This window comes from Harpia harpyja, chromosome 1 (genome assembly GCF_026419915.1).
Source record: "Harpia harpyja isolate bHarHar1 chromosome 1, bHarHar1 primary haplotype, whole genome shotgun sequence".
Taxonomy (NCBI): domain Eukaryota; kingdom Metazoa; phylum Chordata; class Aves; order Accipitriformes; family Accipitridae; genus Harpia; species Harpia harpyja.
The window spans coordinates 90,610,517-90,851,604 of record NC_068940.1 but is presented as its reverse complement, the minus strand read 5'-3'; the positions used below and the strand labels follow the sequence as shown (position 1 = coordinate 90,851,604).

The following is a 241,088-nucleotide window of genomic DNA, read 5'->3' as shown; positions in this document are numbered from 1 at the left end:
AACATTTCAAAACATGCTGTAATCCACCCATTTTGTGGACCTCGGTTATCGTCAGGAGACCCACCACCACCCTGGCAGTCTGCTTTGTTGCGTCCTCCCCTCCTCACAGCCATCCTCCTACACACGCCTAGTTCCACATAATTCACCTAAATTACCACTGTAGCCACATATTTTTGTAACAGCTTTAATGACTAATATTTACATCAAAATTTTAGGCATGAGATTTTAAAAACGTAGAACCCAGGGAGCAACTATTTCTGTGGTATTCGGAGACGAGGGTGAATACCAGTACAGTACCACCAGCTAGCTCAGTAGCTAAATAAATGAATGGCCTTATTCAAAAGCACTGCACATCCAGCGCTCTACGAAGTCAAACAAAAGTATACTGAACCAACTGCTTTTGTAGCAAGTGGAATAATTTACCCAGTAAGCAACAGGATGAATTAATAGCCTCTTTGAATAGAATCGAGTACAAAATCCTGGCATTTAAGTCAGTTCATTTATCTGGTACACAATATATATTTTAAATTCCTCTGAAGGCAGTTGTGTGCTCACAGTATATGCCCTCTGGTGGGAAATAAAAGCTCGAGAGAGAGGGAATTAGAGCAGATCAGCCCCTACTCTGCTGAGCTAGTACATTCCACAGGGTCAGCAGCCAGCTGGCCAGGGGAGAGCTTTGCTGAAGAGAAGCTGACACTTCCAGAGGTGTTCTGATAGGATTCCCCACACTGGGCAAACGATGAACCTGTGCTACGAACACCACTGTTCCACTCACGTGAACGTTACAGATGAATTTCTCTGAATTTTTTGTTTCGAGTGCTAGATTGTAAGCTTCATACTAAGATCTATCATCTTCTTTATCCATGAAGGTAGGTAGGAATGACAGAAGCTTAGATCAAAGGGAAGTGTTTGTTTCAAGATAAGTGGGTCTCTGTATAAATACGGATACTTTGAGCATCCAAGGAGTTAATTGCAAAAAAGTAATAAAAAAATTAAGGGCCTTTTGTGAGGCCAGCTGATGTGTAAATTCTCTTTACCTGAAGAAATCTATAATTATGTTTGTCATTTTAATTGATTTAAGAGAAATGCAGTCTGCATTTTTATAATGAATGTTCCCAGACTTTCACTGGAAGTAGGCTTTAAAAGAGATGCAAATGACAACCTATTTAATGGCTGTGCACAGAAATGGAAGCTGCCCTCTTTGCACTGAAGATGTGTGAGAATGTGAGGTCTGCAGATCCAGAATGAGGCATTTGAACTAACCCAAAATAATCAGTACCATCATGCTCTGAGACAAGGATGAAATAGTAAATGAGGCAAATTTTGAGCACTGGTGAGCCTGTGAGAACATAGCATGACGAATTAATTTAAATGCTCATATATAATACTAATTAGCATTGCTATTAGCTGTCCCTATGTATACATTTTGCATTCTCATTGCAGTGACTTCCATGTAGGGTTAACAATAATCGAATGTGGAGTACAGGTAATAAAGGAGACCCTCTCATCTGTCGCAGACATCCAGGAATGGAGCTGCAGCTTTACCTCAAGCTGAGGATCTAGACTCCATTCTTTAGGGAACAAAATTAGATGACGTTTCTCTGTTGTCTGCTGAGTACCTATTGGGAACAACCACATGCTTGTAAAATCTAATTATAATCTATGTGTTGAACTGGGCTGTGTTTCTATTGCTCTGCAAGAGCAGACTCCAAAGCAATCATAAGCATGACCAGCTCTTATTCTTCTTTTGATCCAATGTATGAGAAGCTAAACATGGGGAACTCTGATAGAAAGACTGACCAGTGATGCCCATTAGTTGAGATGCAAGAGAGGAGAGACCATGGTACTCTGCTACCAGTGTGATTTGGCAGTAAGCGCAACGTGTGACACTTAACATGTCTGAGTGCTTTGCTGTCCTCACACTTCTCTTCACTTGGTGTTTCACAAACTACTTATAGAGAGCCTGTGAACTGCTAATGTGAGGCATTCCTGGCAATGTTGAGATACATAAAAGCTTGTATGGAACCATGCTGTTGTAGTCGCTGAAGGAGTACACTTAAGGGATGTCTGGAGAAAAGGCAGACAAGCGTGGTCCTGAATGTGACCATGGACCTATCAGATGGATTAGGGATGGTTATCGAGTCCAGTGGTGTTATGGCACAGGATAGCGTTTCAAAGTCTGATGTGTTGAGCTACCTTACAATCCTCATTTTGTGCTGCATGTAAGCTGCCACTGTCCCTTCATGTTGTTCTCATTTGTATCCCAGGTCTGCCTTAGTTTTCTAGCAGTTGCTTCCAGTGCCAAGCTACACCCCAGTCCAGCTTGAAGAGCACCTTCATTTTACTTGAGGGACAAAGGAGTCAGTTAATTATGCAAGTGAAAAGCAGAAACTGGAACCAATTATGCCTATTGCTCCCTCAAGGGTCTGAATCATAGGGGTGTATTTTACAGAAATATTTTTAAATGGTTCTTAAGAAAGTAGAACGTAGTCTCATATGCATTATGAGCAAGTTCTGTAAGCTACCAGATCCAAGAGCATGTAATTTTAGCAAAGCTTACTTTTTGAAGTATGTAATCCAGCAGGGAGAGAGAATGAATTATTTAAAACCTAATAGTCATAATTATGAAGAACTGAATTAGCATTACAATTTCTAAGTCAAATCTGCATGCTGATGAAGAATGGAAAGATGTTGTCTAAGAAGGGTGGAGCTTTTCATATGGAGTAGTTTTCTACATTGTTTACAGTAGAAAAGCTAATATATCAAATGACATTGACTTACAGGATTTTGTAATGAAATCGTGAAGGATATTTGTGTCAAAATGAACAGCTCTGGAGAAAGAGAACTATTTGCCTATCATGAATATGGCAAAAACAGTAGCTGAAGTTTGTCCACCTATGTAGGCCAATCCCTGTTCTTCAGGGAAAGCCCTTTGGGCAAAGGACTAGTTTGACACAAGAATGCTTTTGGAGATGGAAGTTTCCTTGTGAGGTTCAGATACCCCGCTTAATAACTCGATTAGAAATACTGATTCATTTCACAGTTGGGGATTAAGTAATGGAATTATTTTTAACCATTATTAATGGCAGCTGCTTTGCCTAAGGATTAAGTTCCATGTTGTCAAAGGCATTAAAGGTAATATATCCCATTTAAAATCTCTTTTGAGCTATTCAATTCAGGTATCTCAGGTAACCAATATTTTGAGCCACATTTTTGTTTCCCCCCATGCCTCCCCACTTCTCACATATTTCAAAAAAGAAAATGCAGTAACAAAAGTATAAGCTGAGATCTGTTTCATAAAATGCTCTTTGAAGAACAAGATATGATCATACTTCCAAAGACGTTTTGCAACATTTGACTTTGCATTGAACTATACAGTACTTATGAAGTCAAAACCTTTTACAGCTTTGTATCTTTGTAGGTCTAAACATAATGCAGTGCCTTATTGCGTCTTAAGCCCCTGTTTTTTTCTCCAAGTTTACATTCATTTCTTTTACGAAACTTTTAATAAATTTCAGTTTTCCTTACTGCCTCAAGGTATTATTCTTGTAGAGCCAGCAAACAGTTACAACAGAATTGTTCAGATTTCACATATTCTAGAAAGAACATTTAAAAATCCTGTTCCCTTACACAGCCATGAACTGAGCTTTGAAAAGTATGCAGTTTCATCTTGCAACAATGACAAACTGTGTCTTATTATAAACAACAGCAGCAGACAGCTCATAACAAATAATTATTCTTTTCCCTTCAGTAAAAAATACCATATCTGGAGGTCAAATTGTGCTGTCATTTGCAGTGATATAAATTTGCAGTTACTTGGTTGATTTGGGGATATTTATGGTGTTGCACATTTTCATAATGCAAATGAGTAGAATTTGACTCTGAAATATCTTAACTATGTCTGGTATATTATTTCTGTTTTGATGTTTGTGCTTCTTATCTTCACGACTACTGCTGCTAAAGTTTTAGAAGCCTATCCTCGTGTAATTTGCCTCTTGGGAATAGCTAACAAAATACTGTGACTCTATCATATTAATGTGCTTATGCAATGGCATATTTATAGCCAGACAGCTCTTGTGACTTTTTTTTTTATTTCAATATCTGGAAGGGAAAAAACAAAAACGCCCTTAGTTTATGCGCGTTCTTTTAAAATTCTAGCAAAGGAAGGTTATTGTTCTTTCTAGCAAATGTGAAAAATGACTTTGTGGAAATGTTTTCATGACACTTTTACCAGCGTGCAAAACCTGGAATACAACTGGCAAAGATAACTGAACTCAAGCGTTTTCAGGCCTGTATCTATCATTTTGGATATTTATTCAGGCAGAAAATATACCACTGTGGTTTTGGTCAATGGATTTCAACAACCTAATCTAACAGATTAGGGGTGATTTACTGGAGTGAGTCCTCCAGCAAACAAGCTCTCAGAAGGATTTAAGACTGAATTTAATCGGGTGTCTCAGCACAGGACCACCACTTCATTACAATCCCCATAAACACCCAGCTCTGTTGCTGTGCGAGTCCTAGTAAAAACTCAGACTTCCTTAGAAGCCAGTGCCAGCTAGACACTTTTTCCAGCTATAAACCATGGCTTTTTCACTCTCATATTCAGGTCAGGTCTGGTACTGGACGTTATCCAAGGAAGTTTATCTGGGAAGCTTTATTGAGAAAGAAATTTGACACTCGGGAACTGTTTCAGTTTATACTGTTAGATCATTTCTGCTCAACTGAAATAAAGGAGTTATCTCTGCTTCAGAGTTTTGGCGTGATAAGGCCTGCCCGTTTTACTGAGGTGAAGGAGACAGGTGAACTACAGCAATGTACAGCATCTCAAGATCAGAAACTCCCGGGTTTTGCCATTTAAAACAGAGAACTAATTCTTAGTCTGAGAATTCTTAAGCAAAAAATTATTGGATGAATAAACGGGATTGGATGAAAACTTAGGAAATTAAGTGTCTTAAGTGGCTTTTTACTTTCCTTTGCACTAAAATGTTCTGCTTACTATAAAATATGTTCAGCATGAGAAGCTTAATATCAAAGCTTCTGTAAATGCTGGAAAGGCTAATGAGGAAAGACAGCTGTCAGTTCTTGTTCCCCCAAAAGTAGGGAAAAAATAATCAAAGAACCTGCTGAACAGTTTTCTAAGTAAATTACTGTTGGTTTCTAGAAAAACCCCAAGAAACAGAGACAATGGAGCTGTATGAAATAAAAATGATCATTGAATCCACAGAAGTGTTTGGGTGCACCTAAACAGAGGTGTTTAAAGGTCGAGTCACTCTGCTGCAGATAAAGGTGGAAATGCAGCCCTAAACTAAGCGGGGAGCTGGGCAGCCACATCACTGTGACAACAGTTATGTTGGAGTCTGTTTGTCACACTGAGTAATCTAACAAAGGGCAGAGGGCAGTTTCGGGAGGCGTTATAAGTCTTAAACCAAAGATGTACCCATTAAAGAGACCAAGTCTTTGGTGTCATATAGATCACTTTAAAACCCTGAAATCAAATATTAGTACTACAAATTTGCCCTACAAAAGAAACAGAACAACAAAATATGCCCTGTTTCTTTTATTTGTTTGCCTAGCTTTTGTTATCAGTTTTTAATCTTTCTGTAGCTTTGTTTGCCAGATTAGAGAGCTCACTATTATCCTCCTGAAGGGTTCTCCAAGAATCCTGTGAATCCTTATAAATAGAAATCAAGCAACCCCTTGATTTCCTTCATTTAGAATTGAATTCACTGATGCTTTCACTCCAGTAAAATTAATTCTTTCATTCTTATGTCTTTCCAATATTTTAACATCTTTCTTGAATCATAGATACTACTGCTAGGTACAGTGATGCAGGAATACTTGTATTAATGTCAGAGGCAATAGAGGACTGAGGTATTGCCTTCTCCAAACTCAATATTCTCATTCGTATGTCTGGAATTCATTGACCCTTTTGGATGTAGAGGAGGATGAGGGCCTCAAAGCACAGGAGCCTCATACCCTACTTGTAGCTGAGGACCCACATTTTAAGTGTGTACTCTTAAAGCTTTCATTTGGAGTGATGGAACGGTATTTGGTTGTATTCCATCACACTATTTTTGCAACTAGCTTATCAGATTATTCTATCATGTCAGTCTGTTCTTTTAATTATTTGTCACTCTCCTAATCACTGTGCTCTCTGCAAATTTTATCAGCAGTGATTTTATTGTTTTCTTGTAGGTTATTCAAAATAAGATAAACAATAAGGAGTCGAGGTCAGTTCACCCTTTATGACCACATTTGAAGTCTGTCAGTCATTTTTTTATTTAATATGCACCATTATGATTTTCTATTACAATAATAATTTATTTTTAAAATTTTTAATGTAGTTTCTCAATCAACATTTTATGCAGTCAGATATTTTACAAAGTGTAAATATATTTCTACAACACAGTTACATTTATCTATCAAACTTGTATTCTCACAGAAAAGGATATTGAGTTGTCCTGAATATATGTTCACTTGTCCATACATTCCTATTGATTTGCATTAATTAAATTATCCTTCTTTAATTCTTTCTTAATGGAATCTCCTGTCAGTCATCCTGTTGTATACTTGGGATCAATATTATGTTGATAGGACTACAATACCTATATATCTTTTTTCAATATTGGCACAACCTTTGCTTTCTTTCAGTGCTCTGGAACTTCTCCAATGTTTGCAAACTGATTGAGAATGAATATTAACAGTCCATAATGCTCTTTGCTGGCTCATTTAAAACTCTTGGATGTGATTAATCTGTACATGCTGATTTAAGAAGATCTAAATTTAGAACCTGCAGATAACTAGACCTCCCTTATTTTCCTTTTAATATAAATAAAAAATCGGGTTTTAAACACTGTGATTAAAGATCTCTTTTTATTGCTCTGTTCACTCTCCTGATATTTTACTGTTTCACTGTCTGTTCAAAATCCTGCAGGTGGAAGGACCTCTGAATTTCTAAAGATTTTTTTTATAAAGGGAGCTACACATTTCTTTGCAGATGACCTTTGACTTGTATGAACCCTTGGGATAAATGTCTGTCAGCTACCTTAGCAAATCATGCATTATAAGCAGCTCAATCCTGTTTCTAACCTTTGCAGGAGGGGGTTGTTGTTCATTTTTCACTTAATAACTTTTGGCGTGCTTTCTCATTCTTTTGCATGGTAGTTCTTAAAAAAAAAAGTGTCTTAAAAACTAAAGCTTTTGATTAGTAGGGCTGTCTATCCCAAAGTCTAAATTTCTATGTCATGATAAATGTACTGTGGACACTACTTACCGACTTCCTTTTTCCAAAAGTTTTAAAAATATTTAAATCTTTGGAAAAAATACATGAATGTATTTCTGTTTTATAATAGAGAAAACAATGTAATGATCAACTATATACACATATATTCATACATACATAATATATAAAGTAGTGATGTTATATATGGAATTGATGAATACATTATGAGCTGTTGGTAAAAGCAATATATTAGTTTTAAACAGATCAAAGGAAGAGACTGGAGAGCCCATTCCTCCCTGGATTAGGTGGGTTGTGCTGTGGCTCACGTGGCAGTGGGGTGCTTTCTTGGCTGCACAAGCCTTCTGACACCACTTCCACCACAGCTCCCCCTTTCTTCTGCATAAACAAATTCAAAACTGCTTGGGGGGCAGAGGAAGGAACGAGAGACATTCACAATACAGAGATTAAACTGCTGTAACCACAGCCCAAATACGTGTCTTTTGAAGATAAAATAGCAGTTGCACTGAGTAAGTCTGTGATTATGCACATGTTCAAGCTCAACATCCTAAGCATCCCACTGATTTTGCAATAGTAAAATTAAGTCCTGTGTACATTTACAAGGTGGAGCTCTTGGCTGTCAGGAATTCTGGCCTTGTGTTTTTCTTCTGCCACCTGCCATTACCCTTATTTCTTGACTCAGATTTGCATTCACAGTAGGACTCACAGATAGATATTTTCTAAATCATTGTGAAGGAGTTTCATGTGTGCTGGATGCTGTCATCTGCATCTCTAAAGCATCATTGTAGTATATTTCGTTAAAAAGTCTCTATGACATAACTGGTATAGGGAATTGATAACAGAGTATGCACAAAAATGATAAAATGATTACATTTTTTACCTCATAAGTTGAAAATAGGAAGTTGTCTTACATGTCTTGAAATGGGAAATTTGGGGGTACAAAGAAGCAGGACAAGTCCCCAAATCAATGGATCTGCATACTTTACATTATTGAAAAGAGGTATAGTAAAGGAGTTAGGAATGACTTGAGAAAACACATTGAAAACAGTTGTATTAAAAGTAAATTAAGGCTCATGCCCACCCTAGAAAGCAGCTCTCTGGTGCCTGCTCAGTCATTCCAAATGGACTATCTTTACTTCCTCCAGTCCGCATCTCCTTCTCATGTGCCTCAAATTATGTGCTTCCTGGTGGGGCCCACCATATTCAGAGCAGTTTGTTAACACACTGAAGCTTGTTAAAATGCATACCATGTGTGTACAAAATGTCTTCATTTATCAGATTAACTCACAGATCAGGCACTATTCAAAAGAGCAGAATAGTGCTAGAACAAGGTTGTCAACTCATCCTGTAGTGAAACTGAATTCCACCTTCAGTCAAAGGCTGGAAATTAAAAACAAAATAGACACAAATGACAAATTTTCAAGTTTTGCCCTCTTTTAATTGACAGAGTTAAATGACATTTTAATAAAGTAAATAAATTTTTAAACCTCTTTCCACAAACACAGGCAACATTCACATATTCCCTGCCAGCTACTTCCAAGATGGCTGAAGAGGTGACCATCTCCTGCGCATCCACAGCTGCTGATTGCTGCCCCTCCAGTCTGCCTCTGCAACTGCTCTCGTAAATGTTCCTCTACTCATTTCAGTCAGAGTAAACCAGGTTCAGTTAAACAGTTTAAAAGTGCTGACCAAGTCCTTGCTCCAGATTTGCCTTGGTGGGGCTGTGTGAGGATGGCCAAGCCTTGGCTACAAAACCATGCCAGCACAAGCCTCTTGCAGATGTTTTAGCAAACCTCCTTGGTCATGGCACAGTTGGTATTGTCACTGGGGTTAGTTACACCATCCTGTAGTGAAGCAGCAGGCTCCCACAGCTGAGCTGAAGCACTTTGGCAACACAGTAACAGGTATTTCTGTCCTGCTAGAGCACACTTGTTGTTTTATTGGTGCTTTTGTATTTATGAGGTAGACGTGCTCATTAATTCACACCCACAGAGAAGTCAGGTGTGTCCTAAACATCTGGATTAGGTAGGTAGATAGGATCAATTCTTTCATCCCGCTGTGACATAATTTCATTCATGTAATGGGGCCCTCCCTGAATAATAGACATGGCAGTATGTTTTATAGTAAACAAATTTCTATCCTTTTCTTTCTACAAGTATGATGTTGAGAAATAGTTGAGCAAAACCAAGTAACTTTAACTGGTAGGAGAAGATGTGCTAAATTATCCTGGATTAATTATTGAGTAATATAATCACATATCAAAACAGATTTCTAAATGTCAGGAATAGTGAGAAGGAAGAAATACTATTCATACCAACCCTCCAGTTAGAATCAGAGACACATATATTGCCTCTGTGTCCTGAATTTAGCTTTCAGATTACGGATTTATATGAAAACAAACCCTCTTCTGACTAAATCTCTTCCTAATAACCAACAGAGAAGGTTAAGAAATACGAGTTATATCAAATACAGTTTGCAGTTTTAGCCACCATCATGTAAAACAACTAGTGTATTGCTTTAATAAATAAATACATGCCACTGAGGGCAAAACATATTCTTTCATTATTTTGAAGTTTTCCTACACAAATTTAGAAGACAAATTATATGAGCGATCTGCTTTGGGGGGGTGGGGGGAAACACACAAAACCAGCCTGCTATTGTGAGATTTCTGACATACATTAAGGCATAAATTAGAAATTTATATAATTGTTTTGGTATTACCCTGCATAGGAAAACTCTTATTTCATGATGAATAAGCCTTTTTGCTTATTCTTTTGTAGCTCGTGAGCTACTTTGAGACAAAATACTTCCTTTTATTTGATTAATAACTTTCACACAAAAATGGTCATGCATTGGACAGCATAATTTATACAGTCTATTTTGTGAATAAGCCCTAGCAATGGATTAGACAAGAATTGTTAGGTTGTTGCTGTAACCCTTATTCCTAGGCACTTACAAGTAAATATATTCCCCTGTGGCTTCACTAAACCTTGGTAAAGTACATTTGTATGCAAATCTGTGAAAAGTCATATGGCAATGCCACCCTTAGCATTGCACAAGTTGTGCAGTACCATAGTGGGCCATGGAACAGCCTGAGAGATGATGTATTGGAAGCTCCAGGCCATTTTCAGTAGAGACATTTAAAATTAGAGAGCATAAAAAGCTGGACTATGAAGTACAGAGGATAATTTTGCCACATTCAAGAGATGGACTGGATGCCCTGCAAGGCCTTCCTATTAATATCTTCTGATATACACAATATTCTCATAGTCATTTGCTAACTCTGACTAATATTGCTTAAGGGGTAAAATAAGTGATACTCTGATCCAGAAAATGCAGGTGTCTGCCATGTGCCAAGGGAATGGTTAGTAGCTACCAGCCTAACACTAGTGTGTGATGGCCAGTGGTGACCATGCTGGAAGGTAGCAGGGTTGTGACTGACTCACTGCTACTTTAACCAACACGACCTGGCTTTCAGCTGAAGTGCAGCAACAGAATAACTTAAGCTATAGGCTTGTGTTACAGGTTGATGTAGTTTATATCCATCACAGAACTGTAATGGAAAATCACTTTATAACAATTTTATTGTTCTAATAGACTATTATAGCATGAGGCTATTGTAAATAATACTTAAAGAGGTAACTGAAATGAGGCTTTTTCAGTTATGAAGACATAATATCTTTGAATGAGGTATCATATGTCGGATTTGCTGCTCTTTTCCTAATGCAGAACAAGAAAGCATTTGAATACTGAATTCTTTTATCTGAAATGAGATGAGGAACCTTTCAGGCCACACAATAAAAACCATTAAAAATCATGTATATTAGCCATTTGAGCAAAGATATTCAGCCCAATTTTTTTTTGACAAAATATTTTTGCTTCCACTGGAAACCAAAAGAGTTTTCAAAAGAGAGCCTGTTTCAACAAATTTCTAGGATAAAAAAGACCTACCCCCTTTATTCGCTTGTATGACAATACCCAGCCAAGTATCACACTGTGAGATCATAAGATGATGGTACTCACTAGGTAATTAACTGGTCAATATATTGTTTCAACCTGCTAAGAGTTCGGTGTGCAGTCAACATCAGTATCAACATCAGGATTTGATTTTTCAGATCTACAGCAAATGACCTTTACATAGCAGGAGTAATTGGCAATAATTGTAGACTGTAGTCCACAGTTTTCTGTGAATTTTTTGGCTATTGTGAGAAAACGAGAGAAAATAAGTTCCTGAGTCCAAGTCTATGTCCTGTGTGGGAAGTGTCTCTAGTTTTTTAGTGCTCTCCTCAGCCTGCCTGTTATTCACCAGGATCACCCATCCTGTTATACCACATACCTAAACAACCTGCATCTCATCACAGTTCCTCTTGACCTATTCTTCTCCTCCTCTTTCACACTTGTTCATGCCCCTTCTTTCTGGCCCCTGCAAACCCCTCCACTACCTCTTGTCCCAGAATTCATCATACTGTTACACTCCAGGGGCCAGGGGATACAATCCCTCTGTACCATTATCCATCACAGTGATATTATGATGTGTTCAAAAAAAAATAAATGCAGAGAAAATCCCCTGGCCCCTGCAGTGCACAGTCAAACATCATCAGCGTAGCCCACTTCCTCAGCAGATGTATCTTAACTCGTAAAAACTCTACTGAGAGTATGCAAATATATTGCTTTTAGAAACTTAGGAATTAACCAAATGTTGTCAGGTTTTCTCAGGAAGAGCAGGAGGCATGGCCCTGAAATGACCTTCTGCCAAATTTGAAAGTCCTCATTCAAAATACAGAGCTGCTGGGGGTTTAACCTCTTGGCTGAAATATTTGTAATGGATTCAATAGAAAGCATTTCTTCTTATTTCTGCACACAAATTCCCTGAAGGGGAAAACTAAAGTCTGAAATAGAAATATGTGCTACTAGGGCTAAATTAAGACTGACAAAGGTGTAAGCAACTGAAAGCAAAGCATTATAAGGGGAAACTTAACTACAAATTTCACATACAGTACAGCGAGGTGTCTATACTATATCTTCCATGTAAAACAGCATCTTGATCTCTTTTGCAGTCAGAACAATATTAAATAAATCTTTTTTTTCTTAGTCTATAAGCAAGGATATCTACTTATGAGACATTTTCCAATTGATGTAAAACCCTAGATAGGCTCCACCTTATACACCGAAGAATTTTGAGAAGTACAAACATGTCAGACACAGAGTGAAGGGTCAGACATTTAAAGAGAAGTGATGGCAAGCATAATTAACCCACTTCATACTCAGAATTATTTTAAAGAACATTAGAAACATTTTTAATACTGAGTAAGTATGTATTTATTACACGATAGTGTTTAAAAGTCCCCAACCCTTTAGGAAACACACTGGCCAGAAAAATACTGTGGGATTATTATGGTTATGATCAAATAAGTTGAAACATTCACAGCTAATGTTGACATCAAATAGTTGAGCATAGCAGGAATCTGCCATTGGTAATTTACATATTCACTTCTAATTGTGCCTGTGTATCATACGGATCGTTCATATTTGCATTTGCTGCCCTCTGAACCAAGTCATTTTCCAGTGGCATATATTCACTTTCACTGCAGGTAACTTTTATTAGTGGTAATTAAAGGACAACTTCTACTGCATTATGCTACAGAAAACAATAAGCAGTTGCTGAGATTGATTAATATCTAAACTAAGTTTGAGACATGTAATCAATCTCATAGGCACAAGAGATTGTTCCTGTTATGTAATGAAAAGTAGCAGGAAAGAAAAACCCTATTTATTCTAAACAGCCAATGCTTACCCTTTAAATTCCGTTGGATTGCACTAAATGGCCTGATTTATTTTTGAATGTTCCCAACAGAGAATAGCCTCAGTCTATGTGTAATGACTTTTTACCCTCATTATCTGCACAGTCTGTGTTTGGGCTCTGACTGAGACAATGCCAAGGAGGATGTCAATGTTATCTTAGTGTGGAAATGATTTTCTAGTAGACAACTGCATCTGAGGGTTGCTGTGCATCCAATCCCATTCCTTCTGCTTTCAATGCCTATTGAAGATACTCCTTTTCAAGTACTGCTCAACCCCATAGACTCAATGCAGCTTCCAGTTGAAGCTTTACTGTTTCACTGGGAGCTGGAACAGACCCAATAACTGTAATGTGTTTTTACTTGCTGAAAAAAAATACTATTATGCTGTGCCTTATTTTGCCATCCAAATATTATGCTGAGAAATACTATCACTGCAGAATTGCTGTCAAATATTTATTTTTATTGGAAAAATAGCACTCTTTCTGTAGTAGCACGATGTTATCATTTAATTATTTTTTCTTTTCTGCTTTATGATGGAAAGCTGCAATTCAATGAAGTATATATTTAAATGCAAAAGAGGCATACCAATTAATCAGTACAGAATACGAATGCTTTTAATCTGCATCAAAAAAACCTGTGGGGCTTAGAAAAACAGCAATCTTTTAAATAGAAAGTATGTAAAAGTAATTCCTAGCCATGCTTACATTTCCTCAAATACAATGAAAAATGGCAATTGTGGAATTAAATTATCTTCACAATAATATGTTCTTTTAAGGCTTTCCATTATGCTAAGAACATTTTGATGAGTCTTTGATTTCTTTTTGTTTAACATAAAAATGGACATACATAAATAATTTCAATTGATAAAAAAGTCAAAAATCCATAGAGATAGATCAAATGTTATCTCTGAAACACTGAAAACTGAAACATAGATGTTTACTGCTTTCTGGTTTTTACCCATCCAATTAACATACAGAAACTTAGTACTGAAGATAGGAAGTAAATTAAGCCAGAGATTGCAGTTAGTTATAGACATGATCATGGACTAATCAATTTTGAGGTGCGTATAAACCAGATAATGGTATTACCACAGTCAACTCTCCATTTTCTGGGATCACAGGACACTGGGAACTGATGGAGAACAGAAAAACCTGGATATTAGAGATGCTCCAAGGAACACCAGATACACTTCAGTTCTGTATATAGTAAATATAGTCCAGAAGAGCTTATTAACTCTGGGTGCAGCACTAGCCAGTGGTCTCAAGACACCATTTGCAGTGCTGCATGAATTTGCAAAGCCATCTTAGGCTCTACGTCTCAAGGAAGCAATTATATTCCTGATGACTCTGCAAATAATGTCTGAGCCAATAAGCCCCACTAAGCCTGGCGTGGCTCTACAGGTATATGCATTCACTCTGGAATATTTTTGAGTTATTCTCGTAGCCTTTATCAAGTAGTGCAAACCAGAACAGAAATGGTGCTAATGGTGTTTTCAGACTTAAAAACATTTCTCAAGGCCTTGAACAGTGTTTTTTCCTGCTAGGGATGTTCACTCCAAAGAGCTAAGCAAGTAGGACACTGCTGACATAGGGCATCCACCTTTTAGTGCCCGCTTTCAAGTCAGGGACACAGGACACTTCCCTTTGGATCTGCTATATTCCCTTTCACTGCTAATTATCCAAATATTACTTTATCCCAGGCAAGGTGTCTCTCTGTCTGGTTTTGCTCTAAGCAGGGTAAAAAACCCTTCCCAGGGAAAGTTTTATTTCACGTATACACGTCAAAGAAAGTCTTCCATTTTAAAGGACTGGCATCCTCCAACAAACAGCTATTTTATCAGGAAATTCCAACCTGCCTTCTAATGAGTGGGCCAAACCTGCATGGGTCTATTCAGAAAGCTGACTTTCACTCAGTGCCTACCCCTTGCAATGGGATTGATTCTTTTCATATTTAAACTACCCCCCCCAAAGCCATTAAATAAAAGAAGGCCAAAAAACATTTGCTAATGAAAAGGATTACTGCCAGAAATCTACCTCCTGCTTTAAGTGGTTGTTTTAAAGCCAGCCCTTCCTCAAAATGTTTTTATAACAAAATAGTTTAGCCTTATTTGTTACTGGTGCAAGAAGCAAGTCATCTTGTCATTTGTCACACAATGCCCATGTTACCTGGTTTAGGTCTAGGAAGAAAGAAATGGGCTTCTTCTGCATATGTATGGCTGCATCACCAGGGTCTGGATCCTCCACTTTTCCCTTGCTCTTAGGGCAGTGGATGCCTTCTCTGCCTTGGCAGTATTTTGAGGGATTAAGAAGATAAGCCTACCTTGTGATGAGCAGCTGGAAGTGACGGCAGCGGAAGGGGCCTAGATCAGGAGCCAGGAACAGAAGATATGGGAGGAATTCTTTGATGCAGTGAAAATGGAAAGGCAAAGTCAGGAGGCAACCTGGTGGCTGGAGGCTGAGCTGAGAAAGATGAAAGAATGAAGACCAAAATGAAAGAGGCCAAAGGAACAGGGAATCCAGCAGAACATGGGAGGGGAACAACCGAGATGACAGATTGAGAAAAGGGTGGTGGGGGTGAGAGGAAAGGAAGGACTGTTGACACCAGAGCACTGCTGAGGAGCAAAGATAAGCACACAGAAGGGATGAAGAGGAGAGTTTTATGAAAAATGAGGTTGAGACAGAAGGCAAATCCTACAAGTGAAGATATATTAGAGGAGAAAGGTCATGTCAAAATACAGTAAAACTGTTTATTTTTGTGCCGCACTTATCTTGTGCATTCTCAAAGCTGCAATTTTGAATCTTATTATTTTTGTGCTCTCCAGCAGCTCAGGCTGCCTAGCAATGCCTGTCTGGCGTGTGCTGGCTCTGCCGCACAGAGCTCACTGGCTGCCTAGCAACTGGCAAAGTGGTGCGATGGGGTCCCTGGACCAGGCTCAGGGATGCAGTCCTACCCCAAACACCCCTGCTCCCAGAGCAAGGCAGGAGGGAGCATCTCCAGTTGTTATAGCTGTGATGAAAACCTTAAAAAAAAAAAATTAATTGGAAAAAAGGTCATGCAGAGGTGCCCACAAGAGTGCAGAGAGCCTGACAAATTGTCTTTGAGAAGTGGGAACAGCCCCATTCATCTCTGCAATATTCAGACACCCTGTGATGATAACTGAAATACCAATATGGTTAATTGTTCTGGTTCTTAAGTATGGCTCTGTGGGCTGGATGGCCTCTTCAAGGCACTGGTTGAGAGAGTCCCTTGGGAGACGGTCCTGAAGGGCAAAGGGGTCCAGGAGGGATGGACATTCTTTAAAAAGGAAATCTTAATGGCTCAGGACCAGGCTATTCCCATGTGCCGCAAGTCAAACCACGGAGGAAAACGACCAGCCTGGCTGAATGGGGAGCTTTTGCTAGGACTTAAGAAAAAAAGGAGAGTTTATCATCTCTGGAGGAAAGGGCAGGCAACTTGGGAGGAGTACAGGGATCTTGTTAGATCATACAGAGAGAAAATTAGAAAGGCGAAAGCTCAGCTAGAACTAAATCTGGCTACTATCGTAAGGGACAACAAAAAATGTTTTTACAAATATGTTAACAGTAAAAAGAATCCCAAGGAGAATATCTATCCTTTAATGGATACAGAAGGGAACGTAGCAACCAGTGATGAGGAAAAGGCCGAGGTACTTAATGCCTTCTTTGCCTCAGGCTTTAATAGTGAGTCCAGTCATCCTCAGGGTACTCCACCTCATGAGCTGGAAGGTAAGGATGGAGAGCATAACATACCCCCCTTAATCCAGGAGGAATTAGTTAGGGACCTGCTACGCCATCTGGACACTCACAAATCTATGGGACCTGATGGGATCCATCCAAGAGTACTGAGGGAACTGGCTGAGGTCCTTGCCAAGCCACTCTCTATCATCTATCAGCATTCCCGGTCAACAGGGGAGGTCCCAGAGGACTGGAGGCTTGCCAATGTGACTCCCATTTATAAGAAGGGTCGGAGGGAGGATCCGGGGAACTACAGGCCTGTCAGCCTGACCTCGGTACCGGGAAAGATTATGGAACGGTTTGTTTTGAAAGCACTCACACGGCAAGTCCAGGATAAGAGGGGGATCAGGCCCAGTCAGCATGGGTTTACGAAAGGCAGGTCCTGCTTGACCAACCTGATCTCCTTCTATGACCAGGTGACCCGCCTAGTGGATGAGGGAAAGGCTGTCGATGTTATTTTCCTAGACTTCAGCAAGGCCTTTGACACTGTCTCTCATGGCATACTCCTTGAGAAGCTGGCGTCTCGTGGCCTGGATAAGTGCACTATTCACTGGGTGAAAAACTGGCTGGATGGCCGAGCCCAGAGGGTCGTGGTGAATGGGGTGAAATCCAGTTGGCGGCGGGTCACGAGTGGTGTTCCCCAGGGCTCGGTGTTGGGCCCTGTTCTGTTTAATATCTTTATTGATGATTTGGATGAGGGGATCGAGTGCACCCTCAGCAAGTTTGCAGACGACACCAAGTTGGGAGGCAGGGTCGATCTGCTTGAGGGTAGGGAGGCTCTATAAAGAGATCTGGACAGGCTGGATCGATGGGCTGAGGCCAATTGTATGAAGTTTAACACGGCCAAGTGCCGGGTCCTGCACTTCGGTCACGGCAACCCCATGCAGCGCTACAGGCTTGGGGAAGAGTGGCTGGAAAGCTGCCCGGCAGAGAAAGACCTGGGCGTGCTGGTTGACAGCCGGCTGAGTATGAGCCAGCAGTGTGCCCAGGTGGCCAAGAAGGCCAATGGCATCCTAGCCTGTATCAGGAACAGTGTGGCCAGCAGGAGCAGGGAGGTGGTTGTTCCCCTGTACTCGGCACTGGTGAGGCCGCACCTCGAGTGCTGTGTTCAGTTTTGGGCCCCTCACTACAGGAAAGACATTGAGCTGCTTGAGCGTGTCCAGAGAAGGGCAACGAAGTTGGTGAGGGGCCTTGAGCACAAGTCTTATGAGGAGCGGCTGAGGGATCTGGGGTTGTTCAGTCTAGAAAAGAGGAGGCTGAGGGGAGACCTTATCACTCTCTACAACTACCTGAAATGGGGGTTGTAGTCAGGTGGGTGTTGGTCTCTTCTGTCAGGTGTCTGGAGATAGGACAAGAGGAAATGGCCTCAAGTTGAGGCAAGGGAGATTTAGGTTAGATATTAGGAAAAATTTTTTTACTGAGAGGGTTGTCAAACATTGGAATGGGCTGCCCAGGGAAGTGGTTGATTCACCATCCCTGGAGGTATTCAAAAAGCGAGTGGACAGGGTACTCCAGGGCATGGTTTAGGGGGCATGGTTAATGGTTGGACTTGATGATCTTGAAGGTCTTTTCCAACCAAAATGATTCTATGATTCTATGATTCTATGATTCTTGGGCAACTACCTCTAGTTTGGTGTAGGATATGCCAAAAAGGCAACTTTTGGTCCCCCCCCCCCTCAAAAAATTAAGTATTCATACAGGATTGTCCCACTACAGCCACACTTGTGTAACTATATCACTGTAATCAACAAAATTTTCGTACAAGAACATGACACTTGGCATTTGGTAGTAGAGCTGATGTGGCTGATCTGAACAGGCCCTGTGTCCTCTGTGCTTCCAGCTGCCCCCCTCAGATCCCTCATCTCCCTTTCCATTGCACTGTCAAAAATGCTTGTGCAGCTAAACAACCAAATCAGGAATCGATCCAGCTGAGAAACAGTCCAACAAAAAATAAAGACCTATTTTCCAATCAACAATACTGAAGCAAGTACTGTTCCCAAGGCAAAAACAAAGACATATGTCAATCTATGGCCTAGAAAAGGGAATAGACAGTTACAGAGCTACACAAATTACAGTGCAGGAGAAGGTGCTTTGATGCTGCTACTTTGATGCTGCTCTAAACAGGTGCATTTAGAATATAGTCACATTTTTTTCTCTCAGTCAAAAATGGGTTGTGTCCCGGAAGGACAGTATTGCCCCTGGAGATCATCATGCCCCACTGAGAAGGAGCAAATCTCAGATGGACAGTTGAGACACTGAGAGGTATATAAGCACATTTTACTCTCCATGGAATCTCATTCAGGTGATCGTTTGGGTAGAGTTTGAAGAGCATCATTACATTTTTTCCTCTACCTGTCCAGCCGCCCCAGCCAGGAAGATTTTCATTCCCAGCTCTCTTGCACACTTGAAGTATCTTGAGTAACTTAGCTAGCTTTTCCTTCTAATCAGCAGTTTATTGTCTGGAGCAATGGGAAAGTGTGATAATTAAAAAAAAATGAAACAAAACAGAATAAAATAATTTCTACAGAAAAACCCAGTGAATGCAGTTCAGACACACTCTAGTGTCTTCAGCAAATGTCAGCTCAAGTCCAAGGTTTATTGGCTCTGGCTTAGTGCTGGTTCTGATAGATTTGGCTAGCACTTGCACAGCTACCCAAATGTCTCTGTGCTTTCAGGTGCCTTGGAATCCCTAGGTGTACACACCATGCACACTCATGGAGCCAGCTTGGGTCTATCGCATCTGAGCCAATAAACCCTCCAAGAACCTCAGACATGAGGAACACACTGCAAAGACACTCAAGTGACCTTGCAGAGAGTAATTTTGAAAGCAGGAGGGCTAGCATGGGGCAGGAGCTAATAAGGCCTGCTGATCTTATTAGTTGAGCATGTCCGCACCACAATTCCCAGTGCATCTTGCATTGTGTGGCCCTCGCAGCAGTACTGCTGCGGTTGTATGGCACTAACTTAGAAAGTCCTGCTGGAGGTGGCTTAGCTCAGCGTGGAGCCAGTTTGGGTGTTTCTGTATGTACCACAGGTCTATCCACCAAGCATCGGGGTAACACCCGGCTGTGCCAGGAAGGCTGAAGAAAAGTCACAATGTAGACGTCACAAGGTGGCGCTCTTTGACGCCGTCTTCCAAGGTCTTCTTGCGTTGCAAGCACATCTTGACGTAGAGTCGGTAGGTTTTTTGGTTTGTGCAAGGCCTTTTGGGTCGACATCCGTTGGAGGGAAGGGGACTGTAAGCCCTCCTGGAGCCTCTGCTCTACTGCTTGAGGTGGGTGCGTTTCCTAGGAGCCAGCTCTGCCCCGCTCGGCTGCTGTCCTGCCATCTGCTTGTAGGACTAGGTTGCCCACCGAAGTGAAGCACAGTACATCTAGCAAAACACACGCACCACTGATTTTTCTCATACTGAAAAAAGTTGACATGCAAGGCTCCACAAATCTGCCGTCTCTTGGTACAGGGGCAGCAATAACATTTTAAGAAGAGCCGACAACAGTTGTGCTACATTTGAGGATGTTAACAGCTTCCATGAAGTCAGTCTGTGATCTGTAGGCAATTACAGGCTCATCCAAGCCAATGGGTGTTAAGTAATTTGCAGCCAGACTGAATAGAGAAATCAAATTTGTCTATATATTACGATAGCTGGAAACAAGGAGAAGCCAGCACCCAAGATGGTTTCTGATCACACTTGCCCTGGGACCCATTAAAAGCTTGTCTATATCTCAATACTGTTGCAGATCAAATTTAATTATTTTACATTAAAAGGGTATTTGGAATCCAAAATAAAATGTTCTATTGGAAATTACATGCTGTCCTAAAGAGAGTTATTGAAGCCACTTTGGAAACAATTTTGCTAAGCTGCCAAATGAATTAACCATCAGAAGATAGCAATGTAGATGCATTTCCAACCCACAACAAGTGCTGTGAATGTACCAGCTCCTTTCTCTGCTGTCCCAGACAGCATTCAAGCATCTCTCTCAGCACTTGTCTAGCTGTTTCCAGCCAGGGGGTGGTTTTTTGTAACTCTGGTTGCAAAGACCTTCCCAGGCCCACCAGTCCTTCCCAGGCTCCCTACCATTCATCCTCATTTCCACAGTTCTAGACCGAGATGCTGGACTTTGCTGACCTCAGAGGGGAAGGGAGACCTATTTTTCCTCTCTCCACCTTGATTTAGAGACATCAGCAGGTGTACCAAGGGATCCCGACCAGAATCGTTTTCAGTGCTGCAAACAGAAGATAGACTCCAGAGGACTCGCAAAATACCACACAATTTTGCAGAGATGAGGCAGTCTGCTCGTACTATAATGTATCTGAGAGTATTTTTTTCTGAAACATGCTGACTTTTCACCACTGTGTGGGTTTCTCTGGGACAACGACTAAAATGCAAGGACTAATGCCAGTTGCGTTGGTAACTGCATACACACAGCACACAAAGCCAAGGCATGAATAATGGGCCTTGGAGACAGCTTCTTCTGGGCCTGTTACTCATTGCAAAGGTAGGCTTGGACATCCCAGCGTAGAAGCCACTTGCTGTTATTGGCTTTTCTTCTGGTATGATCACAGAAACAGGATTTTGCTTACAAAAGAAAACACATGCAAGAAAGATTGTACTAAATACAAGACCCTTTTCTTCCACACCTTTGCAATAACCTGAGGAGGCCCTGAATGATGATTAACGATGGAGGTAGAAGAGTGGCAGGTATAATGTGTTTACCTCAGCCAAACATTTAAGTTCTTCTTAAGAAACTAAACCCAGAAAAATGCTAATTGTCAATTACTACTTCTGGGCAGGCCTTCACAAAGATCTACACAGCTTAGATTCAGTATTTCTCCCTCCCCCTTGGGATAACTCGCTGGGAAGGGACTAATTACCCCGATCGTGATGCTCCTATCGTTTTAGCAGTTCTGTTGTCATCTTATGAGATTTCTAGCCTGACAGGAGGCTGGATAACCAGTGCAGCGTTTCCCTCCCAGACCCTTATGGCTTCTCCTGAAGAGAGGCGCTGCCTCAGGGCAGCACTGGTGGGGCTGGGACTTTTTTGGAGGGCAACGAAGGAAGAACACAAGCGTCTCCCCTCGTCTTTAGACGTCCAGACGAGCAGCCCCACACCCCTGCTGCCGCCCTCCCGCCGCTCTCCGCAACGGCCGGGCGGGGCACGCAACCCGACCCACCGCCATCTCCCCGCCACAGCCGCCGCGCCTCACCCCGCGCATGCGCCTTGCGCGGCGCGGCGCTGCCTACAGCTCCCGGCTTGCTTTGCAAAGCGGGGGTGGTTTTTTTTTTCTTTTTTTTTCTTTTTTTTTTTTTTTTTTCCCCTCCTCTCCCCTCGGAGGGGGAAGGATGGGTGGGGAAAGCGAGAGCTCACGAAAGCGAGGCGAGGAGGAATCCCACAATACCAGGCGGGTTGCGAGCCCGGCGCTGCCGCTGTCTCTTTAATGCAAGAGGAAGCGATGCGGAGGGGTGGAAAATGGCAGAGTTGCAGATGTTGCTAGAGGAGGAAATCCCTTCTGGCAAGCGGGCTCTGCTCGAGAGCTACCAGAACCTCACTCGAGTCGCCGACTACTGCGAAAACAACTACATCCAGGTGAGGGGCGGCGGGGCAGCGCACCGGGGCTGGCGGTGGGGCGGGGAGGCTCGGCTGGGCTCGGCTCGGCTCTCCGGTGCGGGCGGCGGGGCCGGAGCTGCCTGAGGGGCAGCGCGGCGCCCGGCAGCCCCCGCCGCGGCTCCCCGCCTCGCAGCCGTTCCCCCGCGTTTGCCTTTTCTTTCAACTTTTTCCAGTCGAACGACTGGGCTTCCCCCCCCGCTCCCCTCCCCACCCCCGCCCCGCTCCGCTCCGGAGGGGAAGGGAGGGGGTTATTATGTCAGTCCGGCTCGGAGGGTGTGTCTTTTTTTTTTTTTTTCCCCTTTTTTAATTTTTTTTTTTAATTTTTCTTCTGTATTTATTTATTATGAGTCACATCCCGGAGGCCTCCCTGGGGTGGGGTGGGGGGTGAGGGGGGCGTGAGGGCCGGTGAGCCCTCTCCGTGTGGCCAGCTCAGAGCCGGTATCTCAGGTTTCCTCCTCGCTTCCCGGCGGCGCGGCTCCCTCCTCCGGGGGAAGCCGGCGGGCCCCGGGGTGGTGGTTGGTGACGGTTGCTGAGGCGGGCAGCGCCGCGCCGCTCCGCGCAACGCCCCCCCGTCCCCTCATCCGCGCGCCTCACGTGGAGCGCGAGGCGCGGGTGCCGGCCGGCCCCTCCGCCAGAGCCGCGCCGGCAGCGCGGGGCCGCCATCCGCAGCGGCGCGGCGGGCGTTTGGGGAGCGGAAGGGGGCCCCGCACACGCGTGACATCACGTAATTCAGTCATCGGGGTGGGGGTGGGGGGGATATCCGCGGTGGGAACCGTGCGCCGGGCCGAGGGAACGGCGTTCTTGGCGCGGCGCGTCGAGGGTCCGCATCGCCGCAAGGAGCGGTTTGCGGGGGCAGGAAGCTGTCCGTGTACAGGCACCGATGTGCGAGCGTGAGGTGTTTCAAAATGGCAATCTGTGCCTCTCGCAGGCTTCGCAGTTCAAACACCCTACAACAATAATTTCAGACCGGGGCTCTGATGCTGGAGGAGGCTCCATCGGTTGTAGTGTGTCTCCACCAGTCGGTGTGGATTTTTTTTCTCTCCCTAGGTTGCCAGTGCTTCTTGGCCTTGCTTTAAGTCTATTTTTGTGAAGCTACTTCAAGCACAATCTACTGTTATTATTTCTTCAGGTTTTGCAGCACATAACTGTAGGTCTGTATATTTGGTCATGCGGCTGTGTATACAGAACCATCCAGAGATGCTCAAATTCAACTTTTTTTTTTTTTAGTAAAAAAATTCAAGGGAAAAGCAAATAAACTCCACTTTACTTACTTGTAGTGTGAACTTGTTGAATCTAATGCTAGGCTACCTGTGATGAGTATTTAATACAGGCTATTAAATTCTCTGGCATCCATCATTGTTGGTAAGCTGTCTTACTGTTTTCAGTAGTGGAGCAGCAAATTTGAAAACACAGCTTTAATAATATGAAGTGATTTTTTTTTTTTTTTTTAATGAGCTACTTGGATTAAAACAGCTCTAAGAAGCCATATTTTTTAGGGGTTTTTTTTTGTGTGTGGTATGTGAGGTAGTATAAGTTAATGTCTATTTACTCTTCCGAGTTGTTTGCTCCACCCAAAGAAAGCTGCTGATATAAATGCTTCTAAGAGGCGAGGTTCATTTGGTTTTACTCATGGGAAATATGACAAATACATGAACATGGTAATTGCAGCACAAGTTTTGACCTGTCTCCTGCTCCTGACTCTTTCCTTATGTCAGAAAGTTACAGAGAATCTTCAGTTACATAATTTTCTTCAGAGTCCTAAAACTTGACTTTTCTTTCTTCAAGCAAAGAAACCAAAAAATCCAACATTTGAGCTAGTTCCCATCCGGTCATTTAGGGTGGTTTTCTTTTTTTTTCTTTTTTTTTTTTTCTTAATTTGGTAGCTCATTTTCACCTTGGGTATCAAGGTCAGCTGGATGTGGGATTGGTACAGTCTGTTTTATCTGTGTACAGCTGTGTTTACCCCTTTTGAAGGGAAGCTGGATTTCTGAAATTCCTAATGAGGACTTGCGCAGTAGCTTTGAAAAATGTATACCTTGCTTGTATTGTACATGCATTGTACATTTACTCAGTAAAAATGGCAAATATATTGATAAAATTACATGTATGTTTTTAATGTGTGATGGAGGTGGGTTTTTTAATCAGCACTTTATACAAAGCCATCTGCTCTCCAGTTGGACTACTGAACAGATTATACTTCCAGTGCCTGTGGTGGGGCCACTGCAGGATTAGGCAATATGACACAGGGCACTGGGTTATGAGATTTGGGAGTGTGTGTGTGTATTGTGGGATGGGAAAGGGGGAAAGGCGAGGAAGAGGCTTAACCAACACATAATACAAAGTGTTTGTATTTAATGTAATTGAGCATTTTATAAAAAAGGCAGGCCAGAACAGAGAACCTGGCCATGAAGGGAGTATTAAAATAGTTCAGAAGTGGCTACCATTGTAACTTATCCTGTAGCATGTAACTGATTCAGTCTGGCCCCTTTGAGTTTGGATAGCTTTGAATTTGGAGAGTTTTCTCTCTTTCTGTGGGAAAGGCTGTGTTCCCTAGTAGGAAAACTTACTGTGTGCTGTCACCCACTCGGTGTTGTGGCACTGAGGTGGACAAGTTTGTCTGACTATTCTGTGTGCTGGTGCTAACAATTTATAGTAATTGTAATAGCACTCAGGTATTTATTCAGAACTCTTGATGTTCTCAGTCTTATGTTCTATATTCTTTGCTCATTTAAGCAGGAAAGTAATTTCCCACCCCCGGTATTGCTGTATTCAAACTATATCTGTATTTTTGGATCTGAAAACATTACGAATCTTGTTTTGCCTTTTTCACTTAATCTGGGAATAGTTCTAATAAAATTTCAGTTGTGCTGATTTTTTTGAAGAGAATTTGTCTTCAGTGTCTTTAAGGATTCCTTAAAAAAAAAAAAAAAAAAAAAGAAAAAAAGGTGGGGGAGGGAGAGGAGGAAGGGGGGAAAACAACCCTCACCTGGGTGGAACTTGGCTCCCCAGCGGTGAATGTAGCTCTATTAACAGTAAGCATCCTTTTACTGAAGCGTTTAGGAAAGATGACAACATTTGGGATTCTCGAGTTGAAAACTGGGAAGCAGTTTCTTGCTAAGGCAAATCGTGAATAAATCGGAATGCCAGGCAGGGACACAGTTTGCCCTCCAGACCATGTGTATTCTGGTTATCTAGAAGGTTTATCTGATAGGAAGGGAAAAGAATTCAGGAGAAGCAGAGCAAGTAAGTTTCTAAGGAAGACCTGCAGTGCAAAAAGGAAAGTACAGTATGGTGGCAGTCTTGGGCGGGGGAATGGGAGAGAGAGGGAGAGAGAAAAAAGGGAAAGGAAACCAAATGTAGAAGTAGTAATTGAAGGAAGTTGTGATGTTATTGGTGGGGATTTGGGCTTTGACTAGAAGGAAAAAGGCATTATAAGTACACTACTGTATTTAATCTGTGACGATTTAAAATTGTTATGTTTCTGGTTGCAAGCTTCAGTGACAAGCAGGTAGAAAATTAGATTCCTGTTTTCTCTTAGATCAGAGACTTAAACTCTGAAAAGTTTTAAGAGCAGGTTTTGAACCTCAAATCTTTAACTGGAAGCATGTTTTTTTTGTCTCCTGAAGTAAGTTTTCTTGAATATAGAGAAATAACATTTTTCGTAATATTTTCTAAATATGTTTTTCTGGCACTCTTTAGAATACTGGTATGACTGTTATGATGGAGATGCTTGCTTGTGAATTGGAATACCTTTATAATAACGTACAGTGAGATTAAGCAAGGGGAGGAGTGATGAAAGTGTCTTATAAGGGAAATAAACTTCTTCATGGATGCCATATAAATGTAAGTTCCAGTACCTAATGCCTTCCTCAAATCCTTTTGCCTGCAAATAAAATCTGGGACTAGCCCCTTTCAGTGTGCGTGTAACCCTGAAAGGTTATCTGAAAATCTGTAGCATGAAGCTGAAGATAACTAGTGAGGAATTTCATCAGTATCCCGAACAGTATGAACTTTTATCAGTACTAATACAGAAATGACATATGGAGTTAAAGCACTTGCAGATCTTATTGTGATTCATCAGCTGAAAATATTAACTTCCGGAGAGATTTTCCAGTCAGTTTCCTGGCTGAATCAAATTATTTTTGGTTTTTAATGAACCTATTTACAATAACTAGCTTATGAAGCATTAGAATGACACAGGAAACCAGCATCTCCAGTGTTACTGCACTGATGACTTCCTTTTGAACAACTTCAGTTGACTCTTCAGAGGCCTCTCTGTGCTATAAAACACTGCTTGCAACTCTCCCCTACTGTCTAAATTAGATGTTTCTTACAGTCTTGTTTATGCATAGGCAGATAACATAGTTTTCATCAGTCTCTTTGCTTCTAGACCACTTGGGAAGATCCATTTGTAATTTTTTTTTTTAAGCTCAGATATGATTTTAATATGACTGTGAGAACCTCTAAATGAATGGCTTGGAATATGTACTACTTGCATAAATTCTGATCTTGATGGTGTCTAGTGGGTAGATTTAGCAGCTTTAGGAAATAAATTAAGTGAAAGACCTTTTAAGGAAGTAAGTGCTGTGTTGCCTAAATGTGTGGTTTTTTTGTTGTCATGTCATTTCCTTCTGTAGCTTCCAACTGGTATGTGGAAACTGAACGGTGAGTTAACAAGCTATTTTGGGTAAAATAGACAAAAGTAGGGACAAATTTCAGTTTGACTGCTATTACAAAAAATTGAAAGTCTCTTTCCAGTTGGTAGAAAAATAAATGTGTGGGGTTGAGCGGGTGTTGCATGCAAGAAGTTTCACACATCCTTACATTATCTTCCAGTATGCATATAGGAATCCTTTCTGTTTGATAGTTTGGATGTTTTGCAGTTCCTATACAGCAGATAGTACGTGCTGGAAAGGAAGTAACTTTTTTCATGCTGTTTCTTTTTCCTTAGAAGTAACTTTTTTCATGCTGTTTCTTTTTCCTTAAATGTTGGTAACTGATCTGACACTTTGTTTCCTTGCCTGGTGTGTGGAAAGTGGCTTAGCTTTAGTTCAGTACAAAGAAGTTCACTCAATGTCTAATTCAGGAAATGACCTGCTTTAAAAGGATAAACTTCTTAAATTGTCACTAATACAAATCTTTTACATGCTGTGAGAACTTGCATGCTTTTATGTTCATAGGTTAATTAGTTTGTACTGAGAGTAAATACAGTTGGGTTTTTTTCCCCTGGTTTCATTGCTAAATTTGGAACATTCTACAAAAAAAGCAAATTAAGCTAGTTCACTTTCTGTAACACCAAAATATAACTCAAAATTAGAGAGCTTGAGAGCAATGAGATAAAATATGGATGTACCATCCACTACGCTTTGTAGTCTTAAATCATATTCTTAAAGAAAAGGTGTTAGCTTATACTTTTAAACACTGTTCTTTTTTAAGGTAGTTTAAGCCAATGTTTGCCATCAGTGTAAAAGACACTGGGTGTTCTCTGTGTGTGGTTTTTAAAAAATAATAATTTTGGTACAGGTTGGTGGGTTAGGCTTGTAGCTCTTCTGTGCTTTGTATAGGTCTTGTGTTCCAGTGCGTTGTCTGTGTTTTGGAAAATACAGCTGTATATTTAGCTTGAAAGCAGCAATAAGACAATAGTGCAACTTCACTGAATCAGCAAGCAACTACTCTGTGTATACAGGAAATGGATCCTAGAGTGTTGTATGTCTGTTTTGTGTCCAAAGGAGGTAGATGATATGAGACCAGCTTTTCCAAATTTGAAATGTTTCCATTAATTTTGGTATATTTGGTTTAAGAAGCTAGCAAGATGTCAGCTGCTCTTCCTGCTACATTTTTCATTAGTATTTCAGCAGATGATTGTGTCAGCACTGTGCTACTTTAATCAGGTGGAGTGAAGTGGATTGGGATAAGCTTTTACAGGTGCATACTGCTTCTTCCACAAAGGAAGCGCTGTCTGCTGCCTTCTGTTTGCACTTACATTGGAAGAAAGAAGCTTGCAGGTTGTCTGTTGTCAGTGTATGTTAAGCTTGATCCTTGATCTCTGTGCTGCACTTGCTGTGTCCAGCCCTGTGGAATTGTTGGAAGGAAGGAAGAAGACATGAGTAAGAGGGGCAACTGTCTAATACTTACCTCCCTCGGATCTCTGGGAGCTTGTTGCAGAAAGTATCTCTTATGGTAAAGAGAAAATAGATGGGCCTTGAGGAGGGCTCATGAAGTGGATCACATTGTAATGAAGGTAAGGGTGCAGGAGCAGGCTGTGTACAAGTAGGAAGCATTGTACCTCTGAGGGCAAAGTTCCTGTTAGTATCTCTGCTACCGATCTAAGTTTAACAACAAAAACCCCCAAACTCTGAAACAAAAAAACCTGATGCAACTTTCCAATATCTTTGTTTAGTATTTTGAACCATCTTCATTTTACAGAAACATAAATGGAGGGCATAGAATTTATAACTGACTCATGGAAGGTCATATAGGGACATAGTGTCAGATTTGGGAACAGAACCTGATTGTTTGGACTTCCAGTGCTGTTCACAAAGGTCCCCCCTTGCCCCCTTCCAAATTGCCTCTGTTATACTACAACACAGCAAAAAGTGCATATCCGCAGAAATGTGGAGACAGTGTCTGCAGAGACAGTGCAATGAATCCCTTGGGAAAATATGCACCTGAAACCATCATTGAACTCATTAGCAGCAATTAGTTTTTAAGAGTTTTACATATCTCCTCTCATAAGAACCTTGAGATTCTAATTTTTGGCTTTGCAAACTTCTGGAGTTACATAATGCTCACAGTACTGTCTGTCTGTGTGTTGGTGGCTTGCTCTCTCTTGGCAGAGGCACTAGAAGATACTACTCTCTCGTTAGTGAAAGCATCTGTGTTTGACAGTTCGGGTGACTGAAATCTTACTTATCTGCAGAACAGTGTGGTGACAGCTGTGTGGACGAAGTGTCAGTTCTGGTGTAGCAAGACACCCGTGAGAGATAGGAGGGTATCTTGCTTTCTCTGTGCCTGTGTTCGATCCTTAATTAGTAACTTGGAGTTGAAAGGAGCATGGTGTGGTTTTTATTTGTTGTTACCTGGTAGGAAATGACTTGTGGGCCCTCAGTTAGTCAGTGTCCAGGCTTGTTCATAATTACCTGAGCGTTCTTGCTCTCTTCAGTATTTGTGTTACCCAGAGCAGTGTTGCTCTGATGCTACTCATTCCACATCCCCACCCTCCACCGCAGCCAAATCTGAGCATGGATGACAGAGGTGGGTGGGCTTGGTCACAGGGATCCTCCCTTCCCTCCACCCCCAAGTAAAGGGAAGTAACTGCTGCATTTGTAATAGCAGATAGGGTGCCTCAGTGTGGTTCCTCCCTTTTCCTGACCTTGCTGGTGAGGCAGCTGCTGCAGATGGAGACTTGATGTCTCCTGTGGGTTGTAGAAATAATCCTTTGCAGCTCAAAACTTGCACAGAGCCCTTGGGGGCCAAGATCAGGGTGGTGTGGAGAACAGGTCACGATGTGCTCCTGAACAGAGCTCTGTAAGCAAGGTGTTATAGAATCATAGAATGGTTTGGGTTGGAAGGGGCCTTGAAGATCGTCTAGTTCCAAGCCCCCTGCCATGGGCAGGGACACCTTCCACTAGACCAGGTTGCTCAAAGCCTCATCCAACCTGGCCTTGAACACTTCCAGGGACGGGGCATTCACAGCCTCCCTGGGCAACCTGTTCCAGTGCCTCCCCACCCTCACAGTAAAGAATTCTTTCCTAATATCTAATCTAAATCTACCCTGTTTCAGTTTAAAACTGTTAGCCCTCGTCCTATCACTACATTCTCAGATAAAGAATCCCTCCCCATCTTTCCTGTAGGTTCCCTGTAAGTACTGGAAGGCTGCTATAAGGTCTCCCTGGAGCCTTCTCTTCTCCAGGCTGAACAACCTCACCTCTCTCAGCCTGTCTTCATAGGGGAGGTTCTCCAGCCCCCTGATCATCTTCATGGCCCTCCTCTGGACGTGCTTGAGCAGGTCCACATCTGTGTTATGTTGGGGGCCCCAGAGCTGAACACAGTACTCCAAGTGGGGTCTCACCAGAGCAGAGTAGAGGGGGAGAATCGCCTCTCTCGATCCGCTAGACACACTTCTTTTGATGCAGCCCAGGATGCAATTGGCTTTCTGGGCTGCGAGCGCACATTGCTGGCTCATATTCAGTTTTTCACCCACTAATACCCCCAAGTCCTTCTCCTCAGGGCTGCTGTTAATCCACTCATTGCCCAGCCTGTATTTGTGCTTGGGATTGCCCAACCTATGTGCAGGACCTTGCACTTGTATCTGCGGGTGCCCTTCTTCCTTCACCTCCAGCCTGTCAGCATGCCCTTCTGACTGCGCTGGAGGGGCTCAGTTTCACCGGCTTAGGGCCAGGTAGAGAAATAAAAGATGCAGCACTTCTAACAGGTGGGTTCTTTGAGGAATCCATTTATTGTACAGCAAATGAAAGCTGAACTCTAAACAACTTCTCTTGGTATTAGAGGGAATGTGTTTGTTTTTTTTTTTCCTTGGGTTAATTAATAAGAGTATAGATGCTACCTCTGCTTGAGACTATGCAAATAGTGTTACTTATTACTTATGCAAGCCCTTAATGCTGTTAACAGGAGCCATGCATGCTTTGCAGAGTGTAGATTTGTTACTATGATGCCAATATTTTAGAAGAAAAGGAGGAGTGGGGAACCCTGCTTGAGAATTTCAGCTGGGAGTGAAACACGAGTGCAGCATTTTCAGATAGAACTTGTAAAATTCAACAGTCTGTATTAACATGAGATGAAATTGGTGGCCAACCTGCTGGCTAAGCTGACGAAACAAATTAGTTTTAATCTGAAAAAGATTGACTGCTTACAAGGTGACTTTAATAATATTCTTGTCTAAGATTCCAGACCACATATGTTTAGTTAGTAAGTGCTGGGCTTGGCAAACTGAAAAAGGCTCTGAAAATCAAGAATTCTTTTGGTTTGGGCCTCTCCTATGATAAAGTGTCTTCATAACAGCTACAGATGATGTGTGCCATACTGTATCTTCTGCCATCGTGGAATATTCTAAAAGAACAGTAAAGGTTGTATCTTTTGCACTGAGATACAGCTTTCTTATATTCCTCTGTGTACTTTTTCTACAGCAGAAGTTAAAGAGCAAGCATGCTGCTCTGTGTCTGAGGAGGCTCAGATACTGTAGTGATGAGCAGTTAAAGAACTCATGGGGAAGAGACTTCACATCGCTTTCCTAATTTTATTGTAACGTCAAAGACAAATAGGAGTAAAATGTGGTACCGTTCCTACTTTTGTTAGGAAAGCAGGGAGGCCTCTCAGAACTCAGGCAGAGGAGGCTTACTAAAACAAATGCTGGTTTGACATCCTTAGAGTTAAACGTAATGTTCTTACTGGGTGGTCTTAAGGTTATAAATAGTTCCAAGAAAAAAAATTGCTTGTTTACTACTTGAAGCATAACAATTCTTTGATATCCTTGGAAAAGAATTGAAGTGTAGGCTCTTCTGGCTAATTTCACACCAGTGTTTCTCATGATAATCTTTTTTCTAAGCTATACTTTATCAGGTAAGCGTGGGGGTTTTGTTGGCTTTTTTTGCCAGCTAATCTTTCACCAGGTGCATATCTTCACTTTCATCCTCTGATCTCCTTTCTGTACTTTGGGGTCAGAAAATCTGCCAACCAGTATTTGTCCTGCGGCAATCATTGTCAGTTGAGCATCTTATTTGACTTTAATTTGTAGCACGCCTGCTACAATAATACTTAAACTGTGGTCTCCATGCAGTAATTCTGTGTTTTCTGGAGCCTAAGATAAGAAAATGTCTATTTGTTTTATGCTGACAAGCGAAGAATAAGGTGTTCAGGCAGTTGCATCAGACTACTGTAGTTAACATCTAAGTAGCTGCAGAATGCCATGCCATGACTTGTCTTTTCGCGTTTGTACACCTAATAATGTTAGTCACTATTATGTCACTTAATATTTCTAGTGACAACATTTCTTTCTTTCCAGGTGCTTCTCCTAGCCTGTGATTTTAATGTGAATTTGCTGATTTCTCTCTCACTGTTGAAGTCTCCTATCTGCTTGCTGCAGGCCGTTTCCTAGACCTGTCTCACTCTTCTACTGCCAAATACTGTGGACTTTATCTTTTGCTGCCGTTGATGCAAGAGTGCTCTCATCACAGCTTCTGCCTCTGAAACACTCACATGCTTGCTCTCTACGTTGTTGACTTTCAATCTCATTTCAGATCTCATCTGAAAACCTCTTCTCCCTTGCCTATTTCTTTTAATTAATCTCTTTCTATTATTTAACTGCATATTTTACTGCCTTGCAGCTTAAATTATGCAGCTGTTTTTCATGATGCCTTTCAGACAAACAGCTTCTACTAGCATGGGTTTGAATAATTTGAGACCTGCAGCTACTGAAGGCATTTATATACACTTCTTTTTTTAGATTATCTTTATTGGCACAGAGTTGAGACTAAGGCCTTGGCTGTGAAGTGGTCTGTAAGCACCTGAGGAAGCCAAGAGGAGCAGGATACAGAGGAAACAGAAGGCAGCTGGCAAGACGCTGTGTGCAATGGGACTGACGTGATTCTGTCTTACTAGTGAAACTCTTAGGAGGCCTCTTGGATATATGCGGCCAGGCCTTTCCTTTATAAGAAGTCTGTCTTGTTCAGGAAGCTGGTCCTTTTGTTACTCCTAGACGAAGGAGTGGGAAAGGGCTTAATAAAACTTCTCTGCTTGGAGGGCTTTGGATCTGTCCACAGCGAGGGAAAGGTGAACTTGTCAGGGGGAATGGTGTTCTGTTAACATACATTAGTAGGTATGTATCCACAAAGCAGAGCTGGACCTGATCCTGAAGGGTTTTTATAGAAGGTGATTATAGCCTCCAGGGTTCCCCACTGTGAGGCCTTGTGGCAGGTGGCTTGGATGATGCTTCAGTCAAGGTCCAGAGAGTATCAGACTAACAGAGATATGATGGATCAATGCACTTACGCTGGCAAGATTCTTGGAGACCTGGCTGGGGATTGTTCAGCTTTTGATTTGCTGGCTGACCTGCAGGATTTCTAAATCTCTGGGAGGAGCTATTGTTTCTGTGATGCAAACTCCTGGCTTTAGCTGTGTTAGATAAAATGTGCGTCTGGTTTGGAAGTGCTTGGCTCTACAAGGGCTCTCTTCAAATACCGTGGGTGTGTTTGCTGCTGCAGCATACAGTGTGTTCTCTTAGCACTGAAATGATCTCGTTGCCGCAGTAGTCCTGAGACTTGTCTGGGAGCATTGCAAGTACATGTTGTCTTAAATGGCAACAGATTTTGTATCTAATTTCTAAGGTGTCTCTAGCTTTGAATGTTAGAGAAAACTGTTGTTGCCATAGATGTAATTGAAGCTTGGGCTCATACAATGCTGCTTGCTTTGCAAGAAGTCTTGTGTCACTTCAGTGGCTGTGTTACTTCTAGATGTGTATTTCATTCCTCTTTAGCAGTCTGTCCTTTAAACCAATGGAGGAGGATAACAGTCAATGGAAAGCTTTCTAGTGCATGTTCCCTCTTTGGAAACCTACTATCCATGAACACGAACTGTAAAATCAGCTCCTGTCAGTACCCTGCAGTGAATATTGACCATTTGGAGACTGAGGGATGCATCTGTTGTAATTATGAGAGGCTTGTTTACTGGGGATATAAGCCAAGTATGCAGCGATATGGTACCTGTGGGCTGCTGCTCCTCTGCTGAGGGGAGAGAAGTTGCTGGGTTTGGTCCTGAATGTGGGATGCATGGGGGATTTGGGTGTGTTCCTCGGGCATGGAAGGGGCTTAAGAGTTGATAATCTATATTGAATAACTTTCTGCCTTGCTGACAAAAAATGGGAGTGGTTTGAAGGATGATTGAAAAGCAAGTTGAGGGTCTTGAGCAACTCCAAGTTTCTGGTAGGAGTAAAAGCTCAGGAGGAGTGGGGGAGAGTGTGTAGCCCTCCTTCACTGTGTGCCTCTCTTCAGCCGCTCTCTTTTGCTAACTGTGACGTGGTAGAAGGACAACATTAAAAGCAAATACTGTTACTATTTGCTTCCTACCTATGGCAGACAGCTAGAGAGGTAGCTTTACTTTTTTCTCAGATTGCTGTAAGGGGTTACTGCAGCAGCACTGGGAGTGGGGGAGTATGAACTGAAGCAGGTACTTACTGGCTGTGTAACATCCCACGAGGCCTGGGGGAATGAATGTGGGGAATACTGTGAGTCATGCTTGTCAGTCTCATAAAGCAGGAGGCTTTTTAAAATTGGCCTTGGAGGGGAAGAGGTGTTTAATGGAGCAGTTGTGAAGGAGTTATGCAAATAGAGAACATAAATAATGAGCAAAAGATACTCATTTAATCTTCTTGCATCCTCAGAAAATGACTAAATACGAACTAACCACTATGAAAGTTAAGAAAAATGCATCATCATTAAGTATAATGGGTGCAGAAACGTGGCCATTCATGATGATAAGAAAATTCTCCTTTTGTGACTAGGAAAATGAATTTCTGTAGTTGTTGAACAGCAAAGTTTTGGTTTTTTCTTTCCAATTTCCTTTAAAAAAACAACAAGGTAGGAAGATGAAAAGCAGTTCCTCTTGTAAGAGCTCGTTAGGAGGGGAGGTGTTAAAAAGACCAGTCTCCAGTTTGCTTTGGACATACCTTCAGTGTTTAGGTTGATTTTGTATAAAAAGTCTTTCCTCTTCCAAATACTGTATATTCTTTGGTAAAATTGAGAGCATGTTTTTAGGGTATAACTTTTTCTTTTTTGCTACTGACACAGCTACTTCTTGCTGTTTTAAATTATAGAGTTTCGAACAGAGCTTATGAAGTGTAATCGTTCCAGTCCTGGGCTTGCTTGCATCTGCTCGCATCATAGTAGGAATCTTATCTCTGGTAGCTAAGCCTTGCCAGCAGACTTAATTGGCATATAATTTGCTTGGACTATGTCTGCCTCTCTGGCAATGTAGAGAGGCCATCCCAAGCTTTGAAGCAGCTGGATATGCCAGATACACTGTCCTACATGCTGCTCCACAGTTGCATGTGTCCTCCCTTGGCCTCCCCTGTGTTTTAACTAGAAGGGGGCAGGTGCTTAGCTTCCTCTGGGGTGCACAGATGTGGAGGTAGACAGCAGTGTGGGTATGGGTGGATACGCAACTGTGGCTGACGTGTTCCTGTTGTGAAAGGACTGTAAGGCCACTCATCCGTCAAGCTGATTACAGACAAGATAGAAGCCTGGTGGCCCTACTGCAAGTGCTGAAATAGAATTGTTCAGGGGTTGTTTTATTACCAGAGGCGGGAGACCGGGAGTGATGTGGATGTGACTTTTTCTCATGCATCTGGTTGCATGGAAGTGCAAGCGCTGCTGTCATCTGTATGACTCTGCATCTCCTGCATCTGCCTAAAGCTGCCCTCCTCTACATTGTACATGAAGGGGAAGCAGTTTTTAAACTCATCTGAAGGAGCAGCATAAAAACACCAGTGAAACTTCAAAGTGGATTAGAAAACTTCGCTGCAGTTGTGTCTGCCAGAGGCATTGCATCTGTATTTCTAGGAAAAGTTACTCACTTGAACTACTGCTGTGCTAACTAACACCACAGCAACTGTCTCTCAAAGGACTTTGTTTAAAAAAACCAAAACAACCCCCTCAGTCCTGAATTTGACACTATTTCCTATTGAAGAACTTGCTTTCTGTCTTCTGTTGGTTTCTGTAAGTTAAGTTTTATCTGTTGTTGGATGTTGAAATTACCATATTTATTTACTTTTTGTTACCCACTGTCCTCTTCATGTGGGTTTTTTGGGGGTTTTGTTTGTTTTTTTTAAAGAAACAATGGTATATTATTGATTTGCCATTCTTCCTCCCTCTCATTTTCTTCTCCCTTCTCCTGAGCCATCTGTTTTCTTCTGTTGTGTGTGTTCGGGTTTTTTTGAGGAGCTAAATTCCTACTTGCTGCAATTGAAATAACCCAGTACTCAAATGAGCTTATGTGTGTAAGGTTTTGGAATGCTGTTGCTAACCATAGGCTCAAATTTTAACATAATAAAGAGTAATTCTTCAAAAAGAAACTGGATTTAGTGTGCTTACAACTGCTATCAGTTAAAAATTGTACAGTCAGGTCCAGGAGTGCATAAAAGTCTAGGTAATATTAGCAGCTGTTTATGTGATCAGATAGAAGCAGAAACTAGGTTGATTTTTTTTCCACTTACATGCAAGTTCTTGTAAAAACAATCAGTCCTTGTATTGTAGTCCATTACTTTATTACCGTGAGATCACTGTATAGCCTGTGTGCTCTGTGAGAGTATGCCTTGTGCTGGGAAGCAAGCTACTAAAAATCTGTGGGGATCCACTGGTTTCTGGTGTAAGCATGTTGTGCCAGTGTTGTGAGCTGGGTGCAAGCCCTTGGATGGTTTCATGCTGGAGTGAGTATATTGATCTTTAAGACACTAAATAGTCAGCAGTGTAGTGTTACAAAGTATGAGAAGAGAATTTGACCCCTTAATGGCCATTGTTTTCTTCTTTGTTTTAAAAATACCGTGATGTTTGGGAACTGCCTGAACTGTAAAATCTGGGCAACAGCTGTGTGTCCAAAGTGACTTTCTTAAACATGAGAACTCTTCCTGAATTAGGAATGCTTGCAGTCCAGACGTTTACTGGATGTCAGAAGGCCTGTGTAACTCTTGGCTCTACATTTTAGTGCCTTGAGATTCTTCCTGGAGCTGGACAGGCCTGCTAATGACTTTCCATGCTCTCCTTCCCCACTTTGCTCCCTGCTTTGTTGTCCTGTAACATCTCCAACATCTCCATGTGGAGAAACCTGTTGCGGTGCAGAGTGTAGCTTTGAGCCTGCTTGCTTTTGGACCGACCCTTTTGCAGATGCTGACGTTCAACTGCTGTTTGCAAGACAGCTACATACTGAAGTTACACTGTTGTACGGGTTCAGAGCACTGTTGACATAAATCTGTGATACCAGGACATGCTGAGGTGACAATGTAATTTGATCCTTTATGCTAAATCTTCTTGTCTTAACCTTGCTTGCTCAATGCTGTCTGGTATGATTCCAGGCCTGCCTAGAGGGTAAGGAGGACTATAGAGCAAGGATCTGGAAAGAAAGGTAGTCTTGGAAGCTCACCTATAAAAAGTCATCGAATTTCAGCATGTTCCTTCTTCAGATACAGATTTATTGTAGTATTCTGCGCTTATTCCTTCAGTTTCATTTGTCAAAACGGAGATAAAAAACATCTGACTGTGTGAGCACTTACCAGTCCTTGAGAGTAAACTGAAAAGGTAAATAAAATCCATAGAAGGAACCATTGTTATCGATATTATGAAAAGGGACTTTTTCACACAATATGAACTGAAGAGCTTTGCCCCAAAACAGGTTACTCTGAGCTGTCTTGATTCAAAGGCTTGCATGGCATGAAAATCCACCCAGTTCCAGTTTTTTACTCCAGTTATTTTTATTCCGGTTTGGTTCTGTGTTGCTGTCACTATATTACAAGGAGGATATTAAGGTAACTAATAAATGCTGAAGTGTTTCCTTCTTATTCCCACCAAAAAAAAAGTGAAAAATAAGTCTCTGACTTATCAGTGAGCATGTCCTTGCTAGATGAGGTAAAATTTGTGTGTGGGTGCTGGCACTTAAGAAAGTAAACAGAAAACCATTTTAATTTCAAGCCCCATTACAAACAGAAAACAAAAGATCAATATTTGAGAGACAGTGTATAAGGAAACAAATGGAACATAAGTTCTCTAATTCCCTATTATCTGCTGTCTAGCATGCCAAAATAATCATACGCTCCAAAGCTTTGGGTAGCTTTCTTAGTGTTGAAGCAGGAAGACTGCTATGGAAGTGTCAAGGGTTTCTTTTCCTGGTTGACAGTCTGAGGGTGGCATTAGTCTGTAGTTGGAGCTCTGGCTCATGTCTGTGATGTCAGAGCCTGCTTTATGTCAGTTCTGAAGAAATTGTGTGTTTGATGTCATAAAGAAAATCATAGGCACTGCAAAGAAGTTAAGTGTAATTTTGAAGCAACTGTACAGGCTAATAGTGTGCAGTGCTTTACAGGAATGGAAGATATGGTTTCTGTCCTGGAGCCTGTATTGTCTAAATCATGTAAAACACAGAAAATAAGACTCAGACCAAATTTGTTAAGCTTGCTGCATATGCAGTCTTGAAGTTTTACTAATTCAGTGTGCAAGGGTTGTGTGAAAATGGCACATGGGCATGTCTGCTTCTGTCATTTTAGTTCAGTGTGGCATGCTATTTTGGTTGTATACGCAGACTATAACAACTGACATTAACAATGTATTGTGCCCACATATATGTTTACTATGACATCTCCTCTATTGGATTTGGCAGGAGAGCTGAAAATTGTGTTTTCAACAATATTTTTATATATATATTTTGTTTTTTCATAAGGGGAGTGGTTTAGTCCAGAGCCAACATGAATGCTGTTTGCTGCATTGGGCAGAAAATGCTGCTAACAGAGCAGCTGGCACATGTCTTCCCAGGCTCCATCTGTCAGAGTCAGCATTGCTTTGTCAATCGCACTCCTATTGGATAGATTAGTTTCTTGCTATAATGTTCGCAGCCTGGATTAAAACGGAATTCCTAAGTTGATTTTTTTTTTTAATTACTTACTGTTTAAGGAAAAAAAAGGTTTTGTAGGCTACTTCTGCCCTCCTTTACAGACAGATTAAAGTCTGTGTCAGAGCATTGTGAATGCTACATCTTGTGGACTTGTCCTAGTTTAAGTAAAAAACATGTATGAGGGTAAGGTAGTTATTGGAAGCTTAATCTCAAAAACATGGTTCTCTGCTGTGTACACACAGGTCAGAATGGGATGGGATCTGATGATAACCTGTATCAGTGTATCTGAGACAGTGAAATGTGGTTTTGTTTTTTTTTTTTTAAACATCAGTGTACATATTCATCTTGCATTTTTTGTTATCAAGACTGATACACTCTTACCATTGTCAGGTATATATGTGTGTGTGTGTGTATATATATATATATATAAAAAAAAATAATATATGCATATCCCTTAAACTCTCCTTTGGAATGACCTTCTCCCCTTAACTTCTCTCTCTACCTTCCCCAAAAGAGATAATGATTAGAAAAATTGAGACTCTTCTTTTTACAGTTAATCAACAGAATGAAAAGCAACTTCGAAGTAAAAGAAAATCTGCAAGGACACAGGCAGATTGGCTAAATTGGTCTCGGCCCATAGAAATGCTAATTTGCTATCAAGGCTATTCAGGACTGGTCAGGGGAATATTATTGATGGAAATGAAGGATTTGCTTCTAGCTGATTGTCTAGCATGTACAGGATTTGGGGGAAGGGCCTGTCTGAAACAGAGCTTGTGAATTATAGGCAGTGCTTGTTATGCTGCCCTATGTGTTTGTTAAAGTACAATAATCTGGTATGTGTCTTGACCCGTGATGGAATAGCTGAGTAGTCAATGATTTTTGTCAAGATAGTGTTTCTAAAAAGAAACAGACTGAAATCTTGCTTGTGGGCTGTGGTGTGGTGGTTGCTGTGGTGGTGATCACCTTATCGTCTAGGGCCTTGAATGAATGCCAGCTTTATTGTGCAAGGTCTTTACCTGGGGAGAAGAGATTTCAAGTTCTACCAGTTCCTCTGTGTTTCATACAGCTGAGTTACTGCATCTTATCTTGGAGAAACTCAACAGACATAGTATTATTTCATACCAATGGGCCTTTTTGTTATGGATGCTGGAAGGAAGTTCACTTGAGTTGAATTGTAGATGCTAGTCTGGCTGTGTTTATTGAGGATTTCTGCCTCAGTAGGTGGGAAGAATTACTGTTTACTGAATGGACTTGAAAGAATTTTGTCATCGTGGTTTTAATTTTGGGGTTACTGTAGTGAGAGGGATCTTGGGTTTTAGAACTGTTCTGAATGGTTAGGCATCCCTCTGTGCCTCCCCAGTCTTTAAATTCCTTCGTACTTGTGGAACAACCAGTCATTTAAGTGGTTGAGAGCTTTTATACTTCTGTTTGACACCACTTCTCTCTATGTGTAGAGAGGTGTGTTGAATAGTCTGTTCTATTTCTTGTTTTCACTGTCAGTGAAGGATTGACTGCCAGTCCCCTGGAGAGAAGGCCTTTGATAGGAGGTGGACATGTTCAGTGATTGCAGTATGTTGCTATTAATAGCTTGTAAGCTATTTGGTATTAAAATCTTGAGCTTTTAACCCCACACACAAATTCAGGAACGGTAGAAGAGTACAACAGAATGACAAGTTATGGCAAATCACTTCAGTAAAACACTTGAACATTTTTCTACTGCACATATTGTAGTACTGATGTTTGTGATGCAGGATTTTAGTTGAGATTTGCCTGTGCTCTGGAACGTGTGGGGTTTTGGCTTTAGTTTCCCTTCATATGGAGGCTGGGTTTGCCCTGTTGTTTTATCAGGCTGTGCTTGTACTAAGTCCCTTCCTGCTCCTTGTCCTCACATAAATGCTTTCTTTTTAAATTTCCCACAGTTGTTTTTACTGATGATAATAATGATATGAATGGCAAAGCTGGTGGTTCCAGTAACAAGAATACTAATGGTGGCTGATCTGGGACTGATTATGTTGAAGAAAGACAGTAGATGAAGTATACTGGTGACTCTCTGAAGTCTTATCTGTGGTGCTATGGGAGGATGTCTCTTGTGCTAGTATGTTGGGCAAAGGTTGAGCTTAAACTTCTGAACTAACTCTCCCGATGGCTTACTTCACTTTTCAGTGCGGGAATTGAGGTGCTGATCAGTGAGGAACAGTCTGTAACTTGTAGGCAGGTAAATACCAGGCCTAGTATAGTTCTGTGGATATTGGGAAATACTCAGTGCATCATCCCCTTGATGTAAGTGCTAGCATAATGCATTGCAGAGAGAATTTCTTCAATGAGATTGCTGTATGGCATGAGCACAGTAAGTAAGTCTGTTCCAGGAGACAGTTGACAGATCTGATTCATGCTCTGTCCTTATCTGGATGGCATACATAGTGTAAGCAACCCTTATTTGTAAATTTTGAAACCTTAGTTTCTCTTGCCACTCTGGAATGATCTATATTCCTTAAGGCTATATCTGTGATGAGAGAAACCCTGAATGGTCCCTGCTGAGCACCTGCTAGTAATAACCACAGTCTGTATAGATCTCCTTGGATGGCTTCCAGGTAGGTAGCTGGCTCCTGAAAATTCTTCAGAATATAGAAACTTGTGGCACTTGCTGCTGTGACTTGCCGGTTTGACTTGCTTGTCTCATGTATAACTGTTATTCTGATGTAATAACTATCAGTAACAGCCAAACAGTCTGCCATGGTGCAGCAGGTTTACAAAGCAGTCTAACAAGCTTCATGAACTATGGGTAAGGGGGAGCCTGTATCCATGGGTTACCCACTTATTTCAGTACATAGCTCCTCAGTAATTTACGGTGATCTCTGGATTTACAGTTCTTGATAGTCAATGTAAATTAGACTTTTGGCTCAGTAGGTAAATGTTATCTAGTGTGCATGACATATTTAAACCTTTGAAACACATTACTGCAGCTTGGATGTGGAATACTTGGTCTAAGCTGAACGTACATTGTAAATAGTTTAGAAATGCCCAAGCCTTTTGCCATTAGCAGTCAGAAGTAACAAATAAATCCTTAACTCAAAGCTGGTCTTATTAAAAGCCTTATCAGATCAGTGAAGCAGCAGCTTCAAACTCATAGATGCATCCAGAAGTTCCACATAATGTTACAAGCTCTTCCTTTAGGGAGGTTTGAGTGCCCCTGTTTTCTGAGTGGGGAAGCCACTTTTCAGAAGTACATTCCTTCCACCTTGGAGGGTCCCCAGCTAGTTCTTGGGGAGGTTGTGTGCTGTTATCTAAGAGTCTCCAAGCCACTGCCTGGATGTACATCTTCACCATTCTATAAAAGTATTTCCAATTGACTTGAAAAATGAGGTGCTGTAGATTGTAGCTAACAAGCTAAAAGTTTGGGCTAGGTGTTTGGTGTGTTCTTTGGGTTTTTTGTGGGGGGGCTGTGTGTTTGTGTTTGGGGGGGTGGGGTTTGGGGGGGGGTTGTTTTGATTTGTGTTGTTTGTGGTGGTGGGTTTTTTTGTGTGTGTGTGTGTGTGCTTTGTTGTTGGTTTTTTGGTTTTTAGTAAAATTTCATTCCTGAGTTTGTTAGGACCAGCTCTCTGAGCTAAAATGGTAAGACCTTAGTGAAGGAAGCAGAACTTGGAAACCTCAACTGTAGTATCTGTCTTATCAGGAAGTATGCATTCTGTAAATGTCAAAGATAAATAAATGACAACATGAACAAAAGAGAATACAAATGGGCGTATTGATGACTTTGGCATAGTTGCATTCTGTGAATGCTGATATGTGATAGAGATTGCTAAATCCATGTGGCAACTGACTGTAGTAATCCTAAGTTTCTCTTTAATCTATTAATGAAAGGTGAAAGTCTTTTTTTAAAAAGACAAGTAAGATGTAAAACTAAATAATTATTGTGTGTTTACTTGTGAAGCAAACACAGATGTACTGCACTGTTAAATTCAGTGAATGTGCATGAGTAATAACAGCAAAGGCATATAAAACTGAGTGTAAAGCTGTTCCTGTAGCTTGATTCCTGAGAGTGATCAAGCCCTTGGAAGAGAATGCCAAGCATATGAACAGGTATTGGGCACTGAATAATTAACAGCTCTGTTTAGCTTAGTGATTATTGGGCTGCTTTAGGGCAGTGCTCTGTTAGTAGCTTATCCTGAATGGGTTTTTCTGTGCTTTAGTTTGCACATATTCCAACAGCTGCAGATAAAAAATGTGGAGCAACACATGCCACATACTGAGGAGGCAAATTAATTTTTCTGCTAGGGCAGCCAGTCTTGGTGTGATCTGATGAGCTGCTTTCTTACCTTTGTCAAATGGAGCCAGTTCTTCTGGTGGGGCATTTATCTTACAGGGAGTTTCAAGCACAGTGAATGGAACTGAAGTGGAAAGAGGGAAGACAGAGGTCGGAGAACAGGTAATGAAGGTATGGACCGGTGTGCTTGCAACAGAAAGTTTGGCTTCCAAAGATGCTTTGCAGTGTGAGCTGATGTGATTTTTTTGGAGGAAGCTTGTACAAGTAGTTGCGTGCTGCATGAACTAGATGATGGTCGGAATTAGCTGAGAGAGAGAAAGCTGGGAGGGCAGATGATTTGAACGCTGCACAGACACTGTTGTGGGGATGTGCCTGTGTGGGTGGCAGTTTGGAGAGGGGAAGAAAAAATTGACTGTGTGACTTGTAAAGATCAGCTGCTGAGTGATGGACAGGTTCCTCATCATTTGACCTTGATGTGTCACTGAACTGAAGAAAAAGTAAATAAGCTCCTACTCTGTTTTTACTGTGCTTGGGTGCAGGATCAGTTTTGACTTGACTATAGTAATTACGTAAACTTTTAAAGGAAGCTTTATGATACAAGTTTGCATTTGACAAACTTGTATTATGATAAGCAGTGTGGAATGGCATGCAAATTTAACTGTCTCTTTATGTACCCACTTGGATTATAGAAGAGGTTTTCTTTTTTGGGTATTAAACCTAGTTATATGAAACCAATTTCAAGCTGCAATTTTGCCATAGTAACATGACTGTTAAGGGTGAACTAGGGATACAGGTGGGAGCTTACTTTAAGAGGGAAACTTCAAAAGCTGTGATGTTCTGGATTTAAAGAATATTCACTTTGCTAGGAAAGGACACTCAAACTGCCATTTATGTCAAGGGCTACTGGAGAAACAACAGTATCTTTGAAGCTTTTAATATGGGATCATAAAGTAATTCTGAACTGTTAGGAAAACAAGTCAGTTGATAGCCTTCGTATTGTGTTGTCTTTAAATTTGAATAGTTAACTGGTGCTCATGTATTATACTTAAGTATCTGAAGGCATGTAAACATGTACATTATCTTCTATACCCCTTTTAGTTTTTGCTTAAAGAGGGAGATGAAAGTAACAGTTGAAGAACATAGGAAAACCTGACTCCCTCCTGTTGCTGCCACATAGCTCTTGGCTTATCCCTCTTCCTTCCCCCTTTTGCTGGCTGTGAAGCTTTTAGCTTGTATCTTGAGTATACCAGCAATTCTAATTTAAAAATGCAAAAGACTATATGTCAAGTTAGTTGAATCTAAACTGTTAAACTGCAAACCGAAATTGCCTGAATTATCTGCAAAGCTTGAAAATGTTTCTAACCTAATTCTGCTAGGACATGAAATACATTCCACATCACAACTATGTTAATCTAATCCTGCTGCCAAACTAGTCATTTTGAGCAAATAACTAAAACATTAGGTGCTTAGGCAAATGAGGCCAAGGCATTTGATCAACAAATCATTAGAGAAGAAATTTTTTATACACTGAATTTTTCTCATTTGACAACACTCAGTAATTGAGTGCTGTGGCTTTGTAACCTGTTAGTGTTCAGCCTAACATTATTTAGTTGAAACTTCATTTTAAGAAAACTGCTTGAGTGAAGGCTACAGATCTACACTTGAGTTTATATAAAGTTAGAATTGTGTTGACTGCTGCATTATTGGCTGTGTTTAGTTCAGTAAGCCTTTTATTTCAGATATCACTGAAGCTGCTACCTGCATTTTCGCCATTGTCCAGAGTAGTAGAAGTTCAAGTGTAAATCATGAGTTGTTTTCTTTAGCCTCCAGCTCAGTAGGACAGTGTTTTTAAGTTCACTGCTAGTGACGGTTTAAAGTTTAAAATGCCTCTTTGGAAAGCCACGGTGCTTTGGGAAACTTGCTTCTTGAACCTTTAGTAGTTGTTTTACTGATCCTTCAGCACCAGAGTTTGTTTTCTGAAGAAGCAAAATGCCTCTTACTAATTTTTCTGACAGCTAGAAATGTCAATACTCTTTTTAGGTGAAAGGTAGCTTTGTTTGCATTTGGAAACACTAAAAAAATGGAGTTTTGTGTAGTGTGGCCTTAGTACATGCAATAGCTGTTTTACCTTTTGGCGACAGATGGCATTAAACTGTTCTTGCTGCTTCACATTGTAAGAGGCATCTGTACATGAAGCCGTTTGAAGGATGGCATTAGCCAAGTGTTCTAATAAGTGTCAAAATGCTGCTAGGAAAGTTAATCATGAATATAAACAAATTTCCTGGATTGGGGGGAATTCACCCTTGTTTAAAAAATCTTTAATTAAAAGGTAGCCTAGCATATCTTGTGTTGCAGTATTTAGGTCATGCTGCAACTTTATAACGTATATGAACAGCTTGCCTTCTGGTTTACTTCTTAAAGCAAGAGAGATGAGAAGGATTCCTTATTAGCTGTTGCATCTTTTCATACTTTAACTCGGGCAGATTTATCACTCATGGATGTTAAACTAAAATATTGAGGTGAAGAAATAAGTCAGGATTTAAGAATGAACGAGTGCATGGAAACTGGAAAACACAGGGCTCAGTTGAATGCAAACGGATTTTCTTTGTTTCCTGACTTTGTGCTTAATACTGTAACTCTTGCATACAATGTGTGTTGAGTGTTACTCAAAGAAATCAACAATAAAAATAGACAGAAGTCTAGTTGGAAGGGACTACTAATATGAACCTTTCCTTTTGGTTGCTGAGATCAACTGTGATTATTCCACAAATAAATAAAATGAGGAAGAAACTGTGCTAGCACTGAGTCATTGTTTACTGCAAATCCTTCCTTATGCAGTGTACCTTTCCTACAAAGGGAAGAAAAGAGAATTCTGGATAGCTGCAGTTTGCAAGTTGGGTAACAGATAAAGTACATGGCCTCCACTGCCAGCTCCCAAGTTGTGATACAGGGAGCACTTCAGAGTGGGGTGCACGTGTGTTTTCCAGGTGGAGGTGGTGTTGGTACCTCCCATCCTGCCAGTGAGAAGGGACTTACTTGGGCTGTGCAATTCAAGTCATGTAAGTAGTTGCTGGTCTTGGACAGTAACCTGCCCTCTGACTAGGGAGTAATGCCTCAGGACAGATTGAGGACTTTACCTTAGCAAGGTGTGATTTCAGTGGGAAAGTGATCCTTTCCTTATATTTTTGCCCTTCGGGGGGAAGCTGTGCTCCTTTCTGACACCTCAAAATATGTGTGTTGTCTCAGTCAATGGTGAACTTTCTCAGCTGTCAAGGAAAGTTTATTAAGCTTTTGTGTGAGGAGGGGTAATTTCAGAAATATTCCTGCATGCAGGAGCCTTCTGTGCATGCCATCCTGATGCTCTACTCATCCTTCTCCTGGACTGTGGGAGTAGTAGCCAGCATAGCTGGAGTGTTGGCTTTGTAGATGGCATGTGCAGTAGGGGACACCCAGCTGTGGGAAAATATTTTTCTGTCTTTAATTGGCCTGGGCTGCGTGACCTCATAAGAGATGGCAAAAGCTGCATTTCAGTGTTCCTGGGGAATTGGAGGCTTTTTGGGAAATGAAGGATTGGACAGGCTTTAGAAACTCAACTCCAACAAATCACGATAGTGTTGGGTTTTCTACTGAATGAATTGTTTCTTGCCATATAATTTTATTATGAATATTTTTAAATTTAATAAAATTAAATATTTTTCAAATTCTTTATCTGCTCCTTATTACTGAGAATGTTTTAAATGTAGATGCAGATCGGGTACTTTGACTGCACAGTCAATTTTGATTACAGATTCTTCTAAATATAGGTTGTATTTTTTGTTCCTGTCCTTTTCCCCCAGCCACCACCCTTTTCCTGGCCTTAAGCAAACTGTCTTGTTCTTTTGCTTTACAGGCTCCAGATAAAAGGAAAGCATTAGAAGAGACCAAAGCCTACACAACTCAATCTCTAGCCAGCGTTGCTTATCAGATCAATGCACTGGCCAACAATGTATTACAACTGCTGGACATCCAAGCATCCCAGCTACGGCGGATGGAGTCCTCCATCAACCATATTTCCCAGGTAATTTTTTTTTTTTTAATAGAGGACTGACAATGTTGGAGGAGGCATTATCTTGTTTCTTGTATTTTTGAGCTGGACAGTTTATGTTGACTTGTTTGAATTCTAACATGATAGAAAATGGTAAGGCTTTTTTCTTTTAATATTTATGAAAGCCACTTTGTGATGGAGGTCATGACTGAAATAAAACAGTTCCTTTATCAAGAAGTGCTGGGATTATATTTGGTTTAAAGTAGGAGTTAATTATTAAGATTCCAATATCTGAAGTTGCAGTTGAGGGAGGGGTAGAGAGAAGGATTCTATTTCTAAAGGAAATCCAGATAGAAGTACCATATGAGCAGTAGTATTTTATTTAATGTTGCAACATATGCAGTAATCTCATTTATTTTCATACCCTTGCAGGATGTAATTTCATGAGCTGTGTGGAGAGGGAGAGGGGTTCACATGCTGCCACTACCTGCTCAAGCCAAGGCAGTTGGATGAGCGAGCTGACCTGACTTGTGCTGTGACTACAGTATTGCTAGAGTTGATGCAGGGAGGACATGGAAGTAGATGATGGGAAAGAATAGGCCTGTCCCTGTCAGTGGCAACCTGTGTTCCCTTGGCTGGAGCTTCACCCTAGCTGGCTGCTGCTGAGAGGGGAGGGTTGCTGCTGCTGCCTGCCTTGTATCTGATCTGGCACTGGTCTGATTGTGTGGTAACTCAGCCAAAAAAATAAGTCTGCTGTGTTTAACCTGGAGGTGGCTTACTGCATAATCAGGTGTGTGCCGTGCTAGTGCCAAGGAAGGGTGGGATAGGATCCACTCAGTTATTTCACCCTTACATTGCTGTTCTGAAGTGGGCTTGAGTGAATTGTTGAGGGCCCAGTGTCCACTCTGTCATATGCTCTTGTTGAAATTCAGTTGGATCTTTGCTGGGCTTTGTCCTATGCCTATCTGAGACATTTTATAAACAAATCTCAGGATTCAACCCAAAATGTTCTTCAGCCCAGCCAGTGAATTTAAAACCTTTGTTGGTCAACCAGGACCCTGTTAGTGGTACACCTTAGACCAAATACTTGAAAGAAAGTGCTTCTAATGGCCTCTGCTGTCTCTCCCTGTAGGCCCTGCTAACCTCTGTTTACTGTTCTTTTAGACTAATAGTGGTTTCTTAAAAATTTTTCTGTTAAATGTCAGCATAGTGGTTCACTGAAAACATGTCAGAAGGGAGAAGATTCCAGTGCATGGGGAAGGGCCCTCCTAGTAACAAACCTTTTGAAAAGGATGGTCCAGTTAGTATGTGCTAAGAACTACACAGTGTTAAAAGCTGTATCAAGTATTTAAAAAGCACCTGCCACTGCAACAGGGAGGTAGGAGGAAGTACAATTGCTGTAGATAAGTTTCTTGTTCTGTCAAGTATTCAGAGATTTCTTGATGCTAGGATTATGACTACCTCTGAAGAAATGAGTGGGTAAAGGACTGAACCTACAGGCTTTCCTAAGCATTGGATGCCCTTTTATACCGAGCACATCTTTTCTTATGTGTTTCAGAGCTGCAGTGTGTGTGAAGTGATTATTGTTAAATTCTCATTGGCCCACTGATATGACTAACCATGGAAAAAGCCAGAATGTTTGATACTAGCACAAAAGGTGTTAACCCTCTGTACTGTTTGCTGCTTGAATTGAAGGCACTATGCTGAAAGCTATTGAGTCACCTGATACATGAACTGTTTGCTAAAGACTGTGAACAATCAGTACTTTGTAGAGCTTTTGAGGAGTGTTTAGCAAGGTCACTTGCTTGTTGCTTCTGTCCTGGTTGGTCTTTCCTGAAACTAATCCTTGCTTATAAATGAACCTCTGCAGACTAATTTTGTAGAATTAAACTGGATACAGATAATGCACACAATACCAGCTCAGCTATTTGCTTCGAAATGTTTCTGTTCAAATGCTTCAACTGTGTATCTTAAATCTGCTGTGCAGTTGCTTTGATACACTGTTTCTAAATTCTCTGAGGTCTCCAGAGTGCCTTTCCCTGTGTTCGTATCAGTCATGAATATTTTCATGCCACTAAAGCATGGGGATGAACATATTCTCAAAATGGAATTGTTCTCCATGAAAGAAGTATGGCCTAGAAACACAGATCTGAGGCATTGCCAGTCAATTACTCAATTCTGGGTTTTGCAACATAGAGCAGATATCTGTGAAATGAGGTACAATTTGATAGTTTTTCTGGTTAAAGTACCTTTCTTCTTTCTATGGAAGAAAATCCTGTGGCTGTTATGACCTGCAGGCAGTTTCTGTTCCCCTACTGTGTTTCAGTTCTCTATGCGTGTTTTCCAGAATGACTCTAGGCTAAATGGCTGGAGAGCTAATCTCGGTTAGTAGCCACTCAATATTTTTCCAAGCAATGTATCTTCTTCACTGGAAAAAGCACTCATGAAAGTTAGGTGATGGAGTGTTGTGTTATATTCTTGTTACTGGAGTTTAATTTTACAGATGGAAAGTTTGCTTGCTTTTATAGGAAAAAAAATAATTCAGCTTTGGTTTCTTATTGAGAGCAAACAGAGAGGCTTCACATGAGTAATCACGCTGTGGTGAGGGAGCATGGCTCTGAGCACACAGAAGCAGTGAACAGCTCCAGAAATGGCTTTCACATAGCAGCCAGAGCAAAAGCCCGCCCAGCTGCATCTATGTTTTCTGCTGTCATAGTTGTCTTTCAGCTAGCTGTAATGTGTGGGTCTGGAGTGACCTACCACATAATTATTTACTACATCCAATATACAGAGCAGTGCACATACAGCTTGGCTCTTTGGCTTGAACCCCTGATATTGACTTTGAGCTTTTTCAAGCTGACTTGACCTTTCCAAGCTTCTCTGATATGGCAGAGCAGAGACTTGATCACTGTTCTGGAGAAGTGTGCAAACCCTTCCAGTATAAGAGATCCTACTCATCCTGTTAGGCAAGATTTGGGGGAAAAACATAGCAAGTCTATATGTTGGACCAATGTGAGTGTCAAGGCTTCACTAAAGGCATTAAGGTTAGCAAATGTGACACCCATCTACAAGGAAGGCCAGAAGGAGAGTGTGGGGAACTACAGGCCTGTCAGTCTGACTTTGGTGCTGGGGAAGGTTATGGAGCAGATCATCTTGAGTGCCATCATGTGGCACGTACAGGACAACCAGGTGATCAGGCCCAGTCAGCATGGGTTTATGAAAGGCAGGTCCTGCTTGACTAACCTGATCTCCTTCTGTGACAAGGTGACCTGCTCAGTGGATGAGGAAAAGGCTGTGGATGTTGTCTGCCTGGACTTTAGTAAAGCCTTTGACACTGTTTCCCACAGCATTCTCCTGGAGAAACTGGCTGCTCATGGCTTGGACGGGTATACTGTTCACTGGGTAAAAAGATGGCTGGACAGCCAGGCCCAAAGAGTTGTGGCGAACAGAGTTAAATCCAGTTGGTGGCTGATCACAAGTGGTGTTCCCTAGGGCTCAGTATTGGGGCTAGTTCTGTTTAATATCTTTATCAATGATCTGGACGAGGGGATCGAGTGTACCCTCAGTAAGTTTGCAGATGACACCAAGTTGGGCAGGAGTGTTGATCTGCTTGAGGGTAGGAAGGCTCTACAGAGGGATCTGGACAGGCTGGATTGATGGGCTGAGGCCAACTGTATGAGGTTCAATAAGACTAAGTGTCGGATCCTGCACTTTGGTCACAACAACCCCATGCAACGCTACAGGTTTGGGGAAGAGTGGCTGGAAAGCTGCCTGGAGGAAAAGGACATGAGGGTGCTGGTTGACAGCTGTCTGAATATGAGCCAGCAGTGTGCCCAGGTGTCCAAGAAGGCCAATAGCATCCTGGCTTGTATCAGCAATAGTGTGGCCAGCAGGAGCAGGGAAGTGATTGTTCCCCCGTACTTGGCACTTGTGAGGCCGCACCTCAAGTACTGTGTTCAGTTTTGGGCCCCTCACCTCAAAGAAAGACACTGAGGTGCTTGAGCGTGTCCAGAGAAGGGCAACTAAGTTGGTGAAGGGTCTAGAGCACAAGTCTTATGCGGAGCGGCTGAGGGACCTGGGGTTGTTTAGCCTGGAGAAAAGGAGGCTGAGGGGAGACCTTATCGCTCTCTACAACTACCTGAAAGGAGGCTGTAGCGAGGTGGGAATCAGTCTCTTCTCCCAAGTAGCAAGCGATAGGACAAGAGGAAATGGCCTCAGGTTGTGTCAGGGGAGGTTTAGATTGGGTATTAGGAAAAATTTCTTCACCAAAAGGGTTATCAAGCATTGGAACAGGCTGCCCAGGGAAGTGGTTGTGTGACCATTCCTGGAGGTACTTAAAAGATTTGTAGACATGGTGCTTGGGGACATGGTTTAGTGGTGGACTTGGCAGTGTTAGGTTAATGGTTGGACTCGATGATCTTAGGTCTTTTCCAGCCTAAACGATTCTATGTTTATATATATCTCTAGACTCCCTACTACAAGCTTTCTGTTGCAGTCACAGTTACATTGCGTATTTCTGTCTGTTCTTATTTGGTGCTTTAGTTTTGTTTTTATTTGTCTTGAGAATGGCCATACTTAAAGGGGAAGTTTCAGGTAGGAGTTGAGCTAGTTTTGATCCAAAATGTGAAAGCAGAGCCAGCGTGAGTGCCGTGCTGTTACAGTGTGCCATCTCAGCTTTCCCTATGGGGCACTGGTGTAAAAAGGCAGTGGAGGAAGAACTTGAGCCCCATGTGGTTCCTATCAGCAATCACTGCTGACTTGTCCATCCACAAATGCTAGGTAGTAGCAGAGCAGCAGTTTTGCTGTGGTATAGAGTGTCTTTAGTTGCAGTGACCAAAAAGAAATTTTCCTTGAAGAAGTTTGAACAGCAATAGCCAGGTGTTTTGCTTTCTTTGTAGCATATGAAGTGTAAGGTGTCTGGAATAGGCAATATTTTCTTTTGTAATGATTTTAGGGGAGATGGGTGAATGCATGGACTGGGCAGTGAAAGAGGAAAGGAGAAGCTGAGGGTCAGCCTGCAATGGGAGACACCAGGAAGGACCTTGGACACTGAGGTGGGGAAGGAATGAAGACCTTAACATTCAGCATAAGATATTTCTTAAGGTGTGCTGCAGCTAAATAAACCCAGGATTTTTTTCATGTACCCTGATGATGAATTAAGCAAGACACTGTATATTTGTGCTCTGAATGCAGTTTATGCTTCCTTATGTTTATTTCCTATGTGTATTAAATGAAATTCTGGTTTGCTGTTTAAACTTATGTTGTTCATTTGTGCCATTCTTGCATGGGTCCCTGAGCCAATGAGTTAATTCTTTAAAAAATAAAATTAAAAAATCCTCTCATATCCCTCCATTCTGAAAATCAGTATCTTTTAGCAGAGGAGTTAAAAATTCACCTTTTCACAGCTTGAATATTTGACAAGGGAAAACTGTTCCTTTAGAAATTTGGGTCTATGTTCTTTTGCTCTTTTGACTTACTGTTTCTTGGTTTTTCTCCTCTCTTCCCCTCTTGGAAAGAAGAGCTGACTTAAACATGTACTTTAAGATAAATTTTTTTGCTGCTTCACGTCCACAAACTTCAAGAGAATGAAGGTGGGACAGCCAGATTTGTCAGAGGAGAGAGAGGTTGACAGGGAGACCCTTGTTTACTGTGTCAAAACTGAAAAATGTAACAGATGAGTGCTCACGTTTATATTGGAGCAGCTGCAGTACTGGGTGTAGCAACTATTCCTTTTTTTTTTTTTTTTCCTGGACATAAACAGTTTTTAAATAGCTCAGTATTTAAATCCATGCCTCTTGAAGCATGAAGCAAGCAATAGACTCCTTTTTAAGAAATGATGATTTGCACCAGGAAACACTGCACCCCTTAAACGTTCAGTGTTAAGACTTTCTTTGGCCTCTGAAGCTCTCCTCTAACGCAAAATAGGGGCTATTACAAAACAACATGTTCTGAAAGCATAAATCTCAGCAAAAAAAAGTGCATCTTTTGTCACCACTAAAAGTTAGAAGCTTTTAGAACTAAAAAAAAAAAAAAAAAACAAACACCTGAATTAGTTTAGAAGAATCTTGCCTGTCACCATCCATGTCTAATTCATTGCATGTGTAATTCAAATACTGCATGCAAGCAGAAAGCTGAATGCCTTCTGTTTCTGTGGTGTGGTTGTCCAGCTAAAGTCAGGGGCAATAATGAAATACAGAGATGTTATCTTTTCTTGTAGGAGTTCTGAAATTTACAGCTGTAGCCTGTGTTGAATCACACATACACACCATACACACTACCCCCATCCCCAAATACTAAGGCCTTTTCCATTGGATGAGCAACCAGTCAGGACTGATGTGGATTAGTTTTCTGAGAAGCTCTGCTGAAGGTGTTCTGGGGCTTGAAGGGGTGAGCTTCTAAGTAGTAGCAGGTTGAGAACACAATAACTGGTGTTTGCCAGGAAAGAAAAGCACAAGAGCTGTGAGGTGCTCAGCAGGTCTCAGATGTTTGAAGAGGCATAAGGCAGTGCATGTACAGTGGGGACTCTTATGTTTGAGTTTGTGGGAAAGAGCTTTCTTTCAGAGTGTGCCTGTCTGTCCTTTGGATTAATGTGATACTGCATTCATGGATTGTGGTATATGATAACAACACAGTTCAAATTCATGTTTGAAAGCCAAGAAGTAGAAAGAAGGTAGAAAATGTGACAAATCATCTGCTGATGAATGTGGGTGGTTATGCCTAGAAACAAGCAATTATGTAAAGTACTTTAGTACACTTGTGGATGGGAGCAAAAGACCTCTCCAGATCCTCTTAGTGATGACTGTGCTTCCAAAGGACAGCTGTCCAGGTACTTTTACCCTGAAGTTGCCTCTTTAAAAAGAGGATGCTTAAAACTCTGGTCTTGTTCTTTGACATGAAGAACATATGGACTGGACAAAAGGACTGTTAAATGGGAAGAAAATTATCCAGAACTAGTAAATGGTTGATGGCTGCTAACAAGCAGGGTCGATACTGGAGCCCACGCTGTTCAGAATATTCTTTGGAGACCATCCGGGATGTAAAGCATGTCCTCAGCAAATCTGGGGATAACTCCAAATTAGGAAAGGTGATTCATATGCTGAATGGCAGAGCTTCAGTGCAGAGGAACCTTGAGAAACTTGAGGACTGAGCCAGCAAAAACCCTGGGGAAACCAGGCAAGGTGCAAGGCCTTGCACCGGAGGTGGAATAACCCCGTGCATTTGTATGTGCTGGGAGGTGACTGTGTGAGTAGCAGTCATGCTGAAAAGGAGCTGGTGTGCTGGTGGATGCTGTGCTTAACGTGAGCCAACAACACAAGGCCATCTGAATAAGTGAAACAGTGTGGCAGGGCTGCCTTGGGAAGAGTGTTGCTGGCAGATGAGGGGCAGTGATTATCATCTGCTCTGCAATGATGAGGCTTCACCTGGAGTGCTATGTCTGGGGTTTTTTGTGTCTCCCATGCCTTGTTCAAGAGTGATTTAGGGAGACTGGAGATAGTCAGCAGAGAGGGATGCTGAGATGGTCAGGGACATGGAACATGCAGCCTACAAGGAGAGGTTGAAGGAGTTGTGCTTGTTTAGTCTGACAAAGAGGAAGCAAAGCAGTGATGTAATGGTAGCCTACAGATACTGAAGTCTGGCTCTGTCATCTTTGCAGTTAGTCTTTCTCTTGGTAGTGGCAGTGTAATGTTGAACAGTTAGCCACAAGTTGAAGCTTGGTGTGTTAGTACATGGAGTTGGGAAAATCCTTTTTATTTTGGAGTGTGATGCAGCACTGGAACAGGTTACCCTCTGGTGTGACTCTTTTCAGCATTACACTGCAGTAGCTGGATATATCCTAAAAGCTGACTTTGTATCCTTGTAAGGCACATCATAAGCTATAGGAACTAAATGGTGAGGGGAGAACCATTGCAAAGTCAGGGGACTAACTGCCTGTCGTGGTTTAACCCCAGCCAGCAACTAAACACCACGCAGCCGCTCACTCACTCCCCCCCACCCAGTGGGATGGGGGAGAAAATCAGGAAAAGAAGCAAAACCCGTGGGTTGAGATAAGAACGGTTTAATAGAACAGAAAAAGAAGAAACTAATAATGATAATAACACTAATAAAATGACAACAGAAATAATGAAAGGATTGGAATGTACAAATGATGCACAGTGCAATTGCTCACCACCCGCCGACCGACACCCAGCCAGTCCCCAAGCGGCGAATCCCTGCCCCCACTTCCCCGTTCCTATACTGGATGGGACGTCACATGGTATGGAATACACTGTTGGCCAGTTTGGGTCAGGTGCCCTGGCTGTGTCCTGTGCCAACTTCTTGTGCCCCTCCAGCTTTCTCACTGGCTGGGCATGAGAAGCTGCAAAATCCTTGACATTAGTCTAAACACTACTGAGCAACAACTGAAAACATCAGTGTTATCAACATTCTTCACATACTGAACTCAAAACACAGCACTGTACCAGCTACTAGGAAGACAGTTAACTCTATCCCAGCTGAAACCAGGACACTGCCGTTCCATGTCTACAAATTCTTGTAAGCTCTACTTCCATACAAACTTTTCCCTTCTGCATGTCCAAAAGTGTGTGACAAGACTAAGTGTTTCTGCAGGAACTAGAGCATCATCTAATGTTGTATACATTAGAAAGATAATGTCTTCTCTCTGGTTCTCTTGGACTGGCCTTGCTTGTCAGCAGACACAAATATTCTAAATATGGCAAAGAAACTTGCACCTTTTGTTTAGATTAACCTTGCCTTGGGTGATGTTCCCTCTCCTAATAAAGTGCTGACAGTTATCTCTGTGGCCTTTGCTTCACATCCTGTTCTTCCTGTATTCTCTGTGATAGAGGCTAAGGCTCCAAGAAGTTGTACTGTGCTTGCTCTGGTTATCTGTCTGCTTATGAAAATTATTGTTAACTTTGTGCATATCAGCTTCTACGTGATACATATGAATTGCTCAGAATGTAGTATAATGTGTAAGGGTTGCCTTGTCAGCTGTTCTGTTGAGAAATTCCCGTCATGACCACAAATGAATACACATAGGATCTGTCTGTAATTCCTGTATATTTCAGCTGATGCAGTAAAAAACCCAACACGTGACCAACAAAATCAAAACAAAACAAAAACACCCCATGACACTTAGTTATGTACACCTATGAGAGAGCAACCACAGCTGTCAGCCTTTCTGTGATGGGCAAGGGCAGTTTCTTTGATGGAGAAGAAGAAACTGACACAGAAACTTTGTTTCCTGTCATTCTTTATTCCCCCTTTTTTTGTGTGAATGCAGGGTTTGAATGTGTTTTCGGGGAATGGGGGAAGTTGCTAACTTTAATAGCCATTGACTGTAATGAATTCCTTCATATCCTGATTCCCATTTCACAGTCTGGTAGAAGGGCAGTCTGAATGCATTGTTTTCAATGTGTTTTAGACCATTAAAACTTTCTGCTGAATCGGTATTTGGCCGTAAGCTCTAGATACATCATTAAATACTAAATTAAGAGGCTTGATGCAGCCTCTTGTTTTCTGAAATCGAAGTCCAAAATCCCAGGACTGTGAACATTACTCTGAAAGGCCTTTTTGATAATTTTGTGCAACAAAGGAGTCAAGGGTGTTTGTGCAATCTTTCTTTTTTAATGAAAACCTCTCATATCCGGAAGATATACCACATAAATGAAACACATCACTAACCTGCTGTAAAGTCACATATTGGACTTTTCAAGGAGGTTTTTTTTTCCTTCAGATGTGTCTGATTAGATTGTTGCCTGAAATTAATTTTCCTTCTATTTCAAGTCTCAGTAAACCAGCAGTCTTCACATGTGAACAGCTCCTCTTTTACGTTGAATTAGTGTTTTCTTATCTCTGTCAATGTTTTAGTGGCATAAGGGCAAAGCAAAAAGGAAATGCAGTGTATGAGGTGATGGTTATAAGAACATTGTGTCTAATACAGCAGCAGGTAACCACCTACTAAAGCATTGAGTTGGTCATCATATCTGCACCATCCAATGCAGCTATTTGGGATGTTGGTTTTCATGGTAGCTGGTTAGTGTTATGCTTGAGCTTGACTATATTTGAGGAAAAGCAAGTACAGGAAGCTTATTGTGGAGCAGACGAGTCTTGGTTGTACTGCATCAGTGAAGCTACCTCTCTTCATAATCTGCCACTCAAGCACATGAACGTGTGCTGCTGGGTGCTTGTGGCTGGACTTCTTGTGCCATTCAGAAGGGAATTGCTTAGTGCTTTCTGCTGGCTGGTTTTATTGGGGGGCACATAAGTGTTTAGTTAATGTTCATCTGCAGATGGAAAACCAGGTAATGATTCACGTGAGTGTTTTATAAGCCAGCAGTAACATTCTGCCACTCCTTATACTGCTGCTGGTTTGACTTTATTCTCTTTACTAGCAGCCTTTTTGGGACCCAATTGTATGTTATGCATGTCTTGTAAAAGCCCCCTGTATTGGCTTTGTGTGGCAAGGTTTTGGTACCGGGGGGGGTTACAGGGGTGGCTTCTGTAAGAAGCTGCTGGAAGCTTCCCCCTGTGTTCGAGAGAGCCCATACTAGCCAGCTCTAAGATGGACCCGCCGCCGGCCAAGGCCGAGCCAATCAGCGACAGTGGTAACGCCTCTGCGATAACATTTTTAAGAAGGAAAAAAAGTTGGGACAGATGAAAACAGCAGCCGGAGAGAGGAGTGAGAACATGTAAGAGAAACAACCCTGCGGACACCAAGGTCAGTGAAGAAGGAGGGGGAGGAGATGCTCCAGGCGCCGGAGCAGAGATTCCCCTGCAGCCCGTGGTGAAGACCATGGTGAGGCAGGCTGTCCCCCTGCAGTCCATGGAGGTCCACGGTGGAGCAGATATCCACCTGCAGCCTGTGGAGGACCCCACGCCGGAGCAGGTGGGTTCCCGAAGGGGGCTGTGACCCCGTGGGAACCCCGCGCTGGAGCAGGCTCCTGGCAGGACCTGCGGATCTGTGGAGAGAGGAGCCCACGGAGCAGGTTTTCTGGCAGGACTTGTGACCCCGTGGGGGACCCACGCTGGAGCAGTCTGTGCCTGAAGGACTGCACCCCGTGGAAAGGACCCATGCTGGAGCAGTTCGTGAAGAACTGCAGCCCGTGGGAAGGACCCACGTTGGAGAAGTTCGTGGAGGACTGTCTCCCGTGGGTGGGACCCCATGCTGGAGCAGGGGAAGAGTGTGATGAGTCCTCCCCCTGAGGAGGATGAAGCGGCAGAAAATAACGTGTGATGAACTGACCGTAAACCCCATCCCCGTCCCCCTGTGCCGCTGGGGGGTTGGTAGAGAATCCGGGAGTGAAGTTGTGCCCGGGAAGAAGGGAGGGGTGGAGGGAAGGTGTTCTGAGATTTGGTTTTATTTCTCATTACCCTACTCTGTTTGATTTGTAATAAATTGAGTTAATTTTCCCCAAGCTGAGTCTGTTTTGCCCGTGACGGTAACTGGTGAGTGATCTCTCCTGTCCTTATCTCGACCCACAAGCTCTTTGTTATATTTTCTCTCCCCTGTCCAGCTGAGGAGGAGGGGGAGTGATAGAACGGCTTTGGTGGGCACCTGGCGTCCAGCCAGGGTCAACCCATCACACCCCCTTACAGGTTATACATGCAGTGAACAAACTCTTTTATTAGTTCATGGGAGGTATATAAATAACTTATTAGCTGCTCTTCTATAGGTGGGACAACTTCTGTTGTTATATTGTAACTTTGAAAAAGTGTGTATGAAGTATGGAAATCTATTCAACTGTGTTAATCTTATCGAACACTTGTCATGTGGCTGCTATGCCCCAGTGTGTCTCCTTTCCCCAACAACATCTGGGACAGTATGACCTCTGCATCACTGGGGCAGTTGCCGAGCACAAAGTGGAAAGTTTCCCTTTACTGTAATGGAAAAAAGTGTGTGTGAAATTATATTAATTTATATAATTTATGGCTAAACACATAATAGAAATAGGTTACCATGAATATTATTTTTTCAGAACTACTTATTCCACTGGAGAATATTGTTGATTCTTAACTGATCCTGCTGCTAGTACCATCATGGAAAGGGTGTCATGGTGGTATTGGAAATAAAATAGTAGATTTGTTTGGTTAAAAGCTGTGCTGTATGTAGAGTTTTTCTTTTTTGAGAAAAATTAGAGTATGTTTTGGACTAGCACAGTTTGACAACTAGTGGAGGCCGTGATTTGCTTTTTCACTCATTCCCATTTGGAATGCTGGCAGTGCATGTAGAAGTAATCACCATAACAGTATGTCTGCCTCTTCCTCAGTTTCAAAAAATAGATTACTAAAGCTGTCATTTTCCTTTCTAACGTTCATTCCTGGTTCCAGCAAACAGTTAACATTATTAAATAATTTTGCCTAGTATTGTGCTTAATTATATCTTGTGGGCACAAAAATGTAAGTAGTACATGACCATAGAATCACAGATTTTGAATTTTGTTTGCTTCCTCTTTGAGAATCAGCTAAATAGTTATGACTTTTTCCTGAATGTACCCTTGTATGAATGCTAATGTGCAGTGGTTGTGTAGCTTCACCTGTTCATGCCTAAAAGCACTTGCTTTTTCCCCACCACGTGTTGTCCTGGGATGGTTATTTACAATGGATCCATCAGTACAATTCAGTGTGGTGTCACACAGGGATTGAAGCATAGCTTGCTGTTTCTTTTAACTGGCTTCTCTGTTCTTTACTTGCAAGAGAAAACTAATGTCTTGTCAACCTGATCTTGTCACACTATCTCAAATTTCTCTATGTGGCAAAACCAGGAGCACCAAGGATGTGATTAAAAACTATCAGGCTTCTATACAAAGTGAGAACAAGTAGGTTGGGGACCTTAGAGTTAAGAGGCGTCATGATGGAAATAATAAAACATATCATTGCTTCAGGAAAGGTCATTTGGGCCATCTTTTGAAAATACAAGAACAAGGAAATATTGAATAATGACTGAAAGGCTTGATTTGATCATAGGAAATTCTGCTTTCTTGTTGAACTCAGTGTCTTATGGGATTGTTTTTTCTTCTTTTTAAGTTGTATTTTTGAACTATGTTCAAAACTGGGCTGTATAAGGTTGCAGCATAAGCCTTCAAACCACAAATCAACCTCTATCTGACTGGAAGGGGGATAAACATTGTCTTTGGGAAGCCGATCCTTCTTTGTCCATTTATAGGATTTTCTTACATGTGTTGTTAAGTCAATATTGGGCAAGATGCAGCAATGGCCAGATGTAGTACAGGACTAAAAGAGAAGAGCTGTACTGTGGATAAGGCTCGTCTCCTAAACTAGGCTGGAAAAGGTGTTACTGAAGTTTTTGAGCAGTATACCTATTTTTGCTCTCTAATAGCTGATAGGTTGTGTATCATAAGCTAATAACATGCCAGCTCATGTGGACTAGCAAATTGTTTATTCCTCTTAATTAGAAGAAATTAAAGTACTATTTAAACCTGGATGTTTTTTAAAAAATAAACTTAGCTTGAAATTCTGCAGTTGATCTGCATGTGTGTCTTAGCAGATGAAACATGGCATTTGAGAGGGGATGAACAGTAGAAATGTTATGTTATTCTAGTGCTCCAACATAGGGTACTTTTTGCCTGCTATGGGGATGAGTGAGATGCTGAAGTAACTGAGGACATTCTCCATTTGGGAGACGAAACCTGTAAGTCGTACCAGAAATGTGCTATCTTCATGTAATTATGGGTATTAAGGTAAAGAGAGAAGTCCAGTCAATAGCCTGAAAGAAATTAGACTTTCTCAACTATCTAATCTCTTACCTGTGCCACTGTGTTTGGATTTAAGTTTCCTCATACACCCTAAATCTCATGTAAAGAGACAGCACTGACAGGGTTATAAGCCTGTAAGCTGACAGGAGCTAGACCATCCTTTATTTTACTTGTTCCTCTCTGCACACTGAGGATGGTCTGCTCACCACTTACGTATCACTGTTTCAGTCTCCTCCTAAATCGATGTAACTGATTCTGTGCTTTATGAATGGTGTTCCATCCATCATCCTGTAGACATGTCCATTAGTGCCTTATTTTGTCAGTAGCATGACAGCTGACCACAAAAGTGCTTGTCTTTCATATATTACAGTTTTGAAGCATCCCTGATATAGTGGTAGCATTTGGTGCTACTCTGGCACCTGGATGCTAAAATGGGGGAGAGAACTTCTGGGGTTGTTCATGGTGTTTTGGTTAAAATAATGTATTTTTCCCTTTTCTTAAGACAGGCTGTGGCACATTAACAAATAATGAAACTTCAGGAAGTGGGGGATGGTTTCCTTAAGCTCTCACTGAGAGAAATTCAAGTTCAGTCACTTGGGATTTTGCTGCTTTAAGCATTCCTCCTGCGGTGCAGTGTGCCTCTTGGCTGGCAGAGAGAATTATCAAGCTTCAGTCCCAGTTAGCTTGCTTCTTATGTCTAGATCTCTAGCCCTGGGAGCAAAAGAAGCTTGATGGGACCACAACTCCAAGTTACTTGCATCTTATTTTCAGTTCAATATCTTTATGAAACTGTATTTCCCTAGGTTGCATTAAATGTGTAGTCCTTCAGTTAATGCAGAAACTCTTCAGAGATGCTCTCTACTAGAGCTGGCTGAATTACTTGGAATAAATATACCTAATACATTTATTCTTTTGGAAATTATTTGAAAAACTTTTTAAACACTGTTTTCCATGTGAAATGTTTGTCTGAAATAAGATTGAGAATGCTGCTGACTGGTCAGTATTGGATAATGACAGGTCACCTACTTCAATAGTGTTTAAAACCCATCATCTGGTCAGTAGAAACAGAATAAAGACAATGTGATGTGATTTTTTTTCTTTTTTTTTTTTTTTTTCCCCAAATGCATTTTTAGAAAGCAGAGGTTCTGCAAACAATTATGTGACTTAAGCAAACATCCTGGAAAAACAGATTGTGAGCAGTCTGCAGATCTTACTTGAATAAAGATACTTTTCCTGCGTATTCTTCCCCTCCTGCCCATTTGCCTAGATTTCTTTACTGTGGTAGTTCTAAAAACAAATGCATAGTTGTTGTTTACATTAGCTATATAATTCTGGGAATAAACACTGTCTGTATTGCTGAATGGATATACACAACTTAAATCCAAAAAGTACATTGACCTCACTCAGGAAAACCAGGCTTTACCAAACCAGTGGGGAGGAGGCAGGCCACAGAAGTTGCACAGCTGTCTTTCCTGTGCAGCTAAGTTTCTTGCAGAAGTTCAGTAACTCTTCAGCATGTGCTTAGCTGTCCAATATTGCACAGGTCGCTGGCCAGTCATGCACGAGTCCATCGTGGTTGTTATTGTGGAGCTGTAAGGCCTTCTGTTGAAATGCTGTGGTGCAGTTCAGAGGCTTGTAACCCTCCACGGTGTTTGGAGCACCTTTCCCAGGGCACCAGTGTACCTTTCTCAGTTAGCTTTAAACACTTCATTGGTCAGTATTTGTGTAGTGTATGTCTAACTTTTGCCTCGAGTGAGATTAAAAGATGGCCAGTCTCTTTTTTTCCCTGCCGTTCTCTTGTGCCAGCCAGTGTTTTGTTCTCTGCACCCCCCTGCCCCTGCCCCCACCAATTGTGGACTCAATTATGATGGAGACAAGATCTTGAAAACCACAGACTTCTGGCTGCTTCTTTCTACAGGCTTCGTTCTGTATGTCATCCCCAATGGCTGATGCTCTTCTCCCCAAGCGTTTGCAATCAAGTTTAATCATTGCACTAATAACTGCACAGCGGAAATGTCTAATTTCTGAACACATGATCAGTCTGACTAATGAATTTACTGTAACGGTAGTGAGATAACGCATTCAGCAGCGGGGACGTACTGATGTCCTCCTCTCTGTGCCTATGCACAAGACTGCTCTTCAAGACTTGTACTGCCTTTCAGCCTGCCATCAGGCTACAGCGTTTGTGTTCAGGTGTACTTGCACAGGATTGAGCCAAGAACTCGCTGCTGGGTGTATGCACGTACAAGTCTGAGAGGTGGTCCTGGAGGAGGGGTTGACTGGTGGCGTGGTTTCTTCTTGGGCCAGGGTCCTTTGCCAGAGTGTCCAGCCTTAGTCTGGAAAAGTTTTGGCTAGGGAAGGCTGTGACTCAGAATGGAATAAGTGCTGCTAGGACTGTTGAGGCCATGTGGATGTTCCCAGTAGAGGTAACTGCAGTATTGCATATCAGTTGTGGCCAAGAGTAGGAGGCTAAGGGAAATCCATTTACAGAAACAATGTGCAACTTCCTGTTCTAGTTGTGTGTGGAAATTAAAATGGCAATGAAGTAGAGCAGCCCTAGCAATTCCATCTCTGCCCCATCCCTTCCTCCCCACCCTGTTAAACTAGTAAGCGTCATACATGCTTGTGATTTGGTTGTCTGTCTTCTGCTTTTACTTAATATATCCCAAATTACAAGAAGTCTGTATGACTTAGTCCAAAATAGTAACACAGTCTTAGGAAACATGTGAGGGAATTTCTGTTAACTCTCCTTTTTTGCTAGAATATTTTGATAGGCTTCTATGTGCAATGCTGTGGAAACTGGGATTTCAGAAGAAGTTTGAGCTGGGTGAAGTTCATGATGCTTCTAAGCTTGTCCTCTGTTGACGTACCTTCAGAAGGGATAGCTGGTTACTGAAGGGGGTTTGTGAAAGGGGAGACTGGGTCAGAGTTGAACTGTCTTGTTCTATGTTTGTCTTTGAAAACAAAAGTGAGGAGCTTGTCACGTCCTAGTTTTTTTGATATTAAAGTGACATGGAAGAGCTCTTTGCTGCAATAATATGCTGAAAATAGTAGTATGGGTAGTAAGTTAACTGCAGAGTAGAATAAGTATACTGAAAACTTTTAAGTGGGATCTATAGTGGCTAAGGGTTTTTCCTGCCATCTTATTTTACTGATAAGACTCACTGGCAATGGGGACAAGAGGAAAAAAGTGGCCATTGCTGGTTATCCTCCCATTGGAGTAGCACCTCCAATGTTGGAGGTCGCAACAAAGTTGGTGTTGCAACAAAGTTGTTTGCCATAGAGATTTGCTTGCTTTGTACGAAATCTTGAAAAAATCCAGAACTTTGCATTTTCTCCAGAAGAGAACTATTAATCTTCAACCTTTGAACATTTAGGAAACAAAAGAAGAGAAAAAGAAATTTCATGTGTGGTAAGCTGTGTTTGTGGCACTAAGCCCAAGAGGGTTCGTGGTGTAGATAATGTGGCTTTTAGCCATCTGATGGCTGTTTAATTAATACTCAGGAGTTAGTCTCGGTGCAATGCTAACCCAATTGAAAACCAGTAGATTTCCCACTAACTTATTTATATCGCTGCCATCAAATGAGGTATGATCAAAGAGGTATAGAAATAACATTATGCCTTGGATGATTTGTAATCAAAACTATGTTGGCAGGTGGCTAAAGGGTACTCAGCATCATTTCCACATATATTGTCCCTGTTTTGTGTTTTAGGGAAACAATCTGTCCCAGGACTGTCAATCTTAGACACCTCATAGGCCCTGAATTCACGTGGGGAAGGGAAGTGTTTGGGAGAGGAATTTTTGTGTGTGTGTGTGTGTATGTGTGGCTTTTGCTCATGTTTTTTGTTGGTTTTGGGTTGGTTGTTGGGTTTTTTTGTTTTAAGAAAAGTGTGTGCCTGAAAATTAATTCAGAAAACTTTCAAGTAAGTACATGTGACAAATCAGAATAGGTTTTATGTGGGAGTTTTGTTATTCTTTAGCATAATTATTTTGAGAGATGCAATGAATCCACTATCCCAACTATGTAACATAGCCTTTATTGCTGGAAAATATTTTATTTTTGCTATTAGAGATGATAAACTAAAGCACTAAAGAGGTAATAAATTAAAGCTAAGGCTATGTTAGCTCGCTGCTTTTGGTGGGCTTTCCCTTCTTTCCCACAATTTGAACTGCCAAGTTGCAACTAAATGTGAGGGGTTTAGCTTTGGAGGTTTTCTTTTTTTTCTTTTTTTCTTGTTTTTTCTTTTTTCTTTTTTTTTTTTTTTGTTCAGGCATGAGCATTCTGGCTTGTTGTTATTCCAGCTTTAACAGTTCCTTACCTCAGACAAACTTTCAGAAAGTTCAAACTTGTTCTGTTGAGTTTATTTTTTTTATAGGCTTTTTTTAGATGGTTTCCTTTTCAGCCACCTGCAGTGCTCTTTGCAATTGCACATGTTCATCTCCTATGAAGTTGCTTTTTTTGGCACACAAAATGCTTTTCGTTTGACATACAATTTTGTTCTACTCCCATGATGGTTCTTTAGTGAGTCCAAACTACTGAAGAAGCTGTTTAATTTTTCCTTTCTGTCCTTGTGCTTTCCTTCAGTCAAGAACATATTTAGATTTGTATGTTTTGTTTAATTCTAGACAAGTGCACTGCTTCCAGTAAGAAAAAGAGGGACTCATTCAGCCACTTTAAAATGCTGAAACTCTCATGTGGGAGCTTGCATAAGCATATTTTGTTCCTTTTTTTTTTTTTTTTTTTTTTTTTAAATGAGCCTACTCAGAATAGAATCATAGAATGGTTTGGGTTGGAAGGGACCTTGAAGATCATCTAGTTCCAACATCCCTGCCGTGGGCAGGGACACCTTCCACTAGACCAGGTTGCTCAAAGCCTCATCCAACCTGGCCTTGAACACTTCCAGGGACGGGGCATTCACAGCCTCCCTGGGCAACCTGTTCCAGTGCCTCCCCACCCTCACAGTAAAGAATTCTTTCCTAATATCTAATCTAAATCTACCCTGTTTCAGTTTAAAACTGTTAGCCCTCGTCCTATCACTACATTCTCAGATAAAGAATCCCTCCCCATCTTTCCTGTAGGTTCCCTGTAAGTACTGGAAGGCTGCTATAAGGTCTCCCTGGAGCCTTCTCTTCTCCAGGCTGAACAACCTCACCTCTCAGCCTGTCTTCATAGGGGAGGTTCTCCAGCCCCCTGATCATCTTCATGGCCCTCCTCTGGACGTGCTTGAGCAGGTCCACATCTGTGTTATGTTGGGGGCCCCAGAGCTGAACACAGTACTCCAAGTGGGGTCTCACCAGAGCAGAGTAGAGGGGGAGAATCGCCTCTCTCGATCCGCTAGACACACTTCTTTTGATGCAGCCCAGGATGCAATTGGCTTTCTGGGCTGCGAGCGCACATTGCTGGCTCATATTCAGTTTTTCACCCACTAATACCCCCAAGTCCTTCTCCTCAGGGCTGCTGTTAATCCACTCATTGCCCAGCCTGTATTTGTGCTTGGGATTGCCCCGGCCCATGTGTAGGACCTTGCACTTGGCCTTGTTGAACTTCGTGAGGTTCATACGAGCCCACCTCTCAAGCCTGTCCAGGTCCCTCTGGATGGCATCCCTTCCCTCCAGACTGCCGACCGCACCACACTGCTTGCTGTCGTCGGCAGACTTGCTGAGGGTGCACTCAATCCTGCTGTCCATGTCACAGACAAAGATGTTAAACAGTGCCAGTCCTAATACCGACCCCTGAGGAACGCCACTCGTCACTAGTCTCCACTCGGACATCGAGCCATTGACTGCAACTCTTTGATATGCATGCATATCTTGAGGAATACCCAGCAAAAAAGAAATTTGAAATGACTGAAATCTAATTTCAGGTACTGAAATACACTCACACATATAGTTGGGATTTGACTTTGCATAATCAAAAGGATTTATCTGCTTTTTGTGCTTTTTAAGACTGAATACAAGTGTCACATGTTATGACTGCACATCCCAAATGTTATTCTGTCAAAATCAATCACTAGGATTTTACACTTGAAACACTTCTCTTTTGAAGTGTCTTCTATTTTAGAGACTGTTTTTAATCAGCAGATTTTTGCATTTCTGGCTTGTGTTCAAATATAATTAATAAGTCTTTGGTTCCTTTTAGATTTTTTTTTTTCCTCTGGAAACTTGTATTAGCAATGCAATAGGTGTTAATCATTGAAATGTCTATTCAGTTCACTGTGTAGAACATCTACAACTCACCAGTGGAGAGGGGATGTACCTTGGTAGTTCCCTTATCAGAATCCTGTCCTGATGAAGAGAAGATGAGCGGGGGGGCAGAGAGAGGACTGAGTAAGAGAACTGTCCTTCAAAAAGGTGTTTCTCATACAGCATGAAACTCAAGTGGATGGTTAGCAATAGTTAATTTGCCACACACTGTGGTTTTGATCTGATGCAGAGCTGGATCTGTACTTCCTGTTGTACAGTGGTTGTGAAGTAGTGGTGTGTGGTGTTCAGCCACAGCTGAATCTCCAGCAAATACTGGAAAGCATATTCTAGAGTGATGGGGGATTTTGTGTTAGAATAGGGAATAACACCGTGGAAGCTACTTCTCTCTCCCCTGCTCCCAGCTTTTGATGCTGAAAAGCCACAGGCTTTAGGTGGCTGGTAGAAGATAATTGCAAATAATCTCTCCATCTCCCCTTCTCTGTGTCATCCCACAGCAATCTACATTAGTGATGCATTCTTCTTCTACTTGTTTATTATACTCAGACTCTCGAAGGAAATTGAACTAGCAGTTGAATTTGAAAAACAACAACAACAAAAAGTTAGGTAGAATGCAAAAATTCATGTTGTACTCCCCATGACCATGTATCAGAGGTCATTGGAGGGCTTGCCTCTTTTTTTTTTTTTTTTTTTTTTTTTTTTAAATGAGTAATGTTCACAGCACAGTTCTTATTCAAGTGTAGGTACATGTGGCTTGCTCAAATGGTTAAAATTGGCGGTGGGGTTTGCCAAAGCACAGAAAGTGTGATCCATAATTCACTTCTCCATTTTTACTAGCAATTAAAATCATCGCTGGAAGCTGTTTTACAGAGAAATCCTGGGTATGTTTGTCATTGTGTTTCACTGTGCTCAGAGCAGACAGCTAGGGCAGCGCTGCCTATACCTGTGCCCACCTACACTCTGTCTATGTCTATTCTCATAGCTGGTGCAGGTGGACAGCTCTGAGAAACTGGCCCAAGCAGCGAAGCTACTTGCTTGGCGTAGCACAGGAAGTCTGGCGGAGCCAGGAATAGAGCTTCAATCTGCCGTTTTCCAGGCTCTTGTTCCTAGCCACAGACCCATCCCACCTCTTCCCTTCATTCGACTGACGTCCCGGCAGACAGCCGCCTCCTGTGTGCAGGGCCAGCTGCTTCTGCAGCACTGTCTGACCTCCATACTCCAGATGTTTGAAGTTCCATTTCCCCCATACTTATGTGAACTTCAGCAAAGTGTTTCTGGCATTTCACCAATGCAACGGGGAGGAGGGAGGACTGTTGTCTTAACTATTTTCTTTCCATAATGACGGCCTGTGTGGAGCTGCTAAAAATCTATTCCTCTGTAGGACTTAAACTCCATTTCCCTTCAGTTGCCATCTGCCAGTCTTCCTTCCCACATCCCTCTCCCTGTTCCCAAAGATACTCCTGCAGACCTCCCCTCCTTATGCTCTGTGTTGACATCATCTTCCTTTCAGCTGGGGAAGGTGGGGGCAGGGGGCGAGGGTGTGATGAGATGCCCTTGTATCTCTCCATAGATGCTTCTCATTTATAGAGCCTAATTCTGCGAGATGGCATTTCACAGGTGAGACTTAAGGATTTCCTTCAGCTGCCCCATTTTATGTTCTCAGCATCTTGCATGAAGTAGCCATTAGAGAACAACGTGAGAAGCTGCTTTCCTTCTGTCCTGTCTGAAGGATGAACAGGTGTCCTCTATAGCAGTCCTCCCATTTCCAGTTGGCACCAAGAAAGAAAAATCAGGCAGGAACTCAAGTCTGGCTCTTGGACGAGTAGGCTGGTTTCTTTGCTCTGATTCTTGTCCTAGAATATCATGAACCCGCTCCCAGCCCTTCTGGTCTGTCCTTGCCCCGTGTCCCCTTTGTCCATGTCCCCTTTGTGCTCAGTTTCTCCAGCAGAATGTGTGACTAGATTTGCCAATAGGGTACTCTGAAAAGCATCTGTATAAATAATCCTTCAGCTGAACAGACCTCTTTTCCCTCTCCTTTTCAGTGCTGTTGTATCGGTGTATGTGCCGCTTCACAGATTGTGTTTTGGAAATTCGGGTCTGTGAGTTCAATTCTCAGTGAATCCTAGTCTTCCTTTTGGAAGAAAGGCTTCCAGTTTCCTAACAGCAAGAGGCTAAAGGTGAGGCTATTTGTCTGTGGCCAGTAAGCTTTAAGCCTGTTACTCTAGCTCTTGTTTTCAGCTTCTTGATTTTAATGAGGCTTATCAAAGCCCCCACTCTTCTCCCCCCCCCCCCCCCTTTTTTTTTTTTTAAGATATGTGTATTTTAACACTTGCAAGCGCATGTTGCATTGGTCAGGAATCAATTTTTTGTTAAGTATGCCTTGCATGGAAATTGGTACAGCTTAAGAAACATAATTCTGGAGCAGGACATGCTATGGACTATGTGCATTATTGTTTTACGTTCTGTGCCTCTGATTTCTAAAACCATATAACAAGCAAGCTGTCCTGACTAAATGGGATGCCTATGGTATACTTCCCTCCCTGATACCCTGCCTCCCAACTGTCCTGATATTCCAGGAAAAATACTTACGTAAAGGTAGAAAATATCTTCAAACCTTTGCTGAAATCTGATCTGCTTTATGCTGATGGCAATTGCTAGGAGAATCTGAGAAAATCTGCTAGTGTATATAAAGAAAAAGATTTAAATTCTTAAGTCAAAGGCTAGCTCCATAGGATTAAACTGGTATATAATCTGCATTCAGACGTAATTGAAGAAATCCAGTGATAAACTGTCAAAATAAGAAACACAACCACCACTTTTCAATACCACCACCCCAACATTGGATGATATTAGTAAAATGCATTGTTAGTATTGTGTTTTTATATATGTATTAAAAAATATATATTGTTTATGTATGTAAATATATAAAAAATGTGTGTATTTTTATATGTGGTAACTCTGGAAATAGGACTTGGTATTTCTTTCATTATTTTTCCTTTGTTCTGTCTGGTGTCTTTCCCCCTCCGATGATGGTTTATTTTATATAGACTGTGCAAGTTGCTGTATATGTGTTGATGGCCTTAGTTCATTGTGTTAATCTGTAAAAGCTCTCGATTGTGAACCCTCTCTGCAGGAAAAGGAAGGTAGCGTATCAGATTACATGAGACATGGCTTATTTGGCTCCTCTAGCCTTTTACCTTAAGAGGCCTGGATTTACCAGGACTTCAGGAGATGAAGCTTTCTGGAGAGCCTGTCCTGCTATTGTAACTTCTCTGTGTGCTGAAGGGGATGTGTGTGAAACTTCTATCTATAAACCTACAAGAAAACATTGCTGGATTTGCAGCTCTGGAAATACAACTCTTAAATCTATTTCAGTTGCCTCCTACATTGCCAGCACCATGTACAAAGCAAAGACACAAGGTGAAACTTAGATGTCTAAATGCTTCAGAGGTGACAGGAGACCTGTCTTTCATGGTGGAGCTTCAGAAGGCATGGCAGGATATTCTGAGGATTCTCAGATGACATTAGACACTGGTGTTGAGGCAACTGAATTTTAGCCTTAGGGAAAATTGGATTGAAGGATTGTATACGTGAAATAATAAAACCTTGAAATCCTTACATTCTTAAAAGAATTCGGGGAACTGAAAAAAAGCACCTCTTTATTTCTTCTCCTCTAGTAACTCTTGCTTGTTGCTAGCACTGGCTTTCTTCTGTGGATTGACTGACAAGTTGACAGTACTTTAGCAGACTTGATTCTGGTGACTGTCCAAGGGGCTGTTAAAGGTGTTTTGAATTCATCTTGGCGGGGGCGGGGGGGGGTGGTAAGGAGGATCTTTCCCCTTTTTACTGTGAAAGTGAAAGATAACCAGTGTAAAGCTTCTAGTATGGTACCTTCAGATGAAGATTTGTTCAAAGCAAATTGGGGACTTGAATTTCACACAACTGATGACTAACTGGGCATGATAAAAGGTTGCATCAGTCTTATACCTTAAAGATAGGATTGGCCCCACCAGTCACTGATAACAGGGCAGTGCTTCTGTCAAAGTTTTTCAGGTTTTTTATATGCTTCTCAGATGTTGGTTAACTTAACCAGAAGTCTGTGCTGAAGCACTGGGAAGAGGCAGATGCCCATCAAACTGCCTGGTTTGGTCTATAACTGAGTTGGTGCAGATGTGGCTGGGGTATTCAAACTATTTCTAGTCAATGGAATTGACAGTTGTAATTCTCAATGCCAATAGAGCCTCATACCTTGGAGAAGATCCCCATGGGATAAATGAGTGTGTGCATAATGATAAACAAGGGTGAGCAGCACCAGTTGCACTGGTGCTCTGCTCTCTGCATCTCCAGTGAGGCCAAGCTTGCTTAGCACTTGGACTCTCCTGGGCAAGAGATGGAAATAAATTATTTTATTTCTGTAGGTAAATTCTTAAGTTTCTTGAACACTATCTTGATGGGGATCAGACAATATATAAGCAATAGTAATCAGGTCAAATACTTGTTACTTGCACTTTCATCAAGAGTTGATGAAAGATATAATTTGTAACATTGTGTGGATATTTGATTGTACATGATGTCTTAAAAACCCCAAACTACTCACTTATGCTTTTTCATGCCTGATGTGCTTTGAACCCATAATTGACCTTTGCAGTAGAGTGTTTATCTTGCAGTAGAAATATGTTCACATTTCCCTGTGTTGAATATATTAAACTTTCTTTTGAATTTCCTTCACAAAATAACAGCATAAAATGGTGCTCTCCCTGAACAAGTTAGCTGTCTGGCTGAGCTCATTAAAGCTGGGGCTTTTATTGTCCTTTTTGTAGGTCACACTGACTTCCTTGCAGGTAGCCTGTATGGTGTGTGTTGTCCAGGATCTCTTCAGTGCCATTATTCAATTAACTATAACTCATTTATTTAAAAAGTCTTATTAAATATGCTTTCTTTATGGAAGTAGCAGTGGGATATATCTGTATTTCTGGAACAGAACAGGTTAATGTTCTTAGTCTCATCAGATTTTTTTCATTTCAGGGAAGCTTCTTGTGTAAACTATATAGCAAGGCAATGAAATCTGCAGTTTTGGAGAATGACAATAAGGGCTAATATTAAAGCTGGGTCTAGGAACAAATCGCAAAGAGTGAGGTTTGGGTTTTTTTTTCTTTATTAAGGGATGCTGAAAGCACCTGAGTGTTAAGTTTCCTTTGGTTAACACTACAATTTATGGTTTGGGTGTATAAGCTTGTAGTACTTAATAGAAAATGTGTATTTACTAGAAAATGTTTGTTGGTGTTTGTTAAATGCTTGTAACATTCAACTATATGTATTTTTACTGCTATGAGCAACTAAATCTGAAGCTGTGGCTCATTTTTACTAGTAGTAGAACAGATCTTACCTTTCATATTCAAACATAAACAAATAAGCTTGGAATCCAGACAATTGTCTTGGAGGTCGAGGAAGGAAACCAAACTCCTTTTTCTGCACTACTCACTGTCCCGTGTATTGCAGTTTTATTTACTAGGTTCAGTCTGAAACCTGTGTCTTTGCCCAGTATTTTGTGTAACATCAGGCACAGTTTCTGCTGAAAGGAGATACCATATTTGACAGATTGCTGACTTGACTTGATACGTCAAATCTAGTGTTCCAATTGGCTTGTCTTTGACTAGAAATCTTACTTTTTTTTTTTCTTATGCCATTCTTTTCTCTTATAGTGCCAGCAATGCCCTTTGTTTAAGGGAATTTCACTGCTCTCAGATAAAAATGAATGAAATACTGTTCTCTCCATTAACTTGCCTTTCAATAATGCTGGCTTTAGCATAGAATCATCTCAGGTTGGAAGGGACCCGTAAGGATCATCGAGTCCAATTCCCTGCTTCTCACAGGACTACCTAAAACTAAACTATATGACTAAGCGTCATCCAGACACTCCTTGAACTCTGACAGGCTTGGTGTCATGACCATTTCTCTGGGGAACCTGTTCCAGTGACCAACCACCCTTTCAGTGAAGAACCTTTTCCTAATGTCCAATCCGAACTTCCCCTGATGCAGCTTCATTCCATTTCCTTGTGTCCTATCACTGGTCACCAGAGAGAAGAGATCAGTGCCTCCCCCACCGCTGTCCCGCTTGAGGAAGTTGTAGACTGTGTTGAGGTCACCCCTCAGCCTTCTCTTCTCCATGCTGAACAAACCAAGCCCTCGAGACCTTTCACCACCTTGGTCACCTTCCTCTGGACACAGTCTGTAATAGTTTCATGTCCTTCTTGCATTGAGGCGCCCAAAACTGCACACAATACTTGAGGTGTGGAACAGATTGCTTCTGGGAAGTACAGCAGCAGCTTTGTGCAGAACAGGTTACCAAGACTCAGTAAGTGTGATTACACCAAGTATGCTAGGAAGATGGGGGTGGGAAGTGGTAACAGGTCACACTGCGTGCATGGCTAATGTCTTATGCCTGTGGTTTTGCTTGTATAAAGTAATTCTGATCTATTCTGCTAATATTTAGATATGTGTAACACTGATTACCCTGTAAGCAGGGCTTTACTTATTTGAAATAAAGTGTTAGTAACAGACTTAACCCTATATTGAACCACAAACTGAAAAAGCGAAACAATGTCAAAATTACAGAAGACGGTTGCTAATAACAAGCTGTTTGGCCTTCCTTTTCTCCTTGCTTTGTCTAAAGTAGCAGCTTGAGGAAGCCTATGGAGTTTGAGCCTACGTTCCTTCTTGTCTGAGTGAGCCTAGGGACAAATTGAAAAGTTTCTGACTTGCAGCTCTGTGCAGCACAGGCCATTTGTTTGAAGGACGTTCATGATGTGAAAACAAAAGTTCTTAAAACCATTGCATGAAATGGCCTGAAAAACCGTCAGTAAAAGTGGTGGTGTAACTTTAGGATTTTTTTTTTGTCTAATGTGTTTTGAGTGTTAGATTTTTGAATCAAGGAAATGCCCTTGAAGTGACTTCTCACTCATCTTCAAATTAATGGGTGAAAGTGTGTGTGGTGTTTTGATTTTGGGGGGGGATTTTGGTGGTTTGGGGTTTTTTTATTTTTTAATTTGTAGCTTCCCACACTGTATCTTAGACTCTCTTTTGGGAGTTTCTGTTTGTCTACTGTTTTTACCTGATAGCCACCATTTTCACTGTTCGGGACTAGGCAGCTGTTCTTCTCTCCCCTAACCGTTACTCCACTCTTCCTAAAAGCCTGGCACCTTTTTTCCAGCTTGCTGGTAAGATAGCTGTGCAGCACCACACTGTGCTTCTCCTGTCCCCTCTGCCAGGTGTGTGTGTGTGTGCTGTAATAGCTTTATTCTGGAGGAACTGGGAAGGAGCAGAGTAGGAAACCTGAAGTGGAGTTTTCCTGCACAACACTTCTGGAGTATCAGTTAATTTAATACAAATCTAAAGGGTATTTGCTTGGCATAAATCTGTGGTATTAGTGTAGTGAGTTGTCTTGTCCATCAGGACAGCCTGAAGTTGGCGATGCCTGGTTAGCTGAGTTGATTTGATAGAGATTTGTGGCCCCCCTCCACCCCTCCTTTTACCAGTTGTGTGTGCATTTAGTGAGAGAAGCAGTGGTTGTGTGAGTATCTGGTTCATAAATTTGAGTTGCAGTGGGTCAGGATTAAAAAGATTGTCAAGGCTTGAAGTTGTTTTTCTTTTTCCTTTTTTTTCCTTTTTTTAATATCCCTATACATGTGGGCTTTATTAAAATATTTAGATATCCTCACATTAGCTTGGCCAAATGTACTGCAGTCTCTATTTCTTGTACAGTGTTTGTCCTGGGATTGCACACTGTAGTATATGGGTAGAGCGGTATCTACAGCACAGAAAAAGAGAAAAGAACAACTATTTGCTGTATCATTGCTGTGCTGCACTTGGCCTTGGGGCTACTTCTGAGGAAGCAAACAGTTAAACTTTAACTCTACATCCTGTTGATCAACTTTTTTTCATATGGTTTGAAGCAGAGGGATAGTGGAGGCAGGTGGTAATCATTAACAGTTACTTCAACCTCCAAGCTGAACTTTGCTTCTGGGTTTAGCTGGCATGGTCCCTAGCACCCAGTTATAATGGCAAAGGGGTTTGTTTGATGGTTTACTTTAAATTTGCTTCCCAAAGGAAACATGCTATGCTTTTGGAAGGGCTATCTTCTCCCTCTTCCCTAAATCAGTATAATGCTGGACGACTTCTTGCTGGATTATGTGGTCTAGGAGTGAGAATCCCATCCCTATTCACCAAATTTTAAATTATGCTGCATATTTATGTTTCAGCATAGGCCAAGCATACTTAAAGCTGGTCTGACTGTTTGCTAGCCCTTATTTACCCAAGCCAGTTTGCTCCTCTCCATCTTTGTTTAAAAGTAGGTTTTGTGCATAAAATCACAAACTAACTACTGTTTAGCTGTCTTGTTACCATATCAGAGCGGACACTTACTCATAGCTACAGGTGCCAAGTGTGGCCAGAGCTTTGAGAATGGTCTAGTTTGGCTGTTACCTGCTATATGTGGCTTGTCTCTCTTGGGAATGAAGTGTTGTCTGGCTGGATAGCTATGCTATCTTGCTAAAAATTGCTTGTGTTTGGGGTTTTTCCTCTTTTGGAAGTGAAAAACATTGCCTATGACTAAACAAACTTCCACATTAACATCAAGCAAATAGATATAAATAAAAATACAAAAATGAACAACTGTTACGTGCTTTGTTTTGCATAATAATCACATAACAATAATATGCAGTGTTTATAGATCTAGAAAAAAATAATTTGTTCTTGAAGAAGCAAGATGCTGTCTAGTAGCTGATGGGCGGCATATTGCTCCTGGCAAAGCATATGCTGGGAGCTTTTGCTTTGCATGGGGGCAAAATACCACCTTGCTTTTCCAGTGTACCAGATATGGTAAAAGTTGCACTCTCATTTGCTTTGAACAGTGAATTAGTCTCTTGCACAGGCATGCCTGCATGCTGTTGAAGATTTACATATGTGCCCTAAGCTGCTGGCCCTGCACTGTGATACAGATAATCTTCTCTTTGCTTGGTTTACATTACTGAAATCTGTGGAAAGACTTCACAAATCAGTGCTCTATATTTAATTTTGTATAAGCTGTCTGATATAATTAATATATGCTCTTTTCCTGTTCTGAGGGTTTTTCCATTAGCAAGAATTGGTTGCAAGATAACTTAAGTCATTTTCCAAAGCATGTATGGTACAGCATCTGTTCCTGGAATTTCTTATCCTCTGCTCTAGTAATTTATGGAATTTTCATTGTTCATTGCCGGGAGGAAAAGTCAGTCTTCATGGACTACCTGCTAGGAGAAGATACATCTTTTTGTACTGTGGAGGGCTTTGTTTTGTTTTGTTTGCTTTTGACATCAATGTTAAGAGAACTCAGTGTAAAGATGCTTTTTTTGTCCGTCCACTGAACAAAAAATGAATTTATTAGTAACAACAGATTCTGTTCATGAGAATGAATTAGAAGCATGGATTTATTTCAAGGGGCATAGTAGTGTTTTAAAATACCCTCTTTTAAAACATTGTAGTATGTCCCTTAAATTGATATTCTCCTCAGCCTCCTATATTGCTACGTTGTTCAGGTGACTCTGAAGTTTTTTATCACCTATGTAGTGCTCATGTATTACAAAATACAAAGAGTTGCATATTATTAAAGAGTTCTGTAAGATAGTTTGAGACCTGGTATTATCACTGAACAAAAGGGTTCAGGTTGTACAAAGGAATTGAAAGAGATATGATCTAAGAACGTGTAGCACAGCACTCAGATAATGTTTCTTGATCTCACTGAAAGCAAACTAAAAGGCAGAACCAACATGTATATTTTAGTCTCTAAAAGGAGAAGAACAAATAATAGCTGAAGTTGAAGAAATATGGGTAGTCTTGTTCTTAAGTCTTTGCTTTGTTTTCTGTGAAATTGTCTGGCAGAGCAAATGCGAGTGCAATGGCTGATACCTGATACTGATGTAGTGGTAAATGCTTGATGTACAGGATTGTCTCATTTGAAAAGGTGCTTTTTATTCCTGAGTTTGGGATTTTTCAGACCATGAGCATTTGGAACAATAAAGCTTGCTCCAAAGCTTTATTGGGATATTTAATTAACTTATTGCAAATAAGCTAATGCAGACATACACATTTAATGTCTTGCATTGCTCTGGAAAATCACAACTCTTATTTCTATGGAGATTTCTTGTGCTTCCAAAGTAAAAGAACCTTTTGTGATGTTACAAGTTGCCATTTTTTTAGCTTTAAGCTGTGAAAACAAGGTTGCTTGGTATCACTGCTTTTAGGTGCTTCTCCACTTGTTTTCCCACTTGTAATCTGCAATGCCATGTATCAAAGCTGTTAAGGAGGATTTTATTACTTTCTGTACTTAGGAGAATTTAAGATGGTTTGAGCTCGTGTTCCAGTTAATGAAAAATCAGTTCAATCGAAGGCATTTCATAGTGAACTCTGAACACTGAATGCTGGCCTTCCTAGAAATGGTCATTTCCTGGATGCTTACCTTGCTCTTTTCATCTTGTCTCATATAGAAGTAGAGTGAAATATAAACTAATTTTGTGCGTCATCTTTGACTCTGCTTCACTAAACAAAGCCTTGCACATCACAATATCCATTTTTAGATTAGGCCATTTCTAGAGACGTACCCAAACAAGTACTGACGGACAAGGATTTTTCTTTCTTTCTGAACCTTGACTCTCTGTTTCTGAGTCTTTCCAGGAGGAATTGATGCTTACAGACTGAGAATTACTTTTCTTAGTGGAAAAAGTGGTGGCTTGATAGGTTTTGTTCAAAGTCACTCAGAATGGTGTTGTTTGTCAGATACCATCTCCTGCAATGAGATCCTGAGGTTCTAGTAGGTACTTAAACCAGTAAATTCAATCCCTGAATCTTGAAATAGGCTTCCTATAGGTGGGACTTCTGTGGTATCTGATGCTTGATTTGTACTTGTTCTCCTTCAGCTAGGGTTTAAGTGGTGGTTATATTGCATGTAGAAACATGTGTCTGTTATGTGAAGCTCAGTTTGATCCTTCACAGACTACTGGACTGACCTTTCTTTGTCTCTTTAGGTATTTCCTAATAAAATGATGGAGCTCAGCATATTTTATATTCCTTTACTTGCATCTTTAAGGCTCTGTTTTATTCTTTTAGTAAAACTTCTATAAACAGTATGACTGAAACTAGCCTCAGTGCTGAAATTGTTCCTTCTCTATGCAAACTCTTACTCTTGATATGCACTGATGGCTTTGCTGAAAGAAATTACTGCACAGACTTCCCAAGCTAAGTCCCCCTCTGGGGCTGCAGGCAAATTGCTTAGCTTGTCTGTCCTGGTTTCCCAGCTGTGAAGTTGGAGTAATTTATTACTAGTGTCAGTTATAAGAATGTTGAGGGTTAATCTGCAAGGACTGTATCTGCATAGTGTCTTTAGAGTGTCAAAGCCGTAATGTATAGCTGTAATTTTATTATTAATATTGGTTATTTCATTAAAGTGTAATTTTCAAACAATGTTCATGTAGATTAAACTCATTTCGTCAATAAACTGGCATCCTGCCAGCAGCATTAACTTGGTTCAGACTCTTTGTCTAATAGTGAAGCCTAAACATGTAGATAGCTCTGTAAAGAAAACAGCAAATGCCTAAAGAAACCCATACTTTCTTGTTTTTAATCTAGACTGTGGACATCCATAAAGAAAAGGTCGCTCGCAGAGAGATAGGCATTTTGACGACCAATAAGAACACATCGAGAACTCACAAAATTATAGCACCAGCGAACATGGAACGTCCTGTAAGGTATATTCGAAAACCTATAGACTACACGGTGCTGGATGATGTTGGCCATGGCGTAAAGGTAAGAATACCTGGATACCTGAGGACTCTAACACAGACCAGGAGATAGGGTTGGGGCAGAATGTTACTGACATTAAAATGTTTAGTTCATTTATGGTAGTAAGGATTATGGGTTTGATATGCTCTCGCGTACAAACATTTCAATAACAAAATGGATTGTTTTGCAGTGAGGGATTTTTGAGCAATGTTTGCCATAACCTTGTGACTGTCAGTGGTAGTCATAGCGTCTGGAAATAATGGTTCGTGGTCTTAGGCTAATGACTTGTCGAAAAAGCCATGACTGACTTTTAAAATTATCACTCCTTCCTCCTCTGATTAAATTGTCTCTGCCATTCCCTTTATTTCTTTCGTTATTGAGAAAAATTAAGTCATCTGTTATGGGGAAACTGGCTGGTGGGGTGGGGTTTTTGTTGGGGTTTTTTAGAGGGTGGTCAGGAGAAAGGGGGTCAGCTAGTTGGCATTTAAATCTCAGTGGCATTTGATGTCTCACCCCCATTTGTGCTTTTGGACAGCCTCATTTTCCTTTTTTCTAAATAAAAGCCGTCATAAATTAATGTCTACCTCCCTCGAAATGGTGATAGTTGAAGCTAATTAATGCAACACCCTTTGTTCCCTGGACATCTTCTTATAAAAAAAAGCTTTTTATACCCCTGGAGCAGGCCTTCCAGGTATATTCAGTTCACAACGATTTTCCCTTGAATGGCATTAAAAAGCTTTTATTCAATACCTGTGTATCCTCTAAAGCTTGATGTGCTCTGGTCAGTCAGTTGTGCAGCTAGATAAGCTCATCATGTGCCCTTTGAATTGCTGAGCTCTTAAGGAACAGATCTTTCAGAATTACTCAACACAAAAGAGTGCCAAGGTACCTCCTGCTTCATAGTAACCCTCCAAATGCCCAGAGGAGTCTAATTCCAACACAAGTTAGAAAGCAGCTCTATACCATGACGGCTTTGGACTACCTGATTTTTCGTTTTGTTTGTAGCTAAACCTGTACTAAACCTGTAACTCTTAGGGTTGTTTTACACTAATAATTTAAGCCAGACTGGATGAAGCACAATCCTATGTAGAAGCCTGAAAGACATGTCCTGAATTTCTGTGAAATAGAAACACTGGCGTCAGAGAAATTGATAATTTTTCAGTACAGTCTCTGCATTTTTGGAGAGAGCTCTGTGAATAGAGAATACAGGAATCCACAAATTCAATGTCAGGATATTGGTTTCTTCATTTAAGTGCTCCAGGGATCAAGCGCTGTAGAAGACTTTTCAAAAGTAGAATAATTACTATTAGTCTCTGAAGTTGATGCTTTGCTGAACTACTTGTATTGTGCAGGCTCAAAACAGGTTGCTTGATCCATAAACGTTGATGTTGTTAAGGTGTAGCAGTTGCGTTTTCCAATATGACTATTTGCTTTTAGGAGTACTGGTGTCTTTATTTTTATTAATGTGATTCTATTTGTTTAGGGGGTGGAAATGAGGTGTTGTTTACCTATTTCTAGGCAGCTCTTATGGAACATTTTTAGTAAACAGGTTTTTTAACTGTTAGTGGTTTAACTCTATATTAAAAACTCGGTCTGCTCGGAGGTAAAATAGCTTCCAGTAATAACCAAATTGTCAACTCATTACAAGTCAGTTACAAATTATATCTTGCTATTGTTTCTTTGAGTGATTTGCCTAAGTCTGTTTTACGACTGTGGAAGACATGAAACACTTAGTAGAAAAATAATGTTGGTATTTTCTACGTAGACTTGTTACACAAATGAAATAAGCTGCCATCCAGGCCTCGGCTATATAGTTCAAGATGGCTGTCATGCATTTGACACTTTCATCAGTGTTGACTGGTGACTGGACACACTGTTGAGAAGAGTGGGCTGAGGTAATGAATGACATAATTAAATGTTTTAGCCATCATATTACTTGGGTTTCAAGAGTGTGACACACTTCATAGTTCTGAAGGAAGTAGCTTGCTTTGTCTGCAAACCTAGATGTAGCTAGCACTGTTACAAGAAAATCAAACCAAAACAACTTAAACTAGATCAGGTCCTCTTGGAAGTCAGCACAAATAACGGATGATGCTGAGAATCTGAGTTGCCTCTTGAACATAGAAATTTGGGGGAAACATACAATTATTTGAATTACAAACTTTTTCTTGTCCAGAGTGGTCTTAGAAGATGCTTCAGACTCTGTTAAGTCTTATATTCTTGACCAAAGTTTTCACCCCAAGTTGAACAGCAACATGTCTGATAAGGCCTTAGAAACCATCTTCTTCTAAAGGAAAAGAAGTTTGAGTTCTGCCTAGAGCAATTGTCCATTTGACTAACATGCAAGTCCTTGAATGTCTTCTGCTGTGGCAGCTGTCAATAAAATACAGTACAACACATACTTTGACATTTAAGTATTAAATAAAAATTATGCAACACTTTGAAATCTGTAGGTGACAATTTGTTGCTGTTAATGGGACTCTGTTGTGTTCTGGTGCAGGATTTGATAAAAAAACAAAGGAAAAATACAAGGAAGAGAAATTAAAGATGCAGGCTAGATTATAGCCTGTTTCTGCTTTTATTTATTTAATGAAATACTAATCCTAGGAAAAATGTCATTAAAATATGCAGTATATTTTAAGAGATGATCCTGAATTGTTTTGTATAAAAAGTGTAAATAAAAATACCGTCTCACAGAATTTAAAAAAAAAAAAAGGTGGGTAATCCTCAGAGTAAATACTGTTGTCTTCTGTACATCTGCTATCTGAGCAAATGCAGAAACACCTCCTATGCATACCTACAGCTCATTTTCTTTGTGTGTGTCTCTGATGCTTCTCATGGCTGTGTAGAGGGGATGCAAAAGCAGATGCCTATGCTTGGGGCATGGAAAAGGGCTCTACATGCCCCCCTCTCATGCATGCATGCAGCAATTTTTGTGGGGGGAGGTGATGAAGATGAGGGTGGCAGTGATGGTAAGCAGCTGCTCTCTATAGCAGGTTTCCTCCCTGATGGGAGACACCTCCTTGGAAGACAGTGCTGTTTCTCCCTCCAGCAACTTATTGGTAGAAAAGCTTCTGTAGAGCATCCTAGGATCACAGTGGTGCTCTCTCCTTCGGCCTGAAAGCTCTATGGCAGCCCCAAGCTGCCCCAGCTGCATCCCTCCCTACCCCTTCCCTTTGCAGGGACAGATACAGGTGAAGTCTCCGAAAGGATTAAAGGGGTTTTTTGTTTGTTTTTAACATACGAGCCTGTGAAGCCAAGGCTAGCATCAGTCAAAATCAGGAGGGCTTTTAAAGTTGGTTTGCTAGTGAGAAGGCTTTCCCTTGCAACACAAATATTATGTGTAGATGACTCCAAGAAATACCCAGGCAAGCATTTTTGCCAGTCTGTTAAGTAGTTGTTCTGCTGTCACCCTCTGGGGATAGGGGAATGTAGCTAAAGTCATTCTTGGTAAATAAGAGTAACTGTCATCATGTGAGAGCCTACTCTCCCGTGTAGAGCTTGGTTTAAAATCATTAGGCAGAGGCTACTTTAACATTTCCTTCCTTCTCTTCCCCTTCTTTTGTGAAAGGGAAAAAAAAAAAAAATAGTGTGCCAGCAAATAAATAGGTCAAATACAATTACTCATACAGAAAATCCTCAGTTTAAGAGGGGGGAGAAGGAGGAGGAAGCTTGGAAGCTGCCTTAAAAGCCCTGAAGTTGGCCTTTGAATTTGCTATAATCTTTTTTTCAAATAGGAGGCAGGTGGAATTGCAGCAATTTTTAAAATGGCAGCTAAGTAGGAAATTGAAATAATGCCTTATGGTAAAGGCAGATAAAATGTTGAATACATGCTAAATTGAAATGCCTAATAGCTGTAATTGGATCAAGTTGTTTTATGGAACTAATAGTTCTTCAAAACCAAACTTGAATTGTATATGAAGATTAATCACTTTTCAGATTTGTTTTAAGAAAACGTTTGGAATTTCATCACCATAAAACACTTGCATTTCAGTGCATTAAAACTGTAAGAAACTTTGTAGCCCAGGAAGTCAAACAGGAGTTAAGCATTCAGAAATCTTTCTCAAGCAAATGGAAGTTGGAAGGACTCCCTTGAAGTAGGGATTGGGTCAAAACTTACCAAATACTAAGCTTGGAGAAGGGAGCCTTGCTCTCACCCTTGTTACACTTCTCAGCCTTCGCTACTCCCCTGCAGTCCTCATGCTTACATCTGTGTTGGTGCAAAACAAAAATGCAGATGAGGTGCTGATATAAGGGTGGAGGGCTACCTAATCATGCCTGCTTCCCCTTTAGGATATGACCTTCTATATGTTAGCCACTTGAGTATTAACTTTTAAATAATTCACTGTAATAAAACCAAAGTGAGACAGGGATCCTGAACCTGAGCCTCTGCTGCCTTTGTCCCTGTATTAGCCTCTATCAGACACTCATGCTTCAAAGGATGTCATGTTGCCAATTTCATTAATGTCACATCATCCCTCTGGGGTCATGCCCAAACAGTAAATATTGCTGTAGGGTAAAGAATGCCCCTCTGGGGGAAAAAGTAACTCTTCCTGTTGCCAACTCTAATGACTCCATTGTGTTGACACTGTGTGCTTTTCATAGGGCACTTGCTACTGGAAAATTCAGAAGCATGCATAGTGTCATCTGCTACAATGTAGGTTTCAAGCCTTTCTGCTTGCAAAGAAAGCTCAAAACTATGAGGTCTCTTTATTGTCTAACTTTGAAAAGAATTTTTTTTTACGTTAACCTTATTTTATTGTAGCTAGATTCAAAGTTACGAACTCAATTCAAAAAGCTTGAAGTATTTAAAGGAGGAATCTAGGTATCTTTGAACAAGACCACTGAGTGCTGCGGGAATGATATTAAATTTCTCTATCATCCACAAGCAGGTTTTTGTATGTTTATAGCAGTTTAATATGTAAAAACATTTTAAGGTCAAATGTGACTTGAAAATTTTTGCCTGCTCAGTTTGGAAACCAAAAAAAAAAAAAAAAGAAGAAATAAGGAGAGAGAAGCAATATTGAAAAGCTACATCTGGTTACTGTTAACAGAAGGCTATGTAATTACTAGGTTGCAAATAATACTGGGAGAGGTTATAGTTAAAAGATAGAGGTAAAATTTCACTGAAGAGAGACTTACCTACTTGTGTTCAACTTTGAAAGAAATATTGATTTGGAACCAAAATTTTCTCAAAATAATATGCCTTACAATAGACTATAAGGAAATAAAGAACAAAAAAAGGCTTCTGACCCATTCTGATAAGGAAATTGAGACACAGGAATGATTTCTTTAAAACTGCACAGAACTAATGGCAGAAGAGTGTTACCCTGAGTGTCTGATACCCACATACAGTCTGCTTTCTGAAAAACATTTTTAATTACATATTCTCCCTAAGTCCATGTCTTGATATCTTGTAAGGAAACCGTGTTCTAGACTTGGTGCTTTACCGTATCCTTTCCTCAGGCATCCCATACCTTCATGTACAAGTACCCTTCCAGCTGCTTTTCTTGTGACTACGTCATCTTGTGGTACTCCAAAACTGCTCCACTGATGAGACGGGAGGCAATCTTGTGCAAAAATCTATGAGGATGCTTATGGGGCAATTGGATTGCCTAGTTGCAGATACGTAATAGTACTTCAAAAGGTCTTATGGCCAACTGCCTTTCTGTAGGGATGTCTCAGGTAATTCTCCCTTGACTAATAAAGGAAATACCTTTTTTAAGTAAAAGGGGAGGTTGACTGAAGAGTCATCATGAGCAATCATGGTTTTTTTTCTGTTGTGGCTGATGACTGTGATTACTGGTCAAAGGTAACGGATCTAAGGCTGGTTATTGCTTTTACAGAGCATACATATTAAAGTTCTGAGTTTGCCAGACACTTACTGTTAATGCAGATTAGACGGGTGCAGTTTTTAAGCCTTTGTTTCCATTGATCAGCATTTATATTAGATGGTCTTTAACGATGGCTTTCAGTGATCCTAGGTATGGCAGGATCTAGAGTGAAATTGGCTCTTTAAACTCAGGAGTTGGTGAAATGGTGAGCAACATACAGCAGGGGAAGTACAACCAACCTGGATAGAGATTTGAAGTTTCTGCAGTCTGAAATTGGAGAATTCATAGCTGAAATGTGCAGGAGAAACTTGCTGGATGTCAGTGTGATAAGGATTTTGCTCATGTGTGCAAGTGGCCTTTTGTATTTCTGTGCTTATGGATACATTTGCTCACATAAATGAGTTGTGTGCGAAGTCCCTAGCCCTAGTTTTCCAAACACAGTTTGTAACTCAAATAATAGCTTTCTGGTTCCCTGAATCATGACTAATGTTCACGCATGACTTGTTACTTGGCATGGAAACTATTAAAAAGTTAGATGGCTGCCTCCTGAGGCCAGCCAGCAGAGTCCCTCAAATGTCTGGACAACCTTTGGCTACCAGTAGGTACTTCTGATTGCCACACACCCTACTCTTTCATGCCATTCTTGGTCTTGTCCCTTTGGCCTCAGTTACAGAAACCTGGAGTACTGCCTTTGTCAGCAGGTATTTTTGTACTGTTTAGACTACCAGAATTGAGCATGCTGGAATTGCCAAAATAGTTGCCTTAAGCAAGTAAGCCTCTTACTTGGTACTTACAGTCAATGCTTGACTGTCCCAAAACATTGCTTGTCCTGTCCAAACCCACAGCTAAAATTCTCAGTCCAGGTGCTCTGAATTCCTGGCATCAGTTGCAGAAGCAGCCTCACTTTTGCCTTTGATAAATGCCTTGCATGGCTGTCACAAACACCTGTTTTGCCCATTGCCTTAATTGCATTAGTCTTTTCCAGCCCACTGCTGGCTCTCAGTCCTTGGCTAACCTGCTCTCCCACGCTGTCAAAACCCTGCGGATGTGCCACTGCCCTAGCTGTGATCTTTTGGAAATGTAGCGAGGTTGACTCCTATTTCTTGAACCTGAGACTGTGGTTTATTTCTCTTAATTTTGCGACAACCCTTAAAACTTTATGCAGGACTGCCACATGCCTGGCAGGTTTTCCCTGGAAAGGCAAAATTGTTCTGCTTGCTTTTTTAAAACATCTCTCTGCTACGATTCTTGAAAGAAACCCCAACCAGTACTGCTGCTTACCATGCTATCTACTTTCTGGGAACATCCTGATCTGTCTGGTTCTCTGCCTTGGCATCACAAGCATCCCCAGGAAGCCTACACACTGTGTTTTTGTTCTGATGTGTACGTCATCCAGGATGCTGGTATCTGGCTGAAAACTGTCTCCTGTGTGTACAGTAATACAGCTAGCGGGAGAAGGGAGTCGTGCTCCTTACAGCTTCTGCAGGAGTTCTCAGTGCTGCTCTTCATTTGACTAAGCTTTTTTCCTTTTGCACCTCCTGTGTCTTATTTTATAGATCCCTCTCAGAACAGTCTCTTCCCTCTTCAAGCTGTGAACCTTATGCATGCTGCTGCTTCTCTTTCCCGTGCCCTGCATTTCCTTCCTTCCGGACTCTGACCTTCTCGGTATTGATCAGGCAGTTGGTGATGGTCATGTTCTGCAAACTGGCTGGCTGGCTGGCCTAGAGGCATTTGTAGAGAGATGCTGGAACCTATGTTAAACATGTATCCGCTTTTCCTTTTGGCTTTCTGCTGTCTTTTTTCCTGTTTTTCTTAAAATCATAATCAGTCTAGACCCTGCTGCCTAAACTGTTCCCAGTTCCAAGCAATTTTTTTCATTGCTTAGAAAGCACTACATTTGGTTCTCAGACCAAGAAATGCAGCAAGGTTGACCTCATAAGCTCAGCCAATAAATACAACAAAATGTCTCCTCCTAATAATTAGCTTATTAACCATGATTAAATAGCCATATGGTTCATCTCGCTTAGATTCATTTGCTTTCCTTCCTTACTTCTGTCTTTTGGATCAGGAGTTCGATGATTCTATGATTCCTCTCCCATAAGAACCCCTGTTCCTTTTGTGTTTCTTCCTTCTGTGTTTTCCTGCCCATATGACTGTTGTTTATATTGACAGCAACAGAGAGGACATGTACAGAGCTTTTTACTCACAGAAAGCAGTATGACAACAGTTACTAATTCTTCTGCACAATAAAGAAGTGTGCGTGTCTGCCTGTATATTGTTTAACTGGTAGCAAAAGAAATGAAGCTCATCTGATGTAGTGGTAGAGGTAGGAATAAAGGTCAAGAGCTGTTGGACTTCGGATATATGTTTAGTATGTTAAACAGTACTTAGCATTAGAAAGGTTTGAAATAAGATGAAGATTCCTGAATCATTGCTAGATGTTGATATTCATATTGTCACTGCAGCGGAGGCAGAATATAACAGTGATTAAGGAGGCGGTGGAAAGACTCACCATAAGTGCTGAGTGACACTGCTTAAGGGAAGGAAAGAGAGGAAGCTTTTTGGTTTTATATTTTTAAGGTAGGCAAATTTAGTAGTAGAGGCTGGGTAAGAAACCGTGCCACCCTTCCTTTTAAGCCTTTAAAAGGTTTCTGTGGCTGCTGGGGAGGGATGGGACCAAGAGTTTCACTTTTTAGTCTCTCTCAGCAAATTCCTTGTATTATGCCATTGCCCTTGGTAACTGGTGAAGTAAGGGAAAGGGTCACATATTCCTGTGAGAGGGGAAAGCAAATTTAATTGCTAAAAGCCTGTTTTAAAAATATAATACTTGGGAGACTACCCTGGCATCCTGGAAACTATCCGTGAAATAAGTATGTGGGGACAGAAGTGGTTTAAATGTCTTAATTCTGTCACTCTGCTGATGAACCTCTGCCCAGACTGGGAGTGAATGGGTTGACCGTCAAATTTACTTACCACAGCTAAACTTTTTCATTTGAATTTTGGAGCAGGTTTTGTGTTTATGTTCTTGTAATATGAATAACTTAAGGGCAGTGACTTTCAACTTGTTTTGATTTGTAAACCCCAGCTGTTTTTCAGTGGTTTTGCAGAGCCTGTCAGAAATCTCACATGCACATTGCTATATAGCATGTTTTAACTATTTTTTCTGAGTGCATGGATGCCTTTAAACTGGTCTATGTTCCTTGGAGGAGGAGAAGGTGCAAACCACAGTTTGAAAGGCTGTGCATTAGGAGGCTTGCTCTGGAAGTGACAGTTTATTTCCAAACAACCTCAAAAAAACCATTGGGATTGTTTTATGTTTCGGGGTTTTGTGTTTTGCTTGGTTTTTTGTTTTTGTTTTTTTTTTAAATCAGTGAAACTAATCCTTTTCCCGATTCAAAAACATGACTCCTCCTCCCTGAATAAAATTAGAGAACTCAACCTGAATTTATTTAAAACTTTATATTCATTTTCCTTATGAGGCTAAGTTTTCATTTTTTTTTTTTCCTCTGCAATCATGAAGGCTGTAAAAATGATATAGTGGAGTCATATAATGACTTGATTCTAAGAGCTAAAAATTCAGCATAACAATCACTACAGCACTGCTAACACAGTTTTAAGCAGCCAGTGCTGTGCTGGCTTAAATCAGATTTCAATCAATAAACCAGAGGTGAAAGGTGCTGCTGCTCATCCTGTTTGAGAACTCCCTTTTCTTTATTTACCATTCAATGCAGCAGCTAGGATTTCTTCAAAATACATGAAGGTTAAGTGTCAAAACAACAGGCAAGTCTATTCTGCGCTGTATAGCTGAAACTGTGGCTTTGTGAATGAATTTTTAAGTGCATGTTGCCATTGAAATAGCATTGATTTGAGTTTGGACTTGAATGGTCAGAAAAGGGCTTTTCAACCCTTTACTGCCCATGAGGAGCCTGGCAAACAAATCTGGCAAAGCTTAGCTAAACTTAGTTTTGACATAAGTGTTTTTCCTGTGGTCACTACTCAGACACAGAACTTGCAATGACTGAGCCAGTAAAATCTCTGTTAGTGTACTGGGATGTAGCTAATTATCAGTAGACACAAATGATTTTTTAAAAATGTGATTATCTGTAGTTTAACCTGTCCTATCAGTTGTGATGGATCTGCCATTAATTTCTACCTTTTTCCCCCCTTTTTTGCCAACGTTAAGTGGCTAAAAGCCAAGGTAAGAAGTGTTATTTCTCCTTTGACCCACAGTGCCTCATGTGACTGATAGTAGAGGCTGCAGAGCCATTAAAACTGAAAACTAGCGCGCTCTTATGCTCTCCTCTGCTTTCCATAGGATATTTAGATTAAACATGCTATACTTGATTTTTTTTTTCATTTACAGCATTTAGCGTGTGTCAATATATCTGCGATACATTGACATCTGCATTTATACATAGATACTTTAATTTCTCTAACACATGTAGTGCTTTGCTCTGAATTCGGTAGATGCCTTGATTCCCTTCACTTACATTTTTGCAGGAGACTTCCCAGACAACCTGAATGACTCTGCTAGTCAAATAGCAGGGGCAAACTGAGAAATTCTGGGCCTGTGCTGACTGTATTGTACTGTCAGTGTTAAAGTTTGATTTAAATTATTAACACCCAAATGGAGATGAACACAAATGTGGCTTCCCTTTAAAGAAAAGAGGATATAAGAGATTTGTGCATGAACCTGTCAATTGCCTACCTTTCTGTTGTCTGTTGTTAATTAATAGCAAAAATAACATTAAGCTTGTATTTAGGCTCTTTGTATTTACTGGTGTCTGTCTTGTGTGTAGCTGAAAACTTGCTGTTTGACAGCTGTCTGGGAATTCTCACTTCATATTCTTACACTTAAAAAAAAAAAAAAGCTGTCAATAATAGAGCTGCTCTGTTATAAAAATAAAATCATGTTTTCCCTTATTTCAGCATGGAAATAACCAGCCTGCAAGAACTGGCACCTTGTCAAGAACAAATCCGCCTACACAAAAACCACCAAGTCCTCCCATGTCAGGCCGGGGAACTCTAGGGTAAGAATGAAGGCTGCTTGGTCCTGCCTGTGTAATAGGAAGTTTTAATTGTGCCGGTGTTGGTGTTTCTTAAATACGTGGATAGATGGCAACTCTGATTGCCTTTAGCAAAAAACACAATTACCTTTTCTGTATAAACCCTTTCAGCTGCATTGACTCTTATTTTCATGATGACCTTTTGAAAGAATGTTTTTTCATGGGAGAAGGATTTATTATAGATACGGGTAAAGGAGGAGGCTATTGTTATTCCTGATTTTGGGGGAGAAATCTGTAGTAACACAAAAAAATAAGTTTTTAACTTCAGTGGGAGAAAGGATTCATTGTTAAAGTTTTTGTCTACTCATTTCTCAATATTGTAAGAGGTATGAAGTGGCTGTTAGTGTCATAATTGTTGCATTGTCTAAGCAAAATTCATGGCATTGTGAACACATTGGCAACATTGGTTCTTGCAGGCTTGTGCATTTTTATTTTTATGCTTAAATGAGGAAGGATTTTGCTATTCCCAAGCCCCACTGTGACCAGAATTCCCTGCTGTAGCATGTATTTTGCTGCTGTGGACCTGTGGGGAGTGAAATCTGCTTATCTTGGTGTGCCAGCAAGTAGTTGTTGCTAGAGACCAAAACACGAGAAGCTCAGATCACATGCCATAGGATTTTGTCTGTCCAACTGTGCAACATCTTCCAAAAGGCATCCTAAACAAGACCTTCTACCTATTTGTCACTTTCTGTCTTTCCTTTATGCTGTGGGGGGCTGAGGCACTGTAATGCTGGCTGGTTGTGTTGGCTTCAGGTATGTTGTCTGGAAGAGGTGGGGAGCTGGAAAAATGAGGACTAATGATATGGAACAGGATGGGGATCAGGAGCAATGGTCAAGGAAAATCAGAAGCAGCAACTCCTTTTGTCAAGACTTAGTGATTTTTAATCCTGATTTGATGCTTTGCTGCTTCAGGATGGCAGTGTTTGTTGTGTATTCTGCAGAGAAATTACCCTAGGGGTTTCCTCAGCATGTTTTATAAGAATTCCCATTGCTCAAGGGCATGCAATCAGTATTCCAATTGTCTCTCTTATCCCAGCTGAGAGAGTTGTTTATCAGCCCTGGGAAGCTGGATAGCGCTTTCATGTCCTATTGGACGTTTGCTAGTGAAACAGCAGTGTTGATGTACTGGTGAGCTGCCTCTTTCTAATGCTCCCCCCTGAACAAGCCAGAGCTGTTTGGTTGCCTTAGCTGATGCCTGATAAGGATTAATCAGCTGAATGTCATTTCCAGATGAGCTTGACAAGAGGCAGCAGTTGGCTGAGGGGGAGGAATAATGTGGGTTTGTAATAGAGATTTCTATCTGCCCTTCTTGTTCAGGAAGTACAGCTCTTGTCTTGAGCAGCCGTGTTCTGCCAAAGCATGAAATATCATAGGCATGACTGTTTCCCTAATACATGCAGAAAAAATTGCTAGAAACCACAAAGATACTACTCTTCTCCCTTTGATCCAGAAAACAGAGATAAGCGTGTAAAATCAGAATGGGCTTGGTGTGTAACATGGGCCTTTAAGTACGTGCTGCCTATTGTGCAGCTTGTCCCTCCAAGGCAGGACAATCTAAAGGAGCATGTTGGGGAGGGAGTCCTGCACAGAAATGACGTGGGCTGAAAATGGAAAGGGACTGCAGGAAGCAGGGGTCTCTTCACTGGACCAGGGAGAAACTGTGGAAAACCTTGGATGCTCAGGTTGGAAGTACCACAGGAGAACAAGTGAATTGCTGAAGCTGGATGGAGGGATGAGTTGCAGTCGTGCCTTGAAGGTCCTGGGGCAGAGCAAGGCCTTGTACTCCCTGCAGTTCTTCTTGGTGGCAACGGGCATCAGCATCACACCAAAGCACTGGGCAACAGTGAGGTGGGGAGCGCTGGACAGTGTCAGGAGAGAATGTTTTCCTCCTCTGCGTAAGGCTGACAGAAAAGCAAAGGGAAGGATTGGACTTGAGTGGTCAAAAGAAATTGTTTTTGACTTCTCTGGTGCTTAGCAGTTTGAGTTTTTCAGTGAAGCTGAGAACAAAGGAGAAACTGAAGCATGGCTGAACCTGAGGATGCAGTAGGGGTTTGCTTTTTACAGTATTTTTAAATTGTACAGGTGAAATAAGTAGTACTACAGAGCCAAGTAGTAGTTCCTATTGCCAGTGCATTCCAAGGTGGAATACTTTAAAACACTAGTTTTCAAGGTTATTTCTGCTGGAGGCACATTTAAAATCTTCCCTGTTTATCATATTATTTGGTGGTATTTAGAGCTCTATCTCTTACAACTGGAGTACAAAGTTTATTTTTCCCACGACTGATCTCTTTTGGCAGACCTATAGGTGGTGGCAGTCTGTGTATTAAAATCATCTGGAGTTCTTTATATAGACAAACTAATTTACAAACACCATAGTGCATGCAAACAATTACAGTATTTCCACTTTTCTCTTTGAGAGGTTTTAATAATAAAATGTTATAGTTAAAATTTAGTACTGTTGCGTTCCATATTGTAAAAAGGAAGTCAATAAGTTTCTTAAAATACCAGGAAGCCATATAACTTACCAACTCGGTTATAACCAGTAATTGAACAAATGATTAAACTACTGGCATTTAGTATTTTTGTTTTTGCTTAGCTGGTGCATTGCCAAATTCCACATCTTGCAAGGGATCTCTTAGTTACTGGTGAGAACTGAAGAGCTCTGCAATTCGTACAATAAATGCACTGTTCTTAAGGCAGTAATGGGTCTGGTAAATAGATCTCAAAAGATCTGTGTTATATTTCTGACTGATGCAGTCTGCTAGGTGACCTTGGAAGTCTCTGGGCTTCATTTTCTTGGGCTGCAAAATGGAGACAATGAAGCTTATCTGTGAGGCACTTTAAGATCTGCTTAAGTGATATGAGATTGCTTGATTACTGTGTGAAACAACTACTAGGAAGAGCACTGGTGATTGCAAATGTAACTTGTTCTGTGAATCTTTCAGCCTTACTCCTGTCTTAATGAGTTGAATACATTTAGCCAAGAATACTTTTGGAAAGCATTTGGAGGGGAGGGGAAGGGGGAAAGAGGAGATTGTTACAGTGGAAGAGTTTGTCAGGTGCAGTATACTGAAAGGTAACCCCAGAATATTATGCAGATGTAACTATTGTATATTATGTAGTTCAAAGAATATATTTTGGATGGTAAATTTAGTTTAGGCTTTTTTAACCAGTTTATGTGCTGTAGGCCAACTTGTATGGCTCTATCTACGTAAGAGCACTTTAGAGAGTTGAATGCAACCTGTCTATACCACCTGGTGGAGTTAGTTTAATATACAGTGCTGTGGGTCACTGTGCAGTGATCTCTCATGAAAACTTAAGAAAACAAATGGCTTCATTACTTCATTCATTTATCCTTTTGGTCTTCTGATCTTTTATCTTTCTGTCTTCAAATCTTTTTTTCCTTGACCAGACGAAATACTCCTTACAAAACCCTGGAGCCAGTCAAACCACCAACAGTCCCTAATGATTACATGACCAGTCCTGCCAGATTGGGCAGTCAGCACAGTCCGGGAAGGACAGCTTCCTTGAACCAGAGACCAAGAACACACAGGTAGAGCATTTTCTCACTGTAACTCTTTCCTGGCTGGGATGCTTACTAAAGTCACAGAAAAGCTTTGAAGCTTTGTGCCTGTTGGCTTTTTGTTAAAAGGCAAGAGGTAAGTTATTCCACCACTCTGCATTAACAGAACTTCACTGTATTGTTGACTTCTCTAACACACAGAAGTGTCTTCATACTCTATAGAAGCCTCATTGTATCTAGCAGCTTACTTCCATAACCACAGGCCTTGTTTTGTATAATCTATTTATTTTGTTCTATGGTATTTGTTTCACAAGAATAAGCAAAACTTCAAAATTTATGCAATTGCAAGGTAGTGTAGTGATGGGTCCTAATGGGTTTAAAGCTGTGTTATTAACCTTAGCCTAAAATACACTTAGGCTTTTTTGTTGTTGTTTTCAAGACCATTAATTGCAAAGAGAAATTTCTGTTGATTAGAAACACTGTGATGAAGGTAGTCTGAAAGAGCTGATTGCTTTCTTTTGGCTAAAACTTAATGCTCATAATCAGTGCTAGCATGATAGAAATAGAAAATAAAACCTATTCAAAGATAGGTATTGGCATCAGCCAGTTGTTTCCACATGCTTAAGGGCTTTGATGGAAGAGTAGTGTGTGTTTTGGGTGAGAAGGGTGTGCCAAGTGTGCCTTGGTTTTTTTTTTTATGTAATTTCTTTCTCAAATTGCAAGGCTAGATCTTTCTCCGAGCCTCTTGAGTGAGTTCATTTTTTTCAATTTGATTTTTCATAGGCTTCAAACTCAGGGAAAAAGCAGACGAACTAATTCAATGTAGTTAGAAATGAGAGGTTAGCTTCTTTTTTAGAAATCTTCTTTTTTAGTTTTTATTTTTTTTTAAACTCCCAGTAGGCAAGTAAACACGGTAGGTCACTAACAGGGGTTGAGAGAGTATTTTTGACACAGTTGATCATGAAATATTGTCAGAATGAAATAACTTGTAAATCTGGCTGCAACAAAGATCATGTTAGTCTGTTTAGCTGGCTACTGTGAATGCTCCCTACTCTTGTCTCACAAGATCTTCTTTTATGTAGACTGCAGTTAGAAATTCAGCTGCAACCATAGCGACAAGATCAAGGTCTTCAGCAGACAGAACACTAATTTTGAAGGAATTATGTTGGCTTCCATTCCAGATCACTGATTTTCTTTTTTTGTATTTTCTTAAGATATAGTTGAATGATTTGCACCTGACTTGTGACAGCACTGATTTGTAGCTACCCGGGAATGGTAAATGAACTATAACAGCACTGAGTACGCCTTAATTAACATGGATGGGTTAAAGTGGTGTTTTGGCTTCAAAACATCTTGACTACTTAGTTCCCTTTATATTATCCATTTAATCCATGTAAATTCAAGCCTTGGCCTAAGAAGTGCTCTTGGATAAGAGTAAGGACAGATTCTGCCTGAATCTTGATTCTTTTTCAGCTGCCTCAATGAAAAGAACTGTTATGGCCTTCAAAGGCATGTGTAGAAATGTTATCCAGTAGTTCACTAGAAGTATGTTCTGCAAAAGTCTGTATTGCTGGCCTCTAATTTGTGTATCATATAATGGTACTTAGACAAATTGTGACCTGGCTGTACTGTTACCTTTCAGACTGTCTTAGAAACAAACTTCTCATACACAAAAAGTGTGTGCATGAGCCGGAGGGAGTGTTAGATATACAGAAAGTTATCCACACCATACCCCACCCCACGCCTCATGCCAATTGGTTTATTGTGGCTGTTCTCAGTTAAAAAGTTCTCAATATAAACTTCTGCTCTAAGTAGCGGAAATGTTCCCTCAGCTGACAGCATAAATAATCTTAAATAATTATTTGTAGCTTAGGCATGAACTCTTCCAGCCCCAGCTTATTCCTTTCAATTATTACAAGACCCCTGAACTGTTCCTGCAGTTGTTACTCCACTGCCTGGAACTGGTATGGTTGCTTACCTTTTTATTTTTTAAAGCATTTAATTAGACATTTTATGCATAGTGATGTTTATCAGCTTAGCTAATTCCGTTTAGTAGGAGTGTAATGCATCCAGACTTGATTAGCTGTATGCAATTGTAGGTAGCGGCAGAGGCATTTTATACGGGATTTTTCAACAGTCTATAATCGAGTTAGGCTAGCAGAACTCGCACAGGAAGTGTGACTGCTGATAGGCCTTTGTAGGAAATGCTGTGCTAATACTTGTGTTTTTCTTTTATAGTGGTAGTAGTGGAGGAAGTGGCAGTCGAGAGAATAGTGGAAGCAGCAGTATTGGCATTCCCATTGCCGTGCCTACACCTTCACCGCCAACCATTGGACCAGGTATGTGGAACTCTTCACATGTTAATGTAAGGCTGTAATGTCAGTTGCTTGTGTTTGCAGAGGGATTTTGACTGAAAACAATGGGGTAGAAACTGTCCTGAAGCACAGTCCTAGTCAGGAAATCTCTTATGAGTGCTGAGGGACATCTAAAGTTTTAATTCTTTACCAAAAGTACTTGCAGAACAATCACTTCCAGAATAGCGGATGGCTAAAACACCTTTGTCAGTTCATGTTTTTACAAGATAATCAAGGTGGAGAGGGGATAGAGGGAGAGAGGTGTATCCTTTTAAAGCTTAAGTGTATTTTTAAATGCCTATCTACAATCTGGCATTTCTGGATGCCCTGAGAAGCAGCAGCAACTATGTACATGTTTGATGGGAAATGTTGTCTTCTGAAATAGCCTGCTAACTTTACCATCTGCCAATGATGGTATGTACATGTTCTTTTTTTTAATTAAATAAAAGTCTTTACTTCAAATAAAATGCAGATGACCCACGAAAACACTTGTAGTAGTAGAATTTGGGCTTATCCACCAGTGTTGTTTGTGCTACGATTACAGTCTGAAGTTGCTAAGCTATGATGGAGATCATTGAGAGAGGCAGGAGAACTAGTGTGTATAAGATAACACAGCAATAAAAGAGAACCGTGCAGGACCTCTCGGCATTGAAAGCATACTCCCTTGTCTTTAAGAATGATGAATGGTGAGAATGCGTAGGATCCTTCTTTATAAACTGGCAGGATTATTGTCTTGGTAACCAACTCAGTCACTTGTTTTTTGTGTTTCTGTGTATTTTGTAAGCACATAAAGTTAATTTGCACAAGAAAACAGTGGAGTTTTTCTGTAATGTAATTTTGCTATTGCACCTCTTAAATCTCTGTTCCTCGGGTGACAGATCTTCACTTTTACACACATGCAGGCTTTCCTTTCCCAGGTGTTTCTGATCCTGCAGTGGTACAAATAGGCATGAAATTTTCCTATCATCTGTCATCACATAAAAATCAATGGGAGTAAAGATCTGCAGGTACAGAACCCTGTGTAGGATTAGGGCCTGAGTTTGTATCAGTTGACCGAAGCTGAATTTCTGTATTTGGGAAGCCTATCAAGGGCCCGTGCTTTCTTATTTGTTTTTTTTTGTTTTGGTTTGGTTTGGTTTTTTTAAATATATGGCCTAATTGGGAATATAAACTATTTTATTAGCACATATTTCTGTTCCTCCTCCTCCTGGAGCCCCGCCAGCACCACCACTGCCACCACCTCTACCGATGGGCAGTCTGATAGGTGAGACTTGTGTCAGTGCTGAAGTGATTGCAGTCATGCTGCATAATCAATAATCATCTCTTTCTAATGGACTTAGTGAGGGTGTTTTTTCCTTCTGTAGTGGGGTCTACATGATTTTAGTATAAAAATCAGTTTGGGGATTTTTTTGTTTGTTTGTTTTTAAACAAATCTAATCTCCACTAATTTCCTGTGGTTAAAGCCTCTGAAGGTAAATACACAAGGTATGGCGAAAAGGCTGCCAGTTGCTTGAAAACTCTGTTCCCATTAAAGCTAAGATCCAGTTAGTCTGATCTATAAGAACTCAAAATCAGCTTGAATATTGGTATTCTGCTGTGTCACTCCTGCAGCTGAAACTAAGCCACAACAGTTGCACTCTGGCTTAAAAATGGTAGCTGATGTGTAGGGTGGTGTATGTATTTTATCCTGTGGGCATAAGGTGACTGAAAAGCAGAAGTGTCTGTCTCAGTGGCTTGGGCTTAATTCTGTAATGCTGCAGGTGGGTGGCAAACTGGAAGACTTGAGGATACGAACTAACAGTTCTTGGAAAATTTTTCAAGCATTACCTATAGCTGTTAGGATGGGATCTAAAAGTAGTACTTTTCAAAACAGGCAGGAAAAAATACCTGGCCCTTTTGTATCACAGGCTGATGACAAAATTAATTGATTGTGTTATGAAGCTAGCTTTGGAGGCTTTGACCCACATAACCCTTTGCACTTTCACTTACTGAAGTGTTAAGTGAAAGTGGCTTTGGATAGCATTACAGGACTGCAAACTTCTGATCACCCACTGTTTGTGTATATATGTGTGTGTGTGCATTTTTGTATATATTTATATATATTTATATAAGATATATACATAGGTATATAAAAGCACGAAACACTTCATTGCAAAACAATTTTTGCATTTAAAAATTGCATTGATCCATGTGACCTCAACGTGTGAGATTCACTAATTTGCAAAGTGTCATTCTTTTCTCTGTCAGAGGTTAATCCAAAAGAGAACTTAAATTGTTTTATTAACCTTGAAGTTTGTGCAGCAAGCATGTGGAAGGTAAAAATGGGTGTTCATCCTGAAGAATGAGTGACGTCTTTCTGTCAGCTGATATTGGTGATTCTGATTTGTTAGTGCAAATTCCATCAATATAAAAGCACAACTAGCAAATATGATTGATAAATGTGCCAAGTGTCTGAAGCTCATGACATTTGTTTTACTGTTTTGTTAGAGTGTCTTTTTATATTAGATTGGAGACAAGTTCTGGTTCACAATGGAAAACATTTGCTTTGAGCAGAATGTGGATTTTTTAATGTGTGCTTTTTAATAAAGGGTATTGCATGTAGAATAATTGAGATATGCTTAGGAGTTGGAAGCTGATTCAATTTTCCAGTCCAATCCAGTCTCTCAAAGTAGTTCTCAGCATTTCTCAAATGCCCTTTATATGAGTGTTGGTTTATGTCCTGTGTGTTTTTTCTCATTATTGTTTATAACAGGGATATTTGTTTTCTGTTAATCTTCTGTTACTGGCCTTAAATTATTGGAAACCTGTAATCAAGTATTTCCCATGTTCTGGGCTTTTTTCTATTTTCTGCATTCTATCCCAAGTAATGCTCTGCTTAAGTCTTCTCCTTGGTTCCTCTGGCTAATGCTTTTCAGCTGCTCCGGGTTCAGCTCCTGGTTCCCAGTATGGCACAATGACCAGGCAAATCTCGCGACACAACTCTACCACTTCTTCAGCATCTTCTGGTGGATACAGACGGAATCCTTCTGTGACTGCCCCATTTTCTGCTCAACCTCATGTTAATGGCGGGCCTCTTTATTCTCAAAATTCAAGTAAGCTTCTAAGCTCTGAAATCACAAACTCTTTTGAGCAAAATGATTGTAAAAGCATGCATGGCATTTTAATTCATTTATGAAGAGCATCAATCAGATTACTGCTTTCTTTCCGAAAATAGAAGGAAAAACAAACAAGAAAAACCATATTGAAGTTCTACAGTGATTGCACTATATGCAATTATACTGTTTTCCCCTCTGACTTGTTTGCTGTTACTCATGACAAGAAATTATTATGATTGCCTATCTAATTATAGGCACATTATACTTAGCATTTCAGGTGTGCTTGGAAAACATAAACTAAAACTGGATTTTTTTTTGCAGGAGACCTAATATGGTTGTAGTACAGTCCTTCCACTACTGGGCTAGTGGCAAGAGAGTACTGTCTGAGCACAGTGCTCATGTAACAAACTTTTCCCATTACACAGTTCTTCCCTGTCTCTGTCTCTTTCCTAAATCCTTTCCTGATTCCAAGTTTCTCCTTTGTTCTTAGTTTTAAGCTTGACTGTTAAAGAAGAGTTCAGTCTCCCTCTTTTTAAAAGACTCCTCCTCTGTGCTTCCACACTAGTAGTAGTATAGATCCAGATGAATGAGGGAAGGGATGGATGCCATGGGCAAGTGAGCAGGTTTTAGTCAGCAGTATCCTGCCTACCTACCCAACAGGGCAAATGAGATTCACTGCAGAAAGATCTGCAAAATAAGGATCTACCTGAGTGTTGGTAGAAAGCTGTTTCTATTAGGAAACTTCTTCCTTGCCACTTCCATAAATTTTGACCAGATACACATAGAGGAGTGATAGCCCTGTAATGGTTTCTGGTGGTGTTCTTCAGCGTGCCAACTGTTTTTAAACTTCAGAGTTTCTTTTAAAAAGAAATGTTGATGTTTGGGCTGAAGATCACTTTACCAGCGTTTGCTGTTGCATACTTACTCTTAAGGAAAGAATGCATATAAAATGTTTGAGACACTGTGATGGGTTAACCCTGCCTGGACGCCAGGTGCCCACCAAAGCCGTTCTATCACTCCCCCTCCTCCTCAGCTGGACAGGGGAGAGAAAATATAACAAAGAGCTTGTGGGTCGAGATAAGGACAGGAGAGATCACTCACCAGTTACCGTCACGGGCAAAACAGACTCAGCTTGGGGAAAATTAACTCAATTTATTACAAATCAAACAGAGTAGGGTAATGAGAAATAAAACCAAATCTCAGAACACCTTCCCTCCACCCCTCCCTTCTTCCCGGGCACAACTTCACTCCCGGATTCTCTACCAACCCCCCAGCGGCACAGGGGGACGGGGATGGGGTTTACGGTCAGTTCATCACACGTTATTTTCTGCCGCTTCATCCTCCTCAGGGGGAGGACTCATCACACTCTTCCCCTGCTCCAGCATGGGGTCCCACCCACGGGAGACAGTCCTCCACGAACTTCTCCAACGTGGGTCCTTCCCACGGGCTGCAGTTCTTCACGAACTGCTCCAGCATGGGTCCTTTCCACGGGGTGCAGTCCTTCAGGCACAGACTGCTCCAGCGTGGGTCCCCCACGGGGTCACAAGTCCTGCCAGAAAACCTGCTCCGTGGGCTCCTCTCTCCACAGATCCACAGGTCCTGCCAGGAGCCTGCTCCAGCGCGGGGTTCCCACGGGGTCACAGCCTCCTTCGGGAACCCACCTGCTCCGGCGTAGGGTCCTCCACGGGCTGCAGGTGGATATCTGCTCCACCGTGGACCTCCATGGACTGCAGGGGGACAGCCTGCCTCACCATGGTCTTCACCACGGGCTGCAGGGGAATCTCTGCTCCGGCGCCTGGAGCATCTCCTCCCCCGTCCTTCTTCACTGACCTTGGTGTCCGCAGGGTTGTTTCTCTTACATGTTCTCACTCCTCTCTCCGGCTGCCGTTTCACCGTCTGTCCCAACTTTTTTTTCCTTCTTAAAAATGTTATCACAGAGGCGTTACCACTATTGCTGATGGACTCGGCCTTGGCCGGCGGCGGGTCTGTCTTAGAGCCGGCTGGTATGGGCTCTCTCGAACACAGGGGAAGCTTCCAGCAGCTTCTTACAGAAGCCACCCCTGTAACCCCCCCCGCTACCAAAACCTTGCCACACAAAGCCAATACAGACACTGAGGTAAAGAGTTTTCTCAGTGGTTTAGAAGCACTACATTTATCAGAAAGCATTTTTATATGCAGACGCAGCACCTATCTTTTTTTTTCCAATCCTGATTTTCCTTCCACTTTCTCTCACCCATACTGGCCTTTCATTTTCCTCCACACTCTTGTTCCCCCCAAATTAATTCACCATAACAACAGAAACTCCTTCCTGTTTGAACAGTTGTGTTCTGTTGAATAAACAGGGCTTTACTTCTGGAAATAGTTCAGTTGTCTTAAATGCCGTGTACACCACTGTTTCTGAACATTTACATTTGTCCAAAGCAATTTTTTGCTCAAATGCAGGTGCTGTTCCTTTATCTAGCCTCTCTGGTGTTTTCAAAATACTGATTGTCAACATTTTTTAAACAGTATTTTGATGGGTGTGTTTTTCTACTTTAAACTGTTTCCCTCTGCTTCTGTAACTGGTGATTTTTTTTTTTTTAATGCTACTGTCTTGACATTAAATCCAGGTCCCATGTTTCCTTAAGGTTTTACTTTCCATGCTAACAAATACTCTGTTTTTTCTTAGATGTTTACTTCAATTTTGTGAGAAACCTGTTTGTTCTCCCTCTTTTATTGATCATTTCTCCCATACAGTTTATTTGATTATTGTTTTGTAATGAACTAAATGCTCCATTGTTATTCATCAAACATTAATCTTTGTTATGGCTTTATTTAAAACTATTGCTTACTTGGAAGTACAGAACCTCTTTCAAATTTGGTTCCAACTGGATTACCCTGCTGAATTCCCACCTTCACACGAACTTTTCTGCTTCAGTGCAAGAGAAATTCCACTGAGAAGGGGCATGGTATAAACAAATGAGTTGATGTTTTGTTGGGTTTTTTCTTTTTCTTTTTTTTTTTTTTCTTTTCCCCCTGTTCATGGGGAGACATCCTGCCAGAGCTGACACTTTGAATGGCATGCCCTACTGCTACCATGCCTCTTTCCTACCCGTAGAGGGAAGAGCTGAATACCTCGGCTGTCAGCCCAGCATCTCTGAGTGCTGGTGTTGTGTCTCATATCTCATTACTCACCAAATAGGTATATACTTGAGAAGACCAGCTTGCCAGGGTTTCCTGGGGAGCTCTGTGTGCTAGTGTAGCCAGTTGTAGCTCTTGAAGCCTTTGCCAGCCTCCTAGGTTGCTGAGTACCTTTTAACCACAGAAGACTTAATAATTTAAAATAAAGCTCCGTTCTGCTCTCAACCTATCTGGTTTTCCTACCAACAAGCAACAAGGTCCCTTCTTCTATGTAAAACAAAAACATAGTAAGACAAGCCACTGCTCCGTGCCCCAGCAGAGCAACCTTAAGGGAGGTGCTCTCTGTATGAATATTAAGTATTGATGTGCAACGTTGTTTCCCTTGTAAAGTAGTTGTCTTTGCTCTGTGTCAGTGCTGCTTTGCTGCACTTGATGTAGTGCTCTACTCTTATTTTAGAGGAGTCCTCAAGAATGCTCTGAAACATCACCTCTACGTCTAGTAGCATACTTTTAAAAGATAACTGCTAAATTTGAGTAATCCTTATTTGGCAGCAAGATGAAAAGTTCAGTTTTGTGTGAACCCCAAGTGAAGCGGAACAGGTCCCTTCACATGTGCACCCTGTGAGCTTCCAGACACACAGCCTGCCCTTGGCTTTTTATTCAGCTAAACACAGGGGCATGCTTTGCTTTTTGATCCTCAATTGGCTAACCATGAATTCAGCCTTGTTGGAAACACAAGCTTGAAGAAGGTTCTTCTGTGTGTGTGTTCTTGTTTTTTACATACTTTGTTTTGTGGTCCTCGTTACTGACGGCTGCTTTTGTTTGTTTCCTTTTTTTTTTTCCTTTGTCTGTTTGACTTTCCCCGATATGGTGTGTGTGTTGCTACCAGTTTCTATTGCTCCACCCCCTCCCCCTATGCCTCAGTTGACTCCACAGATACCTCTCACAGGCTTCGTGGCCAGGGTGCAGGAAAACAGTAAGTTTGGACAAGCTGAGCTGTTAAAGGGTAGAGCCTATTTTCTTCTAGCATGCATGGCTGGCAAGTCAGACTCTATTTTGTTTCCTTTTCCAGAAGCTAATACCATCTTGCATTCTAGTGTCAATATGCTATTGGAGCTGAAGGGCACACTCTTCAATATTTTATAACACGTGCATGATTATTACTGACCCATTTAAGTTCTGAACTGCAAATTTATTATAGAAGTACAGTGTGAAATATGTGGCATATGCTTGGTGTGATTATAGAAATGTATCTTAATTAAAAACATTAATGTCATGTTGAATCATCCTGCCTGAGGTTTCTTCACTAGGGATAATTGATTAGTTTTTATTAGAAAGGCTTGTGTAGACTGTCAAAATATGTACTGTGTAACCATTGATTCTAATACTGTGGTAGTCTTCAGAAAGCTGTACAGTCAATTGAAAATACACAGTCTTATGATCTAATGCCATTACAAAGGAGCTTGTAAGGTATTTCTCCTCTCAGCAGCCTTTCATTCTCCATTTCTTTGTGCTCTCTAGCCAGATTTCCCTACTGACCTTCTTGCAGCACTGCTATGCTTGTTATGTTTGCGAGAGATATGCTCCCTGGCTATGATCTGTGCTGCAAGGTGTTTTATACTGGTAACTCTGCTTTTACCATTACTACTTGATTCATTTCAGGTGAGTGTTACTGTCCCAAGTGCTAGTGCAGGTGTAAAGTCACATTGCTGATCTGGGGGCATCTTTGCTGTAGGAGTACGTTGTAGTTCTGTAAACAACAGAATGAATGCGATGTTGATAGGGCAGTTAAGTATAAAATGTTTTTGAAGTGTTTGGGAGCCATAGCAAAGTTTGCTAGGATCTCAGGGCCTACTACTACATAGTAGCTATATAGCTTCAGCATACATTTAGGGGCCCCCAGGTCAGACTGGTGCTGCTGTTCAGGTTTCCATTAGAGCTTTTAAGTGGTGATGTTCTGAGCATTCTGCTAGAGATAGGAGGCATCTCTCTGGGTCTCATTTGTAAAGAAGGTATTTTGGTGTTGTGCTAGGTAAATAGTAAGGATCACGTTGATGTAGAATAGTATGCAACAAAATTCTGTTGATGAAACTTTCCAAAATTCAAAGTGTAGAGGTAAACCTACTGAAGATGAAGGTTACAGAATGTCTTCACTTGCAGATAAACTTGGGAAAATTGGCACCTGCTTCTGAATTGTTCCAAGTATCGTCCTCCTGGAGATAACACAGCCCTTGGGGAGCGGAGGTGAAAGGGACAGACTTACTCATGTGTGCAACAACAAAATGCAAGCTGACTTGTGAATGAGATTGCAGCAAAAATAGCTGAAGTTTGAAATCTGGTCTTAGGAATTGTTCTTTTTATTTTCTTTCTTTTAACAGTCCCTTGGGTTTGAAAGTTATATAACGAGTATGGCTTTGAGCTGCTGCTGCCTCATTTTGGAGGCAGGGGAGCGTGTGGCAGTCTGTGCATACGCTCAGCAAAACTGGCTGTAGAGGCTGTTGTTAAGTTTTGGCATTGTGTGCTAGACTTTCATCTGCCTTGTTTTCTGCAAGAAGTCTACGGAGGAGTGGAGTTAGGGAGACGTGTGGGTAGGCTTGTCTTTTCCTTATCGTAAAGATCTGTGGGTTTGGGAAGCAACATCCTCTGCTCTGTGGACTTCTTTCAGACAACAAGGACAGAGAGGCCTTAGAAACTATGCAGCGCCTATTCTTTTTTTCCTGCGCCCTGTGCCCAAACTGTGGGTATCTACTTCAGAGAGGTTTTCCAGTGTGTCCAGTGCCCAGGGACAACTGATTGGATGTAAATTGCTGTACTGTCACACCCAGTCCTTTCAAAAGGAGTCTGTTGGTCCCCATTTAGGGAACAGGGATGTGAATACATACAAGAGAAGATGTCTCATTTGAAACTGTATAAATACTGGTCCTTTTACCCTTTTTCATTTAGTGTGGTTTTCTGTATGCTTCTTTTTTTTTTTTTCCCTTCCTCTAGGATAAGTAATGCTATTCTAAAATCTTTTAAGTTCAGAACCAGGAAAAGTCTAGGTTAAAATCCCAAGAGGAGGTGGGGGTATACTTCCATGGGGTGGCACTTGTCTAATTTTCTGTTCCATTCTCTCCCCTTGTTTAAATGTGAAGTTGAATTTTTTTAAATGTTTCCCATAGAGCATGCAGTTTCTGCGCTGCATCTCAGTTAGGGTATGTGTTGGCACTTTCACACTTGCATTTCCTTTTCTTCTTTACAAATAAACAACTTCATGGTTGAATAAATACAACTTTTTGCATTTCTTAAGGTAAGGATTTCTTAAGATCTCAAAGGATTGTTGTTTCAATACTGTGGTTTTTTTTTCCTGGCTGCAGACAGAAATTAAGGGGAGAAATACATTTTGTGAAAGATGTGCCGAAACTACTGCACAAAACCAATTCATTCATAAACAGTGTTGGCATGTGTCTGTGGTGGATTCATGAAGCCTGCCTGTGAGTGCTATTCGGTAACATGGGCAAGACATAAATGGGCTTCTGTATGGGAGAGGAATCACTAATACAGTGGCAGCCAGTCTTACTGATGGAGAGAGCTGTTGGGTATACCGCTCAGCTGGTCAAGTTGAAGAGGAGCTGGGCTTGCAGGTAAAGAATAGCATTAGCTCTTCAAGGCATAGAGAGCAGGCTGGGTGCCAGTGCTGAGGCAGCCTCTGCCCCAGCAGCTCCTGCTGGCTTCTGCTCCCTTGCAGCAGGAGATTTGGTTTCCCCTATACCAGCACAGGCAGTCTGACCCAGCTAGGACATGGGAGTTACGCTCAAGCCCCTTATCAGGGGCGTGTGGCTGAAGAGCAAGGTCTAGTCACCACTGGAGTAGTGGCCAGGGGCAAGTAAAAAGCATTAAAGCAAACAGAAACCCTACTTCAGATCTCCAGTGCCATTGTAACTAGCAGTAGCTAAAGCTTCAGTCAATGTTGTTCTGTCCTTGCCGTGCAGCTTGGCTTTCTTCTCAAAATTAGTGTAGTGTGCTGGAGCTACATGTTCTGGAGCACATGCCCAGCCTGATGCCTCCTTCCAGTCAAACCCTTTCTACAGCAGTGGTTTTCAGCCTGTTTTCAATATGCAGACTCCCAAATCTCTTGTAATTAAATCTGTATTGCTATATAATAAAGTTGAGTTTAGCGACAGTAGCTTCCTTTCAGTAACTTCTGGCTTCATAGTGCTTACACCTAGGTCTGTGTGTAGTGGACCACAGTTCCCAAGGAATAGGATAAGTGACTTGATGTCTTGCATCTGAGCATGTGTGCTCTCTCTCTCTCTCCCCCCCTGCCCCCTTTGCTGCCAGCTGCTGTGAATGTTACTGAAAACTAATTTGATTAATTGATTTTAAGAGTGATTTGTACCATAATGCCTTTCTCTTTTTCCCTTTCCCAAAGCAACTTGTAATTGTGCTGATTGGAGAATCTCAGGGCAGGGATTTGACATTTTGGATTATACACTTAATTCCTTGAGCACTTTTTCCCCAAGAGCAGCAGCTGCCTGTTGTAGTTTTCCATTTATTAATTGAATCCTGGATGTGTGCACACACACAAGCTAGTCTGCAAGATAAGGATCTGTACAAAGCTTTTCTTCTGCAGAAGAATTACTTGGCTTTCTCTTACCTGGTTAAATCTAAAACACTAGCCTCTTCCCTTTGTTATGATCCACACCAGATCTTTTTGTCCCCTTAATGCTAACTCTGAAAGAGAAGGAATCCAAGGAAGCAGTGTTCAGAAATAAATTAAAATGATTGTTACAGACAAAGGATTTGTTAAAAAATAATCAAGCTGCTGGTCCAGACCAGAGGCCTGTTGCTACCTGGCTCAGAGGGTGCCACTCGGAGTCCTCCCATAGCTAACTGCTGCAGCTAGCCCCTCAGCGCATGGACGTCGGAGCAGGAAGCTTTCCTCTCTGCTGGTGTTCAGCTTACGCCCTGCAGCATGTGCTTTGATTCTAGTAGCATTTATACATAGATTTGACTACTAATAACAACTGTAGTTGTGTGTTGTAGCTGTTAATACAAAGCCTCTGTTTCTAATCAGTGCATGATATTATAGTGCATGCTTTGTGTGTTGTCCCCCCACCCCTTTTACTTACAGTGTACAGCCTCAGGTTTGTTTGCATCTCCACACTGTTTTGATTTAAGAAAAAAAATAATCTCCAAACGTTTCTAGTTGCTGATAGCCCGACTCCTCCCCCACCACCGCCTCCTGATGAGATGCCAATGTTTGATGACTCTCCTCCTCCTCCACCTCCACCCCCTGTGGATTATGAGGATGAGGAGGCTGCTGTTGTGCAGTACAGCGATCCTTATGCAGATGGAGATCCTGCTTGGGCACCTAAAAACTATATAGAGAAAGGTAAGAGAAGTGTTGCTGTGTTACTACAGTCTCAGAGGATTAACGGTATCTGAAGGGAATGAAGCACTTAGCTTGGGTCTGTGGAAAACGGTCATTGTCCCTGCCAAGTCAGAACTCGAACCATTCTTTTCTTAGTTTGTCTGTGGCTACACCTAATGTGATAAAATATAATCCTCCTTTGGAAGGATTATAAAATACCTTCAAGCATTCTAGAATGGATAAAAAAAAATCCTTTGTTATGAGAAGCAGATGTAAATCAGGTGGCTTTCATCTTTGCTGAGCTGCTGGACTGTGTCTAGCTACCTCAGGATTGTGGCGATCATCTAGAAATAGTGTTGCAAAAAGGCCAGAAAGTCCAAGCTCCATTTATCCCATCAAACTAGATAGCTAGAGTGGATCATTAGACTTTCAACTATAAAATGTAGTGAGGCTTCCTTGGAGACTTACCAGTGACTCTAGATCAGCAGACTATAAACTGTGCGTAGGTATGAACTCATATAGTAAATGTCTCTTCTCATGAATAATTGAGATGCCAATTTCCTGCCTGTAGAGTTGTCTGTGTCTTGGCAATGACCATTTTGTCAACAGCAATGTTGCACGTTTTCTCATGATCTGACTGGTACTGTAGTGCATATGGAATGGGGTAGGGTACCTGTGATACCTGTTGTGGCAGAATCTTCACTCCTAGCTGGACTGGATGCAGGACGTACCCATGGGATGAAAGTAACTGATACACCGTGCCATTATTTGCTAGGCATTAAGACATCAGGTTTCTGAGAATGTATTTATGTAAAATAGTACGTTCTCGGAATTCATAAAACTGATCAATTGCACAAATCCATGTTAACTGTTTTGAAGGGTAAGGCTGTGATGTCCAAAGTTTGCGTATTCATAGTGGTAGTTTTTAATTCCAATACTACTGGTGGCGACATTTACTTTCCTTAGGGAGATCTCTGCTTTGTTAATTGCACACAGTGAGTTGGAAGTTGGCAAGAGTAATGTATTCACCAAGCAGCTACTGAAAAATAGCTGATGTTGCTGTAAATTCACTTCTGCTTTTTCCTACAGTAACTTTTATACTTGCACTCATTGCAGCTCTTTGAAAAGCAATGCCAAAACTTCTTATCACATAGAAGCTCTGCAGCAATGACCATCCATTTCTGTACGGTGGCTTTAAGCACCTACGTTAACAAGATCATACACTGAAGTACATGTTATATATATATAGCTGCAGGGGCCATAGTGTAGAATTTTTTTTCCGTTGGTCCATTTCTACAGAATGATTTAATTTTTTTAATTTTTTTTTTTTCGCTTTCTCTAATCAAGAGATCCCTATGCAGGGATCTGTATGCTTTTGAGGTAATCTGACCAGAAATGACTGCCACCCTCATGGAGCCATCATCTTTTAAGTGTCCATATGCTCTGCTTTACTGTGTCACGGTCAACTGTACCTCTCTGTCAAGAGTTTAACTGAGTGTTCGGTGTAGTCACCACCCACTTCTTACTGGTAGCTAATGTTGCAAGAAAAAGTGGAATTTCATTTTCTGGACTTAACGTTCAACAGGGAAAGCGTGTGAATTAATTGTGGAAAATCCCAGGATAGCAAACCAGTCTTTTAAAAATAATGGTACTTCAAAAAATGTTAATACTGGTGCTATTAATAAAATGCTAAACATGTCCCTGTTCAATCCACAGTTGTTGCTATATATGACTATACAAAGGACAAAGACGATGAGCTGTCATTTATGGAGGGTGCAATCATTTATGTGATAAAGAAGAATGATGACGGCTGGTATGAAGGAGTTTGCAATCGAGTAACTGGCTTGTTTCCTGGGAATTATGTTGAATCAATCATGCACTATGCCGATTAAAATCCTTTGCTTTTCAAAGTTGGGTCTTGTATTCAGTCATACCATGGTTATTTACAAGGGGTAACTAAAAGCTAACAGAATTGTCTTAATATACTTTCAAAAAAAATGTGCCCATTTCTTCAGGCCATACTGTTTTAATGGTATGATTGAATGTCCATCTCTCAAGTCTCTGGAGACAGTATGTCTTACCTGATGGCAATTTGTAAAACAAGCAACTGTCTATAACTGGTTATACTTATTTACTTATGCATTGTTAATTTTATGACCAGCCTAAATATTCTGGGGAAGTAGGGTATAATATTTAATGAACCATGATCAGATTGTGCCATTACGTTTTTCAGTACAGCATGGTAACTAACACTACGTTAGACTAACATATTAAAATCTGGATGAGAAGTTTAATGTTAGTGCTGGTCATATTACTTTTTGTTTAGACTCTTTGCTCATTCTTGAACTATATTTGTTTAAAGCATGCATACAAACTTATGTATTGAAATATACTTTTTTAAAAATCCAAGATGCTTCCAATTGTTGTAATCTTTACCTGGAGTATTCTCACTAAAGTCTATTACAATGAGTTGTTTGGGTCTAAGGTGTCCATGTGAATCAAAAAATGGGTGGTCTTATGTATGTGTAATTTGTACCCAAGTTTTTTTAATGAGTAAATTTACATTATGACTTTTTCCATTCATAAATATATAAGTGAACCAAAGGTCTTGTCCATTACTTTGTTGGTTGGCTTGGCAAAGAAGTTTGGAATGCTAAAGTAGCAAAATCATGGCTGTGTTATCCCAGGCAATGTACTAAAAAGCAAATGTTTGTAATGTGACTTTATCACTGACAGAGGGCAAATAAATTAGATATGAAACCTGAATTACACATTTATACATACTCTTAAAAGTTCTTTTCTTCCAAAATTAATTTTAGCAAGGATTCTTGATTGAATCTAGTTATCTAGATGCAGTAAGTTGGACACCATTGGTAACTGACATTTCTTGGTGGAAACTGTATCTGGCTTGGTCATGTGCCCAGCTGAACAGAGATGGCAGGCTGTTTCTTAAGATATGACAAAGAGGGAACAAACATGACAGGAACTTAGCCATTGTGTCAAGGGATCACAGGCAGAGATAGAGATGATGTACTTTGCTGCTTTACAAATTCTGTGGCTTAAATAACCTGAAAAGGAATGTGGTAGTACTGGATAATTACTGTAAGAGGAATGTGCCTGGGACTTCAAAGCAGACTTCTAGGAGGGTATTGAATATACTCTATAAATGAGTGATGGAAGGTGATGGAGTTGAAGCTTTGACTGGCTGATGAATCATTCATTTTTGTGTGAGTTAGAAATACTGAGCCTTTCATTTTCTTAACTGTAGCAATCTCAAATTCTCCATCTTGTTAACTGCTAGCAGGTAAAAACTGACAGCGTAATGAAAACTTCTCATCGATGTACATAACCAATTAAAAGTCTACATAGAGTCTTTTATAATAAACCAATTTCCATATATACAATTCCAGGTATTTCTGTAGTTTAACAACCAGGAAAGCATTCAAACCATCTCTTCAGAGGAGTTTACCAGATAGTAACATGCATGCTGTGTTTATTAGTGTGAACAAGTGAAACTTGGAACAACTTCCGTTCTCATACACTGATTTATATTTATTCTCATTGCAGCCTTTGTACATCAACATGTAAACATCTTCCCTGTCCCCCACAATTAAAAGCCCCCACTAAAACAATTGTACAGCACAGTTTGATTTGCTCTGAATTGTATGGTTTCCCACAATAAAACACTTTAAACTTTTTTTTTTTTAAAAAAAAAGAACTTCCAAAAAAAAAAGTCTTTTAAAAAAATAATTTTTGGTAGCCTGTGTTGGAAGCAAATAACTTTTGAAGTACATTTAGGCACAGTCTGGTAAGTAGCTGCCAGAACGAGTGGAAGAAGTTCTCTCACTTGTCTCGCACGAGTACCATTTCCGTCAGTTGAATGAGGGCTTCTCTTTCAGGGGATGGTCGCAGTTTACTGATCTCTCTTGTAGCTTCATGGCAGTAGCGCTGGGCGAGGTAGGTTGTTTGCTGCACACCATCACTCTTATGGAAGAAGACAGTTAAAGGTAATGGAAAACTGGTCAGCCTCCGTCCTGCCTTTTGCCTCTTCCAGTTACAGGGGGAAGTTTTAAGGTCAGTAAATACCCTGAACACTGAATTATAGTCTGAAGGGAAAAGGAAGAGGATTCATTCTATTTTCATTGAATCCTACATCTGTTCTCCAAAGTGTCAAAATACTAAAACTCATCCATGCTAAACTTAAGTATATTTACAAAACAACACTGGTGTTAATAACATACTATTCAGTAGGATTAGAAACTAATGGTTTAACCCCTCCCCTCCTGCCCTAACTAGACATGTAGAAAAAACATGCTACCCTGAAAAAATAGGTATTAATTTTGCACAATTATTCAGTCTCTTCAGACTACAGTCAGTTAAAACTGATATGGAATATGCACTGCAGTTACAAGGCTGATTGGTAATTACATGCTGCTTACACCAGTTGTTGGATACACCTACTCTTCAGCTGAACTGAAGGACAGAGTTCACACATGAGCTTTTTTACTTTTATTATAGGGATTTTATGCTATTGGAGGGGAAAAAAAGAAAAAAAGCTCTTCAGTACCAACCATTTCTGCTAAAACACTGTGCTAATAAGACAGCTGAAGAGTACTAACTTGGTATTGTACATAGCATAGTACTTAACATATATTTGAAAATGCAGCCCTTCTATTTTACTTCAGAGGCAATGAATTTCCGACTGCCTTCAGCAGGGACAGCACTTCAGGAATGAAATACTTGGTATTAGTCCTACCTGCAACACATATTTCCGAGCACGTTCAACGTCTCCTGGCTTACTGAATCGTCTCATTATCATAGCATTCATTTCTGGAAACTAAGCACAAAGGGAAAAGGTTTTGTACTGCTTATGAGTTGTTTTCCATGTAACTGCCTGCCATGCTAAGGTTAAAAAGAAACTGAAGTATAGACCTCTTCCCCTGCCACAGTTGTTACTACAGGTATAGCTATAGATTAATACCTGCAATCTGTGTAGGACTGTAGTATAGCATTTAAAACTTAAACTGGCTGGCTCTGTTGGCTGTAGCCAGTTAGTAGTGAAAGTTAGCACCTGCCATTTCATCACATTGAGCAGGTGATCCAGTGTAGTAATTTCTGATGTGGCTACTTCCAGGTGTATAATCTGTTCAGGTATTCTTATAATCACAAATAATGGTTAGTGTTGGCACACCTAGAAGCACCACCTCTTCCCCCACATGTGTAACAGAGAACCCAGGAGGTTTGTTACATCTATATTGCACAGTTCAGTCTGTAAAACCCTTCATGATACCTTTGACTCTTACATCCACTTATGCTTTCCATTACTCTGGTATTTTATATACACAGGCTCTGCCTATGGAAAGCTCAGGACAGATTTTTGTAAGAGAAAAATGACAACTATAATGTTTGTTGTTTTTGATCACGTAGAATGTGTAGTTAGTACTGCACACTCAATTCCCTACAAATCAGGTAGATAATTAAAGTCAGTTGTCCGAGAAAGTCACTGCATCACTTATCTAAACATGCTGGCACTTTCTTCAGGCAGTCTAGAAATAGAAAAACCTGGTACTTAACAAACTAAGGCCACAACTCAAGGCAGCTACTCTGCAGAAGAACTGTTTTTAAAGGAAAGAGGTGTTTGTTCATCTTGTCTGAAAGGGTTATCATCAAACAATTAGTTTATTGCCATACATTTGTAAACAATGATCTGCTTTCCTTGCACACCTTTGGTCCTGAAACTGTAGATCTACAAACTTGTTAGGGAACAAACATGTAGCATCCCTCATTGTTGTGACATTTCCCTATTACTCATAGGTAGTCTTCTTGGAAGATACATTTAGAAGTTTATGGTGACTCATACTTGGCTTTCTCCAGATCCTAGCTTTCTTCCCATGTAATGACAATTTAATTGCAATGTTCATATAATCCATTTTCATATTATTCATATTTACAGTGATGTAGGATGCATATGCTTTCACCTTTTATATTTAAGCACTAAAGGATATAAAAATCCCCAAACCTGTAATGCAAAGCTGTTATTAGCAGTTCTGCAGATTTAACGGGCAGTATATAAGCATTTGACAGGAATGCTTATAATAAAAATAAACCCTCGTTCTTCAGCTGTACTAGTTTAAGAGTGGCTTTAGACAGCATATACTGGTGTATTGACTTAAAATAAATGTTTTGGTTTTTTTTTTACTGAGCAAACTAACTTTAAACACTGAATAAACAGGTCTCACATCAAGCTAAATGTTTTTTGTATAAAGGCCTCTTCATAACATTCTAATGCATAAAGATGAATTTTAGAGGGAGGGGAGAGGACAAGAAGAAAAGGCGGCTATCACTGAAGATCCAGAACACATTAAAAACGAAAATATGTTTGTTAAGAAGACAACATAAGGATTACCAGATACATTAAAGGGTATGCAGTATAGCAGTAATATTAATTTCAAGAGAAAAGACAGTGTATAACTAACAAATTTTGGACTATCTTCAAGTCCTGGCTCAGGAGTTTTTGTTCTCAGATACAAATAGATGAAACATCTTTTAGTAGCAGCACAGATAAGTGTCTGTTGAAGCTCCAAATTTTTTTAGCACTTATACTTTGTTTATGTATCACTTAAGTCTGTAGTGCTGTTTTTCCAGTTTCTTGAAAACAGCAGGAAATTTTCAGCAAAGAAGCCTTCCAGTTAATGTGGAAAACTTTGCAAGATGGTCAAGTTATCTTTCAATGCAAAAATGTCCACTTCCCATCTATCAAAGATATAAATGAGGAAAAGTGTTTAAAAGTGACCTACAAGGAATAAGTAAGATTTTAAAATAATAAAACTGACAGATCTTCTTTTCTTGTATTTGCGTATTATGAACTAATTTATCTTACAAAGCTAACGAAATGATAGATGAAGTTGAAAGCCAGAGATGGCCAACCCAAACAAATGAATAAAAGAATAGTTTTCATTAAAAAAATTGGAATATTCAACATCTACAAGACAGAGACACCCATTCTCTGCCAAAATCAAGAGTATTTGCAACATGTCCTTGTTTCTCTCTACAAGTAGCTTTAACACACAAACAAACAAACCAACCATTGCACAACTGCATCCTCTTTCTGTAGCTGAGTCTCTCACTGTTCTTTAGGCAACTCCAGTTGCTGATGACTAACAAGATCCTGCTGCTTATCAACAAATTCTGAAATAATGATTCAAGAACAAGTTTGTGAATTCCCCCAGATGAGTCTGTGGGGAGGAACTGAGAACATGGAGGAGGTTGTTCTCAGCATGCGTTCATCTGCACTCTGAAGTGGCTGATACTCTTTGCTTTCCTGTCTTATCTGAGATACATCTCCTTGTAAATGCCCAAAGGATAAGGAAACAAACACATGCATATGTTCTATCTCCCTCCACCCCAGGCTCTTTATGACATTTACTTCCCCCTCTTTCTTAAAGTTGTTTGGGTTTTTTTGTTTTTTTTTTTTAATTATTTAAAACTTTTCCCATGCCAAGCTCTGAGCAATTCCAATGAGAGATCACACCCTAGAGCTCTACTGGAACTAGTTGTGCCAGTTTTTGTATCATGCTGTGAAGTTTGGTAGGAAGGACTGCTTTCCAAGTCCTAAATCTTCTTTCCTTAGGTGAACCAGAAGCTTGAGCAAGGTGCATTAGACCAGTTTCTTCCCCTTTTATGGATTAGCACCAATTTTAATGTTTCTTTTGGTGCTGCTAGCACTTCTGTTTTTGTTGTACTCCTCCAAATAATTTTTAAGCCACTAAAAATCCTGACCAACTTCAAGCTTATTTTATTTATGATACTCCTTTTTCTCTTATCCAAACTACTATTACGTTTACCTTCAGAAGGGAAAGCTTGCCATGCAAGACTCAAGGACAAAGAGATGAAGAGATCAAATCCAACAAATACAGGTGCCCCACCTAAAAGCTAGGCAGAGATTTAAGTTCTTGGCCCCAGGATGGATACAAAGCCCAGATCTTTGCAAAAAGCCTACATACATAGTCAAGCCTGGGGAGAACAAGAGGTCTCAGGAAAGAACATAAGCAAGAAGCTACTTAGGAATAACCTGCAGAAAACATGAAAAATCTCTCTGACTACCTGCCCCTTTGCAAAAGTTAAGCACTTGAACTGGGGCAGCAAAAGATGAGTGCTGCTTTTGATCCAAGGGCCTAGTGGTAAGCAGACTTGTGTAGGAAGGTGTTTCTCAGGTTGAAAGAACATGCATGTGCACACTAAATCCAGCTGATCTTGAACGCACTGGTTTTTCACACATGCCCAGGCCATGCTCATCACTTACTCTGTAGACTTGATGTGTTCAAGCTGGACCTCTGTTGTGCTGTGAAGAGCAGTGTACACTTTTTGTTTTGGAGAAATAGACTCCTGTTGACTTACCTGTCGACAAGCAAACAAGACAGGGCCTGTGGCTAATCCAAGCTTGAGATCTGCTGCTGTTGGTTTCCCCAGACGGTCAGCACACGATGTAAAATCCAGCACATCATCTATTAGCTGGAAAGAGATAGACATACAGATTTTTTTTTTTTTTTTTAATGAGAACTAAATACAGAATAATCCTTGTTAAGATTTATAGAAAGGATTAAGACAGCCCACTTTGATTTCTAAGGTAGTTTAATTTGGAAAAGTTTAGATTTTAGATTCCCTTTAGTTCAACAAAAGCACTACCTGAAAAGCTATGCCAACATTTTTTCCATACTGGTATGCAATCTCATGAACTTTGGGATCAGGGCAGCCTAGAATTGAAACCTGAAAAGAAAAAAAATCCAAGTAAATAGAAACCTTTAGTTAGCATCCACTTTTAGTCTCTTATCATAGGTGTGACATAGCAAGCACAGACAGAAGGGATCTGGGAAAGGAAAAAAAGCTGACTCAGTAGCACATTCTTGATTATCTCTGATCATGGATACACACAAATAGCCAAGCTTATTAGAAAACAAGGCTGAACAGCAGTGCACTATTAAAAATATATTCAAGTCTGGAAAGAGATTAGCTTTATTAAATATTTATCAGACTTAAGAAATTACAGTGCAAGGATGAAGACAGAAGAAATCTGGATGCACTGCACATGCAGGATAGTAGTCATATACAGTCCAGTGACAGGGGAATTAGATTTATTACATATATAGATCAGCCAGGGAATAATTGGAGGTCAGACAACAGATAAATGGACATTACATGCCTCATAAAAGATCACAAAACTGGATGTGTTGCACCCAGTATAGGAGGGACAGTTGAGGTAAGATTATTTTTAAGTGTGATGGTAACTATAACTGAATTGCTCAGGAAGATGAGCTGATAAGCTTGCAGACAAAGGTATCAAGGGATAATTAGTGGCGAAGAAAAGACAATGAATGAAGAAAGTACACCAAGCTAGACAAAAGTATCACTAAACCGAGATACACAAAATACTTGAGTACAGATAAAGGAATTGACTACTTGAAAGACAAATGTTTTGCTGAATAAATTCCACAAAGCTAAAATATAGGACACAAACTAAGATTTGAGAATTAATATCTTGCCTCAAAGGGCACTTACGCTTTTGCATTTATGTATTGATTATACACTTTGCAAAGTGAGGTTGGTTATATTTAAATACTCAGATTTATTTCAGCCTTCCATAAAGCAATTAGGAACAGGGGGCAAAAATCCATCTTGGTTTACTGCAGCCGTTCCAAATCTGCTGTGACTAACCGAAGGAGTGAATATACATTTTACTTAATGTAAGACTAAAAATACATGCTAGGAAAACCACACGACATAAAAATATGTGTGTGTGTATATATATATATATATATATATAAAAATTCCTATTTTGTATGATTGGGCTATGTAAGGTAGGATCATTAAAAAAACCCAAACAAACCAAAAACCAAACCCAAACTAAAAGCGAGTCCAATAGCAGCTTTGAAGGTGAACATGAAGGTGCAAATAAGAAACAACATTATATCCTAATAAATGCAATGCAACTCGCACAAGATTAGAGACTATTTCATGCATCAGTGCATTTTGTAACTGAGCATCAGAACACTTCCCAGTCGTAACCTGCATCCATGGATAACAGTTCAAACCCAGAGGAATCTGGATGCCTGAGGCATTAACAGCATCTCACATTTCCCAATTTTATTTAAAGGAGGAAAATAATGCTACTTACGTCTAATCATACAAAATCCTGAAGGCTATTAAAACAGAGTGAACTGCAAATATGAGATATTTAAATAGACATTGCTAGGGACTATCAAACTAAAACATTTTGCCCCTTTATCCTCCTTTTGATGCTTGTCTCTTAAGTAGCAGTATTTGCCCCACAGAGCTAACATCTTCTACTGCTGTACCATGCCTAGCAAACTTTTGGTTGCTTCTGTAATATAAATCAAATAGTACCAGCAATGCACGGGGACTGCATCTACCCTGTTTCAATTAAATCTTTACCTACCACGCTTCATGTGAAGAATTAAAATACGGAATTCAGTAGAACAGTGACAAAATCCTGGTTAATGGCAAAGGGTCAGAGTGGGCACAAGTTGGTAGATGGGGAGAGGGAGTGCCATGTAAAGAGAAGAGCTTTCTCGTTTAATCTGAAAGGTCAGAGCAGAGCTATTCCTGTAGGTGGACAGTTTTCTGGGGATGCAGACATTACCTACATAAAGAATCACAGCAGTATATGTACATTTAAAAAACAGAAGCGTGAGTTACAGAATGTAACACAAGCAAAATTCACCAATGACAAATTAATTTGTGCATCTTTGCAAGAGAAGACCTTCATAGCTCCTATTCAGGTTATGGACATTTCTGAAGACAAAAAAACATTTAAAAGTCCAGGAGATTGATATGCCTATCACACCTCAATTGAGCAACTCTCTGACCATGATCACATCATAAACCTGCAACATGACTGGGTCTTGTCTACCAGGGAGTTCCTTCAGGTGCCAAGTTCTCAAATTGCTCTTGTGGATTATTGCCCCCATCTGGACACTCACTGGGATGCAGGCAGGCAGCCTTGTCCCAGTCAGCCTGTCACTCTGAGAGTGATGAAGTTTAACTGAAGCCATACTGGGATAATAGCATGCATTTAAAAACACATATCAGGATAACAATGTCAATATAATGACATATGTTTAAATGATAAAGCTCACCCTTTGAAAACATCCTATAGCTCTCCTGGTATGACTGGTTGATTACAAATCTAATCTTGCAAGAATTCAGACTTGTCCTCCACTAAATCCTGATGAAAAATCCTTCTTAATACCAAGTGGAACAAATTCTTTAGAAAGGTTCTTTGAATTCAGTAAAGCAAGTCAATCTGCTTGGCATTATTTCAAACACACTTTTAAAATAAAAAATTGTTTCTATTATTTTATGTTACATGAGAGACTACAAACCAATCTTGCCTCTTTACTGAATTTCACATCCATAAAATATTCTATCATCAGCTCTGGGTAGATACATCCTGCTCTGTTATTTATCATATGAGAATATGGCAGCTGGAGTTGAAAGCACTTGCACATCTATACCAGTGCCCTGTAGGTCAGAGAGGAAAACCTGCTGCTGGCCAGGGATATGCTTGTATAAACAGTACAAGAGATGTTTGCTCTCACACTCCTAGATTTGTGGACACCATGGAAAGGAAAAGGCTCTAAAATCTTCCCCTTTTCCAGCCTTTCTCCTCCATGCTCATCTCCTGAAGCAGTCAGGATCCTGCCTTCTCATTCGTGGCTCATCCACCGCTGTTTTTCCAGACAGAGGCACTGTTCCTCTTTCCAGTGGAATCACAGAATAGTTTAGGTTGGAAGGGAACTCTGAAAGTTATTTGATCCAGTCATCTGCTCAAAGCAGAGCTTATTTCACAGTTAGATCAGGTTGCTCAGGGCTGTCCAGTTGAGTTCTGAGCACCTCCAAGGATGAAGATCCCACACTCTGTCTGGGCAACCTGTTCCAGAGTGTGACCAACCTCATGGAGAAATTTTTCCCAATAGCTAATTGAATTTTTCCACAGTACAACTTGTCCTTTCACTGCGCATCTCTCCATCCTCTCCACAACCTCCCATTACATAGCTGGAGACAGCAAGAGGATTCCCTCTTAGCCTTCTCTGCTCCAGACTAAAACCAGCTCTTGGCATACCATTTGCTCCAGCCCCCAGCCATCATGGGGCCCTTCACTGAACTCACTCCACAATGTGAATGTCTGTCTTGTATGAGGGAGCCCAGCCTTGAGGTCTCATGTGCACTGAATAGGGGAAAACAGTCACTTCCCTTGATATGCTGGTAGCGATGCTTATCCTTCGCTGCTGCAGGGCACACCGCTGACTCTTCCTCCAGGCTCTTCAAATCCTTTTTGGTAACTACTCTTGGGAAGTGGGTTATGAAGGCCTACCTGGGAGAGGTAGATGTCTACCCAGCAGAAGACACCCCCCCTGCTAGCAGACAACTTTCTTGTCCTGAGTCTGCATTTTCATGCATTTGACCTTTTCAAGTAACTAATATTTTAACATGTTAACCAAGTACTTGTTTATGAAGAATTGTACTTTTACACAACTGAAGATTATCTGCCTGAGTATCTGTGATATATTTAGGCTAATCTTTTTCATAGCAAACATTATGAAGAAGAAATATCCCCAAAGGAATTACCGTATTTTAAATAATAAATAAGGACATTTACTGGCTGACCATAGTATCTGATGCTACTGATGCTATTACCCCACATCTATCATTGGACTTTATTGTAGTCTGCATGCCTAGTTGGGTTGGTGGGATCAATTTTGCTGGTGGGGGTCAGAGATCTTATCTTCCTAGACACCCGTTCCACACCCTGGTAGGTTTTTCTGACGGAGCCCTATGCAGATTATTCCTTTTCTTCAGCCCATAAGGCAGACCTTCCATACACAGCCTTGCCTTACACGAGGAGGCTGCATGCTTTCTCCTAATAGAGGAATCAAGAATCACTAGTGCAACTTTACACTTATCTCAAAACAAGCATGATTTAATCCCTCTTCTGAAAGTATGCTGTGCAAAATATAAACAGCTTTATGAGGGTTAGGAATTCACATTACAGCAGGATAAAAAAAGACAGAAAAAGAGAACCTGCTCAACTTATTTTGCCATCTCCAGCTTGGCTGATGACTAATTGAAATTCCACTTCAGCTTTATTGTTTCTGAATTCTTGAACCAAAGTCACCTCTCATGTTTCTCTGAAAAATGCCTTTCAGTAACTAAGGCTTCAGTGACCCTCTGGGCCATCTGCCACCATTTCCTTTTGCAATGTGTTACTTTGACTGCAACTTTGGTAACATTCCCCCATGCAGAACTACTGTAGAAATAAACTGGAGACTGGGATGGCTCTAACATCTTGAACAGACTGTTCTGTCCATAAAAAAATTATTTTGCTAACTTAAAGGACTTTTGATTTAAATGCAGTAATGCTTTGGCGATGCAGAAGGTATCTAATACAGTTACTAGACCAGTGTTGACAGACTATCTATTATCTTGTTTAGACATTTTTCCAGGAATACTCTACTCTTCCATCTCTAAGGCAAGACACCGTAGAATTCTAAGATGCCACCTGAACTTGTTTGACATCATCTTCCCAGTGAATACTTTTATCTTATTTATGCATAGAAAAAAATCACTGTTTTTTCCTATCATTAACAGGAACTGAACTGCTTCTAATGACACACTAGCCTGGTTGTAACTGATGTTCTGAAAACCTGTAATCTCTCTCCTTAGCTCTGTCCCTGAAAACAAGATGTGAATACTCTTGATTCCCGAACTGAATTGCCTTTCAAGCTAGAACTGATGATCCTGCTTATCATTTTCACTACAGAAAACAGAACTCCCGTCTAATTCCATCCTTTTCCTTAGTAGCCAAAACCATGTAAACAAACTCCCCCCCAGCCCTGTCCCAAAAAACCCAAATCCCAAACCAAAAAAAAAATCACCTTTTCACTGCTATCAATAGAGTTCTCCTAATCCATGCAGAAAGAAGCCAAGGGAGACATATATATATACACAAGTCATTGCTACTGTGTGCAGCAAGTATGGTTTTGCCATAAAGACAGGCCTCTCTCTTGTTTCTCCTTTATAACACAAATTTTACTGCATGTAAAATTCCAGCAATTCGGCAATGAAACAACTCAGAACAACCACTAGAAGAAAAGCAGCCAAACACCCCCATCACCAGCATCACAGCCACAATCTGGAGGGAAGTGCTTAAATCCTTAACTCTTGCAAGTTATGAAAAGGAAAAAAACTCAAAATAGCACATTTGTAAGGAGAATCCTCTCAGTGGGAAGGTGATTTCTTCTTCTATCTGTGAAGGTTCTTTTAGGAAGACTGTCAAAGTGAATGTAAAAACTGAATGTAAAAACTTGTATGTTTTTATTGGGGTAGCAGAATGATGCTATGCTCCTTACTAGTCCAATTGCCCACTAATATAAATGAAGACTTACAAAGGGAAATTCTTGCCAGGGTCATATTGCCATTAATATGAACAATCCAGAAGACCTAATTTCTTTCCTCTAACTAGAATGAAAGATATTTTCCCTCCCCACAAAATCTGTGTCTCTCATTCTATATGATCCTTTTGATTTAAGCAATTTTCAACTGCTGTCTATTGCACAAATGTACCAGTTCTCTGAGAACAAAGGAGGATGACTAACACTAGCACAGATTTTTAGTCTAATTCTCTTAGAAGTTCCTATTGCTATAGCATACACCAGTTATACCACCTTTAATAAAAAAAAATTATAACTCTCTTTTGGGGTGAGATTATTGCCCACCTCCTCCATTTTCTGCACTAAAACTATGTTTTTTGAATAAGAACATCTTCAATCAGATCTTTTTGTAATGAAGTAACATAACTGAGTGACAGATAGGGTTAGATATAGCAATTGATAATTAAAAACCCCAGACAAAGAAGTACACGCTTCTGTTCTTTTACAATGTAATGCAGAATACACACAATTAGTTGTTTCCTCCCACTGTTACCATTTAAGGTCCCACTCAGCACCAATAAGTGGCACCAGATGTCAAAGGTGACTTAAAATCGAACTATAGGCTCAAAAATTATCAACTGAGATTAAAAACACTGTCTCAAAGTTGCAGAATTTCATAAAGGCTGCCACTGTGAACCTTATTTTGATTCAAGTGACGGTAACAATAAATCTGTGTATGAATATGAAACAGAAAAGAAAAAGTGAAAACCAATATTGGAGGCTTCACAGCTGAACTGTGATGAAATGCACAATCTCAAACCCATTCACATGCTGGCAGAATACCATTAAAAGGGTTTGCTTTGGAGGGTCTCCAGAGAAAATGGCAATAACTAGGAGTTTAGCTGTGAAGCTCACAGTATGGTATGTTAACTTTAGAAGAGACAGACGTACATACTGCTTTACAACTGTTTGCTATAAGACTCGCAGTCTTCTTAAAAGTCTTCTCGAGGTAGTGAGCAAATCTCTCATTCTCATTTTCCTTGGAACCCAACTGGAGGAATTCACCTAAAAAGTTGCACAGATGGGAGTTTTTATTTGTGAGTTTACTGCTTAGGCAAGCAAATCTGAAGATAAAAATAGAAAAAGACCTTACCACACACCAGATCTTCAATCACCTGAGTTAGAACAGAGATGATAGTAGTGTTTCCAATTCGTGCTAAAGCTACGGAAGCAGCTGAGAGGATGAAGTCACCAGCTAGAACAGCCTAAGAATAAAAAAATATATTGATCTTTTAAGTCTTTTCCTCTAAGTGTTAGTACAGACAATACAATTTCCTTTATTTGTGAGTAGACGTGCCATCACATCATCTTCCTACATAAAGCACACATACCTCATTGTAACACAAAGAAAACAGAAGACAACCAAATATTAAAATTTGAACCATTTTTGAATCGCTATCTTATAGTGCTGTTTATATTTTTCGATATAAGCACCATCCTCCCTGTAGGCAATATCTGAATACATGTTTGCCTGTGAAGTTTTTTTGAATATTACTTCTCTATTTGACCATTCCATTGTGACTGTTATGCCATATTAGCTCTGAATTGCCATAAGTTCTGATGCATCAGCGTTGTACTTCTTTCCTTGCATTTTCTGATTAAGACCTTCCTTTTAATGCTCTATGAAGAAACACCTCTCAAAAAAAAAAAAAAAAATTTCACGCTGACTGAAAACCTTTTTGCGTTTACTACTGAATCAGAGTAACATAGAGTGTTCTGGATGAGGTACAAGTTCAAAGTATTCCAACAGCACTGCAGAGAATGGCATAGGGAACGTAAAATCAGTACAAATCACACACTACAATCATACATTATTTAATGCTTCCAACAGTTCAGAAAAGGAACACACATTTGTCTTACCCACAATCTGTGCACACCTCTTCATATTTTTTCTGGCATATCTCAAGACTGTGCCTAGGGATAGTAATGTGACAAAAACCCTAGGTATTTGTGCTCTGCTGAAGCTCAAAGGCAAATCTTGCACATAATAGCAAACTCACCTTCCTCTCTCCCCAGATTTGATTGACTGTCATTTTTCCTCTGCGAGAATTTGCATCATCAATAACATCATCATGAACTAGGCTAGCTGTGTGGATCATCTCAGCAATTATGGCCACAGAGCGCTGGCTTGCTTGCACCTCCCTAAAATAAAAAACCAAAATTGTCAAATAATTAAATCAATATGTGCTGCAATACACTAAAAGAAATCTCTACTAAAACCAAACAAAAAATGTTTCTCTGGAAACAGCTGTTGCAGCTTTTCCCCAGCCTGAACCCCATCTTTCAAACCTGGAATTAGGAAGACAAGAGAAAGTAAGATCATGTTAGTACAGTATGTGCAATGGGACGTTTCCATCCTTATTAGGCCTATTTCTGCCTTGCTGCATTAACAGTACTGCAAAACTCCTGAGTTATTGACTCTAATCCCTCTAAGTCCAGACTGCAATAAATAGCACAGCATCAAGGATGCTTGGTTCCAAGGAGATGGAAATCCAGAAAATGGCAGAGAAAAAAATGCCAGGTAGCTTTGTAGATGTTTTAAGTTTTCTTTATCTCTGTGTTGCTCTACCTGTAAGATGCAGCATCACAAAATCTCCAAAGCTGGCTAACTCTACTAACCAGCAAGCCAGAGACATCAGCAGGCACAGAAACCTGTATTCTAAGTTTGAAAGACATAACTCATGGATCTCATCCTTTATGTATTCTGATTACCTTAAGACCTCAGAGATTCTTCAAAAGCCTGAGGAATTAACTGGAATTATACTGCAATCACTTTAGGACTGTAAACACTAACTACCTCACACTTTCTGAAATTCAGCCTTTGGGAAGATCTAACACTGATGATTCAACACTCAGTAGTTCACACCTACTTCATTTTTTAAACTAGGTGAAAGGAAGGTAATGGAAGAACATAGAAGCAATTATCTAGGGAACAAGGTCGGCAAAATGAACATAAAGAGCCAACCTAGCTCACACAAAGGACCATGTACCCTAGTATCCAACTGCCACTGCCTTGTTCTAGTATCTATCTTTCTCTTTTTCTACCTGTTTTCATCATGGGTTGCATGCAGGATCCCAGAAATTGCTATCCTAGTCAGCCTTGCCTTATAGCTGTAACAAGCTCACATGGATGTTAAAAAAAAAAACCAAACAAAACAACCACCAAACCCAACAAAAGAAAAAAACCCAAACCAATACCCAAAAAACACCCAACAAAAGAAAAAATTACTTCTGATATATAGATACCTTATTTCTGGTATACAGATAACAGAGCAAATCACACTATTTTCCAGCAGAATAGAAAAAGAATGGAGAGAAACAGAAGATAGTAATTTCAGCTCAGCTGAAGGGCATTTAAAATCTTCTTGCATTGCCTATGTCTATTAAAATCTAGTGATTAATCACAAAATGAAAGAGCATCTTGCAGTCTGCTGACATAACATTGCGTTCTGACACCTACCTCTATGCAGAACTCTGCATTGCTGTCAGTGGGAGTTCTACATCCTGAACAATAGCAGGATGTGTGGCTCATAGGCTGTGAAAATGTGGCTTTTAAACAACAGAAAATATGAGCTGGAAACCTTCACAGTTGTTTGAAGGTAAATTTTACTGTGGACTAGTAATTTAGCCAAATGCTAGTTCAGTCTAAGTAGTTTTCCAAAATAAACTATTATTACTAATTAGGAGAACTTACCTTCAAGAAACTGTAAAGGTCTCCAGCCTCTTTCATGCACTGGTCTCCTTTTGAGGACTCCCTTTTTCATTAATTATGTCAGCAGACTGGACTTCCTGCTGGGAAGTAGCAGTAAATGGCAACACTCGCCGACACACCAAAATCTTTCAGTAGTATGAAGACAGCACAAGGACAGACATTTCAAAAGCAGGTTTTGAAAAGTTCTGCATTATAGTGCATTTCATCTCTGACAATGACTAAAAATGGCATAGGAATGCTCATGGTTCATGTGTCTGGTTCCGAGAATGTTATACCAAACGTGATAATTTAACCTGAAGGGGTTTTTTTAAACTACTATTTCTGCAAGGTCTCAAGCAAGGTTCTTCCCATAGCTGGCAAAAAATTTTGCAATAGTTTCCTACAAATATCTTGTGAGAGTAATTCTGAATCAGAGCATGCCTATTTTAGGGAAAACACACAAGAAACAGGATCCTTCTCATTCCCTGCCATTTTTCATTCTGCTTCGCCTGCAAAACAAAAGCAAAAAGTAGCAGTAACTCAAGTCAACAGATAACTGGGTCCCCACAAGGCCAGTAAGTGGAAAGATGCCATTTTTAGGTCATTCTCACAGTAAAGGCACACCAAGATGATATATATTTACATAAAATTTTTATACAAAGTTTATACAAAGTTACCTTTTTACACATGCATTATACTGATTTTTAAGTCCTTGATCATGTTCTGTTTTTCAGTAGGACCCCCTGCTTGATTCTGTGATAAGCTTTTATAGACCTACAGTACCCTGAGGTCTTTTCCATTACAGAACTTGTTTCATGTACACTGAACAAGACCAAGGCTAATCTTACAGGTTAAAAAAACCCCCAAACACGCCTCTCCCTCCAAATATCCTTCTTAAAAGAAAAAAAAAAAAAAAGGCGGGGGGGGGTGGGGGGCAGGAACTCAAAACAACACAAAACAGTATTTACACTCTGTAACAAAGAGCTTTGCAACGTGTTTGCCAGTAAGTAAATATTGCCAGTTTAAAGACAGGAAACGTGCAAAAGAACTTGCAAAATTTCTGTGTTATGACGTACATTTTTGCTGTTAAGTCCCTGTGGCTGAAAGAAACAAACATTTCAGAAACACGGTCTGTGACATGGAAGAGCACTGCAAACTAGGGGAAGCACAGAGAACAGATGTGTTAACATGGGAGCAAATTACAGAACAGCTGAAAAACAGCATACAGTAACAGGCATCTGACAGCCATGCTTTGGAGGAGTGTTAAGAAAAGAGGACTAACGTTGCTGGCAGGTCCTCATATCTTTAGGAAATACTATTCTATAGAGTTTAGCCAGGTCATTATATTTCATCATTTCTCACACTACTCTGATGGATTTATTTCCCTTTTCCCCTAAATCTTTTGTGCTCACTGTTTTGTCTGTTGAGATGTCTCTGTACCTCTTTGGCCTTCTCTTATTTGTCTCTCTCATTTTGGTTGCAGAAACAGAAATAAAAACTCCTATTTGCAAACACCTCTGGAGAATACATCCTAAACAAACATTAGGTCCAGTCAGGCTAAGTGATAATTCTGTGAAATTCTGCACACAGGTATGTGAAGAAATGCCAGAGGATGTGTGAAACTGAGGGTTTGCATGACCTCAGCTTAAACTCTACAACAATTCTCACTCTTACACAGAGCTAAGTTGCTATCATTAAGCAAAAAGCCACTGCCCAAGGGATGTAAGGACTCAGGGTTGGACTTCTGACACTTGGATCTTCAAGGGAAAAAACCCAACATAACCAGCACAGAACAATCTGAATGCTTCAGCCACTCGTATTTTTTATAATAGTTCAGATTCTTTATACAACTGTCATTCTCCTTATTACAACTACAGTAAAGTGACTTCACTCTAGAAAGACAGTTAACCTGCTAAGGGCATTCTAAATACCTAGCCTTCCTCAAATCTAAACATAAACAATCATGTCACCTAACCTGTAAGCAGAGCTATCTGGGTGTTCCCCTCCATTCACTCGAGAAGTCAGCTATTCTGGTGGGTCTCTGTGAAGACAAGAGGTCTCTGTGCACTACCTTGTAAGACCAGGACCTATAACCTTACGAAGTTGCATCCTGTTATTTAACAGCCAAACAAGGAAGAGTATTACCTTTTCTACTAGTATTGCACAGAAGAAAAACAAACAAACAAACAAACAAACTCCAAATGAAAACAGGCAAAAGCTTACTGGGTCCAGCAAGTTATATGATAGTTGAGAATGGCAGCAAGATGAAGCGGAAACTCAACATCAGTAACACAAACCCCAGAGGCAGAATAAAAAAATGCTAGGGATGAACAGCACAGGATATTGGCTCACCCCACAAGTCTACAGATGTTGTGGCCAGTATCTTTGATTACATGTGTGGGAACTAAAGCTTCAACACAGACAAACAAGTCTGGAAGAATAATCAATATTAACTGAGGAAAAGAATGATAAAATGCTTTAAGGGAAATGACAAGTTGAAAGAGGAAAAACATCTTTTAAAAAATGTCAGAAGCAGCAGAATGGAAAGCAAGTATTTTTTTCCCTCAGGTCTATAGCGGAGTAGCAGAGTTACAAATATGCAGTGTTTCCTTCTCTACATATACAGTTTTCCTCACAAACAGGAAAAAGTTAGAAGAACAATTTGTCACCTGGAAGCAACAATAATGCTGCTTTAAGAAGCAAAAATAATGAAACCAGTATCAGTGTGAACTGGAAGTGTATGTATATACAGGTATAACACAGCCTGCTTCAAGAAGCTTAAAAGCAAAAGAGAAGAAAATGTCCATAAAACTTCATCAACTCACAGTAAGTGAGTATCCACAATATGAACGTATTTTCTTTTGGCGTGGCCTGCTCAACCCTCAAAAGACATTGGTCATCATGCATGAACGAAAAAGCAGTACACTGAAGACTTGTATAAACACATGTGAAGTTTAATTACAATCATAGGCTTAGAGAAAAGTGGCATGAGGCAAAGAAGAGGAAGGTAAATACCCCAGGATTTCATTCTCTTCCTTTGCTGAAACATTTCTTGTCTCCCTACCTGGGGCTTCATTCTAAAAACAACATGACAGAGATAGTGACTCAAGTCTGTCCTTATACAAGGAACGTCCAGATTAATGAGGAGGCTTTTAAACATCAAACATAGTTTGGAGGCGCTGACAAAAACTGCAACAGATGTACAAAAGCTGCCAAGTGACATGGGCATCTATAAATCAGAGCACTTATGCTGAGGGTTGGCTACTGCAAAGCAAACACTTGCCTCAGGCATATGCAGCACTTGAACTCAGATCACACTTTCTCACTAGCATAGGGCAGGTCTCAAAACTGGTCCTGATGGTTTCAAGACAGTGTACTGCATGGACAAGAATATGTCCATGGGCATATACATATGTCAAAAGACAGCAAATATGCTTTGAGCATATAAGGCAAATTCACTTCTATCTACAGCTACTTATTGTCTTTGATGCACTGCTCACCTCCTACGCTACATGACATCAATTCCAGCCTTCTCAGTATTGCACGTACACTACATAATTTCATTCATAAGCTTCTCATGCTACATGCTAGAATGAGATAAAACTATTTTTCCCATTATTCTGACTAGAAGGATGCTCCAAAAACTCAATGCCCCAGTTGCTACAAGTCCCCTCCTAAATTTCCACTCTCTTAGCAACACTGCCCTTTGTCTTAAATAGCTCTTTCACCCCTGTTCCTGATAAATTTGCAGACTACAAGTCCTTCATTCTCCCTGATTATCTTTGCAGTCCATCCCTGAAGCTAGCCAGACTTACCTGTTTTTGAACACAAGGATCAGACATGCTGATGATTTCACAAAGCATGATATACAAGGCTATCTGTGCTCCTGTAGCTGAACTGGACATACTATGGTTGATGCATGCTAGGATTACTTTAAGGTTTTTCATAGAGAATGTGGCTGAAAATCACACTGGGGTTACGCCCTAAAGGGACACTCATGAGCCTCCAAGCTCAAGCAGAAATTTTTGTATTATTGTGCTTCCTTTCATTCCACCACGGATGGCCAGCCAAGAATGATTTTGTCATCAAAAAGTGCCATCATCACGCTCCTGTTTTTCATGTCAAGATCACTCATGAAAATATTAAGCCAATCAGTGCTGTGACAAAGGACGTCCTTGAGGAGTTTCACAACCAATATTGTTCCTTTTGCTACCTCTAAGACAACAACAAGGAGAAGTACTGAATGGAGAACAGAATCAGGCTGAAGTGAAGTTCATTAATCCTGGACAACGTTTTCCTAAAACAAGAGGACTTGGCACACACAGGACAGGACACTGCCAACTAGGTTCTTCTTTCTCCTTTGAAATTATATTCACATAGGAGGGGATATACCAGGAGAGGTGCCATATCAAGTAGCAAAATACATGCCATGCTCTGAGGTAGAAATCAAGTCTAACAAGGCATTAACCTACCACTAAGGAAAAAATTATGCGAGAGAAATCCCTTAAGACTGATAAATTAGAAACACTTCTGGCAAGGGACCAAAGACTTCATATTTGAAATACTATACGAGGGAAGACTGGAAGCATAGCTGGAAGGCACAGGAACACTCCAGCCGACATCTTTCCTCAAAATGCAAACAAAACAACTGACAGGAATGTGTGGAGAGAAGCGTTAGTGATCAGTCAGAGCAAAGAGTGTTAAGGTACAGGGTGAGCATGATGTTCTGCTCAGTTAAAACTGTTTTCAAAAGACAAGTAACTTGAAGAACATGAGGATTACACCAGCTCTAAGCTTCAAATCTTACATTAAAGTGTAGAAACTTGCTCCTAGAGGGGAAAAAAAAATATCTCTGACTGTTTTGAATGTCTCGCAGTTTTGAATATAATCATACCACCTGCTTAATGGCTTTTCTGCATAATTACAAAAAACGCTATCAAAGTCTCTTCTTGCAGTGAAGTTCTTACCTGTGACAAGAGTTTAATAGCTACAGGAATGGTTACGAATGAAAAATACTTTTAATTAAGTTCATACAGTTTCAAGGAGTGTTAATAAAGCATTTATGCAAGAAGCTAAAATTGACTAAAAGCCTTACAAATATCAGATGTTTGGCAACATTATTTATCCATCACCAGTTACAACTGCTGTATAGTCCATAATTTTACATATGGATGCATGTAATAAACCCAGTAGTTCCTTTTGCACTACTAACTACAAAAAACACAGCTTCACGATGGAACTTAAATTCAGGTTTTACTGAGGAGCTTTTTATTTTCATAAAGTTACTAAAGGTATTTTTGGGGAACACAAGAATGATACATTTCAAGTATGATGTAAGTCCATATATCTAAAAGTGACCAACTCACCTGGAATTATTATGGTGAATGTTGCAAGCCCTTGCCATTAGCACCACAATCATTGGTCGAAAGGCCTTTCCTTTCCCATCAAAGTAATAATCACACATTTCCTTAAGTTCTGCTGTAGATACAAGTAATTCCTACAAAAAGGAAAAGAACGTATCAGCATAAAAGTCACAAAACCAATCTGTTTAGTGTAAGCAAAACAGTATGCATGTATAAGGTTATTGCCTGTATTCATTCCACCCAATGTAATCTGAAGTTGTTTTTGAAATTACTATGAATAATCTGAAACATAAATGATGTATTCCAGCAGTGTAAATGAGGAGGGGAAAAAAAATTGCATCCTGGTTCTATAAGATACATAAAAATGCTCTCTTTCCCTTCAGTTTAAGTTTCAGACAGCTGCTCATAAAGAATATTCTTTCAATAACTAACCTCCAAAGCAATGGTTGCCATTAAAATCAGAATCATCACAATATCCCAGAATAGTCACCAAAATCCCTCACCTTTTTAATATCTTCATAGAGATTCTTCAAGTCTTTTCTACCAAGTTGAAAAGGGTCTTGGTATTTTTCATCACTAACTGTCTTACTGCAGCTGCACAAGTGGGATGTACTCGTATGATGAAACCTGGTGACAGTGTTTTTCAAGAGAGTAATGTTGTTAAAAGCAAACTTTCCCTGATTCCCCAGACAGAAACATTTCAAAGCATTTCCTCCTCCTTGTCCTCTCCCTTCACACAAAATTTAACCAAATAGCTAAAATACAAGCAGAAGGCATCAAAATACTCTTTTCAGCCAGCTAATAAGGTGCAAGGACAGCACAGCTACGTATTAATGATCATAGACTTCTTGGAGCTGGCAAAGCGCAGCATTTGGCAAACAATAACCACCCCTCCCACCCCTTAACAGATTACAGAAGTCTTCTGATACACATAAAACTACATTGCTCTCAATTTATTCCTGTTGAATACGCTATTGATAGTATAGCATACATATGGAGATTAAGCCTTCATCTTCCAGTAACACAATTATTCTGTTACTTTCTTCCCTCTCCTGTATACTCCTGGAAAAACTTTCCTGACTTGGATTTGAAAATTCTCTTTTGCACACCCAGCTACATTATAAATTATAAATTAAATCAATACTTCCAGATAGCCTGATGATGCTATGGAAGTTCATCAGTAAAGGGTGAAGCTCCACCTGGATGCATTAAGATGCATTAGGCTTAGGCCTGATTTTTTTTTATGTCCCTGGAGTTGAAGTTTATGCCCCTTATTATGTTTCCTTTGTCAAAGTGAACCATATGGGTTTTCTTGGGGCATTTTTGCTTTGCCCATTACTCTCCAGGATGGAGATCCAGGACTTAGATTCAGACTCAGCACCACAGCAGCAGTCTACACAGAATTATCCAACTATGTACTAGAGCGAATAATCTTATTTTCAAAGTTTACAGCTCACAGGTGTAACTAGCCAGTTCACCTAATAACTACATCTTTACCCATTACACAACAGCATGAAGCTCCAACTTACCGCCAAAATATATTACATATTTTTGGAAATGACAAAGTTGAACTTCTTTGGGTAAAGTGACACATCTGCACAACAAAAAATCAGGGTTAATTTAATAGAACTTTAAACTGACAGAAAACATTTGATTACATAAACCAAGTGTCTGTTCATGAGCACTGCTCTATTTCTCCATTTTAACAACCCAGCAGCAAAGGGAGTTTCATAATCTCCTTCCATATCATGTGAGACATAACTGCTAATATGCACATTAGCTTCTGACTTAAAAGGACTCTTCTACTCAGGAGCGTTGGACTTTCTCCCCTTGCAGGACCAGCCCAGAAGGCGGATCAGTTAACTTCCCAGAACTGCTCTAATGAAACCTTGCTGTTGCACTCGTGGAAGCTGCAATTTTCAAACGTTCCCCATCTTGCAAATAAATCTGGACTGCACCAGTAAAGGCATAGAGAAAAGGGCAAGAGCTTTTTCTGTAAACTACTACGCTAACAGAAGAACAACATGTCCTTGGTTTTCCCTGAAGCGATTTTAATTCAGCTTGCTTCTTATGGTAATTTACACCTGCACATCTTCCCTACTAGATGTCAAGAACCTAACCTCCAAACCCAGCAATCTCTCCAGTGATCTCTCGCTGCAGACAGAGCCTAGGAGCCTGGGGGAAGGTGCAGTCCCAGGTACACGATTCCAGCAGAGATAGGCTGAGAAAGGAAACGCAACTTTTGCTCCACTTCTGGCAGCGCTGCCAGGAACTACCCAGCCCTGCCCTGGAGTGCACGCTGACTCAGGGGCCCAGCCCTAAATCATAGAAACCCACGCGTTCACCAAACTGCCTCTCCAAAAATCCACATGGAAACCCTCAAGGAGACCTAGCACTGGTGAAGAGTTCCCCCAACTTGCTCCTCATGCCTCAGTGTCTCCTTGTACGTGGCTTGAAGACTCTCTCTCCTTGGACACATGGAGAGAAACAAGAGCACCGCAACGGCTCCAGGGCACCCTTCCATTCATCCTCCTGGTGTACAAGATGAAAAAAGGCCAGGCAAGGAGACGAGGAGAGGAAGGAGAAGAAGAAGAGGAAGAAGAGGAACTCTAACTTATCACAGATTTCCAACTCACTGCTGTCTGACTTCAGTGCCCAACCCTACGGCCGAGACCTTCATAAGTTCGCTCTCTCACACCTCACCGTTTTCTGTTAAAAAGCAGCTGATCTCTTCCTATTCTTCCTTCGGTGCACAGGCAGACTGTCTCCTTTACACTGCTGCTTAACACTGTAAGACCGGGTCACCCACGATGCTGGACACATCACAGCCAGAAGAACACTTTCCTGCCGGTCAGAACAGTAGCTTGACCTTGTGAGGAAGGTGTAAATGAATGCAGCGAGAGAACCGCCCCCCACTACAACTCACAATGCTAACTTGCACACGTGCACGTTGAAAATCTCACGCTACTGAGAATCGCTTTCCCTGCTCCCACCTAGAGAAGTCTCCGAGAGGTTCTTGCCCACAACAGTAACCAATCCTGCCCTGAAAACCCTTAAGCCAGTATTTTAACCTTGCACCGAGAGCACTCCCGCCCCCTGCAAGGCCCCCCGCCCCGCAGGCAGAGGAACTGCCCGCCGGCCCTCGCACACCGCCATCGCCTCCGGGCCTTGGCGTTTCCCGGGCGGGAGGGAGGAGGTGGGCTGAGAAAGGCCAAAGGAGCGGCGGCCTCGACGCGCGGCAGCTCTGACCGCCCGACCCCCACGCCCCCCGCCGCCCCATTCATTCCCGGTGACCTCCAGGCGCCCGCCGCCGCGCCGCACTCACCGCCTCGCCGGGGGCCGGCGGCGGCGGCGGCGGCGGCGGCGGGGCGCGGGAGCCGGGCCCCGGCGGGCGGAGGCGCGGCAGGGAGCCGAGCGGCGGCGCCCGGCGGGAGGAGGCGCCGCACCGCCACCACCAGCGCAAGGCCATGGTGACCCCCAGCCCCGCCGCGCCGGCACCGCCTTCCGGCACCGCCGCGACCCGGACGCGGAAGCCGGGCGCCGCCGCCACCCTCCGGCGGGGGTGCCGGGAGGACATCCGAGCAGGCGGGGGGCCCCTCCCTTCCTCTCGCCGCTCCTCACCTCGTCTCCGGCCGCTCCGTCGGGACGCCGAGCGCGGCTGAGGGCCGGGCGGGAGAGCGGCGCCGCCTGGCAGGGCCCGGCCCGGCCACCGCACCCGGCTGTGGGACGGGGCTTGGGCCGCCGCCCTTCACCGGGGATCCGGCTCTACCGGCCCGCCCGGCCCCGGCCCGGTCAACGCAGGGAGAGCGGCTTCGGCGGCAGCCGCTCTGCCCCTCCCGCTCGGAGACGGCACCAGCTCTCCCCTGAAACGCCTGCGAAGAGATGAGAGACGAGGGCCTCTTTTTTTGAGGGGAGGGAGGCTTCAAGCCGGTTCCTCACGTGCCTTGGTGAAGGCGAGCTTTGGGGGACATGTGGTGGCCGCCTGGCTGGCGTGGGCCGCCGGGGCCGGCCGCCCGGCCCCGCTGTGCGGCTCCGGCGGGCTCTGCCGGGCTCCTCGGCCCGAACGCCTCGCACCCCGCGCCGGGCCACTGCCCGCGGCAGCGGGGGGCGGCTGAGCTCTGCGCCTGGCCCCTCTCCCCCGGAAGCCTCCTAGGTACGCCCGGCTCTGCCCCGGTGCTGTTGTACGTACGCCCCGCTCTGCCCCGGTGCTTCTGCTTGGTGGGTTGTAGCAGCTACTGAAGCAATAACTAAGTGAAGACCTTATATACACAGTCAAATACTTAACTGCTTTTAACATTAAAACTAGATTGGCCATAAGGAGGTGGGGGTTTTTTTCTTCTTTTTTACTGTATTAGCAATTTATTGTAATGGAGAGATGTGCGAGTCCCTGTTAGGTGTTAATGCAAAATTGATAACCTGACACCTGATTTGAAGTACACAAAGCGGTATAGCTCTCGGGCATACAGAATTGCCTGTAATAATAAAGGCAATTTATATGATAACATTACAGAAATAATTTCTTTGGGTGATGCAGTTACTTGTGAGCAATAAGAAATAATAATCGGTGCTAAATCGTGTGGCAGCTGGCTGTAACAGGATTTGTCATTAGAGGTATTGAGAAACATGGCTAACAGCAAGTCTCCAGAGATGCTGACTGACTGACTTACAATTTTTACAAAACAGTGACTATGAGGTACTGGGATTTTAGAATTAACGCAGAATCGTAAGATTGTTGCAAGCAAAAATCCATAAAGATGTTAAACCACACAGTATCAGTCCAGACTTATAAAACAATATTTGTCCTCTGTTAACTATGGTTCGGGGCACGGAGTAGGTCTGAAGGAAGAATGAAGCACATCTTTTGAGTACGTGTGTTATGCTACAGCAAGAACTACATCTTCTGACCCTTTCGTTTGCTGTTTACATTACTCGGAGAAGGCTTCAAGCTGGTTTCTTAGGTTACTTGGTGATGACTGCTGCATATGGACTGTATACCACAGTTAACTGGTGCACAGTGACTTAATCTGTTGCCCTACATCATTCAGCTGTGGGGGTAGCTGAACTTTTCTGTCTCATGCAAATATCTTTTAGGGTTGCATATAATTGAGTGCAATATAAAACAGCCCTGAGACTGTTCTAATCACAGTTAATTGAATCTATGCTTAAATATTATTTAGATCTTAAAACTAGCATGCCCTGCCAGTTTCTTTAACTGTAGAATTCAATCCTTCTTTTCAAAAATCCCAAACAGAATAATAACCTGAAATTATTTCACCTTGCTTTTTTCATGCAGCCTTAAAATACATTGTGGTAAAGAGTCAGGTTTTAATTGTTTCTGAAGTATTTTGATTGGATTTAAGAGGAAAGGTATTAAGAATACTATGATTAATTGGGGTTTTTTAAATATTTCTTGTCTGTTTCATGTTTACAGATACTTTTCCAGTTGATGCGACCAAGGAAAATTATGTCCGTAATGTGAGAAACTGCATTTTTTCAATTGTCTATCCTACACCTTTTAAATCTAGAGTTCGTCTTGTAGCTGTTTCAAAGGTTGGCTATTATTTTTTTGTTCCTCTCTAATTAGTGGAGATTGTTAATATGTGTACTAAAATATATTTTAATATTCATATGCTATTTATTGTGAAAACATCAATATATACTTTAAACAAATAGAATACTTAAAATATATTGTGAGATGCCTTTTAATAATGAAATCTGTAGAGAAAACACATTCATTACCACTGAAAATTTGATCATATTCAAGTACCATCTGTTTTGCTTTTTTCTCCAGGAAGTTCTTGAAAATATTTTGGATCTTGATATATCTGTCAAAGGAACATCTGATTTTCTTCAGTTTGTTAGTGGTGGGAAAGTGATATTGGGGTCTGTTCCATTGGCCCATAGGTACGGGGGTCATCAGGTAACTATGGCACTCATTCTTCCAGGTGGAATTATGTAGGTCTTTTCCTGTGAATTGTACCTTGATAATTCCTGTAAGTAAATGAGTATATCCCTCTAAGTATATGAAATCTTACAAACATTTTGGTTGCAAATTTGTTCTTCATGAGGGACTGCAGATGGAAGAGAACTATAATATTCTTTCATGGTACCGTGTCTACTTTCTCTGCTTCTGTTTATGCCAGAAGCAAATTATCTTTTTAACTTCTGTTAGCTGCAGAGTCTGCTTAGCACCCCTGCAGCCTGACGAGCTCTGATTCATGCTAGGTATTATCAGTTCAGAGGAGCGAAGAAGGACAGAGCTTCACTGCAATAGCATGATTACTATGAGTTAGGTTTCATTGAAAAGGGTAAGATTATTCATGGAAAAGAATGGTAGAACTTGATTTGTAATTTCCAATTAAAAAAAAATTACAAGCCATGTCAGTTTAAAGGCTTATTATACAAAAGAGACAGGGCTGTAGCTGTACGTTGTAGCTGGAAGGCAGAGAAAAAAAATGGGGATTACTGGCATTATTCTTTTTCTGTGGTTTTCTGATTCATTATTGGTGTGAGTGTGGAAATACAGCTTCAGGCATCAATATCTTAATGACTACCTGAGCAAATGTGTCATTATATTGTGTAGATCACAGAGAACCTACATGTAATTTGTACTGTTTCAAGTATAACTGCTATAAATGATGGAAGAAAATAACTTGATTTTCATTTTTGTCAGTTTGGTAGCTGGGCAGGTCAGCTGGGTGATGGAAGAGCCCACTTGATCAGAGTATATACAAACAGGTGTGACATTTTTTTAAGTGACCAATTCAACGCTGTATTCTATTTAGCTGATTCATGCATATTTTTGCAGGCATGGTGAGAGGTGGGAACTACAGTTAAAAGGATCAGGAAAGACCCCATACTCCGGGTAAGTTGCAGTTAATCTATGTACGCCAAAACTGGATGTTTTCCTTCTGAAATTTGCTTTGATTTTATGACCTATTCCTTATTTCTCTGTTCTCCATAGGAACGGTGATGGAAGAGCTGCGCTTTGCTCTTCTGTGCGAGAATTTTTGTGTAGTGAGGCCATGCACTATCTTGGAATTCCTACAAGCAGGGCTGCTAGGTATTTTTCTTTTCTTTTTCACAGCATCCTAATTTACAGGTAACTTTGTAATTTTGTGCCTGAGTTTCACTGAGCATCAATAAAGTGGGACAGTTCGTTTCCAAGAGGATAAATCTTTCTTTTCATATGTATGCAATCAGAACAAAATATATGCCTCCAGTTTCATAGATTTTTGGATAAAACTTTCCAGTAATAATGAACTCCAGCAGTTAATCCATTCACTTCTGTCTTTGGTATGTTATGTACTACTTTGGTTAAATACGATATTGTGCGCTGTGTGTGTCTTGCGGTGAACAGCTGTTGTTCACTGGTGAGACTGTCTTAACTGGATTACCTTAGTTTGAAATCTGGTTCATTTTGTAAAGAAAGTAAAAAGTGGAAGTTAGATTGAGTGATTATATCTGACACTAACTCCCCTCTCCAGCTTTTATGATACTGCAATGAAGAGTTTCTACTCTTTAAAAAAAAAAAATTGTTCTCCCCCTTGTTGCTTACCAAAAGACTTGCCAAAACAGCAGGGCTAGATTCCTGCCCTGTAAATAATAATAATACCTTTAGCGTATGTGGATAATCAATGAGTCTCTTAATACATTTTACATGGTTAATAAGTGAGTCTTTTATTACACACAAGCATTTGGATGAATTTTTCTAGAATCAGGCTAAGTAGGAAAATGTTGAAAGTGGCCATTTCTGTATTGTCATAGTCACCTAGTTGCAATTTTTAAGGTTGGTAGGAAAAATTGTCAGTCAAATGAATAGATGTTAATATTGGAGGTAGTACTGAATGCAGGTAATTGCTCTCAATTCCTTATTTGTGCAAACACCCCTTGAGCAGAGAGGGAGATTTCATAAAAAAATAATTTAAAACTAATTCTGTTTGAACCAAAGACGACTAATAAATACATTCACTCATTTGGATGTTTTTCTCAGAATTAAGTAAACTGAATTTTTCAGATGATTGTGTTTAAAATGTCACGTTCATTTTGTGTTCCAAGTAGTCTCATGTCTGTACTGCATAATTTCAGGCTTTAAAGAAAGCAAATGTTCTGCAGAAAAAGCCTGTACTCAGCTGCCACGTGACTAGGTGTCTGTATTTGCAAAAAGTCTGCAAATCTCTCTAGCGTTAATTCTAACACATTTGCTCTGTTGAAGTGCAGTGTTTGTAAATGACATTATTGATGGTTTATTCACTGACTTCACCTTGAAACCCTTTGCTGTTGGTTGTTAATGCAAAACTTTAAATCTGTCTGAATATCAGCAGGAAGGCATCTGGCAAGGTTATAGCCTTTCTTTGCTGTCATCTCAACAAATTGTTCAGTGCAAAACCAATATGAAATTACTCCTTAACTGAGCACAAATTCTGTTGAGTACACAGTTTGCTTTAGTTCTTTGCTGGCAAATTGGTTAAATGCCTGGCTCTCTTAATTGCTGTACAAGCTCTCCAGACTGTTCGCAAGACTTCATTTGGAAAAAAACCCAGCTGATATCCGTATTTTTCCCAATGGGGAGCTGTTGTACTGAGGCTGGTGGGATGCACTTACAGAGGTCTCGTGAAGTCTTGGCAGAAGTGTGGGGAAAAGCCTTACGGCTTATCCCAGAACACCCAGCAGGTTGGTTTGTTCTATTAATTTTAAGTACTGTGTTCCCAATGGGGTGCTACAGTTTATGACTGTACTGCCAGATAAAGAACACTTCTTCATAGGATACCATTTTAGTCACATACTGGGACTACCAGTGAGCAGTGTTATGCATTAGGTCAAAAGGGTGAGCCAATATGCATGGTTTTCAGGGTGGCCCTTACTTGCACAGGGCTTGATGTTCATGCAAAACAGCAAGCAGAGCACTTGGGATTGTGAAGTCCAGCCCTTAAGCTAGAACCAGGAGTAGGGAGGGATATAATCCGTCTGTCCTTCTGTGAGTGCCGTTGAGGCTTCTCTGGTGTAAGAGCAATTTCAGTGTTCCATTTCCCGTGGTTGAGTGTACATCTGGTCTCCTGCTGTCTTCTCTCAAGTCATGGTACAGTTACCAGCTATAGGGACCATTTGAAAACTATTTTTGTAGTGGGAATGTACGTATCTTTATGTGGCTGTTCGGCTATCTGGCCAGCTCTTAAGTGTTGCACATCCATTAACTTGTATTAATAACTAACCAAATGTTGATGCCCCTCTGGATTTTTTTGTCAGTAATAAGAGAAGTGCTGGTATTCTGCAGGAATTTTGCGGAGAGCCTGCTAACAGTTACATAGTCAAAAAACCCCAACCCTTCTGGCAGAGGTCTGTTCAAAACAGTAAAATTTAGTAGCATTATTATTCTTGACTCCTGTCCCCTAGTGCTCTGATGCACACAATATTTTGTTTGTGTCTGGGGTTCATTCCCTGTTTTTGAAAATTTTTTTTTCTTGAAGGATTAAGATTTTCTTCTTTCATCTCATTTATGTCAGCACTTTTTGTACTTAATCCTACACACTTAATAATCGCTTATGATTGTTTCCAAAAGAGGGTTTTTTTGAACAAAATTTCCTAATGTTGCTTGTATCGCTACAGCTCCACTAACAGGAGCAGATTGATTTCTAGATACTTTTTTCCTCCTTCTGGAAGAGTTCACTGCCTGTTCTTTGCAGTTAATGGAGAACATTGTTTGGATAGCTGTTGGATACCTTCAAAAATATTGAATATAATAATAATAATTTAGTTTCAAAGCCACAGTTACTGTTGCAAGCAACTGCACTGTGCAAGAATTCAGAAAAACCATTCATTTTCATGATTTTTTGTACATATTTATGTTTATATGCATACCCCACATTTTTCGTTCAGCTAAATTATTTCTAAAATTCTGATGCTGAAGTATATAAAACCAGAATCTAGTGTACTCTCAAAATTTAACACTTGGGAGTTTTTTTAACTCTGTGACTGTCTTCAGTCATATTTATGAATGGAATATTAGGTTTGCCTCTTGTCCTTTTCTGTGTACCTCCAGGGAAGGTTTGGTTCTGTCTTCTGTGCAATCTTCAACTACCTAATAGATAGATAGCAGCTATAAGTAGCTGCATTAAATTTCAGATAGCATGCCACCCAACTATTATGAATAATGGAATCATGAAATAGTTTGGGTTGGAAGGCACCTTTAAAGGTCATCTAGTCCAACCCCCTTGCAGTGAGCAGGGACATCTTCAACTAGATCAGGTTGCTCAGAGCCCCGTCCAACCTGACCTTGAATGTTCCCAGGGATGGGGCATCTACCACCTCTCTGGGCAACCTGTGCCAGTGTTTCACCACCCTCATTGTAAAAAATTTCTTCCTTATACCTAGTCTGAATCTACCCTCTTTGGTTTAAAACCATTACCCCTTGTCCTATCGCAACAGGCCCTGCTAAAAAGTCTGTCCCCGTCTTTCTTATGAGCCCCCTTTAAGTACTGAAAGGCTGAATAAGGTCTCCCTGGATCCTTCTCTTTTCCAGGCTGAACCACCCCCAGCCTTTCCTCATAGGAGAGGTGTTCCATCTCTCTGATCATTTTTGTGGCCCTCCTCTGGACCTGCTCCAACAGGTTCATGTCTCACCTGAATAGAAGAATGTTTCCCAGTTGCCAGCAAGCAAAGATAAAGAAGAATTATACAAAATCAGCTTTTTTTCCTGCTGCTAGACTCTTGAACAGGAAGGCTTCTGTGCCTATTGAGGGGACAACACCTCTTTCAGAAGACAGCACCAAGCATTACTTCTGCTGGATTGTCAGTGTAATCCCAGTTGCTTGGCAGAAAAAACTTCCTACACATTAACCTTAGGGCAATATGATGCCCTTGCATAGTTTGTGAGGATTGATTCCATTTTATTTTTCCTGATATAACAGAAAATACAGTGAAATTACATATTTTATTTTGTAAAATGAATGTAAGCTGTGAAATATTTTAGAGCAAGCAAAGTTGTTCTAAGCACTCACAAATCTCAATATTTGGATAAACATGAATATTTCTAGGATGTGCAGAATTTTAAGGCAAATAAAAGGAAGAGATTGTTTTTAAAAATCCAAGTAGCAGTGAAGAAGAAAGGGATAATTATAATGTATCATCAAAATTATGCCTTTTTTGTGTATTGATACTATTTGAAGAGTTCCTGATTGCTAAGGGTCCCAGATCTGTCCCTGAAATTCCTGAGACAACAGTTTTGGCCCGTGTAAAGGGCAACCTCCATCTGATGCAACAATTTGGTTTCTAATTTTTCTGTCCTTCTAAATTCACTGTTGTCCTCAGGGAAATTGTGACTTATTTAATGTTACCATCACACTAGTCAATCACTGAGGTTCCAAGTGAATGCAGTACTTTTTCTGAATGCAACCCCCTCCCCCAAGAACAGTGTAAGTAAGTAATGGAAGTTGGACAGCGTTGTATAAATACAAAATAAATGCATCATGCTAATGAGGCTTGGTAAGCCTTGGCTTACTGTTTGCCTCTGTCATTTGCAAATACAAAGCTATGCCAGCAAAAAGGTCTTTCTTTTTATGAAAGAAATAAAGTTATGTAAAATATGACTTGATCTTCATTGTAAATTATTTTTCTTGAGATAACTTTTTAATGTTCTTTTCTTGTTTGTTACAGCTTAGTTGTAGGTGATCATGATGTGTGGAGAGACCAGTTTTACAATGGAAATATTAAGAAAGAAAGAGGTAATGAAGACATTTCGAAATAATCTGTTGCAACACTGTAACTTAATTCTCCATTACAAAAATGAATTTTAATGTGATAAATGTGTAATAAAAAGTACTAAATAGGCTTCATTTCATTTATTAAGATATAAAACCTCTCCTGAGAAAATCAGTCTGAAATATATCTTAGTTAAAGAAATGAAGTCCTATGAACAGGTCTGCTATGACTGTGGTGTATGTGTTGTAGGGGTGTAATTTTTATTTTCACTTGCCATTACAAAAATGATACTGAAAACTAGGGAAATTTTCCATTGTTCTGACAGCAATACTAGGATGGTGGGAACACTGGTGTGGCTGTGCCATTGCTACCTCATCTGTACCTGCTCTGGAAAAGAGTGGGATGGCACAGCATGGGGAAAAATCTATTTATGTTGGTTCTTTCTTTGTTGGTAGCATTAGCATCTCTGGAGTAATTCTAGTATTAATGCAGTACTGGGATTTTGCCTGTGTTTGCTGGTATAGCAAATTAAGCTTTATCATTAAGATGTATGTGTAGTAAAGTAATATTAGACATACTCATCTGTTATACGTTGAGCATGCTTACACAAATACCAGTTTAACTATGCATATGTAAATTCTGCATCTATAGAAACAACACATGATGGCTTTTACTATAGAACTGTTTTATTTTGCTGATACTTTGTTTACATTTAAACACATGTGTCTATATTTAAGGTGCAATAGTGCTACGTCTTGCCAAATCATGGTTTCATATAGGATCCTTAGAAATCTTAGCTCATTCTGGGGAACTGGACTTACAAAGGTTTGAATTTAATCTTCATAGTAACTATATTAGTTTTCTTAACAATCAAATATATATTAGAATGCATATATACAGTTGGAATTTATACATAAATTATTTAGAAAAGAAAATTGCATAATTTAGAAAGATAACCTGCTGTTTTTATACAGGCATACAAAAGATCTTAACTCATAGGGGTAAAACCCCCTAGATGTTTTTGAAGGCCTGGATCTTACAAAATGAGAAAGGTTTTATAGCTGAAGTAGTTCTAGTAACTAAGCACTAGGGAGGAGTTGTTTGTTTTGGAAAGATTTGTAAATTTAAAGTCTAAGTTCCTACATTTCTCATAGTTGTCTGTGAAGCTTTATTAACAGAAATATGAAATAAATCACTAGCATAAGTATGTTGTATAAAGTATGCTCTCCAGAAACATGCAGAACCAGAGAAGTATACTAGGTGATAAATTACTGCACAGTTTTAAGCCTCTTAGCAATACTAATTTGTGTGTCAAGCAGTTAGCATGACAAATTTTTAGGTCTGCTGTAAATATTTAAAAGTTGGTCATTTCACCTCAGGAGCAATCGAAATTCTTCTGGGGTGCTTAAAAACGAGCAAGAGCTCATAGCAGCAGTTATACATTGTAGTAACCGATAATTCAATTTAACTTCCTGCATCACTCTATGCTGTCTTTCTTTCCTTTTTTTTTTTGAAATCTCACAGCAGATTTTAGTTGTAAAACTGAAAGATTGAATTAAGGAACTGATTTTAAGTTTTGTTTTGGGTTTTTTTGATTAAAGTGTTTATGACCCATTGGATTTAAGGAGCATGTAAAGATCACTTGTACTCATGCAACATAGACAACTCCTGCCTGCCTGTTTTGGAGGGGGCCTCAGAAAGAGTGGCCAAGAGCAGGCCAAGGCTGGTGTGACTGTCTGTGCTTCCTCCTCAGAGAAGGTCCTCCTGGAAGAGGATGTCCTGGAGCAACCAGCTAAAATTCAGAGGCAATAGGTTGGACACCCTTCTAAAGGTCAGATTGCTAGGTACTCTGATAAAATCATCACAGTTTGAGGACAGTGATTTGCTCTAATAACCTGATTAGAAGGTAAAATCTAGATATTTGTGTGCTTAGCCGAACAACCGTTGCCCAGGTCCAACCCTTGCCCAGGCTGCCTACCTCACGTACAAATGGTGCTTACAGCTTCCTGTGCCGGTGGCCCTGGCTGGCTCTGACCACAAGAGGGTCCTACAGGGAGCTCCTAAATGTACTACGTGCCAGCTGCTCTACTTTGAAGCTTTAGATCTGCAAAGATCTGCATCTGACAGCCACTGCAGTTTTTAATGCATGTGTCCCAATTTCCTGAGCCTGTCTTGTAGGACTGTGCAGCACTGTTTTGGGAATGGCCAGTTACTATGGCAAGTCATCCTACTTCATAAGAATTCAGCCATAAAATTTTCTTTGTGAGAATTCTGATGTAGAATTATTCCTTGTAATCATATAAGGGTTTTTTGGATATGCAAACTTTTTTTTTTTTCCCCTAAAAACTTAATATTACTGCATGCGAAACCAGATCCTGGTGTGCTCTAGAAGTTTAACACATGGGAATAATTTTAACTCTACGAGGCAGTCTCCACTCATATTTATGACTGGAACCTTAGGTTTTATCTCTAAGCATTTGGAAGGGCTTAACCCAAGACTCACTGGAATAAATAGATTGAGTTTTCTAGTAACTGTTTGCAGCAAGCTGTAGATCAGCATTTAGCTGTTTGAAAACAAGAATTTTGAATGATCAGTTCTAAAAGTACCATTTTATTTAAAGAATTCTGCCTCTCTTTATTACAGAAGATTGCTAGACTTTATCATCCAGGAACATTTTCCATCAATAGCCATGAATGATTCAAATAGATATCTGGTAAGTCTTTTTTAAAAATTGTTTTTATTTTCCACAAGCATGTGAACAAAAATTATACAAAGCTTTTCAAAGTTGTAAATTTTAAAAGGTTTTACAATTTGAAGTAAGCTTCCAGGTTTTATTAGTGAAGGTTTGTTAATTCTCTTCAGTAAAAACCTGCTGCTTGAAGTTTTTTTCCTCAAAGACAAGTAAGACCATTCTTCACCACTTTTCATTATGGAAATGTTTATTGGGAAGCTTCCATTTTCTGTTATTTTTTGTTCTCTTACTGCTCAGATTTTAAGTTAGCAGTAGTCATGAAGTGATGAATTATGCTTTTTCTAGTATAAATGTAGTATATATAGTATATACTAGTATATACACTAGTATATACAGTGTCTCTCTTCTGTTTTGGACTTTTAAATTTCTTTTAGGGCATCTGGATGTACTTATTTAACTATAGTCTTTGCTGGATAAGGTTATTGTGCAGTCACATCATTCAGAATGTGAATGAAAAGTCCTGACAGACAGAGATATAAATTTAAAAATAGAATGTATGACATATTTCTAAAATGAATCAAATGTTTGTGTTATTTAATGCATTCAATATTTTTGATTCAGAGAACTTGAAGGAAAAGATGTATTTGATTTTAGGAATTTTTCTCTACAGTCGTATCAGAGACTGCAAATCTGATTGCATTGTGGATGTCTGTGGGGTTTACACATGGTAAGCTGCAGTAGATGGCATTGGCTTTACAAGAGTGACTTTTTATAGTCATGCTTAAAGATGGCTTTTATTTGTCACTTTGTTCTTCAGTTCTTCTGATGTCTTCGCCTACAGCAGTATCTGTTATGCATTAATATACAAGTTTTTTCGTAGCAGAGTTAGGAGCACTTTCTGATCTTTCAAAGCATGACTGTATCTGACAGAAGCAAGAATATGGGAGCAAGAATTCTCAGAATTGAAATAATCTGATGTATGAAGACCATGTATCGATGTCTTATATAAGTTTAAGTGCTCTGAATTTGGTGCATCTACATAAAAATCTGGCCTTTTATAGTATATAGGATACAGTACTGTCCACCTTTGTTTCAGATTTATATTATGAAAAATAAAATAGCATTCTCTTGCTAATACAGCACCCAGTCAACTTGCAAGGAAGCAGCTAATGACCAATTTGCAAGATGCTGTTTCAATACTGTTAGCACTGAAAAGGAAACAGTGCCACCTAGGTATAGAGACCAGACGCAAGATAATGTAGTGAACAGTTTCTCATTTTCATACTTAAAATGCATGCCAGGTCAAGAGTAAGAGAGACAAGTTTATTTTCCAGAGTCTGATTTCTGAAAGGTAACTGCTCCAAAGTTCTCTAGATTCAGTCGATCTATTTCACAGCAAATTTTCTGGAGGCTGCAGGGTTCAGGTGGAATTTTAACTTTTGCTTCTCCTCGTTGTTTAATTGTAGGTGTGTGCAATACAGATAACTTCAGTTTATTATCCATAGATTATGGTCCATTTGGATTTATGAAGTCCTATGACCCAAGTGAGTGTAGCACCTGTTTTTAAATATAGTTTTTTTACTTAAAATAAATTCTTTATATTAATTTATGTAGTTTCCATGTGCATGAAAACTCCTAACATTATTAGCAGAAAAACCCCAAGCATTTGTATCATTTGAAGAGTTTTAGGGAAAAAAATTATATCAGAGGTCAGTTTTATGATACACTATACAGTTTGCATTTCAAGTGCTAAAAGTCGTGTTAATGAAATACTACTATTAAACTCATTTTCAGGAGAATGTTTCCAGTTGAACTTCATCACTTGAATAGATGCTACAACAGAAACCTAGAAAACTAAAAATTGCATATTGCTGTAAGCAGCCAAAAGCAAAAGCTTTATGCAGTAACTTTGCAGGCATCGTGCTCTAGCTTTATAGTCACAGCAGCTAATCCTATGTTGGAAGAAAACAAACCTACCCAGTCATGGCAACCTTTCTTTGAAAGTATGAAGTCATTCAGTCTGAGATTGATAGATATAGGTTCAGTATGTACATAAATGCATATTATTAGATTATTGTTTAGAGGTTGCATCTGAGTAAGCTTCAGAACCAGCAGTGGTTATCATCTTGTTTGTTTTCTGCAGCCTCAAATTCAGGAAATCACATGAGACTAAATGTCATATCGTTTCTATTGCACTGAGAAAACAGGGCTTTTCTGGTTTTAGGTCTTTCTCTATATGGTGGGTTGGTTGACCCCAGCCAGCAATTAAGCACCCACCAGCCACTCATTCACTGCCCCCTGCTGCGTGTTGCGGGAGAGAATGGGAAAAGCAAAGACGAGAAAAAGCTCATGGGTCAAGATAAAGACAGTTGAATAAGTGAAGGGAAAAAAAAAGGGGCGGAGGCAACCAACAAGCGATGCAAAGGCAATCACTCACCACCTTCCACCACCAGACTGATGCCTAGTCAGTCCCCAAGCAGCAACTGCCTTGGAAAAACTACCCCCAGTTTTTATTGCTGAGCATGACATTATATGGTATGGAATATCCCTTTGGTCAGCTGGGGTCAGCTGTCCCAGCTGTGTCCCCTCCCAGCCCTTTGCCCACCCCAGCCTGACTTGCTGGGCTTGCAGTGTGCGAACAGAGACCTCGATGCTGTGCAAGCACTGCTCAGCAATAGCTAAAACATCAGTGTGTTATGAACACTGTTTTAGTCACAAGTCTAAAACACAGCGCCATACAGGCTGCTATGAAGAAAATTAACTCCATCCCAGCCAGAGCCCATACACCCTAGAACCAGATGAAATGCTTTAGAGTTAAAATTCAGATTTTAACCAATCACCAGATCTGACAGGTGTGTCACAAGTCTCCTCCTTAATGCTTCATTTGTTATTAATGTCCTCTGAGGACTCAGGCAATGCTGTGCATTGATCAGCTTATCTGCATTTGATCTGTGCAAGGGGTTCGTACTGCATCTATTCAGAGACTTGTGCATAGATTTTACTTCTGGATACCTGTAACTTGCATAGCAGATATTTACTGTCTCCCAAATAATGGATTTGCTTACTGGAACATGTTAGTCCTAATTTTTATGTGAATACAAAAATCTTGCTTGTACAACTGAAACAAATCTTGCTTAGGTGGCTTATTTATTTAAATACATGTTTATACATGTTACTTTTCCAAAAATACTTGTAAATCCTGAATCTGGTTGTACAGTTGTTTGCTTAGTCTGTGTGCTAAATAGTAGCACTATATATAGTAAAAACATTGAATAAGACATTGTTTTTAGTGTAAAAATGGTCGTCTTCTGTTTAAACATCTGAATTTATTTTGTATCTTCAAGTAGGAAAATGTCACTTGTGACACATGGGAACTTGTCTGTGAAGGATGTGCTCCTTAGATTTGCAAACAATAGAACTTGAGTTAAATCACTGTAAATAAGTATCCTTGTGATCTGATTTTAAATATTTAGTGGCTTTAGGGCTTTTATTAGTTTGCTGTGTAAGTATAAAAATGAATGCACTACAATATTTTAACATTGATTGTTTATTGTAATTACTCTGTTGTGGAAAAGTAATGTTTTGTTTGAAACAGATTTTGTTCCAAACACATCTGATGATGAAAGGAGGTATAAAATAGGAAACCAGGCAAATGTTGGGCTGTTTAATCTGAGCAAGCTGTTACAAGCTCTAAAACCTTTATTGGATCCCAGGCAAAAGCAGCTGTAAGTAATCCTTAAAATATCTTAATGCTTAAAAGAACTAGTGAGATGGGAGACCATCTAATCACCATATGCATAGGAAAGAAAGGGATTAGCTTTTAAGATCTTTTTTTCTAAGTAGAAATTGATTCTGAATTAATTATTGGTCAGAATAAGGTTGGAGGGAGGGGAGAAAGGTTTTCATTGGTCATAAATAATAGCAAAATATGACTGGAAGGTGGTCCTAGATGTTGTGTGGTCCATTCTCCTTTAACTAAGGTAGGACCTTTGCCTGTAGTTTTCTATTCTAAGTTTGTCTAGCTTGTTCTTTAAGATGCTTACTTATGAAGACCATACATCCTCCTGAAGTAATGAGGTAGTATTTTAATACCCTATTGTAAAGATTCCTAATATGAATCTTCTTTTGTGCTGTTTAAACACATGACTTCTTCCTCAGTATGAAAAGGAAGAACATTGTATTTTTCTTCTTTGCAGCAGCTATTTATGTGCTTGAAGCCTGTTAAAATGATTCCCCTCAGTCTTTTCTCCGCTACAGATCCTAGTTGATTCAGAATATCAATGTTTGTGAGATATCAGACAGAAGAAGTTTTCATTGTTTAGTGTACAGTAGGATTGTACCCACAGTAGTATTGTAGTTCCATAGAATTTGACATTTCTTTTGTTTTTGCAGAGCTTCTGTCGTGGTTTCAGCCCAGCCGGTAACAAAGGATCACGCAGCCGCTCGCTCACTCCTCCCGCCCCCCTCCGGTGGGATAGGGAGGAGACAGAGGAGAGAAAAGAAAAAAAACCTGGAACCTCGAGGGTTGAGATAAGGGCAGTTTACTGGGACAACACAAAAAAAAGAGAAGTTACAACAACAACAACAACGGTACTAATGAAAGAATATACAAAAAGAGTGATGCACAGTGCAACTGCTCACCACCCGGAACCCGATGCTCAGCCACTTCCCCCGTCGAAAGTCGAGAGAGCTCCCCCAGGCCCGCTCCCCATTTATATACTGAGCATGATGTCACATGGTATGGAATAGCTCCTTGGCTAGTTCAGGTCAGCTGCCCCGGCTATGCCCCCCCACCTCCCAGGTTCCTGTAAAAATTAACTCTATCCCAGCTGAACCCAGGACAGCTTCCCAGATTTTGGAGGGATATGGTGAGCGCTATTACATCCGGTATGCAGTTCCAGAGCTCAAACCGTGTAGTCACAATACTATAAATTATGTTATGTGACAATTTCCTTACTTTGTTACTATCTTCAGTTTCACAGAACTATGCAAAAACAAAATTGGGTCTTCTTGGGGAGAATGAGGATGATAACTATTTGATTGCTTTCCTCCTAAAAGTAAGTTTGCTTTGCTAATTTTGTTGGCAAACATCTGGACTGACAGCCCATAGTTTAAAAACTCTGATAGAAATATCTTTTTTCACTAGTTTATGGAAGATACAAAGGCTGATTTTACAATGACATTTCAACAGCTCAGTGAAATTACTGAAGACCAGTTAAAGGAGCTCCATATTCCTGAGGTATTAATTAATACAAGCACCCAATTTTAGGAATACTTAATATAAAATGAGTAAATCAGGTTGGACATAACCCTGGTGTAATAGAGAATGTCTCAAGCCATGATTTGCCTGGGAAATGTGTCATTGTAGCATTATTAAGGTACCAGGAGACTAATGTATCTATCTGTGTGGTGCTACCACCCTATGTTAAGCCTATGTCTAGTAATGAAGGATACATTAACAAAGAGGGCTAATGAAAGATACATTAATGTAGCGTGCTGAAGTAAAATTTCCAGCCTCTGGTACAGGTCTAATATGAGTAGTCATAAATATTCATACACAGGTGAGAACGTGATTTTCTTCACATTTAAGATTAAGGTCTGGTAGAAAGAATTTTCCTTCCTTCTGCCCCCTCTTTTTTTGTTTGTTTGTTTTGCTTAAGAATACCTTCTGATAGTATTCCGTAAGACACAAATGAAGTTGGACAGGGCTCATAAGGAAAATTTCAACCTCGGGTTGATCAGACTACTCTTAACTTGGGTTTACCAGGTGACACCTAAATATCTGCTCTCAGGCTCATCAGCTTGTCCAGTATCTAATGACAAGTGAGATCCCATCTCATCATAAACTCTTGCTAGAATTTCAGCCCATAGTGGCCTCCGCCCTTCCTTGGGCACAAGATCAGTTCTAAATGTAGCTTAAAGCACTGGAACACATTTTGTCATTGTGTCCTGCTCAGCCTGCTATCCCATCCTGTGTTGCTGCTAACTCAGCCTAAAGTTATTCTTCAGGACCAAGTCTAATCATAAAAGAGATGAGAGTATTAAAATAAAAGAGATAAACTTCTTACCTGGATATAGTGCAATCTTTAGAAGTAGAAATATGGCTGAAATGTTTGAACTGGAGTGAGATGCTAGGCAAATAATAATTGGATAAAAATGTAGAGGGGAAATTCTGAAAAGAAAGTTTGTAAGTACCTGATCTGGAAAGGAAAAAAGAAAGCCTTTTTGCAAGAGCCAAAAGGACTTTTTTTTTTTTTTTTTTTTTGATACAGTGCCTTTTCCGTGTGAGGAATATTGTTCACTTTGCCTGGGAAACTTCATTGCCTTTCCGTAACTTCTGATTTACTTCTCTTTGTCTTTGAATCTAATTTAAAATGAGAGCAGGTGGACTTAGGAGGTTGTTTTAGGGAGCAGAATGACTGTGTGTAAAGCATAGAATGAAAATGAGCAGTTACTGTTTCTTTTTCCAGTTGTGTCCTAGATAATTAAGTGATTTTGACCAAATTCTTTGTTTTTCCTTGTTTTCTTAAGTAAGAGGTCTAACCTGACTTTTTCTATGAGCTTAAAGCCATTAATAGTTTAAAAGTTGAGATTTTCTAGTGGTAAGCAACAAAAATACAAAGAGCTGTAGCTGTGGAATTAAGCATTTGTACAGGTGAGGTGGTAAGAGGATGGGTGTGTTTGTAAGAGAAGGTATTTTTGTCATAGAATACAAGGGATTTTTCCATTTCTTAGTGGCCTACATGCGACAGGAAGAACAGAAGCAACCCTCATGTAGTATGGAGCCACACGCAGGCTCCTGCAGTAGTGGCATTTATTACAGCTCCATCTCCCCTTCTTTGAAGGTGCAGACTGAGGAACTAACAATCATGGTATAGTTGTGACCCTACTACTACTACACTGAGGGTCATTTGCAGCCTTCAGTTGGTAGTAGCTGACCTTTTGTTTTTCACACAATGAAATGATTTAGCTGACAAGTTGTGAGTCCCAAAACTGATGCGGTAAAGCAGGTACAATTTTATGCTGGTAAAAAGTTTGATTTTTTAAAAGAATTTTTTTTTTTATATTGAAGTAATTTCACCTGTGGTTTATTCACACACTAATACTTTGTCAATAGCAAAGTAAGTTTTCATATTGGTTTGTAGATCACTTACAGGTTTTTTTCAGCTGCAAACCAAAATTGACCTAAAAATGCCAGAACCCTTTGGCAACAGTGCAGGAGTGCTTACATTTAGTACTAACTAGAAACATTCTGAAATTCCTCCTAAAGCAGCTGAACCCTGCATGTCTTTGAACAAATGCTTAATTCTCACATTCTCCTGTTATCCACCTGCCCGACCCTCAGCTCTTAGTCACTTCTGTAATTTTAACTCATTTTTATACTCAAATGTGGTTTTCATTATACTTTTTGACTGCCATTCCTTTAAAAAAACACAGATGTGATCACAACTTTGTTTTGTTCTTGCTTTTAATTTCCCTTACTTAACTTTTGCCCATTTTTTTCTTGTGTTTCTGCTGTTCACCTGCTTTTATCTATGTCCATTTCTTTCTAACCTGTTCTTTCTCTGAAGTTCATTTTTTTTGTCTGTGAGCTTTGGCTACTTTCTCTCAACTGAGCAATATGCAGCAGCTGTTAGCTCAGTGTAGTCAGCTAGGGAAGCCTAGTTTGTGGTGGTTGTTCAGCACTGGAGGCGGTAACCCCAAGCTCTGGTTTCCCTCTGTTTGCCTTTTCCAAGTTCTGTCTCCTCTCCCTTCTTCCTCTCCTACTGCCTCTATTCTTCTCCTCAATCTTCTTCTATTCCTGTAGCCTTAAGTTTCCCTTTTTCTCCAGACCATATCTTTCTTTATCAATATATTTCCTTTATTCCACAATTTTTGGGGAAAAAAAAAAAGTCTCTACAAATAGATCTGGTCCACGTACAAAACTCAGAAGAGAGTAAAACCTGTAGTTGTGTAGCCTAAAAAATAAAAGAGGTCAGACAATAAGCCAAGGAAAAATAGGGGTGAAGTGCTGGAGGTGTTTAGATAGAATTTGCCATAACAGCGATAGATTAATATGGATGTATCATGCTAGCAAAAAGAAATAATTTACATGCAGAGGAAAATTAGTAGAATTTTTGGGGAGAAATTTCCTTGAAGGGTCATGATACATTTCCCTCGTATCCTTTTAATATTCATTTGCTTACTTTGGTTTTTGCTTAACAGGAGCAAAATTCCAATTACCTGCCATTAACTGTTTCTTTCTCTTTAGGAGTTCTGGGCTCTGCAGGATCTGGGTAAACACAAGTTATTTTCAGAATGGGTTACTATGTACCTCTTAAGATTAAATCGGTAAGTCTGATGCAGTTTCAAGTGTAAAAATAACACAAAGTGTGTATTTGCCAGAAGCAGGCAATTTTAATCTGCGGTGATTTTCCATAATCTTTAGTGGGTCTGGTAAACTGGCCCAAACATGGTTTCATATGCCTTTTTTATCGTTATGGTTCTAGATTGTGCTAGATTCCATAATAATTACTATTGTAGTTCTGTTTTAACACACAGGTACATAAAAATGACATGGGAGGAGTGGTCTGTGTTTGTTGTCTTTCATTGAGCAACCGATCAGATTTCTTTGGTTAATAATTTTTGTTAAAATACCAGTACTACAGATTCAGTCCAAGAACCTGAAAGTCAGGCTTTGCAAATACATAGGAATGAATAGTGTTCCATTACAGGTAATATATATATTTTTTTACTATGTAATAATATGGCTTTAGGATGACAGAGGGTGGAAGCTGAACAATAGTGAATACACAGACAGTGTTTGGAAACCGCTGGTGTTGCATAGATAGGGACATGCATGTTAGAACTTCCAACCAGTTCTTTTGTCTTAAAGCAATAAAGAATGTAACATGTTTCTTAGTCATGTATGGTATGCATGGCTGATAGTAGTGAAAAGAAGTACATATCAGGTACTTGGAAATTTTAGTTGGTAAATACAATTCTTAGGGGAAAAAATCAATACAAGATACAAAACCTACAAGAAAATGTGCGTTTTTTTCCAAGTCTAATAGTTCTTAGAGATTCAGACCTGCTTCCACTGAACACAAAACCAGAACACTTAATAATTTTAATGAAAGTCAAATAAAATATTTCTAAAAATAAATAAGTATAACCCTCATTAGCTAAAGCACTTTCTTTTTCTTCTTTTGATTTGTTTTCCATGTATAGTAACAAGGGTGATTCAGACACCAAGAGAAGAACAAGAATGACAAGTGAGTAAAACAACACAAAAGAATTCTTATGCTTGGAGATGGCAGCTATCTATTTACATAGGTTTCTTCAGTGTTAGTTATTTTCCTTTTAAGAAGAACTAAAATGTACTGTTTTTCTGAAGATGTTACCGAAATCTGGAATAAAACTCCGTAACACTAATGTGAAGTTAAGAAGCAGGCACTTCGTTTATTGCAGCACTGGGGATGCGGGGGATCGCTCCTCCAAAGGCGCGTCAACTTAGTATCAAAATCCATCAGTTTTTATAGACTTTTTCTGTCAGGTCATTGTTACATAAGCTCTTTACATAAAAATGCATACTATGCTCGCTCTTAAATTTAACCTTTATAATGATTGGTCCTTTGATTATATAACCTTATCAATATTCTTATTTAAAAACAATGATTGGTCAATTTCACTTAGCTCTACTGATTGGAATCTTCGATACTCAAACCGAGATGGGAAGGGTAAGGGGTTTCCAAGCAGCATAACTGGTGTCCATGACAGTTTCCTTAGTTTCTTGAAACAAAACATAGAAAAACCAGTAACTTCCTGGTGAGGTTTCTATGGTTAGCTATTTCAAACTTCAACAATATTAAGGTTCCTATAGTCACACATAACACAGTTCCTAAAGTTTCTATGGCTACATTTCAAACTTAACAATCCTATATGTTATGCTTCACAATTTTACTTCTTAATCAAACCTAACTCTTCTGATTAAATTTTGATTTCTTTATCAGAATATTTGCAACAAAGAGGAGAAATTCTCTCATTACACTCCTGCAAATCTTGTAATACTATACGTTCACAGTGGCTATCTCTGGTTTCACCCCATCATGTGATTAGAATCTAGCCACATGTGTATGGCTAGACTTGTGAATATATATGTACTTTTTATGTAAGCTAAATGATCAAGATGTTCCTTGGCTACGATGAGGTGCTCTTCCTCCTTGGGTATCCTCCCTTTTCCCTCCTTAAAAAAAAAAAAAAATCCTTAATTCAATTGTCCATATTTATGAATTAATTGGTCTGGCCCAAACACCTTCTGTTGTGAATATAGTCATAGTCTTACCAGTTGACCGAGGCCTGAGTGTGAGATCATGGAAGTGCATCACAACTATTAGTCCAAGTTGCTCTTCTCTAGATTCTGCTGGTTTTGAAGGACAGAGCACATGTCCATATTTTGGGTGATTGAAATCACAAGTGGTGACGACATCATGAGGAAGGTTTTTCCTACCGGTATCCACAAAGGCTGCTCTGACCTGTGTCACACTGTATGCGAATACAGACACGGAAGCAATCCAACTCAGCTGTCCAGCTATGGTCTATTCCATATCAGTCCTCATTTACCTACTTGTTTATTTTTCTTTCCCTTATTTGTTGTTTAACATTTTGAATTTATTTTTTCTCTTTTTTTTTAACCCACTTTTTTACAGTTTCCATTTGGGGGCTCAAGAGATGCCAGGCCTCCAGCTTGTTCTACGCTTTGGTGCTTGTGGACTTGATTAATTTTTTTTCCTTTTGATTTCCTTTAAGAACTTAAGAATTACTGGCCCATGGGAACATGGTTGTCTGTATCTTGTCATGTCTCAAGTGGGGCTTCACCTTACTGTCTTGAAATTGTGGATGTGCGCTGGCTGCTCCCCAAGTTGTAACTCTTCATTGCAAAGTAGGGTGCTCCCTGAAAGGGCCCCTAGGATTTTATTTCCTTGTGAGAGATGCCCTTCCTCTTCTGCTATATCTGCTTTTCCTGAGTGCAAGCAACATCTTTTCCTTGATCTGTACTTCCTTCCTTTAGCAGTTTGTGAATGTGTCAGTTTGCATTGCTAAGAAGAACATCGTTCTTCTCCAGTGATGAACCCTTGATAACATCAGGAAGATTCTGGTAGGCATCCTGTACTAGCTCAATGGACTAAGATTTGTCTGAGTGTTCAAATATGTCCAAAACCTTTCTACATGTTATAAAGAATTCAGGTTTCTGAAAGGCCCCCACTTATTTTTTTTCTGCATCTGGAGAAAAAACTCCTTACTTCTGAAAGGACTATCTAGTCATGAAAGGGGGGTACTTTAATTCTCCAAGTTATTCTAAATACAAAATGTTTTTGGTTTTGTTTTTTTTAATGAGCAACTGAAAATCTCTGGACAAAAGGAAGTGAAGGAAATGGAGGATCTGATCAAATTCTGCATAAGGTATTACATGCTTCAGTGTTAAGCTGCTTTGCAGGGTGTTTTATTCTCATTTCTAATGGAAATGGCTGTACTCTTTTGTTAGATATTGATTGGCCACTTTCTTCAAAAGCTTTAATTGATTTAGTAGGAAAATGGCAGGAGATAGACCGAGTTTCAGTAATAAGATAGTAAAAACTACAATAGGGCACAAAGTATCATCACATGGACCTTCAAGTTTGCATCCACATTTTCCAACCAAGACTCCATCCGTTTTTAAGAACACTTCTTACAATTTTACATGCATTTTTAGAAAGTTGATATGAGAACAGTTACCAAGAAGAAAGATTTGGTTTATTATTTATATTTTGGTAGGGCAAAGAAGTTTCAACTGTGGGACTCTGAGGCTCTTAGTTCAACTACTGTTTTGAGGTTTTGAGCTCCCCTGTTTTCCTTAGCTAAAATGTAATGCTGAAAACTGTCTCAACACACTTCATATTTTTCTGTTTTTTGAATCTGCTTTTAGAGAAGATTATGACATTTCTGAGTTTTTATTCCAAATCAGAAAGGATCTCAGTTTGGGGATGATCTTCTGCAAAGCAGCATCGTGGTTTTCTACACATATCTCAGAGGATCATGTAGTATAGGAGAAAGACAAAACAGGGAAAAGGTCTTGCCTCCAGGACTACACTTGCGCTAGTGGTCTCAGTTTTCATAGCAGTCCAAAACTTGATATGCAAAGATTCATGGTTAAGTTAGTTTTCTTCCATATAACTGGTCATCACAATATATTCATACAGCAGAGCCAGCAGATATTCCTAACAGACTACCGATATTAATTTGTTATTGTTTCATTTAAAATTTTATTTTCCTTTTAAAATAAACTTTGTTATATTTTTGCTAGCTTCTCCATATTACAGTGTGACTGAAGTTTCTTACAGAGTTTTTTTGTTGTTGTTCTCTTTTACATTTAAATAGATCTCTTGGATGCCCCTTGTGATCTCTTAAAAGTTTTAAGTATTTGCTTTTAACAGCTGTCCCTTGTCAATTGCAGCACAAATCGGACTCAACTCAGTCAGCTATGCGTTTTTACCCAGCATTTCTGTTAGACAAAACTGTCAGGGCTCTCTAGATTTTTATATGGGTTGGTAAGTCCCACTAGATTTCTTATTGGTGTCTTTAGTTGACTGACCTTGAATATATTGCCATTATCACCTCATTATTCATGAACTTTCCCTCATCATTCGTAAGTCTAGTAAAATATCTCATGTCCCAAAGTACATTACCTTGAAGCATTTCAAGTTGATCAGTTATTCGTTCTCTTTATTTTTTTCTCTCTTCATTTAGTTTTTAGTCCTTAGTAGCACTTTATCTTGTACTGCCTAAACATAGTTCCTTAGGAGTTGATCAAAAAGTTTTGACAATTCAAATCCCCATACAAGTCTATCATTGTATTTCTTTATAAAAGAAACATGTAAAAAAAAATGTAGACCAGATCATGAAATGCTCGTAAGGGCACAAAATTTCTTCTGCTTTGTCCTTTTCTTATCTGGCTTTTCTTATTCTCTCATAATTATCTTGTCACTTGTGTTAATTACAGATATTTTTAACATCACTGTGAAACTTGTCAATTTGCAATTGTTAAGAATATATTTCTGGGACAAATATTCTCCTGCTAATATGAGTCATGGTTTTAATGTGAATTACCTTTTTTTTGTATGAGTCATATGTTAACTTCTCCACCATTTAAATTTTCTTTTTATATTGTTATCACACTTTACTATTGAAAATCCATTTACTGGATGAAGTAAAATACTTGGCCATAGCAAATTGCCAAGTGGGAAAAACACTATTTTTTTAGCAGTTCGGGCAGGGTGTTGTTATGACTATGTAGAGGTTATCAGGGTTCCAAATAGCCAGTTGTATTTATTGGCCTTTGTTTAGCATATGTAAGTACATACAGAACAGTGGTAATGTGAAAAAGAAGAATGTCTGTATCTGGAGGGATTGCATCTCAGTCTTCATTCTCATGGAAGTCAGCACCTGGACATTGTGCTGGAAAGTTGTTCTATTACCTGGGCAGCTTTTATAAAGGAGGGAGTGGCAGTGCCATCTGAGATGCTTCTGGTTTCAGCCCGTGTTCTGATTTTGTAAAAGAGCTTCACCTTCTCTCTCCTGGCAGGAACATGAGTGATCAGAATTCAGCACTTACAGCATAGAGTGATTGGGTTTTTTTGTCCTTTACTTCTCTAAGTAACATAAAGCTGCTTTGTGCAATGCTGCTGTATGTCGAAGCTTGTGGTTTAAAATGGCTATCATTCAGTTCCAAACATAAAGAATTTAATTGTATTGTGATACATAAAATAATCATGCAAGTATTGTTTCACTGATTACATAGCTTCAGTAAATTCTAGTTTGTTAGCTGGTTAAATGATGCTTTTTAGAAGCAGTGCTTTTTACAGAGAAGTCTGTTCACTGTGCTAGGCAATAATTCTGTATGGGGAGCTCTTAAATATGAATAAAGTCCTGCGATTGTCTGTCTGACCACAGAACTTTAGGAGGATCCAGTCATAGCTTTTCTCGAAGATATCAGTTGTCTTGGTAGTCAGCTAGGATAAACAAGCTACGTTTGCAAGCTGAAGAAGCAGTACAAGGAGATGCAAGAACAGGGTGAATTGGGAAATGGAATAGATTAAGTTTAATGCTTTTATCCAAAATATTGTCTCCAATCATCCTCCTCCTAATATAATTTATTATTTGTAAATAAAGTAACATCATAACTAATTGATTAGAGGAATTAAGTAGAGGGGAAATTTGGGATGGTGATTTTGATGAATACTCTGCTTTCTCTAATATCCTCTTTCAAATATGCTGTAAGACTATTTGTAAGAATATTTTATAAAGCTACATGGGTTTTTTGAAAGAAATACATTATATAAAATATGAGGTTTGAACTAAAATTTATTCATATAAAACCTACTGGGACATCAATGGAAAGGGAAGGAACAGATGAAGTTTGTGTATGTCCATAAATTGCAGACTTTTGGTTTCAAGTCCATGGCTGATAATGCCTCTGGTATCACTGATTAATCTCTTCAGGTAATAATCAGCTACTGAATTTGGGAAAATATGCAGACCAATGTCAAATTAAGATTTAAAATGCAGGCTTGAAATGTTTGTTATAATTACTCTCTAACATTGTTTTGATCATTAATGAAAGGGAAAACTTTCTGAAGCAGAATCCTAGGTTTTAATTGCAGAGCAAAAGTAAGGGTTGTGTTGATGTTATCTGCTAAAAAATTGATAATAAAAGCCATGTGTGCTTGTGAGAATTGTCCTTGGCATACAGTTTGACAAAACTCCTTTCACGAGTTGTTAGTTGCTGTCCTGTAAGATACAGCCTGGGTTACTAATTCAGCAGTTTCATTTTCAGTGTCCCTACAATCTCCCTACCACTAATTAGACACAATCAGCCTGGAACATACTAGAGAAGCAGTGCAGCTGTCACAGGTGTTTCCAAGAAGATACAGCAGACAGTTGTGGAAAAAACTGTGGACCCCCCTTCTCCCAGGAAACTAAAAGGAATTACAAAGTTGAAAAAGTGGTTTCTAAAAAATACAGCTGAAATCCAACATTAAAGGCTTTTATGGCCAAACTTTTGATATATGATATAGAAGAAGGAGTATCTAAGTACATATACTTCAGTGAATATCTCAAGAATTCCTTTTTTCATTAAATAATATAATACACATTTTTATGATCTCCAGGAATGTACTGACAACATTGAAATACACTTTCTAACAATGTGGCAGGAACCTAGGTCATGGTAAAGTAATCACATTTGAAAAGTCTCCTGGTGTTCATAACAGGAAATATTTTGTGTATCAATATGATGTTCTATACTACTCTAATTTTTGTTTGGCACTTTGGCATTACTGATTGTGCAAAATTAAAAAAATTCTTTTGGCAGCTCACAAAAATAAATAGATCAATTCATTCCTTTTCCTTTTTATGCATTTTTTTTCTTGGTCTGCAAATTAAACAGATTTCAATGACACATTTCAATGACTCTTCTGCTTTTGTTGAATATGTCTAACTGAATTTAACACTATTTACTTTTGGTTTCAGCTGTTAATCCTAGATACATACTTAGGAATTGGATGGCAAAATCAGCAGTGCAAAAAGCTAATTTGAATGATTTCTCGGAGGTAAAATTGTTTCTTTCTTTCTTGACGTATTTATTAATAATTGGCATAATTGGCAAAAGTGTTAATGCAAATGGCATTTGCACTTTGAACCTATCTTACACTTTGACCAACATTGTACTATCTACTACCAATTACCATTAAAAATATTAACAAAACTATTAATAGTATTAATTATAAATAGTAGTGACTATATTAATAGTAGTACTAATAATAGTAAGCAACTCATGGAATAGTTTCTGGAGCCAGGAGGGTGCATAATGGGAAGTGGCAGAGACTTTTCTTGTTTGCAGGAAAACATTTTGTATAAAAACTTACCTGTTTTTAATTGCTTCCAGGTTCAACTCCTACAGCAGATTTTACAACATCCCTTCCAGGGACAGCAGGCTGCAGAGAAAGCAGGCTACTCCCTGCGCCCCCCAGCTTGGGCCAAGGATCTTAAAGCTGTTCATCCTGAGGGAAATTTGAACGAGCGAGAAAAATGACCAGGGTCGAAGCTCAGGCCTTCAAATAGGATTAATGGATCAAGCCACAGGAACTTCTCTCCCTCATAGTTTGTGGACTGGAAGCTGCTACTCTGCTAGGCAAGACAAGGTCTTGACCAACTTATAAAGTCTAAAGATTAAAGAAATGGACCACTATGTATGCTTGCATCAGCATGTTATATTGGCATTTATAACTCTGCCCTTCATATTGAGCTGTGCATTAATTTCAGTCCCAATATTTAAGTTCTGCCAAACTGTCACACTTAACCTCTCAGAATTCATGGCTGATCAGGTGGGTCTCAATAACTTAATGGTTGGTCAATTTAAAATCCATCTAAGCTAGCTGTAATCATATAGTATGTTGATGAATGTTCTCCTTGCTGTTACACACTGTTCAACTATAACTGTATTCTGAAGACATAAATGTTATTAAGTCTTTTGCAGAGTTGGAACAGGGGATCGTCTTACACTTAGACCTTGCCACCTTTTCTCTTTTTTACCTTGTTTTGTCCCATTAAACTGCCAACAAAGATTTAAAGGAAATTCAATTAAATAGTGAGCAAAGATGTCTGTCTTTGGAGTGACTTGCCCAAAAATAAATTTTGGCGTCTTTGCTGGTGTCAGGTGCCTCTCAAGCCTGGCCCACTGCTCTTTGAAAGTGTATCTTTTGATAGTAGCAGAAAGATTGTTGGTGCATGGATATAATGCCTCAGGAAATTTTCACTGGTTGGACATGGAAAAGGACTTTCTTGGAAGATCTCACTACATACGTAGTCAGGTCAATATACCTTTTGTATCCAGCCACCTGATGCTGTAAGGGACTAACAAAAACCTTGCAAGGAAAGTATTTAAAATTCACCTGAAGCTGTTACACAGAAGTCCTTTAAGTGACAGAGAGAGACTAGTCTTTGAGTCCTGGGTCTTGTTATTTATCCTTGTTTGATATTCCAATTCCACATCACAAAACTTAGTGTGTAATTATGCCAAAATTAATACATAAGCAATCAGGTCCAATGTTATGCTAGAAAATTTACAGCAAAAATCACTTATTTGGGGGCTTTGTTACTTCTTGACGTTACCTTGTCTCTTCCCAAATCCAAAATGGATTGTTTTAGAATCTCCAAATTTGAGTGCCACTTGATTCTGAAATAGAGGCTATAATTAGCATTTCACAAATCTATTTCTAGAAATATAGTTAGTGTGGAAAAAAATTTACATTATTAGAAAGTTTCAGTGACTAAAAAATATTTGAATGGTTTCACATATTCCTCTGGGTGCAGAGAGGAGGTCAACTACATCTCCAGGAGTTCAGTCATGGACTCAGTCATGTCCTCTTTCCTTGATTTACGTGAAAGCAAATCTCCATTATTTTTTTCCCCTAGTTTTACCATGCAGTTTATAGTGCCTGTTTTTAGTAACTATTCTGATTTCATAATAGTCAGTACTGACTGTTAATGGTGATCAAACTGCCTTAGAATATTCCACAAGACCATGAGAGTTCCTAAGTATTAGCGATATGAATGTCTTCTGTTCTGCATGTCTCCCTCAAACAGAACGTGTGTTTCCCAGTTATTGTAAGACTGTCAATAATCACTGATAAATAATAGTTCCGTTCTGTAGTTTTGCCACATGATCCATGTAAGTTTCTACTTTTCCACTCTCAAAGTGCCTGACAAAGAGTGCGTGAAAAACACATGACTAGTTATCTCAACACTACCTTTTAACTATGTTTTGTAAAAGTAGAGAAATGAGCCACATCATGCTCAGCATTTTATACCACCTCCCTTTCCACTTCTAGGTTTTAATCATTATGGTTTTATTATGACAATGTAAGCATTAATATTGTGTTTCATGATATATTCCCTAAAATCATTGGCTTCCACCTGTGGTTCCGGAGCTGCCTCTTCCTTCACGTTACATAAACACAGCAGTGATGCAAGAGCAGATGGGGAGTAAAAAATACCGTGGCTGGTAATCAAGCAGGTGTTTAGTTGTACTCTCATCCTCTTTCTGTATCAGAGGACAGTTATGAGGGGCAGCAGCAGTGCTGATCCCCCACACGTGGACTTTTCCACATGACTCTAACCTTTCTAATCCTAAGGACTGATGGAAACATGGTCGCTTGAAGTAGGTCCTTCTTCCATATCAGTGACGCAAGAACCCAAAGAAGACGACAGCTGCTGAGACTGCTTCCACTTGAGGTATGGAGAAAGGTTAAAAATAACATGCTGCAATTTCAGATCTTTTCGGACTAAAATACTGTAATCTCTAGTAATGTACATACTACCATGATCTACAGGAATAAGACAATTATTTCATATGGCAATAGATTAGCTAGAGATAGAAGGATTCATTTCTATTTTTTACAAATGCCTTGATTTACAGTCTTGGAAAGGAAGATCTTTTTGTATTTTGCAGCATCTTTTTTGTACCAAATAAAGCCAGATAATTGTGTATCATTAAGATGGTAGCTCTGTTCTTTAAATGGAGAGTTGAATACTTACATTTCAGAAATTCAATGCAACTATGTACATACACAAAATAGTTGATAGAGGTCTAATCATCACAGCATTTTAATTGATTTCTGGAGTTTTCTGTAGGCTTTGATTCTTTTTGTTTCGAAGAAAGCTCAACTTTTTCTTTTGTGTAAGATTAAGCTCATGAGTTATGACTGACTGCAGATGTAGAATGTATAAAATTTGAGTTTATTGTACAGTAACAAAAGAGAAGGGAGGAAACAGGGCAGGAGACTGAGACTTCTGGTGAGAAGAGTGACTGCTAAGAAATCCATGTAGAAGTCTTAGTGCTTTGTGAATTCAGAGAAACTAGCTTATTGTGCATCATTTTTCTAAGGACATGTTCTGCTTTGATGCTGAGTGTGTATTTCATAAAAGAAAATTCATTAGATTTAAAAATAGTTGGATAGCAGGCAGTTGTTGTCACGTAAGTGTGTTGAAGATGTGCACTCCTAATACCTTGTCAGAAAATGATACCCAGCTCTTTAGCATTCAGTGATTTTTGCATAATGCTTACCTCAGTTACATATGGAAAGCAACTGGGAAACATTAATCCCCCCCCCCTTTTTTTTAAGCCCTAGTTTTAACCCTCCTACCTTTAGCTAGTTAGTATTTTTTCTCCTGCAGTTGGAACTAAAGCTTGTACTAAGCTTATAAGCCTTGCACTGGTCTCGAGAGCATTTCTCAGTTTGGCCGTTCAGAGATGATGAGATACCTTTTGAATGTTCTAGCATGTCAGTTCAAAGTTTCTAGGTAACATTTGTGTTAGTGGTGAACATAGTTCTCTTGATGAGAGCTTTTTGCTCAGTTCAGTGAAAGCAAGGGGGCTAGAGGACCAGCAAGAGTTGCATGGGGTCTGTCTGTATTGGCAAGTAAGAGGGCCAGGAACTAGTCCCTTGGCCCCCAGACTGGTACCCTAACTGGCCATATCTGCACCACAGGGGATCTCTGTACGGGAAGTGAAACTTGCTTTAGACTTGTCCATGTTGTCTTCTGGGAATGGTTCCTGGCCTAGGCAGTTCCTTGAATTGTACCTGGGACTGTGCTTAGGCCCGCTTTGGCAGTACGGGTGAGCACTAGGCCAGCACTCAAGCTTGCATCCTCATCTTCTTTTACTTAGCAGTAAAGACAGAGGTGTACAAGCTGAAGCAGCTTGCTAGCAATGATAGCTCCTCAACCATAGGGTGCAGAGCAAAGAAATGGTTAACAGCAGTCGTAAGACATCCCCCCATCCCCATATCCCTGATGTGAGATTTAACTACTCTTCCAATGCTTACACTGCTGACAAACCAAAGAAAGGAAGGAGGAAACAGGGAGCGGTTGTCCCATGGCTACACCTGAGTAACTCTGGGGATGGGCACGATTACTGCAGGAAAAATATCCTTTAGCTTCAACTTGTCTCAACTGAAAACAGATTAAGTTGCGGGACGTCACATAAACTTTTTTTAGTAACTCATCTGGCACTTCCCCAGCTGAAGCATCCCTGAGTTCCTCTTGTGTCCATCACCACCCTCCATGTCGGCTCCTTCCAAGGGCCCGTCCTTTCGCTCCTACTGCTTTGACCAGGTACCACCTGCTCCTCCTAGTGCTGAGATGGGCATGTTTTGCCTTGCATTGCCCCAACTTGTCACAGGTCTGGCTCCATGATCCTGAGTGCTCGTGGTTTGTGGTTTGTCATAGCAAAGTCCTGGTCTTTGCTGTCTTATGGAGGACTATGCTTATGCAGCCATCAAAATGTGCAAAACATAGTAGGAGCCACCTGAACAAAAGCAAGATGGGCCAGCCAGCACTGCTGTCTGTACTTGGATAAAAGGGTGGCCCGTTGTGCTGTGAACTTGTGGACAATGTGGAAGATAAGGGTCTGCAACTCTGAGGTGATGTGGGGCTGTAACAGCCAGCGATTGCCTCGGTTAGTGTTACACTTTCGGACTCTACTGACAATGTTGTCATTGATGTCGGTCAGCGCAGAGACTGCAAGGCATGTTGGGGTGAAGGGCAGGCCTCAGTAGCCTCATATACCTGCATGACCTTGGAGAGCCAGAAAAGTCCCCTACCTCTTCCAGAGTGGACAAATAATTGACCTAAACCAAAGACCCCACCGGGGAGTGGGGTCAACATGGGAACATGTGGTGTGACATACTGCTGTGGGGGTGGGCCTCCTTTAAACCATAGCATCAACAGACTTTTAATGCTCCTTGTCTATGCTCAAACAGCGGCCCCTGCAGGCAATGCCCCAACTCTCTGCCACCTGTGCAGATATGTATCTCGCTCTTTACCATCTCTCACACATACGATCTTGTAAAACCTTGCAATTAAAATGCTTTTACATTTTTTTTCAAGCTCAAAACTAGGGAGGAATACTAACCACAACTGCCTTTACCCACATACAGATGCATTTATCGGTCTGCCTCAAGCAGCCACTTCTTCCACTAGAAATGACACAGCTGTGGGCTTTACCACAGTGTTTAAAGCAAAATCATTTCAGTGGCAGGAAGAAATGCATGTGGTTCATAACATCTTTTTTTTTTTTTTTTAAGCTGAAAACAAGGTAGTAATTTCAAAAGCAAAGGCACTTTATAAAGATGTGGTTATAACCTTCACATTTCTGTTAGGCTGTTATGCAGGTACATGAGTATCGACACACCAACTTTAAGCCAAAAATAAGACTAGAGATGACCCAAAACTTTCCCAGGCCGTGGCACTGCCACCAGCTTGTCATTCCCTTGCCTCCCGCCACCACTTCTTGACCTAGGACTCCATTTTGACAAACAGCAGTGTTCTCACCCCCTCCTCTGCCAGCTGCTCCTATGTATTTATTTAGACTGCACACTTTGCTTTTTATGCTTTTTGTATTGCAAAATACAGAAATGCATTATTTATGATATCTTAGAAGATCATGTGCATGAGAAGAGGCAAAGACTGGACGAAATAAAAATAAAGACTAGAAAGTATAGGCAAAAACTCTTTAAAATAGTTTAAGTGGTACCAATTGCCAGTAAAATGCCTGTTCATTAACTATGACACTTTGTGTAGATATAAAATAGAAGCTATTTTTGAGAACTAATAATGAATGCTGCCTAAATGAACAACAGAGAATTAAAATGAGAGAACAAATGAAAAAAAATGTAGGAGAAGACATTCATATCAGGTACAAGATAATTACAAAGGCTTTCAGAAGACAGACTATTGCTAGCTACAGTTTGAAGACAAATATTAATCAACAAGAAAAAAATCCCTGCTTACCAAGGGAAGCACACAAGATTTCAAAATAAAATTTTTTCTTTGTTTAAGATTAACCAAATAAACCAGATTTAAAGGCAGCAACTGTGAGTGCTGAACAGGTATGACTGGAGTTGCATATGGAAGCAGGAGTGTATAACATTTGGGGTGACACTGTCTGGAAATGGCCCTGGTCCTGCTTTGTATCTCAGAATAATCTAGCTGAGGTTTTACTTTTTAAGACAGACTGTTTTTGAAAAAGAAATTCGGGTCTTATTATTTTAAAAAAACCCCACAATTGGGGGTTTTCTGATAAAAGAAATTTTAAGGGGAATTCTGTGAAAAGGAATCTTCCTACTTCTCAACATTCACACAAGAAGATTGCTGTATTTTTCCCTTCAGCTCCAATCCTACTAGAGAGGCAGCCAGAGAAGATGCACTTCACTTACTGGCTGGCTCTGCGAGTGCTGCTCCACCATCCCTGGCTGTCCTGATGGAGTGAAGCAAGACTCTACAGCCAATTCTTACCTTGGCCTGATGCTGGAATGGTAGTTAATGGGGGGGGGGAGGACCAGGTTATAGGGACAAAGTGGGGGACAGAGGGCACTCCACCTCACTTCTTTAGACCCCCAGGAGGAACCCTGAAGGAGAATTCCTCCTGGAGGAGCCTGACCCAGCACAACTTTCCATGATGCCTCACAAAACCAGCTACGGCTTGAAGTCCACCTTCTCCCAGAGTTCAGGAGCTGCTGCCTCTTTTCTTCTCAAGAGCTTTCATTAGGTCAGACATGAAATCTGCTTGCTTGCCTCCACCCCCTATTGGAGGTGGCCCAGCTGACCGTGGCTCTCCAGCTTGTCCTGTGTTTTCTAGCCTTTTTGAAGGAAGTGGCACAGGTTTCTTTGTTGGAGGTGGTGGCTTACTGGAGACAGGTGGAGGTGGAGGGGGTAATGGCAGGTCTCCATTACCGCTGCTGGATGCTGGTGGTGGTGGAGGCACAAAATCAGGAGGAGGTTCACAGAAATCAGATGGTGGTGGTGGTGGTGGTGGAAAATCAATCTTCAATGTAGGTGGTGGTGCTGGAAAGCTGTCTGGATCTGTTAGGAAAACGCCGCTGTCTCGTTTGACTTTGGAGGGTAGAATTGGTGAAACAGTAATAGCAGATGACCGCCTTTCAGGTGGAGGAGGGGGCTGCAATGAGTTCCCCCTACTCTGGTATTTCTGTGGCCTCATCACCGACTGTGCCAGGCCAGGTGCACTGATGTTATTTGACTTAGCCTTTAATAAGCAGAAGGAATAAAAGGACAAGACACAGTCAATGCATGTCTAAACTAATGCCACTGCCTAAGAACAGTGAAAAGATGTGAAAATGTATGAGAAGAGTACAGTAGACAGACAGCACAATGAAGTAGAATACATTTTGTCTGAAGAGTGCAAATAGTATTTTGTTTTCTTTCTGGAGCTGCCCACAGAGCTTTGACAGTGGAAACCTCCATACTGACAGTATTCATAGTGCTTCTTTGAGTGCTGTCCTCAGAAAATGAGTGCTTTTAAAATTTCAAAGAATTGCAGTTAGTAAGACATTAAAGATACTTTCTTGATGTTCCACCCTGCTGTTCATTCCCTGAGAACATGAAGACTTAAAAAAAAGATCTGTGCTGTGTTTTTACATCCAAAAATACTGAGCAAGATTTGAGAACATAAAAAGCAGAGTAGTTTTGGCTCTCATCCCCATTGTACCTCCATCTCCCATTCTAGCTGTGACTGCTGGATCTCTGGATAAAGCTAAAATAATGAAGTCACCTATCCCTGCCAAACTCATTAGACACAACAGCAGTGAACTGGGAAGAAGGTGGAGAGATTTGGGAATTTAAAGTTTACATGTCTGGATTCACTGTCCCCAGCACTCTGCAGCATGGTGTGACATGCATTCACCCACAGGGTAGTGCACTGGGGCCCCTCCATGTGGGAGGCAGAGCACTGCAAAGCACTGTGCAGAGAGGCACTTGGGAAAGCCATCTGTCACGATTCTGTGCGGTGCACAGCAGGGGAAAGATACTCCACCGGTGACCTGGCAAGGGCCACTGATAAGCCTGGGGAAGGGTGTCTTCCGCCTGCTGGGCAAGGCACATGCACATACGTTCTCCACTCTCAAATCAATAGTGCGACAAACAGGTCCTTGAAGCCACTAAGTTCTAGCCAAGTCTGCAAGGTCACGAGATGTTCAAACCCTCTGACAACTTTTTTGAAGGAAAAATGAATCAAAGTATCCATCATACAAGTGAAGAAAAATAAAATGTAGGATAGCAGTTCATTATGGAGATGTTTATTTTGACAAACTTTTAGGTGGCTTTTCTTTTAAATCGTGTTCACTAGTTGACACTCTGAAGATAAATAAAGCCCATTTGGTGATATCTGAATATAATTTGCCTTTTTTTTTTTTTTTTTCAGGTAACAACTGATAGCTGTTGACAGTTACTACACAAACATGCTATCTATTCTTGCAAACCTGTGGAGAAGTCTGCTGTCCTGAAAACAAAGCTTTGTAACACATTAATTTCTAGTTATGCTGATTTATCAGTTTGGATCCAGCTAGCTTAGTGCTCTAACTGTAGCACAGTGCACCCTGAAAGACTTCAGCTTGATCCTTAGGTTCCAGGCTTGTAGAAGCTGTCAGATGAAGAAGGCAGCATGTTTCCTTCTGCTAGAGAAAAGTGTTCTGCAACCCTGCAGTCAGCAGTACTAATTCTGGCATTAGCTAAGTATAACATGCATGCCTTCTCTTCCTCACTCTCCTTGCCTACAAAGATGGAAGTAAATGAGACATAGGAGGAGGGAACCACTGGCTGAGTTCTGAGAACGTGATCTACTCCAGAGGAAGTGAGGTTCAGAACAGAGAAACAGATCTTTTTAAAGGAGGAACTCAAAGACAGAAACAAGAAGCATAGGACACATAATGCAGGTGACAGGTGACAAAAATCCTAGGAATTTCATTTCCCTTGTCCTGTGCACTTTATGCATGATGGAGGGATTGAATAATGAACTGCAAACAAATGCAGGGTTTTTTTTCTGTAGGATGCTTTGAAGTCCTCATACTGTAGCCTACTGATACTTTTACAGCCAGAGATGGTGCAAGTAGACAAAATTTGGAGCTTAACAAACAAATGCATTTAGAGCCTAGTGAAAACATGTAATGTTTTTCCTTACATCTTCACACTTAATCCTTTCTTACACACTTATCTTCAGCTGTGCACAGTATTCCCTGCTGAAAACACTTCTGTATCCTTTGTGTTCCTAAGCCAAGACCTGTTTTCTGGCAGAGACAGAAAACAGCACCAAGGTTCTGGCAGCACGGAGTCTTTGAGACTGTCCCAGTACGCACATTCCTGTTCCTGCTACGTGAACTCACAGCTATTTGTTCTGAAGAATGGAAGTGGTGGATGGCTGTGCCTTCACCTCCCATCAGTGGCTCCTTCCTTCTGTGCAACAGGCACACTGTTTGCAGTGTGTAAAGCATGAGGAGGGGCAGCAAGGAACCAGCCACTTTGCACAGGAGCCAAATCCTTGTCACAACAGTACACTGGCACTTTGAGGGGGGAAGACAGTGGGTGAAGAAAAACAAACTTGAAGAATTGTTTCACAGGTGACATTTAACTAGTGCACTGCTAGTTAACTGCTGACCTGTACCTCTGATGTGTCCACTTTCTTCTGAGTCTCTGGAAATTCTGCACTGGAACGATGAACTATTTGTGGAATCTGTCCATTTGACTGAACAGCACCTGTGACAAGGAGAGGAGACAGAGGGAAGAGTGTGTTAACATTTTTGTGATATTAACCAGATCAGGGAATAGCAAGCTAAGAAAGGGCTATAAAAACATCTTTACAACTTCCACCAAGAAACCACTCGTTTTTTATACATAATTCAGTAAAATCCATGAGGATGTCTGTTTTCTACTTCAGGCTTATTTTGTGACTTTTCATATTCAGTTCATTACCTAAGGAAAATAAATAAGATACCTTACATTAAAACTAGTATCTGTCACATGCCTCCATGGTTGTAGCTGACAATCCTACAGAAGTGCAAGTGGCAGAATTATGAAGACATATGACAGAAATTATCAGAGTGTGTAGAGGTGTTGACAAATGAAGAGCTTTTTCTTGTGACTATTGTAAATGGTGATTACAGAAGGGGACCATTAAGGCTGACACAGGAATAGAGAAGGGGAGCTAGCTTTGGAAGGGAAGCTAAGCAGAAATCAAACTGGCCCACCCTCTGGCCTTCCATTGTTTAAATACCTGTCTTTCATAACAGCATTTTGAGGTTTGTAGTGTGCTGTAGTTTGTATTGCATGTTTTTCTTCCTTTAAGCTAAAGATTAAAAGCGCCATAGTTTCATAACAGTAAGAGTCATGAGAGCTGAAGGTTTGAACTCCTACAGAGGGGCTGATCCATTTTCTTCAGTAAATGAGCTAACAGCTCTTAAACTTCTCCCCATCTGGAATCACAGAAGATTTGTGAACCTCACTGTGTTCTCAGATTAGTGAAGATCTGCCAGCTGGCTAAGTTAAAGCTCTGCAAAACATCTGCCCACCATTGCTGTGTTTGTAAGGGATATGCATAAATAACCCAGTACTGTCAAATGGAATAAGTGAATGTGAGACCAAAGGACACATTTGTGCATTTAATTATGAAAAAATCCCCAGCCCCTGTGTAGTCTGATGAGGATTAAATAAACTCTCCAGTTTAGTCTAGGATTTTGGAAGTTGTACACGTCAAAGTAGTAGATAGTGTTTGGTGCCTAGATACGTACATCTGTAAACGTTAATGACTGCCTTAGGTCTACTATAATTTACAGTTCTGAGATCCAGTGAAGTTCAACTCATGTACTTCTTGGATGCTAGTGAACCTTTAGCTGTCTACATGTAAGTCTAAGCACAACAATGGTTTTAATCTTAACATGTACTTTTCTGATTAGCAAAGAGTTTCCATGAATATGATAAGAAATAGAATAAATTATTTTTATTGCCATGCCTGTGAATCACACGATTGACAGAGAAGACAAACTCTGCAGTGTACTGAATTTACTAGGGCTATTTAGGCTCCAAGGGATGACAGAAGATGGTCTGAAGTCCTTGTGTTTTATGCCTGTGCCTGCATGTTGTTCAGCATATTTAATCCAAAGTAACATTTTGATCATTCAAACTACAGTCTCTGCTGAAGGACTAACATGGAAGTCAATAAAGAGATAAAACCAGTCTTGTGGCTCTAAGTGCTTAGTGGAGAGAGATGTAAATCCCTGGCTTCTGTGGCCATGCCCACAAGTGGAGCAAGTTGTCTACTGGTCATAGCAGAGCAGGAGTTGGGCTTCCCACTGCTCACAGACATTGCTGCCCTCAGTCATGCTGAGATTTAATTAAATGGAAGAGAGCAGAGAGAGAGATCCACTCTATATAGTGCAAGGTATAGTGTTGTACTTGGCAAATATGATATACCAGAAAGCTGGGACATGGCCAAATGGTAATCTGTTTCTTCTTCTGTTAATGGATTTCATAAACTATGCAAGACTTGAAAGCAACAATGGATATATCAACTCCTGCCAGATACCTCCATATATGCTATACACAAAGTCAGTCAGCTAAAGGACCCCCAGTCAATCCAATATGTCAGTTCATGCATTCTATTATCAAGATTTATTTTTATTTTAAATGTTATAGTATTCTTTGCAAGTCAATTTCTCTAAAATTTTATGTTGAATTCATATTTGTTTTAAGCAAAAAAAAGGTCGTCCAAATATAATGCAAAATATAGATACACAAAACATGTAATGCAAAATATTGAGCCTCGTAATGATACGGAACATCTGAATAAAGAAACATCCTTCATCTTTCAAACATAATGATATTGTGCTGGCGCATAACATACACTGTTTTTTTAGTGTCCAAAGACACACATAGTGAGGGAGAGAGGCAAACAAAATATTTTGCCTGAGATGCACCTGGCACTTGGGACACTTCAGAACCACAGACTATGCAGTTTGGGGTATAAGCGAACACACGAATGCTGGCTACAGCAGTGTGACCAGAGAATACAGGCTACATGAGATGGCGAGAACAGAAGTTCCACCTGCCTTCCTGAGCATGGCTTTTGGCTGCCGCTGAAGTTAATAGAGTACAGTTCCCTGCTAAGCTCACAGAGGACTGTAGTTTTCTATAGCAGATTTTAGCCTATTCTGAAATCAGACCATATAAATGGCTATACAGCCATTTGAAAGCAGAACAGAAGAAAACATACTTTGTTCCATTTCCAAAACATGAGCCAACAACTGCTCGTAGTCAGGCAGTTCAAGTTATAGTATTATAGTTGGGCCCCATGTTTTACATAGGGCAGTAATGATAACTGTAAGACAGCAAGAATCACAGTGACTTGCCTCAATTAGAACGCTAATGATCCTTCAGAGACATTTCCATAGAGACAACATACATGACTGAAATCTTTCCAGGCTACTTAAACATTTAATGGGATCCATTAGTTAAGATTAACAGTATATTTTATGATCACATGCAGTGTTCCCGGATTCTAGTCAGGAGCTGAAGTTATACAGATGTATAATACACTTTATAAGGCCTTGATCCTGCCCATATCCAGTACAGACTGCAGCACCAGTGTGGAGCCCCACTGAGCAGCCACCTCTCTACTGCCATCAATACCAGAACACAAAATGCTCTACAACTGTCCCATCCACCCTTGCTAAAGTACCCCCACGCACAATCACCAAAAAAATTCCCCGATCTCAAAGCAGTCTGTTTTGGGTCTCCCTACCCCGAATGTGCATTTATTACCATGATTTGACTCCAAGGAATAGTAAAAAGACCTCCCTCTTCTCACATGTACTGAGAAAAGGCAAACTAAAGCCTTGGAAAGGTGTTTGGAGGATTTTGAATTGTCTATATGAGAAGTCACAATATTAATTGCCAACACTGATTTTGACTTTGCCTGTCTTATGACAGTAAGTACTTGGCCAGCATGTCCTTCCTAATAAATAAAGCATATCTTAAGCACGTAAACTAAAAACATTCATGCAAGTTACAGCTAGTATCATGCAGTGTTGTATCTGTACAATGATAAAATAGGTAACAGCAATACGATGAAGCTACTGGAAGAGTAAAGTTAGAGAATAACCCAATCCTTTCTTCCCCTGCATCCTTCTCCTAACACCCACATTGTTATCATTCAAATCAGTAAAAGGCTAGGAAAGAAAGTGGCTCACTCTGTAAATATCTCTTTTTGAAATTATTATTCTCAGAATATCACACTCATCCCTTTTACTCATTGGAAGAAAAGCCAGTGTACAGATGGGCAAACAGCAAACTTCAAGACATGGACCATCAGTCCGTAAAATGTAGAGGGAGGATAAAGGATTTGTATTCAGATGCCAACAGAAAAGTACCTTATTGAATTATGCAGATTTAAATTGACCTTTGGTGGGCTGTCTTTATATTCTTCAAGTTCTAACTTTAAAGTGAGAGCTCTACTGCTAGCTTAGTTATAGATCAGAGCTACACTGGGCTGTCTAGAAGAAGATATTATCTTGCTGAATCCATGGGATAGCTTTCTGAATAAAGACTATGTGCAACACTGATGATGACAGAAGAGGGCAATAAATGTGATTTCAACTGCTGTGACAGCATCAATACCTGCTGCAAAGGATCCTGCAGGGGCAGCTGGTTCCACCATCCCCTGATTTGTCCACCGTGAGGACAAGCCAGCTTTCTTCACTGCACATTTGTAATTATCATATAATGTCTTGCCATACTGCAAAATAATCAAAACAATACAATAAGCATGGTGTTAAGCTTGAAATAGGCCAAGCATTCATTTTGCTCTCAGACAACTTTTCTGACCCCATTCCTTCCTACCCAGTTTTGTTAAAAAGTACATTTCTAGAAGTGCTGTGCCTATTTCTGTACAGGGCCAGGTGGAAAGCACCTCTGCAATAGCACAATAAAACATGAATCCCTGCGACCAAACACAGTCCTACTGATACCATTCTCACATTTTATGGTCATTTCAGTATCTGTAAGCATCTTGAAACTTGGCTTTAAAACCAACTGTTCGCAATAATTATCTTTTTTCAAATCGGTTCCAGGTATTACATTTTCAGACTGGAGACTTTGGACACTGAATCCTGGGCTCTAGAGCAACAGCTCTGTCAGTGTAAGATACAAAATAATTTGATGTTCACCCCACACCTTTGTTGGATGCCATCCTGCAGCAGAACTGGCAGAAAAGAATATATAACTAACAGGAGCAGGTCTATATTGCCAGGTACAGCCAGTATACTGGGCTATGTATAAAACCTTCTCCCTTACTATTTTGTGCAAACCAAAATGGTCTGTGAATTCGGATCTTTTTGAAAAAGGTGAGGTAATTTGGGCAGAACTGTTTGAAAAATGTCACAGCTGGACTGACTAGAGCTTGCACATCTTTAACCACAGCATAGTATTATTGTGCCAGATAACTGTGAAGTGAGTTTTAAGAGTACATGAGTTTTATAGCTACAGAATTCACCCTCATGTTAATGAGAAAAACACACTGATAAATAGGGTACAGGAACATTCAGAAAATCCATCCTGGTCATGCCCTTCTGCTCTTTCTTTCTATGGTAAAATTATCATGAATGTCCATTCCTGTCACCATATTTCCAGTTGATGTGATGACAGCCAGTAACCTGAGGAAGACAGGATTTTACAGAAAACGTATTTAACTAAATTTACTTTTAATCTCACCTTGGCAATTCTTATTCCTGTTACCCACTGATGCAGGGTTGCTTGATCATCACAGCATAAGTACTTGATGTATTGTGACTCTTTTTGAATCTGGGGGTGCTGAAAGATATTGATTCATAAAGTAAGACAAAAACAGAAATCAAGTCACTATACAAAAGTATGAAGGCACTGCCGTCGACCTCGGTGAGAATGCTGCCTATAGGCATCATGGTAATTTGATGATGATGTGGAAAAAAAACCAAGCAGCAAAAACAGAGTATAAGAAAATATAAAAAAGATGGTGATTATGAACTATACATGAGTTGCCAGTGGCAGCATTTGCTTGAAATAATTTTAATGCATTGTAATATGAATTCAAGAAATCTAATAGTGATCTAGAGTTCAATGAAGTCTACAAATGCCATGGTTCAAGGCCTAATACTCAATGTATAAACACTGGAAGGAAGTCTGTTTCTCATTGTGGTTTGTCATCTGTAAGGCATCCAGACTGAATGCTGAACATAATTAGTTTTCAAAGAGTACGTTAAATTTGTTTAAGCATAAACTCTCAGCTGAAACAGATTTTTCCTTCTAAATGACTGCCTTTCTTTGGGCCTAGTTCTAGCTTTCTTCCTATACATTTTTATTCTGCTTTACTCTTGCTGTTGTTTGCCAACAGTTTTGTAATACTGCCATATGTTCTAGACAGAGGATCATTCAAAACACAACGCCATCAGAAGTAATCTATTTCGTCTGTTTGTACCAGAAACCTTTACAATTTTTAAACCTTTTTTTCTTTTGGACACAATTTAGGATCTCTTCCCCTTACTGATCAATGTAGTAGTGCTATGTGGTGATGTACCATTGCAACTCAAAGATCATCAAAATGCCAGGCTGCCTACTTGCCTGAGACTGAACATCCTCTCCAAGACTCCCCAGGAACTGGGCTCCCCTGCTACAGCAGAGAAGGCTGTAAGTCTTCAGTAGCTTGGATGGAATAATATACTGCCATCTCTTGATACGCAAGGAAAAGAATGAAACTAAAGGAAAAGGCTTCATTATCCCTCATTTATGCGTTCATTTCTACTTACATTCTTATAAATTATACGTGCACAGTTAGCGAAATCTTGCGAACGCACAAAAGAGCAGCCAAATATGGTCCAAGGAGCCACTATTGTCAAACCACTCTTTTCAGCCTGGACAGTTGAAAATTCAAAACATACCTCCACCTAGCAGCAAGGACCCTTGTTTTATACATGTTGTTAATCCCCCAAAGCAGAGCAGTGCTGGACATGGGGAACTCAGCAGGATCCCTCGCAGTGCAGAGCGCTGTCAGCAGCCCACCACCCCCGGGCTGACGTAGGCGTCAGATGTCTCCCCGCAGACGCCTGCTGGTGAATGGGGCACCCCTGGCGTGGAGGTCAAACCCTGGCCACAGCTGGGTGATCCAGGGGTTCAAAAGCAGAGCTGAATACAGAGGTCTTGCTCCTCAGCCATGTGCCCCTGCTCCCCCCTCAGTGCTGCAGACAGCAGGCTTCCCTTGCTTGTGTTGACCCAACTGTTCATGAGGCCACATTGTGATTCGAGAAAAAAAGGAACTGGTCTGGGTTAAATACAACCCATTTCATCATGCTGTAGTTTTGGTTTATATTTTTTTAAAACCCAGCAGTACACAGCATGGCCTCACATACAGCAAGGGGATAAGGGGCACTGCGGCTTGGGGAGAGAACAGGTAGCAAGGGATGGATGAGAGGATGGGACCGTCCAAGTCAGTATTGCTGCCAAAGCCCTGTATCATCAAATTACGGAGCAAGAATGAACACATCAGGGAGATAACCGTGAGGAAGAAAAAACCAAAAGGGTATTACTCTTGAGGGGTCTGACAGTGACAGATGTGTCCCAAGGCAGTGCTGTGGGAACTGCATTACAGCTCCCTGAGTGTTTGAACTCAGCTACTCACACAGGCCACACTGTTCGCCATTTTTCTGCAAATACATAGCTGGCCATCTCCCCTGGACGATGAATATGCAAAGTCCACTTCAGCCCTCTGGAAGGGCTCACGGCTACCTTATTCTAATACCTTGTGTCAATGTACAGGCCTGTATATTGCTGCTATACACCTATGCCACATATCAAAGGCAGTAACCAGGGCCCCTAAACAAACAGCCTTCTCCAGCTCCCCAGCGTCTGCCTGTCCCTGTCTCCAGCAGCCTCAGACAGCCTAAACGCTGCTCAGAGTGGGCTCTGCTACTGCAATATGTGGCCAGGACGCAATGCCTGACAATCCTTATTTCCTTCCACCACTTCTCCATTATGTGACCAAACACAGTGAAAACCATTAGAGAATTCAGTCTGAATGGTATCTTTAAAAGGGAACTGTAAGCAGACACTTCTCTGTGTGGCAGAGTGCATCCCATAGACCTGGGTTATGTTATCACCAGCAGAGCCAAAAGAACCAGGAGGTGCAAAAAAAGACACTGCAACCCTGGGTAAATTCAATTCTTCAAGCACTTTTCAACCAGCAACTAGCAATTTTACTCCAGTGTGTAAGGTCCTACTGAACCCAGCAGATGGCACCCAAAGCTTTCAAAAATGAAAAAAGCAAGGATTTTTTTTTTCCCCTTTCATGACAAGGAAGTCCAGTGAGTCTACATATCTCCCCTCATTTTCAAACACCACACCTACCAAGTTTTTTATTACAAAAAGAAAAAAAGAATTCTATAATTTAACAGATAATTCATGCAAACATGTGAAAGAAAGTCCACACTGCATAAACAAGGCAGAGGAGGGCATAGCATAGAGCAAGCTAGGTAATGGTGCTGCACATAGACACAGCCCTGCCACAGAGATCTGCTGCTGGGGAGCTCAGAGGGGCTGCTGCAGACCTCTCCTCTGGGGCACCTTACAGAAATACCAGTGTCACAAGAACACCCGTACTGTGTCAGATCAAAGGTCCCCGAACCCTGTATCTGGACCTTGACAGTGGCCACAAATGGATACTGAGGGAAGAGAAAGAACAAGACAAGCATATATGATACTTCCTTCTCTGTACTCTCCCTGTCTGCAACTATTTTCAGGTCAGGGGATTTTCTGAGCCAGATGGGGTTTTGCCATATTTAGGTTCTTCAATGGATTTCTCCTCCAGGTACTTCTTCAGCTTTTTATTGAGCCCAGAGAGAGTTTTGGCATCCATATCTTTCAGCAACAATTTTCTCAGGTCTGCTACACACTCTATGAAGAACCACCTCCTTTTGCTCTGAACCTGACTGCTACTAGCTTTGTGTAACATTCTTGTTTTGGAAGACACTGAATGGCTGACCCCTATCCACACCTCTCCATGCCACTCCTGAGCCTAGAGATCTGCATCATATTCCTAGCAAGCTGGTTCTTTCCCAGCCTACAGGCTTCTAGCCTCTGAAGTCATTCTTCAAGTCAAAGTCATTCCTTACCTTTGCTTATCCTCGTTGCTCCACCTTGATCCTTTTCCAAGTTTATTATATCCTCTTTGAGATATGAGGACCAGAACAGGTGCACAGGTGAAGGAAAACCATGGACTTGTGCCATGGTATGGCAACATTTGCTGTTTTATCAACTATGCCTTTCCTAATCATTTCTAATGCTTGATTTACATATCCGACCACCACTGAGCACTGAAACAAAGCTTTCATCAAGTTATATACCATATCAGCATCTTGTTCCTGAATAGTACAGGTCAACTCAAAGTTAGTAATTTCACAGGTGAAGTTCTGATCGCTTTTGTCCCTACGCACATTGCTGTGTGTATACCTAGATCGTATGTTATTTAACATTTTATTGTCCAGAACCTCAGCCTCACAATGGCCTTCCAGAATTCTTCAGTATGCCCTTTCCTCGATTGGAATAATGTAGCGTCAATAATGAGCTTTCTCACCTCACCGCTTACCCTGTCTATGAATATTTTGAGACTGTGGGCTTCTCACCACCCTGAGAAGTTGAGAGCGAACTCTCAGTGAACAAGGCTAGAGTGTCCCCTGCCGGACAACTTAGGAATTATTTACTGCCTACCCTCTACCCTACTTTTTACTAGCTATTGTCTCCACTGTGCAATCCATCTTAACTACTGACACTCACCAGTGGGGCCTATTCCAAATTACCCCAATCAGTTCCTTGATTAAATTACTCCAATCAGTAACCATGATTAAATGCAGAGTCACAAGTATATTCTGTCAGTTAGGGATGAAACTAGCAAACTGCTGAACACCCAGGTCTCATAAGGAAGGTTAAACACCTCAAAGCCATGCAGGCAGTCTGTATCTTCGCTTCGTAACAGCCAAGAACTGTCTTGTCTCTCACTTTCCAAGAAGCAGCAGCAGCACTGGCTCTTTTTTTATGTGTAACTTTACCAATGACACATAAAACATAACTTTGTACTGGATCCATAGACTACTGAGGTTGACTGGAATTATTCCCATTACCTTTCCTGGGCTTTGGGTCAGGTCTAAGGAGGACTGTTCCATGCTGCCAGTGCAGAGGCTGCCTACTGCAGCTGTGTGCAAGCCCAGACCATGGGACCGAACACTAGCAGCACCAAGCTTAATACTGAAGGTTTATACCTGTAAAAGATTATCAGAAAGTGGCTCAGATGGAGGCATTTGGCTTCCTGTGGTTTTCAGATGCATGAAGCATGCTACTTTGGAGAGGAAGGTATAATGGTTCAGCCAAGAACTGTCACACCCCACCCCAGCAGCTTGCTCACTTGGCAAGAACTGTACCATAGTGAAATTACTTTGGCAGTACAAATGGCAGAAGTGTCTGCTGTCGACGCTGACCTTTACAAACTTGACTCTCCACTGAAAACTTCAGGTCACATGCAAAATCTATTAGCTAGTACATAAAAATGCCGACTCAGGATAATTCAGAGAAGAATCTGGACAGCTTAAAGTCCCTGGAAATGATGACTTGGTGTGAAGATCCGTGTGAACCAATTTCCTCCTTTCACAGCTCCTGCGTGATAGTTGTTTAGGATAGCTGTTTAGTACAGCACACCGATGTAAGGAGCTGTAGTCACTCACTACGCAAGTGTGGTTTTGCTAAACTAGATTCATAATCCCTGTAATTCTTCATAATCTCTGTGAGACTAACAGAGGTCATAGTAAAATCAATCGTGACAGTCATGTTAGAAATACCATATTTTTAGGCAAAGTAACACTAACCTCAGTATGCCACAGTTTACACGTCTCACGCGTAGAGACAGATAAATTATTTTGTGATGTGGTGCATACTGTGTCCTGAAAAGGTCATTAAAATCATCTGACAGCAAAGTGAAAATGCCTCCTCTGGAAAGGTTTATCACCTTTGCATCTGAAACATGCAGCACCAAAATGAATTATGAAAGACAACTGTTTAAAAAGCAACCACCCCAGAAGTCATAATTTGAATGAAAAGTGGTAATATTCAAGTAGAAAGGGGCTCCAGAATTTTTCTCACAGAAAAAAAATGGAATAGCGCTTCAAAATAACATAGTGTATTAAAATGCAACATAATTTGACTACGGTGAACTTTTTTCTCTGTTATTGTCAAAACTCTTAATAATGATGAATTAGTCACATTATTGGGCCTGGTTTTTGGAAGTGTTGGACACCTGTCCAGTTACTTATTAAGGCCTAAGCACCTCAAATGTCAGGCTGCAAAGGATGTGCCATGTTCCACCTGGAAAAGCACTGAAAAGGTTTGGAGCAGAATCTAGTGTTCTCCTCTGATCCACTGTCTCCTCTACAAGTACCAACTGTCTAGAGATAAAGAAAGGAGAAGCACTTGAATATAAAGAGCTTATTTTCTGGAGAGGTTTAAAAAATATTTGTGCACAGATTACATTTTCAGATATAAAGTAAACTCTTTGCCTAAGGAAAGAAAGATAGAACACATTGAAAACCTGAAGAAATGGGAACTGAACGATGTGGTTTCTATGGCTTGTGCCAAAACAAATTACTGAAGGCCACATGTGCATGAAATTAGAGATTATCCCAATAAAATGTTCTTTTGCTTTGCCTTCTTCCAACACTGAAGATAAAAAGTAAACTGAAGTTATTCAAGCATCTCATTGGATTCCTTGCCCCAAAATATATGGATCATTGCTCAGTCTCTGAGGCAGAAACAATAGCCAGAAGCATGAAGAGTGACTAACTTTGGATCAAAAGCTTTGGCTTTAGGCCAAATTTTCACAAAATGGTCAATGTTTCTGGATACCTTATCTTCTACTGATGAACTTGTGCTATGTTGAGCTAGCTTCTCAGAAAAGCTGAGACTCTTCTGGCTCCCACAACTGCAAGTAGAATTAATATTCAGCACCTTACAAAAATCACACTGAACTGGTTCAAATTTGCCGTCTACTATTAAATGTAGTCAAACTCTGATGCTATGCACTGCTTGCATTGAGATGACCAGGCTTAACTGATCTTCTGAAGACACATGTGAACTGTATAGATAAACTAGTAACTGCTCTATTGTAAGGAAATTATTCTTTTGACCTACATTTCTCTAATGATGGAGGCAAAATTTTTAGGTCATTAAAAATATATGTAATAGCCATTGTAACGAAAGAGGACTGCTTTATGCAGCAAATAATGTTTTCCAAAGCTATTATATTCCATTTCTCTGTCCATTCTCTGTCCTTATTCTCCCCATTGTTTATGCATTAATCTTGCAAAACTGTATGCGTGTACTATGATTGCAATCCCACATATCTGAAAGTGTTCTGTAATAATAGTATTTCTGCTTTTGCTTTTTCAGTTTAACTAGCAATGAATTTTACTCTGAAATATTTATCTGAAGCATTCATGCCAATATAAAAATTTCAAATCATATAAATAGAAAATCTCCTGTTTTGTATCCTCGTTTCCTGCACTAGCCATTTGTTCTACATCTTTTTCCTACCATTTTCGATCTCAAACACTGCTAATTCTCACCTTCTACCTTCTTAACTGTCATTCTGTTGAATGCATTATGTACATGACTCAGTCTGCGACAGAGCATACTGGGTGTGAGGGAGGAGGGAATCAGGAGCAGAGCAACTAAAGACCAAATTACCTGCTGGAATGACACCATTGTTGCAAACAGAAGCTATTCTTCTTAAAAATTTACTTCCAAAATTCTTCAGATCATTAGAAATTTTATTAAAAAACCTTAAGTTTCCAAATGACACCAGGAAAACTTAGCTTGTTTAGACTGCTCAGGAGAATGTACCCAGCTGTGGAAATAGAGGATGATTTGCCTTTGTCTCAGTTTATCCCCAGGAAACCAATTTTTTTCATCCTAGATTAATTCAGCATTATGCACCATTACCTCCAGATTACTCAAGCACAACCAGCACCAATAAACTATAATTAAATCCACTCTTTGTCACAGGCACATCAGACTGACTAAACCAGAAAATTTGCATATAGATTACCTTGCTATTTGTCTGCTTTGAAAGATTTTTCAGCATGGTGTGACAAAACCAGCTCCTGGACTAGTGTGCACATGCGTGTGTGCACACACACACAGAGACACTTTTAATGCACAAGATAAACGTTACATTCACAATTTCTACGCAGTGCAATGGATGCTGTCACTAGCATAGTGAACAGATCCCTTCCTTCATGGTGGAATCTCTTGGTTTTGAGGGATTTCAGCTTCAGAATATGAAATAAATCATAAAAGGTCTCATCCATTTCCACAGCATTTCCCATGTAACATAGTAGATGGTGACAGAAAAGATCTACAGGGAATCTATGCATAAAAATTCACATTTGGAATGGCAAAGGCACCTGTGAGGAACCAAACCACTCTAACTTGTGCACTTGCAGCGTGCAGTGTGTGAAATTTCTTTTTCTGTGAAGCAGAGATATTTTTGTTCCCTCGCCATTTCTCTCCCAGGAGTGGCCAGCACTCTCTGCAGGGTGGCGGGGAGAGCCATGCTGCTACCCTCTCCCACCTCCTCTGCCTGGAACAGGGCGACAGATCTGACCTTGACAGATGCAGGTTTGAGCGAGGGTCTTCTTTCACACTTGGCTGCCCTTTCCTTTCCTCTTTTCTGCGTATGGAGGTCTCTATTAAGAAAAGACTCACTTCATCTGATGTCAAAGTGAAGGGTGGGATCTTTAAATTTTTGTAAGCATTGCATTTAGGCTCAGTAGAAAATAGGAAGAATCTGCATGTTTACAGGAGCAGATGCCCCCAAAGTATTTATTTTATTCAGAGGCTCTATTTTTAATATGTTGAGGGTTCTTTATGTTGTTTTTTGTTTTTTTAAATGTGGGACTTCCCTTAAGGGAGGAAGGCTTATTTAGCAGTGGTATAGAACAATTCAGTTTAAGAAAGTTATAGCTCAGCACAGACCTGTATTATTACTGGGAAATAAAACAGTTCCTCAAGCTTTATAGTTGCCGCAAAACCTAAGGATTCCTGAAAGCCAACTCCATCGGAGCCTCTGTGCCAGGCTGCGCTCTCGTCCTCAGGACACAGCCTCATCAGTTCTGGTTTGCTGCACATGGACAGCTAAAGGTGACCCTGCTCTCTGACACCAACCAGCCAGCTGTGCTCTTTTTCGGTTGGTCCCAGCTGGGCTTTCTGCTGCCTGAGAGGAGCTGATATGAGGAAGCAACTGCTTTGATAAGTTACTGCAGTCGTCTCCTGAACCATCCTGAAAGGAAACTCCTGAATAAGCTCAGCAAACTGTGCTCTCTTTTGCTGGTAGACACTGTGATGTACTTTTTAATTGTTTCTGGCACACCACCCTTTTCCCCATTATCTCCTCAGTGTCTTGATGGTTGACAAATAAGCAAAACACACCCCATTTTTGTTCTGAGCTACAGTATATACAATGGGGTGCTGATGTAACGGGAAGAAATTACAGGCAAGGAGCACTCGCAACACATCATGCTTCTCTAGTTGTAAGAGGAACATCCCACAGGATGGATCTGCAGAAGAAGATTTATATTTGAGCTAGTTTAAAATAGCTAGTCTAGGTGCAGCTCCAACATCACAGGCTGCAAAACCTACCTTGTATCAAAGCAACCCGCCCATGATGTGCATGATCTTCTTGTTGCTACACTAACACCAGTACCCAAGCCAGCATCAGCTAAGTAACCCAGGTATGACCACTGAAGCTGAAATTAAATGGCTAGATTAAAAAAGGAAACAGGACAGAGGGAGCTGCTGGCTCCCGGTGATTGGATGCATGTTAGCTGGGACAGGCACTAGGACCAAAGGCTCACTGTCTCTGCAAGCCCCTCACTTGACTGTAGTCTAAGAGAAGAAACTGGAGAAAAAGTCCACATCCCATTTAGAGATCAAGGTGAAGCAACATTCAAAGAAATGTCACGAAGACTTTGAGGCAAAAACCCATATAGTTCAGGGCAGTGTCAGACAAGGTGAGAAATCTCATTGTTCTAGCTAAAACCAAGTCACCAGTGTTGTCATTAACATTAGTTATACGGTTCCTCTTTCCCGTAAGTTCTTGGGGATGCCTGGCACATAGATACAAAAATGGCAGAAATGCTCTGCTCGTTCTTATAATATCTCTTAAGAGCTCTTCCCTCCATAAAGACCATAAAGATGACCAAGGTTGGGGGGAGGCAAAAAGAAATGTTTTATCTTTTCTCCCTGCTAGTATGAGACAGGACCTTTGAAGGCAGGTACAAACGTTACTGGTTTTAGCCTAGTTATTTGTTTAGAAGGCTCATCATTCAAATGGGGACTAGAGGAAAAGAAGGGATGCTTCCTTCAAGCGTGAGGCCATATTCAACTCCAAATCAGCCTATCTCACTGGCCATTTGCTGCCGTTTGAATGAACAAAGGGCATTTCCCCTGTTCTTGAAGTAAGGATGCCAATTAGCTTAACCAGAGATAAATATGGTATTTTTTCAACTCAATGCTCAAAGCTGGGAAATTATGTCTGGTTCTGAATTCAGCAGGATTTTCCACCTAGCACAGAAGCAAGATACTGCTGAAGCTGCCAAGTCCTTGCATTTCTCCTGCACTATAAAGTACAAGCTGGCCTCCTGCCTCTGAGCTGGGCAGTTTCTTTTGTTGCATTTGAAACATTGGAGAGCAAGTAACTTGGTTTATGACTGCTCACTCTTTTGACACAGCAGTTCCTAAGGAGGTCCTCAGAAAGCAACAATTCTTCAAAAAAATGTAGTGGTATGCTATTATGCAAAAACTTTCCAAGTGATGTTACAGCTTGCTGGAGCTAATAAAGGCTTCAGACTAACCTATTTTCCAAAATGTGAAAACCTCCTTTGATTTACAGCCATCCTCAGTGAACAGCTAGCATGGGCTATGGCTGCTACTCTTCCAATTACTTTCCACCATTTGCTTTAAAGACAGATAATCTTCTCCTGCAGACAACACAAACAAGTAACTGGAAGAGAACCTCTGCAGAGCTTACTGTCCCGAGGCACAGACAGGGGAATGGGAGTGCTGTGAAGACACAGCAGTGCAGCCTTGGCTGTGGAGAAATTTCCATCTGCCTTGGACTGAACTGGGCATCCAAATTCCTTCAAAATTACTAGGATACCAGTACAATAAAGACAAATGTTTACCTGTTAAATCTATTGCCTTTTGCTCACTGCACCTGTCTGCAAAAGTACTATTGTTTCATCATGAGGACTTTATTCTCAAAATATGTCAGGATGAGAAATATCTCAAGAATGATGGTTTATTTTCCTTTGACATCTCAGGACAAGTGTCTCCCAGCAAGAGAGATATTTTCTTCCATATAAAAACAGACACGAATAAAATGTGACCAAGTGTAATAAATGGCTCTATGTTCCTGTCCACACACTTTTGTCTCACCAAGCATCCAGTCAGAGACACAAACATTTAACTTTGCTCTTTCCCTCAGCCCGCAGTTCTCAAGATGTATTACATTCTCAGCTCCAACCTCCAAAGGTAAGAGGATACGACAGAACTCATCTCAGCTGCATGCCTTCAAAAAAGTATATATAGAATTCAAATTAATGTACAGAAATTATAATAAATATGAAACTCTCCATTGCATCACCCTCAGAAAGTCACCCTAAGTGGGAGGTTTCCACTTTCGAAACAACAGAAGATTTGAAGATATCAATACTTGCCCATACTTCCTGACCAACTCCAGCCACTGCAAGAGACAGCTGTTAAAAGAAGCCAAGTCTGAAACTTAGCCAGTCAAGAATCTATCAAATGCTGATTTGTGGGAATTAAAACGAAGAACAATCATTGTGACATGATCTATTCATCACTAAGTAGTGTTGCTTGCATATAATGATCTTATCAATATGATGTTTATTCTGGTATATTGCAAACACATTTTAGAAGCATCAGAGCAAACAGTTTTGCTAAGTAGATTTCATACGTTTATAAGCCTATTACACATAAAGCTTCCCCTAGTGAGCTTCTGATCTTGTTCTTCACATCACGTTGAGGGTACAGTGCTAACACCACACATCCAATAAAGCAAGTATTTTAGTCGAGTTGTGACTTTTTTTTGTGTAAGTTCTTATTTATAGCATACCTCTTTTCACAAAAGATGGCAGTAAGTCCAGAAAGTTTTCCTAATCACTGTGAACAGTTAAACGCATTGCTACATACACTTCAAAAATCTGAACAGAATGTGAATAAACTGTTAGTAAATTAGTCGGATACTTCTTTGACCAGTCACCTCTTTAGAAAATCAATTTCCCCTTATTTTTTAAATCAGCTCCCCTTTTCCTTTTTTTTTTCATTAGAAGTTGTATTTTTCAGAAATAATGGTTACCCATTAACTTCAGAAGGCTCACCCCTGTTTTACAAAAAAAGGATAAAGTGGTTTTGCAGAGCATTTTGTGGAGAACTATAGTATTAAAACTGTTCATCTGTGTTAATTAGATACATCTGCTTCAGAAAATAAGTCTGGGTCCATAAACCACTTCTGCTTGGCCATGTGTAAATCAGGCTAGCACACATTTTGAAAGTGAATAAAAAAGTGCTGTAAGTGTGCAGCTACAGCCGGAAGTGTGGTACTATAAGTGACCTCTAATGTGAATGTTTCCCGTACTTTTTTCTGAGATGGCAAGATACTGTGTTTTCTAACATCTTGTTTGCACTGCAGGCCTTTAAATAGAGAAGGAGCAACAAGATTATCTTCTATCTTGTACACAGTAATCCCACTGTATTCTAAATCTGTATTAATGACAGATAGAAAGCAAGGCCTAATTACTGCAACTTCAAAGCTTCATTTCTGCTATCTAAACTATGTGAAAAGCATGGGCTTCTTTTCCTTTCCTGAGAGGAATGCAGAATTCCCAGCCTATTTGCAGTGCTATTACCTCGAGAGGCAGCAATGAGATATTACTTACCTCAACAGCAAGCACTGATTTTCATGAGTGGATGAACAACGTCTTTTGCCCTCCTACCACAAATAGTTGTGCAATAGAACATACCGTCTGAGATGTCTATTCCTGCAAGATTTTGCATCTCAGTTCAACAAACCACTCAACAGGTATGACTACACTACAAATAAAAGTAGACATACTTTTTAGTATATAGTCTATAGTGCTCATAATGTCAACATTAGGGACTGCCAGTCTTATTATACATTTGCCTTGTGTGCCATTTGTCCAGATGTGTCCAGACACCTGAACAGTCAGTCATTGGAAGCATATTCAGGCTTGTATTGAAGACAACTTTACAGTTGCAGTGTAGACATATATCATAGGACTACCAGTCCTTAAAATAAAGGTTCTAAAGGTATGTTGCTGATCAATAATGAAGCGAAGAAGAAAATAGACATGACTTTTTGCAGGAGATATTCTATCTCATCAGGGTCCCTGGAGCTTCAAACTTAGAACATGTTTACATATAAAAGAAACTGTGTGTGACATTTGCAGAACTTATTTTTCTTGTACGTTACCTTTAAGACAAAGCAGTGATCTGTAGGTGCCTTATATTTCACTTTGTGTTGAGAACCATAATAAACGTTCATATTCTCAAACTGAATGAAGCATGCCAGATCCCGTGATGTCTACAAATGAAAACCAAGCACATCATTGTTAGAACAAACTGGATTTTGATGTGAAACTCATTAATAGGACTTTTTTCAAATGCATGAATGCCAATGCTTTTTATTTTTTTAAACTGTCATGAAGTTGACTGAAGAAAGATGAATTTTAGGTGTGTGCATTCTTTAACAATTGGAAGAGGGTCAGTACAATTAGGAACAATATATAACATGGTGCAACATTCTCCCGTTGTTCTGGTTTTGCTGTGCTTTATTGCTTTGTGTGGAGAATTTGGCTTATGGCTAATAAGACCAAACAGAACACCATAGTGTTCTCTGTCTCTCTCTCATCAGAAAATACGGACACTTTTCATCTGTTTTGCTTTGAATTTTCTCAGATTTCCTGGTATGATTCCTTTTCTGTTTATCATAATATTTGTTTGTTCGCAATATGTTGCTAAAGTAACAAGGTTTCTGTTGCTGGCACACTTCTCAGTGCAGAATTCTGCATCCAAAGCATAACTTTTGCAATCCTTTGAGTGGAAATGCAAAAATGGCTGTGTCACATGGTCACTATTGGTTAAACTGAGAAATCAGGAAACTGTGAAAAAAACAAACCACAAACCCTCTCTATACTTATGCATATGATGGTTCTTCTATGGTGTTCTTATTCTTAACTGATACTTTCATTACAATACGCCCTTGAGTTGGATTTATTTACATATTGAGTTCGCAAGTAAGGTTTGTGGGGAAAGGAAACACTCCATACTGTATGTAGACAGGGCTTCTCTCTCTCCCCTATCTCCCCTGAAGCTGATGTCAGGGATTTTGTCATTGACTGTGTGGATGTAGGATTTTCCAACACTGTAATTTCCTTAACGTGCTCAAACCCATGCAGTAAAATGAGTTGTTCCTTTCCTTTATGAACCAGGTAATGGCAATTAAGACCAATATGAATGCGGTTGTTATTTTCTTCTAAGTAAGGAACAAATTTTTATGCAAGGGACAAAGGCACATATTGCTAGTATTTCTGCAATGTTAACACGACAAAGCAACACAATTAACAGAAACAAATTTAAAAATTTTATCTGCAATTCTGATTCTGTTGTTTTGTGACCCTGTCCATTAACAGCATGTTTTTGAATGGCATAAAAGTAGAGTAATGCTGAAGAAAGAAATTAAGACAGCAGTGCTGACTGGTGCGTGGTTCGTTAACAAAATACCCCAAACAACAAAAGACACCAGACACGTGTGTAAAATTATCTGAACCTGTTCCTGTATTTTCCCATTTGCAATGTGTTTTACAGCCAACATGAAGTGCCAAAAGTATGCCACACTTCTTTGTTTTTTTCTAACAAGTGAAAATATGATTACATGCTGAATTTAAAAACAGCTGCAGCAGCTGAAGATACTATTGTCCGCCAACTGTTTGTTTCTGTACCTCAATGAAAGATCACTCTACCCACAACTGAATGACTTCAGCAAGGTGCATGTGCACTCTTCATACCACCCTGATGTAGGATGAATTCTCATAATTTAAGGACTTTGACTGAAGAGCTCTACTGAATTCTGCTGCAGTGCTTTAAGATGTTTAGCACCCTCATCGCACCCTGCTCATCTGCTAGAGATTACTGTCTCCACAAAAGATGTGTGCCTGAGCCTCCTAACCTGAATTAGTCTAGTAACTAACTTGAATCACCATTAAACACAGATTTGAGCTAAGACTTGACTTTCTCTGGAATGGCTGAGGCATGGACATATGCATCCTTTTGTGTAAGGCTGTACAGAAGCAGGAGCAAACAGTTGATTGTGGTACCATTTTGAAGAGCTGTGACTGTCTCCTAAAGAACTAGATTCAAGGTCCTCAATCTCTGTGAGCGGCTGAGTTGGTAATATAGGGATTTTGAAGCAGTCACACAGTTCCTTAAAATAGCTCAGTTATAGGCAGGGTGGTACACAGGCTGTAATGACTAACAGGCAATAAAGTGTTAAACAGCTGTTACAAGGTGACTGCATGGCTTTGTCCTGAGCCTATGTTTGCAGCCTACCACCTGAAAGAAGAAAGCACTTTCCTCATCTGCACTATGATGTAAAGTCACTGAAATGGGCATCACTGGATGATAAAAAAAGGCTGGCTAACTATCAGTATATGCTTGCCCTGCTTTGGCACTGTGCTACTGGCCATCATTGGAGGCAGGCTACAAGGAAATGTCCAAGATGGACTTTTCATTTGACTATTCTTACATTCTTTCTACCTTAAGTGCCTTCTAAATAGCATTCTAGTTCCTAATTGATAGGATATTGTGTGTGTGCAACATGACTTGAGGACTGAAAGCTGTTATCTCATGGTCAGGTAAAGTCAAAATAAATTGCTGTGAAAGCAGCAAGGTAATCTAGGTCTGTGTTTTGCTGAGATTTGGTTATAAACACAGGTCACTGGAGCAGCAGCACAGCATTCCTTTACAAGCTCTTTTTTTTTTTTTTCCTTTGTAATTTAGTCAGGGAATAGCAGAACAGTTAAGTTTCACAGCACAAATCATAACAGTAAAGCTCCATCAGCAGCACCAGAATTTTCAAATATGAAGCATTAACAGAGCTGTAATTGGTAACAGAAGTGCTTTTCAGAACACAAAAACCCGTAAAATACCACCAGTCCCAGAAGCCACTATTCTGCCTCATCACTGTGGAAATGAGAAGCCAGCCACCCTTATGTGCAACATGCCCAGGACCCCTTTGCTTCTCCAGTGCTGGCAGTTCAGACTCTTTAAATATTTTGCAATACTAAATGTGAGTGCATTTGATTCAGTCAGGTGGATGCTTCTGTCTCACTTCTTTCTACACAAAGGGGTGTCTTAAAAAGCCTTAAAAGGCACAATGCATTCTCTAGGTAAAGATCACTGTAGGAAAAAAGGTATAGCATTTCTGCATGCTAGTTACTGGCACAGAAAGTCAGTATCAAACAAAGTAAAATTCCACCCTTTTTGTGATAAGAAATTAGTTTATTTGAGAACTTTAAAAATATTCTTCCACAGGGAACCCATATAACAGTGAAGCATCTTGGCAGCATAACACCAGCTGAAGGGTGCTGTGCTGTTTTTCTTTCCCCTACTGACTTCTGGAGAAGTACTATTTCATTAAGGCTTTTATCTATCCATAGAAATCAAAAGGAGAGAAACGTGACAGGATTCAGTGACTGCATTCTAATATTTGCACAAGTGGTGTAGTCAAAGTTAAACCAAAAAAACCCTGACCCTCTCAGATGCACCAGACAGTGCTCTTAAAATGTCACCTTGGGAGTTCTTCACTTTCACCTCCATGAATTGTTTTACTGCTAAAAGGATTATTTGGCTTCCTGACCTTGGTTTTTCCTTTGGGTACATAATAAATTCCAGAAGCTCGTAGAAGAAAATAACGCCTCTTCCAGGACTTTTTTCCATCTTCTTTTAAGTAAAGGGCCCCTTCAAGCTCTGGCACAATGACAGATGTCCCACAGAAGCTTTCCTGTGCAACAAGAATAATAATACACAAAGTAAATTGAGTTAGGCACAACCCTATTAATAAATAGCAGAAAAATGCTCCCTTAAAAAATAAAGACATTTCCTGTGACAGTGAACATATGAACATGGGGAATGCAGCTACCAGGGAGATGAACACCTTAGACAGGCAAAGGAAACTTTTCTAAGCTAATGTGGCAACTCAGCCATGCAAGTTGGGTGCTCACACTGGAAAAGAAGGCTTGCAAAAACTCCATTCTCTAAAGGGTCAAGCAAAAACCTACAAAAGGTTTTAACTAGACATAGATGTGCTCAGTGAAGGCAATAAAACAGAATGGTTGGTACTGCTGCTGTCAGTTTTTCTCTATTGCTGTATTTATAGGTTCTGTAGAGAGAATCTTTAGAAACTGCTTAGAGCTCTAAAAACAGCTAAAGAAAAAAATACCCCTCAATCTCTGCTTTCACTTTGAAATACACGCTAGCATTTACAACACTGTCTAAACAAATATACTGCATTGTTTGCTTGAAGGACCTACTGTTGGGTAATTTTTAATGCCAACACACTTATCACTTCATGTTTTCATTTAGAATTTACCAGGACTTCTGCTAGTTGACGTCTGGTGCCTTCATAGGAACCACTAATTTTGAAATGGGAATCCTCAGTCACCTGAGAACAGCATTTCCTTTGTGAACTTTTACCAAAGTCAAGATGCTTGCCAGGAGAACTGTGATAATCTTTTCTTTCATATAGCTCTGGATTTTTCTCAAACATACAACTGAAGTAAAACTTCAGCAGGAAAGGCAAGAGGCTAAACAGACTTTCTGAAAAAGTGCAAAGGTTCTTTTTCTGTTGTGGTACAGCTAATAATTTGCGGTAGTGAGAAGTACATCTACTTCTAACCCAAAATTGTTTGCTACTGATCAGCCTTACTAACAATATAAAGTCACAAGGGCTGGCCTAAGGGTGTGGCACAGCTGTTTCTTTTTTTTTGTATTTGTATAACATGTTATCATGGCATTACTCTTCACAGAAACACTAAGTGAAAACGTTTCATGGCATTGGGGTCTATAACAACAAAATAATTCTCCATCATTTAATTTTGCTGGTAGGGGATACAATCTGCATTTTTAATGGTGAGCAGCAGATGCAGAGGAAAATCCACATATTAAACCTTAGACACAAAGACACCAACCATCACGGAATTTCCTGTTGTTACACATTTGCCCACAAAGAACTAAACGCAGTTGTTGCAGAGCAGATGCAGGTGGTGGCAGAGTTTTGGTGACATTTGCATCATCAAGCTAGAAAGTTGGCTTACCTCCAGTAAAGCCTCTTTGTTTTTATCATTCATTTCTTTGCTTTCATTCTTCCCTTTGCTTGCCAGGTAGAAATTCTGATTAAGACACAAACAAAATTGATGTTCATTATAAAGACAGCAACACAAGTAACTAGATCTCTACAAACCCATTCAACAGTTACTCAGTCTTTCATTATCGAATACCCAAGCCAGCATATGTAAGAGGCAGATGCTTATGGACTCTTCTTACAGAAAACTTCAATCACAGCTGCCGGCTCATGAGTTTTAATTCTTTATTTTGAATATAATTAAAAAGTAATACACAATTACTTTTACCTATATATATATATACAGTCTCCCAAAATTTTAAAAACACTGGCTTATGTTTTTGGCTGTTTTTCTGGATCAATGGATTTGATTTTATCGTTCCAATTTTCACCGCTTCCTATATTATTACAGGCAGTAGAGAACATAACATTTTATTGCATGCTGATATACGATGAATACAATGCAGTATCAAAAGGCTACAAAGCATTTTTCCTAAAAACCCAATTTGGTAATTTGCATGCTTCACATCTAGCACTCTGGATATAACTCAGCCCTTAATTTTTAATAAAAGTGCTTATATGCCAAAGCCTTTATCCAAAGTTACTACTTCCTACTTTTAAACCCCTGCTCATGCTCTGCAAAGTATTTTTATGCAGTGAAGAAGGTATTAAAAGATCTAGAAGAAATCAGAAGAAATTATCACCATGATATCTTGGCACATGTGCTCCAGCCTACTGAAACAAAAGCCTGTACTTTGAAATCACCTTCCGCTTTTGTGACAGAGGGCTGTGAAGCTGCAGCCGGCCTCAGAGAACCCAGCGCCTGTCTGCCCCTGCAGACAAGGAAGTACAGCACCTCATGCACACAGTTACCAGTAAAAATAAATTCACCCACTGTTAAACAGCAAAAACAATTTTGCATCCATCTGCATTGTACATACAGATGGACAAAATGACAGCACTTGGACATATGTGCAAATTCAGGCAGTGGGAAGGTAGCTCAGGAGCATGCTAGGACTTGTGTGCTGGCGCATGTGCAGTGGCTTTGCTCAACAGCAAGCACGGCCAGACAGCAGAGCCTGGCTGCCTGCAGACAGTAAGGCAGCTGGGCATGAAGGAAGCACGTAGATCAAGGAGCTATGCCATGCATCAAGTAGCATTTGGATCCATGGGCTTGAGACCAGAATGATAACACTCGAAGTTCTCGTGTTTTATCATTTTCTAAACAAAAGTATGTGCAGAAGAGGAGCTTGGGTTTGGAAAATACCTGATGCATGGACAGTATTAATGATTTCCCTGGAATTAGTCAAAAAGCCAAGTTTGTAGAACAAGGGGCATAAACCAAATACCATCGTTTAGGAAATAGACAGTATCATAAAAACCCAACAAATTTTGAAAGCCATCTACTTAAAAATTACTCCTAATGCTGTAATTCTTCAGCAATTCAGTAAGAAGAAAATGAAGAGTTTATCTGACTTTTCATCTCTCTCTGTTTTTCATGTCTCAAGACTATGAGAATGTGGCAACATATTTACATGCCTTGAACTCCACAAGGACTAAACTGCAACACAAATGCAAACATTACCAAAAGACAAATGAGAAGTGTGTAAATGAAGGAACATGCTGTTGCTACAGTATAAGAAAGAAACAAACAAGCAGCAAATCTGCCCTGCCAGCATACCATGTTTACAGCAATGAGGTTTATCTGAAGTGAAACCCTGCTCTTCCACACAACCACATCTTTTTTCAAGCAATACTGTGAACAGCTGTCTGCCAGAACGCGAGCCTCATAGCAGACAGTTTTTGGAGGGGCACGAGGAGTGGAAGGGGAAGCGGTGCGGATGATCTCAAAAACAGTTCTTTAAAAACTGCTTTCTTAAAAGTTCACATTAAGCCAGACAGGGGACATTGGAAACACAGCCACCTGCAACTTGGCCTGTGCTGATGCCACGTCTGTGGTATGAACATAAAGAAACTTCAATATTCAATACAACAGACAGTTATGCTAGGAAACACAGCAATGTTCTCTAGGATATGCAGCAGCACATAGCTGGCTCCAGACTGCCTGAGCACATTTTTAGTCCATGGATGAAGGCAAGCAAACACTAAGGACCACAGCTTCGTGACTACATCTGAAGACAGTATTCACAGCGGAAAAAACCCAAACCAGCTCAAAACAAAACCCACTTAAAAGTGTGTTCTCAGTAGAACCTGTACAGCAATGCCTGCCTATGCAGTCCAAAACCATACGCCTGACTGAGTGGCACTGCTCCATTCATCCCACTGGAAAAAAGAGATACTGTTCTGAGCAGCTGCAGCCAAGTCCCCTGTACATGTGCAACGGCTCTTCTTGACAGGGAGTGCTATCACAGCACTGCTGGCGTGATGTTGGCACACCCACTTTTGCATTGATGAAGGTATGAAGAGAAAGCTCAGAGGGCACTGTTAGGCTGGGTGGGCCTCCAGACTTTGGGATGGATTTGGAGAGTAGAGGGACATGTAAACTGTAAGCCACCGCCTTCTACAGGTCATTATGAAGACATAGTACAACCCCTAAAATACACAATGAAGATCTATCAAGGTAAGTACACCTTATCACTGTCTCAATAAGGCTTGGCTCATCAGCTTTACTACCAGTGGGGAGTGCATTCATCTGGCTCAGTCAGCCTTCAGTGCACCGATAAGAAAACAAAGCTCCTCTGATTACAACTGATTCACATTTAGGCATCTGGCATTTATTTAGCAGAAACACAAACCACCCTGTACTGACATAATCAATAGCAAAGACAGAAAGTTTGTAATGATATCCATGCTGGATCTCTAACAATGCAGCTTTTTCATTAGGGAAAGAGGGCTCTGTCACCTAAACCAATATTACACAGATGTACACTGTCATCTTTCACCTGTCAACACACATTTCATTTATTACTGATTACCTCCTTTATGCCTCTGCCCTGAAATCTGGAAGTACATGGAACTTATTATTTGTCAGTGGCTAAAAACCTGGGGAGCAGACTGTACACTGTACTTGTTTTATTGTGTGGTGTCCTATTTTTGATCAGAAGCATTCATCCTATAGGAGGCAAACCACATGTGTCCACAAGAGGTCATTCCAAGTCCAGTAGTCAAAGGTCATGATAAAAGGCAAGCTCTTTCCCATCTGAGGACACCACTGGGAAACGCATGTTTGGTTTGGGATGTCAGGTCATTAATGGGACAAGATGTGGCTAAAGGGCAGCTCTCTGCATATGTCTACAGATTTGAGAATTAATTATTTTTTATGTTCAAAAGACCATGTCTTTCTCTTGATAGAGAGCTGAGCTTACTTAACAGGATGGATTCATCCTCTTGGGCTGATAACATAATAAAGCAAACATAAAGGGTTATTTTAACAAACAAAATATAGTATGCTGGTACACTTTGTCATTGGGTTTGCTTTGTTTGCACTGTTTGGGTTATTTACTGCAGAGACAAACAGACAAGCGTTTTTGCAGAATCATCCCCTGTGTCTACATACCGCAGACCAGCTGAAGCTGACACAAAGCCAGTTGCTCTCCCATGCCACTCTGCCTGACTCAGACTAATGCAGAGCTACAGTGGCAGTTTTGACATGTACTGCTAGCCACGTACGATATCCTTAAGAGACATTATGCTAGCATTTCCCCCTCTGCTTATGCAGGACAGTGGCAAAACTAGCTGATGACCCCTCTGTGGCTTTACATCAGCAGGAAATTCCATATGCATAAAAGAAAATCCTGTAAAGATTTTATAGCCACCTTAGGTTAATTTTGTGCTTTGTACTGTAAAGTACCACTAGTCTATGCATACAACCTTCGTACTTAGGGATACAGCCATCTCCTTTTGTGTGGAAAGGCAGGTAAAAACATTCAGAAATGTTTTTCTCCACTGTATAATGCTCAAACAGTTGAAGACAGAAGGTGTTTTCAATAGTTTCAAAGAACATCTCTGGTGGCATGTAAGCAAACCAAACTTGGATCACGGTAGAAACAGTAGCCTTAACTACTGCACTGCCAAACTCTCTGATCGGCGTTCCATGTCTCTGTATTCGTAAAAAAGAATTTCCTAAATAAAACAGCACCTCTCTCATACCCTTCCTCTTTTTCCATACAGAGCCCCATCCAAGCTGGAATGCAGCAGCAACTTGTCAGTACATAGCAGAAAATAGGTGTTCAAGGCAGCATCCTCCCTCTGCTTCCTCTTCTGCTTAGGTTGTATTTTTGCTTTCAAGCTATTGAAACTTTTTTCTAGAAGATCTGCAAGGTCCGCAACAGCACAGATGAGACAGCATGCAGCGAACAAGGCAGCTGTTCCATACTCATTAGTATCTTCTTTATGCGATAAGCTGCCTGTTTATGCTCATCCAAACCGTACCCAGAATGAGGCAAGAACCGGGCAGCTCTCATCCCATTTCAGCCCACTGCAACTGTGTACTGAATGCCACACAGTTTGTGCAGAAAAAATAAAACAGAACAAGGTCATATCTGCAACCTCTATCATGATGTATCCCCTAAAAAAATGCATATTAAAAATATTAGAAGATACCTATAATTGCTCTAAAGATCACAAATATAAATAAAGCTAAAGGCAAAACTCTTTTGAAGCTCCCAAAAAAACTTATTTTCAACTCTGTTTACTTGATTTTATAATGTTTGAAGAAATCACTACAGCTGACTTTTCATGCCTTGAGGATGATGATCTTCATCATCAGAGAGGGGAACATGGAACAAATGAAAGACATACATAACCTAGGATGCAGCTAACAGCAAAGCACTCAATAGGCTGATTAACAGTCCCCTGCAAAATGGTTCAAATGTGTAAAGACTGTTTCTGTGTTACAGTCCCAAGGCAGAAAAAGAAAAATATTTATTGAAGCACCATCTTCAACTTGAAACTATACCATGGTCTGAGATACACTGATAGACAAATTAAGATTACTAAACAGTGGGAATACAGTGAAAAACACTTCCCTTTTCTCAATTCTATTTCTTTGCGCATTTGCCAGCACACTCAATAATCAGGTTCCCTGCCACCCTTCTATGTTTCCTTCACTGGGTAACAGTGGAGACAAAAGAAAAACCTTGATTCATAAAGGTGGCCAAAGTGGTGAAAAACAAAAGTATCACCTGGTGGATACTAGCCCAATTTCACTGACTTCAAAATAAATATTCAAGCATGAAACTCACTATAGCTGTCCTGTTACGAAAGACATTACAAATTCTTACTCCACCTCCTTCTCACGCTGTTTAGTACTCCTGCTTTTTGGAAGAAATAAATGTCAATTCAGTGTATGGGTTCTCCACTGGAGGGTACAGCTCTTGCTTTTGGCTTACGTATGAGGGAGCAGAAGCATAAAGTACAGATTTTCATTACATACATACATAAAGTACACTGTACAGATTTTCATTAATTTTCATAAATACTGTCCAAAAATAATAAAAACCAAAAAAACCCCACATGCATGTAGCATCACCTGCACTGTTTGAATTTATCCTGTCTGCTTGTATCAGCAAAAAAGAAACACAGGAAATCAAAATCCATGTAAGCAAAAATCAAATATAGTGTTCTAAGAGCGTGACTAGCATTTACAGTCAGTTTCAATTCAGCTACCCCTTACAAATAACCCTGTTTAAATGAAGCAAAAGCATTTCCTATATTCCTATATTTCTCTTTTAGCTAAGAATTATTGTTTGAGCTCTTTGAAAAGAGGTGTTGAGACCTGACAACCTTTCCTTTCAAGAGTCAAGCACGGCATCACTCAACCACATGACAAAGCATCACCTTTATTTGCGCATGTACCAATATGTATTTTTGTTTCACTCATTAGTCATAGACTTGTGATGCTCCATCTCTGTAGATGAGTCACTGATGCCATTCATGGAACAGTCTTTTACTGTGAGTATGCTGCAGGGTAAATTATATCACGGTGAGGAAAGGGCAAAAGTGTGCCTGTCTTCATGAAGAGGGGGACACCTGAGGATTTTGCAGATGCTTTTTCTAAAACGTATTCCAAATACTTTACAATCTTCAAAAAAACCCACTGGCATTAGCTGAGCAGCATGTTGCTAGCACAGACATAGAGGATAAATCCTGCATTTCAAAACCTCAGTTCCTCCTTAGAAAATGAAACACATTTAATTAATTGTTGTTTAATCTCTACCAGGTATATAACTAGTTCACAGAAAGAAACAATGAATATTGTCACAGGTCATAGACCTTCTCCAGAGATCCACTTGTTTTAGCAATGCATCTGGACATCTTTGTAAGATTTTTTTAAAGCATTTAATTGCATCAAACCTCTGTAACGAAAATTTTGTACCATTAATTTGTCTGAGAACCTGGCCACCTTTGGAATTTGCCTCTTTTTTCCAGCAAAATATCTGCAAGTTACAAAACTCTGAGATCTCCACAGACAGCCTCCAACAGAATGAGCACTAAATAAGACCAACAAGGAATCCACCTGCTGCTGCATTACCACCACTGGCTGTGTCAAAAAAAACATTATGCAATTTCTGTACTTGCAAAATGAGTTTATGAGGCAACCTTGACTGAGCTAGGAGAAGGAGGCTGAATATACTGAGAATACAGTATGAGAGCACTGGATTTCAGCTTCTCATTGGTTACACCATAATTGCTGCAAGTAATCATACACCCTGCCCCCCACCAACTCAGCACTTTCACTTGGTTTACCTTTTCAGGGACCCACTCCATATCATGTATTTTACTATATTTCATTATCTAGTGTGAGCTCTGTTTGTACAATACTGATTATTCTCTGCCCAAAAGACAAACCGCCGATATGACTGCACTATTCTGCCTGTCTCACAATGTTTGAATTTACTAAGCCTGACAGATGGTTAGACTTTATTACTGGCAAATATTTCAATAGTGTGATAGCTGCAACTGACCCAGTTTCCTTAGGCTGTTCATTTTAGAGCTTATCAAAGAGGGGCTGAAGCTCAAGGACTGCAGACATGTCCAGTCCAAGCTCAGCATGTCCTGAGATGGGAGGACAGAGCTACACTCTTATTCTGGTTTTGGTTTAGGTTATGTTTATTTCTAAAGTTCATTGCAATCAAAATGCTCAGAATCTTCATCAAAGAGTTACATCCTATGGGAGGTTCACGGCCTTGCCCAAATAACACTACTAGTGTACAAATCAAATGTACAATCGAACCTCTGCTGCTAGGTATGTTTATGTGCATTAGAAAGTATGACATCTTGAGCCATCATGTATGTTTTGCTTCCAAACTTGGCTTTGCTGTTTCATATTAAAAATCAACATCAATCCGTGTACGCTGCAGGGTAAGTTTTCTTTACCTGACTGTGGATACTTGTTATGTCAAGAAAGGAAACTTCCTCTCTGCAGGTTTTATTTGAAACACTGGCTCATTCTAAAAAAAAAAAAAAAAAAAAACAAACAACTTCCTAATGAGCAGCTTTGAGATTTGCTGGCAAATTATGTAATTGACTTATTTTTTTGGCAATACCGAATTGCTCTTTTTTCTCTTGCTGCCCTCAGGAACAAACCAGATGCTCTGTGAGCTAACAGACCGCTGACAAGGGGAAAAGATCTAGTGCCCCAGAATCCATCAACTGTATGTGCTAGGGTGTTTGTAAATACGGTTTTGACCACACATCACAAGAAATGAATCATTTGTGTATACAGCTATCCTGAATAATTTGATGCAATTCAGTGTGCAGACCCTCTTTTCACAAAGTTAGTGTGCACAAGTTACTGTTCACCCAATTCTTCTCCCCAGTCTAAATGAAATCCAGATAAACTCTCTGTAGTACTCAGCATACTCATTATGAAGTTTGATGTACACCTGGCAAAAACTGGACCTTCAAGGAAACATTGATTTTCATCAGGAGAAATAGTGGAGAAACTGTAGTAATGACAAAGGAGAGATTTTTACAGCTGAGCCATCTCACCCCAGTTCTGAGAGCTGTGCCTAACCAACAGCTTGTACCGGTGGAGAACTACATGCTTCATTTTTTACCACTGCAGACGGGACTTTAAAATAGTATCAGAAAAGAACAGAAAGCACTAATTTTCAAATCCTTGCATTCAACATTCTGGGGTTTTTTTTGTTGAAAGTACAAGTTTTGCTTTCTCTAATTCTAAACTGACAGAGTTGAAAGCAAATTAATAATGCAATAGGCAGCATACAAATGAAATGACATAATTTTAGACTCTTATCCAAATACCATGTTAGCTTACCTGGGGATTTTTAAATAAAGCATATTTTTCACCTTTTTCCAAAAACAGAATCTTATTCTCAGTGTCTCGAGTCCAGTCTGATAACACTTCAACAACATTTTCATGGTCTTCAAAAAACCTTTCTGGAGAGACAGAAAAGGTAATGTAAGACACAAACTCTCTCTCCCCTCTCCTGAGGCTGCAGAAATTCCTGTGGAAGAATGTAATCATTATCCAGTGTTCGCCCAGAGCCGGACAGTCCAGCACTCTTTTCTACTGCCCAGAAGGCAGCAAAACCACATGAAAATAGTGTCATGCAGAAGGGCAAATCAGCTACAGAAGATGCCTTACGTAGTGCTGGCATGCTCCTGGATTCCTCCTGCAACTCTGTGCTGTTGCCCAAACACTGCAAAGGATGGAAACAAGTGAACCACTAAGAGTAGATGGTTACATCCATGTCTCTCAACGCCTTTCTGCTTTTGTTTGCCTTTTTTTTTTTTTTTTTTTTTTTTTAAGGTTTGCAGTATGACTGGGGGGGTTATGTGTTAACTTTGGCTACTGAATTGAAAAAAAAAGTAAAAACTTATTCCCTTGTCTTTTTACTTATTGCAACAAATGAGAAATTGCTTTTTGTCAGCAGAAAGAATTCTATGCACTGAAAATAAAATGTTTTGTTTCAAGCAACTGCATTTAAAAACAGAACTAGCAAAACAGAGGAAATGGGAAGACAGACTGAGAACTGATGTGAAGATACACTGTTTCACCCAGCATCTCTGTAGTTAAAAACCTCACCAGAGATGTGGGAGACCTAATGTCAGTTCTCTTCCTTCCTGAGCTGATCTGAACCCAGACCCTCCACCCAGGAAAGTCACAGTGTATGCTGAGGTTATGTAACTTCGATCTCTTCTTCTGCGGTTTCACTTGTATAAAGTAGCTGAACAGTCACATAAACCCCCTTTGGAAGGAAAAGGAATTGAGCATAATTTGACAGGTGATTTTGGAGGGACCCAAACTGCATTCTTCTACAAATTCAGTATTGGGGCAGGGAGTTCACCCAGCTCTAATTTTCCGTATCATTTTGGCAGTTCCCTGGGAACACCTAGACTCCTATTTCAGTGGTCTGTGGTGATCACATCTTTCAACGGCCCAGACTGGCCTAGTATAAGAGGAGATAACAGAGCATACATTTTGTAGGCTTTCTTTAACACTCGTTACTTTTGACAAGGGTTCAGTATGTCCCATCAAAACTAAATTTTGTGAATTAATTAAACTCACAAAATGAGATTAACTTCAGGGCCAGTTCACATGTACACAGCAACTTTTAACACACAAGCAACATAACACTTTTCATTTAGTAACTGATACTTCCACAATGCACTGGAAATACAAAGCACTGTATAAAATTGAAGTAACGGTTTGAAGGGTAAACAGTATCTTATAGTCCAGGATAGCCGTAAAATAATTCTCAGGTCATAACGCTAGTTATTTAACACTAATTTTTGCCACATATAGTTTTGTTTGTTCATTTCCAGTACCAGGCTTTTCTTGTATAAAAGGTATGATCTTACCATCCCCAGGAGGGTCTTTTTTATAATTATTGTTACAAAAAAAAAGTCAAATCTGGATGCCTATTATAAGGCAAATACTCTTTATTGCAAAATACATGCTGGTATGTACAGCCCAGTATTATATCACCATCTCACTACTGAGATTATCTGTGATATTTAACAAGCAATTAATCTAAAACTGTAGCTTATTTTATTTGCAATGATTGTCTTTCAAAATAACAGTATATATAAGATACTCTGTCAAGGAACTTCTGATATAAAACTAGCTTGGACTTTCAGTTCAGCCTGAAATATCTGCTGCTCAAATTTGCTTCTTAAAGTATATGTAATTTTATTCTCTTGAATACTAATTTGGAAAGCAGGCAGAAAGGGAAAGTGCAGGAAAGCCTGTCTTCTAAGTATGCTGATAGTAATAGAGCTATCTAAAACTGCCAAGAAGTATACTCACAAGAATAAAGAATAGTTCACATTGTTTTGATTTTGAACAAAATTAACTGCATGTTGCTGTGCACTGGAAGCAGAAAGAATATGTACCATTCCATCCATATTGAAATTCCCTTCTGCAAACAAAAAGGCTCCATTCCCAGCTGATTTGGACCTGATGATAGACCTCTGCATCAGGTGTTCATAGACTTTCCTTTTTTCCTGAACCAACTACTGATTTATTTCCTTTCCTACTCTTCTTCTGTCCTGACTTCTAAAATAGTTTTTATTCATTACAAGAGTAATTCCTTACAATACCAACACCCTAACCCAAAGCACCTAGCATTAGCTGGGACTGAAGTAACACAAGTAAGTTTTACTTAAAAAAAAAAAAAAAAAAAAAGTCTAACCATTAACCCCAATGTTTGTAGCATATGATCTCCCTGATGTCTTCAGTTTTAATGGTGTGACTGGGAATTCAAAATGTCTATCCAGATTATGAAGAAACACGAGTACATTGTTGTTAATGATTACGGAGATTCAGAAAACAATCTGTTTATATTTATATGCTGTCATCCTAACACTCAGAAATGTTTCTCCAAGTCACACTAGACGAGAGGAAGCAACTTTCCAAGACAAGAAAATGCTCTAAAACTATTCAAAGTGACATCTGTGACATTTCTAGGGTCTAATGACATTTCCAGTCTTTTCTTAGTTAAGATAAGCAGGTACAAAAGAATGCAGCAACGCTGCTTCATGTATCACCTTAACGGAGTAGAAAGAACAGATTGGCGGTTAACATCTCTGCCATTATTACTAGCAGCTCCTTGCTCATGAGCAGTTACGCTTTTTCCAACTGTTTTTACATTTCTTTGTTTTAGTTTAGCGGGATGATTATTCCTGGGGCTCTTTTAAAGTGCAATATCGATACTTAATTTTCTTTGTGTATTTTTACATCTCTGCTGGGTGTCTGTAAACTGAGAATGCTAAAGGCTGTTTGACAATTTCCCGTTTCTCTAGGTCAAATGTGACCCTGGAAGAAAGTTGTGGCAATTTTCCTTTTCCTTTTGATGTGATTACCTTTGCAGCCTGGACAATAAAAAGATTCTGAAATAACTCACAATTAGAGAATACTCTATTCTTAATCAGGTCTTGAAGCCTTTTTGAAACAAAACTCATTAAGTTGCACTAAACAATATGTAAGTTTTGCACAGCTGTTTCCTAGGGACCTGGACGCCAGGTTAGTTACTTCCTAAATCATGAGGTACCACCAGCAGAGCTGCAGCCCCGTCAGAGAGCAATATCCTGTCCACAACTACACTTAAGAAAATGACTATTACAAGTGAAAAGCATTAGAAATTACTAAAACACTTCTCAGTCTTTTTTAATTACAACATTTGTTTGGCCAGTAATGTAACAGCTTGCTGACAGCACTTCAGCACGGCAACCTCTCTTCAAAGGGTAGAGTTGAGTACTGGTGTGTTTGGGTCTGTCACTGTGTTGACAAACACAGTGAAATTCACATGGACCCTTCATTTTGTGTAAAATAGAATGATGGAAACAGTGGCAGGCAAGGAGCCTTCTGCAGCTCACAGCATGGACAAATGGAAGACTCACTTCCACAGCAAGAACAGCTCAAGTACATTCCTGCAGCATCCCTCAAATCACAGACTGCGATGTTCCAACACCAGTGGACACATGGGCAGGAGAAATGTTATTAATTATCCTTTCAAGATTACCTATAGCATAGGAGGCTCTATATCTATTTGCTATATGCTCTGTCACTACACCACTTACCAATTTGCAGCTCTGGGTACATTTCATACAGACACCAGTCAACGTTGCAGTCGCAATGGGTTTTCTCAAACAGATTGTCTAAAACATCCCGTGTCACCTGACGCTCATCCACCATTAGTGACTTTGTGCTGTTATCGTACATGTGCACCTTGACAACAAGCTGAGTACAGAGTCACAGAAGAGTCAGTTAATTTCAGAAGCAAGTAAAAGGCTAGTCTGAATCTGCTAACACAGATAAGAAAGATTAAGGCTGAAGGTTATTACTGATTCAAAGGCACCCTGTCCCGCAGTGAGCTGAGGGAATAAAACAGCTTGGAAGCTTTCACATTATATTGCCACCAAAATAAAGACCTTTTCTCAAAAAAGGAAATTGAACCTTGTCCTGTGCATGACTTCAGGAAAGGTGAAATTGCTATGGAGAAAAAGCAGAAGTTAATCTCTTCTCTAAATCTACTAGATGTGCAATTAAGAAAAATGCTTGATAGGGAAACCAAGTACAAAAGGACAGAGTGTCCATAATGCAAGCTAGAAATATGGAAAGTTTAGTTTTAAATGAGAAAAAGAACGAAAGAATCTAGCCATGTCAACAGACTAACTTGAAATCAGATTGTACTAAGAGGGGCAGCAGTCTAACACCCATCAATAAAGCAAACAGATGACTTACTTATATTGACCAAATTAACCTAACACACTCATTATTTCTTCATATTGTGAAGTATTTGTTAAACAAGAAACAGTGTGCACTTTTTTTCAGGGAGGAACAACACAAGAAAATGCTGAAGTACATAAAATGTGATAAAGAACTGCAAATACATATGGGAAGTACTTAAAATGCTCCCTTACTACTGAAAACAGAAGAAAACTTGTCTACAGGATCAGTACATGGAAGCTGGAACTAAACTGGTGAGTTGGGAGGATTTCTCCATATAGTCTTGTATAAATAGCTCTTTATTTTAAAATGTGTACATAAGAAGCTTTCGTACTAGAGAGACAATCTCTGTTAAAGAACAGGTAGAAGCAGAGAGTGATGAACCCCAAGAGAAAATCTACACTATCTCTGAAAAGTAAAAGCAAATGTAACAAAAGACATGAACTTGCTTTGATTCCAACCCTTGTTAAGTATCTTCCTCTCTAAAATAAGTAGAGCCATAGTGCAGATTATAGAGAAAAAGAAATGGTGTACATGCACAATCTACAACACCTCTAGGGAAAAAAGGGTATTTTTGTCTGGTTATAATTGACTGCTCAGAAACATGCATGCAGCTTCCATCTTCACAGAATCACAGAATGGTTGAGGCTGGAAGGCACCTCTGGAGGTCATCTGGTCCAATCCCCTGCCCAAGCAGGGCCACCTAGAGCCCATTGTCCAGGACCCTGTCCAGATGGCTTTTGAGCATCTCCAAGGAGGGAGACTCCACAACCTGCCTCGAAAACCTGTGCCAGTGCTCAGCCACCCTCACAGTGAAAAAGTGTTTCCTGATGTTCAGATAGAATCTTCTGTGTTTCAGTTTGTGTCCATTGCCTCTGGTCCTGTCACTGGGCACCACTGAAAAGGGCCTGGCTCTATCCTCTTTGCACCCTCCCTTCAGCTATTTCTATAGATTGACAAGATTGCAAGGAAAAGAGGGTGACCACTGAGCAGTCATAAGTTTAGTTACAGAGCTTTTCAAAGACAACACTGGTGAAATCCTCCCAACACATTCTCTCAGAAGTTGAACGTATAGTGTTCTGTGGGCATCGTCTCAAGTCTGGATACCCCCAAATTTATTGGAAGCTTCAATTCTTCTTGGAAGCCCTGCAAGCTCTGGTCTCCAGCACTTCCCATCTCCTATTTGAGCAAGACTGAAAGGTCATGACTGTTTTTACTTCACATCCATTTTTCAGAGTTACTGAACATCTGCAGCTTCTGTTGAGTTCAGCTGGAACACTAGCTTAGGATGAGTGGGCATAATTACATGACACACTGCAGCACTGTGCAGACACTGGCTGGAATCTTTCCAATTTGTTGGTCTAAAATCATTTCTATTATCCTTGTACATTATTACACTGCTGTGAAAAGATTTAGCAAGACGAACCTCATTAATTAATTGGGATTAGCTAAATCCACATCCATTGTAGAAGAAATGTTTAATACTTCTGGAATCAGCACAGCATAAATAAGCAATATTTTTATGTACATTCCACTTTCTCTGAAGTAATCTATCAGAACAGTGGGCTTTGCCCCAACATTGGAAGAAATAAGAGGCAGAGCCTTCCAAGTCCTCTTAAAACTGAGTCCCTCAGAGGCAGCATTCTTCCAGAGACTTCTCTTCAGGTGGATGACAAGACAGCTCTACAGAATATCTTTAGAAGTTTTAAGTTTCAGTAAGAACTTTATTATTGAGAAGAATGATAATAGATACTTAGCTGGTAGCTCTTATGGTAGCATTTCACTATTTTAAGGCTCACCTTTTTAACTTTGGCTTCCTTCAGTTTCTCCAATGCAAGCTTAATCTTGTCAGCTTTAGCCTGTGCCTCTTGTTCTTCCTGAAAAGACACAAGTTATTTGGTATACTTCTTGTTAAGTAAGGCCAGCAATTTATGTCTACTTGAAAAGAGTTGTTTCTTGTTATTTATATCCAGAACATAAGGCTTGTCATAGGAAACTTCATAGTTACAAGGAATCCCCAGCTTTCCTTGAGCTAATATCCTCCACCCAAAGCTTCGATTTACAAGTCCAGCACTTCCTTTTGTTGCCCAGTCATACAGCTGTTACATGTTCTGTTCCTCAAATGTTACAGGAATGCCTGAAAACTGGACTCTTCTATGTTTCCATATGGGTTGCAGCTGATAGAAAAGAGAAGATGAAGGAAGATCTAGCCTGAATGAACAGCACTGTGGATACAGTCTCTTGGAAGAAAAGTTGCCTCTCAACAGCATTAAAAGAACCAGAGTTTTTAGGATCTTACTGAAAACTTGGCTTGCAATTATACCACTTACAATTTTACACCTCCTGTTAAATGCATTAATTTACTTGAATTCTTTCACTTGCCACATACGAGCTCTTACTGCACACATACTTACTGAGAGGAACACCTCATTAAATTGGTATCATGGCTTTTTATTCTAGTAATGGACTTATTCATATTAACATAGACACAGTTAGATAGAGCACTCGAGTTCATTCCAGATTTTGCTGAATGCCACAGCAAGATTCCTAAAAATCTCAGTATCACCTGGCTCTTCTTTTACAAAGCAGCTGTATCAATATCATGCCTCTCTCTTAATATCAGTGAGGTTTGTGATCCAGGAAGACTCTGGATGCCCAGCTGCTGAGAGTCTTAGGTAGATGTACCAGATGCCTGTGCCTACTGTTGCCTCTGTGACTGGTGTATAGATTGTGACTGTTTCTTTTTGCCATCTATCTTCCAGTACTCTCCCCCAGTCACATACAGAGTTGGAAAAGTACATTTTGGGCAGCAAGTAACTGTGGTTCCTGGGGCTGCCTTTGACTATTAGTCCTTCTGGAGGGTTCGGTTTCTTACCAACTTTAAATCCCTGCTCCCCCTACTGAAAACTGTCTTGTGTTTGCTTTCTCGCCTCTTTGCTGATTTTTACTGTCCCTGTTGCTCTCTCTCACTTTTGCGGTTTCCTTTGTTTTAAAGGGGTAGGATTTTGTCCTACAGTACTCACAGGCGCAACCAACTTCCAGTCAATGACTGTGGGAGAAAGTTCCTGCCTGCCCTGTTTCCACACAAGATTCTTCTCTGTCTTAACCTTCAGCCTCCACTTTCTACCCTAAAGTTGTAATTCTGGTGGTCTTTGTACTGAGAAACCCAGGATAGCTGTAACTCATAGGAAATGCACTTGCAAGAAACTAGGCCTAACTAACCATTGCCACCACCTCCTTCTTACAGAGATACCATAGAATCAAAGCAAAAAAAGAGCTAAGAAGGTTATCTTATTCATCCCAAGCTTTGAGGCAGGTTCAACCATAACTAAAGTACTCATGACTGACATCCCTCTTGCCGAACTAAACATCTTTTGTTTTATCACTGCTTCCCCTGGATACTAGCATCCTTTAGGATGTCAAAAATACAAGGTGAGGTGTGCAACCCGAAAGAGATGGCTTCAGGCATGTTTGCTGTTGTCAAATTCTCCGCTATAAATACCAGGCAATCAGTTAAAAAAAGTCTTCTTTCCTCTCCACAGGTATGGAAATTTGCATTGCTACAGCTCAGAGATGCTTAATTTTGAGAATCCAAAAATAGCTTCTGTAGTTGAACAGAAGCTGTTGGACAAAAGTGGCTTTCGCAGTAAGGCTGACTGTTCTACAGAAGGAAGAGCACACAGCCTCTCACACTACGGCTTTCCCCTTACCATCTCAAAACACCTCTCTGCAGGAAGCCAGAAAAGCATCTTAACCAAAGTGGTTGAGTGTGGTGTGGGCAGACTTTCTGCCGAAAATTTTAGGCAGGTATAACTCAGGCTTCACCTGCATGTGACCCATGTTGAACAGAGTTCACGCACTGTACAAATCTGTGCAACAGAGTTATCACCCGAGAGCCTTCATGTTTTCATAACCTTTGCCTGTCTTAATGCAGAAAAAGGAAATGATACAAAGTAAATAACATATCAGATGCAAAATTTTAACACTGTTAAAGAAATGCTTTGACAGGCTAAATGATTTGTTTTCCCAGTACAGTATCACCACCATGTCTTCTGGATCTTCAAACAGAAGCATGTAAAAGTCATCCAGATAATGTCATAGAAAATGTAGAAGCCTTATTTAGCTTAAGCACAGTTTTAAAAAGAAACGTCAGAGTTGACGGAAACTTATGAGACAGCTTTATGCTTCCCTGAAAGAAAGGCCGTATTTCTTAATTTTGGCACACTTAAAGGTTAGAGAATAGAGTCTTAGTATCACAGGTGCATTGGGAATAATTAACACTATTCTTATTTGACTACAGACAACCAGACATGTTAAACAAAACATCAGCCTTGATTGGCTCAAGAATCATTTACCAAGAATCCTGGCTAACAGGAACATGGATTTTGATGAAACAAAATACATTCCATTTACAGCTGCATTTCATTCTACTGAGCAGAAATGTCATGTCAAAGCAAATACTAACCAAGACAGTAAATACTAATTTGAAATCAGTTATTTCCATATTAATTTTAAGTGGTTATTACCTCCATCATTCACACTGCAACTTGTGTAATAGCCCTATAGGCAATTTTGTGGACAGTAAGCCACACAATGGGTATGCCATCAGTATTTGAATACAACCTGTATCAGAAATGAGACAAGGGCTGCGGGAGAAAGCAGAACCAGTGCCTTAATGAGGAAATCAACTACTGCAGACAGATTCCTTAGAAATGCCTATACTTCCTGTTCCCATCCTTCTCTGCCCTCTCCCTGTATCTGGAAACAGACCAGAAAACACTGCTCGAGATTTAACTCAGCACACTATCTCAGAGGAACACTTTAATTGAGAGAGACAGAAGTGACTTCCAGCTATGTTTTTGTGTATAGAATTCCAGTTGTGTTTAGCAAGTATATCCTCTTTTCACTCTGAAATCTTGTTTGACCCTCAGGTAGTGCAGGATGTCAGCTAACAGAGAATTGGCTCAGTAGAAGACTCAAGGGAAAGAACTGTGCAGCACTGTTGATTTCAGTGAGCTTTAGATCACAGCATCATAAAAGTGCTGGCTGGAAGAGAGGTCTGGAGGTCTGTAGCATGGCTCCCTGCCTAAAGCAAGACTGTCACCAACACTAGATCAGGTCAGCCATGATTTTGCCTGGCAAAGTTTGGAAAACCTCCAAAGAAAGAGAATCTGTGGTCTCTCTGGGTCTCCTGTTCCAGTGCTACACCACCACCTGAAATGGAAAAAGTTTTCCTAATGTCCTGTCCAACACTACAAAGCTACAACATGTAGCTGTTGCCCCTTGTTATATAACCTAACACTACCATGGAAGAATTTGGCTCTACCAGCTTTGTAGCTACCCTTCAGGTATTTTTAGGCTGTCATTAGATCACCCCTCAGCCTCCTCTGTCAGACTAAACAAGCCCAGCTCCCTCAGCCTGTCCTTGCTGGCCCCTGATCACTCCATGCCCCTGGCCAGCCCACTGCTGGACACTCTCCAGTACCTCCACATCCAGAACAGAATGCAGCATTCCAGGTGTGGCCTCACCAGTGCCAAGAGAAAGCAATAATGGCTCCCTCTCTCTGCTGGCCATGCTCCTCCCAACACAGGCCAGTTTCCCATACTGACGTGACCTTGCACTCATGGTTCTTATTCAATGTGGCATCCACCAGGATGCCATCTCCTTTTCAGCAGGGCTGCTGCTCAGCCTGTCGCCTCCCAAACTGTACAAATGCATGGAGTTATTCCACCCCAGGCGCAGGGCCTTGTACCTTGCTGGGTTTCTGAGGGTTTTGGTGGTGCAGTCCTTACGCTTCTCAAGGTCCCCCTGCACTGAAGTTATGCCATTCATCTTTTCAGTGAGTGCCCTTAATTAAAAGTATCTTCAGCACATCTGCAGATTATTTTTTATGTCATCACTCAGGTCACAGATGAAAATGTTAAAGAATACAAGCCTCAGTGTTGATCCCACCTGTTACCAGTAAGCAAACCATCAATTACTAGCCCTTGAATCTGGCAGTTTGGCCAGTCTCAGCCCACCTAACCAGCTACTGTTCCAGACCATACTTCCTCGCTTCCAAACCAGACTATTTGTACCAGAAGCTTGGTACTTCCTTACAGGTCATGAGTCTAAATCAAGATGGGGACATATTTGTAGGACAATGGACAGAACTTATCTTGACAGCATCTCTTCTATATCAATTACACTAGTTAAATAAAAGACTTCAGCTTCTGAAGCTGTCTAGCTGCTGATTTTGCAAATATTGATATTCCTGTAAGATAGGAAGTTAACTATTATCTTTGAGATACATAAAAATGGAGAAGTTCCTCCCACATGTTTATGACTTTCACTCTTCAAACAGCACTGAAAGGTCCTATGCACCAAATGAAGCTTTATCCAGTGAATCACTTTTTGTATAATCAGAAAGGTCCTCTTCCTACCAAATTTTCTGTTCCTTTTGCTAAATATGTCTGCTGTATGATGCTAAACACAGGGGCAGCAGTGATGGTGAGGTGATTCATATTCAGTTTGTGTGGACTTTTAAACTGCAATGAATTGCCCATGGTTTTAAGCAAAACTGACTGGTACAGTTCTACATGGGCTGACAGAGCACTTTTCATGTTCCCTAAAATCTTTCCATTCCCTAAATGTAAACATCTTCTCTTCATCATAGTTACTATGCATATGAATACTGAAAGAGATAGTTTTAGATCTTTCATGATTTCAGATTCATGCTTTTTTGGGCTGCATCACTCTTCTAATGCACGTACTCTCCCCACAGGGCTGTGACAGGGCAGAATTCTTACATTATCTCCCTCTCCACAACCTCATGTCAAAGAAATGAATTTCTACGGCTTCTACTAGAAATACCGCATTTAATTTCAGTTGTTAAAACAGCTCTGCAAGAAACACAAACACGGAGGAGGTTGTATTAAGTCTGAAATTTCAGTATACAGGTAAGCCAATTGTTTATAAATATACTGATAACTTTGGCACCTCCTCAATAAAGAGCATTTGTCCTATATTGGAGATGGTCTTCATTACTTCCCTTCAAAGACAAGACCAAGAAAAGCAGAGTGATTCTGTGTTGGGATTAGGAGAGGTACTTCTTGTGCTCAGCCTTGCAGACAGTCTCCTAGCAAACGTTGAGTTTTACACAACTGAACAGCTTTTCTTATTGCAAGAAATCAGTTAGGCCAGGGATGGATCTGGGAAACATCCACAGAACCCTCTCATCCGTACCAATAGCACAGACTGCAATGAACAAACACAGTGACATCTTCACAAAACATGGGATCTTTGGCCACGCTTTGCACTAATGCCAAAGCCAAGTTCTCTATGAGAAGGTATTATCTGATCACCACTTATTAAAAAAATCCAGTGACAAGTTTTCCATTACAACAAACCATTTGCAATGATTTGTGCCTGTCTTGGGCTATCAAAATGATGATTAAAAAGGTGAAGGAATGGGCAATACGTCAAGGAACAGGCAGAAATTGCTGAGCCCACAATAATAGAAAAATCCCACTCCACAGATCACGCATGTTTCATCATTACAGAACCTTCCCAAGATGTTTTTACCTGGGATATCCACTGTTGTTCCAATGCCAAATACCACTTGCAAAATTACAAGAACTATTGAATGCTGAGAACAATGTTCCACCCAGGCTTACCTGGGTGAGTGGCTCAGGAGGAGGTGGTGGTGGTGGTGGTGGAAGGTCTAAATCAGGGTCTGGAGGTGGAGGGGGTAAGTCATCCCCAAACTGTCCAGTAATGGTAACATAAGGACTTGATTTAGAATAAATGTCACGATCCAAGCCTGTTGAAGCCTGAGTGACTGTACTTTGCTGGTTCCCAGAAGTTTTCTGGGCTTGTAAAGTTCTCTGTTCAACCTCATTTATGTCTGCTACAAGATCAGCCATTAAAGCATCCAGGTCTTTGTCCTCTAGGGCACTTAGAGATTCTGTAAAGAAAACCACAAAATGTGTCAGTGAGTGCAATGCAAAATACTATGTTTCCAGTTCAGTGGAGATTAAATTGCAGAAGGCATGGTTACTGTAAGATATAAGGGTTATGGGAAAAGAAACAACATTTTAAATGGGTTCAAGAAACAAACATGTTTTAGGAATAGCCATTAATCTGGTCATACTGAAGTTCAGAGTACAAGGAACTCTATGAATACAAATTAAACAGGACAGGAAGCTTCACTATCAGTGATACAGTCTCAGGCCCTTATGATGTTACGAAACCTGGCCCTGATCCAGCAAGGTTTCTGGGCACATGCTTAGTGATATGGATGAAAGAACTTCCATTAGCTCCCATTTGGCTATTTACTTAAGTATATACGCTTAGCAAGTTTTGATATAGCACACAACAAACGATGCAACTGAGGCCTAGATCAAGAATATCTTCATATATTACTACTATTCTACAATTCTAAAATTAACATGAAGCAGAATTAGAGAGTTCTAAGACACAGGAAATTGTATGGTATTATTTGTAGCACATCAGTAATTGTGTGATCAACATCTATGACATACCTCATGTAATATGCAGGATTTTGAGGATACTTTAAGCAAAGAACAAACAAGACAGGCTCTTTTCAAAAGCATCTTATCAATCATAGAAATATTGTAACTTTTGCTTTCTCTCTTCTACTCTGTCAGAGTGTAAGATAAAATCCTATACTGGAACTTCATATGCAATTTTTTCTTTGGTTGTTTGAACTAGCCATGGTATAAGAGATCCTGTGAAGTAACATCCTGTAGGATGATTTAGCTTTCTAGAAGAGAAAAGCTCTTTAAGAACCAACAGATTCAGTGGTTTAAACCTCTTTGAAGAGACTAGTTTAAAAAAAAAAAAAAATCACAAATTGGGAAAGCTTTAAGTGGGATTTTGGAAAGGGATGCAGAGTGCTGAACTAGATACTCAACAATGCTAATTTAGTCCAACAACGAATAGGTCATTCATGAGACTAAGTGTGAACATGTCACTAGACTGCCTCAGTTTACTCTGCTTTACCTGTTATGCTAACAGAGTATTTTCAGAAGCTTTTCTTTTCAGTGGAAAAATTGGCTTATGATCCTCTCTATTTACATACCTCTACCCACTTTGCTGGTAGAGGCATTAGGTAGCTTAATAGTGAACTGATTCTGGGACAAAAACACAGGTTAAAACCAACTCAGGCAAATGCAAACAACCAGCCCCCAGAAAAAAAAAAAAAACAACAGAAACCCCCACAAACAAAACCAAAGGGAGGGTTCTTTTTTTAAACTTGGATAAATTCCCTCATTTGGTTCATCACACAGCCTCAACAAGCAGCTGTACATGCAAAAGTGACAGTGCAAACCAGAATGAGAATAAGCAATGTAAAGTGGAAGCAGTTGAAGCCGATACTTCCCCTGGACAAAAATGCTTATGCAGCTCTGACCTCACACTGAGGAACTTCGTCTTCTATTAAGTTAAATCTTTACATAAAAAAGGTTGCATTTTACAAAGTTATTTGGGGGACTTTTCATTTTTGTTTTCCTCTACGCTCAGACTCCTATATAAGACTGAGCAATGTCTCTTTAAAAAAAATTTGGCTCCTTGGAAGTTTCCTAAATTGAGACACACAAATATATCTCCCCCTCCAGCAAAACAGGTTCTTTTCTTTTGGTTTGGTTTTGGTTTTTTTTCTTGATCAAGGGTGCCTGAAGTTTTTCTTCTCATTTGCTGCTGTGAGGTATTTTAAATAAGCATAAAAAGCATGAAAGAGTCCATTCAGCTACTTACCATTTAAATCTTTAAAACCAACTGTAAAGCTAAATTCATTGTTGGACACTTTGGGGGATGGAGGTTGTACAGTCTCCACTCCTAAACTCTGTTAAGGTAGAAGAAAAAAAAACAGGTATCTGATGACATAATGACTATTACAGACATTAACATTTGTAAATCAATTACCTCAATTTGTCTAATGAAAGTGATTCTTCTTCAAGGAACAGAATGACACACACTAGCTTCTGGGATTATGCCTAGACTGGTAAACTAAATAGGGCCAGGACAATGGTTCAAGCACTGTCTCAATCATGCCAAGTGTTTAACACTTTGCATGCTTCTCAATACAACGTTGACCCATGCCAACTGCAACTCTTGTCAGGCAACACCTGGGCTTGGTGTGGGTAACAGCAGAGGCTAGGGCTGTTTCTATAGAGACAGTGGATAAAGGCAGACTGATTTTTAGGTTTTGGTGGGGTTTTTGCAAGGGGATGGGGGAGGGTGTTGAAAGAGTTTCATTGTGTACAAATTTGAGCTACGCAGTGCCATATGCTCCAGAGTACTTTATTTACTAATATAAATGTAACCTAGCTGTTGCTTTCTCATGCTGTTTGCAAAAAAAAAAAAAAAAAACCCCAAACACAACAAAGAACAAAACATGCTGCTGTTTGCAATGTAAACTGCAAATCTGCATAGTTAAATAGAGAATTCCTAGTTTGTGCCTTGTTGTTCAGGAAGCAGGCAGGGAACCAGTGCTTCACAAGTTAGGAAAAGTGCATACAGTGGAGAAGAAAAAGATACATTCTCCCTTCCACAGTGAGGAAGGCCATAGCTCTAATAAGCAAACACTGTAGAGAAGACTGAAAGGAACTTCAAGGGTCTGTCTAGACCATTCACCTGTCCTAAGGCAGGTCAGTTACACCTGGGTCATATGTGAAAAATGTATACCTAACCCGATTTAAAAAGCTTCCTATTAGATAAATTCCATCACCACCTCTGGCAATCTGTTCCACTGCTTCACAATCGATATCGCTATTCCTGCCATCAAACATTTCTTGTGATGCTCATCCTAAACTACTTTGCTGCAGCTGAAGACCATTCCCTGTTGTCCTACTCTCCATGGACATAACGAACCAAGTACTTCTTTCTGCTCTGCTGCTGCCTTTGATGTATTTTAAGATTGCTTTCAGTCTCCTCTTCTCTAGACTAAACAGCCTCATGCAATCTTTTCTTACAGGTCATGTTTCTTTTCATTCTCATAATTCCCATTGCTTTCCTCTGGATTTTCTCCAGTCGACCCTCTTTCTCCTCAAAGTGCAGTGCCAACACTGGACACAGTTTCACTGTTGAGGTCTTACCAATGCTGCGCAGAATGGAAGGATTACTTCATGTATCCTACAAGCTATACCCTTGTTCATACATCCCTGTGAGATGTTTGTCTACTGGTGCTCATACTCAATTTGAACCAGAGGCATTTACATTTTGTAGAGTTGCCTGAAACTGACAGGCGTTTTCCATGAAAATTAATGCAAATGTTTTTCTTGGCATCTCTTTTCACCTATTTCCCACCCAGGATGCGTTGGTTTCTTCTGAAGTTATACAGAGCTGGGAACCAAAGCAGTGATAACTTTAAACGCTGTTTCTGTGTTAATACTCACTCTCATAAAAACTGACATGGTATAAATAGGGGAAGAGGGAGAAATGAAGCACATGAGGTAGTTTTACAGTGCCAGAATAAAAAAATATGTGAGAAAAAGGGAGGGCACAAAATGTATTGATGAAACTGACTGTAAGAGCATAAAGGAAATACTTTCATTACTAATCTAACAAGAAGTCGTAACATCTCACAATGGCCATAAAAGTGCAGAAAAAAAAATGAAAATACATGCAAAGGGAAATTAAAGATAAAAATATCAAAATGCTAAAAAAGGTTTAAAATTAAGTACACAGAAATAGAATAAAAGCCCAATTCTGAATTTGCATTTATTTTTCAGCCTTGTTATGCAATGTGAATGCACCTCTGTGTGCTTCTATCATTTACACTTACTTTAGGAACAGACAGATTGGTGAAAAAGGGTGGAAAACTATCTCCAGTCTCATTTTGGAAATTAAGAGTTTAAAGGAATTAACAGATGCGAGTCTGCTAACTGAAAGTCTTCAGGCTTTCAGACATGCCTGCCTCGTTCTCCCATACAATGTTGAGGTAAGAGGTGATGCCAGCACTTTAGAGAAGAGGAGGAGTCAGTCTCCATCTTAGGAACATGTCCCATCCCACCCAGTACTGCACTCATAAGCAGAGAGAGAAGAGGCTCACTCTCTTACTCTCTTCCAATCACCTGCACTCATAACAGTGCTGTGTCCAATCTGAGGAGGTAAAATTTATCACAAGCAGTCTTTTGTTAATTTTCATAATAATGAAATGAAATTACCCTAAACCCCTCCCTTTTTATATACATATAAAATAAATATGCATGGTTATAAAAAGCCCTTAAAAAGCAGGAAGGCTACCAAGGGGCAAAGTATTGTGATTTGACAGGTAAGAATGTCATATGAAATTTTGGCTTTCACACAGTTTAAGCACAATTCCTATGCTGTAGCTCAGAATTACTGGTATTTAATTTGGGAAGCACTGGGATTCACCAAGAGGAAAGACCTCTCAAAACAGAGGCTGTAAGCAAACTCACACAGAATCCAGGATGACAGCTTAAGTGTTTTCAAGCATGCATTTATTAAAATACAACAAATTTCTTGACTTTGTGGGCTTTTTTTAGAAATAAAAATTCTCCTTTCATCAGCTTTTGCAGGAAGTATTCCATGACTATAGGTTTAGAAATAGGCTCATGCTGATTTATAGTTTCCTCTCAAGAGTGTATTCTGCACTGGCAATAATGTCTCTATAAATTCTTGCATGCCACCCTAGCTGTAATTTAGTATTTTGCCATATCTAGAGATTACTCTTATGCATATATTCAAAACGCCATTTTCATTTCCAAAGTTTACATTTGACACTCAGGCTACATCCTATTATGAATGCAAAGCATTCATACCTGAAAATTCTGAGTCAAACTCTTCCTGTTTTGACAGAATCTTTCAATTTTTTTGGGACCGAGTCCAGAGGAATTTAAATTGCTTTTTTTTTTTTTTTTTTTTGGAGAAAACATCTTTCATAAGCAGTTAGCTCCCTTTAACAATCTAGCCTGCACTGGTATTACCTTATTCTTCAGGCCACTTGTTTTAAATGTCAAGCAGAGAAACTTAGTTGAAGGTTTTTCAAAAAATATATCTGTATTTATTGAGAATGGAGGTACATGAAAAATGTAGAAAAGTTGCCTCTCTTCTCTAACACATAATAGCTATTTTTCTTAATGGAAAAAAAGAATTATCTACCTGGGTCAGTATGTCCATCTCCCCAAGTAAATTGCTGAACATTTCATCTATATCATCACATGTTTGCTCCATCTGAAAGAAAAAAATCCACAGACAAGGAATCATCACAAGTTCATTTCAAAGCCAGCAATGGTCAAAACCAGAGGATATGCAACGTTCTTTTATATTGTGTTCCAAATTAACTTTAAAACAACTGTTCATGACTTGCCAAAACCTCCATCCATTGTTTAGAAATAACTACTAACAAATCAGAATCTCAATCCTGTACATGCTTAAACACACGTAGGCTCTACACTCATTAGGAGTTCCAATACCCTCCTTGTATTATTTACATTTCATAGGAAGTCACTAGCTCATAAACCATTGCTGTATCTTAAACATCAAAGAAATGTAACTAGCGAGAGATGGAGAGGGAAACAAAGTCTGAGGTTGAGAAATTCCTGAATGCTTCATCTTGAAAGTTTTCTTTCATTGGCTTAGACGACTAATAAAAGAGTTTACTAGGTGTTATCTAGTGCAGGACCTGGTTATGGTCAGGTACATGACCAACCTTTTGTCTCAATATTTCTCCCTATTTTCTTTCAAATACTAATGCACTGAGAGAACTCCGGTCTTACCTAACCACAAGACATCTGAGGGAGAGCACCAAGACAAGGAAAATGGGTGCGTGCTGCATGACAGCAAATGGTGGCTCTCGTTGCAAGAGGCGGGTGTGAGTACAGCACCACACACTGGTGGTGCTGAGATACTGGGGAGATACAGCTTCTGTAATAATCCTCTTCCTCTTTCTCATGAATTTGTTCCTTTGCAGGGAGAGAAGTAGTGTAAAAAGGTGTCTGAGATGGAACACTACCAGACAAGAACTATAAACACCATTTTCTTAAGAGGCTCAAGCCTGCAACTGATTGCATAAAACTAGGGTTCAAACTAGGGTCAAACTTTAAACATGTAAATATAAGTAGTTCTGCTGGTTCACTGGGCTTGTGTGTACCCATATTGGGTTTATGTGGCAAGGTTTTGGGGGGGTGGGGGGGGGGAACTGCAGGGGTGGCTTCTGTGAGAAGACACCAGGAACTGCCCCCATATCAGAGAGACAGTAGTTCCAGCTGCCTCCAAGATGGATTTGGCGCTGGCCAAAGCTGAGTCCATCAGCAACACTGGTGGCACCTCTGCGACAATATATTTAAGAAAGGGTAAAAAATGCTGCGCAGCAGCTGTACAAGAGGAGTGAGAAAACATGAGAGAAATAGCCCTGCAGACACCAAGGTCAGTGAAGAAGGAGGGGGAGGAGGTGTAGAGCAGATGTGCCGAAGCAGAGATTCCCCTGCAGCCCATGGTGAAGCCAATGGTGAAGCAGGTTGTTCCCCTGCAGCCTGTGAAGGACCATGCCAGAGCAGATATCCATACTGCAGTCCATGGAGGACCCCACGCTGGAGCAGGTGGACATGCCCTGAAGGAAGTTGCAGGCCATGGTGTGCCCACACTGGAGCAGGCTCCTGGCGGGAACTGCAGCCTGTGGAGCTGAGCCCACATAAAGCAGGTTTTCTGGCAGGACCTGTGACCCCATGGGGGACCCACATTGGAACAGTCTGTTCCTGAAGGACTGTACCTTGTGGAAAGGACCCATGCTGGAGCAGTTCTTGAAGAACTGAAGCCTGTGGGAAGGTCCCACATTGGAGAAGTTCATGAAGGACTGTCTCCCATGGGAGGGCCCCCACACTGGAGCAGGGAAACAGCATGAGGAGGAAGGAGCAGCAGAGACAAAGCATTATGAACTGACCACAATTCCCATTCCCTGTCCCCCTGTGCGCCGCTTGAGGGGGAAGAGGTAGAAGAGCTGAGTGAAGCTGAGCCTGGGAAGAAGGGAGGGGTGGGGTGAAGATATTTTTAGTTTTGTTCTTATTTCTCATTATCCTACTGTCTAATTAATTGGCAATACATTAAATTAATTTCCCTATATTGAGCCTGTTTTGCTCAACAGTAATTGGTAAGTGATCTCCCTGTCCTTATCTCGACCCATAAGCTTTTCCATCATATCTTCTCCCCCTGTTCTGCTGAGGAGAGGGAGTGATAGAGCAGCTTGGTAGGCACCTGGTGGCCAGCCAAGGTCAACAGCCACCACACCTTACAGGATGAGGTCCAACCCGATGCAAGAAAGCAATCAACTGAGGCAGGAACAGCTCTAGTGACAATAAAGAGTGAGCAAGAAAAGAGGACCAGCAAGTATCCTGTTCTTCAATCTTAATGCTCTTCCTTTAATAGAGCATCCGGAGTCACGTAACTATTTCATAGTTAAATGATAAAGGCCACTAAACCACTAAAGTCAGTATCTGTTGTTTGAAGATTATTTAGTAGGATGTCTTTAATATGATAGTTAATACTGGAGCAATCTAAGCTGCTCTGTCTCCTTCGGACTTGGTCTTTCTGGCACCTACATAAGCAAGACCAGCCTAATTTCCACTTGTCCTCTTACCACCTGTATTATCCCCAACACCAGAACTCATTAGGATTAGGCATGTACAGCTTTCATCAGTCAGGCTCGGGCATATTCTACCTGCTTTAGACTTTTTTGTGGCTGGTGTAACTAAACAAGGCACAGGCAACCAGGAACTGGACTTTGAACTTTCACAGTTCTCAGATTTCGGAAATCAAAGACCTAAATATTTGGGAACTGGATGCTGTTAAAGACATTTTAAAAGGATGTGGTTGGCAGGGCTGAGGGTAACCCTAGCCCAATGGTGGAGACAGCACAGCTATGCCCATGTAACAGGGAACACGTCACACATGACTCAGCAATAGAGAACTAAAGTCATCTTATGTGTTTCATTTCCAGCTGACAAACCCACACTGGATGGCTCACTCCCTCTGTATATATCACAGTTATACAGAGGTTTCTATATAGAATTCCCTTTCTGTAGATTCAGCAGTATACTGGTTGGGTAAATGATTACTGAATCCTAATTCATTTACTTGAATCAACAGCTGTGTAGCTTCCTACACACCTGGCACTTGGAGAATCAATTTTCATAAAACGGATAGATAAAATAGCACTTATTTGATCAGGCAGAGTGAAGTCAGATTTGTTACATGACAAAAAATGGAGCTGCAGTTCATACTGACAAGCATCTCATCAGTGCTTAAATAATACTGAATAATTTTATGTTTTCCTGTTTTCTGATTTAGGAGAACAAAATATCTGCTGGGGGAATCTTACCAGCTCTAGCCATTTGTAAGTTTTTGTGGTTTTTTAAGCACTTGCTAGATCTACTTTCAGGAAAAAGTCTTCATACTGGTTCCTTTGACAAACTGAAATCCTGCTTTGCTGTATTTTTCCAGAATAGAAATATAAAAATTGCAAAAAAATTATTCTTGGGTTACAACCAGGAGACCTTACCAAGAGGAGGAGTAAGAACTGTCTAAAAAAAAAAACCCAAAACCAAAGAACCCTCTTCACTAGTTGACAAAAAAAAAGGGGGGGGGGGCAAGAGAACTGAATATTGGATTACATAACTCTTTCACCAAATTATGGGATTTTTACAGGTTCTAGTAAATTTAGACCTTCTTTCTTTGCAATTTTATGATTTTCTGAATCTCCAGACACATTTGATTCATAAGGAAAATAATGTAATCCTATGAAAAAGCAATGTGCAAAGAATTCTGTAAGAAATTCCACTGTAAATTGGAGCTGAGTTAGTCACTGATGACTTTTTCTTATCAGTTCAAATAAACGACATTTAATACTAGTGGGTTTTTTGACCTTAAGCACATGGGGGAAAGGAGAAGGACTGAACATATATTTTGAGAAGGAAATACCTCAGTGTCCCTTTTAAGTGTCACTTTCAATGAACAGTCATCCATCATCATCAGACTGATAAAGCCATGTTGTCATCAAGCCAGTGCCCCTACTGGTATCTTTTTTTTTTCCTCTTGAATTTTTATTGTTTGGGTTTAGGAAGACAAAATTAACATCATAATCACCAAATACCCTGAAAATATTTTTATGTTAAAACACACTCAGTGATCTCTTAAACTGATCACAGAACTCTCCAAATTCATCAGGGATTTTGTCAAGAGCTAGAAAAGCAAGATAGTAAAGTGAGTCCCCAAAATGTGGAACTGCAAGAGTGCCCATCCATTCTCCGCCTCTTTGAACTCCTCTCCACAATCATTTCCATTTCTTTTATTTGATTGCCACAGTAGGAACAAACAGACAAACCAATATGCAGATTTGCAAACTATCCCATTCAAGGAAGATGTTGCTGCATTTTGGACCAGCAAATTCTTTTGACTTTTGTAAACAGCCTTGAACTTATTCAAACCAGGTCAGAGTGAAACCTGCAGGTGTATGAGCTATTATTAACAAAAAAGGGGAAAAGATTTACCAGCATAATATTGAGTTTCATACTTAGTCCTCCTCTATATCCACTAAACAGTAACTTTTCTGTCAGGTTTTTCTGTATATAGTATTAATACTAGTAACTCTTAAAATCACTATCAACTACAATAAATTGAAGAGTTAAAAAAAAGACAGTTCTTTTACCATACGTTTCCCAAGTTATGCATAAGATTTTAAGCAGAGAAAAAATCAGAATTAAAATAAAAAGAGGAAATTGTGGTTGTCAAGAATAAACATGCTAAGGAGGGGCTTGTGGGAAGGCATACATGTGAAACCTAACCTATTTTTGAAGGGATTCATCTTCAAACTTATGTCTTCTAGATCACTTTTTGAAGTAACAGCAAGCATACAGGCAAAGGTATTCCTTGTCTTTTATTCCCCACAGAGTTCGCATTCTCAAATCTTCATTAGGCTCTCATGAAAACCTCTTTTTTTTTTTTTTAAATACTCCCACATTTCTCATACTATATATCTAAGGGGTTGAGGCACTTTCTCTTCAGCTTGCTATTCTAACCACCAAGCCTCACTATTTAGTTTACGCATATTAAACTCTCACACGTTTAGGTAATACATAAATATCGACTCGTATTTTGACTCATCAATACATTTACTCACTCCACCAGACCCCAGACCTGCTAGACCTATTATTTTTTTACCTTCCCAATTTCAGATTTAGCAGTCTCTTTGCTGATAAAAATAATTTGAATATAAATTAAGAGATGTGACTAACAAAACACCTTGTATTTTATCGTACTCTTTGTACTTCTAGAATCTCTGTATTTCAGCTCACTAATGAAAAAATATGGTTTCTGCATATTTGTTCCTACTTCTCCTTACCCGTTAGTGTCTGTCTTTTGTAGTATCTGTCTTTTATCCATCACACACTTTGTTGCTACTTCCAAAGACCTACTTGCATGCATTCAGGTGCCCCTGCGAGGGGGCCTCCAACCATTTCCTTTTGCCAAGAACCAGCCCTGCTGTCCTGGATGACAATACAAAACTCCTGTGCACTGTATTTCTAAACTTGGCAACAGACCCCCACAAACCTTCTTCCCTTTCCTAAATATCTACTCCATAAACACCCTTATTTTGAAATTGAGATGTAAACTTCTACATTTTTGAGCTGTGGGCTAGGAAGTCGGAATTAAGTTATCTCACTTCTAACACCAGAGAAATTTGGCAGATGCACAGAAAGCAAGCTAGCCCACAGAGATGGACAGGAAACACTCCCTGGTCCAACTTGTGCTTGCATGAGCAACGTACTTTGCTGACAGTGAACAACACTCTTCTCCCATGGGGATGGTCCAGTATTCAAGGGCACCAAAGAAAAACACTGACTGAGAACTCTCTTGCTCAAATGCAAGAATAAAGAAGCAGTCCTTGCACTCAGTCTCAAGGTGCACAATATTACCTGGGTTAAGTAGAATCTCACCTATGTTATTTAGTGTCATGCACTGACAGGTGGAACAGAAACTCCCTTTCCTGGTCTACAATATGAACTCTGTAATTAAAATCAGGATATGATTTCATGGTTGCATACATTTTGATTTGTTAAGATACTAGAGAGAATAATAAAACAACTTTATTTTTTTAAGAATGAAGAAAGTTTTGCAATTTGCACACTTACATAAGACAACAGCACTATGTCTATGAACAATACATAGGAAATGGAATCGTATGATAGAATCATTATCACTTGGCAGGAAGCTAACAGAATGAGTAGTAAAACAATGGCACCAAATTCACCCTGCTTAAAAAAGAAACTATTAAAAAATATGAAAGCTGACAGGGTGATGATATGGTGTAGCTCAAAAAAACAGGCATGGTACTATACTAATCAAGAGTTTGAACTGTTAGTATCCGATAGCTCTGAGAATTACTGAAAGCCAGTCCCTTTCAACAGGAAGAGTGGTCTAAGTCACATGGTAACAAGGCTTCTGCACTGGCAATCTGAAATCAAACTCAAAGCCCTTGTGCAATACCAAACAGGAAACACCAACGGTATTGCACACGAGATTACCATCTCTGCAACGCAGTCTCAGTTCAGTTGATGCAGTTCAATCACACTAAGGGCTACAAACAAAAAAGGAATGAGGAACAGCATAGTATCAGTAGAACAAAGACATACAGCGGATTCATGCTACAAACAGTATTGGGAACCAGTCCACTTAGTAATCTGGTGAACAGTTACAGACACATTCATTACATTCAAAGCATTGTTGTTATTCTTAAACTTAACAAAAGTTAAACTTAAACAAAAAAATGTAATTTGCATATTACATATGCAAATAGCAAGGAGAAAAATACATGAAGTATATTTTTACAAGTCACACAGAAAGATCAAAAGCACACCTTCATGTCCTAGTCCTTGCACTACAGCGTGTTAAGTGTCGGGGTACCAAGTCCACCAAAACGAACAATAGCTGTTTGACTATCCAGATGACCACTACCAGCATTGTAACTTCCTGTTAATGCTTAATGCTTAAATGCTTTTTGGAGTGGAATGAAGAAATCTTTAACGTTTTAGAGAGACCCACCAGTAACCCAATGATTAAATCACTCAAATCAGAGATTCACCCTTACCTATGGAAGACCATGCAATGTAGATCATCCTACATCAAAGATAGAATAAAAGAAGAGAATTAGGGAAGAGAGATGAAAGTGACAGAAGCCCCACCATAAAGAGCAAAGCCAGAAAGAGGGTAACTGATTGTCACAGGAAACAGATATGAAAGTAGTGTGGTAAAAAAATGCATCAAAACCTAGAGGAAAGTTACTGAGGCATCATTTCATCCTGGCTTATAACACAAAATCAATGGGATAGTAAATGAAACTGAAAGTCTGCACAACTGTTCCAGCAAAACATGCACAGTGTAATTGTGAAACTCATCACCAAAACTGGTGAGTTAGCAAGCTGAGGAGTTGGTTTTCTCTACAAGCAGTTATAGCTAGAACTGTCAGTACTTCAGAGAGTTTCAGGCAAGGGCGATGAACCTCATGTTTCGAGACCTAAAACAAAGGCTCCACCAATTTGGAACCAGAGTAAAGCTTTCATGATAGACAGGTTACGCCATACCTTCCAGCACAGGATTTCTTGTATGTCCTTCTGAAGCACATGATGCTAGCCACTGTTGGAGACAACCTGCTGGCCAAACTGACTGCAGGTCTGAAATACATCTAACTAGTTTTCTTACAATGATTTTACAGTTAGGTGTCAAGAAAAACTCTGACTACTCAAATGTCTCTCACATACTTAAGTGAGGCAGGATGTAAGTTCCTTAACCAGCTATTGCATCATGTCTAGTAAAAAGTCCCCAACAGCCATTTAGGTCAATTTTTATGAAGTAGAATATGAGAGAACATCTATCTCTGCAGAGTTCAGCCTAGAAGAATAATACAATTAGTTACTACTTCTAGTAGATACTAAGAAAGGAAACTGAAGTTTTGGAGTGATAAAGTAGAAATGGCAGCTGCCCCCAAGCTTTCAAAATGACAATCAGATTTGGCAATTAGCATGTTGACATTTCTCTTTCTTACCTCCATAACATGACCCTGTAACTCTCTTCTATTTTAATACTAACTCATATTTTGAAAAGGATGGATCAAAAGCAATTAGACTGCTTCGAGCACTGCACTTACCTAACATTGATAAGTGTGGCATTTTCCAAGAAAAAGCTTGCACACATAGATAACTCTGAAAGCAGTGTCTTACTCATATCACCTATTCTTCTGGGAAATCTGGTGTGCCAATGACTGTAGGTTTATCTACCGCTGAAATTACACTGCATATTTATCTCAGGGATGGGTGTGACATGCCATAACTCTACTCATGATGGAATAAAAGCTACACACTAAAACACTAGGAGCTGCAGGAAGACTGATAACAACTGCAAAGTATCCTTCCTAGTTTAAAAGTAAGTCACATTTGGCTTTGGATTTAAAAAAAAATGGCAGATAAATACAATCATGTGAGAGAATCCTTTTCCAATATAACCTGGGGCACTAGAGCGTCTTCAGGTGACCATGCCACAAAAAACACTTCTAGCATTTTCGATTGATTGCTCCAGACACATTTTTACACACACTGTGGAACCGATTTTGACTCCAGTTGCCTTGTTATCTTCTATCACATTGCTCAAGCTGACTCTAGCAAGACTAAAGGCACACCTGATAATTAAGCTTTTAACTCATACTCTACTAACTCTAGAATCATCCACCCAGATGTAAGCACAAATATCTTTAGATAAGACACCCCAAACTCACAGATCCTACTTCTGTTTCACAGAAACTGTAACTATGCCATTTATACAATTAAATGTCTTGAAAGCTTGTTCCCTTTTTTGTTGTTTTGGAAATTCACAGCTAACTCACTTGTATTACAGGAACAAGCCTGCAATTAGGACTGAATTTGGAAGGAGTCTTTATTAGTCCAAAACACCCAGATTTCGTAGACCTGAAAGCTACACTGCTGCACTTCAGTGATGACTGCAGTGTATTTTACCCTTGTTTTGCCAAGATGATAATGATAATTTAAACACCACAGGAACTCCTATGCACGAGTACACCAACTGAGCACAAGTACACCACCATTTTTTTCAGTGATATATATTTGAGTACTTCATTTTCCATTGGAAAGAGAAAGACAGAAAGAGTTTTAGTATGTTTTTAAAGTACCACGGGACACTGAGCCTGAGGCCGTCCTTCAGATGACGCTGCCTCAGCATCCATCACCTCTGTGCTCCCCAGCCTTCCCCTCTCCCCCACGCACTGCCCCAAACACATACTCTCTTCTTTATCACACTTGCTGAGAGTGGTGTTTGAGAGAAGCAGCTGTGGGTCCTGTTCTTAGGGTGAGGTGGGATGGCCAGATTATTGAATGGTCCCAGAGGCTCGGTTAAGAGAGGCTGAGAGGAACAAGGAACTACCTAAAAGCTTATCCACAGTATGTCAGGAGGAAGTTACTCAAGGCCAGAGGAGGGGGTTAGCAAAGGGCTCTTGTAGGAAGATGAGAGAGGACAGGAAGAACATTTAACCAGTGACAGCCAGCGTATGCTATGGCTACGGAAAAGGAGTGTAGAGGGATATGGCATGCAGGCTGGGTGCAAGACAGCTCATTCATCACGCCCCTCTCCAGGATCACTCTCAGGCACAGACACGGAGTCTGGATCCTGGGCTCCAGAAAACGTATCCCAAATGTACTTGAGCAGCTGGGGACTGTGACTTAAAAGCACTTTATGCAAGGGGAAAAAGAAACCCCAGTGTAAAGCACAAACTCAGGGAGGAGAAAGCTGGGGAGCAATTTCTAGGTACCAGAACTTCACTTTGTAGCCTCCTGTCAGCTCCTAAAGGGGGCTGCTTTTATGGAGCTTGAAAGCAGTGCCACTTCTGTTCATTTTTATATAGTATGCTCCCAGCAGACAATGTGCTTCAGTCTGGCCTGTGGGTCTAAGAACATTACAGAAATACTGTATGGCTACAGACTCGGTCATCTTCTTTTTCCTTTGTCACAGAATTATTTACTGCAGAATGGTCCAGTTTGGGGACTTTCTCCCCATGAGCCATACAGGCAGCACAAACTCTCTGGGTAGAATGAAATGGTAGGAGGAGACATATTTCCAGTCCTACATCTTCACACAGATTGGTAGAAGAAACAATTCCTGTTCTGTGCCAGATTACTGGCATGCAGGAACAAAATCTACATTCCCCCAACTTATCTTCTCCTGGGAAATGCAGAAAGCTGGATGGAAGTGTGTCCCCTGAGCTGGATTCAGCTCATGAACCACCAGCTGATGTAGGCTTATCCATCTTGTGTTGATAAGATGTCTACTTCAGCTCTACTCAGGTATAAACAACTGCAGACATATAAGTTACCAGAAAATAAGAATCTCATTTACAGGTTCCTCCCATTCCCTGCCTTGATGGGAGAGCAGAATAGTGAAAGAGTAATGTAAGTCTGAGTAGCACAAATTTGTTCTGTTTCCACATTCCTTCCCATAATCTGTAGTTTGCTGATGTTGGTGCAATGTCTTCCTTCCTGTTTTTTCCAGTTACCCAACATTGCTGTACAGAACTTACATGACAACAAGAAACTGTCTTGTACTTAAAAAAATTGCCGTCAAATGAGAATAGTGCAATTATTAATAAATTTTGGATCCAGCAGAATGCTTAGCTTAAATGCACCCTGCAATTGAGCAGATGGGCTACAAGCATGTCATTCCCATTTGCTACTTTTGAACTATTCCCAGAATTCCCTTATCCTCAGGTCACTGAGCTATGCAAAGTGTGTCTTGAGGCTCTCTACTAAGTGAAGATTTTGATATTTAGCTTCACAATCCATAAGGTAGGCTGATCCTACGTGAATAGATTGTCTAATGAGCAGAAAATGGTAGACAAGGAAGCCCACAGATGAGAGCAAGACATACAGGGATCCACAATGGGGGAAAATCCTTCCCCTCCTTAATTCCCGATAGAATCAAGAGATATTAAGTGTGGAATAATGGAAATAATAGCACAAACTTAGGAAGAGGAGAAAAGGAATGAAAAGTTACAATAAAAAATTTAAGTGCAGGAGCTGCTACATTGAATAATCAATGTCTCATCTTTTCCAACATTCACCCCCCACCTGCCCGATGAGCCATTAGAGATAAATGCAAGATATGCTATAAGGGTCCATGACAGAACTGTCTACCCATACAAGTAACATATTCCTAGGCTCTGGTCATTGGCAAAAGCTCTAAGTCACCATCTTATCTCTTATAATGACATGTTCTTACTACTGCCAGAAATGTTTAAGGGGGGCATACATGGTATGGGAAGGGAAGACTGAAAGAGGAAAAGACACTAGCATAAAATGCTTTAACAGATAAGAGTGAAGCAAAAGGGTGAAAACAAATCTGTAAAAATTTTACTGACCCCATCTGTTTGCTTCATACAGTTTGTTTATTAAAATCAAATGAAGCAAGTAATGCTTTAATATGAATTTCTAGGTGTTTCACCGAAGTACAGTGCTCAGTTCCATAGTGAGTGGTAGAAAAATTAAATGAAGATTTTTTTCTAAATCTTTTTCTCAGCTTTACTACTGACTGAAGAGTCAGGTGAAATTTCAAGGCCTATTATTAACTTTCCACCTAGAAAAGCTGTTTCTTTCAGTCTATATAATGCACAGTGATCACAAGTAGCTATAAGCAGCGGGTTTCAGATGAAGATCTGTAAGGAAAGTGGAAGCCTGGAGTCACCACAGATGGGATGTTATATTAGTATGGCTGTGGCTGCTTTGCCACAGCCCAGCAAGCCCTGAACCGCACAAAGGAAACAGTTACGGGAAGAAAACGCAGCAAGAGAAGAATGTTGTGACATTTCCAGTGTAATTCTTCCATTTCTGTAAGGTCTTCCATGAGAAGGAAATGCCACCGCCTCCCTCTCTTTTTTCCTTATCAAGTGGAGGGATGGAACAACTGATCTGGTCAGAGACTGCAACTCTGTCCTAACACAGGGGAGACAAAGGAGGTCAATCTAGTGACAGATATGAAAGGCTTTGCTGAATTTCATGGAAGAACATTGCCCCCATGGGACAAAACTGCAGTTAAGTTTATGCTGAATTCCTTCCTAGGACTTGCACCCAAAACTACCAGCTCATTTGTATTTGCTCTGTCAAACATTAGGTGTGCCGGCTTTCCCTCAGTCATGAAGATGTGGTCACCAAAGTACTAAACTAAGCTGTAACCACAAGTCTTTGGAAATGTTATCTGTGTTCATGTTTTTAACATGTATTCTCACTTCCTCAGGGTCACCTCAGCAACTTATGCCCTCCAAGCCACATGTACAGCAGACCTTCCAAATATAAGATTTCATCAAAAAGCACAGAGAACAGTAATGTAGACTTGACTGTTATTTAAATGATTATTTTTTAAAATGTGCAATCAGAGACAAAAAACACATCAACTTTCAAAAACGCTTTTTGAGCTGATACATCCTTCTTGTTTCTGTGCTTCAGTGAATTCCCAGTGAGAGAATGTGGGCTTTTAGTACTGTCAGAAAGTACTAGGAAATCTTCAAAAGTACATCAAAATCTTGCTCTGAAGCGGAAGAGAAGTAATCACGTGTCTGCAGTCTGGGCTACCTGAATATCCAGTGAGAGTACAAAAACAGATCAGCTAAGGCCTCTGAGGAACAAGTTTTCATTTGCTGCCTATATGGTCTTGATGCCAGCAGGTTAAGTGACAATTCTGTAGAGCTTGCCCACTCTCTTGGTGAGCTGCCTTCTAGGCAGACACATTATTTTGCCTAAAACTGGCGACTCGGAAGGTCATTTGCGATTTTTATCAGCAAAAGCATCCAGTGACTGCCTCTATGATTTTGGCTCCTAGCTGTTCTCTCTGTGCTTGATGGACTAACGATGCTGCTAGAAGCAGATTTGCTCCCCATACATCCCCACTCTCCCTGATAGGTGTAGGTACAATGACAAGGTTTTCACCAAAATTTTTATTATATCAGTTGGATTGTCTGAGGGCAACGGAGAATTTTCCATTGTTAGTGATATCAGCCATGTAGGGTCTGCCCATCACTGATAGCAGACACACAGGAAGATTCATCCTTTAATATTAGTGTTATGTGTCACGCTTTTACATCCACTGCTTTAGATTACAAGCAAATACAGCGTGAAAGTAAAAATGGAAATGGACTGAGGAGATGCATCCAGTGCAAAACTTCTATCAGAAATGTCTCTGTATGCCCTTCTAAACAGAGTATCCTAGAAAAATTTGGTTCATATATACTGAACCTTCTTTTTCTTCTAGGGTTCATAATGTGTCTACTCCCCAAAATACTCCTAATAACTGTAGCCCTAATTTATTTGAGCCTAAACTCATGGCATGCTGGATCAATGCTCAACAAGAAGAAACAGTGCTGTGTGGGGGCTGACATAGCTTCTGGTAGCAAAAATTATGAGAGCAATTAGCTAGCCACAGATCTAAAAGGTCACTTTACTGGAAGACAGGCTTTGAAACTAATGACAGACTTAAACTTTTTAAATAGTCATTATCAAACCAGTTTGTGAATTCCCACATTAAAGTTGTAAGTCAGATCAAAGTAATTTGTGTTTCCTTTTCATTCACAGCCCAGGAGCAATGCTATAAATTAATACTGAGGAATGGTGAGGAACACATGTTCATATATGCTCATGTAGATACTCAAAAGTCTCCTACAGAAACTTAAGAACATCATGGCACCCTAGCTTCTTTCCTTCACAGTGCAACATACTATCTTCTACAGTGGCAGCTATACTGTTAATATCTAGGGTAGCTACAAATCAATAGGCTGGATGATAAGGAAAGCTGCCTAAAATGCCTGGTTTTCCAAGAGCAATTTTATTGTATCATGGATCACTCCTAATCATGAAAAGACATATAGTGGAGTTTCTATGACATCTGCATCTGACCTGGTCATCCCAGGCTCTTTTTAGTCAACAAAGGGAAAGAAAGGCAATTCTATAGAGCATGATTCATGGTAGCTGTCTAAAACTGGGCAGCTGAACCAACTTTTAGCGATATCTATCTCTCTCCGTTGACTGTAAAGGTGACTTAGAACCTCAGGTGGCTAATTAAAATGCTAATGTCTAAAGTTGGGTGAGGAGGATCCTGCCTGTAAAGTCCAAAAAGTGCTTTGGAAGGTCTGCATGGATGCGAGTTACCATTGTCACTAGAGACCTTCCAAAAGAAACAGGCTAAAGCTTCTATACTTCTGCAGGCAAATAAGTCTTATTTTCACTTTCACCCCAGATCAGCACCTGACTACAGGAAGTCATCATCACAACAGGTCAGATGGACCTACAACAAAACAAGCCAAGGCATACTGAAATGAAAGATGAAAAAAAGGTTTGCGGGAAAGAAAAACACATGTAGTTTGCAGAGAGAGCAGGAAAGGATAGGGGCCTTGATAGCTGAATGATATGCAGGAAAACCAAATTCAGCTACATTCCTGTAAAGCCACCTCTGAAACATAAACACTCTTCCAAGAAAATCCACATTCCCAGATCTTCTCAAAGGATAGATGTTCATGAATCTGCAAACAAGACAGGTATTCTCTTGAACAAGGCAACCCCTCCTCTCAGCTCCAGCAGTACTCCAGAATGGTAGTTTTCTCAGGCATTTTGTAGGGCCAAAGAGATGCAATAGCTGATTCCTCCATCCATGGGTTACCCAAGTCCTACCTCTCCCTTCACCACATACTGCAGAGCAAGAGAAGGAAAGCTTTCTGCCTCTTGCTCCTCTCATTGCTGTAAGACATTTCTTCTAACAGGAAGGGCGAAACACAGTTAATGCAAAATCTTAGTGGGTTGGGTAAATTCTTTACTACCTAATAAATCTCAGGCCGCACTACTGAGTTAAGCTGTTAGAACATCCAGCAGGCCCCTCTGTTCATACTGTTGCCCCCTTTGTGCAAATTGTTACCCTCCCAAATGTGTTAGTCTCTAAAGCTTTATAAATTAAAAAAAAGATCAAGTTCACAGGCACATGAGTTACAGTGTGTGAACTAGAAGACACTGCTCAAGTATAGTGAGAATCAGACTTTTGATCTGTAAAAATCAAACTTAGCTGGAATAAATACATTTGATAACAAAATAAACCAGCACCTCAAAGGCATCATACCCTGCTTGAAGATACTGCACATCAAATAATCACAAATTCCAGCATGAACAATTAAAACACAATTTACTCAAAAGTTACTTTGAGCCTTCAGTCATATTTGCCTCCAAACACCAGGAGAGTCTGTAGTACCCACAGGAGGTATTTAAAGAAGAAAGAGAAGACACAAGGAATGATTAAAAGTACCCTTTCAGAGACAGTACATTTTTCCAGTTATGTGTGCTCCCAGATGGATCAGAATTCTCTGAGAATATAAAACAAGGCTCACTCAGCTATCTGTAATGCTCCATTGATTAAACCTCCCAAAGACATTTGTAATCCATATTTCAAACCAAATTATCTCCATTTTTAAGCAATGCTTGCACAAAGCATGAAGTACAATTAAATGTAATAGTCTCCTTAGAAAGCCCACAGGGGAAAACAGAACTGAACAGGTTTAGCAGAAAGTTAAACATTCTGTTTTAAACATAAGGTTTTAACCTAAAGTCACATTCTTTACAAAGTTTCTAGAAAAAAACTTTGTAAAGTTAGTGAGGACAAATGAGTAGGAGCCTACACAGGTGGAGCAGGTCATCTAGTACAGCCCTCTGAAGCACTGGGGCTTACCTATTTGTCTCTAATGAAGCAGATGTACTAAATCGAGTCCTGGAAACACTACATTTACTCCACTGTTGCGCAGCAGAAGGGTAATTACTTAACAGTGACATCAATAAAGTCATATGTGAAATGAGTATTAGAAGCAAGTCAGGAACAGATGACAAAACATGCATGTCATATAGTTCACAAAGGGGAACTAGAACCATAGGAAAGATGACTAGCAAAATCCTGCAAACTGGAGGTTTGAGGGGTAGTCAAGCCGCAGCCATGCTAATCACAGAATCAGAGTAATCTGGGACAAGAAAGGACCTCAAAAAGTCAAGCTGTCTGTCCCAGTTTGGTGGCACCCTGCATATTTTGTTTGTAGGCTGTATTCCTGCATCCAAATTTTTAATGACAGTTAAGACAGGCTGGATGATACACTGCCTAAAACACCCTACGGGATACATCTTCCCAGTGTGACAATGAATGGATTTAATAACTTCTCTTTTGGTGCACAAGGGATTGAAAAACCACCCCAAGCTTTTGGAGACTGTATTTATGTTACTTCTCCATGGTATTCAGATGAGGGTATCATGCAGGATGGGCCTTCCCAAAGTCAGGAGACGCATCTATTTCTTCCCTAAACCATGTGGCCACATACACCACCAGCAGAGAGATGAAAATCACATTCCTTGGAAGTCTGTAATGGCTGTTTTGCCATAACCACACCACCTTCTTACATGCTTAGTTTAAGACTGGTAGATTAGCACATTCACATGGTGTATTTTTTGGCCACTCATGCCAGGCCGCTTGGTCTGCGGTTTCTCCTGCCTGCATTCACTTTCTCAACGCAGCCACCTAAACCAGGGCAGTGTGCGTCCCCGGGATCCCACCTGCCTCACGAGGCTGCAGGGAAGCTCTCGCAATCCTGCCTTGCAAACGATCAATCTCCTACTCGCCCCCTCACGGTCTGGGCATAGTGAAGGTCTGACTCTGGTTAACCCTACCGAAGAGAACAACCAACACCGGGACCCCGCACCGCAGCACGAAATCCCATTACCCCACTTCAGCCCACCGAGGCCACGTCTGCCGTCGGAAGGCTCCCCGTCCCGAGGGGGAGGCTTGTGTGTGAGAGGTAGCTCTCGCCATGGGCTTCCCGGCCGGCGAGGCGGCACAGCGGGTGCTGGCGGGCTCCCCTCTGCGGGCATCCGCGCTGCCCACCGGGGCTGCCGCCCTCCAAGGGCACCACAAGCCGTGCCCAGAGCGGGGTCTGCCGCAGCTCCCCACCCCGGGCACCGGTATTTGCCGGCATCATTTCTCACCACAGAGAGTAGGACACCCCGCGCCCCCCGCCACGCCACAGCCGGGCGCCTCACGCTTCCCGCGGCGGCCGCACCTCCGCCCTCCCGCCCCGTCGGGGCCCCGGGCTGGCGCTGGGAGCCCTCGGGGGTCCGGCTAATCCCTCCCTGCCCAGCTTACCTTGGCGGGCAGGCGGCGGCGGCCGCCGGCTCCCGGAGACGCTGCGAGCAGGAGGCGCGGGGCGGCTCCGCGGCAGCCTTGCACAGTGGGAACTCGCCCGCCCTCCGCCTGTGGGGAACTGGGGCCGCGCCGCGGGCTGCCGGGCGCCCCGTGGCGGCCACCTCCGCGGGAGCCACCCCGGTGCACGCAGCACCGCCCTCCGCCTTCGGTCCGGGGTCAGCCGCCTCGCAGAGCCTGGGCGGGCGAGCTGCTCCCCGGGCCTTGAGAGCCCGTCTGCGGGGGCAGGAGGAGCCGGGCCCGCTCCCTGCGACGGCTTCCCCTCGCGGGGAACTCGCCGCTCGAGGCCGACCCGAGGGCTGAGGCGGGCCGGGGCGGAGGCGTCCCCTCCGCGCTCTGGAGAGGCCTGCTCCTCCCCGGAGCCTTAGGAGCACGCGGGCTGCCCACCAAGCGGAGCCTGAGGATCGCCCTGCGAAGGCTTGCGAGGCTGGAGGCCCGGGCGGGGAGGCTGTGGCCGCTGCGGGGGCAGTAGCCCCACGGGGGAGCCCCGGGCAGGCCTGGGCAGCCCAGCCCTGCTTCCTCGGCTCCTCTCCTGCGGCCTCTCCCGGGCCACCTCAGCCGGGCCGGGTGGCTTTCGGCTGGGCAGCGCTGTCAGGTTTTCAGACGGAAATGTGTTTCTTTCCCCACTCCGTGTAGTGACTCTACATCTTTTTTAGATAATGCTGCATTTTTACGTCATTTTGTAGCATTGCAAAGTGCTCCTTTGAAGTGTACTTTCGATTTTATGCACTGAGTAGAAATTACCATAGAAGGGGAGAAAAAAAAATTTCAGAGGTTCGCATCTGAAGTTAAAAAGGCAAACGTCAGAAAATTCAATGAAGCCTTGGCGGGGTTAAGGTAAAATTAAAAAGATGAGATTTTAAGTGCTGCAGGCGGCATGCAAATAGACCCCTCTCTTGATTTAAAATCCTATTTTCTTTGTCCATAACTTTTCCAAACCAATGCTTTTGGCTGATTTTTTCTTGGGTATCTAAGGCACTGACAGGCACTGGAGTATAGTGAACAAAGGTGAAGATGTCACCATCTCCTACTTCTGTTACTTCAGTTTAGAAAAGTCATCAGGTAGTTTAGCTTAGCTTAATCTTGCATTTACAGGCAATTTATATTAAAACTCCAGGTTTTGCTCCAAAGCAGCCAAGAAATCCTATGTTCTGTTCCTCCAACCCTGCTGGAGATAAAATAATTATAGCAGAAGGATGGTAGCATTTTAAATTACCACCATCTTTTGCACAGCAAATATGTTTCAATGCTTTAAGGGGTAATTGCTTTGAATAATTCCAGCTGAGACAGCTCAGCCATATTTAAGAATGCATTTAGGGAATAGTACATTGTTCCACTCATGTTATTTAAAAAACCCCCAAGTTATTTTACTGAGGAGCTGGCTAAAATTTACCAGAGACTTTGGTGAGGTCAGAGCTGCGTCTTTGGCCAGGCACGTGAAAATACATCTAAGTTTGGCAACCTTCTTAGCATTTGAAAAATCATGCACATAGTTAATAAACAGTTACTAGTTCAGCAGCTTGGGAGTCTGAGATTCCATGGATACTGCATATTCTCTTTGCTGACTTTCTTTGCAGTTGCTCCTTTTGGCTTTTGGGATCGTTATGCTGCCAAGGAAAGAGGTAATTTCAAAAGATCGGTTGGCAGTTAGTTGTTTTTTTTTTTAAATTATCCCGAAGTCAGTTTTGAAATCGGCACTTTGCAGTGAACACTGTGCATGTATTAAAAGAATAATATTTGGTGGTGCATTTTGTTGTCAAAAAGTGTTTTTTCACTTCTATATGTGACCTACCTCTAATATGGCCACACCCTGATTACACTAACAGTTTCACACTTACTTTGCTGTTGTTGAAATACATGACAAATGTATTTGTTATGATAATGTAGAAGACATCTATTCTGCTTGTACAAATGAGCCTTTGTTTTCTCTGTATCTAGATTTGTTCCTGTCCTCTCCAAATATCCTGAAATAAGGCTGACAAAGTTGAATGGCAGTATTTTCCAGCTCTCCTTGTACCCGTCTGTAACAGATAAGCATCATTCTTGCTAAGAGGAACAGTGGAGATGAGAACAGCACATCTCTAGAAAGCAAGGAGAAAATCATAGAAATCCCAGAAAATCTTGCATGCTATCTGAGAAGTTTTTGGGCTGCATTCAGGACCATGAGCACTGTGCGCCAGTGGGATGGGTGGAGGCCATCATGTATTCATAAGGAAGAAATGTGGTGAGGGAAATGCTGTGACAGATATGGACTCGATTAACAGTGTGTGTCCCAATGTTAGAGGATGTAATAACGTAATGCTTCCTAATTTGTTTTCTCTTCTCTCAGCTAAAATGAATGCGCAGCAGAATCATTCCCCTGAATTCCAGCCCTCCATTCTGCTCTTCAAAAGCTTTCCATTTTCTAATGGAAGGGACACGTGCCCCACCCACGTTACAGTTGTGTGTTTCACAGCAGTTGCATGACTCAAGATCTAATGCATGCAATTACAAATAGTTCTTTTCCTTTTCTTATCATGGGAGAGTAGATCACTGGGTAGATATGCTGTCTGGGTGGGGGTGGAGGAGGGGTTTATTAACCTCCACAGTCCTTGTGGATTGCATTTCATTGTAATGTAAGTTTCTATAAAGCAGCAGATAATTTAGAGTTAAAGCAGAACATCTCTTTTTGAAAGGGAACAAATAGATGTGCTTCTAGTGTCAGGAAACCAGCACTTCACTGGCAAAAAAGTAATGTTTTATTATATATGCATTCCCTTAAGTTTCACTGACATCACTTTATACACTGATAATGACATGACTTTAGAGACTGACCTTCATTTTCTCTACAGGGTAAATGTGACACTATGCTGACTAGGATCTTACCTGCCCAGAGTAATGCAGGATCAGGCCATAGCCCTCAGAGTTATGAATGGAAAGGCTGCAGGTATGTAAAATATTGCCAAGCCATTGTGCTACTGGCCAACAGTAAAAAAATAAAAAAGGGGGGGAAATAAATATTAATCAGTATGTTAATTAGATCTTTTGTCATAGCAAAACACATAAAATACAATTCAAATGTTGGTTTGTTTTGTTGTTATTTAAACAAAACAACTTTCAGAATGATGGAAGAATGAAGGTTTTTATCATAGAGGGCAAAGGCATAGATACAAGCTACAAAACAGGATAAAAAAGTTTAAGGCAAATGATATCAAAAGGATGGAGTATCCTCTTTTTCAAGCAGTACTCTGCAGACACTGTGAAAATCTTTGGTACAGGGACTGGATGATCCTCTGGGGTACACCAGATAATTTCTTTCACCAAGACACTTTTTTTCCAGAAACCCTAAAGAGGTTGCAATTAGTGTGAAGTGAATCACAGCACCACATCAGAATGAGATGTCAGGGCATTCTGGAAAACTTTTTATCTGTGTTTGGCATCTTCCTAGATTATAAGGCCAAAAGCAGAAAGTATAGAATTAAGCAAGTAGCAACTGTAGCTTTTATGTTCTTCCAATAAAAATTAATTCTATTTAAGGTGGTTTGGGGTTTTTTTTAATATCCCTTTGTGATTGTGCAGTAGTGTGGAAGACCTGTAAACTATAAAAATTCCTATGAGAAAGATGGAAAGCTCTCATTTGAGAGTTTATATGGAAGAAACTACCAAAAATAGCTTTTGAAAAATCACAGTAAACCAAATTTAAGTACAATTGCATTGAATGCAGAAGCTATCTAACAAGCGCATCACATGTAATTCTTTAAAATTAGAACAAATGAAGAAGCTAAAACTGAATGTGCTAAAGAGCAGGTATATGGCCAGATGAATTTCCTTTTGCCCATCTGTCCTTCCATCCTTTTGATGGCATCTTTCAGCGACTCAGAACTGAGAATTCTTTCTCCATAACTATTCATAGGATAGCTTATATGCATTGGTTCTTACAGTGGAAAACCAAAAGCAAAACAAAACCTCAACCTGGATGAAAAGCTGAAGAAGAGGTTCTAAGTCCATCTGAAAATATCAGCAGTGAAGCTAGCAAGTTCACACTTTTAACTGCAGGAAATTAGGACAGAAGTACTTCTGAAAAGTTTATGATCAAAGCTTAGTTACTAGAGTTCTGCCCACCATGATGATTTTAAGATGGATTTCCACTTTTTTTTTTCTCTGTGTATGGTAGGGCCTCAGGTTAGTCAATGGCTTCCATTTCTACATGCAGAATATGTTCAGTCAACAATTTACATGTCCGCACTTTACACTGTTAAAATTTCAAAGGCCTTGATTCAAAAGCCAGAGATGCCTGAGGGAGCCTTTTTCCCTGGGTTCAGTGAGTTTTAGATCAGAGTCTAAGTTTTTCCAGCTCTCACATGTAAGTATCACTCTGTTGACATCCATATTTCTTGTGACTGTTTATACATAGCAGACATATATCCC

General features: G+C 40.4%; 4 protein-coding genes across 19 annotated transcripts; 2 read left to right on the top strand and 2 right to left on the bottom strand.

Moving 5' to 3' along the window:
- The first annotated feature begins 22,108 nt into the window (after positions 1 to 22,108).
- ABI1 (abl interactor 1) lies at positions 22,109 to 110,134 on the top strand. Of its 12 annotated transcripts, XM_052804622.1 has the most exons (12): positions 22,109 to 22,381; positions 47,161 to 47,328; positions 78,871 to 79,047; positions 89,041 to 89,055; positions 89,787 to 89,887; positions 93,336 to 93,476; positions 95,685 to 95,785; positions 96,984 to 97,064; positions 98,716 to 98,892; positions 102,905 to 102,991; positions 107,204 to 107,389; positions 109,085 to 110,134. In XM_052804622.1, the coding sequence occupies exons 1-12, from the start codon at positions 22,265 to 22,267 to the stop codon at positions 109,258 to 109,260; spliced, it is 1,527 nt and encodes a 508-aa protein (XP_052660582.1). In that variant the 5' UTR covers positions 22,109 to 22,264; the 3' UTR covers positions 109,261 to 110,134. The 12 variants fall into 12 exon arrangements, with proteins under 12 accessions (XP_052660582.1, XP_052660611.1, XP_052660592.1 ...); XM_052804651.1 differs by lacking the exon at positions 102,905 to 102,991; XM_052804632.1 differs by lacking the exon at positions 89,041 to 89,055 and having other exon boundaries at positions 22,110 to 22,381.
- A 557-nt stretch (positions 110,135 to 110,691) lies between these two features.
- On the bottom strand, positions 110,692 to 134,730 carry PDSS1 (decaprenyl diphosphate synthase subunit 1). 4 transcript variants are annotated; one of them, XM_052804757.1, is made up of 11 exons: positions 134,255 to 134,730; positions 132,459 to 132,523; positions 131,433 to 131,556; positions 130,933 to 131,063; positions 123,876 to 124,017; positions 122,969 to 123,080; positions 122,771 to 122,880; positions 116,054 to 116,134; positions 115,766 to 115,879; positions 112,125 to 112,205; positions 110,692 to 111,352 (listed from the first exon to the last, which is right to left on the bottom strand). In XM_052804757.1, the coding sequence occupies exons 1-11, from the start codon at positions 134,504 to 134,506 to the stop codon at positions 111,212 to 111,214; spliced, it is 1,353 nt and encodes a 450-aa protein (XP_052660717.1). In that variant the 5' UTR covers positions 134,507 to 134,730; the 3' UTR covers positions 110,692 to 111,211. The 4 variants fall into 4 exon arrangements, with proteins under 4 accessions (XP_052660717.1, XP_052660692.1, XP_052660702.1 ...); XM_052804732.1 differs by lacking the exons at positions 132,459 to 132,523; positions 134,255 to 134,730 and adding an exon at positions 125,570 to 125,664 and having other exon boundaries at positions 131,433 to 131,449; XM_052804742.1 differs by lacking the exons at positions 131,433 to 131,556; positions 132,459 to 132,523; positions 134,255 to 134,730 and adding an exon at positions 125,570 to 125,667 and having other exon boundaries at positions 130,933 to 131,008.
- Positions 134,731 to 134,897: 167 nt separating this feature from the next.
- Positions 134,898 to 163,890, top strand: LOC128138784 (protein adenylyltransferase SelO-like; the record flags this gene model as incomplete). The annotated part of the gene is given in 20 exon segments (XM_052780313.1): positions 134,898 to 134,983; positions 134,985 to 135,082; positions 136,361 to 136,479; positions 136,721 to 136,849; positions 137,603 to 137,667; positions 137,738 to 137,794; positions 137,894 to 137,992; positions 142,582 to 142,649; positions 143,364 to 143,451; positions 145,271 to 145,340; positions 145,974 to 146,046; positions 146,786 to 146,863; positions 148,915 to 149,041; positions 150,159 to 150,213; positions 150,302 to 150,376; positions 150,466 to 150,558; positions 153,571 to 153,650; positions 154,530 to 154,573; positions 160,866 to 160,945; positions 161,281 to 163,890. Coding segments are annotated over 20 exon segments (1,731 nt in total), but the record flags the coding sequence as incomplete, so codon positions are not given.
- A 221-nt stretch (positions 163,891 to 164,111) lies between these two features.
- Positions 164,112 to 236,754, bottom strand: APBB1IP (amyloid beta precursor protein binding family B member 1 interacting protein). 2 transcript variants are annotated; one of them, XM_052804608.1, is made up of 14 exons: positions 236,625 to 236,754; positions 219,528 to 219,599; positions 216,159 to 216,246; positions 214,058 to 214,347; positions 208,201 to 208,278; positions 205,753 to 205,912; positions 201,986 to 202,107; positions 193,718 to 193,792; positions 192,262 to 192,405; positions 188,818 to 188,928; positions 175,947 to 176,045; positions 174,855 to 174,972; positions 170,848 to 170,939; positions 164,112 to 168,438 (listed from the first exon to the last, which is right to left on the bottom strand). In XM_052804608.1, exons 2-14 carry the CDS (start codon positions 219,597 to 219,599, stop codon positions 167,902 to 167,904), a joined length of 1,986 nt encoding a protein of 661 aa, XP_052660568.1. In that variant the 5' UTR covers positions 236,625 to 236,754; the 3' UTR covers positions 164,112 to 167,901. The 2 variants fall into 2 exon arrangements, with proteins under 2 accessions (XP_052660568.1, XP_052660559.1); XM_052804599.1 differs by having other exon boundaries at positions 170,842 to 170,939; positions 236,625 to 236,753.
- Positions 236,755 to 241,088: the final 4,334 nt, after the last annotated feature.

Bases quoted from the DNA above. Each gene is read 5' to 3' on its own strand.
- APBB1IP (XM_052804599.1), bottom strand. From the start codon at position 219,599: ATGGAGCAAACATGTGATGATATAGATGAAATGTTCAGCAATTTACTT. The intron at 214,348-216,158 runs GTAAGTAGCTGA...TTTTCTTTACAG, and splicing joins TGGTTTTAAAGATTTAAATG to AATCTCTAAGTGCCCTAGAG. The intron at 170,940-174,854 runs GTATTGATGCTG...TCCTTGTCACAG, and splicing joins TGCAGGATCCTTTGCAGCAG to GTGCTGTTCAGTCAAATGGA.
- PDSS1 (XM_052804757.1), bottom strand. From the start codon at position 134,506: ATGTCCTCCCGGCACCCCCGCCGGAGGGTGGCGGCGGCGCCCGGCTTC. The intron at 124,018-130,932 runs GTGAGTTGGTCA...TTTTTATTTTAG, and splicing joins ATTCACCATAATAATTCCAG to GGAGGTGCAAGCAAGCCAGC. The intron at 123,081-123,875 runs GTGAGTTTGCTA...TTTTATTCTTAG, and splicing joins AAATCTGGGGAGAGAGGAAG to GCTGTTCTAGCTGGTGACTT.
- ABI1 (XM_052804622.1), top strand. From the start codon at position 22,265: ATGGCAGAGTTGCAGATGTTGCTAGAGGAGGAAATCCCTTCTGGCAAG. The intron at 47,329-78,870 runs GTAATTTTTTTT...TTTTTAATCTAG, and splicing joins CCATCAACCATATTTCCCAG to ACTGTGGACATCCATAAAGA. The intron at 107,390-109,084 runs GTAAGAGAAGTG...TTCAATCCACAG, and splicing joins TAAAAACTATATAGAGAAAG to TTGTTGCTATATATGACTAT.